At 39.1% G+C, this 258,637-nt stretch overlaps 25 protein-coding genes, 6 long non-coding RNA genes and 5 pseudogenes across 44 annotated transcripts; 14 read left to right on the forward strand and 22 right to left on the reverse strand.

The window, feature by feature from the left end:
- The first annotated feature begins 728 nt into the window (after positions 1–728).
- Positions 729–3,119, forward strand: LOC133728195 (uncharacterized). Its single transcript, XM_062155604.1, has 4 exons — positions 729–993; positions 2,028–2,198; positions 2,330–2,445; positions 2,559–3,119. The coding sequence occupies exons 1-4, from the start codon at positions 811–813 to the stop codon at positions 2,941–2,943; spliced, it is 855 nt and encodes a 284-aa protein (XP_062011588.1). The 5' UTR covers positions 729–810; the 3' UTR covers positions 2,944–3,119.
- A 773-nt stretch (positions 3,120–3,892) lies between these two features.
- LOC133728194 (phosphoenolpyruvate carboxylase, housekeeping isozyme) lies at positions 3,893–10,037 on the reverse strand. Of its 2 annotated transcripts, none has more exons than XM_062155602.1 (11): positions 9,879–10,037; positions 9,340–9,528; positions 8,146–8,537; positions 7,899–7,983; positions 7,542–7,764; positions 7,174–7,277; positions 6,972–7,059; positions 6,202–6,356; positions 5,116–6,114; positions 4,643–5,029; positions 3,893–4,479 (listed from the first exon to the last, which is right to left on the reverse strand). In XM_062155602.1, exons 2-11 carry the CDS (start codon positions 9,505–9,507, stop codon positions 4,183–4,185), a joined length of 2,898 nt encoding a protein of 965 aa, XP_062011586.1. In that variant the 5' UTR covers positions 9,508–9,528; positions 9,879–10,037; the 3' UTR covers positions 3,893–4,182. The 2 variants fall into 2 exon arrangements, with proteins under 2 accessions (XP_062011586.1, XP_062011587.1); XM_062155603.1 differs by having other exon boundaries at positions 9,780–9,936.
- A 25,614-nt stretch (positions 10,038–35,651) lies between these two features.
- Positions 35,652–37,803, reverse strand: LOC133730969 (cyclin-D1-1-like; annotated as a pseudogene).
- Positions 37,804–37,946: 143 nt separating this feature from the next.
- Positions 37,947–39,469, reverse strand: LOC133733471 (EP1-like glycoprotein 3; annotated as a pseudogene).
- A 3,083-nt stretch (positions 39,470–42,552) lies between these two features.
- Positions 42,553–45,042, forward strand: LOC133732167 (uncharacterized). Of its 7 annotated transcripts, none has more exons than XR_009856969.1 (6): positions 42,553–42,728; positions 42,938–43,069; positions 43,219–43,259; positions 43,579–43,609; positions 44,065–44,204; positions 44,782–45,042. It is a non-coding gene; the product is annotated as an uncharacterized LOC133732167 (long non-coding RNA). The 7 variants fall into 7 exon arrangements; XR_009856964.1 differs by lacking the exon at positions 43,579–43,609 and adding an exon at positions 44,509–44,621; XR_009856968.1 differs by having other exon boundaries at positions 43,574–44,204.
- On the reverse strand, positions 44,065–44,500 carry LOC133732168 (uncharacterized). Its single transcript, XR_009856970.1, has 2 exons — positions 44,376–44,500; positions 44,065–44,306 (listed from the first exon to the last, which is right to left on the reverse strand). It is a non-coding gene; the product is annotated as an uncharacterized LOC133732168 (long non-coding RNA).
- Positions 45,043–50,217: 5,175 nt separating the features above from the next.
- Positions 50,218–52,601, reverse strand: LOC133730970 (epidermis-specific secreted glycoprotein EP1-like; annotated as a pseudogene).
- Positions 52,602–53,521: 920 nt separating this feature from the next.
- Positions 53,522–55,013, reverse strand: LOC133728202 (epidermis-specific secreted glycoprotein EP1-like). The gene has a single exon (XM_062155608.1). The coding sequence runs from the start codon at positions 54,986–54,988 to the stop codon at positions 53,657–53,659; it is 1,332 nt and encodes a 443-aa protein (XP_062011592.1). The 5' UTR covers positions 54,989–55,013; the 3' UTR covers positions 53,522–53,656.
- Positions 55,014–57,132: 2,119 nt separating this feature from the next.
- Positions 57,133–59,122, reverse strand: LOC133728203 (epidermis-specific secreted glycoprotein EP1-like). The gene has a single exon (XM_062155609.1). It carries the CDS (start codon positions 58,620–58,622, stop codon positions 57,321–57,323), a length of 1,302 nt encoding a protein of 433 aa, XP_062011593.1. The 5' UTR covers positions 58,623–59,122; the 3' UTR covers positions 57,133–57,320.
- Positions 59,123–59,299: 177 nt separating this feature from the next.
- On the forward strand, positions 59,300–61,063 carry LOC133728201 (EP1-like glycoprotein 2). The gene has a single exon (XM_062155607.1). The coding sequence runs from the start codon at positions 59,531–59,533 to the stop codon at positions 60,896–60,898; it is 1,368 nt and encodes a 455-aa protein (XP_062011591.1). The 5' UTR covers positions 59,300–59,530; the 3' UTR covers positions 60,899–61,063.
- A 113-nt stretch (positions 61,064–61,176) lies between these two features.
- On the reverse strand, positions 61,177–63,969 carry LOC133728204 (uncharacterized). The gene is made up of 7 exons (XM_062155611.1): positions 63,776–63,969; positions 63,062–63,236; positions 62,904–62,952; positions 62,661–62,787; positions 62,348–62,418; positions 62,172–62,244; positions 61,177–61,622 (listed from the first exon to the last, which is right to left on the reverse strand). Exons 2-7 carry the CDS (start codon positions 63,222–63,224, stop codon positions 61,509–61,511), a joined length of 597 nt encoding a protein of 198 aa, XP_062011595.1. The 5' UTR covers positions 63,225–63,236; positions 63,776–63,969; the 3' UTR covers positions 61,177–61,508.
- An 8,550-nt stretch (positions 63,970–72,519) lies between these two features.
- Positions 72,520–83,917, forward strand: LOC133730972 (uncharacterized). Its single transcript, XM_062158460.1, has 3 exons — positions 72,520–73,266; positions 83,675–83,794; positions 83,882–83,917. The coding sequence occupies exons 1-3, from the start codon at positions 72,520–72,522 to the stop codon at positions 83,915–83,917; spliced, it is 903 nt and encodes a 300-aa protein (XP_062014444.1).
- A 267-nt stretch (positions 83,918–84,184) lies between these two features.
- On the forward strand, positions 84,185–87,033 carry LOC133728205 (protein LIGHT-DEPENDENT SHORT HYPOCOTYLS 10-like). The gene is made up of 2 exons (XM_062155612.1): positions 84,185–84,937; positions 86,654–87,033. Exon 1 carries the CDS (start codon positions 84,333–84,335, stop codon positions 84,912–84,914), a length of 582 nt encoding a protein of 193 aa, XP_062011596.1. The 5' UTR covers positions 84,185–84,332; the 3' UTR covers positions 84,915–84,937; positions 86,654–87,033.
- A 15,244-nt stretch (positions 87,034–102,277) lies between these two features.
- LOC133728208 (uroporphyrinogen decarboxylase 1, chloroplastic) lies at positions 102,278–106,362 on the reverse strand. The gene is made up of 7 exons (XM_062155614.1): positions 106,218–106,362; positions 105,979–106,127; positions 104,470–104,852; positions 104,054–104,338; positions 103,112–103,347; positions 102,500–102,653; positions 102,278–102,404 (listed from the first exon to the last, which is right to left on the reverse strand). The coding sequence occupies exons 1-7, from the start codon at positions 106,238–106,240 to the stop codon at positions 102,393–102,395; spliced, it is 1,242 nt and encodes a 413-aa protein (XP_062011598.1). The 5' UTR covers positions 106,241–106,362; the 3' UTR covers positions 102,278–102,392.
- Positions 106,363–110,401: 4,039 nt separating this feature from the next.
- Positions 110,402–112,705, reverse strand: LOC133732171 (peptide-N4-(N-acetyl-beta-glucosaminyl)asparagine amidase A-like; annotated as a pseudogene).
- Positions 112,706–129,405: 16,700 nt separating this feature from the next.
- Positions 129,406–131,695, reverse strand: LOC133728209 (peptide-N4-(N-acetyl-beta-glucosaminyl)asparagine amidase A-like). The gene is made up of 2 exons (XM_062155615.1): positions 129,728–131,695; positions 129,406–129,532 (listed from the first exon to the last, which is right to left on the reverse strand). The coding sequence occupies exon 1, from the start codon at positions 131,637–131,639 to the stop codon at positions 129,834–129,836; it is 1,806 nt and encodes a 601-aa protein (XP_062011599.1). The 5' UTR covers positions 131,640–131,695; the 3' UTR covers positions 129,406–129,532; positions 129,728–129,833.
- Positions 131,696–132,866: 1,171 nt separating this feature from the next.
- Positions 132,867–135,612, reverse strand: LOC133732174 (peptide-N4-(N-acetyl-beta-glucosaminyl)asparagine amidase A-like). Of its 2 annotated transcripts, XR_009856972.1 has the most exons (2): positions 133,651–135,612; positions 132,867–133,017 (listed from the first exon to the last, which is right to left on the reverse strand). XR_009856972.1 is itself a non-coding variant. In XM_062159659.1 (1 exon), exon 1 carries the CDS (start codon positions 135,552–135,554, stop codon positions 133,773–133,775), a length of 1,782 nt encoding a protein of 593 aa, XP_062015643.1. In that variant the 5' UTR covers positions 135,555–135,612; the 3' UTR covers positions 133,577–133,772. The 2 variants fall into 2 exon arrangements, 1 of the variants encoding a protein (XP_062015643.1); XM_062159659.1 differs by lacking the exon at positions 132,867–133,017 and having other exon boundaries at positions 133,577–135,612.
- A 558-nt stretch (positions 135,613–136,170) lies between these two features.
- LOC133728210 (uncharacterized) lies at positions 136,171–140,812 on the reverse strand. Its single transcript, XM_062155616.1, has 8 exons — positions 140,437–140,812; positions 140,060–140,194; positions 139,575–139,757; positions 139,277–139,338; positions 139,012–139,169; positions 137,626–137,774; positions 137,379–137,522; positions 136,171–136,437 (listed from the first exon to the last, which is right to left on the reverse strand). Exons 1-8 carry the CDS (start codon positions 140,779–140,781, stop codon positions 136,261–136,263), a joined length of 1,353 nt encoding a protein of 450 aa, XP_062011600.1. The 5' UTR covers positions 140,782–140,812; the 3' UTR covers positions 136,171–136,260.
- Positions 140,813–142,096: 1,284 nt separating this feature from the next.
- Positions 142,097–144,390, forward strand: LOC133728211 (uncharacterized). Its single transcript, XM_062155617.1, has one exon. It carries the CDS (start codon positions 142,131–142,133, stop codon positions 143,964–143,966), a length of 1,836 nt encoding a protein of 611 aa, XP_062011601.1. The 5' UTR covers positions 142,097–142,130; the 3' UTR covers positions 143,967–144,390.
- A 1,249-nt stretch (positions 144,391–145,639) lies between these two features.
- LOC133730973 (probable disease resistance protein At5g66900) lies at positions 145,640–148,664 on the reverse strand. Its single transcript, XM_062158461.1, has 6 exons — positions 147,997–148,664; positions 147,476–147,885; positions 146,912–147,261; positions 146,474–146,697; positions 146,198–146,322; positions 145,640–146,056 (listed from the first exon to the last, which is right to left on the reverse strand). The coding sequence occupies exons 1-6, from the start codon at positions 148,583–148,585 to the stop codon at positions 145,640–145,642; spliced, it is 2,115 nt and encodes a 704-aa protein (XP_062014445.1). The 5' UTR covers positions 148,586–148,664.
- Positions 148,665–151,728: 3,064 nt separating this feature from the next.
- On the forward strand, positions 151,729–156,453 carry LOC133728212 (polynucleotide 3'-phosphatase ZDP-like). 2 transcript variants are annotated; one of them, XM_062155618.1, is made up of 12 exons: positions 151,729–152,198; positions 152,324–152,383; positions 152,486–152,521; positions 152,597–152,656; positions 153,369–153,422; positions 153,618–153,674; positions 154,028–154,104; positions 154,740–154,821; positions 154,968–155,084; positions 155,403–155,518; positions 155,706–155,775; positions 155,995–156,147. In XM_062155618.1, exons 1-12 carry the CDS (start codon positions 151,824–151,826, stop codon positions 156,043–156,045), a joined length of 1,155 nt encoding a protein of 384 aa, XP_062011602.1. In that variant the 5' UTR covers positions 151,729–151,823; the 3' UTR covers positions 156,046–156,147. The 2 variants fall into 2 exon arrangements, with proteins under 2 accessions (XP_062011602.1, XP_062011603.1); XM_062155619.1 differs by lacking the exon at positions 155,995–156,147 and adding an exon at positions 156,154–156,453 and having other exon boundaries at positions 151,731–152,198.
- A 1,508-nt stretch (positions 156,454–157,961) lies between these two features.
- Positions 157,962–160,565, forward strand: LOC133732176 (polynucleotide 3'-phosphatase ZDP-like). Of its 2 annotated transcripts, XM_062159660.1 has the most exons (9): positions 157,964–158,253; positions 158,416–158,466; positions 158,549–158,584; positions 158,662–158,727; positions 158,965–159,174; positions 159,300–159,356; positions 159,462–159,497; positions 159,581–159,688; positions 160,226–160,565. In XM_062159660.1, exons 1-9 carry the CDS (start codon positions 158,023–158,025, stop codon positions 160,445–160,447), a joined length of 1,017 nt encoding a protein of 338 aa, XP_062015644.1. In that variant the 5' UTR covers positions 157,964–158,022; the 3' UTR covers positions 160,448–160,565. The 2 variants fall into 2 exon arrangements, with proteins under 2 accessions (XP_062015645.1, XP_062015644.1); XM_062159661.1 differs by having other exon boundaries at positions 157,962–158,253; positions 159,300–159,357; positions 159,460–159,497; positions 159,581–160,368.
- Positions 160,566–162,683: 2,118 nt separating this feature from the next.
- LOC133728213 (uncharacterized) lies at positions 162,684–166,211 on the forward strand. 3 transcript variants are annotated; one of them, XM_062155620.1, is made up of 10 exons: positions 162,684–163,572; positions 163,665–163,799; positions 163,902–163,991; positions 164,166–164,309; positions 164,631–164,735; positions 164,883–165,035; positions 165,132–165,248; positions 165,331–165,486; positions 165,590–165,724; positions 165,858–166,211. In XM_062155620.1, exons 1-9 carry the CDS (start codon positions 162,751–162,753, stop codon positions 165,662–165,664), a joined length of 1,797 nt encoding a protein of 598 aa, XP_062011604.1. In that variant the 5' UTR covers positions 162,684–162,750; the 3' UTR covers positions 165,665–165,724; positions 165,858–166,211. The 3 variants fall into 3 exon arrangements, with proteins under 3 accessions (XP_062011604.1, XP_062011605.1, XP_062011606.1); XM_062155621.1 differs by having other exon boundaries at positions 165,147–165,248; XM_062155622.1 differs by lacking the exon at positions 165,590–165,724.
- A 721-nt stretch (positions 166,212–166,932) lies between these two features.
- On the forward strand, positions 166,933–171,080 carry LOC133728215 (tubby-like F-box protein 7). The gene is made up of 4 exons (XM_062155623.1): positions 166,933–167,372; positions 168,183–168,270; positions 169,735–169,864; positions 170,321–171,080. Exons 1-4 carry the CDS (start codon positions 167,025–167,027, stop codon positions 170,859–170,861), a joined length of 1,107 nt encoding a protein of 368 aa, XP_062011607.1. The 5' UTR covers positions 166,933–167,024; the 3' UTR covers positions 170,862–171,080.
- Positions 171,081–172,299: 1,219 nt separating this feature from the next.
- LOC133728216 (uncharacterized) lies at positions 172,300–174,624 on the forward strand. The gene has a single exon (XM_062155624.1). The coding sequence runs from the start codon at positions 172,549–172,551 to the stop codon at positions 174,226–174,228; it is 1,680 nt and encodes a 559-aa protein (XP_062011608.1). The 5' UTR covers positions 172,300–172,548; the 3' UTR covers positions 174,229–174,624.
- Positions 174,625–184,438: 9,814 nt separating this feature from the next.
- Positions 184,439–185,491, forward strand: LOC133730974 (probable inactive poly [ADP-ribose] polymerase SRO2). The gene has a single exon (XM_062158463.1). The coding sequence runs from the start codon at positions 184,439–184,441 to the stop codon at positions 185,489–185,491; it is 1,053 nt and encodes a 350-aa protein (XP_062014447.1).
- Positions 185,492–186,968: 1,477 nt separating this feature from the next.
- On the reverse strand, positions 186,969–190,235 carry LOC133733158 (uncharacterized). The gene is made up of 5 exons (XR_009857519.1): positions 189,706–190,235; positions 188,401–188,541; positions 187,983–188,251; positions 187,335–187,389; positions 186,969–187,202 (listed from the first exon to the last, which is right to left on the reverse strand). It is a non-coding gene; the product is annotated as an uncharacterized LOC133733158 (long non-coding RNA).
- A 48-nt stretch (positions 190,236–190,283) lies between these two features.
- LOC133730975 (uncharacterized) lies at positions 190,284–191,203 on the forward strand (annotated as a pseudogene).
- Positions 191,204–200,615: 9,412 nt separating this feature from the next.
- Positions 200,616–201,657, reverse strand: LOC133730099 (protein DOG1-like 4). The gene is made up of 2 exons (XM_062157770.1): positions 201,247–201,657; positions 200,616–201,102 (listed from the first exon to the last, which is right to left on the reverse strand). The coding sequence occupies exons 1-2, from the start codon at positions 201,655–201,657 to the stop codon at positions 200,830–200,832; spliced, it is 684 nt and encodes a 227-aa protein (XP_062013754.1). The 3' UTR covers positions 200,616–200,829.
- Positions 201,658–207,589: 5,932 nt separating this feature from the next.
- On the reverse strand, positions 207,590–208,371 carry LOC133728832 (uncharacterized). The gene is made up of 3 exons (XR_009856032.1): positions 208,138–208,371; positions 207,874–207,951; positions 207,590–207,757 (listed from the first exon to the last, which is right to left on the reverse strand). It is a non-coding gene; the product is annotated as an uncharacterized LOC133728832 (long non-coding RNA).
- Positions 208,372–208,517: 146 nt separating this feature from the next.
- On the reverse strand, positions 208,518–209,650 carry LOC133734836 (uncharacterized). 2 transcript variants are annotated; one of them, XR_009858607.1, is made up of 5 exons: positions 209,469–209,650; positions 209,319–209,375; positions 209,161–209,218; positions 208,979–209,035; positions 208,518–208,634 (listed from the first exon to the last, which is right to left on the reverse strand). It is a non-coding gene; the product is annotated as an uncharacterized LOC133734836 (long non-coding RNA). The 2 variants fall into 2 exon arrangements; XR_009858606.1 differs by having other exon boundaries at positions 208,979–209,218.
- A 10,103-nt stretch (positions 209,651–219,753) lies between these two features.
- LOC133732714 (14 kDa proline-rich protein DC2.15-like) lies at positions 219,754–220,493 on the reverse strand. The gene has a single exon (XM_062160297.1). It carries the CDS (start codon positions 220,325–220,327, stop codon positions 219,953–219,955), a length of 375 nt encoding a protein of 124 aa, XP_062016281.1. The 5' UTR covers positions 220,328–220,493; the 3' UTR covers positions 219,754–219,952.
- An 11,214-nt stretch (positions 220,494–231,707) lies between these two features.
- On the reverse strand, positions 231,708–232,348 carry LOC133728232 (uncharacterized). Its single transcript, XM_062155633.1, has 2 exons — positions 232,254–232,348; positions 231,708–232,144 (listed from the first exon to the last, which is right to left on the reverse strand). Exons 1-2 carry the CDS (start codon positions 232,324–232,326, stop codon positions 232,032–232,034), a joined length of 186 nt encoding a protein of 61 aa, XP_062011617.1. The 5' UTR covers positions 232,327–232,348; the 3' UTR covers positions 231,708–232,031.
- Positions 232,349–232,413: 65 nt separating this feature from the next.
- Positions 232,414–235,562, forward strand: LOC133728231 (uncharacterized). Its single transcript, XM_062155632.1, has 8 exons — positions 232,414–232,580; positions 232,675–232,791; positions 233,299–233,492; positions 233,577–233,682; positions 233,813–233,963; positions 234,078–234,217; positions 234,840–235,006; positions 235,096–235,562. The coding sequence occupies exons 1-8, from the start codon at positions 232,517–232,519 to the stop codon at positions 235,387–235,389; spliced, it is 1,233 nt and encodes a 410-aa protein (XP_062011616.1). The 5' UTR covers positions 232,414–232,516; the 3' UTR covers positions 235,390–235,562.
- A 102-nt stretch (positions 235,563–235,664) lies between these two features.
- LOC133728230 (anaphase-promoting complex subunit 6) lies at positions 235,665–243,121 on the reverse strand. The gene is made up of 16 exons (XM_062155631.1): positions 242,653–243,121; positions 242,191–242,325; positions 241,672–241,745; positions 241,381–241,420; positions 240,923–240,968; positions 240,562–240,641; positions 240,242–240,423; positions 240,023–240,148; positions 239,701–239,775; positions 239,405–239,530; positions 238,363–238,432; positions 237,670–237,752; positions 237,051–237,164; positions 236,822–236,921; positions 236,171–236,206; positions 235,665–235,981 (listed from the first exon to the last, which is right to left on the reverse strand). The coding sequence occupies exons 1-16, from the start codon at positions 242,896–242,898 to the stop codon at positions 235,877–235,879; spliced, it is 1,638 nt and encodes a 545-aa protein (XP_062011615.1). The 5' UTR covers positions 242,899–243,121; the 3' UTR covers positions 235,665–235,876.
- A 7,611-nt stretch (positions 243,122–250,732) lies between these two features.
- LOC133728605 (uncharacterized) lies at positions 250,733–251,250 on the reverse strand. The gene is made up of 2 exons (XR_009855922.1): positions 251,186–251,250; positions 250,733–250,888 (listed from the first exon to the last, which is right to left on the reverse strand). It is a non-coding gene; the product is annotated as an uncharacterized LOC133728605 (long non-coding RNA).
- Positions 251,251–258,637: the final 7,387 nt, after the last annotated feature.

A 258,637-nucleotide genomic window follows, 5' to 3' on the forward strand; every position in this document is an offset into this window, starting at 1 on the left:
GGGTTTGGAAGGAACCACTTTCACTTTTATTTTCCCTTCCTTCAGGAAATGATTTCATTTCCTTTTGCATCCCAAACGCAGGAAAAGAACAAGTTTCCTTTCCTGATGCTTACTTTCCGCGAACCAAACGTGGCCTTAGTATTAGAGATGAAATTAGTATCACATGAGATGCCAAAAAGATGGATCATCAATCTCAACAAAGTGATTACGGACGAATGGACGATAAGTTGCATAGAGAAACCCTAAAAATTTTGGTAAAAATTAAAAGCTTGTGTTAAAATATTTAATAATTTATAAATAAAATTATTTTGTTTACTGTGCTTTTGTAGAAGAAAAAGACCGCTGCCTTGAGAGTGAAAAGCAAGCACAAGTGACAAAAAGGATAGCACTTGCGCTTTGAAGTGAACTACTGAAAAATAGTGAAACCAAAAGATCATTAGGGAAAGAAGGACCAAAGACGTTGAAAGATCTTCGAAAGAGGAGTCAATCTTGTTTGAAGATTGAAGAATAATTAGACAACTATGTAATTCTGAAGCGTTCAATAAAGATATTTTTTTCTCATAAGATCGAAAACATTTATTTTTTTGTCAAATTTTGAATCAGTCATTTTAATTTCGGCTCCCAAAAAACTCATTTTTATGGTTTGGCCGAAGAAGAAAATAAGGTCTCAAAAATGAAAAATGTGAGCCTATTTGTACATATGGCCCCAAATTTTCTCTTAAAATTACAAAAAAAAAGTACTAATTGCTCTCACAGTGGCTGAAGAAAGAAACCAAACCAGTCCTCAGTCTTCTCTAAACCCCAACAAAAATGGCTTCGCGTCGGCTCTTAACCCCTCTTCTCCGATCCCCTTCCAGATTTTCGATCTCAAACCATAACCCTACCCTATCAACCCCCTCGCAATCGCCTCCCCCCGCTTCGCCGTACGCCCACCTCCTCCGGAATGCTCTTCTTACCGGCCGCCGCATGCTCCACGCCTCTTCTTCTATCATCGTAAGCTCCCAAATTCACTTTATTTATGTAATTTGTGGTGGTTTCCATTAGATTGCTGGTTAGGACATGCTTGCCATTAAGAAATTTTAGGGCTTTAGTAGTTGAAATGAATTGAACTTTGATTGGTTACTGTGCTGTTCTGTATGGTACGCATTGTATTGTTCAGCTGATTGATCCGCATTTCTGGCTTCTGGTGTTGAAAAGCTTTAGTCTTGCTTGTTACGTTGTGTGGGGATCAAGTTGTACATTGATTTTATTAGCTAATAGGTCTTGCATATGTCGATTCCGGGATGATGTTGCCATTAGACTTTGATAAGAGATGTCAGGCTCTAATGATGGTTGGTGTTAAAAAGTGTTGATTTTGTGCTTGTATGAAGGTATGCTTTGACTTTGCTTGATTTATGTGTTGTTGCCGTTTTGTTCTGTCCAGTGCAAATGATTTTTCAGTTGATTGATCGACGTTTCTGGCCTCTTCTGTCGAAAGGCAGGGATCAAGTTGCACACTGATTGTCAGCTTTTATTTTTATACACTTGTCTTCCCTGACTAGGGTTAGTCCGGATGCCTTTAGTTCAAGGTTAGGGGGGCCATAGGGCTTTACTGTTTTCGGGCTGTGCTTGCTGGTTTGGCTTTACGAGGACTTGTTGCATTAGATTTGATAAGAACTGTTAGTGTTTTAATTATGTTCAATACTAAAGTGGTGCAGTTTGGTGCTTGTATGGATTTAAATGGTTTAAGTTTTGATTGACTAATGAGTTGGTGTCCAGAATTTCAAAATCTAGGTGGTATTGCTGTTTTGTGCTGTTCGGTACACAATCTTTCAGCGCATTGATCAACACGGGCTTCTTTTGCTGAAAGCTTTGATTTTCTATATATGATGTGTATGGATCAAGTTGTATATTGATGGTTAGCCATTAGATTTTTCCCGTGTCTTCATTGACCTGATTTACATCAGTTGATGCACTTCTCTTTAGACAACATTTTTTCTTTTCCCAACTTGTTGAAGAACTATTGAACCTTACTCGCCATTCTGCAGACTAACTCAGAGGTGCCTGCTTTGCTTGGCCGTATCCCATCTACTGTTCGATACCAAGCTACTGCAGCTACTTATCTTGGAGGACTTAGAACAACCTACAAGCGTTCCATCTCTTCTGCCCAAGCTATTCATGTGCCTTCTGTCCAACAGACCCTTGCTACTAGAACTAAGGTCTTATTATTATCCTTTCAAATGTTCATTTTTAATAGCATTTAATGTTGTGATTGCTTTCCTGCTCCCCTTTGGGCCTGTGCTTGGGTACTCTACTTTCAGTATACTTATATTTCTTGGTTCATGCACAGGTTGTTGACTTTCTTGCACCATACCAAAGAAGAGGAAATATTGGGTTGTTTGGTGGGGTTGGTGTAGGGAAAAACTATGCTCACTATTCAGCTCAACCTGGTGGCAAAAGTGGAGGGTCAGTTTTCAAAGGATAGACATGTTGACTTACTAGTTTGGTAATGCTGCTGTTCTTTCCATTATATCACCTCCCTTTGTTGATCAGATGGTTTTGTTTCTGTATGTGGTCAGATTCAAAAAACAGCGCAAGGGAAGAATGAAAGGACTATCTTGCCGAGGTAATCGTATCAGCTTTGGTAAATATGGTCTTCAAGCGCTTGAACCTGCTTGGATCACAGCTAGACAAATAGAAGCAGGGCGGAGAGCAATGTCACGAAATGCACGTGGCGGAGGGAAAATATGGGTACGAGTAATTTCAGACAAACCAGTTACAGCAAAGCCTACAGAAGTACGTATGGGCAAGGGGAAAGGAGCTGTCTCGCATATGGTGGCTGTTGTTTTACCGGGCAGAATACTTTATGAAGTGAGCGGAGTAGCAGAAAATGTAGCCAGAAGGGCTATTACTATAGCTGGATCCAAAATGCCTATAAAAACTAAATTTGTTGTCTCAGGGTAGGAATGTAGGACCAATGGAAAGAGTTTTTGGACAGGAAAAGCAATTGCAGGTTTCTATTTTCTGTTTTGAACACTCCATTTCACCATTCTTGCATTGAAAAGGAAAGACCTGATAAAGGAAATGATATGATTAAACCTCGAACAAATCCATTTGAATTTGATTGTGTATTGGAAGTATACGAGTATGCTCATTATTGTTTGCTGTGGTGAAAGAAGCAGTACCAATCGGATATGTTGAGACTCACATCTCTGCCGACAATTATGCGATAAAATGAGATTTACAGGATGCCTGTTACTTGCTCTTTTCAATATCGTGCAACGTAGCATCATGACTACATCTTATGACCAAGTGATGATAACATTTGACAACACCAGCCAAAGTTGGCTGCAGAATGACTTGCTCAAACTTATGGAAAAGACTGATTATAAAGCAGGCTTTGCACCTGTTATGAAGATGAACACATTACGAATTCTACTGTAGTTGTGCCGGTAAATGGAGATTGGAATTACTCGAATTAAATGTGTTAATTTGTAAATCAAATTGGAGTGAAGGCAATGACAATCAAGAAGCTTTAAAAGCCACCAGAAAAACTGTCGATGCCAAAGATTGGTCAGCAGATACATGACCTTCAGGTTTTAGGCCTGAACATTACATATCCATCCTTTCACATAGATGACATTAGTCACCAAATGTTTTCCAAATTTTATCCCCCAAATGGTGTGGTTAAGCAGTATCTTATTTTCTACAAACAGAAATCAGGTCCAACTGTCCAAGTCAGTCAAAGTATATGCATCAAAGAACCGAAAGAAAGAAAAATAAAAAAACCCAACATTACTTGGTGTACAGAAGTTTTGAGAAAAGGTTGTACTGTTGTAGAATGTCACTCATCTGATTATTTGATAAATAAAGGGAACAAAAAAAAAAGAAAAAAAGAGAGAAGACACTGATCTGATGGCAAAGAACCAAATTATTAAACATGAAGTCCATATCACCATCTGTATTAAGCATAACAAACGGTAACATTGAGTTCAATTTCTTCTGTGGTAACGATAACAATGCTGACTATGTTTGTGCACCATAATCTGATCGTAGAACAGCAGTTATCTGACCTTTAAGATGGATGATCAAAAGGCATCCACTTCATGTAAATATAGATTTCAGTCTATGGGATGCAGCCCATCTCTATAAAGCAGAAAAACAGAAAGGGAAAAAGCATAGAAACACATAAGAGACACACGTTTAACCAGTGTTCTGCAAGCCAGCTGCAATACCCTTCATTGTCAAGATAAGGGTGTCCTCCAAACCAGGGGCGTACTCACTTGTTGGGTTCAGCTTCACAAGTTCATCAGCTGGTTTGTTCGACTCCGTAATCTCCTTGGACAGATGTGGTCGCACAGTCACATGGTAGGTAGGATCTCGGATCCTTTTCAGTGTATATGCTTGGCAAACATTGAGGGTGGTGATGTATGAATCACGCAGTCGGAGTCTTTGCTTCAGGTGGGGGTCCCCTTCAAGAAGATCCTTGTGTCCAGCAATCTACAAGTAGAAAAAGGCAAAAGGTCAATTTATGCAGAGAGGTGTATTTCTGGCGAGACCCAAGAAAACAAGTGAAATACTGCATGAGAAATTTTGCAGTATATAAACCTGCAAAATAATTTTCATGAATTGCTCAAAATATAATTGAAAGATGTGGATTTACCTGCAAGAGATATTTCTGGGTTTCTGCATAGTCGGCTCTCAATCGCTCTCCGAATGACCATAGGTCTTCTGAAACAAGGAGTTTATCATACAAAGCAGCAATTCCGGGGTTTCCCTTGGCAAACACCATTTCAACCAAATCAATGGTGACCCTAAAGAACGGCCATTGATTGTACATATCCTGCAGCATGTGAAGGTTCCTAATGTCCTTCGCAATGACATATTTGAAAGCTTCTCCAAAGCCTAACCACACAGGAAGATGGAACCTCGTTTGTGTCCAGGCAAAAATCCATGGGATTGCACGAAGTGACTCAATGCCTCCACTAGGCTTTCGCTTTGACGGGCGACTTCCAATGTTCATCCGACCATACTCCAGCTCTGGTGTAGCCTACATCATATATTTCCAAGGTCATTCTGATGAAAATAGTCATAGTAAAAAACTAATGTGATTAGAGCAAGGTCTTATATACTTACAAGACGGAAATACTCGACGAATCTGGGTTCTTTGAAAACAATAGAACGATAGGCCTCTGTAGATACAACAGCCATTTCATCCATAAGTTTACGCCATTCTGGTTTTGGTGAAACTGGGAAATGCATTCCATGCTCTAGTGTAGCAGCTGTGAAACGCTGGAGTGTTCTAAAACACAAGAGCTCCTCTCCAAAAGACTGCTCAATAACTTCACCTTGGACAGTGACACGGAGGGAACCATGAATAGTATCAGGTGGTTGAGACAATATAGCAAGATGGGTGGGCCCACCTCCCCTTCCAACAGTCCCACCACGACCATGGAACATAGTTAGCTTCACACCAAAATCCTTAGCAACCTTTATAAGGTCCTCCTGTGCCTTGTATAACTGCCAGCCAGCTGAAAAACGCCCTGCATCTTTACCAGAATCTGAGTACCCAATCATGACTTCTTGCTTTCCATTGATCCTTTCCCTATACCAATCAATTGAGAAGAGCCGAGCCAAAGCAGCAGGAGCAGCCTCCAAATCTGCAAGCTTCTCAAACAGTGGAACGACTCTCAGTGGTTTCTTCACATGACATTCACGTTGCAGGAGTTCAACTGCAAGGACATCAGATGGAGCAGTTGCCATTGAGATGATGTATGCTCCAAAGTTGTCAGATGGGAGTTCTGCTATCACATGTAATGTATCCAAAACATCAGCAATTTCTTCGGTTTTTGGAAGATCAGGGCCAAAAAGCGGTCGCTTGCCACTAAGTTCAGATAGAAGCCACTGCTGACGGCGTTCTTCAGACCATTCTCTATAGGAACCAATTTCCAGATGCTTTGTGATGGCATCGATGACATCAGTGTGCCTGTCAGATTCTTGCCGAATATCAAGTCTCACAAGTGAAAGTCCAAAGGTAGAAACTTGCCTTAAGAAATCAAGAAGGGAGCCATCGGCAATTGCCCGATCTCCACAAGAGCAGAGTGATCTATAGCATAGTTCGAGTGGTTCCAAGAACTACATATAATTTAAATCTCAGTTAGGACCATAACCAGTTAACCAAAATAAATAAAAATGGAAGTGAATGTCCTAAAATGGCAGTACCTCCTCAACACTGGTCAATACTGCTTCCTCTGGAATGTCAGAGTGCCCACAGGCTAACAACTGACGAGAACGTTCACGTGTATGATAAAGCTTATCCCTTATATCACCAAGAATCACACGGTAAGGTTCGTTGGGAGGAACTTGCTTCCAAAATTCTGTATCAAGAAACAGAGGCAATGAGTATCACAACAACTGGAATGCTGACCAAATGACAACACAGACACACACACAGAAAATCAAAAGTGCATAAGAAAGGAGTATCCATATGCTCCCCAAGTATCTTCACCAAAAAAAAAAAAAAAAAGGGAGTGAAATTCACATTCCCCATTTTACAATACACACTCCATGTTTCCTTTTATAGTATCTTAACATCACATTTTTACAATCCACACTACAGAGAGACAAAACTGAAGATACTAAAAAATAGAAACATGGAGTGTGGATTGTAAAATGGGGAGTGTAAATTTCAAAAAAAAAAAAAAACACTTTAGGAAGAAAAAAGTATTATTATGTTATCTCACTCTGATAGTCCTTTTATCCTATTTGTTGACTACAGAAACTTATTATTGCATGGGGAAAAAATTGCAACTATAAACTAGTTTCTGGGGCATTACTATCTGGGAACGCTTAAATGGGCAGCATTGAGCTACAAGAAATCCCTCCAAGCTATCCGACTACCAATAAGTAGGCGAAGGTCATAACATGGTACCCACTATATTCATATCAGATATTAGTTTTTATCCCAAGTAATATCAGAGTAGATAAATTACCTATGTAGTGCTTTGCATCTCTCCTTGAGGACCTGTGAAGTACATCTGCGCGAACACGGAGTTCCTCATTGCAGCGCCACATAGACAACTGCCAGGAAAAGAAAGGACACTAGCTAAGTATTGACACCAATATAGTAACATAACCATTTAATCGAGTATATGAAGCTCATAATAGACAATTTCAAGATGCTCTGTCAGGTACCTCAAACATAAGATCCTCTATCTGAGAATAGTACAAGTTAGCAGCCATCATTCTAGCCAGAAGGCACACATCCCTTGTGACTTCAGGAGTTACTCTTGGATTACCTGCATCCCATGACAGAAGAATGTGAACCCAGTTGGTGAAAGAAGGAATGGTAACTAGCAATGTACATCATGCTTATTCCCAAAAAAATAACTACGTAAGGGTACGGAACAGTGTAATCAGGTAAGGAACAACACTTTTTTTATGTTCAATTTCACATTTTACTGTGTTTTAGAATATTTCTGGAAGTCATTTTTGCTTTTCTTTTTCCCACTACAAGACAATTTGCACATAATGCATGATCATAGTTTGATCAAGGGTCATACCATCGCGATCACCACCCATCCAAGAAGAGAATTGAATAAGTGGGGCATTGTAGGGAACGCGTTCATTAATCCCAATGTTCTTCAAAGCTGTGTCAACACGACGCAGAAACTTTGGGACACCATTCCAGATTGTTTCATGAAAGTAGCTCATCCCTGCTCTCATCTCATCTTGTGGAGTCGGAGCTGTTCTTCTGATCTCATCCGTACGAAATGCAGCTTGAATCTACACGAATTAGAATGCCAACATAAATGACAGATGGAAAATGCTAGAAAATTCCACTTTCAAAGCCCATGTCAATGACTTCAGAAATTGATAGTACATAAAGAATATATAAGCGAAATTGGTGCTGATATTACCTCTCTCTGAAGTGCCTCATCAATTTCCTGCTTATCATCTGGAGTAATGTCTTTGGCATACAACTGGGTTAAGCAATTCCGTATCCTGGACACATGTGTGGTGTGCACGAGAGAGAAAAAGGCGATAAGAATCTAAGCCATGAATTTAGTAGGGGGAAGCTCAAATTTCTAATGAAAATGAAAAACATTAAAATATCTTTAGAGATAAGAATCTGCAATGCAAGAGAGTAGTAGATTGACAGCAAACCTTCCATGCTTCTGAAGCAAGGATCTACGGACTGATTGTGTAGGATGAGCAGTGAAGACAAGATCTACAGTCTGATTTTTCAGAGCATCAAAAACCTCTTCCGGAGACTTCTTAAATTCCCCCACAAGCCTCTTGAGAGTTTCTTCAATGTCTGACTCAGTTGTTGCGGAATTTTCATCTGCAAAGTCTCCCTTTTTCAGTTTGTTTCGTCTGCGGTAAGCAATCTGGACCTCCTCAGCCAAGTTGGCCAAGCTAAGCATGTGAGCGAAGGATTTTGCAATAACAATGGAATCCCCTGGATCCAAACTTGTCAATACATTTCCAAGTTCTGACAGTTTTTGCGGATCATGCTTTCCTTCATATTCAGCAGAAAGCTCATAACACGATTGCACCTGTATAAAAACAAACACATAACAGATTATATAAGTATTCCTTAATTGCTCACCTGATAGCAATCATCACAGTAGCTTTCAGCACATACAAATGACAAATGTGGCCACGAGGCCAAAACAAAAATCCAAAGCTAGAAGATCTCAAATGTATACTGTGAAACTCTCTTAAATGAACTAAACAAGCTATAAAAGCCTAGAGAATTGTTGACTAAGATATCATGAGCAGTGCCAGTCCTCACAGAAATCCACTTTTTAACAAAAAAATGATTTTGGATATTCATCAAAGCCAACAAATCCACCCATCAGTCAAAAGATCCCTCAATCAAAATGATTTATACAAAGATTGAAATCGTTTTCGAAGTTACACCGACAGTTCCATGCTTTAGAATAGACTAGAAAAAGCAACCAATCCCGGAATTGGAACTCCAAGAGTTTTGGATCACTTGTATTGACCAAATCAAACCTGTATATCTCAAACTAAGAAGCCTAAAAAATTAATTGTTTATTAAGATATCATTAACAGGGGCCTTCATCGAAAATCCACTTCTCAACAGAGACTGAGATTTCAGATTTCGATCTTCCTTAAAATCCAACAAATGCATAACCTCAGTCCACAAATCCATCAAAACTATATGATATGGGTCTTGAATTCACAAGTAAAGTTCCATGCTTTATATGAACAAACCACAAATGCAACCAATTCCAATTGGAATTTCAACTTTTGGCATAAAGGGTATTCATCAAAACCAATCCCCAACTGATCAAAACCAAAAATTTAAACCAATCAAACTGAAACACTCACCGTTTCCCTGAGATCTTCTCCATGCAAATCCTGGAGAATATCCAGAAACCGATCCAAAAGCAGAGCATCATACTCAACAAGCTTGTCATCCTCACTCACTTTCGCCGGAACCAGAGCCCGAAGCTGAGCGTCTATAGACGCCAACTTCTCCAAACTCCTATTAGCCATTGCTCCCACTGAGCCTCCTCACTATTTGATATATATGAAAAAACAACCCAAAAAGGGAAACAAAGACAGAAAAGTCAGAAACTTGCAAACACCCAAAAGCAGAAATGACCAAAAGGAAAGAAGAAGAAAAAATGAGCCCCCCAATTTCGGATTGAATCAGGAACAATAGCCAAAAACCCTGAACAAGACCCACAATAATAGGGACTATGAAATGGAAAATATGGAAAGACAAGACGACACGTGTGAGATAATGCAGGGCATGAGTTGCTTACATTCTTACAAAACCAGAGCTTGTATGAAGAAGAATGATCGGTTTTTTTTTAGTAAATGTGAAAGAACTTTGAAGGACCCAGATGGGAATTTGGGAGTACCTGAATCTTAGATTTCAACCGAGGACGGTGAAGAAGACGAAAGCTGAGGACTGAAAAAGGGGGGGTGTGACTTGTGAGATCCAAAAGAAGCGCCGAGGGGGACATTATATAGAGAGAGAAGTCACTAGTGTTCGGGTTTTGTCGATGTCCATTAGTTTGGGTACATCACAATCACTGACGCCATGAGTCTAGTCACGTAGTTCTTCTCTCTTCTTCTTTTTCTTGATTGGCGGGGAATGGGGAATATCCTTAGAAAGATACTCTAATGGTTAGTCTACGGTTGTAATTTCCCTACGTGAAATTGCTTTTGTACAAAATGGAACAACACAAACAAGAGTTTTTTTTTTTTTGGTATAAACACAAACAAAAGTTAAGGAGAAGGAGATTGGGGGTGAAATTAAATTATTTTACCCTTAATAAAAACATAAGAGTAAAATGAGATAGAGACACCGAAAATTTTATAGTGCGTTATAAGAGTACTAAAACTCTAAATTCATGAATGTAGTGTAACTACACACACTGAGTTAATCCAACAACTCTCGACTTTAGAATTTCAATACTCTGGAACACTCTTCAAATCATTTATATTATCTCAAATATGAAGCTCGATAATTATTTTTCTAACCTTGGATTCTCAACTGATATATTTGGTGTTGTTTAATTTGTTCTTGTAGTTTCCAAGAGTTATTGTGTAAATTTTTAACTTTTGAATACTGAATTGATGCAAAGTTTGTCCTAGTAGATTTTTTACAAACAATACTTTTAGAAGTCGTCTTTTTTAGCTTTCTCAACTTTTTGTGCTTCAATTCTTAATTATTAAGATTTTCTCTTACAATATAAAAGTCGAAAATGACGTTGTAGACGTGCATGAGTGCGACGTAACTAACACCCCATTTCCTTGCCATGGTGCTTGTCCAAATTGAAAGCTTTGAAACTTCACCTAAATAATCTCGACAATGTATAACCCATGCCTAATCAGTCTATTCATTTAGCCATTATCATATAGTGAACTGTCTATTCTATCATAAGAATGTGTTTAATGCCAACATTAGAGCAGAGCCACTACACTCTTTCCCTAGTAATGGCTAGTTGAATTTGACATTTATCCGAAGTGCACTCCCTATTTCACTGATGCATAACCAACCCATGTGAACTCATCAAGGATATCACATCATTCGAAAAAAAAAAAAAAAAAACCTCAACCCTATCACTACATTGCTTGCCAACATAACGATGGTCACAACATTAATACATACAAAGATATTTAGAGACTATGTGAGTTTGATTCTAAATGAAATTATAGATACTAGAAAATGTCTACACACTCGATGAGTGTGAGAGTAATGGGGAATTATAATTATAATTGTGAGAGTGGGGAGTTTGAAATAGTTATTTTATTTTGTTTTATATTTTTATTTTGTTTTTCACGTTTTAGTCTCTGATGTTAAAATGTAATTCATGATATTTAAATATTTGAGGGTTGTAAAGGTAAAAAATCAGTTTTAGCTAACAAACAGGTTTTCTCTTAATAATAGTATAGATAACAGATCACAGTGAGGTTATCCAAATGTAGCCACCACCTTTTTTTGAAAGGTGGATTTCATTAAACGCATGCCAAGATGGCCATTACATATCATTCTGCTGCTTTCAACTAGACATATCAAGAAGTCGTAGCAAGAGAACTACTGCGATACATAAAGACAGACCATCTATATTCGAACTAACCGCTCACTTATTTAAAAGTGAGTCTATAAACTATGGAAAATAGCAAAGACATAGTAAATAGGCTCCTACCACAATGAACTAGAGTTTTTCCTTGCCCTTCAAGCTAGGGCTTGGAGGCTTGCCCGAGTACAAAACAGTGAGGACTTCCTCAGCAGAGACCTTTGTTGCCTTAGTGGTTTTATTTTTGGCTCCCAAAGGCCTTCCCCTCTTCTTCTTTGCATTTGGCAACTCAAGTGATGGTTTTGGCAACATAACTTCAGTCGGCACCAACATACCTCCTGGAGTTTCTACAAGGCCCAAAGACTTAGCGCTAAATTTCGAGGAGAATTCAGGCACCCTAACCTTTTTTGCAGAAGCAACTGGACTTGATCTTCCTTCAAGCAAGTCAGACATCAAGAAATGCAATTTTTGTGGGGAGGGAAAAGATCAGCCCCTCTTCGCTGGACCGTCTGCCTCAACTGGAACAAGAGCAAGGGAGTCCCCATCACTAGGTTCCCTCACTGTAGTATTTTTGATGATCACCGGCCTCCTTGGCTTGCTGGACTCAGGACCCCCAAACAACGATCTACCCACCGGTGGCAAAATGGGCGTTGTGATGCCTTGAAACCTAAAGGTTCCCTCCTTGAACTGATGGCTGTGTACTCCAAGAAACTGGTGAGGAAGATCCAGTTTACGAGCAACTGGTTGTTCCACGGTTTTCACAGCAGATGTCACCATGTTAGGGTTGCAGGGGCTTTTCTCATGAAAGACACAAGCACATATATCACACATGCCTACCATATTTTCATACAGAAAGTGTACCTCCTGCTCAACACCCTTAGCAAACTTTAGGGTTTTTTTTTTCAGATAAAATGGTTTCATGATCGAGTGGGATACATGAACTCGAATCTCCCCTGTGGCATCAAATAGCTTTCCATCGATGTCCAGATACTTTCCGGCCACCGTACACTACTAGCAAAATTGTCTATACCCACTGATTGCAATCAGTAGGTATAACCTCTATCAGTTACTGATATCAGTGTGGGAAGCCCAATAGCTACCCTACACTCACAGATGTTGTGTCTGTTCAATTTGATCGTGTGGTCTTTGGTCTCTCCCCACAGACAGAAAAATCAGTGTGGAATTTTTTGTGGGACCCACGCTTATCTCACATGAGATGAATTGAGAAATTAAATTCTTATATAAAATTTGTCTTCAAAACATCAGTGTGAACATTACATTAATCACACAGATAATTAAAATCTGTGTAAAGCCTTATGTTATAGTAAAAAAAAAAATATACTGTAATCATACAAATTTACAGCAAATTACCCGAGCAAACCTAAATCAAACCCATCAATCTGAAACATTAAATTCAATCAAAGGTTCTTTGTAATTCCAAAATATAATTTTTCATACAATATACAATTACAAATTACAATTCACATTGCTCCAAGTTTTTCCAAATAACAGTCATTGGAATGCAAAACCAATATTAGGATAAACCAAATGCAAATAAGTGCAGCTGCACTGCTTAAAAATATAGGGAAAAAAAATGCAGAGCCAGGGATGGTGCTGAAAGAAAGAAGCTTGGTGCCCAGAGAAGCTACCTGTGCTTAAGAAACAACCCATGATCATGGCATCATATATATCAATTGCAACAAAGGAAAGAAATCCAATTTCTATGGCAGTAACATTGAAGTTTTTGTCTATATCCAAAAACCAAATTTATCTAAATCTATGGATTGAGAACATTTACCTGTGCTTCCAAATTGTATTAGCTCTTTCTCTCTCCTCCGCCTTTGATTGCATACTTTGAATGCTACGTGCAAAACCCAAATCTTAGAGTACCTACTTCATAACTAAGATCACCAAATCATAATACAATCCGCTGCAAGAAACGGGAACTAAGAACACCGAAAAGATTTAAGATGCCCAATAACAAATTGATCATACAGTATGGGTAAAGGCATAGAGAGGAGGAGAGAATACACCTGGAACCGATTTACTATTTCTTGGGTAAAATACCTGCAACCGATCAACAAGATCTAAGTCGTCACTCAAAATCCATACTTGAAACAAGAACAGATCTGAGAATAGGTTAGAAACTAGTAGACGAATCCGGAGGAAGAGCTGGCCGGCGCAGAGAAGAGGGAAGGTGGCGGCAATCCGAACCGGCTGCTGCCTTTCGTCCAAGAAGACGCAAGAGGAGAGAGAAAACCGTAGGTGTCCAGAGAGGATTTCTAGGTGCCGTGTGCCGGCGCGTGACCTCGGTCCCGACATCATCGGACCTCGCGGAGGCAGAGATGGACTCGACGGAGACCTGTGAGCACAGTGGTAGTGGAGGTGAGTCGCGGTGGAGAGCGGAAGTAGATGGTGGAGGAGAGAGAGAAAAGCCCAGATCCACTCTCTCCTCAGGTCGCGTGGGTTGCCGCCGGATGTCAAGGAGGCTGCGTCGCGGTTTGCTGAGTGTTGCGATGGTGGCGGGGCGATGGGAGGTGGCCGGAAACGTGGAAAAAAATAGGAACAGTGGCGTGGCGGCCTATGGGAGTCGCGTGCGGTGGCCAGGGCTGAGACTTGGAGTTTTTCTGCTTCTCTTTGCCAAAGACTAATATGATGGTCAGAACTCGGTATATTAATCAACATATAGGAAAAAGCCGAGTGAAGCTTTTGCTAGCAGTGATATGTCAAATCAAATATTCACACGGATATTTGTGAAAAAGTAGCAATGGCTACCGATAACTGTGTAAAACTTCATACAGATATGAATGGCTATTTTACATTCACACAGATGACAGTGTGAAAGTGGTTGTAACAGATGTCTCTATGAATTAAACTCATCTTGCAAATTATAATTTTTTCTATTGTTTACAGATATCTGTGTATAAATGTTTTACACAGATATCAGTATTTAAAAATTACTTGTTACACACAGATATTTGTGTATAAATGTTTTACACAGATATCAGTATTTAAAAATTACTTGGTACACACAGATATCTGTGTATAAATGTTTTACACAGATATCAGTATTTAAAAATTACTTGGTACACACAGATATCTGTGTATAAATGCTTTACACAGATATCAGTATATAATAATTACTTGGTATATACAGACATCTGTGAGAAAATCTAGACACACTGATTTCAGTTGGTAAATATGTGAGCATTTTCTTTTGTGGGACCCAGACATTCATTTCTCACAGATATCTGTATCTACAAGTTATAACACACTGATTTTTTATCAGTGTGAGAGTCAGTGTGTATAAAATCAGTGTGGGTTGCTCCTTTTACTAGTAGTGGTAGCCACATTTGCAATGGTTTTTCACTGTTCAAACGTTGGAGACATATCAGTTATACGAACCCAGAAGAAAAGATCAAGCATAGGCACCGATCTCAGCGATGTGATACCATCATAGGGCTGCAAAACCACGAGAGTCCGGTTAAAACTCCATGGTCCACCCATCAACACCTTCCTGCAGTCACTCTTGAGATCAAAAGAGAACAGAAACCGATATGGTGTCCTCTGCTGAACATTAAAGCCTTGACTCAAAACCCAAACACGCCGGAAGTGACGCTTCATATCCATCGCCGTCGTTGGCTTCGTGATGAGGGGTCGTGCCAAGAGATAGGACTGGGGCGTACGCTGCGCACCTCCCTCAGTCATGTTAGAGATGTCCACAACGTCATTGCTTGCAATGGCAAGCGAAGTGGCAAAGTTCCTGGTAATGGAGTCGATATTGGCCATGATAGGCAGCGAGATAGGGTAGGAGATCGGTGGGTGTGGTTGTAGAAGCCGCTGACAGATGTCGGAATTATTGGATGCTAGGGTTTCTAGGTTTGCGCGGCCGTGGGAGCCTTTAGATGTAGCCACCACCTTAGATCCCACATCCTCGATCATTATTCATTTATCATTTTTTCCAATTAAGAATCTACAGTAATTTTCTCAAAAAAAAAAAAAAAAAAAAAAAAGAATCTACAGCAATTGACTCTCAATTTTAGGGTTCCTGGTCACATATGTATCAAGAGGCACATACCACTACAACTCCAACGGAACCATGTCTAATGGACGACAAAAATCTCCAATATATTGCAAGTCTCAATTATACACAAACACTTTCAGTGAGGCGAACCAAAGACGACCACCACCTAAGTTTCCATCAAATTCGCTTGGGCATGGCTAGATCAAATATCGGCTATGACATGAATGGCGTGAGGAAGTTATGCTTTCTAGATTGTCCGGCAAGTTGAACCGAAGAACCACATAACAATGGTCAAGTAATGTTCTTTTTAGAGGAGCAGCTGCACCCCAATGTGCTTGACGACGCTAAGAGACATTGTTGCCATGTCTTCAAACACCCTATCATAGTACATTAATTCAGCGAAGGTCCAAAAACCACGCTAATTGCATGTTACCCACTTTGGAACTTCAACTAAGTTGTACATAACAATTTACTTGAATTTTGCATGACATGAGGGGCGTAAAAATATGGAAATGTTGTTCCGCGATAAAAATAAATAAAAGTAAGACAATATGTAAGAAGTTAGAACATCTTTAGCAGACTCTCTATTTTGGCTCCTTAGCTATTTTGAAGAGCATATTTAGCTTTTTATATATTTTAGTAGCTGCACCAGACTCCTAAATGTCTCTCCATTATAACTTCTAGCTATCTCGCTCCTAAATATAGAGAGCGAGATGAGGCTCTCTATAATCTAAAACATTCATTTTGGGTTATTTTATATAATTTATAAATACATTTAAACTATTTAATCTTCATTTAAAAAAAATATATAAACTCAAAATTAGCTAAAATAGAAAGCACTGATACAAACATATTTCTAAAGTGGCTAGCCAAAATGACTTTTTAGCTATTTTGGTTAAATTTGACTAAAAAATGGTTAGCAGTGCTAAAGATGCTCTTAGAATAATGTTCTCATATCTTTATCAATTGTCCACGTCAATCCATTTTGCTTGTTGTATGACCATCACAATAATAAGACTTTCCAAAACAAAGAATTATAAATTAATTATGTCCACTGGTATTTTGGAATCAATTCAATGCATTCTTTTAACTTTGCATCTCAACTGCGAAATAAAGATGGCTTTAAGACCAGGTATAAGCTATTTTTCACGTTGTTATTATCGATCTATCTTTCATTCTCCAATAAATTTCAAGGTTGGTGGGTAAGCACACCCATCTTTACTCGATGTGACAGAAAAATTATGGAATATATGAAGATGCAAACATTACAATATACGCAGAACTAGAACTTTTTTGTTCGTCTAATCTGGTATCTACGCTAGAACTTGATGTTGAAATTTTCAAATGGTATATTGACTAAGATAATTAAAATTGAAAATAAGAAGATACAAACATTACAATATATACTATACATACACATACACACTATTCGAGGTACACATAAAAGAAAATAAGCTTGTCAATGTTTGTTCAAGACTTCAAGTGAAACTTTTCGAGAAATATTTAAAATGATTTTGTTATTTTTTTTAAATATAAGTTGATAACATTAAATCAACAGTCAAATACGGCTAGAGACAAACAAATACTTGAAATAGAATAATTGACAGGAAAACAACCAACTCCTCTATTCAAACACTGCAACTCAGTACAAATCAGGGATGCTTGCATAAATGACTTTGTTAATTGTTAGGTCTTTCGTATTTGTAAGACAAGAATATCAAAATAATAACATAGCAGAATATAATCAAAGTACATTTTTACATAGGTAACTTTAAAACTCTTCTTTGTCGTTTTCCAACTTTTATGGATTTGTTTTTTCAGAGAAGCAAATTTTATGAAGTTGGATATGGTTACTGTTTACGTCTCTTTCATTCATAATATTTGTATACGCTGATTCTCTTGAAATTTATGTTCTTGTCCGGTGATGTATGATCTATGAATTAGATTCACTTCCCACTATTTTCTTTTGATAATGAAGAATTGAATTAAAAAATTGGGACAGACAGTTGCATTGGATCAATAATAGCTTGTGGTGACAAGTATACACAAAAGCATGCGCACATTATTAGGTCAACTGAAACATATTATATCCATATGATGCATGAACAAGTTTGCGCATGCACGAGGCCAAACTGCAAACCTAATTTTTTATGTAGTATTATTTCTCAGGGTAAATAATGATCAATTATACATATAAATAGGCTAAAAGTCAACCAAATGACTTGGGCAAAAATAATAATCAGGTGCTATCTAACAGACAAAAAAAATGAAATTAGTCATGTTCGTGGCCACATCAATCATCTATGTTCTTATATATATATATATATATATTTTTTTTTTTTTGAAAACGAATGAGTGATTTATGTGTTACCAAACATACCGTCATACCATGTGGTTTTAGGGCTGGGCACGGTCCCAGACCGGCACCGGTTTTACAGGGACCGGGACCGGAAGTCTCAATTCGGGCCGGTCTTGCATTTGAGGATAACAGGGACCGGGTTGAACCCGGACCAGTACTGCATTTATAGGGACCGGGACCGGGAGAAGCAATTCGGGCCGGTCTTGAAGCTACAGAAAACAGGGACCGGGGTAAACCCGGACCGGGACAAAACCGACCGGTTTTTCGGGTTTCCGGTTCCAGTCCATCTTTGCAGCACTGCTGCTTGGCTACTTCACCTGCTTGACCTGCTTCTGTTTAGAGAGTATAAAGAGTATAATGGCATAATGCAATCTGCAAATAAAATCATTCTGCAAATAACAATCAACATTTCAACAAGAGTTCCAAGACTACAACTACAAGTCTACAACTTTCATAGCAAGGCTGCCAAAGCAAGAAGCTTGAAATTGAAATAATGAAAGGCTGCTAGGAATTTAATTCAACATCATCTCATCAACATATCAAATTATGAAATACCAACACCAACACAGCAACACATATTGTCTTAACAACATAACATCCGAAATCAGAAATTGTTCATGAGTTCATCTCAGAATTCAGAAACTTCCATGCTGCCATGTGCCATGCTCAATGTTATGCAGCTGCTCCTCCAATCCTCCCTCTTCAATTCTTTTTCCCTAAGCATTTCAGTTTAAAAAGACACAGTATTACACATTTACACATTATATAGTTATACACCAAAAAAGGCAGCAAGGCAATAAATTGATATACCTTTAACTTTTCTTGGTGGCAGCAGCCCTTGTTTTGGTGGTTTTGCAGATTTTGAGGTCCCAGCAGCCGCACTTGTTGAAGGAGTTGCAGCTGCAGCTCTTTTGGAGACTTTTGCAGACTTTGAGCTTAAGGTTCCAGCTTTGGCAGTTGGTTCTTCTTCATCACTTTCAACAGCTACTGCTTTTCCCTTTGCTACATCTGCAACAACTCAAGAAGTAATGACTGAGACATGTAAAAATTAAAATTGTAAACTGCAAACACCTCACCTAAAGCAAGAAACTACAACAAATCTGCAAATGCAAACATTAACATATGTACCTCTCTCCATTTTTTCATAAAACTCAAGCTCTTCTAGGCTTGGATAATACTCGATGTCAGATTGATCTCGTTTTTTGATCCAGTTTTGCAAGCAAATCAATGCTTCCACACTTTTAGGAGTTAATGAACTCCTAAAAGAGTCAATGACTCTCCCACCTGTGCTGAATGAGGACTCGGATGCAACTGTACTAACTTGGATTGCAAGTACATCCCTTGCAACAAGAGCAAGGTTTGGATATTTGCAGCCGTTTATCTTCCACCATTCAAGCAACTGCCAATCTTCATCTTTGGGATTCTCCATTGGATCTAATAGATACCTATCAACTTCACTCTCAACAACCACTTCGTCTGATTCAGCTAGGGCTCTTTGCCAACCTTCTAACATCTCTGCCATTTTTCCGGACATTTTCTTGCTCTTCTCCTTTGCCTTGGACTTGGACTTGGAAGATGTGGCTGTTGCATTTGTGCTGCTAGAAACGAGGCAGCTTGTTCCAGTGCTGCTCCTAGAACTTTTACTCTTTGAAGAGGTATTGGTTGATGATCTATAGATATCAGTTAAGCATACTAACAGCTCCTTCACATCATTGGCCTTGGCCTTTGCTTCGGCAGTATCAAACTGGAGGTGAGTTAGACATATGTGACTAATGTTTTTCAACTTGAACCTAGGATCCAAGACAAGGGCTACTAACAGCAGTTGGTTCATACCAGTGCAGTTTGTTCTTTAAGGGGGATTCCTAGTTTTAAGTGCCTTTTGATTTACAGATTGAAAGGTAAAAGGGCAAATAGTAGTACACATTAGAGCTGCAATAGATAAACAGCACTAAACAGTAGTACACATTAGAGCTGCAATCTGATATTTCACAGACTAAACAATATGCTAAGACAACATCAAAATAAGTACCAGTAAAATATTTTAAGGAGCCTATAGAAAGCATACCAACAGTACCAAATAACTCTCTGGATATCAACTTTTCATTGCGCATAAAATATGGTCTATGAACAAACCACCTAGAGTTGCAAAATCACTGGTTCTACAGAGCATGAGCAGCACAAGCAAACCAGTCCACAAAACGAGAGAAGCACACTAAATGCCTCCAGAGTTTAGGTTTCGGATAGATCTTCAATCAACCAATTAGAAATGAATGGGCTAACAACAAACTCACAATATGACATGAAATATATCTTTCCATTATGTCCACAAAAAGTTCCACAATCCACACTCATACAACTCACTAACAGCAAATCTTTAGCATTTCTGGGAAAGATCAACTTAGAAAGCGATCGTGTCGAGATCAGCTGAGAAACCCTTTCAAGATCACCAAAGATGTAATTATAGAAATCATCTAGCAGCATCTTTGGCAACCCCTACCAATCTACCATCACACCATTAATTCCTAAAACACCTCAGTAGCCTTATGCAATAAAACATGAATGAAAATAAAGTACGCTGCAGTTTTAACGTACCAGACTACCAGTGCCGTCGCTTTGATGACAGTATCACGGCTACGGCCAGCTATTAATGTTCAACAAACCCACATGCAACCACAAACCACCAGATCTGCCCCTGAAGGCTAAAACCAAATCCCACAGATCAAACTCATTTCTGCACCAAAATCCACTCCAAAACCAGAAATCCACCAAAACATAAAAGAATCGAAGAGAAGAGAAGAAGAAGCAGTAGTACCTGGAGAGGAGATTGGACTTGCCGACGCCAGAGTCGCCAATCAAGACCACCTTGGTGTGCCTGGGAGGCTGGGACAGAGACGCAAGAGACCGATTGTGACTTGTGAGAGCTGAGAGGTAGAGGCGCAGAGGTGAGGACTGAGGAAGACCAATTGTGACTTTGTGAGAGGCGGAGTCGCAGAGAGCCAGAGAGTTGAGGGAGGAAGTGAGGAACTGAGGAAAATTAGGTTAGTTTACTTAACTTAATAATCACATGTGGTCATGTCCATACTAACACAATGGACTTCCAATAATTGGAAGACACGTATACAAGCTCGGTTATTTCGGTCCTTGCAGTCACCGCAAGTCAAGAACCGGGACCGGACCGGCACATTGAGTACAGGGACCGGACCGGCCAAGCAGTCACGCAAGTCAAGAACCGGGACCGGACCACCACGCTGAGTATAGGGACCGAACCGGCCCGAAAAGACATATTTACCTTCTAAAACCCGGACCGAACCGGCCGGTCCGGATCGGTCCCTTCCGGTCTTTCGGTCATTTTTGCCCACCCCTATGTGGTTTGATGTTGAGACGACTCATTTGAAATCCCTCACTGTGATGCTATTGCAACCTCTTTTTAATTTTGTGTTCACTTTATTCCATTATTATTGTTCGTAGATATTTGGATTCATATAGAATTAGTCATTCAGTATACATCACGCTCATCTTTTCTAGAAAGGAAGGAATAAAACCTTTCGTACTCGGATAGTAACTTTTTATGCATGCCTTGATTGAGTTATGGGTAAGCTCTTTTGTAAAATTTTATTCATTTGGAAAAAATCTGCGCTTCTTGCTTTAAGAAAGAGTATGGATAGTATGTAACAAAGAAAAAAGTTGACTAATGATCGTGAGATGTGCTCCTCGCTTCTTGTCGGGTCATTAACGCATTGTTTCAGTCATCTATTTGCCTATGAAAGTGAAAGGATTATGTTTGGCAATACCCGCAATAGGCTGCGATTGTTTAGCTCTGCGGTGGAACACAACCACGTTGTATGTATCTCAACAAGGAGAATAATTACCGACCCTAGCTAACTAGGACAGAGATTTACATTAGAAAGATCGATCATACGGGGATTACGGGCAAAGTAGTATATTAGTCTTGGGTTTTTCTTTTTCTTTTGCCGCTGATATGGACTTGCAGGAGCTTTACTATCTATAATTTCAATCGTAGACCCTATAATTCAAGTTCAACCTATAATAAAAAATAAAAAAATAAAAAAAAAGTTCAACCTTTCATTTTCTGCTTGTTCAATAATTTTTGTCAACCACCGATTTGGTTCGTAGGTGACTTCGTGTTTTAGTCGTCGGTAGTGGTAGGTAGGGCTGTGCGGTTGATATTAATTGAATCTGATAAGTCATTGGAATTATATGTAGGGAGGTGGCCGGCTTTTGCTCATATTATTTCCAAGTCTGTCTATTTCCACCAGACACCTTATCAACCACGCTTATCTATCTGGTCAGACAACCACTAGTTTATCAAAACGTACAAGTGCTTATTAATTCACGAGAAAGAAAAATTCTATTATTCCATTATAAAACAGGACAAAGTAGTGTTGTTAGTCAAACTTGGTAAAGAACCAATCGTTACCACTAGAACAATTATCATACTTATGAGCGATTGTTCTCATGACAACTTCTATCATGTTTAGTATCATGTATGGTGCCATATCAGATTTACTTTTTCGTTCATTTCAACATTTAAAGAACTTAATTAAAATGTTATATGTTGAACAATTAAAAAATTTCATTCGCTAAAAAAAAAAAAAAAAAAAATCGTGTGAAAAAAAAAAAAAAAAAACATTTTTTGTACGGATAAAATTCTCGCATTATTATTTATTTATGGATTAAATTATGTTTAGTCCCTATATTATTACCATTTTTTCGTTTTAGTCCCTGACATTCTCAATTAATCTGAAAAGTCCCTAACGTCAAAATTTTCATCTGATTGGTCCCTCCAGCGTCAAATTAGGAGTTGGTCTTAGGTGAAATGTCCAATATACCCCTATGTTATTTCTTTTTCTCCTTTTTTTTTTCCTTTTTAATTTCTTTTTTAATTTTTTTTTTTGCTTTTTCTTCTTTTTTTCTTGTTCCTTTTTAATTTTTTTCTTCCTTTTTTTCTTTTTTAATTTCTTTTTTGCTTTTTCTTATTTTTTTCTTGTTCCTTTTTAATTACTTTTTTTTCCTTTTTTTTTCTTTTCGTTTTGCCTACTTTCTCCTTCCTCAACCCACCAATCCCATTCCGATCAAACTCCACAACCCATCTGTTTCTCTCCCCAAATTGAAACTAAACCCAGCAAAGACCTAGCTTGGCGGTGTAGAGATGGACATCGAGCAAAAGCAAGAAGCTAGGAGCTGATCGATCGCTTCTTCACCTTCTCTGAAGCCATCTCCCTCTGTTGGGATCCGCCCTCGTCTCCATCGTCGCCGACGCCATCTCCCAAACACAAGCAAATCCCAATCAGCTCGGAAATTCGCCGCTAAACCACTCCCCTCTTGTTTTCACAGCCTATTTCTCTCTCTCCCACTCAAATATCACTTTCTCTCTCCACATCAAGCCTCAATTTGGAAACTTTTCACTGAAAACTACCATTTTTTCAGACCCTGAGGTTTTTGGGTCTTGCTCAAAATGGTGATTTGGATTTTGGGTCTGGTTGAAATGATGGTTTTTGATGGCCAAGTTGACCAAAACCAGAAGTGAAGAAGAAGAATAGTGATGGAAAAGAAAAATGGCCGCTGGCGTGGAGAACAATAATTGGGGTTTCGGCTCGATCTGGATTGGTTCGCCGACGTGGCGCTACCGATGCAGCAGGATACGATGATCATTAAAAAGGAAAAAGGAAAAAGGAAAAAGAAAAAACAAAAAAGAAAAGAAAAAAGGAAAAAAGAAAAAAGAAAAATAAAAAAAGGAAAAGGAAAAAAGAAATTAAAAAGGAAAAATAAAAAAGAAAAAAAAAGGGCCGCCGGCGTGGAGAACAAGAATTGGGGTTTTGGGTCAATCTGGATTGGTTCGCCGACGTGGCGCTACCGATGCAACAGGATACGATGGTCATTAAAAAGAAAAAAGAAAAAAGAAAAAAGGAAAAAAAAGAAATTAAAAAGGAAAAATAAAAAATAAAAAAGGAAAAAGAAAAAAGAAAAAAAGGAAAAAAGGAAAAAAAGAAATTAAAAGGGAAAAAAATAAATTAAAAAGGAAAAAGAAAAAAAAAGGAGAAAAAGAAATTAAAAAGGAAAAAGAAATAACAGAGGGGTATATTGGACATTTCACCTAAGGCCAACTCCTAATTTAACGCGGGAGGGACCAATCAGACGGAAATTTTGACGTTAGAGACTTTTCAGATTAATTAAGAATGTCAGGGACTGAAACGAAAAAAAGGTCATAGTACAGAGACTAAACATAATTTAATCCTTTATTTATTTTGACTTTTCAGATATAAATATCACAGTATAACTCGAGGAATCTTGCATGCTTGCTTTCATGGTGATAAATATGTCAACCCTTTTGGGATGTTGTCATCTTCATCTCCTACTTAATTCAATATTGATCGGACGAAGTGTGATGAAAAAGGCTACTTGCCACAGTTGTGTGTTTCAGCACATTCCATTGGATTTCAAAGATGCCAAACACGTATACATCAATGATATATTTTCAATGATTCAGTCGGCTTTACCTTACGAATGAACTGCTGATAAAAGTCATAAACTAGACCTATGTCTTTTAATTCAATAAAAAAGAAAGAAAAAAGAGAGGGAAATAGACATCAATTGTATATTATGGCTTCATTCTGTTGCAATGAAAAACCCAGAAGTCTTGCTAATATTATTTTCGACTGGAATTCAGTCTCTTAAGAGCAGGCTCACACAAAGCGCATGATCAAATGTCACAAAGCATCGAGAAAGATAATTATATTGCAAGTGTGTTGGTTGAATATCAAATAAAGTCTGTATGACTAGATCTAGACAATATTTATGTGAGAGATATTTTTCTTGATATCAATAATTCATCAGTTGAATGCTGCATGTTGTTTCTGTTTTCCGTAAATGTCAATATTGTTCCTTCCTAATTTATTTTGTTCACATGAATCTGTCTATATATGTGGGTCGATAAATTTCTTTGATTTCTGTCATTTCTTAATGTGTTTGTATATGGTATGTACATTGAGATGTTAGAGTAAACTAAAATCTATCGGTGGTGCTAATAGGTGATAGAGTGGCAGTCCAAAATACACCGGCATGGAGGTAATATCTACAAATAAATTGACATGCATGTATGAGACAGACTAGTGTGAGATGGATTTCATATGCCAAGGTCATAGTGCATGAACCACCCCGTCTCAAAACACCTGACAAGATTATTTGTTAAGAATACCTAAAAAATTCCAAGCAACACAAAGTCCCTCCTCTATGCATTCATTCTGACCGAACCATCGTGACAAATGGTACTTGGTCATGATATGCATTTGCAAAAGAAGACTTCGGATGCTCACTTGACAATTGGTTCAGTTTATTGGAATAAAGTTTCATTTAATGAAAAAAAGTAGGAAGATTTAGTGATCCCATCTAATGTTAATTCAGAGAGTTAAAGTAAATTTTGCTCTAATAACTTTCCACCATGTTTCATAGAGTGTTAGTGAGTCACTGTACCCTGATTTATTATGTAATCCTCAAAAGCATAGTGCACTCACTGTGCCCTGATTTATTATGTAATCCTCAAAAGCATAGTGGCCGGAAAAAATTTGACTAGAGTCTTTGATATATACTCTTAAAAAAAAAAATGAATATACATATGAGAGACATCTTTCCCAAATAACAAATCCTTCATTTATTCAAATTTTCAACCCTCTTCTCTAAGTTCCAACAGTACTATAATGGCTTTGTACTATACAATTCAATTTTAAATTTTTCTAACTTCTACAATATGGAATTTTCATTTATGGATCAAATGAAATATTGTTTAACCATTCAATTGTGTATGAAATAAACTTTCTAGCAACAATTAAGACCATTAGGAATTTTCTCAAAAAAAAAAAAAGACCATTAGGAATAACTGATATATATATTTATTTGGATCAAGGAGAATGCTTCATTCAATGTTGAAAAACTTACATTTAAATAGTATATAGTGGTCACATACGTACTGGAGACGGGAAGAGTACCACTCTATTACTAGAATCAATCCCTTGGTGTTTTGCAATGGATGGAGTGAGAGTGAGTCGATCATTCTCTACCAATATGTAGCAAAAGATAGAGTCGAAAATACATCCTGAGCCACAGTATATTTTTAATTGATTTTTTTTAAATGAACTATAAACAGTAATTTATAAAATATGCTTTTAGAAGTATGACAATTTAAGAGAGAATACCTTCATCAAAAGAAAGGTAACATGCAAGTTCATTCATATAATTGGCCATACTAAATAAGTATTATGTGAACTTGTGATCAAACCTGCTAGCTAGGCTGCTCATGATTATTAATCCAACCAATGCCAATTCGAGAATTAGAGAGCTAAAGAACTTTGCCAGTATCATTTCAACTTCTAAGTCCGTTCCGTCATCACCATGTTTTATCATTCTTTTAATTAGTTTCATCAATTAAAGAGTTAGAGTCACACCCCACTAAACAACTTATCATACACATACCAAAAACAAAACACTACTTATCAGTGTCCCTATGGATATACTCGAAATAGTTAATGTAACCAGATTGGAAATGGCAATTAGAAAACTAATTATCTAACAAAAAGAAGTGATAAACTATATCGAGATTGGGAAAGGGCAGCACTATCTGCGCTCTTTTATCATGTGGGAATGCACAATAAGATACCATAACAGCAATGCCATTTGCATTCCAATAAAGAATGATCGAGCTAATAATATATGCACTTCTTCATTTCAATTTGGTCAAAACTAACATATGCTATTCCTGTAATAGAAAATTTTTCTTCTAGGTAGCATTATTCTTATGTTCAGAGTCTGAAAAGGAATGCTATTTGCCTTTTTTCTAAATTTGCATGAGTTTAGCTGGACTCACATGAGATTAACGGAGATGTCATACTCTTTTTACAAATCCTTTAATATTTCAATTTTTCAACCCTCTTCGCTAAGTTCTAACACTATATTGTTTTTCTTGTATACAATTCAACCTATTTTTGTTCTTGTATTATTCTTTCAATTTTTAGTTCTTAGATAGTCAACCGTTTTGGCTTTTTTTTTTTGGGTAAACAAGTTGCAACCTGCAAGTCTATCTTCCACGCACGTTTTGATTGATAAGTTGAATGCATGAATATATGAAGGGGTGGCCGATTTTCTAATTATAGACAGCTTATCAACCACGCTTAATTCTCTAAATAAGTGCTTATTATTCATTGATTCAACGAAAATAAAAATGTGAAATGTCCCATGCTTCGTTTTTGGGGATGTTGTCATGGACTTAATTGGACTATGTGATTAAACAATCGCAATGGTAGTTGCCATATTTGTGTGATTCAGCACATTCCATTGGATTTCAAAGATGCCAATTTAAGCATGTGTATATTTTTAATGATTCATGAAAGATGATTTGTTGAAAATTGTCATGAATTTGACCCATTTTGTCGTTCAACATGAGAGTCATGTGAATTTTTAAATGAAGGAAAATTAACTAATCTAGTAAAACCATCCAACCCAATATATATATGTGACTATCGATCGAGTTCACAGAATGATCAAATATTGCAGTGAAGTAAATCTGCATGTCCTCAATATCAATTATGCATGATTTCCCTCTTCATCATCCTAGGTCTTCAAAAACTACATTCAACGACTCTAGCTGATGTTGTATATCTCTAATTATATGTTCTCACTTATTAACTGTCTGTATTTGTTCCGGACCAAAAAAAACAAAAGACTGCCCGTATTTGTTCTGTTGGCATATAAATTTGGTTGGGTTGATGTGTACATTTAGATTGTGATATTGGAAAAAACTGAAATGGTCCAAGAAGTATGATTGTTATGCATGTACCATCTGGCGTTGATGAGAGCTAGTTATCATGACTTTGTCTTACCGGTCATTGAATTCGCCATTTGAAAACTAGGGATGTGTTTCCGGATGAAATGAATCATCCTTGCGATCAGTGGTGGAATCCATATAAGGCATGAAATTTTTGGATTCAAGAATCGAGGTCATCATGATGTACTCCCAGACTTGATAGGAATATGTGAAGTCCTGTTTCATAGGAATGATCGAGGACCATTAATGAATAACGCTGCCATTGTTTGTTGAATTTTGAATTTGTTTGTTTCTTGAGATCTTTTTATTTTTATTTTTTTCTTTTGGAATAAATGGCTGGTGCGGTTGCCCTCAAACCTTGATTAATGAAGTGCCGAATACAAGGGGAGGACATTGAGTCTAAACCTCTGATTACAATAAGCATTTAGAGAATGTCCTAAAATGATATAAGGAGTTTCTACCAAATAAATGTATTCAACTAGGCACCAATTAGCAAAGAGTGCTCTACTAGCTACTCTATTTGCTTTGACATAGTGGTGACATAACGAAAAGATAACTTGATTATAATAAAACATAATTACCAAAAGTACAGCTTTCCTAATATGTTGCTGTTGGAGGATGACACTTAGTTTCACCTTGCCACTAGGAGGTTGCGACCATTTGACGAATTAAGGAACTTGCCTCTTACCCAGAGTAGACAAGGCACGTGTGCAAATTGGGACACAACCTGCTTCGCCCTACCCTAACTCAGGAGGGACTTCCTACTTACAAAAAACAATAAAATAAATCATAAAAATTAAAGCTAGGCCCATAATGCCCCCTTGACCCAATTGTGCCCAAAAACAAAGCCCAGGCCTAGAAGGCCAAGGCAGCAAGGATCCATCTCGTACTCTTATCCCAGGCCGCCACTTCACCATCGTTGTCGGGCCTCCACCATTGTCGTGCCGTCGCCGCTGGCGGACCATTAGCAAAGGAGACCACCCATCACCACAATCCCAGACCCACAAATCCTCAACCCAGATCTTGAGGAGAAAACCTGTCCCAACTCTGCGCATCCTGCCTGTGGTGGCTCCATTACCAGTCCCACCACTGCATTATGGATCCACCAAACACCGATCGCCCCCCAACAGCCCTCGATGCAGCCATCCTCTGAGAATATTTGATTGATATACGAGACGACGTTTTTTATATGCGATGATACTGGAGTGAAGGAAATCAAGTTCACAGAATGATCAAATATTGGAGTGAAGGAAATCTGTATCTCCTCACTATCAATTTTGTATGATTAAGCAATATTTAAAAAATATGAACTCCCTCTTCACCTTCCTAGATTTCTACAGCTCTATCTAACTAACGTTGTATCTCTTCTTATATGTTCTTAATTAATCATTGACTGCCTGTATTTGTTGTGGCTTAATTTGGCATATGGATATGGTTGGGTCCATCTGTTTTGGCTTTCGGCCTTATTAATGTGGTGCAACTGTGCATATCATTGAAATGGTCCAAAAAGCATGAGTGTTCTACTTGAAATATCCTAGAAGTATCTGATTTTAAAAATTAAAACACAGATACAGAGGAGATAACTGCACTTTACTCTTCCAAAATTTATCACGAGTTCAACCCCAGGGACCAAACAAGTACAATTAGCTACTTTAACCACTAAATATTAGATCGATCGAAGAATAGTTTCCTAAACTCAGGAAACAGACACCGCTCTTTGGTTTGTCTTTACAATTGAACAAACTATGATCATGAATATGGCAATTTTGTTTGTAACACTACATTTAGGGTCGTGATCCACTCTTCCAATAAGCTGTTTCTAACACATAATGATCTCCAACTCATATGGACTCACTAACGATCCCATTCGTCCAGCAGGAAGAGTTTTTCCTACAATATTAATATAAGACTCTGAGTCACTTCACTCGTATCATAAACTGAAATAGTTATCTGCAAAGAGCAAGATCAAGGGTAGACAAGATCAATGGTTAACAATAACACAAAGAGCAAACAACCAACCCTCCACTAGGTTCGCAAATAGACAAACCCTTGATGTGGATGTCATATTTATGAAGATCAACGCATGAATAGGCTCCTGATCAAATCATCGGCTAGAGAATATAAACTAGCTCTTGAGCTAGATGAAGAAAAAAAAAATTGATCCCTTCCTCTCTTTTATTTTGGTCTGGAATTAAATTCTATTTCATGTTCAAAGTTTAAACATATCGATCAACTGACTTGTGAAGTGAAAGCACTCATGCTAAACATAAGTTACATACGAGATACGACATATATAATCCAAAATACACTGACTCTAATGGGGCTGAAGAAATATGAAATTGAACACAAAAGGCATGCTTATGAATATATGAAGGAAATGACAGAAGAGATCGAAGACTATGCTCCTATTACAGCTGGCTAGCTAGAGCTATGAACTACATAATTATTAAATGGGAAAATTACTGGTCCCCCCTTTAACTTTTGGTGCGTCGACAGTTCAGTCCCTGTTATTCCAATTTTAACAGATAACTCCCCAAACATTCAAATTTCACACAATTTGATCCAAAATTACCATTTTACCCCTCACTTATTTTTTTTTGTTTTTTTTTTATTCTTCTCTCTCTCTCTTTTATACATATGTATATATATGTGTGTGTGTGTGTGTATATATATTTTTTATTCTTCTCTCTCTCTTTATATATATATGTATGTGTGTGTGTGTGAGTACATATGTATGTATGTATGTATGTATGTATATGTGTGTGTATATTTTTATTCTTCTCTCTCTCTTTTTATATATATTTATATGTATATATGTGTGTGTACATATACATATGCATATATATACATATATATATATATATATATATATATATATATATATATATATATACATACAGATCCTATCCAGAGTGGAGCTCCGCTTTGAAATTAACGTGTGAAGTTCGAGTTTTTGGTCACTTTTCGGTCGCAGATCCACATCTCGACCGTTCAGTTTTTAGATACTAGTGTATAGATCATCTCTGCAAATTTTCAGCCAAATTGATGATCGTTAAGGTATCTAACTCGCTTAAACCAATGGACGGACTGAATCTGTCAACCTGAACTGTACTAGCTTTAAGGGAGTTATCAATGCCTTAACGATCATCATTTTAGCTGAAAATTTGCAGAGATGATCTATACACTAGTACCTAAAAACTGAACGGTCGAGATGTGGATGTGCGACCGAAAAGTGACCCAAAACTCGAACTTCACACCGTTAATTTCAAAGCAGAGCTCCGCTCTGGATAGGATCTGTATATATATATATATATATATACACATATATATCTAATGTGTTTATGTATTTGGTAAGTCTATATACTATGTTTATGTTTCATATTATAAAAAAAATTCACTACTTTTATATATCTAATGTGTGTGTATATCTATATATATATATATATATGTATGTATGTATATGTATATGTATATGTAGATATATAAATATTGTATAATTTTATACATATGTGTGTGTGTGTGTGTGTGTATAATGTATATGTGTGTGTGCGCGTGTGTATATATATGTATATGTAGATATATATATATATATATGTGTGTATGTATGTATATGTAGATATATGTATATATGTGTGTGTGTGAAAAAAGTAAGTGAGGGGTAAAATGGTAATTTTGGATCAAATTGTGTGAAATTTGAATGTTTGGGGAGTTATCTGTTAAAATTGGAATAACAAGGACTGAACTGTCGACGCACCAAAAGTTAAAGGGGGGACCAGTAATTTCCCCTTATTAAATTATATATCAAGATGTATTTGCATCTACTACATATATAAGTTCCCTAACACCCGTTTTCTTAATCCTCTTGGAAAGAAAACGGGTTTAGCCTGTATTACCCAAGAGAGGATACAATCACACCTCGCATATCGTTTTCACTCGGTATTTGGAGGATTAAGAGGTGGTTCTCAGCATTCCTAATGAAGAGAAATATGACATGAGGCGAACATGAAATTGCAGGTCACTGCTGAAACTTGGCGTGTGTCTAATCAATTATTGGTGCTAAAACTGATACTCCAAGTCAATATGATCGAACTAACAAATATTTTTCTGGTTCAATTTTAGGATAAAATATAAATGTAGACAGGGGTCTACCTCCAAACTTCAGGATTAACCACACTAATATCACTGTTTTCTATGTCTTCACTCCTCGCATGCTCAGGCTTAAGTTCCTGGAATGGGGTTGACACGTTCGGAGTCCCACATGCAATGGGTTTGGGAGGCCAACCAGGGAAACCGAGTTGGCGAAAATGCAATTTGGGCAATGCTAATCCGCCAATGGCTTGGCAAACAAACAGTGCCAATCAAAGACGTGGTATGCTTTAAGTTGCTTACCACCAGAAACATGGTCCTTTACAACTAAACTGGAAATTTAGTTTGGCAAAGTTTTGACAGTTTGACTACCCAACTACCCAACAGATAGTTGGCGGGTCAATATCTATGAGCTGAAGTAAGCAAGCTCATGAGCCGAGCAACGGAGAAAGAAAACATAGATAGGGCTTATATGATAAAGTTTTGGAATAAGACATGGGCACTTCCATGGTGATTAAGTATGGATATTTTATATTCCAAGTTTGGGACAGCAGTGTACTAAATGGGGATCTAGCTACTCACAATTAGTAAAAGATCAAAGTAATATCACTATCCTCATTACTTGTTGCTTGAATCTAGCCTAACAATTGATACACAGCCAGTGACGCGAGCTATTTCATGAATTTGACGCCAGGGAGAAGTAATGTATGACTTAGGGAGTTGGCCTACAGTTATAGAAAACTTGTCTACTATTAAACTTTTTATTCAAAATATTGATGTCCCAATAGATTTATGTCACACGTGTATGAAAATTTCTTGCTCGACTTATCATTAACTATATATATATATATTTTTTTGGGTTTTTGTCCATTTACCCCATTTTTAGGAATTTTTTTCCCACTAACCCCATTAAGTTTTTTTAATTCCCTCTTACCCAATACACTCTAAGAGAGTCTTCCCTAATACCCAATTAAGATTTTTTTTTTGTTTTTTATTTTTTTTTAATACCATTTTACCCCTTACCCCTTTGTTACTTAGAGAGAGAGAGAGAAAATGGAAGAGAGAGAAACCATATGAGACATCGCCGGAGCAGGTCACCGGCCGCCGGAATCCGGTCACCGGCCGCCGGATTCCGGTCAACTTTCGCCGGATTCCGGTCACCGGCCGCCGGATTCCGGCCAACTTTCGCCGGATTCCGGTCACCGGCCGCCGCTCACCGGACTTTTCTAAAAATCTCTATTGCCCCCAATAGACGTCTATTGGCCCCCAATAGAGGGTATTGTCTATTGCCCCCCAATAGACGTCTACTGCCCCCCAATAGAGGGGCAATAAACTTCTATTGCCCCCCAATAGACGCCTATTGCCCCTCAATAGAACTTTTGGTAGCCGGAATTGGAACTAATATCCCTAAAATTAGACAAATAAAACTTTGATTAAAGAAAAAAAGAAGAGATTATATCAATTTAAAAACGTCTATTGCCCTTCAATAGACGTCTATTGCCCCCCAATAGACATTCAAAACTTTTTTTTTCTTTCCTTCTGTCCCATTACTTAAAAAAAAAAAAAAAAAAAAAGGGCACATAGAAGCACATGCTCTGCCCTGTCCACATTCACATCCAATGCAATGTGTATCTACATAGCGCAACGCCAACCATGATGACAACAAACAAACAGACAAGAAAGACTCGTAAATGAACCTACGGAAATGCATCGCAAATGGCTTTATACCTTCCTCAATCACCATATTCCGAAAGAGCGTTGCGCCACACTTATTGTCGCCATTTCTTCACATTCGCATCGATCATGCAACACCATGAATTAACACCTCGCGGCTTCATTTGATCAAACACTGAGCGTGCTTTCTGTACATCCCCCAAACTCTTATACCCCGAAAGCATTGTGTTCCACGCGGCCATGTTCTTCCTAGGCATTTCGTCGAACAGTTGGTGGGCAATTCAGCAAACGAGACGTCGAAGTAGGATTTGAGAAGAAAAGACGCAACTTACAGATCAGAACGAAACCCGGGCTTCAATGGCTTGGAGACCCGGCGCAGTTCCTGACCTGCACCAGTCGAATTTGCTCCGACCGAGGAGAAAGTGTGCAGATTAGCGCAGAGGAGACAGAGAGCAGAGAGAGAGAGTGCAGATCGGCGCGGAGGAGACGGAGAGGAGAGAAAGTGCAGATCGACGCGGAGCGGAGGAGAGAGAGAAAGATGGCGCTGTGACGAGGGAGCTCTGACCGGAGAGAGTGCAGATGCCGGCCACGTTTGGGGGGAGGGGGGAGAGAGAGTGTGCGCGCCGATGTGCTGGACAGAGAGAGAAGAGAGTGGCATGTATGTAATTATTTAATTTGACTAAGGGTAAAATTGTCTTTTTATGTTAAATGGGGTTAGTGAGAACAAAAATATGTTGCTGGGGTAAATGGGATAATTTTGGCTTTTTTTGGAGCTACCTTTGGTCCTCTTCTAAACCGTTTGGCCATTTTATGACCTTTTAACCATCGGCCTACTCCAACCCATGGGGGGAAAGAGCTAAAGGGCCAAAAAATAACTCAAATGGTGTCCAACCCATGAAGGGGAGGGCTAAAGGGCTAAATTTGAGGGGCAAAGGGCAACCCAAAGGGGCAAAAATAGTCATTTGGTTAGCCTTTTAGCCCTATAAAGAAATGGATCAAAAAACTACAATGACCCACGTTTAGGGTCAGCTTGACCAATGCATGACGTCAGCAACGACCAGTTGCTGATATCATGTAGCCGTTGGGTTTTTTTATTTTTTTTATTTTTTTTTTTTACATATGGTTTAAAAAAATTTACACTATAAATACATATCACCTCAACCTTATTTTTCACATCATCCTTCTACTACCATGTGTCATATTTTCAATATTTATTTTATTCATGACCTATGCCACATATATGAAATCGTATAAGAAACTACAACATTGTTTGTGAAGCAACACATGGAATTTGAAAAGTACAATCATAAAAATATTTTTTATCATAAAAATGATTTCAATTACTATAAGTAAGAATCTGATAAAAAATAAGAACACACACACACACACACACACACACACACATATATATATATATATATATATATATATATATATATATATATATAACACATTCAAATGTTTAAAATAGAGTTTAGGGCTATAATTTAGTCTTGAGGAGTTGAAGACGGTTGATGTCACATTGATAAATAGTAAAGAATTTAGGGCTAAAATTTAGCCTCAGGGTTATTTTTAGCCCTTTCGGTTGGAGATGGTCTTTTTTGATGGGAAACATGAATTTTATTCCAAAATCAATTAGGAGGACGAGTCTCCTATTGTACAATGTCCATAATGCAATTTGGAATAGAACCAAACCAAATTTCAGTTTGTTCTGATTCAAAAGCCATATTGGCTAACCTGTGAGTAACTCTGTTGCTTGTTCTAGGTGCAAAGCTAATTTGTACTCCTTGAATGTCCCTCATTCCAACCCGAATGTCATCAATGACACTTCCAAAGTCCAAAGATTGATAATCTGCATAGGCAATATCTTGAACCGCTTGCAAGCAATCAGATTCAATTGTTACTTGGTGCAGTTGCAGCTGCTTGGCGAGGTCAATACCAGTTCTAATAGCTAGCTAGCAGTTCAACATGTTTAGCAGAATTAACATGTTGCACCGGTTGTGCAAAAGCAGCAATGAACTTGCTATTTGAGTCACGAATTATTCCACCAACTCCTCCATGTGGTACCTGCTCTAAGAAAAAAGGCTACAATTTATGAAATGACACTTGAACCCATCATTTGGAGATGGCCTAAGCTCCAAAAGTCAATCTAGTTAACTGACCATCAATTAATGCTAATATTGCAGCTACTGCAATAATAGATGACTGACTATCTGTTAAATCAATCTCTTTGTCATTGCCACAATGAGTTGTATAGCACTAGAGACTAGTCCTTTTGGTCTGGATTCACATTCACAGCAATAATTATTGATGAAGTTATGCAAATAAGCAAAAGGAGTGATTGATATCAAAATCATAATATATCTTGGACCAATTTTTTTTGACAAAGATAGTACTTTGATTCTTCCATCTTAGCTGCTGCCAAGGAAAAACATGCCACTAATAATAGTCTAGCGCTAGAAAGACCAGTTTTCTAGTTAGATCTAAAAGCCCACAGTTTCCTATCATCAATGGATCGCTTTGAAAGAGAATCAATCATAGGATGTGATAGATAAATATGATGTTTGCAACTGAAAATCAAACTCTGCCATTGCATTGAAAAATCCAAGCTATAGAATCCATGCGAGGAGAAGGTAGTATAAAAATGACTAAAGAGTACAAAAGCTTTGGATCCAAAGCAATAACTCTATTTCTGAACCAATTAAGTTTTCAATGTATGCATCTATCTTCATTCTCAGAAACAGAAAATGGGTTGAAATCTATTGGACTGTTTAGGGTTATGTACATGATTCTTGGGCTAGACCAATCTTCACACCAACACTGGGCAATTCCACATTCCACTAAATTACGAATTTTATGGAATTATGTCTTATTAATTTCACCAATATCTCATTATATAATATACGAACAATTCTTAGGTTCACCCCTAGGGTGAATGAGCATATTCACCCCGTTGTCGATTAATCCAACGGTCTATAGCTTAATAAATTTACTTAATAAATTTATAATCTAACGGTCTATATCTTAAATTATCCTTTAAAGATCATCTCTGTAAAAAATCAATCGAATCGGAAATCATTTAATTATTTAATTGAATCAAACAAATGGATGGTTCTAACAACACTTACTACTATTATGATGAACCGTCCATGTATTTCATAGAAATGAATAACTAAAAAGTCTTCAATTTGATTGATTTTTTACAGAGATAATCTTTATATTACGTTATACAACATGAATGGTTGGATTAGAAAATTATAAAGTTATTATACGTTAATTGCAAGAGAGAGTGAATGAGCTTATTCACCCTAGGGGTGAACCTAAGAATTGTTCATAATATACACATGCACGAACTGTAATTTAGTGTTCAAACTTATAAGCTCAAATTTTAATAAAACGAACATAATTAATAAGGACCCAAAATTCTCTTACTTTAAAAATATATAGAATCAACGTACCTCTATATAGTCTAGTCATGCAATTCTTTGAGCTGACAATTTTTATGTGACATATAATTAGCATCCAAATGCATGTTCTTTATGTTTATTTTCTTTCGTTGGTTTACAAGGGAGTGTTGATCTGAGAATGCGACAATAAATTAAGTCATGACAATTAACAATTTCATGGTAGATGCATGTAATATAGGGTTCGTCGCGGGAAAGAGTCACATATTTACATTGGATCGTCACAGTAAATATGCATGTGATCGTATATTATTATGAGTATCAAGTGTAGTGTCTCATAAGAATTTATCCTTTTTTCTTTTTTCCTTCTTTAAGAAACATAAGAATTAATCTCTATAATTAATCTCCCTAAAATAATGAATTAGGGTTAAGGTGAGACCGTGAGAGCTTTTTACCTTCTCTATGCGTAGTAGACCGTACCTCCAGTGAGTGAATCAATAACCAACAAAGGAAACCATAATAATTTGTAGAAATCGTAGCTTCAAGCGGAAAATAAAACTCCAACTACATGTCGAAAATGAAACTCCAAATTGAAGCTAACTCGTGAAGCAGACTCTCAAGCAAATAGCTTCAACTAGTACAAACGTGAAGGGGTTGATTATTTATTGAGCAAGTACACTGGCCGGTGGTTCTGCAGCTTCTGCTACAAAGGAGGTTGATTGTGGTAAGAAGGTGCAGTTTAGACTCCAAGTGTTTGGGATGCTTGATGCTTCTACAACCAGGACACATGCATCAAAGGTTGGATTGCTTATGCGTTGAAGACCTTGACCAAAGTTGCTAACTCTACTCATGCGGGTTACATCAAGACACCTAACCATTTCTATGCATCGGCCTATATCACTTACGTTAATTTGACAAAAAAAAACAATATAATTAAAGAGTACCACAAAATTAAAAGTAGATCCGGATTAAGATGCTTTTAAGCAAATAATATTATTCTCCATGCGAAGAATTATTAATTGAAACATATATTTATTTTATGACATTATGAGTTCAATTCAATGACAAAAAGAAAAGGTTAACATCACGGCAGGGACAATGCCAACTAGAACAATCATAAGTAATCTGGCTAGGTCCATCAGTCCATGCATATATACTAGTGGTTTGGTGCCTTGATGAAACCCACATGTGTTGAATTTGCAACTTTGGTCAAGGTCTTCAACTCATAAGCTATCAAACACCTTGATGTATCCCTGTTGTAAAAGTAGCCCAGACACTTGCAGTCGGAACTACACTTCTTACCACAGTCGACCTCCTTTGTAGCTGATCCTCTATTATACTTGCTCAAGAAATGATCTACACCTTCAACCTTGTAGTAGTGAAAGCTGTTTTCCTTGCATGAAGTTAGCTTCTCCGACGCACAAGTCTTGCTCCAACCCGATAGTCCGTTAGATGTTGGGCAAGCAACGCACTGGTTGTCCTCGCAAACGCCCAAGCTCTCGCATCGCTCCGGCAACTGGCACTCGGTTTCAAAGTTTGAGTCCCTGTCGAAAAGAGTGAAGGGTCTGCTCCCATGAATCTACCTGGCCGTAGTAAGTGTAAAGCTTGATGTTTCCATCAATTCCTAGCCTGAGGTATGTCAAGGTGCCATTGAATTTGGGTCTAGCTAGATAGAGATTGTTTCCACCCGAGGTCAATAAAGATAAGTCCCAAACAAAACCATCATCAGTAGCGCTGTTCAACGTCACATTGTCCAAAGTTCCCTGCTGAATGTTAGTGAATTGAGAGTAGAGCAGTGACTTTTTGGAGATGCTGCTCTTGTAGTACAAAAACAATCCCTTTGGCTCCAAGACCAGGCTGTAAGGACCATCTTTGTTTTCTTTCTCCGACGCCCGGCTCACAAGCTTGCTTACTCCGCTAGCTCGTAGAGATTGACCGACCAACAAAGTGTCGGTAGGGGAGTCAAAACTCTGCCAAACAAAGTTACCCTTTGCGTCATAGAGGACCATGTTGCCGGTGGGAAGCAATGTGAAACCTACTACACCTTTGTTGCTAGTGTTGGTTTGCCACGCCACACGGCCATCAGCATTGGCCAAGACGAGGTTCCCGTCGGTCCCCAAAGAGAAAGTGGCGTTTTCGCCAACAGGGTTTCCACGGTTGGCCTCCCAAACCCAACGCATGAGTGACTCCGAACGCGTCAAACCCATACGAAGAGCAAGAGTAAAGGCATTAGGGGTGGTGTTATAGAAACCAAGCTGGAAAGGGGAGCTGAAGACCTGAGGCAGCATACGGTAGTCTCCGAAATACTCGACAACATAAGGCCCGAATTCTCCCTCATTGACAAGCGTGAAAGTTTCATTTGCAGGAACTTGAGCTTGAGCAATGAAAGCAAAGATGGAGAAAAGAAACAGGGAGAGCAATGGCTTTGTAAATGTAGGGGAAGACATGTTGTAGCTTGGTTTAAGCTGTAGATTACTGCTTAGATAACCCTCTATTTATACTGATATCAAAGGATCTGAATGCTCCCTATCATTTCTTCTTAACTTGGACATGGATGTGGATTTGGATTTGGATATTCTGTGGGATGGGCTTATTAAATATAATGTTAGTGTTGACATTTACGTACCGACTAATCTAGACGCCAGATTTGATCAAACCCTTCACAACCCTTCACAGCTGCCCAATAATAGAAAGTCTTTACTGAACTGATATTATATTTATTTCAGTCAAAAAACTTCTTTAAGATTAATGCCGATCTGTATAACGTGTATGGGTCGACAGCATTAAACATACTACTCTTCCCCATTACCCACTACGCCTGCAGGGCATATATTAATATATTTGCTACATGCATGTGTACAGATACAAAGTTTGGTCATATATTAGGGAAAATTAACTTTATTGAGTCTAAAGAACTGGCAGTAAAACTGTAAAACGTTGTTTGCTCTAAATATTAATATCCGAAACCAAATTCTAAACTCAAAAACAAATGGAAATCCTTAAAATTTCTAAACTGTTTTCGGGTTTGTTTGGATCAATCTAATATTACCGAGATTAACTCCGCAATATTTAGTTAGAGAATCATAATTTAGTATTAATTGACTTGAGTAATATGTTATATCGTACACAATACGACCCTGGAAAATTTTGTTTTTCCTTTAGCGTTTTCCTTGATGTTACGTACGTAGATATTGAGGAATTAAGGAGTATACAATTACCGAGTTGCTGGTAGCCTCTTGTCCTTTTGAAATGAATGTTGGTGTGAGTTAAACAATGGGTTCTTGACCCAAAGCACCAAAATGAGTCAAAATTATCTCATTTACCCCAACAACATATTTTTATTCCCACTAACCCAATTTAAAACGAAATAACTATTATACCCTCAACCTAATTAATGAATTACATTTTATGCCTCTCTCTCCTCTCCTCTATCTTCCCCGATCTTTGCCTCCGCTTCTCTCTCTCTCTCTCTCTCTCTCTGATCCGTCATTATTCTCGTCAAGGCCAGAGCTCCGGTCGACCAGACCATCGCTGCTTTGTCCGCCTACATGGAGCCCGGCAATGCCATCATCGACGGCGGCAACAAGTCGTACGAGAACACCGAGCACTAAATCTGGGTTGTACTGTCCGGAAAGCTCGTGGAGAATGCGAAGGTTAGGGGCTTGAGTGCGGCGTCTACTCTGGAGGTGGTTGATGCCTTCGACGAGGTAGCACCAGTGGAGCTTCTCGCAGAGAAATGAGAGAGAGCAAGCAACTCTAATTTATCGCGATTCTCTGAAAGATTTTGATCCGATGGTTCCTATTTATGTAGAGAAAGGTCTGGTTTTTAGTGCTACAGAGTTTCCATTGTTTTGATTCAGCATCGTTATTCTTAACTTTTAGATGAAAAACATTATTGAGTAAAATGGTTATTGTTCATACACTACAACAAAAAGTCTCTTTAGCGACCAAGTTTTTGGCGAGGAATTTATTTTCCTCAGTAAATGTCACATTTCACGAGGAATAATTAAGTTTCTCACTAAATGCCATTAGGTTTTTTACGAGGAACATATTTTCCTCCCTATATATCACTTTCTACGATGAATATTTCAGTTCATCACTAAAGGTGACCACAATTTGGTCTCTCAAATCGTCATGTTATTAGCGAGGAAATATGAGACTTCAGTGACGAATTTTTTCATCGCAAAAACAACATTCAACGAGGAAATAATGATTTCGTCGTTATTTGTTTGGCGGCAAATTGTTTAGGACCCGCCAAATTTGATGGCGACAAAACTATGGTTTCCTCGCTGAAAGTTTACTTTCTACGAGAAACCATTTCCTCGTTAAAGGAAACAATTAGCGAGGAAATAACTCTTTCCTCGTTATTAGTTTAGCGGATAATTGAGTAAGGCCCGCCAAATTCATTGGCGACAAAACTATGTTTTTCTCGCTGAAAGTCTATGTTCTACAAGGAACCATTTCCTCGTTAAAAGAAATAATTAGCGAGGAAATAACACTTTCCTCGTTATTAGTTTAGCGGATAATTGAGTAAAACCCGTCAAATTCATTAGTGACAAAACTATGGTTTCCTCGTTAAAAGTCTATGTTCTACGAGGAATCATTTCCTCACCAAAAGAAGCAATTAATGAGGAAAACGCTTTCCTCGTTATTAGTTTGGTAGAAAATTATGTAAGCCCCGCCAAATTCAACAGCGACAAAACTATGATTTCTTTGCTAAAAGTTTGTGTTCTATGAGGAACCATTTCCTCACCAGAAGAAGCATTTAGTGAGGAAATAACACTTTCCTCCTTATTAGTTTAGCGGAAAACTAAGTATGTTCTATCAAATCCAATGGCGACAAAACTATGGTTTCTTCGCTAAAAAACTATTTTCTACAATGAACCATTTCCATTTCAAAAAAAAAAAATTAAAAAAATAAAATAAAAATGAACCATTTCCTTGTCAAAAGAAGCAATTAGCCAGGAAATAACTATTTTCCTCGTTATTAGTTCAGAAAATTGGGTAAGACCCTCCAAATTGAACGGCAAAGAAATGAGAAGATTTGAGATGAAGAAATACGTTTACTTGCAATAAATGAATGTATAAATAAGATTACCAATGAATGATATGTGCTTGGTGTTTATATTTGTCGTAATCATTTTTTCTTTTCTTTTTTTAGTGTGGAATGCACTATTGACATATTTGATTTTATGATCATTAAAATTCATATACACAAGCATTATTCATATTTTTGCTTTAAAAGTATGATCAAATATCATGGACCTCTTTAAAATCGTAAGGCGGTATTGTATGAATGATTTCATTGTTACTAAACAAGTTAGCGATAATCTATTGTTCTTCACGATACTAATTTGATATGTTCATTTGTAAACATTAGTATGAATGACTCGTTTTCGCTTCCCGGTTTTCTGCAATTGAGTTTCCCTTTACTACATCTCTCCTACTTAAGAACCACTGCATCATACATGGCATGAGTTTATATTTCTTACCTCAATCATATGACAATGACTCATGATACAACCTATTTTGTATATACAATGGATACTGTCGTTCAATAATGGATGTCTTTCTTGTTCAATTTGATGGACCACATGTGGAACACACTATATATGCAAAATGAAAAAAAGAAAGCGCTAATCCAAAGCTTAAAAAGAAAAAAGAAAAAACGAAGATAAAATACTAGGGTAGTAGGATATCGCTCTTTTCTATCTCTGCCGTTCTCCTCTCATAGTCTGATGAAGCTCCGTCTCCGTTTCTGAGGCTCCTCTTTTGATCTACCATCTGTGAAGCTCTCATCTCAGTGAGTAACATTAGATTCATCTTTCTTCTTCCTTGTATATCATTCTAGTAGAGCTTGATTAATCAAGGTCGATTTTTTATTTTATGCTAAATCCAAATGTGAGATGTCATAGTTTATATAATTTGGGGTAATTTTAATTAAACGCTCTCTAATTGAATGCCCAATTCGATTTGAACTCAACCTATATTTTGATTATTTTATGAGTCCAGGACAAGGAGATGTCGATACCAGGTCAATTCAATCTTCTGTCGCTGCACTACCAATTGCTCTCTTATTATGGGGTTCGAATTGGGTCTTTGCTACCATTCCACATTTCAAGTTGCGGTCTCAACTTCCACTAGGTCAATTCGCATTCTCACTCTCTAATTTGGTGCCTGCATTTTGTGATTTCTGATTTTTGTGTGGTTTGGGATTTCTCGTATTTTGGTGGGTTAATTCTCAGTGACTAATGATAATCGGGCTGTGGTTTTCTTCTTCATGAATGAAACAGATTGTGCACAGGGAAATGCAGGACAATTTTCCTCATTTATGGTGAGTCCAATGCTCATTCTTATATTGACTATGTTGTCATCTTCCTTTAGCATAATATCTTGTCCCCTTTAACATGTCATGAGGGTCTCTTTTCTCCTTTTCAATACCTAAGCAATGGAAACTTTGTTGCCTACCTTCGAATTTGCTAAGTATGCATTGTGTATGAAGTGAATTATATTTGAACCTTGTTATTTATCAAATTTACAGATGCAGTATTTGTTATAGACTATGAACCTTGTTATATTTCATCAGGTTTTCAGTTAGTACCAACTTTTGCTACTGAATTTGTAATATTTGCTTGCTTACTTTGCAAGATTAGGATCGGAGCATGAAATTTGCAGTCTTTAACTGTAAGTGTTGTTTGAATCATTGTGTCTTTTTGGATTGATTTTCTCTGTGATAGGGTTCTTCATAATTCCAAGCTCTGGACATTGTAACACATTAGCTCAATTCCACTTTTGAATGCTTTTCATTTCTTTATTTTAACTCCACAGAGTAATTTGTGGGGGTCTAAAACTTCTTCTAACAAGGATTATAGGGTAAAGAAGTACTAAAAGGTCATAGTTCCGAGTACTAGAAAATTTTGTTGCACTGCATGTCTTAGTACTTCTATGAAAACAGAGTATTTGGTAGTGGGTTGTGGATGAGGAACAGATACAGTGTTTTTTCTTTCTTTCTTTTTTTCGATGGAATGAACATATACAGTGTTATTCTCATAAGATGACAGTCTACTCATATTGATTGCTGTATGGATATCCCAATATCTGGCTTTTGACATTTCATTGACTGTACTATTGGTAGCCAGCTTCATGCACAGGGCCTTGAAATGATTCAAATTACTTCTGGATCAAGAGAACTCTGTAAGATATTGGAGGTTCGGCTGTACTATTGCGAGCCAGCTTCATGCACATGGCCTTGAAATTACTTCTGGATCAAGAGAACTCGGTAAGATATTGGAGGTTTGGTTGCACTATTCTTCTGTTTAAGCCAAGATTTCCATTCATTGACATGCACTTTTCCTTTCTTAAATTTGAGTTCTTGTTTTACCTATAAGAATGCCACATGTTAAAGTTAATTAATACTCCAGTGACATCACAGTTTGAGTTCTTGTTTTACCTATAAGAATGCCACATGTTAAAGTTAATTAATACTCCAGTGACATCACAGTTTGAGTCCTTGTTTTACCTATAGGAATCCCATATGTTAAAGTTAATTAATACTCCAAGTAACATCATAATTTCTATTACAGGAGAAAAGTTTTGGGTTAGGATGTTGTTAGATACAACTTATTTATATCATGTGTGAAATTGACCACCAGATTTGAGTGGTCATAACGTATGATATGAAGCAACGTTTCACAGAGTATGTTACAATACTAGCTGGTTTATTGGATTGATGTTATGCAATTCTGCAAACTATTTAAGGTCATACTCATATGGATATGATTGATTAATGACTGCTAAATTAATTTTGGGTAAGACTAATTTTTGATGGATTTTAAATCTATTGGTTTGCTCTGCAGGTGCCAAAGCCCTATACTAAACCTCTAAAAGAGAAATTCCATTTCTAATGACGAGTTCCAAGTGCAAGAGTAGAAAAGATTTCAAGATTTGGGGAAGTAATCAGGAGGATGCCTATGATTTAGTTCACCAATAACCAAGTGATTTAGTTACTTCTATATTGGATTTAGTACAGACAATCCCTAAACTCTTTTGAATTAGTATATAGTATTTGATCTAACTACTTTGAACTAGTACTTATTGTAAGGGAATACTTTGAGTTATTACTTTACTTTATATATATATATATATATATATATATATATATATTTCTTTTGTCCACTCATCTTTATTTAATAATGTATTCCTCTCCATAACCAAACAAGTGCAACAAAAATGAATTTTCTTGTTATGGACAAGAGAACCTACAATGAGAAAAGTAAAGTTCCTCGTCATTGAGTACGTTTAGGGAGAAATGGTTTTCTCGCTAAAAGGATATATAGTGCGAGGAAAATAAAATTTCCTCATTGAAGATAGCTTATAGCGAGGAAAAACTTCCTCACCCAAAGCTATCTACAACGACGAAATTATGTTTGTCTCAAAAAGTGTATTTTAAATTTTTTATTATTTATAATTTCTAAATTATTACTTATCATTAGCGAGGAAATAATTGTTTAGCGATGAAATCTATTTTATCGAGAAATATATTTAACGACTATTTTCTAGCCCTCAAAAATTTTCAATGAGGAAAATGTATGAGCTTAGGCGAGGAAAGAAATTGTAGCTAAAGAATATTGGCGAGAAAAAAATATTTTCATCGTGAAAAGAGCTTGGCGAGGAAATAGTATTTTCCTCGTGGAAACTTTTCTTGACCACCCTACTGCGAGGAACTGACGACCAAAATATTTTCCTCGCAGAAGCACTACAGCGAGGAAATTTTGATTTTCAGCGACAAACTTATTCCTTGCAAATTAGGTTTTCTGTTGTAGTGATATCAAACGAGTGGATCAGGTCATGGCAGGTATGCATCTCGTGATTAATGGGAAATTGGTCACAAAGTTGTGGGTAGCAATGATTGGTATAGGCTTGAGGGCCCCTGTTTGACATGGTTTTTTGGTTTTCAAAAGCTCAGAAAGAGAGAGAATGGGGGAGTGTGTGTATTGCCTTGAATTTTTTTTTGGAAAAAGCGTACTGCCTTGACATGGTTGAATATGATGAGACTACTTAATTTTGAGTATTGAGACTATTGTGAGTCTAACAAAAGATCAAGAACTGGATGCATGGCTTTACCCTTGTTTTGAATAATTCGGCCTTACATGTATAACAATTTTATTGTTTTGCTGCACAATGAGGGGCAATAGACGTCTATTGGAGAGCATTAGACGTTTTGAATTGATGTAATCTTCTCATTTTTTTCTTTAATTAAAGTTTTATTTGTCTAAATTTAGAGAGATTAGTTCTCATTCCAGCGACTGAAAGTTCTATTGGGGAGCAATAGACGTCTATTAGGGGCAATACATGGCTGATAGTCGTCTATTGGGGGGCAATAGACGTCTTTTATCTTCCATTTATCTCAGATTTCACTCACATTCCTTTAATTTTGTTATTGATGTTTGTTATGGCTCTGTTATTTCATGATCTAATTCTCTTTTATGGTTTAAATTTTGTCTTTGGCTTTGGTTTTAAGGTGTTTGCAGGTGGTATCCTTGGGCTGTCGATTGACATACTCCTCATTCAGGTATAATCTTTAATATTAATTATTTTTGGGTTTTATAGTTTTGGTTTTCTTTATTCAATTAGATGATTGAATTGGATTTTGGCTTATGAATTCAACGATGAAAATTATGTTTGGGCATTTGACTGATTAGATGGTATTACGTATATATGAGCATATATATATATACATTGGTAAGTTTCCCTAAAAATATATATATATACATTGATATGTGTATATATATATGGGTGAAACTTGAGTTAATTGGTTCCCTCTTGCTGATTTTTTCTCAGCTATAGTGTTTGATTTTTCGTTTGAATTTGTATTAGCGTTTCTGCTCATTTATTTATTTATTTATTTCTTGCTTTGTAACTCTTTGCAACACTTTGGAACTATAAATGTCTTGTAATGTCCTTAGAGAGTTAGGTGCCAGCGTGAATGGTGATCTATTCTAAAATGTTTCAAAATCAATATGCCACGGCTGGTATCTATATACAATGGTCATGTTATCTTTGCTATTTCAATTGGATGTTCCTTTTATGTAGTTTGGTGCAAGATAGCTCTATTCATTCATCTAGAAATTTACTTAGATTTAATGTTATGTGGCTGAGCATATATATAGAGGGCATGCACATGTTAAGACCAGATACAAAGCTGCTTTATAAGTTGAAGCTTTTGTTTGTTCTCTTGCAAGGGAAACAAGAGTTAAGTAGGTGAATAAAAAGAAAAGAAAGAAAACATATCATGTTTCTGAATTGATCAGCAGACTATGAGTTTACAATGTATTATTAAATTGTGTGGTCTGAACATTGCTCTACATCTGTGGAGAAGACAAAGGCTGTTCTCTGTGAGATAAAGAAATGGGCTGTCTACTATTGCTTCAAGTAAGTCCAGATTATACTTTTGATTTGCAGGGCATGCATACCTTTGTGTTGCTTATGATATCTATTCTACTGCTAGTTGTGTGATTATGTTGGTGGCAAGACTCATTACTATGCATTAGAGTCATTAAGCTTTATTGGTTATGTAGCTAATGTTCCATTTCTAGGTGTTTATATGCATAACTAACTTGAAAATTTTCCGTTTCTTATGTTAAATATAAAACAGATATTTTGGTTGGTCATGATCTTTATTGTATTTTACATTTTGGGATTTTTGAGTGCAGATAAAACCTCAATGGGAAAAAAAAAATAAGTTCACATTGCCTCCACGCTCAGATGCAATACAAGCTCCTCAACCAACACCAGCACCTTAACCCATAGCAGTGCCTTAGCCATCTTGACTTTCTCATCCAGGAGACTTACCCCATCAAAGGTTAGCACCTCGACAGCTCACAAGTCAGAGTTCAGGTATAAATATTTCGAATTTCATATGTGTAGTTTTGTAAGTGGCTCCCTCTGTCTTAAATGTTATGCAAAGATAGAAATATTTTAAATCTCATATGGATAGCTTTGCTCGTATCTCTTTCTGAGTCCTGGTCACAAGTGGAAATGACATTACAAAAAGGTTGTTCACTTCCTCTGTTCTTAGATACCATATACTAGATCATATAGGTGATCTAGTATTGTTATCCTGCTTTTCCCTAGTTATGGTCTTTCATTGTGCTGCTTTCATTTATGCTAAATAGGATTTATTGTTCAACCTAATATCATCCATAAAGTACTACTTTTTAATAGGTTTTTGGTGGTGGTATAACTTTTGTTGTGGGTTGATCAATGTCAGATTATTACTAAACTTATGATATAAATTTTCTGGATTTGTTTGTCGGCTATGTAGTCATCTCTTTTCATTTTGCTGTAGGAGAAAATGAAGAAGAGGATGAAAGATTTCAGGGCAAAGCTCGTTGAAGAGGCATATCATTGGATACTCATCTTCAGTCATGCAAGTGACTTTGAGTGACAAGCTTCCAATAATAGTCGAGCAAAATTAAAATCTTTTTAGTGGATGATCTTTAACAAATTACAGGGGTGTATTTTACTAGCAAAAACAATGGCATGCTTTGCACCAGGATTGATAATGTTGAAGGCATAGATAACTTCCCAGGTGTCTTGGTATGGAGGTTTTAAATTGATGCCTTGATTTTCATGGACCTCTACTTAGAGTATCTTTTGTATATGTAATTAAGGAACTAAACATCTTCCAAGATCTTTTGTGCTTGTAGTTGAGGAACTGTATGTAATAATTATTCTTTATTTAATATAAGTCCAAAAGTGTTATTGATGATTTTTTAATTATGACATTTATTTGTTGTTTATCTTCAAGGCTTCCCAGCAAGTAAAATAACAACATATAAAAAATAAAAAAAGAATTGTGAAATGAACAACATATTCTTAACTATGAGGATACAAGAGCCTCACAAATATTTATACGAGAGGAATATGTGTTCCTCGCAATTCTTAATTTGTGAGGAATATGCGTTCCTCTCAATTCTTAATTTGTGAGGAATATATGCATTCCTCGCAATTGTTCATTTGTGAGGAAACCAAAAGTCCTCGCATATAGTAATCCGTGAGGGGGTTTAGGCAAGGAAAGTTTGCGACGACTTGATTTCCTCGCTCATCACTTTAAGCGAGGAATTTAGATTTTTTGTGAGGAATTCTATTTGTCACATTTTTCGTTTTCTCTTGTAGTGCGTGCGAGAATGCATATGGCTAAGGTCTGTAGTTAGACACATTCGAGGAACTTGTGGTTTGAAGTCTACCACAGATGAACCTACATGAATTTATAAAGATAATGCAGCTTGTATTGAGCAAATGAAGTTAGGTTTCATCAAGGGTGACAACACCAAACATATATCGCCTAAGTTCTTTTACAATCAGCAACAACAAACACTTCTAAATATTGAAGTGAATCAAATCCGTTCAGAGGATAATATAGCGGACTTGTTTACCAAGTCGTTACCTAAATCCACATTTGAGAAACATGTGAAGAGCATCGGATTAAGAAAGTTATCCGAACTCCCATAATTGTAGAAATCAGGGGGAGACCTTGACATCAGGGGGAGGTATGATGTCTACATGTTCGATCTCGAAGAGTGAAGGACGTGTTGTGCTCTTTTTGCCCTTCGACCAGGGTTATTTTTGTCCCACAGGGTTTTTGTTACCTGGCAAGGTTTTTAGTGAGGCAACGATCAAAGCGTCATCACCGAGTTTGAGCGGCACAAGGGGGAGTGTTGAAGGATGTCGACTACTCCACATTCACGCTCGTTGTGCTCTTTTTCTCCGTAGACCAAGGTTGTTTTTTTCCCACAGGGTTTTTATTACTTGGCAAGGTTTTTGACGAGGCAACTTAGAAGCGCATAGCAGAGGCAACACTATTGACATGGAATATCCAAGGAGGAGTGTTGTAAATGATAATGACTATTCATGCAATAGGTATTGCTTAATGTATGCGATTGACATACTTGTAATGTGCGATTGATTAGTATAGCTATTATGTATTGCCTTTTGTATACATGATGTAACCCTATATAAACCTCATGGTGAGATGAATACAATACAATACAATTTTTCCAATTCTCTACAACACAAAAAACATATACACTTTAATACTTCAGAATATCATGGTTTTATGTTTTTACAAATTGTCAAACCAAATAAAAGACCATCTCTTCAAGCACAAGCAGCTCACTTAAACAATGATTAATTATTGCCAAGGAGGATTACACCATTCCCTAATTGATCTAATTAAAAATCACAGCAATAAAAGAAATCGAGATCACAGATCAGGATTATACTTGAGCTCTTTATTGATAAAACACAAACTTACTACTAGTGATTAGGTGCCTTGATATGTAAGCCACATGAGTAGAATTGGCAACTTTGGTCATGGTTTTCAAGTTGTAAGCTACCAAACACCTCGATGTATCCCTATTGTAAAAGTAGCCCAAACACTTGCAGGTCCAAAGTACACTTCTTTCCACAGTCGACCTCTTTTGTGCCGATCCACTAGTGTACTGACTCGAGAAATGATCAACTCCTTCAACTTTGTAGTAGTGGAAGCTCTTTGCATCACAAGAAGTGAGATTCTCGAGTGCACAAGTTTGGCTATAACCCGATAGTCCTTTCTATGATGGTCAAGCAACACATTAGCTGTCCTCACAAAGGCCGAAGCTCCCACATTTCTCCAGCATTTGGCACTCACTTTGCCTCCAGTAACGATCCTGATCGAAAAGAGTGAAGGTTATTTCCCATGCACCCCAATCAACCTTATCGTCGTAAGCGTAAATCCTAACATTGCCATCGATATCAAGCCTAAGGAATGACAAGGTGGTATTGTATTTGGGTCTGGATAGATTGACTCCACCTGCTGAAGAATTGACCAATGAGTAATATAACGATATAAAATAAGCATGAACCTCCATCCGCTCGGAGGCGCGGCGCAATTTAATGTCACTTGATCAACCAGACTCTTGTCAAAGAATCTATAGTAGGGTAATGGCTTAGGAGAACTATTGCTCTTGTAGTACAAAAATAATCAATTGGGATCCAATACCAAGCTATAAACCCCATCTTTGTTTTCTTCCCCGAGGCCCGACTAACGAGCTTGCTTACTTTCCAGCCTTCAAGGATTAACCCACCAACAAAGTATCCGTTGGGTAGTCGAAGCTTTGCCAAATGAAATCTCCCTTCGAGTTGTAGATAACCATGTTTCCGGTCGGAAGCAACTTGAGGCCTACCACACTTTTGTTGGCAGTGTTGGTGTTTGAGCCCAAAAGTAATTTTGGTAATATCCTTTAAGAGAATTGAGCACAGCGGGCCGACACCTGTGACCTAAAAATGAGCCTACTTGAGTTTGGGTTATAGCTTCGCCCATTTCGAAGTTCATAAAGAAAACGAGCCCTTATAGGATTCGAGTAGCAGAGATCAATTAGGAATCTTCAATCAATAATCCTTCTATGACAACGAACAGCCGAAACCCTAGTATTAATACCAGGTTTCAAGGGACAACAAGACACAACTCTTCAATCAACTAATAGCACAGATTATCAAAGTCTCTCCGGAGCAAACCTACATTCAACATAGTTGAAATTAGCGAAGCAAAGGTAATGCCCTCGCAACCCAGCGAAGCTAAAGTCACTCTTGAGCAAACCCGTGCTTTCTCCTACTTCCCAGTGATTGCTTTGCTTAACGTACAACGTTAAGTATCGATTCGGTGAACACAAGAGATTACACCACAAGTCCTTATCCGTAAGGCAAAAGTCCTTTTCCGAAAGGCAAAAGTCATTATCCTCGTCCATAGCATTTGGTTAAGAAGTCAGGTCAAGGGAGACCCCGACGACTACACCGCAAGGTGTTGGCACGCTCGCGCACTCAAAAGAGACAGTTTGCTACCCAGACTGGTTTTGGAGCCAAACAGTTGGCCGGTTTGCCAAGCCACTCAGCCATCGGCCTGGGCCAAGACAAGGTTCCCCTTTGGCCCAAATGTGAGGGTGGCATTTTCACCAAACCCAACGGAAGAGTGACTCCGAACAGGTCAAGCCCATATGAAGAGCGAGGGTGAAGGCATTTGGGGTGGTGTTGTAGAAGCCAAGTTGGAAAGGGACATTTAAGATTCCAAGCATTTGATAGTCTCCATCATACTCTACAATGTAAGGGCCAAATTTGCCGCTACTGAACTTGAAAGTTTCAGTTGCAGGAACTTACGCTTGCGCAATGAGAACAAAGAGTGAGAAGAGGAATAGGCAGATCAAACAATGCCATGGCGACTAGGGTTTATGTTGTAGCTAGAGTTGAGGAAAACCTTCTATTTATAACTAGGTTATAACTATGCGTGAGGTCTAATATAGTCATTAAACCTGAATCTTCAAATTGTTAATTGATATGTGTTGGATTTAGATCATAATGGTGACTAGGATGGCAGGATGGAAATGATATGGATAGTTTATTTAATGATAAAGTAATTAATATTATCCGTCATTATATTAAGCACCGCACGATTTACACCGGCGCCTCACTTTGATAATGATTAAGAAATTTGTATAAAATACCACGAGGCCAATAAGACTCATACAAAGTGCAACCGGCCACCAGACCAAAATATTGGAAGCACAATTATATTTTCCACTTTAGGCATCTGCATTTGGGGCAACTTGGGGGTATTATCTTCCCCAAATATACTGCAGGTCATGGGGGAATCAACCTAACAAGGAAAGACAGGGAAACTCGCTTACACAAATGGACAAGGCCCTTAATTTTTACAAATTAACACACAAATACATAAAGTTTTAAAATAAAAGTGCTTATATAAACTTCTGAAAAGTTTTTAATTTTTTTTCAAAGAAACTTCTAAACTATTACTATGCACTCTAAAATTAAATATTTTTACGCTCATCGATCAACTCCGACCATTAATCATGTACTCTGAAGGATCCCTATTACATTCAAATTATTTTTAAACGTAATCAAATGAAATTAATAATAGGGCACATGTGATATCCAATTTTTTTTTTTTTGAATAGTGTGATATCCAAATTTTAGCTCCACCAGCTTTGGCTAGGGAGTCCGCGTGATATATATTCAATTTATTGTTGTACATTTAATGTTTATGTATGTTGAAGTTTAATTATTCTTATCCCGACATGTTTAATTAGTGGACCTGATACCAAACTAAGCCCTTTGTTTTTTCGGGGTTGTGTTGTATTATTGTTCTCATGTAAAGTATCATGAATTAACAAATTAGTAACTATTTTCATGATCTAGTTAATTGTGCTTGTATTATTAGTAACGTTTTAAAGCTATTATTATTACTGAAGAATAATAATAATACCCTAAAATTATTATTGCATTGAGTGTTTCATTATACAGCAAAGACAATAAAATTACTAAGGTGTATATATAGGTTGACAATTGGGATGTACAAATAACTATTTTTTTTTTTCACATTACATCACTGATCTCCATCCGATTGTGTGTTGGGTGCTAGACCTATGTCTACTGGGTGCCATATCAATACGTTTCGCAGTTCTTTATTTATTTATTTTGGGGACAAGATTACGTTTCTCAGTCAGCAAACAAGAAAGGAAGTGATTCTAATAACAAGAGATCGGATGAGAATCTCTTAGAAGCACAACAGAGCTCTTATTCCAGATCATTATTACAGGCAATAATGAATGAGAAATACAACAAACTGCCCCCAACGCAGATTAGGGGCTTAATTAATTAATTGATACAACCCATATGATACTAGTGATTAGATACCTTGATGTAACCCACATGAGTGGAGTTGGCAACTTTGGTCAAGGTCTTCAAATCATAAGCTATCCAACACCTTGACGAATCCCTGTTGTAAAAGTACCCCAGACACTTGCAGTCGGAAGTGCACTTTTTACCACAAGCGACCTCCGTTGTAGCCGATCCACTAGTGAACTTGCTCAAGAAATGATCAACCCCTTCGATTTTGTAGTAGTGGAAGCTCTTTGCATCACAAGAAGTTAGCTTCTCGGCCGCACAAGTCTTGCTCCAACCCAACAAGACTCCACTAGAAGATGGGCAAGCAACACACTGGCTGTCCTCGCAAACCCCAAAGCTTCCGCATCGCTCGGGCAATTGGCACTCGGTTTCCCAAATCCAATTATCTCTGTCGAAAAGACTAAAGGTCACCTCCCAAGCACCCCAATCGACCTTGTCGTTGTAAGTGTAAAGCTTAACATTTCCATCGATGCCGAGCCTGAGGAATGTCAGCGTGCTGTTGTACTTGGGTCTTGCTAGAATGATTCCACCCGAGGTAGTAGTGTTACCCACTTGATAATCTAGGTTTATGTTATAGGCAAAACCCTCATCCGTATCCGGAGACACATTTACTGTCACATGGTCCAAAGTGCCCTTCTGAATGTTAATCCTTTCAGAGAATGAGAAGTAGAGCAAAGGCTTTGGGGAATTGGCGCTTTTGTAGTACAAAGCCAATCCTTTAGGCTCCCTCACCAAGCTGTATGGCCCGTCTTTGTTTTCTGCCTCAGATAGCCGGCTCACGAGCTTGTTCACTCCCCCTGCCCTAAGCGACTGGCCAACCAACAAAGTATCCGTCGGGTAGTCGAAGCTTTGCCAAACGAAACTGCCCTTCGAGTTGTAGAGCACCAAGTTTCCGGTTGGAAGCAACTTGAGGCCCACGACACCCTTATTGGCCGTGTTGGTTTGCCATGCCACGCGGCCGTCGGCGTGGGCCAAGACCAGGTTTCCGTCAGTCCCAAAAGTGAGGGTGGCATTTTCGCCAACGGGGTTTCCTCGGTTGGCCTCCCAAACCCAACGGAAGAGGGACTCCGAGCGGGTCAGGCCCATCCGGAGAGCCAACGTGAAGGCATTCGGGGTTGTGTTGTAGAAGGCAAGTTGGAAAGGAGCGGCAAAGATGCTAAGCATACGGTAGCTTCCGTCGTATTCTACTATGTAAGGGCCAAACTCTTGGTCGTTGACAAACTTGAAAGTTTGGTTTGCCGGAACTTGAGCCTGAGCAATGAATGCAAAGAGTGAGAAAAGAGACAGGGAGAGCAATACTGACATGGTAAAGGAAGAAGAAGACATTGTGAAGCGTGGTTTGTGTTGCAGAGCTTGGCAAACCTCATTTTATACAGCAGAATGAGGGCTAATACAGTCATTGAGCCACAATGTTTTATATCTTTTAAAATGATTTTGGATTATAACCCGAGAAAATAGCATCTAATTAACCACTGTAAGTGCTAGATTGTCTGGACGCCAACTTTGACCAACGTGCTTAATTATGCTCATGAACTGGCAATAGGTTCCGTACCGACGTACTGATTCTGATATGTGTTAGAAGCGTTTGAAATTTCTAAAGTCTGAAGATGGATCGAGCACAAGTGCAGGTCAACATATTAATTTTGTTCGACGCCAACGGTGAACGATGTTCGATGTTCCAAGTTCGAAAAACAATGTTCATTAATTTGCGGTATATTGCTTACCCGAACAATGGGCGCGTCAGGTCAGCTGTTATGAACTTGGACCATTTTGGGATACAAACAAACAATGTGCTCCTTTCTGTTTTAAGAGAAATGACCTCTTCTTAATGTAGACTGCTTGCACTGTAAGGAAGCGAGTAATGTCTTCGGATTTTGCAGCTAAAGTACAACTTTTGTGATTGATCGAGCATTATTATTTAAAACGAATGGATAGACATCAGTTATAAGGAATGAAAGCAAAATATTTGACCAGACTATTGCAGTCATAGAACCTTCCTCAACTGACAATTAGCTGATAGATATATACGAGCGTACGTGGCAACTTGGAGAAGTGATATTCAAACATGGGGCAATGACAACTCACTAAAGACTGTGGGGGAAACAAGTTGATAAATGTGATGGACCAGCTAGCAAGCTTTTGCAGCAAATGCGGAAGCAACTGGATAAGGCATGCATTCCAGCACCACCAGGGTTTCTGCTGAAAGGTGTCAGCTAGATAGCAGAGTGCGATGTATCACGCTGCTGGAACTGTTGAAAATGATGTTAATTTTCCTCAAATTTTGAATTGTTCGGCTGCGGCTTCTTGATAAGATGATAGTGTTTGTACTTTGTACTTTGTAGTAGCAGGTAACCATATAGTAGGATATTTGATTAATGCCATGAGCATTGCTATCCAAGAACTTGTTGTATGACATGTGGTTAGTATTAAAAATCTAGAATTTAGTAGTAATATTTAGTGTCCAAAATTGTTGAGGCGTTGGTCTAAGGTTTAGCCCCTGCATGGACAAACTTCTCTACTTTGACAAGTAATGATTCCTCTAATATATTACTAGTCATTGTCACATAGTATGTCAAACATTAATAATGTTCATCCAGTTAATAATTAATTAAAGAAATGGTGCTCAAACACTGGCCTTTAAATTTAAATTCAACAGTGAAAAAAATATTTTTAAGTTGTTTTGTTTTTCACCTTGAATTTAAATCTAAATTTATTTTTCTTAGTCAGTTACCAACTAAGTGAACACCACTGTGTCCAACATACACAATACCCAACATTATGCTTGAAGTATTATTACGCGTGATCAGTCTTCCATTAATTAGCATCAGAATCGGTCCATGGGTAAGGGCGTAAGGCAACCAAGGTAATTGGCTTGGGCCTCAACCTGGAGCAGGCCTCAAAATTTTAGAAAATCCAATCCATTATACAGTGTAAAATGAAAATTTTAGAAAATTCAACCCATTATACAGTGTAAAATGAGATGAGAAAAGAGATATATCAAGAGGCCTAAAATTCTTGTGAGTGAATTTCAAGGACCAATACCATCAGAAGGTCTCAAACAAGAGTGGGCCTTTCAACTAAACCCTTTCAGCTTTTTCCTTTCTTTTGTACAAACCCTTTCAGCTTTTCTTTTGCGGTGAAATTAGAGAAAATTCAAAGTTGATATCTCACATTAAACATTAGGAAACTTAAAAAAAAAAAATGTCCCTTATGTCTCAGATTACAATGGGACGGCCCTGATTAGCATTTTATTAGAGTTTGGCCGAAGTAAGAAAAACAACATACAATATGACATTCACAAATACTCATGTAACACGTATAAATGACAAAATTATTTTACACAGAGGAGGCACATCACCTGAAAATGCCCAGTATGTCATGAATTATTTCGGCTTGGCGACGAGTGTAAGACTTTAGAGTTTATTACTTTAGGTTATAATAATAAGCATATATTGCTCCCCTTAAAAACATAGAGTTTAACTCTCAAATTTTGAATTACTGGTTGAAAACCAAACTGAACAATTGTGGAGAAACATAAAATGCAGTAAATTGCTCCAATAGTAACTGCCTGCGTTTTTAATATCCCTCGAGAAAATACAAATAGAAACCTTAGATGATAGACAGCAATAGTTCTCGATACTGGTCCCATGCATAAATATTAGTGATTGGGTGCCTTAATGTAACCAACATGACTGGGTTTGTCAACTTTGGTCAAAGTCTTCAACTCATAAGCAATCCAACACCTTGATTCATCCCTGTTGTAAAAGAAACCCAAACACTTGCAATCCAAAGCACACTTGTTGGAACAATCAAGCTCCTTCACAGCTTCTCCACTAGTGTACTTGCTCAAGAAGTGATCAACCCCTTCAATTTTGTAGTAGTGGAAACTCTTTGCCCCACAAGAAGTAAGCTTCTCAGGCTCACAGGTCTCACTCCAACCCAAAATTCCCTTAGACAATGGGCAACCAACACATTGGTTATTCTCACAGAGGCCGAAGTTCCCACATCGCTCTGGCAATTGGCACCCATTTTCAGATATTCCTGAACCTTTATCAAAGAGAGTGAAGGTCGTCTCCCATGCACCATAACGCAACTTGTCATAGTAAGTGTAAAGCTTGAGATTTCCATCAATTCCGAGCCTAAGGCATGTCGATGTGCTATTGTATTTCGGTCGAGCTAGAATGAGATTTCCACCGGAGGTAGAGTTGCCCACTTGGTACTCCAAGGTAAGGTCATAAGCATGACCCCCTTCTACCGGGGAAGCGTTCAATGTTACCTGGTGTAATGAGCCCTTCGGAACAGCAATCCATTTGGAGGATCTGTAGTAGAGTAATTGCTTTGGAGAGTTCTTGCTGTTGTAGTACAAAGCCAATCCTTTTGGCTCCATCACCAAGCTATAAGGCCCATCTTTGTTTTCAGTCTCCGAGGCTCGACTCACGAGTTTGCTTACTGCTCCTGCACGTAGTGATTGACCTACTACAAGAGTGTCTGTAGGGGAGTCAAAGCTTTGCCAAACGAACTTGCCTTTTGAGTTATAAAGAACCATGTTTCCAGTTGGAAGCAACTTGAAGCCTACCACCCCTTTGTTAACAGTGTTGGTTTGCCATGCCACTCGACCATCACCATCGGCCAAGACAAGGTTTCCATTGGTTCCAAGCGTGAAGGTGGCATTTTCGCCAACTGGGTTTCCCCGGTTGGCCTCCCAAACCCAATGAAAGTTTGATTCAGATTTCCTCAAACCCATGCGCAGAGCAAGAGTGAAGGCGTTGGGAGTGGTGTTGTAGAAAGCAAATTGGAAGGGAGAGGCAAAGAGATCGAGCATACGATAGGATGCATCGTATTCAACAATATAAGGCCAAAATTCTCCTGCGTTGACAAGTTTGAAAGTTTCATTTGCGGGAATTTGAGCTTGAGCAATGGAAGCAAAGAGTGAAAAAAGGAATAGGAAGAACAATGACATGGTGAAAGTAGAGGAAGATGTTTAATTTGTAGCATAGTTTAACCTCTATTTATATCTTAACCATTGAAACTGTAGAACCTCAACTGAGATTTTCTCTAATATCTGTATAGCAACTTGAGGATGAATCATCAATGAGCTAGGGAACAAGGTAGTAATGTGCTGGCCAACTTCTATAGCTAGCAGTCCAGCTACGCTAGGTCGCTGAGTCACTTTCATGGAATAGTCTCTGGCTTTAATTTTTCAGCTACAAAGGCAGCCACTAGATCCACATACATCTCCCCCAGCAAGAGCCTTGACTAAATTACTCTCTTGCTAGCTGAGCAGTGCAACAAGTTTGGGGTTGATGAGAAGATTAATGTTGGAGCAGAGTGTGGTCAGGCCGGTCAATGCTTTTCAGAGTGCAAAGCAAACATAATGTGCTATAGAGCATCCAAGAGAAGACAGCCAAGTGTTCTAATTAACTAGAACCTCCAGCAAGTAATGGGATACAAGACTAAGTGGGACTAGTTCTGCCTCCTTTCTTGACTCTTCAAACGTTCTATACTTATCGTCAAAAAAAAAAAAAAACGTTCTATACAAGAATTCATCTTGACTGACAATACCGGATAAGATGATCCTGCATCATTAAGGTGTTCAGGTGAGCTGGAGGGCGCTCAATCCTCCTTTCTTGACTCTTCAAACGTTCTATACTTTTCCTACCTTCACTTCAGTAATGTAGAAATTATGTGTCGGTGCTATGGACAATTATCGTGTTGAAAGTAAATGAGATAGTAAGCTAGAAGAAAGGAAATCTTGGCACAACATCTGTTAGTAATCCAAATTGAGCTCAATTTAAATTTGGTTCTCCCCCACTGCAAGTTGCTTATAAATCTCCAGAAGATACACTAGCAAGTAGCACATATCACCAAATGGCCACTCTAGTTTCTCATGCACCTTTTCTCCTAGTTCTCTTCCTTCTCGGCAGCTTCTATGCCATTCCCTCTCAAGCTCAAGTCCCTGCAAACCAAACATTCATATTTGTCAACCAAGGTGAACTGGGAGACCGAATAGTCGAATTCGAAGCTAGCTACCGCGTGATCCAAACTAAAGCTCACACCTTTTACACACACCCTTTCAGACTATGCTTCTACAATACCACCCCGGATTCTTACATATTTGCCATAAGAGCCGGTGTTCCCAATGATGAGGACCTCATGAGGTGGGTCTGGGACGCAAACCGAAACCACCCGGTGCACGAGAAAGCCACCCTCTCTCTCGGACGGGATGGGAACTTGATCCTCGCCGAGGCAGACGGGACTGTTGCTTGGCAAACAAACACGGCCAACAAAGGTGTCACAGGAATAAAGTTGCTTCCAGATGGTAACTTGGTTCTTCATGACAAGAATGGAAGATTCATATGGCAAAGCTTTGACTACCCCCATGATACTCTTCTATTGGGGCAGTCGGTCAAAAACATTACTGGTCATAACAAGCTTATTAGTCGTAAATCTGACACAGATGGCTCTGATGGGCCATACAGTCTTATTCTCGATCGAAGTGGTTTCACTATGTACTTGAACAACTCCGGTCAGCTTCTTACATATGGTGGCTGGACAGACAGTAACTTTGGAAGCACTGTGACATTTGACTATCAAACTACGAATGGCTTTGATGACGTCATAGCTTATGAGCTTGTTCTCAATGTGAACCAAGACACTGATGCTCCACCTCAGAACCGTCGGCGCCTCCTACAAACCCGGCCCATTGGCAATGCACAGCAAATCAACCTCAACCAGCTCAACTACAACGCTAAGTACTCATTCTTAAGACTTGGATCAGATGGCAGTCTCAAGGCCTATACTTATTACAACGAAGTCAGCAACCAAAAATGGGATGAGAGTTTCTCATTCTTTTCGAGTTATTTCGTCAGGGAATGCGCATTGCCATCAAAATGTGGGTCTTATGGGTACTGTCGCAATGGCATGTGTGTGGCGTGCCCAAGTCCAAAAGGGCTTCTGGGTTGGAGCAAGGCATGCGCGCCGCCAAAGTTGGCAGCATGTAAGAGCGGAGCTAAGGTGGACTACTACAAGATTGTGGCGGTTGAGCACTTTTTGAGTCCCTATTTGGACGGTGGAGATGGACCGATGAAGGTTGAAGAGTGTAGGGCCAAGTGTGATAATGACTGTAAGTGTTTAGGTTTTTTTTACAGGGAAGCCAGCTCAAAGTGTCTGCTAGCACCAGTACTTGGGACTCTCATAAAGGAGGTGAATACATCAGTGGGTTACATCAAGTATTGAAAGTAGAAATGTTTCTGAGACTATGCTTCTCAAGAATGAAAGTTTATGTAATTGCTAGTCATTTGAATTTGCAGGATAGTGAATCTGTGGTTGGTGATTTCTCTTTATCTCATAAGTCATCATAAAAGCAGACTACTTGAATAATGATTTTCACACTTTTTTCTTCATCTTTATGAGGCTGTTTTTAGACTTATATGAAACTAGGAGGTTTTATTATCATAGTTATGGTTCCTTTTAACAATCTATACAACAAAACTAAAGAGTGCTCTCTGTCAAAAGGCAACAAAATTTGAGAATGCTATTAAAATGACATGAATAGTCAGATACAATTTCTACAAGTCAATTGTTTAAAATGACCTTATTGTACTTTCTTCAACAATAATTATTTTCAAAAATTTGAAATGAAATGGTTTTACATGATACAAAAACAGGGGGGAAACATACCGTTTTCTCGGATTTATGACTGTCAGAGGAGTCAACACATCAAGCTTTGTCACCTGTGAGTAATCCGGCAAGTATGCACCAGCAGACTTCATGTTTTCTCCTCTGTTTTCTCTCTTTTGTCCAGGATCAATGTTGACCAAACACAATTAGCCAACTTAACATCATGTCAAAGAACTTCTCTCAGCTTTTTGTACTCTTCAAGACCCAACAATGAATCCTTTACTTTGAGCCAATCTGCTGGTTTTGGCATGATAATGGCAATATATCCTTCTCTATCTGCCTGGGAAAGGAGAGGAATAAGAATGAACAATGAGCAACCAAGCCACAAATGGTCCTGGTATCTCCAGATGAGAAAAGCAATATTAAAAGTCAAGCCTAAAATCTTTTCAATCCCATACGTCCAAGTTCCCCTCGTAATATCAAGCCCACACAGACTATCTACCACCAATGCCACATTAAGCTTTTAGAAGCCATCCCAAACAATTGGTCATCTCAATCCCTTCATATGCCACAAGCAAGCAGTTCTTATTGCGTAAGACTATTACTATATACCCTTTTCCCTGAAGTACATATCTTTTATATCAATGCTAGCAGTTCTCATCCTTTATAAAGCCACTATCAGCTAGTATCCAGAGGCAATTGATATTATTTCCTATAAAGCATCTGGAAATCTTGGTTTTGCAGTTGTCAACATCAAATAAAAGAAATAAGGCTCAGCCTACCTTAGTTGAATCCATTCAATTATAAGATTACCAAGAATGGATCTATAATTCTATATACTACACAAAAGCTGGCAACTTTCAATATGAGGGTATTGACTGGTTCTTACCGCTGTATTAAGCAATTCTGGCTGCTTGATTAATCTATCATTCACTTCCAAAAGAGAGCCTTTTACACAACACCTTCAAAAGAAACTACAACTTCAAACCTCATACATGAAATGGAGTTAGATGCAGAATATTGCAAACTGCAGAAGAACAAGGCATTGACAGAAAATGTTTCTACCTCACAATATAGGTTGCATCCTTGGTGCAAACTTTACACAAAGCTGAGTTGGACTCCAAGTGCTGGGCATTCTGCATAAGAACATTTTTCCTATGTTACAATATCACAATACACTATGCCACATCTGCATGATCTACAATCTATAATATTAGTTACTCAAAAAGAAAAGATAAAGAAGCATGACATACAGATAATGAAAACAACTAAAAATTATCCTTCTACTTTTTATTTTCTAACATGTTCTACAAGCTACTAACCGAGAGAGAGAAAGAGAGAGATTAAATACTCTCTCTGGGATTAGAGAAGAAAATACCTTCTTGCGTTTTCCAGTAACCTTAAGCCCACTGCGATCCGATTTTCCAACATTGAAATCAATAGCTGTGATACCCCCTTCTTCCTTAAGAGCCACATGTGTTGCAGCCAAACCAATCACACACAATCTGATATATAAGGCAGTAATTTAAGAAAAATGATCAAACTTCCTCATTCCAACATTAACAAACAAGCATAAAAGAACAAAAGAACAAAAAAATATATAAAAAGATTGGATTGTTACCCATTGGGGTGGCGATAAACATATTGGTCATGTCCTGGTTTCATAAAATCTGGAAACGAAATGGAGAGTTATATTCAAGAATACAAGTGTGCTGCTGTCAATCAAATAAGGTGTGCTACAAATATATGAAAAAAAAAAAAAGAGTATTGAGTAAGCACCTGGAGCAAAATAAGAGACAAAGTTGGATTCAATAGCTGAGGCAGGAACGAGAGGAAGGTCTTCGGCATTGGGTACCAGAAGCCTATACAGCTCCGGGTCTTCTACTTCTCGTTCCTTTTGTTCTTGTACATTCTTTGTTTCTTCAAAGATTTGCTCTGTCATTGCAATCTAACACTGCAGAGACATGAGACATTAAAGTTTGTATGATTCAAAATAGAGCATCTTAGACATTCTAACCAATCTACCAGTAAAGCTACCTTTTATTCTAGTTCACTAAACCATGGCCATTATCACCAATCCAGGTGTTCACTCTTACGACTTAGGTTTACATTGGTATAATCAAAGTGTAGCAGCTTATATCAAAACTAGAGTTACATTCACTTTACATAGTTAAATTCAGCATGCAAAACCCAGAACCCAGAACAGTGAGCCGAAGTACTCAGACTAATTTGTTTGCCACAAATAACCATACTTTCTCATCATATATTAATCAAATTAAGCGCACTGATGCCTGTAATCATACATTAACTAGAAATTAAAAAAAAAAGAAAAAAAAGTAAAGTTAGGGGATTTACATTAAATCTCAGAAAACCCAGAATACTACTAAATTAATTATTTTGATTTCTCCATTAATTGGATTTTGAACCAACGCGAAAGTTGAATCAGAGGCCAAAATTTTACTCAAAGATCAAAAACAGGGAATGTAAACTTACAAGAAGAAGAAGATTACAGAATTTCAGGAAACGAAGGTGGTTGAAGAATTGAAGAGGGTCTATATGGAAGTGGCGATCAAGCAAATAATCTGAAATAGGGTTTAAGTTGATCGGCTGCTGCGGCTTGAAAATTGGATAGCCAGTAGCGGTTGGAGACTTGGAGTTGGGGAAGAAAGTAGGGCGGGGAATTTAGCCCCGTGCGAACGACGTCGTCTGACCAGCTAAACAACCTCGTTTACCTTTTTTTTTTTTTTTTTTTTTTAAAGTTTTTATTTATTTATTATTTTTCAATTACAAAATAAAGAGTTGAGGCTACAAAGAAGAGCCCCCAACACAACTCAAATCTAAAGTCAGGAAGGGGCATTAGAAGCGGTTGTGATTTCAATGTGGCCCTATGACTTGTATTAGCAAGAGGATCTGTAACAAATTTTACTTCGCTCTATGCTTGATTTGAATAACTTGATAATTTTAGAATAAAATTTTAATATCTCAAACCAGCTAATTGATTCTCTATGGGGTTGAAATGTTTTCTCTGAGACCATCAATTAGAATCTTTGAGTCATATTCAACTTGTAAGTGCTAGTAACCTTGAGTAGTAGTTTTTCTAAGACTTTCTCTTAACGCCATTGATTTAGCTACTAGTACATCAGCAAAACCAATATTCTTGGAAAATGCTAAAACATGATTTCTTTGGAGCACAAAACCAATTGCAGCTCGATGGTTGTGTTTTACTGAACTATTGAAATATAATTTAATTTAATTGAAATATGAAGCTATCCATCTGAGAAGATTCTTGCAATTCAAAAAAAAAAATAATAATAATAAGAAAAAAAAAATCTGATAAGATTCTTGTTTGCTTTTTTCTTTGGGTGGCTAGGAGTATTAAACTATTAATGGGAAAACAATGATAGTTGTTGTATAGACTACTTGAGTGGGAGATTTAGAGGCCTAACTGAAAGGTTCGCATTTCTAACATATCAAATTTGATAGCAAAGGATTATAACATTAGCAAGATTAATCTACAAGTCTTGTCATATGTTGGATCATAATTCATATATATATATATATATATATATATATATATATATATATACAGTCCGGCTACACTAAGGATGTCCTTAGTTTTTCTTAGGTACGAATTTCTGGTTTTCACCAACTTTCCGATCAAATTTTCACATCTTAACCGTTCAGTTTTTAGGTCCTAATGTATAGATCACCTCTGCAAAATTTCAGTCAAATTAGTGATCATTAAGGCATCCAAAACTGCAAATTACAACAATGTAAACGAACGGTTCCGGTTCGACAGATTCGGTTCGTTCGTGTAAATTGCAGTTTTGGACGCCTTAACGATCACCAAATTGGCTGAAATTTTGCAGAGGTGATCCATACATTAGGACCTAAAAACTGAACGGTTAAGATGTGAAAATTTGATCGGAAAGTGGGTGAAAACAGTAAATCCGTTCCATAAGAAAAACTAAGGACATCCTTACCTGAGAAAAATCCTATATATATATATATATATTTGTGCCATAAATCATGAAAGTATTTGTTCTAAAATCTGATTTAGTGTTGATTAATCAAATTCCATGTTTTGTAGAAAATCTTAACATGAGCAAAAAAAAAGTTAAGTTCCGGTGAAATTTTCATACACCACCATTCACGATGGTGTTACGTATTTTTCGGCCATATTCATGGAGGATCAAGGAAGAGGAGTATCATTGCACATATTCCATTAATCCATTCACCATCATTCCATCATAACCAAATCCTAAACTTTTTTGTTCTAAATCAACTCCATCACGTTTCTCTCCTTCACACATTATCGCTACTCCTTAAGTACCCTAAAAGCCAACTTTAAGCACAAAAAAATCTGCTATGTAATAATAGGTTTAATCATCATGCTTTAACCATCATTACCTACTCTAACCTACATTATTACTCTCATACCCTTTTTCCCTTGGTTTTGGGATCTATTACCACTCTAACACCATCATTTGCTTCTTACAATGCTAGAGCTGTTTTCTTTTGCTTCTCATCATCATTTCACACCTCTTTCTTCCCTTATTTAAGCATCCCTTCCCTAAACCATAAGATGTCACCCATACTTAGCCATTACATCTTTTTCTCTCTCTATTCTCTACACAATCCACTAGCATCTCCTCCACAAACCTCCATCATCACCACCATCAATCCATAATCTCTATTACCACCACCACCAAATTCATCATCTTTTCCATCTACCCATTTCGTCTCATATACATAGAGCTTCACCACCTAACCATCCCTACATCTCATACTTTATCATCAAGCAAAAAGAAGGAAGAGGAGTCTAGCATCACTGGAGGAATCATCATCACCATGACAAAACCTCCATGAGTTCATCTACATCATCTTTAACTTGATCATCACTAGTCATTTCTGTACTTTACCCTTTAGTTTGATGTTCATAAACATAAGTTGGAGTTCATGGATTTGATTATGAGTGAGTAGTTAGTTTGTTAGGGCTAGCATTGGAAGCCATAGCCAATCCGGTATGACATTGATGTGAATATTATGTTTGATGCACTTTTCATTAGCACCTTAATATGCTAGTTCAAGAATTGACTATTTATGCTTAAACTTAATCAATTTACGTACGAATATTTGCCATGACATGAGAAACAATTGAGGCTTGATTAACCTTGGTTGTTAGAAGCATTATAGCATATCATATGTGCATGATAGAGTTGTGAACATCAATCACTTAGGAATAAGCATAGTTAGTTTGCATAATTTCTTCATCTTCAACCTTTATGCACTTAGGGCAATGCACTAGATACCTAACAGGATCGAAATGCATGACTTAAGTAGTTAAGTACTATACCAGAGAGGGGTTGCTTGATATCATCAAATAAGCATGTCCCTTGTCATACCCGAGAGGGATGCAAGGAGAGAAATTAGCTAATTAAAATGACATCATTCACTATAGAAGCGTCATTGTTTGCAAGAGAGGCTAGAGATGAAAACCTTAAGTCCTAAGAGCATCTTTAGCAATGCTAGCCATTTTTTAGTCAAATTTTAGCCAAAATAGCTAAAATGTCATTTTGGCTAGCCACGTTAGAAATAGGTATGTATCAATGCTCTCTATTTTAGCTAATTTTGAGTTTATATTATTTTTCAAATGAAGATTAAATAGTTTAAATGTATTTATAAATTACATAAAATAACCCAAAAAATGTTTTAAATTATAGAGAGCCTCATCTCGCTCTCTATATTTAGGAGCGAGATAGCTAAAAGTTATATTGGAGAGCCACTTAGGAGTCGGGTGCAGCTGCTAAAATATATAAAAAGCTAAACATGCTCTCCAAAATAGCTAAGGAACCAAAATAGAGAGTCCGCTAAAGATGCTCTAACTTCTATCCATTTCATTACATCTAATTTAGCTTAGCCTAGTTTACATTCAAGTATTCATTTTGTTATTTCCGAACCGAATCAAATCGATCATCTCCAAAATCAAAATCAACCCACTAATCCATCTTGCATATAATCACCATGAACTTTGGTTACTTGTGAGCTGTTACGTCCGGTATCTCAATTTACCGGTTTACTAGTCATTTGGATGGTAAACGAAAATTACTTTCACTTTTTACTTCGTTTAGATACTTTTAGTGGGCCAAAAGGTTGACTTTTTATTTCATTTGCCATTTGAAAAAATAATCTTCAAGGAAGTTGTAGAAGACGTTAAACCGAGTTCGTGGACACGTGGCACGCCCACATCTGAGTTCATAAGCAAAAGTTATGATGTAAAAACCCCAAGTTACCATCTCCGAACATGTGTATAAATACGGATATTTACCATTTGGGGTAAGTTTCATCTCAAAATTCACCAAACCTTACCCCGAGTTCTCTCTCAGCCAACCTAGACGCCGACTCGACTCGAAAAACTTAATCCGACCGTTTCATCACCATCCGGTCGTTCCTGGCCACCGTACCAGTGCCATCTGGGGCACCTCCTCCTCCTCCCTCCTCGTTCGCTTTCCATCTTTAGTTTACTTCAAATCGAGTTTGTTACGATGAATCGATGCTTGGAAAATCCAAGGTCGACCCATTTTCTTTCTCTGGCTGGTTCTCCGTTTTCCAGCCACCTCCAGCGGTGCCACTGGTCAAATTTTGGAGCTGCTAACGTCCTCTTCTTAACCATACAAGTCTTAGTGTGGAGGCCGAATCAATGATTTGGCATTTTTAGGGTTTCAAGGTAATTTCCGGTCAATTCATGCATTTCTAGAATTTGATATAGTTATGAAAGTTGTTGGGCTTGTTGAGAATAAGATTTAGACATAGGTGGTGTCACCCAATTTAGGGGTCGAAAACAACGGCGCGGGGGGCCACGCCGCCACTGTTGGTGGCGCATGGGGGCCGATTCGGGCATCCTAATTTGGTTGGTTGGGTTCCTTAACATGTAGAACTTGTAGATGTGATTTTGGTAAAAATCGGAAAAGGTTTGATATCGATTTTGAGTTTCTGAAATGCGGAGTTTCGATTGTCGATCTACGAGAATCCGACCGTTGGATATCCCTCGTTTCTATTATAGAATACTTAAATCGACGAATCGACCTTAGTGGTGAAGTTTGGGGTGAATCCAAGAAGAAATGGAGATGTTGGTTTACGAGGGGTTTTCGAGTTTCGTTTTAGAATCATATATAATTTTCAAATCGTTGTTTATGAAATATAATTTTGTACAGGACGAGGAACCAACCCATTGCTCGACGAGGATCCGTACACTTGGGTGCCATATTAATTGTATACTGTGAGTGGACTTTTGTTTTAAATAATATGCATGCAATTATATTTCTAAATGAATGGTTTTACTTATCATTGAGCATATATTGGGATTTCAGAGATTTATTTGTGACTTTATTTTGATGTTGACTTTCGGGAAAGGCTTTGCCTTACTATTGTTTTGACTTGTGCTTCAGATGATTTATCTCCGATTATTAGATATTATGATTTGATTTATGAATCTACTTTAATTTCGATTATTTTTTTATTGAATGGAGAATATTTTTGACGTGTGGAACACGTCGTTGATTTATTTTATTTTCTCTTCAGATTTCCTGAGTACGGTTGGGAATCATACTTATGCTTTCTGTTGCGAGATTTTGGGGAAGTTTTCTTGGTTTTCGATACTTGGGTTGCTTTATTTTAGTTCTCCTCCTCACATGAGTTGTAGTCGAGGCTCCTCCCTACTTACTTTGTGTTTGTGGGTCGTAGTCGAGGATAGAACCTGGGAGGCTCTGACCCGAGTCTGGGAGACTCCTTTGTTATATGGTGATATTATGTTCTCCATACCTGATGTTTATACCAAACCAGCGGGGTTGGTTTGTTTTCACGAGATTTCTGATTTAGAGGAAAATGTTTTCTAAACGTTGCATGCATCGCAGTTTTATAAGTTTAATTATGTGGGAAAGTATAAATTCTCCCCTTATTTCTTTTATTTCAATTATTTATTGTCCACTCACGCTAACGTTTTTAAATACTTTCCTCCGGGGCCCTTTGGTTTTAAATGCCCAGTTCGCAGTGTTGTTGTTCGACATTAGCAGGAGTTGAGGCATAGTATCCTCATTCGTTGCTATCATCTCTTATGTAGGTTACTTGTTTAACCTACCAGATGTTATTTCAGTTCCTATCTAAGTTTGCTCTGATCATCTTGGAGATATTATCTAAATTCGTAGTATTTTATTCAGGGTTTATGACACAACTACGAGGAGTTTTTGTAATTTAATTTGTGGATCTTTTTGTTGGGATATTTGTACTTGAGATGTTGTTTTATTTTACTTGGTTGTGAAGTTGGATTTAATTTGGGCAGCAGGGTGGTTCCAGAAGTTTGGAGATAGATTTTATTATGTTGTTAGAAGTGTTTATTGTTTTTCTCCAGGTTTGGGTTGTCCACTTTTAGGGGAGGTTCTGCTGAATTTTCAGTAAAATCTTCTTTACAAGTGGGCCTCGCAGGGCCATCTCTGATTTCAGGGTGAAATCTGGGGGGGGGGTCCTGTTAGTTTGGTATCGAAGCATTAGGTTGTAAGGTTCTATAGACTTCCTTTCTTTCTTGCTACTTTATATCAAGGTTCTAAAAAATGCCAAGCACTAGTCAGGCGGTAACCCGGGGCCTAACGCCCAGAGGCCTAGGTGGGGACTAGGCTGTTTTTTATTTTTTAGTTTTATTTTTATTTTTATAACATATATTTGTATAAATAAATAAGCCAAAATCCGAACGGCTTTGAGGCGCTTAGCGCCTAGGCCATTTTTTAGAACCATGCTTTATATGCTTACTGACGCCTACTGCAGCGGATCCCCATCATATAATCTTCGGTGCTAGTGTGTTCATTATGTTATGTAAAGTAGATATGTTAAATGTCCTAATCCTTGAGCTTCTTAATCTTTTTTTTTTCTTCAAGTGCTATGCCTCCTAGACTCTGAACACGTGGAGAAAGTCCTCCTGTAGATGATGAGGAGCGTGTGCCTAGGGCTTTTACGGAGTCGTTCGGACACTTCTTTCAGCAGTTTGTTGTAGCACTCTCCGGTTCACACTCAGATTTCACTATGGATCGTGCTAAGAGGCACGGGGTTGAGACTTTTTCTATCGCTACTACACCTGCAGATGCTTAAAGGTGGATTGATCGGATGGAGAGGTTAATTATTCTCCCAGATAGAGGTACCTGAGAATAGGAAGGTGGGCTTGGCCTGACATTGGTGGTGTGGTATTACTAGAGATTTTGGAGATGCCGACCAGTTCACATGGGATTAGTTTAAGACCTATTTTTATAGGCGATATTTCAGTGATGCTCACCTTCACAGAATGCAGGATCAGTTTATGAGCTTGGAGAATAGGGAAAATCAGACCGTTCTGGAGTTGAGCAGCAGTTACTCACATTGGCTCACCACGTGCCAAACTTGGTGCATAGCGAGTAAAATAAGATATATAGGTTGATCCAGGGACTATGTAGTCAGTATAAAGAAAAGATGTCAGGTGTGCCATACCAGAGCTTTGGCAAGGCAATTTCCTATGCCATGAACATTGAGTCTTCCTCATCATCTGGTTTCTGACCTAGGGATCTTGGTGGCCCTAGTCAGGGTCCATCTAATAGAGCTTCTTCCACTTCACGTTCAAGATCTTCAGGAGGTAGTAGACATATCAGTTCGGATTCGAGTACCTTACCGGATTTTAGAGGACTTTATATGGGAGGCTGTCAGTCAGAGGAGTGGCAGCTTAGTGACAGTGCTAATCAGCGTGGTGGTAATTCAGCTTAGTATGAATTTATTCTTTGGTTCTCAATCTCTCTTTAATTAATTGCCAACTAAGAGCATCTTTAGCAATGCTAGTTATATTTTAGTCAAATTTTAGCTAAAAATCTATTTTGGTTAGCCACTTTTAAAATACATCTTCATCAGTTCTCTCTATTTTAGCTATTAATATATATTATTTGATAAATGAATAAAAAATAGTTAAGATATATTTATAAATTACATTAAACAACTTAAAATGAATGTTTTGAAGAAAAAAAAAATAGAGAGAGGCACATCTTACTCTCTATATTTAGGAGTGAGATAGCTAAAATTTAAAATGGAGAGCCATTTAGGAGTCTAGTACAGCTGCTAAAATAGATAAAAAGATAAACATGCTCTCCAAAATAGTTAAAGAGTCAAGATAGAGAATCTGCTAAAAATGCTTTTCGGAGTTTGGTAAAGTTGCTACAAATAATAAAAAGCTAAACATACTCTCCAAAATAACAAAGGAGCTGTGGGGGTGGTCAACAAATTTGACCCTACAATCAAGGCGATTAAAGAAAAGTAATGGCAGCAGTAAATGCGACAGTTAATGTAGTCGTAAATGCGACGATAAATGCGACATTCAATATGGCAATTATGGCCGCCAATAAGTGACGGTTATTGCAGGAGTGAATACGGCCTTAATGGTGGTGTGCCGCTCAAGTCACTGCGACTTGCTGTGCAAGTTTACTTGCAGCCCACGCCAAAGTACACCTATAAATAGGCTGCTCGACATCGAGGTAAATCATCGAATTCCAATTCACTCTACTCCACTACTAAGAAACGTACTGACTTAGGCATCAGAGAGTTTTCTGCAGGTACCCCCCCTCCTCCTCGAGCCGACCGTCAAACTTCGAGTCAACGCTCGAGGGAAGCTTCTCGATTGTTCCCGGTCATCTTCCGCTCCAGTCCGCATTCATTGGTGAGTCAAACTCCTCTACGGAATTTTTCGACACCAATAAGTGGCGCCGTCTGTGGGAAACACTTATCCCTAAAAAGTGATGGCGGGAGCTGCCCCTGACGGGATTCCATTTCTGTCACTGAGGACTGGTAATGACGAAATTCCTCCCCACCAGCCGTTGTATGGGTCCATCCCGAGCCCCATTGGCGACCTGAACTTGCCTCCAGCTGACGAGACGCAGAGACTGAGGCAGGAACTCGAGCAATTTCGGAAGGAAAAGCAGGACCGCGAGGCTCGTCGTCGACCAAAACTTGAAAGGTTCCTACAACTTGACAGTGATTCGTTAGACGATGACGCCATCGGCGATCCCCACCAAATCAACAACGTGGTAGAAAACGCAGGCGCCAGCGGCGTTATCGGGGGAATCTCTGGCAGACCCCTCGTCGAAAGGGTAGGAGGCACGTCGAATGGGGGGCAGAACGGCGGAACCGGTCTAGGCCAATCTAAGAGGGCGCGCAACTAATCGTGGCGCGAGAAGATGGAAAAGATGATTGATGCATGCAAGCGTGCTGGCCCACAAGAGTTGGCGGCGAAAATCGCAAAGGACGTCGGTAAGTCTCCGTTTACCGACGACATTCTGAATACGGCAAAGCCCCGTAGGTTTACCACGCCGGTATTCCACAAATACGACGGAACGACCGATCCGGTGGACCATATCAAAGGGTACAAACAACAGATGTCCATCGAGACAACCGACGAAAAATTAATGTGCAAGATCTTTCCTTCCAGTCTCACGGGATCGGCATCGACATGGTTCCAAGATCTCAAGCCACATTCTATACCGGATTTCGACACATTGAGCCGCGCTTTCATTTCGCAATACTTATGCAATCGCAAGCAAAAGAAGGATATGGCGACTCTTTTCAGTACCAAGCAGAAGCCGGGGGAAAAAGTAGGGAAATTTTTCAAAAGGTTTACAGCTGAAATGCGCCATGTTAATTGTGATCCCCAATTCGCCGCGATCGCCTTCCGAGAAGGATTGCTTTTGGGGATGCCATTATGCGAAAGTTTGTTGCGTGATCTGCTAAAGGACATGGACGACATCATTACAAGGGTTCAGGGGGAGATCAGAATTGAAAAAGCCAAAGAAGCACGCGAAGCCCAACTCACTGCCGTTGTCACCTCGAGAGAAGTTGAATGGAATAACACAAAGAATGACATTCAGAGTGATAAAGGAGGGCAGCCTCAAGATTATCCCCTTGAAGAATGGTTTACGATTCACCCTGTGACCATATACAAAAGACACGGTCATGAAGGAATATTTGAGAAGCCGCCCCCCCCCCCCCCCAACCGGAGGCTAGTGACGAGGTTGAGAGAAGTCGATATTGCCCGCTACCCGAGAGAAGGGGGCACGGAATATATAAGTGTCAGGGAGTGCGACCAGCAATCGTTACAGCAATGAAGGCTGGTAAACTCCTTCAGTATAAAATGATATAAATTAAGGCAATCAGAGGGTTCATGGAAAAGTCCACACGCCGAAATTCATCTCGAGTAATGGAGAAGGTACGATAATATGGTGACTTCATTTTGATCAAAAGATGGCACAACTCGTAAAACTCAGGTAAGAAACATAAAAGAGTTTAAGTGATTTTTGCGTGTGTTGATATCTCATTCGAGAGACTATTGAAATTATGTATTTTGTATTTCTCGTGTGAATAATATCACTGGGACTGGTTCCTCGAGTAGGACAGTCCTATTAATATGTATGACTGGTTCCTCGAGTAGGACAGTTGCATTCAATTTGTAGAAACTGGTTCCTCAAGTAGGACAATTGATTTGATTCGTAGGAGCTGGTTCCTCGAGTAGGACAGTTGCCTTAATGGTTCGAAACTGGTTCCTCGAGTAGGACAGTTACGTTTGATTCGTAGGAGCTGGTTCCTCGAGCAGGACAGTTGCCTAAATGGTTCGAAACTGGTTCCTCGAGTAGGACAGTTGATTTGATTCGTAGGAGCTGGTTCCTCGAGTAGGACAGTTGCCTTAATGGTTCGAAACTAGTTCCTACTGAACTGGTTCCTCGAGTAGGACAGTTACGTTTGATTCATAGGAGCTGGTTCCTCGAGTAGGACAGTTGCCTTAATGGTTCGAAACTGGTTCATCGAGTAGGACAATAACATTTGATGTATAGGAGCTGGTTCCTCGAGTAGGACAGTTACCTTAATGCTTCGGGGAGGATGGCATGCCTCACCCCTCGCCGAGGGCGGGGTTGGGATGATGGACCACACCCTCGTTGCAGGCGGGGGTGGGATGGCGTGCCTCACCCCTTGTCGAGGGCGGGGGTGGGATGATGGACCACACCCTCGCTGCAGGCGGGGGTGGGATGGCGTGCCTCCCCCCTCGCCGAGGGCGGGGGCGGGATGATGGACCACACCCTCGCTGCAGGCGGGGGTGGGATGGCGTACCTCGCCCCTCGCCGAGGGCGGGGGCGGGATGATGGACCACACCCTCGCTGTAGGCGGGGGTAGGATGGCGTGCCTCCCCCCTCGCCGAGGGCGGGGGTGGGATGATGGACCACACCCTCGCTGCAGGCGGGGGTGGGATGGCGTGCCTCACCCCTCGCCGAGGGCGGGGGTGGGATGATGGACCACACCCTCGCTACAGGCGGGGGTGGGATGGCGTGCCTCACCCCCGCCGAGGGATGATGGACCACACCCTCGCTGCAGGCAGGGGTGGGATGGCGTGACGAATTTTAATCATGCAGGATATAAGGTGTGTAACCAATGCGTGGCGGATAGACTCGCCATCACGGTTTGGTTTCCATTCTTCTATTGTTTTGCACAGCTCCATGCCTCGAATATTTTACTCTCGTTTTGTTTTTCTTTCTGAGCGTCTGCGAGCATAGACAAGAAAAACAAGGGGGCAACTAGGGGAGTGGAATACAAGGGGCATATAGGAGAGCCGATTTCGAGGCACCCTCGTCGAAATAGACTTCGATTTCGAAGCATCCTCGTCGAAACAGACTTCGATTTTGAGGCATCCTCGTCGAGGGAGGCAATTATTGGATCGTCACATAGGAGATCATAGGCATCCATAGGAGCCAAGAAAAACAAGGGGGCATATAGGAGAATGGAATATGTGTCCAAGCCATGACGGTCGTTGCGGCCGTCATCGTCGTCACTTGGGCATCATCACCTAGGCCGACATTAAGATTAATGCCGATGACGTGACACCCTCGTCGAGGCACCCTTGTCGAAATGGATGCCTACGCCGACGACGTGGCACCCTCGTCAAGGCACCCTTGTCGAAATAGACTCCAACATCGAGGCGCTTACGCTGACGTCGAGGCGCCCTCGTCGAAATGGACGCCGACGTCGAGGCTCCCTAGTCGAAATGGACGCCGACATCGAGGCACCCTTGTCGAAATGGACACCTACGTTGAGGCACCCTCGTCGAGAGGAACACCCTTGCCTTCATTAAAATAGACGCCTACGCCGACCCGAGGTTGACACCGACGTCGAGGCACCCTCGTCGAGGTCGACGCTAAGGTGAAGTTATTGAGAAAAATGCCTACACCGACGTCGAAGTTGACGCCAAGGGCCGACGACAAGACGCCAACGTCGAGGTCGACACTGAGGATATTTTGAAAGACGTCACCAACGTCGAGTTCGACACCGACATCGAGGTCAAGGTCGGCGCTGAGAAAAATGCCTACGCCGACTATGAGACGCCGTGTCGAGGTTGACGCCAAGGGCGGACGACGAGACGCCAACGTCGAGGTCGACACTAAGGTTATTGCGAAAGACGTCGCGACGTTGAGGTTAGCGCCGATGTTATTGAGAAAGAAGTCACCGACGTCGAGGTTGGTGCCGAGGTTATTGAGAAAAACGTCCCGCCGTAGAGGTTGGCGCCGATGTCGAGGTTGACACCGAAGTGAAGGTTAGCGCCAAGGTTATTGAGAGCGACATCATCGACGTTGAGGATGGCATCGTAGTTATTGAGAAGGACATCACCGACGTCGAGGTTGGTGTCGTGGTTATTGAGGAAAAGTCACCACCGTCGAGGTTGACGCCGCATACATTAAAGAAGACATCATCGACGCCGACGTCGACGTCGACGTGATGGTCATTGTGAAGGAGACGTCATAACGTCGAGGCCGACGTCGTAGAATGTTAGGTGACTAAGAAGGGAAAAGAGGAAGAGTTTCGCAGCAGGGTACCTCAGGCTCGGAGTCTGGTTTGAGCTGCGCTGGGGGCACGGCTTAGGAACATGGCAGCTCAGCGGGGGCACCGAGCGCAGGCGAGACTAGAAACTAGGTTTCGATGCTGTGGGCGAGGCACCGGAGACGCCACAAGCTGACAAGTCCGCGATGCGAAGACCCAACACTAGAATGGATGCAAGACAAGGGCAAATCTGAGTCCTGATTTGGGCTCGTTGATGTCGGCATCGTTGACGAGATGAGATACCGACTCGAAATAAGGAACGATGATCTTCTTATACGGGCATCTACATTTTCAACACGAGGAAGGCCTAGATGAAATTCAAAGAAGGGTGCCCAAAGAGAAGTATAAAGATGTGGAGCCCATAGAGAAATTTGAGCTTTGGAAATTTTCTCTTGGGATGAATTCCCAATGAGAAAATTTGGGGGCTTTGTGGGGGTGGTCAACAAATTTGACCCTACAATCAAGGCGATTAAAGAAAAGTAATGGCAGCAATAAATGCGACAATTAATGTAGTCGTAAATGCGACGATAAATGCGACATTCAATATGGCAATTATGGCCGCCAATAAGTGACGGTTATTGCAGGAGTGAATACGGCCTTAATGGTGGTGTGCCGCTCAAGTCACTGCGACTTGCTGTGCAAGTTTACTTGCAGCCCACGCCAAAGTACACCTATAAATAGGCTGCTCGACGTCGAGGTAAATCATCGAATTCCAATTCACTCTACTCCACTACTAAGAAACGTACTGACTTAGGTATCGGAGAGTTTTCTGCAGGTACCCCCCCCTCCTCCTCGAGCCGACGGTCAAACTTCGAGTCAACGCTCTAGGGAAGCTTCTCAATTGTTCCCGGTCAGCTCCCGCTCCAGTCCGCATTCATTAGTGAGTCAAACTCCTCTACGGAATTTTTCGACACCAACAGGAGCCAAGATAGAGAATCTGCTAAAAATGTTATAATAACTTTAACTTTAAGAAGCATAAGTAATTTCCAAATAAGAGAACAAAGTTTTCTTTTTTTTCCTTTTTGTTGAAAAGAATGTTTGAAAGAAAAATAAATAGAAACTCAATTACCCAATCTTGTATTAAGCAAAATTCATTCATAATGTCTATTAATCTACACTTGGTTCACATAATCAAACATTCTATACTTAGTTATCATCTATACCGATCTGGCTGCACCTGATCCGGTCAGATGTCTATTGTCTCTCAGGAGGTGGCAGATGATATATAAGCCCCAATAATCCCAGACTCCTAGTGGAAGCCAAAGTACAGATCCACAAGAGGGAAAAGAGCTGCTAGCTAGCTCTATATATCTCTCTCTTCGTGGAAAAAATATAAGTTATGAATAGACATTTGTGACTAATGTGCTATATAATAAGAATCTGTAATCAAGGTATTTCAAAGCATACAGTCAATTGTGGTGATTTTTTTATACTTATGTTATATATTTTTTTAAATAAATGGTTAGTAATTTTATTGAAGAGTTAAGTAGTATGAGCAGAGTCATATGGAGTACATCATGTATAATACTAGGAGGCTGATGAAACCAGACCTCATGTTGGAACGACTCAAAAGCAGTAGCAGCAACTCTATGTGCTACATTATTACATGTACAAGGAGCATGATTAAGTTTTACTCCTGGAATACTCTTCATGAGAACCACTATATCATCCAAAAGAGCCCCATTTTCATCAATGTCATGGTTTGCACTGCTAATCAACTTAACTACTTCCAAGCAGTCACTCTCAATAGTGACGTTTTACAGGTTCAATGACTTAGCCAAGTCCAGCCCCTTTCTGATGGCAAGTAGCCAAGCAGTCACTGCTAATATACTGATGTTATATTTGAGATGTGGTAATTTCTAGAGATTAAAAAAAAAAATGACATTATTTATCCTAGTTTACACAATTTAGGATTATGTCAAAAATAGGTGTATAAATTAATGCCCTTTGAATTATTGAAATAAAATTCATGTATGTTTAAGGATATTTGATTTATGTGTCTGACCCAAACTCTAGTAACTTGTCCAAGTTGTAATAGGATTAGTCTTACAGATATTCTCGGAGATATCTTATTCATTGTATGATTCTATTTCCATGTAAGGCTCATATGCTCTGGTTGTAATCCTCTATATAAAGAGGGCCCTATTATCAATGAAAGCACAACTTGGGAATTTCTGATTTCCTAAAACATGTTATCAGCACAAAGCCCTAACCCTGAAACCTCAAAATCGTAACCTTAAAACCCTAGCTTCCTCCGCTGCACACCTTGAAGCCCTTGATCCCAAGAGTCCAGAACTGGCGGTGGAACCACCAAAACCGGTCGGAAAAGCACCGAATCGGCCATCGGAAAATCTGAACCGGCTCTGTTAGCCTCACCAGCCCACAAACACCTCGCCTGTAGCCCCCGCACAACATTCTTCGCTTCAACAACCCGCAACGGCTTACCCGACTGGAACTTCTCATTCTGGCCTCCCCTGGCGACAAGACCACCCGTGTTTCGACGCTCATTCACCGTACTTCAAACCCTCCAAACTATGTTACACGAATCATAGCGAGGATGATGAATCAAAACATTGAAGAAATCATACCTCGTTTGCTTTTGAGGACGACGTGTAGATCAAGCTCGAAGAGGAATTTGTCGGACGACCGTCATAGTTGTAATTCTGTGAGTGGACATTTGATTTTAAATTAAATGTGCATGCAATATTATCTTCTGAATATTAATTTCTTGTATTAATTTATAGTATGATATTCGAGTATTCGAGTATGGTTGCATTATCAAGATTTCATAAATTGTGTTTTTCGAGAGGTACTATTTTTTGAGCATCGATTTATCATATCAATTTTTATGATGATATTTGAGTATGGACGATTTATCGAGATTTGATGAGTTATGTTTTCGTTGACATGATTATGATTTACGAAGATGGTGAAGTTGATACTGTTTTCATTTCTAAAAGTCTTTATTATTTCATCGAGCTATTTGAATTTCTAACTATTGAGATTTGCTTTTGGAAAGACGATGGTTTGATTTAAATCTTATGAAAGATAATGAGTTTAAGTTTATAGTTATATAATTGAGGAGGTAAATTATGAAAGATGATGATGTTAGCGCATGCATGCGTTACCTGGTCATGAGCAGTATTCTCCAGGGAATAGTCTGGTCAGCAGTACCCTCCAGACAATATTTTGGTCAGCAATACCCTCCAGACAATATTTTTGACGACATTAAAATATTTTTGAAGGAATATTTCGACGGAAAAAATAATATTTCTGACCACCAATGACGGAAAAATGTAGTAGAAAATGCTTGTTATTCCGACGACTGGTTGGTAGTAGAGCATTTATGACGAGAATATTCCTGACCACCACAGACGAACATTTTTGGTCGGAAATACGTATTTCCGACCAAAAAATGCCTTTTCCGACCGAATTTAGTCGTCAGAAAAAATGGTTCCTGTTGTAGTGAGTATACCCTCCAATGCGTCATATGGTCGACAATACCCTTTAGCCATCGCCTCCTTCAATTCCTGTTGATAGTACCCTCTGATGTGTCACCTGGTCGACAGTACCCTCTGGTCATCGCCTATTTTATGATGTGAGTATTTTAAATGAGATTTCTAAGATTTCTAAATGATTTTGAGATATTCTATCATGTGAGGATTTGAAACAATTTTTGAGATGATTTATAGCATGATTTGAGATTTCAATACTAGAGAATGATTAAGAGTAGACAGTTAAAAGTATTCTTCTTTGAAATCTTGATACATGCTTTGGTTTTTATATGAAAGTTAAATTGGAAAAACATTAAATAGTTTATTTTACCTTAATTGCAATTAATTATTTTTCGTCCACTCACTCTAACGGTTTTCTAAATGCTTTTCTCTGAGCTTTTCGGTTTTTCGTGCCCAGTCTGCATATTAGTTGAGGTTGGGCGTGCATAGGAACCGAGGCATAGTGCCCACCACCTCTATCTTCGTCATAGGTTATCGTTTAACCTACTTATGTAATACATCGATTAAATACTTAGATTGCTCTGATCACCAGACTATTGAACTGAGATGTAAAGTGAAGCAAGTGGAATTTGAATTTGGTTGTTGGGATCCTTGAGTTAAAATATTATTTACAGGTTTGATATTTAGGTAGTCCATTTTTAAGAGTAATAATGTCGAATTTTCGGTAGAATTATTCCTGAAATGGGTCTCTACAGAACCACCTCGGATTTCAGGGTGAAATTGGGGTGGGTCCTGTCACCCTCTCCTTTAGGCTTATTCTTGTTGCCCACGGGACGACCCACTCTAGCCTAGCTTGTTGACACAAGAAACTTTTAGCATATCATTCTTCACCAGAAAAGACAGAACCGACATGAAATCCAGCTCCACTGAAATTGTGACAACTGTGTTAAGACTCATTGTCTGCTTGCAAAATGGAACCAACGCCATTCATAACAGTTTGTTTCAAACCTGTGATCTGAACTGCCTCCTCTGTTCCCACCATCGCCTGCGATGGGGAAATCCTCACCTCAACCAGTTTTGGCTTGAACATGTTGAGCTGCTTAGCCAAGGCCTATGCAGATAAACCTGGAACAGTGAAACTGTTAGACTTAATTAAGAGTTGCAGTGAATAGATTTGGGGCAGAAGCCCTAGCCACCAAACCTGTAAGCTACACCACACTCTAACTACCAGAACTTGATCCAACCTTGCCTGTAGCCACCACAAACATTCCCTTCTTAGAACCCTAGAACCTAGGTTAGGTTAGGGTTTCCACTACCAAGCTCCACCTCGAGCCACTAATGCATCCATCAACCAGATGCTCCAACAACCCATAGACTTCACAATACCCAACCATCTTCTCATACTTGAACTTCACAGTTGCCTCTACCTCAGAGGTAAATTCAAATAACAGCGGTAGATATACTTGCTTTACAGGATTCGATATGCGGTACCGAATCTGAACGTGTGCCGTCCCACACCAGATCGCTGGCTTATCCTGCCCTAAAACCTTCCCCAAGGTGGAACCAATCATCATCACCGCCACTTCGATAAACAGTGCCAGTGGTAATCCAAATATCTCTACCCCAACCAGAATTCCAGTGATCGGAACCCTAGTAACATCAAACAAGCTGTCGTAATCTTCCAATGCAAGCATACACTTCCCAAAAAACCACGGACCTCCCATCATAATCTTCAAACGCTTAGATTTATTGTTAAAACAAAACACAAAATGGTTTGCCTGAGCTCTGATTGACAGACGATTTTGCAAACCCTATACCTTGGACATCGTCCCCATGAAAGCCTTTGGATCTGCTTTCTTCCAACCCTGCAGGAAACAATCCCCAGCATAGAAGTGGGTCGATATAGCCGAGCCTCCAACTGCACCGAACGTAGTCACTAGTCATCCTTGCTCCGAGATAGCCAAGGTGGCAACCAGCCTTGCAGAAACTTTGTCCACCTTAGTCGACGTTTGAATTGATGCTGAGATGAGCGGCGGAATAACCCTAGAGAAAGCACTTAGTTTAATTTCTTGACGGCTCTTATGATGAGAGAAGTTGTTTTTATTCTTTCTATTTTTGCTTTTTATCTTTGCAATCATACATGTAACTGGAGCGCTCGAACAATCATTTATTCTCTAGGATCATAACAGTTCTCCTGTTAATAGTAGCAGAAAGTCAATGAAATTTTGAAATTACCGTTTTGAAGATTTGTGTGTTATGGCAAGCAAATTTTCTTCATGACACCGAATTAAAATAATTTTTGATTCATTGTGGCTCCTAAAGTTCATCATCAGTTGTAGAAATTTCCACCCTAATTGCCCCGGATAGAGACTTTGGCCCATAACGATTTTATGACGAAATTAAAGGAAAGAAGTTAAGGGAAGCAACAAAAACATCACTAACAAAACACCAGTAGATCATGTGATTTGTTTCCTCGGGATTGTAGCAATCGCCATCCGACGTAGAAATTCCACGTAATTTTGAAGTAAATTCTTGGAAGTTTTACGTGTTTTCTTCATTTTTGAATTTTTTGACATGAATTGTCAAAAACAACTGTCGGTCCCGTTGTGGCTCCTAATGCTCATTATCAATTTTAGAATGTCTACCCACATAACACCAAATTAAAACCCTGTTCTTCTTATCAATCAAATTATAAGGATTTTTTTTTTTTCAATTTCAATCGGTTTTCTATTGACGAATTCTAGTGTACCAAACAAAAATGTTTGATCATTGGGCCTTGCTTATGTCTTACTCAAAGAATTGAAAGCTAGAAGGGAATTTGACATGTAGCTAGAATTTTGGAAACAGACCTTTAGAGGCATTGCATTTGGCCCATATCCTATGTGATAAAGGGCAAAAAGGATAAGGGAAACAACAAAAACATCACCACAGCAAACACTAGTACATTTCAGATATTATTTATAAGTATCATCACTAAGCATTATTGGCAGTGGTGATGGTTTTCCTATTTATAAGAAAGAAATTTCTTTTTGTGACAGGACCTCCTCCACAAAGCACCGAAACCTCAGCTTGATGACACACGTGGTAGGCGATTTAATTATATATTGTTGAGCATTTAGAATACTTAAGCCAAGTTGGTAATGATCATTATTTTGTTTAATATAACTTTTGATGTAATGGAAAATCTTTGAGGGTCAACCAGCTCATCTTAAACACTGTATATAATCTCACCATCCACCTACAAAAAGTCAAAAATCAAACTGTTCAAACTATGTTGGAGACTAGGTAGGAGTTAAAATTTAATTTGAGTTATTGGTTTAGCATTCAAAAGGAACCAATCCCTTGGAATGAAATAATTTGGATCCATTACAATAATAAATGATAACAAAAAGTGTTGGCAAGCAATTGAACAAGATAGTCCATAACCAAACAAGATGTATGGCAAAACTAATTTTACCCTAGTTATTCTCTCTTATGCATCTTTAGTTTTGTCAATTGAGAGTGATGATGTTTAACAAATTTTGTAGGATGTATATATTTATGAGAAAGTATTCGGTGAACCAACGTATACTTACACCAACATAAATAGACGACTAGGTAACATCAAGTATATTTTTTTGTTATTAAAAGGAATGTTGTCTATAAATATCAATAGTTGAGATCTACTGTATCTGTTGGTTCACTTGCACTGTTAGTGCGTAGAAATTTTTTTCATCTTTCTTCCAAAGACATTTTGTGGCATTTTTATTCTAAAAAAAAAAAAAAAAAATTGTGGCATTTTAATCCCACATAATCGCTTTAGAATTGTGTGTTCCTTCTTTATTCTTTTTTTCCTATGATCAAAATAAAAATACTAAAGTGATTATATGAGATATATCCAAGGATATATCAAAAGCAAATAACACGTAGATGCTTGATGTCGTGAATAATAATTGTCATTAGTCATTCATTGAGGTACCGGATAGAATCCTTCATTAGTTATTGCATAAGTTTTAATGTCTATCCTGTGCATGTTATCCAGGCTTTGCTTGATGACATTGCTGGGATTGATAGAGTTAGAGCCGAAGGGCCAAATGATGACCCCTATTTAGAACATTTGGCCAAGTTGGATCTCATCTTTTTTAGTTTTCTTTCTGCCCAGGTCCTTTGGGCCTCTTTGTAACCAAATTTTTTTTTTTTTTTTTAAATGTCTATTTCTATTACAAAAATAATATAATTGATCCTCTAGGATACATTATTAGACCCTAGACTAGAAGTGAAATGAGTAATCTGGACTCTCGAGAGTAAATGCAAACGCTAAACGCCTAATCCCAATCTATTAACTCGGGTTACCTAGTCCACAGGTAATGAAACCATAGTACTAATTACGCTAATATAGTCGATAATGATTGCTTTGATGATGGAAGCACAATAATAAAGATATGGAAAAACAATAAACTACTATTAACACTATCTAATAGTACCATTAAAGCAAGAAAATAATTTGAGAGAGGAAGAAAAAGAGGAGCTAAAGCACTTTCATTGGTCCCATACCATGTCTCCTCACTAGCCATAGCCCCCTTGATGTGATCTCCAAATATTTTTTTTCTCTTTTCTTTTCTTTTTTTCTTCTCTCTTCCACTCAAATTTTGTTTTCTTCTCCCCCCAAATTCCTTTGCAGCTTCACTCGCCCAATAATCATGTCGAGCAACAAAGGAAAAGATGTAGCAGAAGCATCGTCTTCTTCGGCTAATAATTCTGCTTCTGCTGCTGGCGACGATCATCAACAACAGCAGAAGCAGCCGCCGGCTCAGCTGAGCCGGTACGAGTCACAGAAGAGGAGGGATTGGAACACCTTCGGGCAGTACTTGAGGAACCAGAGACCCCCGGTCGCTCTTTCGCAGAGCAACTCCAACCATGTGCTCGATTTCCTCAGGTACTTGGACCAATTTGGGAAGACCAAGGTGCACTTACAAGGGTGCGTGTTCTTCGGGCAGCCCGAACCTCCCGGACCTTGCACCTGTCCGCTCAGGCAAGCTTGGGGCAGCCTAGATGCACTGATCGGACGGCTCAGAGCTGCATATGAAGAGAATGGTGGGTTGCCTGAAACTAACCCATTTGCAAGTGGAGCTATAAGAGTGTATCTGCGTGAAGTGAGAGACTCTCAGGCCAAGGCAAGAGGGATTCCGTACAAGAAGAAGAAAAAGAAGAGGAATCTGATCAAGGCCAACCATGATCACAGTAGTAATCCAAACTTCACCACCATGCAGCAGCGATCTTAATCGATCCACCTCAACAATATATGGTAATTAATTAATTTCATGTTTTACTTTCTTGCTATAAACAGTAACTTCTTGATCTGGGTATGAGAAAATTATATGTTTTTCAAGTAACTAGATTCTGAGTTTCAGTTTTCACTTAATTTTTCAGTCCATTACCGTTTTGGGAATGAAAAAAAAAAAAAAACATTTCAGGCAAAAAATATAAATAGTGTAGGGTAAATGGATGATTAATTTCGTAGTATATTCATCTTCAGATCATTTACTTCGAACCCTACGCCAAGAATTTTAAACCCTAATTTTGCTAGTACCTATTGTTAGCTAGCTTTTATGAGAAAAAGACATCATAACAGTACTAATTAACTTTACTTTAAGTTAATTGTCTCAATATATAAAGAAAAATAACTAGATTATTTCATAAACGTACTAAGGTACAAATGGATCTCTCTCTCTCTCTCTCTCTCTCTCTCTCTCTCTCATGAAAATTAAATCATGGGGTATTTTGTGGCTCAATTTTGAAGTTTAATATTCTCATTAGAAACATATGATGTTTGCTTTTTTGTATTCATAGCCCTTTTGGGATTCTGCACGATTTTCTGCCCGCCATGAATGGATCGATATAACAACATTATATATATCACTGTTAATAATATTCATGTACTCATGAGTCATGATATATACATATACACAAATTACACATTATATAATATCTGTGTCATAATTTATATAACGTAGGATAGACAAAATGCTTGGTGTTTTTGACATTAACCATCACTAAGATCTCATGTATAGTACCATTAAACACTAAATCTTCTCTCAAGCTTTGTCTTGATCTGACACATTTTAATAATTTACAGTACTTTCCTGTTCCTTTCTTTATATTCACTAATCACCATGATGGGATCGATGTCCTTTTCTTTCAAGATATATACAAATAATTGGCCTTTGTACAGCTTACTCAGTTTGTCTTTAGTCTTAATCAGATTAACGGTGGTAGTAACCTTTAGCCTAAGTTGCTCAGTGAATTTGGGATAAGCATTACACCACGGCTTCTTTGGATTACATTTTATCATCAACGCATCCAATTATGTCCCATTAGCTCACTTTCTTTGTGAGTGTTTATGTTTCCGCCTAATGTTTACACTGACAATGTCCATTGCATGTTAATTAGCTTAATGCTTATAGAGAAACTCAAGTTGTGTATAAATAATCACTCTATAATTGTCCCCAAAAAAAAAAAAAAAAAAACTTACTTTATAAAAGCCTCATAATTTAAACGAGTTAGGCTTTCAAGTATATTTTCCGACACATAATCAGAGCTTTATTTGGTTGTAGGAGATATTGGGTTTGAAAACTCAGTTCCATAACTTCAATTCTTGTTGGTTTGCATTTTGCTGATGGTGATGCTGCACCAATGTGTCTCTCTTTATATGCATCTCTTTGCTTCTCAAATGCAGATTATTTTCCCCGACACATTCTGTTACAATGCATTGATTTGGTGGATGCAAAACCTTAATATATTATTAACTTGATAGCTTAAACTTTAGAGTTGTAATGGTTGTTTATTAGTATAATCTTAGTGACCCTTAATTCGAGACGTCGATCATGCATGATCTCCACAGCTTTCAATTTCAGTCCTCGTTTGATTGCTGTTTTGGAAGGTGTAGGTGAGGCTACGTGTTTCTCTTCCTCTGAATCTATTTACTTAAATTTAACTATCGTACCTTGATTGTCAATTTCAGGCGCCTAAACCCAAATACACCATGAAGCCTTGGAGCTCTACTGTTCTGGATATATTATGCAATACTCAACTCCATGCATATGCTACCTTTCTTGATCCGCAGATGTGAAAATGCATATGCTACCTTTGATCAAGTCGATCCTTGTTTATTTTCTTTAAATTAGCACTTGTTTATTATTAATTTTAATGAGAATTAAGACGTGAAGTGTCGGTAAAGATGAAGCTGCACTGGAGATGAGTAAGTAAGTTTCCTTCACAACTTTCTTGTAGGTTATTTAGTCAGCAAATTAATGTCATATATATGTTTAAGTTTATATTTACCATGAACATATATCATCAACTCTCTCGATTGATGCAAGAGTACTATATATTGTGCTTCAATAGTTCAACTGTTCCTGATTCTGCATTAATATATACCAGCTGGTAGAAGAAGTCATTATTGATTGTTGTGAGATTCTATAAGAATATATCGGTCTATATAAATAGATTGATTCGTTCTTCACACCCTGGCCTTATTTGTCTCTTCGTTTCTCCATTTGTCCAATACCGAATTGATCTATAAGCAGATTTCTTGTAAAACTCGACAGCAGGTGGTCATACGTGAGTCCTTGATCGTAGGCATAATATTGAAGAAACATATATAGATTTGTGAGACTGATCAAACATATTGACTCAAGAGCATCGATCATCATTTGAAGAAAAAGAGTGTCGAAGATGAGTGAGAAAAGAATCCATGCATGGTATATATTCCAAGCTTAGAGTTCCTCTTATCAGCTTATTAAATCTCTATATATATACTTCATATATTAAACTACTCATGTACTGATGAATGACAGTAAGAATCTGACCAGTTTCATTTTCATTCCATAAACTCGTAAACAAATATGTTTTCTCGATCCGCAGATGTGAAAGCTCTCGTTTTATTACATCTCATATAGTGTATTAGTATATACGTTTCCTCCATATTGGAATCATCTCATCACACCAAACTTCATTTTCAGAATGTACGTTTTCATGTTTTCATTATACTGAGATATCCACAAGATCGTGTTTACCCTTGTCGATCTTCATACTTCACTTCTCCAATCCATGATTAAATGCTATTTGATTAGCTTCCTCGAATTGCACATCAGTTTTTTGAAACAATTCTGTGCAGTTTCAAGTATCATCTGTTGGCCGGCCACTACACATGCATGCATATATTGTGACAAATTCTTAAATTAGAATCCTAAAATTTTGAGTGCTAATGGTTGTCTAACATAATATTAGAATTTTGTGTTTGAACCGTTGAACTTTTAAATGTTTGATCGATCTTCAACTATAGTCTTCGTGTTTCTACTATTATAGTCGTCTTTCCTCGATTGAAGCATATTGGCCGAATCAGTAGACAGTAGTGATGAACTCTATTCTTCAAAGGTTAATTGCTCGACACTGTTGAATTTTCTTCTTATCTTAGACTGCTAATCGAAAATGTTTTCTTCTAAACATGATCATCATATTTATGGAGGATATTGTATCTCCACCAAACTTAATTTCATAATCCCCTTAAGATGATCCGTTATATAGTATTTGATCAACCATTGTTAGATATGTGATAGTTGTTCATGCGTCGATCATGTCTTCAACAACTATTTCTAGTCTTTGAAAAAGATTTGGAAATTATTTTCGGGCTCCTCTTGTGAGCTAGATCGATTTTCACTTGAGAAACAAACAATTAATGCAAGTCTGTAACTACCTACTAGCAAATAGGATTGAAAGGACTGTTCCAGATTGCCGAGATAACGTATTATAGTTATCCTAAGGTTTTTTTTTTTTTGGTTTTCTACTAGCAAAATAGGATTGAAAGGACTGTAACGGCAATCTGCCGGAGATAACGTATTATAGTTATCCTAAACCTTTTTTATTTTTTATTTTTTTTTTATCAGGTAAATAATTCATATGCTACAACTAGTTTTTCGTGGGGTTTTTTGCACCAACAGTGTCTGGAGACTTGGGTGACTGACAATATGATACCCGAACTTACAAAGTTATCAAAGTAATACCCAGACTCAATTTTTCGTATCAACGTGGTACCTACGTCAATTTTCCGTCAAGGCGCCGTCAATCCTGACCACGTGTGAGGCACATGACTCGCAAAATAAGGGTAAAAAAGACTTTTCCACTCCTCCACAACCCAATCACCACCTTCCTCTCCTCCTCAACACCACCTGGTAATAATAAACCATTATTTCCCTCCGTCAAACCCACACCACCTCCCCCCTCCCCAACAACCCTCACCTCCTTCCCCGGAAAACAAAAAAGTGTAAGCTAATAGAGTATGGTGCTGTTGTGCCCAAACTTGATACACCAGAACAAACTTTCAGCCGCAGCAGAATCGAGACCTCCACCGACTGAGCAAAAACCATGGCGGCACCTCCAGACCTGGACCCATCCTCCTCCTCCATCTTCTCCCACAAAAACTCCCGCCTCCCAGACGACACTGTTTTCTACGCCAACTTCCCCGACTCCTCCCTCACCTCTACCACCGCCGCCACCTCGCTCTGTTTCCATCAGCGCCGCCCTGCAACTCCTCCGGAAACGGCGACACTTTGTCGGACCAAGCACTCAAAACGTCGTCGTAGTCCAGCTTGAGCATTTGCCCACTCTATGAATCCTCCTCCTTCGAACTCTTCTCCTTTGGCGGTAACTCAGCCAGCTTTGACTCCACCACCGCTAGCTTCTCCATCTTCTTCTTCTTCTTCTTCTTCTTCCCGGCAGAAGATGGGGCCAACGGAGCCGTAATGGATGGCCGAGATTTGTTGAATCTGGGCAAGATTTCAAGAACATCGACGATCGGGAAACTCCACCAGTTCATCCCGCCAACATTTCCTCCATCCTTTTCCCCCCAGCCCTCTTCCTCCTCCCCCCACCGCCACGTCATTGCCGTCGCCGTCTTGCCGATCTAATCATCGGGACCAAGACTTGGGTGTCCCGAGCCTGAATGGAGAAGAAGAAGTAGATGGATGAGATGGAGAAGCTGGTGGCTTGTTTTAATCTTCTAACAATGGCACTGGAAAGTTACTTGCAAATTTCCCAACTATTTTGGGCTTTAGAGAACAATGATGTTTAGGGTTTTCGATTTGATTTGTTTCAAGGAAGAAGATGATGAATAGGAGAGAAAATTAATGAATTGAGGGCAAATCAGTCTTTTTAGTCTCATTTAACGAGTCACGTGCATCGCACGTGGTCAAATTGACGAAGACGTGACGGAAAATTGACGCAGGTACCACGTTGATACGAAAAATTGAGTCTGGGTATTACTTTGATAACTTTGTAAGTTCGGGTATCATATTGTCAGTCACCCAAGTCTCCAGACACTGTTGGTGCAAAAAACCCTTTTTCGTGAGTTGAACTCAAAACCTCCCACTTACGAAGGGGAGGCATACACTAGACCAAATGGTACCGGGCATTATCCTAAGGTTTTAATTAGTAATTTATAATATTAAATACATAATTATAAAATAAAATTTTTAAAAACTATAAAGTAACTATAATTTAAGGCACTAAGATTTGGGGAATAAATTACAAAAAAAAGGGGCATTATTAATAAATTAAATATAATTTGGGGCACTAAATTTAAATAAAAAAATTATAATTCATGCACCAACCCTGTGGAAACTAAACACGCCACAAATTCTGAAAGGGATTAAAAAAAATCTCTAAGATCATGATTCCTATTCAAAATTGTGGATTATAACACACAATGTTTGGCAAAATCGGTTGTTCTTATTTTCTTATCAAAAATTTTCTACCCACAAATGATAACAGTTAAAACTTTTCAAACTAATGGAACTCAAAAATCACGACCCAATTTTTTTTACAATTTTCAAAGTAAAAAAAAAATAAAACTTATAAAAATTGTTTGAGGGTTTCGTTCTAAAAGTCAATCTCTAGGAATAGTGAGCTTATGGTAACAAGAGAATTTAAAAAAAAAAAAAAATAGTGTTAACAAGATTTAACATGTTTCGGCATGCCATTGCATTCCACGGGCTCACCCATGACACCTCCTAACGTGCAAAACCATGTAAAGCCCCGCTTCTGTTTTTTAGAATGAGTTGCGGAATACCAAAATTTTAATTTATTAATTTTTCTTTATGATGTTTCAAAGTAAAAAATCAAGAAAATCTATAATAAAAAAATTAGTTTAATATTTTAGTGTTCCACTAGTTAAGGCATATTCTAGACGTTATACTCTGTGAATATGAAGCTTATGACACCGGTGAATTTCAAATTACAATTGCATTTCTGAAAGTGCTCTCATGACACATCTAAACATGTCTAAACCAAGGTTCTAAAAAACGCTAGGCGCTAGTCGGGCGGTGACCCGGGGACTAGCGCCTAAGGGCCTAGGCGGGAGCCTAGGCGGGGACTAGGCGGTTTTTAATTATTTTAATTTTTTAACTATTTTATAGTGATTTACCTAAGTTTTGAGATTTTGGAAATTAATTAAGGAAATAGAAAATGGGTGGAGCGATCCTAGTCATCCATCGTCTCCACCTCTTGATCCTAGCCATCCATTATCAATTGGACACATCTATATAACTTGGTGAACAGTGGGAGAATACATGAAATTTCGAGAGAGAGGGAGAGAGAGAGCTCAGTGCTCTCTAACCCGAGACACAGCGCGACCCGGCAGGCGACCCGACCGGAAATTCCACTTCCAGCCACCCCACGACGGCGCGCGGGCACCCACGTCTTCGTCTTTGCGTCGCCTACCTCCCTGCACCCTCAGATCGTCCATGCATCGACGGTGAACAGAGAAGCAACGACTGGAAGCTCCGAGACTTCCCCTGTGAGCTCTGCAATCCCCATCTGTTCCGGTCACCTTTTAGACTACCTGTGGTATGGAATCTCCTCCCCTCGTCTTCCTCTACATGTCTAAGTAATTAGTTTTTAGTTTGGATTGGGTTTTGATGGTTTGCGGTTCTGGGTAGCTATGGCTCTGCCTTGTTCATCATTACCGGCAACCTTTCCGGCTTCGTTCTGGCTTGGTTACACGCTCTTGATAAAGAAGTCGATCATGTCGCCAAGATTACCAGCTTGGGGCGTTACATACGGCAGCGATTCGGATGAGGAGGAGGAGAAGCGGCGAGAGTGAGAGGTTGGTGGAGAGAGATGTGGTTATGATTTGCATCAGTCCGCCTAGTTGCCGACCACCCAGCGCCAAGCCGGGGCCGCCCAGCCCGCCTAGGCGGCCGATTTTATCCCTCACGCCTAGCTCGATTGACTAGGCCATAATCGGAACGGCCTACAGCCGCCTAGTCGACCTCCTAGGCCGATTTTTAGAACCCTGGTCTAAACCATGTCAACCCCTATTTTCATTCAATTTCTTTTCACACCATGAACTCACTATTGATAAAGCATAATGTGCTAAAGAGTATTCTAAATGAATTCCCCAAATTTCTTTTATGATTTTTCAAAAAAAATTTGACACTAGCAAGACACACTAAAATTATTTTTATCTATTATTATTGAATTTAAAGTTAAATTAGAAGTATAATGTGCACGCTATACTAAAATTGATATCTAAATGTAGCTAGATGTTTGATTATTTAAAGGGAAAATTACTGGTCCCCCCCTGTACTTTTGTTACGTCGACAGTTCAGTCCCTAACATCTTAATTTTAACAAATAACTCCCTAGACATTCAAATCTCATACAATTTGGTCTAAAATGACCATTTTACCCATCACTTCCTTTTTTTTTTGCCTCTCTCTCTCTCTCTCTCTCGTATATAATCATAATTGGAAATTATGGAAATTCATTTAAATAAAAAGAAACTATTGCGGTGCAATCCTAGCCATTGATCTATCCACTGCTTCATCCTAGCCCTTGATTACAATATAAGTTGGGGTATTTATATTCCTTGATCAGATCAATGATGGGGATCAGTTCTAGAAAACACGAGAGAGAGAGAGAGAGAGAGAGAGAGAGCTTGGAGATCTGACCCGGACGCCACCGCGACCTGAGAAGGAAACCCCACCAGGGGGACGCTGTCCGGCCACCCCACGACGACGCGTGGCCACCAGAAGCTTCGTATCAGTGTCGTCTACATCCCTGTGGTCCCAGATTATACATGCAGCGATTGGGAAAGAAGAATCGACGATCCAAAGCTTGAAGAACCTCCGGCGAGTTTCAATGAATTCCAGCGACTCCGGCCACCGTTTGGGGTGTATTTGGTATGGAAATTCATCCCCTCGTCATGGTCTACATGTTTATGTAATTAGTTTTAAAATTGGATCATGTTTTGACAACTTCATTTCTGGGTTCATCTCGGTTCTACCGTGTTTTTCGACGCCGGCGACTTTCCCAGCATTTCTAGGCTCCGTTTCTTGCTCGGCTACACTCAAAGATCAACCCTCGAGAAGCTTGTTGAGCGGCTAGCATGGAAGTCAACAGTTCACCACCATTCCAGTTTCGGCAGAGAGCTCGGGAAGCTGAGTTTGGGTGATTGAAGTTGATTTTCGATTTTCCAAGGTATAACCCCGACCTTGAATCAAAGTTTGGTACTTGGTGACAATCGGATGTTAGTCCCTGAAAGTTGAAGATTTGGGTTGGCTGTGCGGTATGGGTTGCATGTTCAGAATGAGTGTGTGTTGATGAATTTGCTACTGGTATCAAAATTTTGGATTTGGGTTGATTGCTTTGTTGTATGCTTACTGTGAAATTGTTGACATGTTGATTACACGCATTTATATGCATGTAATTGTACCTAAAACACTAGAAATAAGCTAATCCTTGAGCTAATTATAATGTAATTAATCCAATTTTATTTATTGTGTAGGAAATAAGCAGAATTGCGGAAATCGTGAGAAATTGGTGCAAAAGCCAAGCAAATTAGAGTTTTCATCAAAATGACAAATTCTCAACGTGGTCAATTATAGTCAACATCAAGAAAGAAAAGAAAAGATGATAATGAATTTGGTGTTGGGATTGCATGGCTTAATTAACCTAGCCTTTGGTTAATTAAAGAAAACGTGCAGGCAACTTTGCTTAATTGATTGGATGCCAATCCAGCCTTGACAAGTGGCAGCTACTTTCTTAATTAAACCATTAATTGAATGCTAGCCAGCCAATCACATTGCCTTTCCACTAGGGGTAGGCGTCGGGACCCGAAAGACCGAAGACCCGAGCCGGACCGAGCAAAAAAACCCGATTCGGTTCGGTTTTAGTATGGAAAATCTCGGTTCGGTGCAAAGCCCGACCCGAATGTATATTTTCGGTTCGGTCTCGGGCTTCAAATATTCGGAGACCGAAAGCCCGACCCAACCCGATTTCTCCTCCATCTCAGCGAAACCATCTCCTCCCAAGCCAGCTGCCCAGCTCCTCCTCCTCCTAAACCTTTCCCTTCCATCTCAGCCTCTCGAAACTCTCCTCCCAAGCCAGCCTCTCGACTCGGCGGTTTCGCAGGCGGCGGAGGCGGAGGCGGCCATGGACTGTAAGAAGGAGTCTAAACCAGAATCCAATAGAATTTTCAGAAAATAACAAATCAATCCCCATTTCTAAATTCGTTTTGTTTGGTTTTGTTGTTACAGGCAATCAAACAGAGAGTGTAAGAAATTTACCAGAGAGTTTGTGTTGGAAATTCCGAGGGGCGAGGAAGAGTCAAAGATCCTACACAAAACCCAATGCTGTTAATCGATGAAGAAACTTGATAACAGGAATAGAGAGAGAGAGAGAGAGAGAGAGAGAGGGTTCACAGACCTGAAGGATTGACATGGGGATTTGGAGAGGGGGGGGTTTATTTATGTAATTGTCAAAGTGATTGAACTGCACGAATCTCGAATTGATCAGTTAGGCACAATGAGAGACAGAGAGTTGAATTGAACAGAGAGAGACGCGCACACATATAAAAGAGGGATGCATGTGAAATTGGGAAGCGATGAGCCGATGATGGTACTTGATATGGCAGAAAAAAGGAAAAAAAAAGAAAAAGATATGAAGTAGAATTGCAGAAGAAGAAGAAGATGTGTCGAAGAGAAAGAGAGTATAGAAGGTAAAATAGGGTTCTGGGTTCTAAATTCTACCGCCTAGGACGAAATAAATATAAGCTTTGCACATAATGTATTGAGAGCATCTCGTGCTCTAGTGGTTGGGAGCAAGCATTTCGTGTAAGAGGTCGGGGGTTCAAACCTCGCCTCTTACTGAATTTTGTGTATATTTTGCATATTGGGCCCGAAAAGCCCGAAGACCGAACCGGCCCGTTAGGGATCGGTTTCTGTCGGTTTCTATTTTCGAAAAAGCCCGAATCGGCCCGGACCGATTGTTTCGGGCTCGGTCTCGGTTTTACCAAATTCCGGGCCCGGCCCGACCCGAGCCCAGCCCTACTTTCCACCCATCAACCACCAACTCTCACTATTTGAGCCCAGGCCCACCGAACTCCCAAACTCATTCTCTTCTCCTCGCTACAGCCCAAACCAACCAAGTTTTTGTTGTCATTTAAGTAACCCCACACTGCCAGCAGCCGAGATATATATAGCAATCAACCCTCCGCATTTGAGATAAGAACCCTAGAGCAGCGCCGCACAGTACCAAAAACAGAGGCAGCCCTTTGGGCTGCTCTCTTCTCCCATCTTCTTCCTCCATTTTTCATTTTCCAAATTTTCTTTAGTTTTTATTTTAGGAATTTGAAGGGCTACTCACCCAAAACTTCAAGGATCCTTCAAGGAGCTCAATCTATACAAGATTCAAGATTTGGGTATTTTGTGGGGTTGTAATTCAAGGCTAGTCATGCTAGCTTCATAGCTATTTGTGACTATCTTTGTTTTCTCCTACACTTTTCTACTCTTTGCTATTTGAATTTTGTAATTTTGATGTTCATGAATATGGGTTGTGAGTAGTTACTTTTGGGAGCTAGGGTTTCTAACTCTAGCTCAATTTTGATGTAATGAACATATTTTTCAAGTGATAAATAATGTATTTTCATATGGGTGCACTCTAATTACTATGTTAATTGATTCTTGATGCATAAATTTTAGAGAATTGACCATTCTCTTTGTTATGTTTTGAGATTTGTGATGTGTGATACAATTGGTGGTTCTTTTGTTCATTAGCTTCATGTAATTAGTGTGGTGTGTCAAGTAGTTGCTTAATCGAGAATGAATGATTGCCTAAGTTTCTATTTTCTTGTGCCCTTCGCCTTTAATCCTAGACGTTGTGGCCCTAACAAGGCATAATGATTAGGGTTAGAGAGTTCATTCTTGCCTTAATCGGAAGAATGGATACCAAATAAAAGAAATTGATTTAGTGGCCTTAACCTGCATTAGGTAGAGAACTAAGCAATCGTTAAATTTTAGGTTGTAACTATTGCATGCTTAAATCCCTAATTTCTAGAGCTCTAGGCCTTTAGTTCATGTTTTGGTAGCCCTACTAAGGTACTAACTCATGAATTAGAGAGTTCATATTTGTCCTAACCGAAAATGTGAATACCCTTAAGGAAATTCGGCTTAGTGGCCTTGACCGACATTAAGTACGGGATTTGGTTCTCATGAAAATATGTTTGTTTGCTTGAAATGTGTTCGTTGCATTGAAATTGCTAGAGAGTGATCCCTAGTACCCAAACCTATCTCTCTTTTATTTTTATTTTCTTTGTTTTTAATTGTTGTTGTTAATTTAGTTTTTGACTTAGTCATTTTAGAAAATTAAATCACAATGTTTAATGACAATTTCTACCTCATTGTAAATAGTCATCACTAGGCTTTTAGTTTTGATTAGGCTTTGGTGAAAACCAAAGCCGAGCATTGCTAAGGCTTGTCGCCTTAGATTAGCCTTTTTATTTATTTTACTTTTCTTTATTTGCTCGTGACTTTAGTTCCGACTACCCAATGATTGTGGGTTAGCCACTAATCCCCGTGGTACGATAACTTTGGGCATTATACTTCCCTATCTTGACAACGATATGTACGCTTGCGTAAATGTGTATCAAGTCACATGTGATGTAGGGGTTAATTGAATTATGTTGTTAGGTCGGAACGTCGGATTTTGGTGTCGTTGGAAAGGATTGTGGAGAATTGGGTCGTGCAGCGCAATTTCATGACAGGCCTGGAATTCGAAGACGACACTCAAATATCTCCGTTCAAGAATTTTCTCTGTCCTTTGTCGAAGGAAGTGATGAGAAACCCGCTGGTGCTCCAGTCATCGCAGACGTACGAGCGGTCAGCCATTTGGTACTGGTTTGACCGGTGTTTGGACGACGGTTGAGAACTGACTTGTCTGGTCACCGATCAAGTGCTTCAGTCAATGTAGTTGAAACCGAACATTGGACTAGCCAGAGCCATATTGAGGAGTGGGTGAATAGGAAGTCGAGATTCTGGTCAAAATTGGGGTTCAAAAGCTCAGTGAAGAGCCTTTAATGGTGGAGTCGGGTGAGGAGGTGGAGCGGGTAAAATGATAGAGGAGAGAGAGAGAGGGAGGGAGAGGCAAAAAAAAACAAAAAAAAAGAGGAAGTGAAGGGTAAAATGGTCATTTTAGACCAAATTGTGTGAGATTTGAATGTCTAGGAAGTTATTTACTAAAATTAAAATGTTAGGGACTGAACTGTCGACGCACCAAAAGTACAGCGGGGACCAGTAATTTTCCCTTATTTAAAATTTTGTGCAACAAGTCAACAACACAATAATTTCATCTGGGGAAAAACAGATGAAATTATTTGTCTGGGGAGAAATTATGCATGGTTATAAGAGGTCCAAGCTCAATCTCCGCATCGTACCCTCTCCGAATTCTTTTCGCCAGCGGCACGAGAAGCAATATTCCCAACAGAGAAATTTGGTCGTTTGAGACCCGGGACCGGAACCCTAAGTTCGAGGTTTCCTCCCCAAAGAAAACCAAAATCATGAGCTTCGGAACTGTGGTTCTTTGCAACCTAGCTATCTACAAATTAACCTCTGCAGCTGCAAAAATAATCGCCTTGTGAATTTCAAAGCGATGATCTCAGTGACACCACCACAGCCCAGTTTGAACTAGTCCGGCCATCTGGGAAATCAAAAGGTCTTCCTTGTTTTGTACAATTTCTTCTACCCAAGGTCTGTTTCAGATGAAGAAGTTTTTATGTATATCAGTAATAGGAGGGAATAAGATATAATCAGAGGAACAGACGGAGTCTTTTTCTTGAACATTTGAATATGATCGACATTAATAGTGTCTCCTTGTCCTCCAACTCCAAATTCTCTGTCGACATCCAGTTACAGATTGCTCGCCGCCTTCACTACTTTGCTAAGCAGCCCCCAAACCAAATCCTACATTAACCTATATGGCATCACTGGCTGGTGCATATCTGCTAGCTTTAACTATCTGCAAGTTTGGTTGAATTTCTTTTATGTCATAACATTTGTTTACATTTAAATTTCTTTGACATGCTCTACTTTAAATAAATAGATTTTGTGTCAAACCGGGCCGCCAATACATATTCCTTTGATCATCATATGTCTATGTATAAGGCTAGCAATGTATATATAATTATATATGGTTTTACTCCTTTTCGTTTCCTGGTTTCCCAATGCGTGTATGATTTATATACTCTATGCTGGTCTTTACCAGTTGGCTTTCCCGGCCCAAGTGTAGTCATCATAAGCTTTGACTGATTGCTTTACTCTAAAGTAAAAGTAAACACCCTCGAGAAAATGGAGGAAAACAATCGAAAGCCAAATTGAAATTCTGAGCTTGGTTAGATACAACCTATAAACATGCGTGCCTTCAATACATCTATTCATTAATAGCATCTACGATATTTGCTTCCTTCCAAGGTCAAAATCTACTGCAATTAAGGGGGGTGTATTCATTTAAGAGTCTACAAGATTTTTTTGTATTTTGAAAATCTATGGGTATTCAATTGAGATTTTAAACAATCCTTTAAAATCTTGATGTATTCAATTAAGATTTAAAATTATCTATTCAAATCTGCAGATATTCAAAAGTATACGGATTTTTAAGGATTTCATTAAATGCTGGATTTTGAATGATTTTATAGTGCTTTTTATACTTATCAAAACTCAAAAACAATCCAACCATTTTCCAAGAGATTTTGATGGATTCTTTCTCACTCAAAAAATGAAGAAGCTCTTCACCAAACAAAAAAAAAAAAAAAAAAAAAAAAAAAAAGAACAAGAACAAGAAGCAGCTCTCAATAGGTGACACCCATATATTTTGTCTTAAACCTATCTTCCCACTATCCTCCTCTGCCTGTGCCTCTGCTCTCATCTAATAATTTATTTTTATTTTTATCACTATAGCTCTGGAAGCCTTAATCCTTCTAGCTAATTAAGCTCACTTTCAATGGTATTGTTAAAATGATACATACACACATGTTTCTTTTTTTTTAATCAAACCCGAAGCCGGGTGCCGATATATATACATATATTCATCTAAAACCATAATAGGCCGTTACATACACACATGTTTCTTTTGTAAATTAGATATGAAATAAATTATGTCATTAGTTTACTACTTTATTTTTTGTGTAACATTTTGGTTGATTAGTTTTCTCTTATTATTCATATATCATTATACACAACATAAAGAATGGTAGATTGCCATATATATATATATATATATATATAGACACACACACACTTTTTTGTCACTGATCTAGCATTATAGTTGGATCCATACATCCATTGCTTTTAAAGAAGAAGAAAAAAAAATAACCTACCAAAAACATCATAAGAACTTGTAAAATCTAAACAAATACTAGTAAATCAATCCATTAGAATCAATCAGAGTCCATATAGAATTTAAACAATCCGTGGATTAAGTAAATCCATGGATTATAAAAACTCAAACAAAATCTTTTAGGGGGGTGTATTGTATTTGGATTTGTACAGACTTTTTTTAAATGACAGACTTTTTGAAAAGTCCACAGACTCTTTAAAAAGTTGATAGACTGTTATGGATTTCTTAAAACCATTGATTTTAGCAACAGACTTTTATTGATTCATGAAAATCTATATACTTTATTATGAATGACTTCTACAGATTTCCTAAGATGTACAAAATATTAAAAAAAAACAAACAAACAAACAAAAACAAAAAACAAAAACAAAAACAAAAAAAAACAAATGCTGGTCAAACACAAAACAAAATAATAACTTGTTGTCTCTTCAATGCTCCAGTATCTTCTAATAGAAATTGACTCAAATAAATGATTGTTAGTCTGTCTAGCGAGTTTGTTCTTATTCCTAATCTCCCAACAACATAAATATACAATATAGATCACTTGATGTTTATGGTTAATTATTCTCATCAATTTTGTTTTCGCCGATTAACATATATTGTAGCAATATAGGTCAATGTCTTGATCTATAATCAATCAATTGAAATTCAATTGTTCAACCTTTTTTTGAACCATAATATAAATTCAAATTAATGAGAATAATTAATTAATAAGATAAAATTTAGTATGGTTCAAGGTCTTAGGGTTAGACCACAATATTTGAGTTTTAGGGTTTCATAAATCATTTTTATTGCTATTAGGGTTCAAAGTACCACAATTGAACAAAAAAAAAAACAAAAATCACATTCAACAACTACAATGAACATGTTGGGTATCAAAAAATGTTGATATCATAAAAGGAGAAATTCTACAATATGTTAACGTATGACATGCATACAATTGCCTTAAAGTGGTAAAATCAGTCCTCAAAATAATAATATTAGTCCTCAAAGTAGTAACATGAGTCCTTAAAGTGGTAAATTTTCTTAGTTACCACATGAGTTCTCAAGTGATAAAATGAGTCCTTAAAGTGGTAAATGAGTTCTCAAAGTAATAAAAAAAGTTGATGTATGAGAAACATTAACATACCATAGCCTTACCCTCATAAAAGATTAGAGAAAAGACAAAAAATTAAGAAAGAGAGATGATGAAGGACAAACTTCTTCGTGCGTGGAAAGAAGAACTTTGATAGACCTTTTTTTTTTTTTGAAGAGGAAACTTTGATAGACTTTTTGAAATCTTTGGTCTGGAGGCTGGAAAATTATTGGAGTTTGGTATGTATAGTTAACACTACAAAGTCCATGATTATCTATGATTTTCTAATTCCATAAGTATGAATGATATTTTGAATACCTCTGTACTTTTATTCATTTTTAAAAGTCCTAATTGAATACCCCTAGATTTTGGTGGAATTTATGAAGTCTTTAAGAATCCTAATTGAATACCTCAAGACTTTCATGGACTGTTAAAAGTCTATATTGAATACACCCAGACTTTTAAATTCCATAGATTTCTTTAAAAGTTCCACTAATTCCATATACAATACACCCCCCTTAAAATCTGAATTGAATACACCCCCCTAAGTTGCAAATATATTAGATCCAGAATTCAACCTACTTAATGCTAAACCCAGAGCGTTGTTGAGTGGTGGCTGCTGTACATAGAGATAGACCTGAAGATTGGATTCAGAGCATTTCTTTGGTCTTAGCGAGTATCAGTCTCTTATCCTGATAACCAATCGATTATAAATGAGATCTGCACTTGTATAGTAAACGATCAGATTGTCCAACACTTAGGCTTAAACGGATGCTAATAAACCTTGACTCTCTTATCTTTTCTCTTATATCTTGAGCTTCTGAATCATCGAAGGTTAGAGTACTTAGGCTAAGCCGCTAAGGTTGTTGGTTGGGATCGGAAGGGGTAAGTCCTCAAAAGCTTGTTTATGGAAAGGGGAAAATTTGAAATAACTTTTTTTCTTTCTGTTATTTGCTGCTGAACCTATCAGTCTTTGCCAACTCAAGAAATTGAAATTGATCAGATGGATGCGAATGATCAGATTAAAATTACAACTGATGGACAAAATGGCTTCAACTACAGGAAACGCTAGGTAATTTGCGAGTAAATGTCATATTTTGTTAGAAGTAGTCCTTTCCCTTTTGGTGAAATTGTTAGAAGTAGTCCTAAAGATGAATGGATTCATGTTAGTAGACCATTTTGTGAAAACTGATGGACTATTCATATAGGTTGTAGTTATCTGATTTCATTTTGTTTTGGTGCATGCATGCTTGATTCTGAACCAAACAAAATCAGGCTTGATATATCATATACCAGACCAAGTTTTTGGAAGAAAAATGTCCCTAGGTATTCAATTGATCTACATTGCAAACGCATTCAAGCTTGTATTGTTATCTAAATTGATAGTCTAACAACATTCATGAGAGATCATTTCCGCATGCGTGTGTTTTTTTTTTTTTTTTTGACCACGGTAGCTATTGTTTGGTTACTCGAGCGTGTTTGTATTTGCATGCATGCTTGGTTCTGAACCGTAGTTGCCCAATATAAAACTTTATAGAGTCACAATACCTACGTAGAGTGACGCCAGAGCTTACCATCAGATTATGAACAAAGCGAGACAAAGAGAGTGGAAAATCGTTGCAGATCGCAACCTCCAACAAAGTCTACCACTTCAAATCAGGTTAAAATTGGACCACAACATACACATCACCGAGTTTCTTTTGCAGATTGAAAACATTATTGAAGTGTGATATCTCACTATCACTTCAAACTTGAATCCCATTAGTGTAAATGCGATCTTAACACAAGAATTAGATAATCACCTATCCCTCCGGTGGAAACCGTACGAACTAATCAATGCAAGGAGTTTGTGGTACAACAAGAAGAAATTTATTAATTGGAGCATTATCGTTATTACAAAAGTAGTCGAAAATGACACAAAAAGCTCAACCCTCAAGCGTGCTCAGAACAATAGAGCTCTCCTATGAATGCACCTATAAAGAGACAAGCATGATGCTATGAGAATATGAAGGTGGACTCCCAACTACTGAAAGCCAGTTTGCAAAACAAAATTGTATCGCTAAGCTACCAATTCCTTTTGCGGTTGTTTTTGAAGAAACGTATCATAGTTCAAGCTTCTTGCCACTTCAAAGAAATGTTTAACAGCTTCTTCCGGTGTCCGTTGAAGAACACCATGCCCTAGATTGAGGATGTGTCCTCTTGGCCCTGCAGACCTCACCACCCTGTATATGACGTGTCAGTTTAAGAATTGAAGAGATAACAAATGACAATAATAAAGACCACAAAATTTAATTTTTCTATCCATATAGAATCAAGTAAACCTATACTGCAATCTGTCGAGGAAAACTTTTATAACTACTGAAAATCTGAGCCAGCAGATGTTTGATATAAGCAGAAACTGGCAGAAGCTAAGCAATGATTTGTTATAGATCCTGTTAACAGCAGTGCGGAGTAGAATCGATTGTAGGATGCATAGGAAATTTGGAATTTTAAAGGCTATAGGGATTACTTCTGCCCTTTTCACCCTCTTAAAGGCCAATTACCTTTTCAACTTTTGGTTCCAGAGTAAGTAGTCAGAGAAATCCAATAATCTAAATTAGGTGATTCCCTATTAGTGATCCAAAACAATTGGAGTTCATAGTAAGGAAGATCAGAGTTCAGAAATCTTTCCATAACCAACCTTTGAATTTCTTCAGTCAATGTCGGAAGAGGAGAAAATAAGTAAGCAGGGTCCACATTTCCCTGTACACTGATTCCACTACCCAATCGTTTTCTACCATCTGCCATGTCCACCGTCCAGTCAAGCCCAATCACATCGACACCAGTTCCTTTCATCCGCTCAAGGAGGCCACCATTCCCATTAATGTAGAGAACAAGTGGTGTTTCTGGGCATCTTTTTCGCACAGAACTCACAATCTGCAATTCAAAACACTTACCATGAACAAAATGAAAACGAAGAGGTTCTTAACATAAAAAAATAAAAATAAAAATAAAGAAAATAAATAATAAATAAAAACAGAAAAGAAAAGAAAAGGAAACAGAAGAGATTGCAATGGCATAGCAACTGATACTTCATATTCATCGAGTCCAAACAAGTATAAAGTATAAACGTACCCCATGTACAACTAGATGTGTTAAAATCTGGGAAAGAAATTTTTTAAAAAGATACATGAAATCTTGTCCTTAGTCACATAATTTATTATGTAAGATTCAATTATATTGATTTGACAAAAAAAGAAAAGAAAAAGATTCATTATATTGATTAAGCCCAAAGATTCATTGCTTTATACCAGCCAAACTTTCTGTTGAAGTTACTACTGATAAGTAAACAATGAGGTAAAGCAAACTGTAAAACAATATGATGGACAATCAAAGTCTGGAAAACATGATGACGAGTCTACAGAGAAACAGCTGCTTTTCCCAGATACACGGTATCAATTCCACAGCCAAAAAAATATACATATGAACATGCATGTGCGCGCACACAACACAGTATAGCCTTATAACATATGCGGGTATGTTGCATTTTGTAACATACATGTGGTAGAACATATTCTTTCAATGAAACATATGTATGACACTTAGAAACTGTATGCCCTTAGGCATGTGTCTTCCCACTCACCTCTTCAATATAAGGCTTTGACCAGCTTTCCCACATGGCTGGTGGTAATTGCCCACCCCATGAATCAAATATTTGTATGCAATGAGCCCCTGCGTCTACTTGGAAAACAATATAGTCTGCTATTGCCTGTGTTAAATGAGAAAGCAGAGCCCTCAATACATGCGGTGCTGTATGGCACATGCTCTTTATGGTTGTATATGTGGAAGTTGAACCCCCTTCTACTATATACGTAGCGATTGTCCAAGGCGCCCCTACAAAACCCAAAACGGCAGCATTCGCACCAACCTGAATGAAAAAATACAACTGAGAAGAGAAAGTATACACAGACTGATACAAAACTAATCAGCAAGTAAAAGTGGATCTCAAACTAGTGGAGTTGCTCGTCTGTTTCAAGCATATGACTGTAAAGTGACTACCTCCCGCCGTAATATCTTTAAAGATTCTCCCACAAAGTGAAGTTTCTCCAAGTCAATTGGATGCAAAGTCTTCAAGCCCTCTTCAGAAGTAATTGGTGACTGTATCACGGGACCTCTAACATCTTCTATGTCAAATGGGACACCAAATGCAGGTAGAGGTGTAAGTATGTCAGAGAATATAATCACTCCATCAGGGCGGAAAGCTTCCCAAGGCTGCAAAGAAATTTCCACAATGAGATCAGTTGTCTCTGACCTCTCTCTGAACGATGGGTATTTCTCAGCAAGCTTTCTGTAAACAGCCATATACCTTCCTGCTTGGCGCATCATCCATGCTGGAGGTCGACTTACAGGATCTCCTCTTGCAGCCTTAACCAAGAGTGGATCTGGAGGAGGGAGGATATTTGATATGAAAATTCAAAAGTTGCAAGATCTTTTAAAAAACAAAAAAGAACTAACAAAGAGTAAGTTGCTAACACTAATTAAACAGGACACTTCAACAGTGAAAATTATTTTGCAAAAGTCATAACGCATTGTCATCTTCCATGTCAAAAATTCAGTACACAAGAGCCTAGAGTTCACTACCACCAATCTACCAACAAGAAAGAAAAGAGGTAAATGACCCAAAGACGCTTGACGAGAAGGCACCCCTCTTCTGTCAATTCCAACAATTAGCACACTAATATGCAGATCCTTAGTTGATTATGTTCAAGCTCATGATAGGGATAAAACTAATTAGATTTGAACTGAGAAAACAACCTCACCTGAGCCAAGGTAGATGGGCAGCAAAATTTAGCCATTAAACATATACAAACTCAACTAAAGGTATTTATATTCATACACAGTAACAACTAGATTTGCAGACCAGAGCATTTATTCTCTATACTTCATGGAACATACAATACCAGAAGAGCTTTGCTGAAACATTACATTCCCCAACTATGTTGTTCTTTTTCTTTTCTTTCTAATGCCATAATTTTTCATTATATTACACTTGAATACTACTGGACACAAAATGCAGTCTCACTTTTGACAATTATACGATTCCAGAAGATGGTCTAGAATTGGGTCAATCGCGTTTATTAGAACTAGACAATATAGCAGTTTGTTGTATGATGTTAGACACTCAGGCCAAACAATAGACATACATAAATCATGAACAGGAGAGCCTTCAAGAACCTATTCTGTGATCATTTTCTCCATTTGGTCCTCAATCTATCCTCTAAAAACTTATTTTCAAGTCAAACGTTTTCTGTTTTGGTTTTAACACTCATGTATGTAAGACAAATTACAAGCACATATTACAATCGGGATAGCGGGAATTACTCATTGACTCACAATAGAATCAAAACTGATCTCATAAACGCGTGGCTGGCAATAAGACGAAACGAAAATGCAAGGCAGTAAAAATGTAGATTCACCCATTTCAATTTGACACAAATTGTGCCCAGAAAACCAAAAAATTTAAACTTGAAAGAAAGAAAGAACAATTCTTTATGGGAAAAGTCATACCAGACGAGGAAGAGGAAGAAGAGCAAGTTACAGAAGCTTTCTTTTGGGGACATTTTGTTGTAGAAGAAACCGAAAATGCAGTGAGATGAGTAGGGGCCCCTAGCTGTAGGCACAAGCTGGAAGACTTCCATCCCAGAGAGCTGCACACACTGCAAGGCACCCAATTTCAGTTTCAAAGAGAATTGAAGAGTGAGAATTGGAGTTGATGATGAAGAAATGAAGAGAGAAAGAGAGCTGGCCTGGCTGGAGCAGATAAACCCATTTGGGATATTATGATAATTTTGCCAGAGAGAAGCAAGCAAACAGACAACTATAGAGTGTGGAGGGATTCGTATTTTGAGCCTTCTCGCTCTCGCCTCTATCAATTTTTATTTATTTTTTTATTTTTTTTTTATTTGAAAAACATGTTATTTATAGATTCCGATTTGGCACTGCCTTAATTCGGGGTTCGCCTCAGTATTCGAACTAGAACTGAAACTGAACTTGGGTTGACTCGGTTCGGATCAAGTCAGTTTCGACTCTCTTGTTGTGTATATGAGTTGTTTATTTGATAAAAAAAAAAAAAAAAATTGAATCACCCCAATTTCATCTGTTTTTTGCTTTTTGTTTTTTTTTTTTTTTTTTTATCATTGACCTAAAGCACCAAAATGAGCAAAAACTATCTCACTATCCCAATAACAGATTTTTGTTCCCATCTACACAATTTAACAGCAAATAACCTTTTGCCCTCAACCCATTTAATGAATTACAGCCACCGCCAGTTTGTCTCCTCTCTCTCTAGCTTGACCTTGTCGCTGGTTGCTTGGACCTCGCTTTAGACTCGTCTCGATAGCAGGAAGCGGAGACCCGTCATCTCCGATCCAAACCTATGGTGGCGGGAAGAGCCCCAAAAGCTTATGGGGTTCGCTGGTGATTTTTTGGATTCCGGCCAAATCGAGGCCTCTCATTGGTATGAGTGTCTTCATCTCAATGTCCCCTTCGTGTCTGTGGTCTTAGTTTCTTGAGAGAAGCTTCCTAGAGAAAGAATCGAAGGGGAGAATATTCTGGCAAGTTTCTTGGTTTTCTTGTTATTCCGACCTTTATTCGGCATGAGTAAAGTATCAAACAACATCGCCTCGTCGAGCTCTACATGTATTCATGTTCAAAATCAAGTTTTGATTAAGATTGAGTAGAGCCAATTCAATATGAACCGGTTGGTTCGACCTCGCCAGAGGAGGAGTAGAACCGGTCAAACTCAGACAAAGTTTTTTTTTTTTTTTTGGGGTAAAATGGGGGCAGAAGGCCCAGAAGGAAAGAAAAAGGAAAAAAAAAATTATTGTCTTCTAATAAAATATTTATTGGGGGCCAATAAACATGTATTTGCCCCCCAATAAATGTTTTGAATTGATGTAATCTCTTCGTTTTTTTTCTTCAATCAAAGTTTTGTTTGTCTAATTTTAAGGAGATTAGTTCTCATTCCGGCAACCTAAAGTTTTATTGGGGGTTAATAATTTTTTTTTTGGGGGGGGGGGGGGGAGAATTATCCTCTCTGGCGATCTATTTGGGGACCTCCGGGGAGGTTTCATAAACTTTTATTGCCCCCCCCCCCAGTAAAGGTTTATTAGGGGGCAATAAACCTATTTGATGACCTATGAGATCTTCGACGACCCATTTGGGAACATCCGGCAAGGTTTTCAAAGAAGTACCACAATCGGTGGCCATATTCTGGCGAAGTCTCCTATGGCTTCTCTTCCTTCCACTCTCTCTCTCTCTCTCTCTCTCTCTTTCTCTCTCTCTCTCTCTCTCTCTCTCTCTCTCTCTCTCTCTCTTTATGTAACAAAGGGGTGAGGGGCAAAATAGTCTAAAAAAAAAGCCTCTCTCTCTCTCTCTCTCTCTCTCTATCTCCATGTAACAAAGGAATGAGGGGCAAAATAGTCTAAAAAAAAACCTTAATTGGGTATTAGGGAAAGACTTTATTAGAGTCTTTATGAATAAGTGAGAAAAAAAATAAGTGGGTAGTGTAAGGGGAAAAAAAAAGTCCTTAGAATTAGGATAAATGGTCAAAAACCTCCTTTTTTTTTTTTCACAATTAAGGTTCATTAGATATAGACAACGATGTTAGGTTAACTACCCGGCAGACTATAGTCATCGTAGTTGCGATACATTTTCGATGAGAGATTGACGTAAAATTTTGGTGGCTAGTGAACCGTTACTTGTTAGTGGAGATCACAGGTTCAAATCACTAGCATAATAGCATCGGGGTCGTGACCACTTACCCAATTTCAGCTTAAGAATTATCAACTTACTCCACTAAGAGTTTTTTAACCCCATTTACCCAATTTAACATCTATTGACAATATTGTCCTCATTTTAATTAATAAATTACACTCATCTATCTCTCTCTCTCAGACTCTCTCTCTCCCCTCCCCTCTTCGATCTATTCTCTCTCTCTCCCCTCCCCTCACCGATTTCTTCTCTCACCGGAGACTGAATCCGGCAATGCCGTCATTCCCGCCATCCCCGCCACGCCAAATAAAAGCGCCGCCTCCTCCAAGCAAATCGATCCCCAGCTTGGATCTGTGAAACCCAGTCCAGATCGAATCAGTCTGATCCGATGCGATCCAGGCCGCCACAGATACGACGTCGCCCGGCAACCCTCGAACCTGCACCTCCAAGCCATTCCGCCGATGAGTACAGCGAGGCAGCAATCCAAACCCAACTACCAACTCAATCTTCCCCTTCCAGCCAGCCACCGTGATCTCCTCGACCCGAACAACCATGTCAATCGAGGAACCCGGCCTCACACCAGACCCACACAGAGTCCACAAGCCCCGTCCGACGATCCGACTCCGATCCCAGCCAGATTCGAGTCCGCTCCCCTTACACAACCACGCCCCGACCACTCATGCACCGGCCTCACACTCCGGTGGGTGCCCAGAGCATTTTTTTTTTTTTTGGTAAACTGTGAGCTTTCGGAATGGGGAAGGGAAAAAAAGAAAAAAAAAAGTGAAAGTGTACAATTGAACATATAAGTTGATCAATTGTGTCTGTAGTGTATTCATTTTGGTTTTGGGAGGTGAATTTGAGGGCAATAATATGATTATTGGAGAGCAATAATAAGATTATTGGAATGCAATAATAAGATTACTGAGGGGAAATAAAATGTTTATTGGGGCAATAATAAAATTATTTATTTGGATAAACCTCTGAAAGCTTTCAAAATTCAAAACATCTTAATTTTTCACTAATCATTGATCCCAAATTAACTTGTTATTGGGGAGCAATAATATGTTTATTGGGGGGCAATAATATGATTACTGGGTATTATTGGGGGGTAATAAAATCAGACGCCGGAATCCGGTCACCGGTCGCCGGAGTTCGGGCACCGGTCGCCGGAGTCCGGCAAGGTCTCTGAACACTTCTCTCACTAAGTAACAAAGAAGGAGAGGGCAAAATTGTCCCAAAAATAAATAAAAAAGAATAAAAAAACACTTAATTGGGTATTAGGGAAATAATCTCTTAGAGTGTTTGGATAAGTGGGCAATTTCTTAGAGTGTTTGGGTAAGTGGGCAATTTTTAAACTAAAATTGGGTAAATGATCATTTCCCCAATAGCATCAGGGATGGATGATATCGGGACAGAAAACATTAAAAAATAAAAATTGTGTTGCAAATTTTATAACGTGAACTTGAACAAGTACCACGGCCTTTCCCTCCACCAACATTAAGCCAGGCTACAACAAAATTATAAAGAGTTGGATTAGTGTTGACTCATTTGTTGATGATCAATACCCTCCTGGGCAATTCTGTTTGATTTCTCAGTTCAAAGTTCAAAGTAGCTCAAGTGGACAGCTAGCTTCAATTAAAAGAATTCGCCTACCCTAGCAAAGAACTAATCTAGATGATAAAAATGATCGGTAGCTTCAACTTTCATGCAAGAGATGAGAGTTTCTCGGATCATGCAATATTATCTCAGAGCTTGAAGGGCCAGCAACGAGTGTGCAGCTCTCCGTACACACTCAAAAATAATTTTTATAACATGGCAGATCATGATCGGACGCCGACAACCATGAAATCAATAAGGGCCAACAGCGATGCAAGATCAGGATTTAAAACAAAGAATCAATTAAAACCATGTTCAAATGAACCAATCAATATGATACTTGTATAATGTATGAAAGAGATAGGTGACAGACGTCGAGAACTTCAATGAACACAAATTGCTACAAAGTATCACACAGTCTGCTAGATCGCACAAGATAAAGATAGATGATCCAGAAAGGCAAAACACGAAACCTTAATATAGATAATCAGCAAATTAGTCATCCATTGCTCGGCTTGGCATGAAATGTGTATTACAAGTCGAATTATTCCTTCTATGGTTTAAGGTTTGATAGTTTAACTCAATGATACAGGATTACCATGAAGTATTATATTTCTATAGAGTTCAGAATAACAGTCAAGCAATGCAGTTATGCACGAACAATCAGAATAGCTAGATCCTATATCAATGGTAATTTGCTGCACAAAAATGGATTAAATAGAGATATCGCTGGATCCACTTCTTAGAAATCATTCAATGCCTGGTGAAACCAATTTGATTATCTTAGTTCTGATATAAAGGGTATAACTCACTACTGGCAAAGCAAACCAGAATCACTTTTCATTCAGACACCTTATCCTAGACGCATATCCACAAAATAAAACCGAACAGAGAATACTTGCATTTTATTTGAGGTACCCACATACAGGAATCCTCTTCAGACTTACCAACTGTGTCCTTTTATGTATCACAAGAAGATCCAACATGAAGAATAAAGGTAAGCTGAGGTTCAAATAAATCCAGTACCGAGAGGCCACAGTCTTCTCAAGCCAAAATCAAAATTACTTGGCTTTTTTGTGGCATGTATCCTCCACTTCATCATAAAGTATGGTGGAGTTTGAGCTGCTTACATTTCTAAAGTAACAGAATCTGCCACCATGATATCTGTATACTTGCTGTGTATTCCCCACTCTGCTAACTACCAAATTGTTTCTTACAACCCTATTACCCTCTGCATTCTGCAAATTTCTGAGAGAGCTCTCCAAGACTCTTGAACCACCAATTGCAGTTTTCTTCTCGATAAATCCCAAATCGACGTTCATCACATACAAAGAAGTTTCATTTTCTTGTTCCAACAAGTCAGTGTACAAGGAAAGGAGAAATGTTTTGTTTGATATCAGTGAATGAACATAGGAGGATGGCGTCTTGATAAGAACGGTATCATTGAAATTTATGTTCTGGTCCACTGTCTGCATATTTCCATCATTCCCCATGACCATTTTATTAATGTAGGAAAAATCTTGAATTGACTGGGTTGTGATATTCCCATTAGAGGACTTCACCCACCCAGTTGATGAGACGGACCTGCTGACCCTTGTCACAAATGTGCCATTTAAACCCACAAAATCCGACACCACTGAAATAATAAGGGGCAAGCTAGTATGCTTCACAAGCTGTGCTTGAGTTCTTGTGCCCTGTTTGTCCAACCAAATATGCAAATTTGCATCAATGTACCATACATTCAAGGCATTGGTAACATTAAACCCAATCTTGTGGCTTTTTCCATCCAATATATTACCTAAAAACGGTGTGATTTCGATATCATAAGAAGGTAGATCGAATGAACCAATGCCGGTAATGGGACTCCACAGAAGAGGATTGATCCCTCCAGTGTAAATCACAGTAAAAGGCCAAACAGCACCAACAACCACACCATCTAAACTCACCACAACCTCCCTGAAAGGCCCATTTCCGGGCGTGCCACTAAGGTTGTTGGCAGCAATGTACTCATTAGTAGGATTGGAATACCAAAACTCATCATTCTCATGAAATGAAACATAAACCTCCAACACAGCCCTATAAGCATTTCGAGGAATCTCGAATTCCTTCAACTCATTATCAGTTGAATTCTCAACTTCAAACCACAACCCATCAGTCAAAGGCAGATTTCTCGAAATGGGCAGAATCAAATCCGCCCAAGAATGATATCCAGATGCCAAATCACCCACGTTTTGATCATAAATATGCAAACTCTCCTCAGCAGGATAAAAATGAAAACTTATATTCACATGGTAAACTCCAGTGTATGTTGAATCAATCAAACTGCCAAGATAAACAGCAACTGTCTGTTTCTTTTGGAGCAACGAATAGTACCTGCTGATGTCCTTCTCAACACTCCAGACAATCCCATTGGTCCTTGGCTCAGCTGTGCAGCTCCTGAGAAGCTCAACACCAGAAAGCCAAACCCCAAAAATGCGGTCAAATTGTCTTCCTTTGCTTGTAGCTTTCCATTCAAGAACAATCTTGGAGAACTTCTGAGACGGGCAATTTGAGGGAGGAATGTAGTTAGCAAAGACTGGTGGTTTTCCATAAGTGTAGGCAAAATCATGTTGGAGAATGAGCTCAGAACAAGGCTTGGTTTTGGGTACTGGAATGGGTTTGGTTACTTCAAAGTCAAGGGTGGGTGGGGTGTCATTGAGAGAAGGGGATTGGGAGATGAGCTCTGATCTGAGTTGGTTGAGTTTGTGGACATTGGCAATGGAGAAGAGGGGTTGGAGGAGGAAGAAGAGGAGAGGCAATAGAGTAGCCATGAGTAGTAGTTGGAGTTGTGATTGCTTTGGTGGTATAATCACCTATATTTCATTTGAATACTACTGGACACAACTTGTAGTCACTCACTTTTGACAATTATACGATTCCAGAACATGATCTAGAATTGGGTCAATCACGTTTTTCAGAACTAGACAATATAGCATTTTGTTCAATGATGTTATACACTCAGGCCAAACAATAGACATACTGTTGTAGGAGAATGGAATTGTATGTATTATTGATAATAGGAGCCCTTTAAATAGGGAGTTATAAGGTACTCAAAAATGTAATAGAATCCGATTACAATTGAATACCTAGAACACATTCCTATTACAACTCTAACCCTAGTTTGTAGAGGCACACATTATGTCGATATCCTTCAACACTCCCCCTTGTGCCGCTCAAACTTGGTGATGACGCTTTAATTGTTGCCTCGTTAAAAACCTTGCCAGGTAACAAAAACCCAGTGGGACAAAAATAACCCTGGTCAAAGGACAAAAAGAGCACAACACGTCCTTCACTCTTCGAGATCGAACATGTAGACATCATGCCTCCCCCTGATTGCTACAATCATGGGAGTTCGGATAACTTTCTTAATCCGATGCTTTTCACATGTTTCTTGAAGGTGGATTTTGGTAACGACTTAGTAAATAAGTCCGCTACATTATCCTCAGATCGGATTTGGTTCACTTCAATATTTAGAAGTGCCTGTTGTCATTTTGATGGAGGGGAGGAGGAGCACGGAAGGTGGCATTTTGCCTTGTGGGGTCCGATCCCACACTTCCGTTATCTCTTTTCTCTGTAGGGATAGAACAAGCTCATATCAATCGTACCTCTCAAGTATCGAAAGATTGTCTTTACACCAATCCAATGGCGTTGCGTTGGCGCGGAGCTGTATCTAGCCAACAAGTTCATAACAATTGAGGTGTCCGGTCTTGTATTGTGCTAAGTACAATAATGCGCCTATTGTACATAAGTAAGCACTTCTGTTATTAACACGTCTTCGTCATCATCCCTAGGACGAAACGGATCCCTTTTAGGGCCAAGACTACGGACAACCATGGTGCATCTTTGACTTTATCAAAAATGTCTATTGACACGGTATACAAGTTCTGAATCTAGACAAAACTGTGTTCTCCCAAGGTCCTTCCTCTCAAACTCGGATTTCAGGTGTTCAGCGGTTTCCCTTAACTCTCAAGGGTTCCAATTATGTTTATCAACATAAACCGCGACAATTGCAAATCCGGAACTTGTCATGGAAACGCGTGGGCATAGTTCATCATATCCCTTCCCAATCAAGTAGTCATTTTAGTGAGCATTTCAACCTCGTTGCAAATACGCTCCGTGGTCTAGAGCCACTTGACTTGGGTAAATGAAGTCCACAAGAACCTTCATTATATTCAGTATCTAAATCCCCATAGAGATACGTAGTGACTACATTCGTAAGCTGCATGTTCAGTTATTTGGAAACTACCAAACTGACAAGGTAGTGGAGTGCAATGACATCCATTACGAGAGAATATGTGTTCTCGTAGTCGATTCCAGGGCGTTGTGAGAAACCTTGCGCCATAAGGCGAGATTACCATCTCTTTTTCTCATCACGCTATCTAACGAAGACCTATTAATGTCAATAGGTTTTATGTTAGGAGGTGTTGGCATCTCAGGCCAGAAATCATTCCTCTTCATTAGTGAATCCAATTCAACCTGGATCGCATCTTTCCATTTAGGCCAAGTTTCTCTACGTTGGCATTCTTCAACGGAGTAAGGTTCGATGTCATTGGTCTCAATAATTCCACGTCCTCATGTACACTAGTGTAGTTCGTAGAGATCTCTATATTCTCAGGAATTGGTTCTAACATTGAGGCGTCCCCCAACGATGTCTCTTGGACATAACCACAATCCAAAATATTCTCATAAGACGGATTTTGAGTATCAATGATCAATGGATCAAGTTGTGCCAAACTCGCTCTCTTCATGGGGCGAGAATCCATCGAACCTATGTGTCTCCTACTCTCTCTAGCGGAACCCATGGCCTATGACACCATTATGCCACCTTTGTGGCGTCACCATACTACCATCCATGGTAGTGGTGCAGTACCCATCTTCTCTGGGTGGCACCATGTCCTCTTGTGGGGATATCAATCCTTGCAGGCATGTTTGCAGCAGGTATATGTGATCTCGTCACTTTTAGGGGATCAAGATGAGACATAGTGGGGACAGACCACGACAATTCCTGTCGTTCCTGTTGAACATTGACGTTCTAATCTCCCCCTAACGAGGGGAAGACTGTCTCATCAAAGTGACAATTCGCAAATCCAGCGAAATAGAGATCGCCTGTCAAGGGTTCTACATAGCGGACTTATAGTTGGAGACTCATGTCCAACAAATATATATATGCATTCGTTGCAATGCCTCATGTTGATGCGCTGTGGCGGCGCAATTGGCACATGAACCGCACACTCAAATATGCATAAATACGACATATGACTCGAACCCAGTCACTAGCTGTAACGCAAATAAAAGTTGAGTGGCTGCTATGAGTTGTAAACGAATTAGCATAGCTGCATGCGATATTGCATAACCCAAGCGGAAATATTGGTGCGCATTACCAAAGTCTAAGCTACCATCGTAGTCGTTTAATGGTGGCTTTTCCGCGAGACCAATTGGGTGTGTACATGGGAATACGATACTTGATATCAATACCCAATGATATGCAATAGTCATCGAAAACTGTCGATGTAAACTCTCTAGCATTATCAAGTCAAATTGACTGAATGAGATGATCTGGGTAGTGAGCCCGTAGCCATATGTTATGTGCTAGGAGTGTAGTATAAGCAGCATTACGAGTGGATAATGGCACAACACGTGACCAGCGTGTTTGCGTATCAACCAACACCATAAAACATCTATATGGTCCGCAAGATTCTTTGTAAGAATGGAATTATTTCCTCAATCTCCTTTGCATAGGATGGTCTCAAGCCTAAGTAACAGGCTTTACAGAACGAAACATGGGCTTTATAATCAACCAATGAAGCTTTTGGTTAAGCCATAATGTCATAATAGACTTGAGAAGTAGAGAGAGGAGTTTATGGCGTCAATGCCATGTATTTGCCGCAGGGGGTAGGCGGCGCCAGCCATGTATGGCCTGTCTTTGCACAATCATGGCGCCATGAGGCGCATGTGCAGCTCCTCGAACCAATTCTTGGTTCTTACTTTTCTTCGTTCTGAAAAATGGATGTCCGTGTAAAGTCTTTAATACACGGATCATCATGTCAAAGCTTATATGTGTCAGAATCCCATAAGTCGTCTCTCATGACATGGTTGGATTCAATAACTCAAATAGTGGTTGCATACAACCCACTAGAGCGACACATAAGTTTCTCTAATACTCGTTTATGTCCGTAGTCATTAGAGGCGATGCAAAGGAACTCTGTCCATTCTCATAATGTGTTTCCACATGAAAACCATTGGCTCTTATAAAGTTCAAATTAAGGTATGTCCAAGACATTAAGTAAAAGAATTGACACTTTATTAATAGCCAATGATTACATCAAAGTTTCCAAAGTCTAATCCATAATAAAAATCAAACTTAGACAAATCGTAGTCACTCAATCCGTTTGGTAACTCCAATCAAATATGACCAGGGAAGTAGAGAGAGATGTTGGTGGAGCGAGGCTCTCTTAAGTACCACATCTCAATTACTTTCCTAGACATCATACTTCATTGGATGCGCCACATGAGAAAGAGTTAATACAATTGTCATTTATTGACTAAGGCAAATTGCCATTACAAAAGTTCTTGGAAAAATAAAAGGACTAATCTAATCAAAGTCTGTTGCATCCCTGTGCAATTCATCTTCAGCTTTGAAGTCCTCTATGGTGAGATTGACATCTCCACCATCTTCTTCTTCTTCTGCAAGGTACACTTCTTGCTCCCTCAGGTCCCTATATGCCCTGTATCTTGAAGCTAGTTCCTCGCTTGCCTTGCATTGCTTGAACCAATGCTCAATTGATCCACATCGATGACACTCATCATTGTGGCTGCCTCCCTTTAATTGAGGTGCACGTTGTGCACGTTGCGGGCGTTCCCTAGGAGGGTTGGTGCCACCACCACGACCCATTGAGCCACCATTACGGCTAGGGATACCACGACCCCCTCTCCCACGTGTGGCATTACCACCACGTGTATCCACACCAAACTTGCGGTTTCCTTCCTGGTTAGGGCGGTTATATGGGCCCATACGTCCCTCATGTCCCCCATTCTTAGGGTACCGCTCCTTGCGCCCTCCTTTGGGTGCATTATAATTCGCCTCATGAACGCTCTTAGTTCCAATGGGCCTTGAATTATAATTCCTCACGAGTATGTTATCATGTTTCTCAGCTACAAATATAACATTGATAAGCTGATGAAACCTCGTGATCCGTCCAGCATTGACTTCAGTACGGTATTGCTTTGATACCACAATGGCTGAAACGGGGAAGGTGGAGAGAGTTTTCTCAATTAGCTCTTGCTCTGTGACAGGTTGTCCACAAAACCTCAACATGGACTGTATGCGAAGAGCTTCTGAATTATATTCAGCAACAGACTTGAAATCAGCAAAGCGCAGGTTGTTCCATTGAACCTTCAAGTCAGGGAGGAGGGAATCTTGGACATTGCCAAAGCGCTCTTCTAGCGCTACCCATAGCTCTCTTGCATTCTTGATCGACATATACTCCAATCTGAGTGCCTTGTCCATATGGCGTCGCATCAAGATAACTGCTTGAGCATGCTTTGTAGGTGTTCATATGAACACAAGATCCGGGTTAGATGCCTGGATTATGGGTAATATTCCCTTTGAAGTGAGATGGTTCTCAACATCGGTTACCCAACTGTGGTAATCCGAGCCTGTTGAGTCAAGCATGGGAAAGTCGAGTCTAGGTTCATTCGACATCCTGAAAATAAGAAGAGAAGATATATTAGTTTCGGAGTTAAACTTCCACGAAAACTAAAACAAAAAGATTTCCGAGCTATGCTACCAAGAAATGAATTTCCAAGAATCTCTTTTGGATTAGACCAAACAATAATGTTTTAATATGGTCACAATTTGATGCTTATGGACGCTCTTAGTCCAAGCTTTGTGAACGCTCTTAGTTCACAAGAACACTCTTAGTTCGTTTAATTATGAACACTCTTAGTTCATACGAACACTCTTAGTTCGTTAAGCGTGAATCCCCACAATTCCGCTTTGTTAAATATCAAAATCATTTGGCAACATATATTCCAATATTTGCAGAAAATAAAAGGAATTTAAATAGAAGAAAGCAGCAACCTTAATTATAAAAACTTACGTGATTGTTCTTGGCTTGAAGACACGCGCGTGTTGATGCAGGCGTGTAGCTAAATTAAGATCGCTGAAATCTGGTCGGAAATTGGCAGTTGGTGGGCTGCCCTTCTCCCTTCCTTTTTTTTTTTTCTTCTTCTTCCTCTTTTTTTTTTTTCTTTCCGGGCCCAGCCCAGCCCTTTCCTTTTTTTTTTTTTCGGGCCCAGCCCTTCTCTTTTTTTTTTCTCTTCTTTTTCTTTCGGTCTTCCTCCCTTTTTTTTTCTTTCGCGACTTCCTTCTTCCTCTGGTTCTTCTCCCTGCAGTTCGCCGGTGTTGCGGTGTGCAGAGGGAGGCTGATCGGAGGTGCTGCGGTGTGCGGAGGGAGGCTGATCGGAGGTGTTGCAGATCGGAGGCCTGGGCTGCTGCTGCAGTTCGACGTGCTGGTGTGATCGCAGATCGCGGCCTGGGCTGGTGGGCGTCTGAGCACGGGGGCGCTGGGGAGGAGGCCGGCCGGGCTGGGCTGCTGGGTTTGCAGGTGCTGCTGGAGAGGTGAGGCTGAGGTGAGGTGAGGCGAGGCTGAGACTGAGGCCGGTAAGGTGATGGCTGAGGCCGGAATGGAGGATTTTTTTTTTTTTTGTTTTTTTTGTTTTTGGGTTGGCGGCAGAGAAGAAAAAGGTTTTTTTCTTCAAGGGTTTTTTTTTTCTTTTTCTGAAGGTAGGGTTAGAACTCGTGCTGATAACGTGTTGTAGGAGAATGGAATTGTGTGTATTATTGATAATAGGAGCCCTTTAAATAGGGAGTTACAAGGTACCCAAAAAGGTAATAGAATCCGATTACAATTGAATACCTAGAACACATTCCTATTACAACTCTAACCCTAGTTTGTAGAGGCACACATTATGTCGATATCCTTCAACACATACATTAATCATGAATAGGAGAGCCCTTCGAGAACCTATTCAATCTATCCTCTGAAAACTTAGTCAAACGTTTTCTGTTCTGGTTTTAACACTCATGTATTACATTTTGTAAGACAAATTACAAGCACATATTACCATCTGGATAGCGGGAATTACTCATTGACTCACAATAGAATCAAAACTGATCTCATAAACACGTGGCTGGCAATAAGACGAAATGAAAATGCAAGGTAGTAAAAATGTAGACGGATGTCTGTGTGAAGTCTTTTGTAGACGGATCATCATATCATGATCAAGATGACCTATATAGTCGTGACAAAGCCAATATGTGTTTAAATCCAAGAGATCTTCTCTCATAACTTTATTGGATTTAATAGCTCGAATAGTGGTGACATAAAATCCACTAGAAAGACGCATAAACTTCTCTAAGATGCGCCTTTGTACGCAATTATTAGAGGTATTGCAAAGGAACTCATTTCTATTCTCTACATACGGTTTCGCATGGAATCCGTTAGCTATTCATAGGGTACGATTTGCCCTAGAAGCTTAGAAAGTTTCTGTGACAGTAATCAAGGTGCCATTTGGCAAGGGGAACTTGGGCTATTCCATGTCTTTAAATTAATACTGATGGCCCAGCCATTGTAGTCACAAACTAATATGCTCATAATCAAAATGGAGTCATAATGAAAAGAACTCGAAATTTATTCATAAGCCAACGGAGTACATCATTGTCTCTTAACCATTAGGAAAATCTAATCCAAATGCTAGCTAATGCAAAACAAAGGTAGTCGTTTGACTTCTTTCGATAACTCCAAAATAAATATGACCAGGTAAGTAGAGAGATATCGGTGGAGCAAAGTGTTGGTATATATACCGCCTAAGCACAAATATCTGAAGCACAAGGCTCACTAGTCACGTGAAACAAAGCCAATAATGCCCATAAATGATGCCAATACCATACACTTGTGGTATCGGGTAGGCCACACCTAGTCCCACATTGGAAACAAAGGGGTGACAAGCCCACCCCCACACTATAAGTACATGTCTCTCCACTCATTAAAGGTAAGCCACCACTCTCCATTTACTCCTACCTAGTCTACATTCTTACATGTATCTTACTTAGACATCGGAGGGTCGAAGGCCGGCTAGCCCGGTCTTCCCTCTAACCTCTGTTCATGGCTGCCAGGTACGGATCTCGGAGGTGGAACGACAACCCCGTTTCTACCACAGAAACATTTGGCGCTAGAAGGAGGGTTCGAACCTCCGAAAAACACACATAGCTCACCACAAGCAATTTCATCACTTTGCTAGAAATTTTTTTCCAATCACTAATTTTCTCTCTGCTCTTGAATCGCTCTGCTCACGCCTCAAGAGTTCATCTCCTTCACACATCCTTCTTGATTTTCATCTCCCTCACATGAAAATCAATCTTTTTCAGCTTCTGCGTTTCTGTTTCACAAAAATTGGATGAGAGAGAGAGTAGATCTGAGATTTTCTCCCTCTTCCACGGCTGGCCTCTTGCACTACTACACAACTCATCTGCTTCACATTCACTCAACCCAACACCAGAGGGTCCTGGGTTTCAGAAAATCATGTTATCAAGATGCTGAGTTCTTTCAATTTACATGCTGGGTCCTTTCAATTTACAGAGTTCATGAGGAGAGAGAAACTAGATCTAGATTTCTCTATCTCCTCCACCAGTGGGTATCTAAGCACAACTCTGCCTCACCTCCACCACTATCGTGCTCAGTGTCCTCCGACAATCCACCAGCAGCCTCTCCGTCAACCGGCGATGCCCGAAAGTAGCCCACGCGCCGCCTCCATAGGCACCCAGAAATTTTTTCTGGGCACCCACGACCCTTGCTTTCCTCTCCGATCGTCACTACAATACAAGGGCAACTTCCTCTCATCCATGATGAAAATGATTTGTGTTATTCTCTCTACACCCAGATTGGTTACCTAGGATTCCTCTCTCCTCTATCAGCTTTCCATATCCACGAGCTTCACGGCTCTGTGTTCATTAAGTTCATTAAGGAGAGAGATGCAGATGCGACAAACAACCATGACAGAACCTAATCTGAGCTCCTCCCGGTGATAGCTCAATCCCCCGGCAATAGCTTCGCATCCCAATAGCAATTGCATCTCCCGGTACCAATTTCACATACCAGTACTTGCCCACACTGGCGGAGGCAGTTCAGGACGAGTGGGGGCCACTGCCCCCATTGAGATTATGACACATGGCTCATAAAGATACAATTTGCCCCCATCAAGTGGCCAGATATAAACAACATATATGATATATGTATATATATTGTGTTCAGTGTTCCCACAATGGCATAATTCAAAGCCCACAAATTTGATAGTCCAAACCGTCTAAACATATCAGTAGGCCCACAACACACAACTCCCACAAACCAACGGAAAAAAACAAGAAAAAGGGGAGCATGAAGCTTCTTGTGCAACCCCATTCAGCATATATATTCAAACTCAACTACCAAAGCCAGCACTCTGCACTCAAAGTCAATAAACTGATATTGCTGGCTTCCTAGGTTTTGCGATGACTTCATTTCTCAAATCCCAGATATCGATATCTCTTTGTTGATCAAACTCAACTACCAAAGCCAGCACTCAAGTTGATTAATTTGTTTGTTTTTTTTTTACTGTTTTTCTTCTCCTCTGTGGCTTTGTTCTTGTGTATTTCCTATAGACTTATTGAGAACAATGTGAATTGATGACTTGATGTTCTATCATCAGTATCATGTATTCATGTTCTACAGGGTATGTATTTTTGTTCATCAATGGTCTTTTGGTGTTTAGTTAAATTTTTTGGCCCCCATACAAATATATTCCTCCCTCCGCCACTGCTTGCCCATGCCGGTACTTCTCTCGGTGATCTTCATCGATACCTCGCCTCTCTCGGTATCGTGACCACAATCTCATCTCGGTATCGCGGCAAAGCACCTCTCTCGGTGACCCTCACCGATACTTCGACATCAATCTTGCTGACGCACACCGACACCATACTCACTAACAAGCAGTCTTTCAATCTCTCTCGGTGTCTCGGCGATATATACAGTTTTTTAAAAAAATGATCTCTACACCCAAGGAACCGAGCTGGACACCCAGTTTCTCTCGGCAACAACTTCACCCAACTCTTGCTACGATTTCAATGCTCAGTTACAGCGGCAAAGCTGAAGGCAATGTTTTCATGTCTCGCAATACAATTCTCATGAACATCTCTCTTTTCAAGGGATTCCAAAAAAAGAGGGGCTGTGGTCACCCATCAATCTTCTATGGACACCCTTATGAAAACTCAGCAGATATACTTGAATGCCGAAGTGATCATATCACCCCGTCCCTGAGCATATACCAGGTAATGGAAGACTTGCTTTCTCCTATTTGGGCTCCTGCAACTCTTACAAATGCACACTCTAGTCTCTACTCCCTGGACGACTACCAGTTAACGGCAACTACAACCTCCCTGCAAAGATAATTTCTCATATATGCAATCAATTTAATTGAAATTTCAAACTTGCTTGGCCTATCTCGGTGGCTTCTATTTCTATTGACACATTTAAGGCATGACCAAGTGCACTGAAGTACATCTGTTGGCTCATTAGACAATTGAAACATCATGAGCCTTGCATGTATATTCTTAATTTGCTAGTCCACAACTTGGCACCACGTATCGATAGCATGGTCAAAGTTGTCTGCTCATGCACAATTTATTTCACCACTATGTGCACAATTATATATGATGGGTCATCCACCACTACATAGTGCACATGACACACACACACACACACACACACACACACACACACACACACACATATACAGGCCGGTTCTGAAGCGGACATCCGCACTTCGCTAAAGTGCAGACGACGACGCAGCAGCAGCGTTCCAGGCGGCGATGGCGGATGGAGGCCGGAGGCATCCCAGAAGGTTCTGGGCAGCGATCGAGGTCGGAGGAGGTCGAGGTTGCATGTTCTGGGCAGCGACTCGACCTGCAACTGCAACTTTCTGGGCAGAGCTGCAATCTCGTCGCCGGCGACTCCACCCTACTGCAGACCAGTCCGTCCTACCCCTGGCCTCCGTCCAGCAAGCGGCGCCGTGCCATCGAAGCTTGATCGAGGCTGCTGCGTCGACGTCCGCACTTTAGCAATAGTGCGAACGTCCTCTTTGGAACAGCTCCGTATATATATACGGAGAGAGAGAAGTATGCATGTCAAGCATTAATGATTTACACCAATCTGCAAGTATATATTTATTCGCTCGGATCATATGGCAGCAAGCATCACTTGCCGACACATCACTAGCAAGCATCTACCGCTTTAGCTCTGTCTAATGAGATTATGCATGATCACATGTGCCTTACTATCGTACAAACCAATTCTGCTAGCCAATACATTATGTTCTCTTTATCTCCTCATGTTGCATGCGGTTTTGTCAAAACAACTGATTACAATACTCTTTGAGACATGGAAAGAGTTATTTGATCAATGCCATTGTCTCCAGACATTCACGGATTCACCTGCATATTGACCATGCCATACTACAATACAAATGACATGCATTTGTCTACGGACATTTATCCAATGATGGCAGCACCGTACTTATTAACTCTCAACACTGATGGATATATATTTGAAACTGGGATATGCATATTTATTCTCTTTGCTCACCAAGTCGCAATACTATCATTTGACATGACAAGTCTTGCGCACAATCTTGAATTATGCGGGAACATTGCTGATATTGGCATACTATAATTATCTTCCTCAACACCAAATTGAGTTATACACAGCCCTCCATAATTGTCAGTTGCTGCCATGTCCTCATGCTCATCAAAAGCCAAGCTGCTTTCTTTATTATGCTCCCTTGTCAGGATTGAATATATACATACCCTTCTTCTAGAGGTTCAAAGAGTTATCCATGCCATGCTTTGTGCACTGCCATGCTCTTGGCGTGCCAAAATATGCAGACAAATCAAATTTCAATTATCATACATATATAAGCTGCTAATCACTGACCTATTTTTGAGGAAGTATACTTACTCAATCAGGCATCTTCTTATATGAGCAAGTTCAAGCAAGCTGTTGATGACTATTTATCGATCACATGGAGTCTTATATATGGACAACTCCAATCTCTCTATAATATCTTCACCACTTGCGAATGGCTCAAGATAAGTTCTCATCTATACCCTTTTAATTCGAAATAATGCTATGCTTCACATGCTTCATTGATTACTACAATCTAAGCATATGCCTACAAAATGTGATCATCTTAGTGGCATATTCATTTACTATGCCTTAATGTTAATGCTATGCTTTAAATGCCTCCATGATTATTAAGCTTGTTTACAAAATGCAAAGTATTATTCGCATCTCCACGATTATATTGCTACATGCATACATGCGATACTTTCCCCACATACTGCTACATGCATGCTTAGCACCTCTATTGTTCATATCTACATGAAATCCCACTAGCGAGAATAGTCCTCGCTCTCTCCACACTAAATGTCCCCGATACTGGGGGGACTTGCACACCATACTCGCCATGCCTGAATGATATACACTCGCCATGGTAAACGTTCTCGATACTGGGGGACTTGTACACCATACTTGCCATGCATGAATGTCACATATTGTCATGCCTGAATGGCATACACTTGCCATACTTGAATAGCATACACTCGCCATGATAAATGTTCTCGATACTGGAGGAATTGCACACTCTACTCGTCACGCCGAAATGGCGTAACACTCGCCATGCTCCAGTGGCGTACACTCACCATGCTCCAGCTAGCAGTACCTTATCTATGCTTCAACGTGTTATCTATGCTTCAGCGATCTGTACTCGCCACACTTCAGCAATATATTATCCATGCTTCAGCAACATATTATCCAGGCCTCAACGATATCTTCCCTACGCTTCAATAGTATCTCATCTATGCTTCAGCAGTATATTCTCTACACATCAACGATATCTTTACTATGTTTTACTAGTATCTCCCTTATGCTTCAGCGGTATCTTATCTATGCCTCAACGTTATATTCTCCACGCTTCAGCGATGTACTCACCATGCCTAGCGATACACTTGCTTAGTGCATACTCGCTATGCCCCAACGATTTCCTTCGCCATGTTTCAGCGATGTACTTGTCATACCTCAATGACACACAATCGCCATGCTTCAACGTGATATATCATCCTATATGATAAATGTCACACTCGCCATGTTTCAACGATACACTCGCAATGTTGTAATGACATGCTCCCAATGCTTCAACGACGCAGTCGCCATGCTGTAATGACATACACCCAATGCTCGCCACGTTTCAGCGATATCTTATTTGTGCTTCAGCAGTATATTATTCAGGCCTTGGCAATCTCTTCTCTATGCTTCAATAGTATCTCATCTACACTCCAGCGGTATCTCACTTATGCTTTAGCAGTAACTCCCATATCTTTCAGTTGTATGTTATCTATCTCGCTTAAGTACCACTTATCTCAAAACCTTCCTAGACATCATACTCATTTTGGATGAGCCTATGTGAAGAAAAACTAAACCAATGGAATTTACTACAAAGTATATGGCAATTGCCTGTTACATCTCTTGGAAAAATAAAGACTTAAACAGAATTGGCGATCTATTGATCCCAGCTAGATTTGTAGTCTTCAACCCTTCACTGTAGATCATCTTCTTGATCTTCTTGTTCCACATAGTGAGCTTCTCTTGCTTCACAATATGCTTTGTAGGCGGTGACAATTTCTTCATGAGCTCTACAAATGTATACCCAATAACCGGATACTTCACATCAAGAACATACATCTCTTTGCTTAGACTCCATTGATTGAGGCGCTTTGAAAGCGTCATTTAGATGACTCTTAATGTTGGTGGCGCCATCAACATGGCCAGAGGCGTTGCCTCCCTCTCTCTTTCCACATTGACCTCTTAAGTTCCGTGTTCGCCTATTTTGGCGGTTACATTCCCAAGTAGAGCGATTATATGGACCAGAATGTCCAGAAGTATCCTTAAGATTAGGGTTTCTCTCTTGGTGCCCTCTCTTAGAGGCGCGACTATAATTAGATTCCGGAATATGCTCTGTTTCCACGGATCTCGAATTATAGTTCTTCACAAGGATGTTGTCATGCTTTTCAGCGACATTCATAGCTCCAATGAGCTCATGAAACCTTGTGATCCGTCATGCAGTAACATAAATTCGATAGTTCTTAGCAACCATCAATGCAGAGACGGGGAAGGTAGAGAGAGTCTTCTCAATCAACATCGCATCTGTGATCTCTTTACCACAGAATTCCATTAAGGATTTAATGCGAAGTGCTTCCGAGTTGTAGTCAAGAACTGACTTGAAATCACAAAAGTGGAGGCTATGCCATCTCACTTCTAGGTCAGGAAGTAGGGAGTCACGGAAGTTGCCAAATCTTTCTTCGAGTGAGACCCACAACCTTCTGGGGTATTCTTCATTCATACACTCGTACTTGAGCGAATCATCCATATGACGAGTCATTAGGATGATGGCTTTCGCCTTATTTGCCTCTAAGGCTGCTCTATTTGCTTCTAAAGCTTGAGCTTGCTCAACAGTTAGCACGTCCTGGCTAAGCTCGAGAATCGTATCCAGGATTCCATCGGCCTTGAGATGCTGGCGGACATCACGAACCCACCTGTGATATCCAGAGCCAGTTGTTCTCAATGGAGCAAAGTCCAATTTGTTCAGGTTACTCATCTTGAAAGAGAACAAGATAAATGGTTAGTTTCGGAGCGAAAAAGGCTACCACGAAAACATATAAAATTTCTGAGCGTAATCGCTTCCAAGAAATTCAATTCCAAGAGGTATTGAATTAGATCGAAACAATGACGTAAGTGGTCGATCATAAATTCTCTACAAACTCTAAGTTTGGAGATCTCAACAATCTCCAAGCTTGGAGTGAGCACAAACCCCCACAGTTCGGCTTAATTAGGTCTCCCCTATAATGAAGAAAGTGGGGTAGAAGAAGGGAGGTTGCAAGTCCCCGAGAAAAAGAAAAGAAAAACAATAAAAAAAACTTCAAAAACTAGAACTAATAGAACCTTTAAAACATACCTTGAAAAGTGTAGAAAATTACCGGAAAAAGTCGCCGGAACTTGTCGTTGGTTGGCCGGAATTATTTGGGTTGCGCTTCCTTTTTCCTTTTATTTTTTTTTCTTGTTCTGCCTTTGACCAAAGTGTGGCCCGCGGGGCCCCTTTTTTTTTTTTCTTTCTTTTCTTTTCTTCTGACTTGGGCCGCCGGGCCCTTCCTTTTGCCCTTTTGTATTTTTTTTTTCTCTGCGGGGCCGCCTCCTTTGTCTTTCTTTCTTTTCTTCTTCTTCTCTTTCTTTCCTTCTTATGGGCACATGGGCATTATGGGCCTATTTTTTTTTTCTTTTTCTTTCTTTCTTCTACGCGGCTTCTTCTTCCTCCTCTTGGTTTTCTGTTTTTTTTTTTTTTTTTTTTTTTTTTTTCGTTTTGCTGGCAGAGGCTAACCAGCTAACTGATGGGATGCGCTGGGCAATCGTTGGGTAGCAGGGGGGTCGCAAGAGGCTGTTGCGTGGCTGCATAGGGTAGGAGAGATGGTGGCAAGGTTGAGGTTTTTCCGGGTTTTTGGTTTTTAGTTTTGGGATTTCAGGGTTAGGGTTTCGTGCTGATAACGTGTTTAAGAAAAACTGAAATTGGGAGAGAATTGAGTTGTACTTTCATTGATAATAGGGGCCTCTTTATATAGAGGATTACAAAACATAGAATATCTATGAGCTGTACAAGGAAAGATAATCGTACAATTAATCGGATATCTATTAATATCTCCGAGAATATCTCTAATTCAAAACCTTATTACAACTAGGTCAAGTAACCTAGAGTTTGGGCCAGACACATATTCTGGATTTACTTGAACAGAATCGTCTCATTCCACCATTTCTCTAGTTTTTATTTCTGCAGTTAAATATCATTAAATACAGACAACGATATTAGGTTAACTACCCACAGAAAATTTATTTTTCCATGTGTTTCGTGAAGTTAATTTCCTTGCGAATGCTATTACCTCCACAAACCATAGCTCCTCAGTTCCGAAAGTTTGGCTTAATCATCTTCCTATAGCTGCCCTCTCGGCTTTTGATTGGGATCAGTTCAATTTTAGTTGCTCTAGAGGCTTTTCTTTGTAATTTTCAGTTCTCCTTAAAAAAAAAAAACAAACAAACAAACTACCCCACAGAATACGGTCATCATAGGTGCAATATATTGTCATAGAGTAACATGTTTGATGATAGATTGACGTAAAATTTTGGTGGCCCGTGAAATGTGACCTATTAGTAGAGGTCATTGGCAATTTGGCATCAAGAACGAATGGGGTCAGAATAAAGAGTAAATAAATGTTGTTGTCAATTTTGTAATGTGATCTTGACGCCTTTCACTCCAGAGACATTAACGGAGTCCTAGAGTGAAAAGATTATTAAACATTCAGACCAACCCAACTCTTTTCAGTTTTGAGTTTGGACTACGAGGATAGACATAACTCGAAGTAATAATCCGAGAAGGAAACCAACTTGGATCAAATCAAGTTGAGGTCCTGCAAGTTCATATATTCATTCTGTGATTCCTGCATGTCCAACTAATTAAGGTCCTGCAAGTTCCATCAGGTACGTACTAATAGTAACCATGGCTGCTCCTAATTCCTCATCATCATCAAGGTCCGAATTGCCTGATCTGCTTTCGAATGTACACAATCTCGTACCCTTCAAATTGGAAAACGAAAACTTCTTCGCTTGGAGGTACATAATCATCACCATACTCAAGGCTTACAATCTCCTCGGCTACTTGGATGGTTCACTCGAGTGCCCTGAGAAATTTGTTCGAGTCCAGAACGACGATGAAGCAGAATCATCAACAACAGCAACTACTTCACAGATTAATCCAAGCTATGAAATTTGGTGCAGAGAGGATCTAAGAGTGATGCTGTTCATCAATGCTATGTTGAGAATATATACATCCCACATGGGAAAAATGGGACATTGCCTATGAGTTTATAAGGGTTTGGGCCACTCCATCCATTGTCAATTGGTTTTGGATGTGAACCCCAGATTACTTTATCATGGTATCAGAGCTAGGTTACCCACGTGTGCATGCCTAACGGCCACACGGGCTCCACGTCACCCAAAGTTGTCCACGTGTATGGCTTGAAAATTCGCCACACGTGCGGGGGCGTGTTGAGAATATATACATCCCACATGGGAAAAATAAGATCTTGCCTATGGGTTTATAAGGGTTTGGGCCACTCCATCCATTGCCAATTAGTTTTGGATGTGAACCCCAGATTACTTTATCATGCTACACTGTCAGCAGAAGCACTCTGGGGCATGCGCCGCAACTGCCCCACTACAACTAGAGAGCTATGGATTCAACTTTGTGACCATATCTCACAGTTTCCTATAATTTAGTTTCATTATTGATTTTTCATTCGAACTACGAAACCTTAATATAGATAAAGCAGCAAATTAGTCCTTTGCTCGGCTTGGCCTGAAATGTGTATTGCAAGTCGAATTATAATTATAAGGTTTAATATTTTAACTCAATGATACAGGATTGCCATTAAGTAATAGATTTCTATACAGAGTTCAGATCAAAAGTAAAGCGAACTCATGCCAAACAACCAGAATAGTAAGATCCTATAATCAGTGGTATTTTCCTGCAAAAAAAATGGATTACATTGAGATAGTACAAGTTCCCTTGGTCCACTTATTCTAAATCATTCAATGCCTGGTGAAACCAATTTGATTATCATAGTTCTGATATAAAGGGTATAATTCACCACTTGCAAAACAAACCGGAATCACTTTTCATTCAGATAACCACAAAATTAAATCGAACAGAGAATACTTACATTTTTATTTGAGGTGCCATACAGGAATCCTCTTCAGAGTTACCAACTGAGTCCTTTCATGTTAGCACAAGAAGATCCAACATGAAGAATAAAGCTGAGCTAAGCTTCAAATAAATCCAGTACCAAAAGGCCACAGTCTTCTCAAAACAAAATCAAAATTAGACTTGGCTTTTTTGTGGCATGTATTCTCCACTTCATCATAAAGTATGGTGTAGTTTGAGCTACTGACATTTCTGAAGTAACAGAATTTGCCACCATGATATCTGTACACTTCCTGTGTATTCCCCACTCCGCTAACTACCAAATTGTTTTTTACAACCATATTACCCTCTGCAGTCTGCAAATTTCTGAGAGAGCTCTCCAAGAGTCTTGAACCACCGCTTGCAGATTTCTTCTCAATGAATCCCAAATCAACGTTTGTCACATATAAATAAGTTCCATCTTCTTGTTCCAACAAGTCAGTGTACAAGGAAAGGAGAAATGATTTGTTTGATTTCAGTGAATGAACATAGGAAGACGGCGTCTTAACAAGAACGGTATCATTGAAATTTATGGTCTGGTCCACTGTCTGCAAATTGCCATCATTCCCCATGATCATTTTATTAAGGTAGGAAAAATCTTGAATTGACTGGGTTGTGATATTCCCATTAGAGGACTTCACCCACCCAGTTGATGAGACTGACCTGCTAACCCTTGTCACAAATGTGCCATTTAAACCCACAAAATCCGACACCACTGAAACAATAAGGGGCAAGCTAGTATGCTTCACAAGCTGTGCTTGAGTTCTTGTGCCCTGTTTGTCCAACCAAATATGCAAATTTGCATCAATGTACCATACATTCAAGGCATTGGTAACATTAAACCCAATCTTGTGGCTCTTCCCATCCAATATGTTCCCTAAAAACGGCGTGATTTCGATATCATAAGAAGGTAGATCAAATGAGCCAATGCCGGTAATGGGTCTCCACAGAAGAGGATTGACCCCTCCAGTGTAAACCACAGTAAAAGGCCATACAGCACCAACAACCACACCATCTAAGCTCACCACAACCTCCCTAAAAGGCCCATTTCCGGGCGTGCCAGTAAGGTTGTTGGCAGCAATGTACTCATTAGTAGGATTGGCATACCAAAACTCATCATTCTCATGAAATGAAACATAAACCTCCAACACAGCCCTATAAGCATTTCGAGGAATCTCAAATTCCTTCGACTCGGTATCAGTTGAATTTTCAACTTCAAACCACAACCCATCAGTCAAAGGCAGATTTCTCGAAATGGGCAGAATCAAATCCGCCCAAGAATGGTACCCAGATGCCAAATCCCCCACATTTTGATCATAACTATGCAAACTCGCCTCAGCAGGATAAAAATGAAAACTTATATTCACATGGTAAACTCCAGTATATGTTGAATCAACCAAATTGCCAAGATAAACAGCTAGTGTCTGGTTCTTTTGGAGCAAAGAATAGTACCTGGTGATGTCCTTCTCAACACTCCAGACAATCCCATTGGTCCTTGGCTCAGCTGTGCAGCTCCTGAGAAGCTCAACCCCAGAAAGCCAAACCCCAAAAATTCGGTCATATTGTCTTCCTTTGCTTGTAGCTTTCCATTCAAGAACAATCTTGGAGAAGTTCTGAGATGGGCAATTTGAGGGTGGGGAGTAGTTGGCAAAGACAGGTGGTTTGCCATAAGTGTAGGCAAAGTCATGTTGGAGAATGAGCTCAGAACAAGGCTTGGTTGGGGGTACTGGAATGGGTTGGGTTACTTCAAAGTAAAGGGTGGGTGAGGTGGCATTGAGAGAAGTGGATTGGGAGATGAGCTCTGATCTGAGTTGGTTGAGTTTGTGGACATTGGCAATGGAGAAGAGAGGTTGGAGGAGGAGGAGGAAGAGGAGAGGCAATAGAGTAGCCATGACTAGTAGTTAAGAGTTGTGAACTTGTGAGTTGTGATTGCTTTGGTGGTTTACTTTGTTATATCAGCTCCTACATTGGGGCCTAGGAGATACTTTGTTCTGTTTTATTATTGAGTTGTTTGGAGTGGTATACAATGCTGAGCTGGGTTGATCCTAAATTCTTGTATTCATTACCTTTGAAGGAAAGTTACTTCATTGTAAATTTTTTCTGGGTAAACTTTACTTTTCTTTGTGGAAATTATAGTTTGGATAGCTACTCATTGCTACTACTGGTCACATGTGGTACTGATTATAATGATTGACTGTATTAATGGTCTCGGTATTGGAAATCAAATTTGGAAATAGTTTCCGAAACTAGTAAGTGTTTGATATATGGATTTTCATCATTTGCATCCTGAAATTGCTTCTAGTTCCCTTTTAGAGTCACCCAGTATTAAGCACCTGAACCAAATCTTATAAAGGCTTTTGGTAATGGTCCAATTGTCTCTATCCACTGTGAAGAAGAAGAGTCAGTAGTGAATCTGATTTTAGGTTTAGATGTTCTTGATTTTGCTTTGGTCTGAATTTGGGGAACAAAGGAGATGAGAAGAAATGAGAAAAAAAAAAAAAAAGACAGTGAATACAAGACTGTCAAATTTGTCAAATTTAACAAATTTAACGTGGGACTCTCATGTCATGTCTTTGTTAGGCCTTTTGGTATGTCTGACAATATTGTCCATTGTTGTGAAAGAAAGTAAGAAACTATAGGCACTTATGCATGGCCTCTATTTTTTCTTGTCTATAATAATTCCTTGGTATATGAAGATTCAATTCTACTTAAATGGTTAGATTTAAAACTAATATGTGATGAGAGTCGCCTTTCAACGAAAAAAACCTCCATAGCCTCCAAAGGAACATAAGGAGAGGCAACTAGGCTGCAAATCTGTACATAGGTTGCAACCTAATACAAGCAGAGCATGTGAGCAGAAGGCTTAGATTTGGCGCGCGTAAAACTTTAAAATTGCCTAACAAATCGATCATTTGTCAAATTTGCGAAGGTAAAAAGTAAAAACAAAAGCAAAACAAAGATCTCATTGGTTAAAAGCTAAACAATTTCTCAATCTTCCTTTAATTTGAACTTCATTCCCTCTTTACTAGATGATAATGATAATTCTCCTTCTAGGTGTCATCCATCATTGATTTTAGCATACTCAAACACTCTTCCACATCAATGAAATCATCAGTTATACGCTAGAACGAGTGATATGCCAAGTCCCTATTCTAAGATTCTAACAAAAAACTTAAAGCATTCTTAAATATTTGAATAGATTACAGATAGTTGTAGGGTGTCTGTCGATCTTTATTGGAGATAAACCTTTAAGCAAAAGCAGCCAGCAAACTGAAAACAATGTGAATTTAAAAGAGTTGTTTACAACCATGTTCAAATGAATCAATCCTTCAAAGCACAATGATACTTATGCAGTGTAATGAATGATATACATGATATAACTCAGAAGAAATAGGCTGGCATACTTGATCATCCCAATCACAATACTGCAATATTATAGAGAAGTACAGATTTTTTTTCGATTGAACACGGAACAAAAATTGTTGATCTGGGAAACCCAAATATGAAACATTTAGCATTGATGATTAGCAAATTAATCCTTTGCATGTCCTGGCATTACATGTATATATTATAAGTCTAATGATTCTCCTGTGTCCTGTATTGTTTAAGGTTTAATAGTTGAACTCAATGATAAAGGATAACCAATAGGTATTAGATGGTATTAGATTTCTATACCAGGTTCAGATTACAGTCAAGCAATTTGATTCTGCACAAAGTAGCTAGCTCCTACAATCAATGGTTTGTAATTTCTTGCATAAACTTGCATTATTATTGAGATTAGTCGAGATTTCACCTGAACCACTTTTCATAAATTATTCAATTCCAGGTAAAACAAAACTAGACTGACTTTTAATTTTCTAGGGAACAATATCCATAAAATCAAATGGAATACAATATACTCACATTTGAATCTGAGGTACCGCCATACAGATGGAGGCACCCTCTTCAAAATCTTAGCAAAGGAGTACTTTTATGTAGCACAAGAAGATGCATCAAGATGAATAAGCTAAACTTCCTCATTGTTCTCAAATAAATCCAGCACCAAAAGGCCACAGTCTTCTCAAACCAAAATCCCAGTTAGACTTTGGTTTGTTGTTGCATGTATTCTCAACCTTATCATAAAGTATGGTGTAGTTTGAGCTGCTTATATTCCTAAAGTAACAGAATTTTCCACCATGATATCTGTACATTTGCTGTGTATTCCCGACTCCACTGACTACCAAATTATCTTTTACAACCATATGACCCTCTGCATTCTGCAAATTTCTGAGAGAGCTCTTCATGAATCGAGAACCAGCACTTGCAGTTTTCTTCTCAATAACTCCCAGACTGACATTTGTCACCAATAAATATGTATTATTTTTTTGTTCCAAGTAGTCAGTGTACAAGTAAAGGGGAAATGTTTTGTGTGATGAGAGTGAGTGAACGATGGAGGAAGGCGTCATGATATGAACAGTGTCATTGAAATGGATGTTCTGGTTCACTATCTGCACATCACCATTATTCCCCATGACCATTGTATTACTGTAGTAAAAATTTTGAATTGACTGGGTTGTAATATTTCCATTCGATGACTTCACCCACCCAGTTGATGAGACAGACCTGCTCACCCTTGTGATAAATGTGCCATTTAAACCCTTGAAATCTGACACCAGTGAAATAACAAGGGGCAAGCTTGTGTGCTTCACAAGCTGTCCCTCAGTTCTTCTGCTCTGTTTGTCCAACCAAATATGCAAATTTGCATCTATGTACCAAACATTCAAGGCATTTGTAACATTAAACCCAATCTTGTGGCTCTTCCCATCCAATATGTTCCCTAAAAACGGTGTGATTTCGATGTCATAAGAAGGAAGATCGTATGAGCCAATTGCAGTAATGGGTCGCCACAGGAGAGGATTGACCCCTCCTGTGAATATCACTGTAAAAGGCCACACAGCACCAACAACATGACCATCTATACTGACCACAACCTCCCTAAAGGGTCCATTTCCGGGCACGCTAAGGTTGTTTGCAGCAATGTACTCATTAGTAGGATTTGCATACCAGGATTCATCATTCTCATGAAAGGAAACATACACTTCCAACACAGCCCTATAAGCATTTCGAGGAATCTCAAATTCCTTCAACTTGGTATCAGTTGAATTCTCAATTTCAAACCACAACCCATCCTTCAAAGGCAAATTTCTAGAAATGGGCAGAATCAAATCCGCCCAAGATGCCAACTTTTGGTCATGATCAATCAAGTTCTCTTCAGCAGGATAAAAATGAATACTAACATTGACATGGTAAACCCCAGTATAGGTTTTATCAATCAAATTGCCAAGATAAACAGCAAGTGTCTGATTCTTCTGGAGTAATGAATAGTACCTGGTGATGTCCTTCTCAACCCTCCAGACAATCCCATTAGGCCTCGGCTCTGCGGTGCAGCTCCTGAGAAGCTCAACCCCAGAAAGCCAAACCCCAAAAATGCGGTCAAATTGCCTTCCCTTGCTTGTAGCTTTCCATTCAAGAACAATCTTGGAGAAGTTCTGAGATGGACAATTTGAGGGAGGGTGGTAGTTAGCAAAGACTGGGGCTTTTCCATAAGTGTAGGCAAAGTCATGCTGGAGAATGAGCTGGGAACAAGGCTTGGTTTTGGGTAGTTTAATGGGTTTGGTTACTTCAAAGTAAAGAGTTGGTGGGGTGTCATTTAGAGGTGTTGGTTGGGAGATGAGCTCTGATCTGAGTTGGTTGAGTTTGTGGACATTGGCAATGGAGAAGAGAGGTTGAAGGAAGAGGAAGAAGAGGAGATGCAACAGAGAAGCCATGGTAGTGGTTGAGTTGTTGTTGGGGGTTTACTTTGTTTTAACAGGTCAATGAGTATTCGAGGGATGCTCTATTCTGTTTTATTGAGGTTTTTGGGGTGAAAAACAATGCTGAGCTGGGATGGAAACTAATGTTAAATTATTAATTGTAGTTTCTCTGGATAAATATTTCCAAATAAATACATTTATTGCGAATCTTTGTCACCTGTGGAGCTGTGGCAATGATTAAAATGAATGACTGTTCACTGTTATAGTATCTGGGTTTTGATATGGTCCATATGGATATCAAATTTGTAAATAAAAAAATTGGGAAATACTTTTCAAAACCACTGCAATTGCTTTTTGTTCCCTTTTAGCAATTCCAGTACCATGTACCTGAATCAATTTTGCAAAGGCTTTTGGTTAAATTTAGTAGTCAATCTACTTCTTCCTCAAAAGCAAACTACTCTTTTGATTTGGGTGTCTCTACTCTCTTGTCTCTGGTTTGCTCTTTCCCTGTATCTAGCTGTTTTTCCGTCGTCTTCATGTTGAAGTTTCTTCTCCTTTCAATTAATGCATATTTCAAAAAAGAAAAGAAAAAAGGGGTTTTCCTGTCTATAATCATTGATTGAACAAAATGAGGTATCAATGGCAGTGAATTGCATTGCATCAGAAATATGAACATTTCATTAAGTAACAAGATTTACAAATATTCTTAATTTACACTTAATTAAAGAGTTCGATTTAAAACTGATATCTGACCAGAGTCCCCGTTCAACAAGAAAACCTCCAAAGGAACATAAGGAGAGGCTATTGACGATCCAAATCTGTAAGTAGGTTGCAGTATCTTGCTACCTTTGGCGCACACAAAACTTCGAAGCCTTGGTCCAGTTCTCATCTGCCAAATCTACACGATAAACACAAAAGAAGAAAGCAGATCCCATCAGTTCGAAGTTAAACACAGTTGCTTAATCTTACTCTAATCTGAACTTTGTTTATCTCATTGCAACTAATGATAGTTCTCCATCAAGGTGTCATCCAGCATTTCACGTATATTTCAAAACTCATCCCGATCAACTAAGTTATAAACTAGAATGAGTAATGCCAAGTTGAAAGCATTCTTAAATATTTAAAATGACTTTTTCTTGTGTAGCAACTTACAAGTAGATATAAAAGCAGGCATTTGATTATCACTAGCATATATGGTGCTTCCAAGCTCTCCATTACTCTTGTTTATCACAAGTTTTATACAAGAAATTCCATAGAAGCAATCAGTGATCATTCATTCTCATGAGTACCATCAGCTTTGATTTTAACGTGACGAACCAAATGCCTTCCGGTTTATGTCAAGTAGTAGCTTATTGAATGAGCCATTCACTTTTGAATTCACTTTAGTTGCTTTTCCTCAAATTTTAAAGAAAAGAATGATGCCTAGTGCCTGTCCTTTAACTTCTAAGGACAATTTGGAAACCATGTATATCAGTTTGAATATGCTTCCTGGATCCTACTTTCACTCACCAAGTCTTGAATAGCATGTGATATCTCTTATTCATATATTATGTGATCAACACATTTCTATTCCACAGATTAAAATTAAGTAAAAACATTGTAGGCAGTTGTACACTAGTGCTCCCAGTTCTGATTCTAACATTGCAAACCAGATGCCTTGCTATCAAGTTTTCACCACATACCTTGAGTTGTTTTTGGAATGTGGAGAAAATAATTTGCAATGTGATTGTTGTAGAAAAAACTAGAAGAGATGCAACTAAGAGACAAAAGGGATCTTGGACTGCTGGAATGTTGGGAAAAGGAATTACTTTTGAACAGGAAAATGGTAAAACAATGTACCTCAATAATTCCTTTTCTAGGGGCATGAATGACCAAACACAGGCAGTAATCACTCTTGGTAGGTTCATAATAACGGGAACTAGAAGCTGCAGTGTTTTTATTGACCAGCATCTCCGTGAATAGGCAGCTAGCATCCCGATATCCCTGCAGATTGAATTATACCACCATCAGGGAACCCAATTATATCAAAATGAGAAGAAAAGAAAAAAAAAAAAAAAAACTCAATCTAAGGATTCAAGATGAAAACCTTCCACAGTCGCACTATGACAAGTGCTTGAGTGTCTAAAAGCAATATGCGACCAAGTGAATCTGTAATTGCAGCCAATGTGCCACTAGGTGATAAGGTAAGCTTCTCACCCTTTCTCGGGAAGTCCTTCAAACATGTCAATGGAGAAGCTGTCACAAATCAAAATGCACATCATTAGAACCAACAGGATTTTACATGAAGTTGAAAAATGATTGGTGAGAAGGATTCCAAATGCTTGGACAAAGAAGTTATCATAGTACTAACACTAAAAGGTTGCGATTTAATTCCCCTTGAGTTTATGATAAATTATATCGTATCACTCATCTGAACTCCTTAGACTTGGTTGAAGGAATGTCCATAGCTACAGAGAAATGTACTTTTGTCCAAATGCATGTCCATGCACAACTAATGAAGGTTGGACACATATAATTTAGGTGCTGAAGTATGCAATAAAACAACATGATACATTAACTTAGTTGGCTAATTTCAGAAATTAACTGGTTTAATAGGAGTAGGTGGACAGAATAGATAAGGTGAAGCACCCAGAGTTTTCAGAAAATTCACTCAAATTTCAAAGAGTATTAATCAGTTGTTTCACAATCTGTCAACGGATCAGTATAACATCTTACTTTAAACCTAAGTTTCCCACAAACTCTGTTTATAACAGCAGGGAATTAATTACATTAACATCTCTTAAAATACATATGCATCCCAGATATGCGTCAAAATGGGGTAGCTGTTGTGATGCCAACTGTAGGCTGTAGAGGGGCCTGGTTGAAACAACACAACAAGTTCAACCACCTTCCTCTTACTGTTACTGTTACTCTGACATGAACAATCTTTTAATTGTTTTTGCGTAGCTTTCATCTTTGCACTCTTTGCTTCCTTACAAACCTTGAACAAAATATTGTTTCTAGAGATGTCATATAAATGAATCTTATTTCACTTTAATGGGACGGTGAGTTTAGAAAGCTCAAATAGTCAAATGGTTTCTGTTTTCCAGATGTTTGAAAACTTACACATAAGTCAAAAGTGTGTAATCCTTTCCTAATCATTTGCTTTATTATTATTATTTTTTTTGTCTGGCTCGATTGCACTATTCTTTTATCGGCATAGTTTCATCATACTATCATATCTAGTTTCCTATGATACGATATGAAACTATATCCACAGAAATAACGGACATAAATGCAATCCCATGATTCCCATCAATGTCCGGACAAAGTATTGAGATAAGATAAAGAAACAACAAAATATCAATCAGCATGTGATTCAACAATCTGTTTCTTCCTTCATTCCTATATTCAGCTAATGAAATTTATTAAATATACTCGGACAACAAAATTATTGAACTTCAAGTTAATAACAGAAGTTGATTATTCTCACCTCGAGCAAATGGTTGAGGTGTCTCATCTAATTTCTTAGGTGAAGTCTGTTCACTTCGCCATATCAGTTTTGAGAATGAGGCTATTGTTGAAAATGTTGCAGGCACAACTTTAGACAAGATAGCTCCCACGAAAGATCTATTTTTATCTTCCGAAAGTCTTTACATGACGAACCAAAATATAGTAAATAAATCTACCAAGAGTAATAACATAGAAAAACATGAGAAGTAATTACATCAACTGGGAAATCATTCGATAAAACTAACCTGAAGGCTGAAATTACCGCATCCTCTCCAACAGTGATTCCACAGAAATAATGTTCACTTGACTGCCCAACAATAAAAGCAGCTGAATTCAAATCCAGAATAACTATTCAGAAAGTTTCCGTGAATAATAGAAAAGGCACCATAACCATTACTTTCAGCAAAACTCCAAGAATATTAGACAAACATGACAATAAGGAAAACTTGCAAGTATGTAGAGCTGTATTTCTGTAAATATATTCCTGCTGGTCAACTCAAGAGAACCTTATTCCATAAGGAAGACTACTGGAGAAGTGAATACCTGGATTTCCATCAGTGGTGGAGGCATTATGCCAGTGATTGCTGCATCAGCACAACTACCATACTTGCTGACACTCCATAACTGGTAAGGTAATTTTCCATAAGAATTTCCCAAATCATCAGACCTCCGATTTCGATCCCAAAAATGAGACTGTGTTTCTTGAAACCACTGCTGCAGCTTATTCTACATTCCAAGCACATTAAGCATACTATTAGAAACCATACAAATTAAGCCTCTTAAGGCTAGAAGCAAATCTGAAAACCAAACTCATAACCAAATGACACCTGAGACTCCGACAGTAACCATCATATGCTGTCTTATTTATTTCTTTATGCCACAACAGAAAACCAGAACTACTTATCCTCCCGCTATATTAAGCTCACAAATGCAAAACCAAAGAGCAAGAATAACACAATTTGTGCTCAAAAGATGGCATTGCAGCTAAAACTCTCATTTGTAGCAAGATAAAAAGATGCTACTCATACCTGAATATCCGAACCATCAAAACGGGCGAGAATGCCTGGCATAACAACACAAACCTCCTCCGAGGATGTATCGTGGCTCAAATCTCTCTTCGTTCCTCGGACCCTCAACCGTATGATCCTAGCTGGATATACCATCTGTAAGCAAACAAAATCAATCACCAGTTGCTTCAGATTTGAAACAATAACATAATTCAAGTTCAGCAACTCATCCCAGATATAATCACCAATGCCAAATCTATTAACTTTAGATTTACCCATCATGTAAAATCTAACCAAAACTCTTCAATGCATAGTGAAATTCAATAACATTTATACCAAAGCTAAACTCTTTCCAATAGTAAATAATCCATAATGGTGAAAAGCTATTTACTTTTTACCTGTTTATGGATCAAATGACCAGCCAGAGAGTAAAAGAGGAGATAGCCAGCAGAAGTCCCGGCCACAACGACCCGCATCTCATCAAACACCAGCCACTCAATCGCCGTCACGAACTCGGCCTCAATTGGCGACAATTCGGGTCGGATCTTGACCCGGTTCCCGTCGGGCTCGGCCCACCCGAGTACCACAATCACCGACCGGTTCGCGAGCGCGATGCAGTGAGTGTCGATGGCGCAGAGGAGGTTCGGAGTGTCCACGAGCCACCCCTCCTTTCCGGCGCCGAGCTCGCCGAGCTCCTCGCACGCTATGCAGCCCACCTCCGTCGTGTGAACCCGCCTCGCCATTTTTGATCGGATATCGAAGAAGAAAGGAGAGACATATAACTATAAAAGCCTTCTTTGAAACGGCAACGTTTCAACTTTTTTAAACAAAACGCTGCGTTTTGAATGTTCTTGCACTTTTTGCTAGTTAGTATCTGTTTGAATAGTCTTCACTTGATCCGTAACTGACTATGAAAATTATGTTTAATCATCGTTGAATATAAATTATATTTATTGTTGGATTTACATCTAAAGATAGTTCAATAATATATTCTTGATCAATAATTGACCAGGTGAACATTATTGTTCAACACATAGTTGTAGTCGAGGCTCTTGGCATTGCTCGGTATGTTCTCTTGAGGCTGATTATAATTTGAGATTTAAGCACTATGGTCGCGTTTATTTGCCTAGAGATGATACTTGGACAAGATTAATTATCTCCTATCTAATGAGAAGTTGTGTTTGGACGTCCGGATATTAAGTAACCATCAAATTTTAATCATGTCAGATCTTCATATCAAATCTTGCTGAGAAGGTAAGATAAATCTTAGCCATTTGGATATGATCAAAAAAGCATAACGTCTTCGTCTTCAACCTCACCGAGAAAACAAATTGAGCCTGTCTGCTGAAGAAGAAAAACTAGGAGCTCGATAATAAGAGAGCGGATCAAACTTGGCCTCCTCGATGAAACTACCTCTTCTCTTATTTGGATTGGGCAGCAAGGATGAGATTCTGTAAGAGGAAATCGATTTCTCATCCATGGACCTGGACAACGTCGTTTTCCTATCAATAACGGTCTCGCGGTCTGAACCCAAACCCTCGCTGCTGCTCTTTATCGTCTTTTTCGATGTAATCTTCTTCGTCGGCGTCCTCTTCGGTGGTGAAGCGAGACGGCAGCTTGAGGCGGATCTCGATGAGGCAGTCGATGATTTGGTCGACGGTGCGTTTGTGGATGTAGAAGGCGGAAACGACCATGAGGGAGGCCCTGACTAAGGCAGCCATGGCTAAGTTGAGACCGAAGGTTGCAGAGGTAGAAGATGAAGATGACATGGCTCTGTATTTTTTTAAATCCTTTAGTTATCCAGTTCTGAATCCTATTACACAAACGCAAGATTGGTTTGGAGTCAGCATCTCCTATCCAATCTAATCTAGTCTAATCCATTTTGAAATCCTAATCCAATCTTATCTACTCTACCAAATGTGGCCTATGTTCCCCAATGTACTCAACAATTTCATTAATCACAGTTTGAGTGTAGCCGCACTGGTTTTTGATAAAATAAAAAATAAAAATAAAATAAAACGCTGCGTTTTGGATGTTGTTGCATCGCTAAAACTCGAACCGAACCGGGTCCTCAAAATCGAAGAAATCGAAAATGCTGAGTCAAGACCCTTCGCTCTGTAAAACCCTAAACCCTTCCCTCTTTCTTCTCACTCCATTTCCGAACCCTCTCCGCCAAACCCTAACCCTCAAGCCCTCCAGCGCTCCAAAACGCTTCGGTATCAGAGCGGTGTCCGAAATTCCCCAAATTACCGTCCCCAATTTCACAGTTTCCCGCCAAATTCCGCGGGACCTGCGCGCTTTCGCCGGCCGGAGCAAGAAGAAGGCCGGAGGAGGTCCGGGAGGCTCCGGCGGAGACGGCCGAATCGATGCAAACTCCGAGTATCGCAAGGAGGCGAAGAGAAATGCTCGCCGGAAAACCAAGAAGCTCGCCGAGTCGATGTTCTACCGGCTCAAGAACCCGAGCCGGAACTACCCGGACAACTTCACACAGGACGAGCTCCAGCAAATTGGGCTCGGGTACGACCGTATGGTCCGGTTCATGGAGAAAGACGACCCGAATTTGCGCCACCCGGACGATTGGTACAAGTACGGCGAGTTCGGACCCTACTCGTGGAAAGGGGTCGTCGTCGGCGACCCGGTTCGGGGCCGGTTCACCGACGAAAGGGTGAGTATAATTAGTGAGGTTAGGGATGAGGAAGAGTGGGAGAAGATTGAGCAATTTGAAATGGGTCAAGATTTTGGGAAGAGATTGACGCAGTTGGATAAGAAGATAGGGCATAGGTACTTTTGGGTGTTTGTGAGGCACCCGAAATGGCGGCTTTCGGATTTGCCGTGGGAGCAGTGGACTTTGGTTAGTGAGCTGGTGGTGGAAGCTGAGAAGAAGCAGAGGTTGGATAAGTGGAGCTTGATGGGTAGGCTTGGGAATTTGACTAGGTCATTGATAACTAAATGTGCAGCATGGATGAGGCCGGACATTTTGTATGTGAAGAGGCCGGTGTATCAGTGCCGGTTTGAGCCTCAGGATGATTTTTTTCATGTGTTGGTGCCGTTTCTGGATCCGAAAACGGAGCAGGATTACTTGTTTCAGTTGGAGAGAGAGGATGGGAGTGCTGAAATGTGTACTTATTATGCGGGGTTGTGTAAGATTGCGAAGGTGAATCAGAAGGCGTATGTGGATGATGTGGTTAAGGCTTATGAGAAGTTGAGTGATGAGGAGAAGTCTAGGTGTTTGGGGTTTTTGCTGAAGAATCATCCGGTTAAGTTGTTGCATCCGTATACGAAAGAGTGGAAAGCTAAGTTGGAGGAGTGGGAGTTGGGTTGTGATGCTCCGGATAGTGATGATGCTGACCTCCCTATCAATGCGGCAGAGAAGGAGTTTACGGATTGGGTTGAGGTCGATGATGAAGATGACAATGACGGTGAGGACGAGGAACACAATGGTGATGAGAGTGATAGTGAGGAAAGTGATGATGTTATAGATATGGAAGAGGGTGAAGATGATGTCTTGGGTGTCAAGGACGAGAATTTGAGTGAAGAAGAGGATGAGAAGTACTGGGAGGATGAGTTTGAAAAGGCTGCGACTAGTGCTGAAGCAATGGAAAAGCTAGCAAAACGGAGTGTTGAGATAACTGATAAGTTCTACAAGAAACAATTGAGGGAAATGGAAGGAAAGGAAGGTGTGAACTTGGTAGAAGATGGTGATGAAACTGCCATGAGGGGAAAACGACCAAAAATAAGTGAGGAAGAATGGAAGCTTGCTGGGTATGGTCCATGGAGGAAAAAGATTAAGAAGAGTAGAATTCCTCCACAGTTGTTCTTGCGAGCAGCAGTTAACCTGTATACCTACAGAAACCTTGTGAAGGAGATTGTTTTGACTAGGCATGCAATTCTGGATGGTGATTTTCCTCAAAAGGCTTCAAAGAATTGATCATTTGTCTGCTGCGAATGAGTCATCTATCATGAATTTGCCTCTTGCTGGTATAACTATACAGCTAGTCAGCAACTACGCATAGGCTGTAATCTGATTGAATCAATCTCAATGAGTTTTGTTAATGTAAAAGGAGTTGTATGAAGATAAATTATAATGTTAGAACAATTTTGCCAACGTAGTTTTCTGTTGCAGTATCAATATTTGTTAGAGTTGCACAATGCCAATTTCATTTTTCAGGTTTTCAAGCATGAAGTAATTGTTTTGGAGTCTTTTCTTTTTTTCTTCGACTGATATTTGTTGAAAAGCCAGAAGGCTGAAGGAAGAAATACAACATTACAACAACTCGGAGCCATTGCTCACTGTGTGATGTAGAATTATCCGAGTTCGAAGAAGAAAGCACAGTGGACCAAGCATTGAGTAACTCACTTACACCCACCAGAACCAGATTTCCCACAACGTCCGGACAATAAAAGTGAAAAAGCCACTCTGATCATCAGTTAAATCCCTCTTCAAAAGCCATCTATCAAGAGTTGTATGTAATGTTCTTTTTCAATGGAATATAACCAAGAACGATGCCAAACCAAACACTGTCCGGGAACAAAGAAGAACACAATGCTCAATAGTCTCGGGAGATAGACCACACAAGCTACAGGGGGAGTTCACAATTACTTTCCTTTTGAAGAGATTCCAAAGAGTGGGGATTAAGCCAAAGAATGTTTTTAACTTTTGGACTAGTTTCAGTGCTCCAGATCAGTTTCCAAGTCTTGTGATGAACAGAATGAGAGGTTGAAGCTCTGTTATTTTCCTTCTGAGGTGTAACAGAGTGGAGCAACGATAAGCTGACCTTAGAGAGTAGGAGCCATGCTTCTCCAAATGAGTTTATACTATCCTCACGATCAGCATTACCAATTGGTATGGCCTTAATAGCAATGATGTGAGATTGGTTGAGGAAATCTTATTCAAAGAGTCACTAGTACTAAAGCATTTTCTTAATTAGTGAACATAATCTTCTATTGGTATGGGATTATGGATGCTTAATCATCAAGAACGTTTGAAGAAAATGAGAAGAGGGACTTTGAGACTCCACGGTTTGACTCTCTTTCTCTGTCAAGTTCTCTTATTGTATAGAAATCTGAAATAAGAGATTACAAATAGGTTGCTCAAGCAGCTTGTATATGGGATGTCACTAAATTTGTTTTGTTCCAACAGATCCATAACACCAAAGGTATATAGTGAAAAATGGAACAAAAAGTAGTAGAAATTAACTTGAAAAGTAATTTAATGAAATTGACAAGTGATTGACAACAGGTGCTGTAGTTAAATCCAGAAACAGAAAATTTACATTAAATCCAAGCAAGTACTTAAAACTACAAATTAAGGGCTTAGCTAGAGCTCCCAAGTGCCAAACAAACTACAAGCAAATCACAAGGGTGACAAATTTAGACGATCAGAGTGATCACTAAGCCAAGTAACTCCTATCTCCCTTCACCGTGATCTGTTTGTTCAAGTAACGGGATGGGTTAAACACTGGCGGAGAATAGTAATCATCCACCACCATGTCAACCTTTTTCAGACTGTCTAAGAAAGGTGCCCATAATTTTTGCGTAAGGGCATCACACAATACTTCCTCCAACTGCTCAAGTTCCGAAATTGACTGATCAGTCAATATCTTATGTCAGCATTTTTAGTGACAGGCAATATCTTATGTCAAACTTCTTTAGACTCTTCATTTCACCAATGTATTCTGGCAACGCCGCAATCCTGTAGCAATCGCAAATGTCAAAAATTTTCAAATTTTTGAGATTCCTAATCGAGCGGGGTAAGTTCAACAACCCGTAACATGCCCTTAGCCTCAGTAGTTCTAAATTCTCTAACTTTCCAATCCTTTTAGGCAACCTAAATAACCCTTTACAATTGGTGATACTGAGCTTCTTTAAATGAACCAGATCACAGAGCTTTACAGGTAATTCCTTGAATCCATTGCAATGGACAAGGTTCATTTCCTGCATATTTGGAAATGCATCTACCATGTTGCTGAAAGCTCCACCATTAATGCCACACTTGCATAATGATATGTTCTGTAGACTCTTCAATTGCATGGGGTTGTTAGTTATTGAAGAAATTAAAATGCCCTCTAATCGGATTCTCTTTACATACGCTAAGGAACTCAGGAGTTGAAAATTCCTTAATTGCGCACGTAACAAATAATCACATGTGACTATCAGTACCTTCAGTTTATCCATTTTCTCCACAAATTCAGGTAAGTCACATTTGCCATTCTTCTGCAAGTTCAACACTAGAACCTCTACTTCTGGTAGTTGCATGCTGGGCCAATTTGCTGAGAAATTTTGGTCTGCAAACAAAAAATATGTCTTTTGATGAAGTACATTGAGGGTGGGGAAAATTTGAATGTGAATCAAGTCTTAATATATATACATATATATGTGTGTGTGTATGTTGTGTGTGTGTGTAATTATACTGTAGAGAGAGAGAGATGGGGAAACCTGTTGTGATAGATAATAGGCGAGCCTTGATGGTTTGATGCTTCTGTTCTCTCCACCACTTGGGAATGAGATTGTCTCCAGATGAGTCTATAATCATTCGTTTTCTATCCTCTACGGGGACTTGTTTAGAGTGGTAGATAGCCAGCTCTCTAAGTATATCATGCTGGATAACAAAGTGGTGACCATAGAATGTATCCCTGGGAAGCCTCTCCCTCTTTATACTCCTGATTGGTTAAGATAGAAAGGATTAAGTTTCGTACGTTTTATCTATAAGGAGACTTTTTCAACCTTGCATATATAGAAAGTTATGAATCGAAACTAGACTAGTGCAGTTGTGCATGGCAACTAGTGTCTCGGCCGCAATAATAAATTTAAGGAGTAAGTACAAGATCAAGATCGAGAAACATACAATAAAAGCTTGCTGGTGCATATGCATACCTTCTGTCCAGAATATTAACTAAACTCCGATTGCTGAGTTCATAAAGGTTTCCCATGCACCACGTATCTGTATCTTCATGCAGATCGTATAACTCTTCCCACATATCAACCAGGGCAGTAACTGGGATTTTTCGGCCTTCAGGAAATGAAGCTAGATCTAAGAAACACTCCATCATTTCTTCATCTAAGACATCTAAGCTGGTTCGGAGGTCAAAGAACAATCCAGTTTCAAAATCAAGAATAGAACTCCACTTTCTTTCTCTGTTTATCCAGATCTCTATAGGTTGTCCGTAAAGTGATCTTCCCACCACTGTAATGCCAAGTGGAAATCCTTTGCAACGCACTACTACCTGCAGGTACTTAAAGTCTTCAAATCAATTATTTATAAATACTATTAATCAAAGTTTCTCAAAATAATATCAGTATATTCTTTCATGAAAATCGATCATAGAAAATGAAATAATAATAATAATAATAACAATTATTATTATTATTATTATTATTATTATTTTACTTGAAAAGTCAAGCAAGTTTAATTAGTGCAAACCAATCAAAATCACTCACCTTTCTTGCAAGATCTTTTGGAATATGAGAACTCTTATCTCCTAACGATGCCGAATGATGAAAAAGTTTCATAGCATTGTCAAACTCCAATAATGGTAAACGATATGGAGAACCAAATCTCAGAAGTTCAAATCTTGATGTGACTAAAATTTTGTAATTTGACATTTTTAGTTGAACAAACTTGTCAAGAATAAATTCTGATCTATATCCTGACCAAACATCATCAAAGACCAACAATAAGGGGTCTTGATTTTTATTCCATAGTCTTCGCCACGATGCCCACGACTCAATTGCATTTTCTTTGTTTCGGGGAGCCGAGGAACTATTGCGTCCATATAGTTGTTGTACTATTTGATCCAAGTTAGGATTTTTTGATACAGGAATGAAGATGATATTGTTCTTGAATTTATCTATCCAAATCAGAATAAGAAAGTGAAGTGTTACTTAATTTTTCCAAAGTATATATATATATATATCCCATAGTCAATTGGATGAGCAAAAAAACTACTCTACATACATACCTTTGACTTCTTCATCTTGGCAAAACATAGTAGCCAAAGTAGTTTTCCCACATCCTCCCGGAGCAGTCAGCACGAGCATCGATACCTCATCATCCTCAAGAAGCTTGCTCTTCAAGTCCTTCAAGGGAACATCCAAGCCAACTACAAACTCTGGAAGTTCAGGTAGTTGTTGGTTTTGATTCATAGGATCTAGGCGCCCGATCACCTCTAGTATCTTTTTCACATCGCTTGCCACCTGCACGTTGAGTGCATCCAACTGTTTTTGAAGAGATTCATTTAATTCAAGAAATTTGCTGGTGTACTTGTACTTCTTGTAGATGTTCCACAGACGGATCTTAGAGCACTTGCTGACGAGCTCTAGGCCACCCTTTATTAATGCTTCTAACGGTTCGAGTTTCGTGTCTGGTTGATTCAGCCGCTGGTTGCATTGCACCATCTCTTGGATCAGTGGTTTCAAAGTGTCTAGCTTGGATTTGGTGTCTTTGCAGAGGGATTCAAACATCAGATTCCTGCTAATCAACTTTTCAACATCATCATACAGGTGTTCCAATGTTTTTCCTACGACAATGTCGACCCCTATCATCGCCATGATATATGCAGTGCTCTTCGATCAATCTTTTTAACTTGGAAAACAAGGGATCAAGTATATATATAGTACGTAATTAAGTTTCTACACTAAGGTAAATTTGTAGGTGACATAAACTGATACATAACCCCTATAAATAAGGTCTTGGTGGAGTAAGTACCTCTATACTAGAACTTCCCATAAGCTTCCTGGAAAGTGAATGGATCTTCATATTTTTAATGGGAAGGTTGGAAGTACCCAGTTCAATCCCATTTACTAGAATTTAATACGCCACACATCACACACGCGTGATGTAGTTTTTTTTTTTTAAAAGGCTTGGATAGGTGAGGAAGGATCCTACCTATCCACTTAAATTAAGAGAAGGAAAACCAAAATACAAAGGAGGGGGACCAAAGCCAAAACCTCCCAGATAAAAGGAAAGCGTACATGACACTAACGAAAACGAAAGTTCGGAAGACCTAATTGGTCTCTGTTACAATGTGCAAGTATAAAGGGTGGAGCAGAGTCCCACCAAAACAAGCTTGTAGAAGCTGTACCAAAATTCGCTAATGCATCCGCAACTTGATTACCTTCTCGAAAAATGTGTGATGAGCGGAAGTTCATTTGAGAAATACGATACAAGCAATTGCGCCATTCGATGCGAAGCATCCAAGGAACTAAATTAGGACTGCGAAGAAAGTCAAGGATAAGAGAGGAATCCACTTCCAGCCAAATATGTTTCCAGTCTCTAACCCAAGCAAGTTCAATGGCCTTGATGACTGCCATCACTTCCGCAGCAACAGAGCTAGGAATTTCAAGATTAGCAGAGAAAGCACCCAGAACATGACCCCTGTAATCTCGAAAGACCGCACCATAACCCCCCACATTAGAACCATGCTTCCAAGCACCATCAGAGTTAATTTTAATCCACCCAGAAGGTGGAGGCTGCCAATTGACTTCAATTCTCCTAGGAGCATTGCGAGGCTTACATTGGACACCAAACCTCTTCAATATCCGGAGATCGCTTATGGTGTTATGTATGTTACCGTGAGCAAGTCGACTAGCATACTGAATGTGCCCTGATATCATTCGACAAATCACACCCACATGAAACACCCGGCCATCATATTTTGCTTTGTTTCTAGCATTCCAAATGAACCATAAAACTGTTGTAAAGCAAGCCAACCATAGCTCTTTTAACTGTGGATTAAATCCAGCAGAGTTACCCAAATGAAACACGCCTAATATTGAGCAAGGCAAAACACCCAATTCAAACTGGTTAATCATGTGGTTCCAGATTCCATGAGCAAATGGGCAATGAAGAAATATGTGATCTACAGAATCCAAATTAAGAGAGCAAAGACCACAACGAGAAGCCAAAGAGACTCCCCTTTTCTGCAAAAACTCATCAGTAAGCACCCTGCCCCTTAACACCTTCCATGTCAACAATGAGATACGAGGCGTAATGTACTTAGACCAAATGCATTTACCCCAATCCATTGAAGGAAGAGGGGGGCGTAAAAAATGAAAAGCTAATTTAGCAGTAAGCTCACCCGAAGAAGATGGTGACCATATCAATGATGTAGTTGTCAAATGCTGTATCTCTATCAAATGAATTAACTATATATCTAATTAGCTGGAGCTATACTATGATCGATCGATGCACATTTTTCAGCTATGAAACTCTTAATCTAATTGATACAGTAAAGATTGCATTCACATATTATTCACATGTCGAGTAAAAGAAAAGGGCTACTATAGTATATCTTATTCTGCTGATCAAATGATCAATGCCACGACGCATCCACACCGTAATGAAAAATTATTAAAAATATTCTTGTCAATCAAATATTGATATAATGATGGCGAAGCCCCTGGTTTGGCGGCATGTTCTGCTGTAATGTGAGAGGTCACATTAGTTTGACGCAGTTGTTATGGATGGAGAGTGAGATTTTGAAAGGGGCCGGGAGCTATTGAGATCAGTGGATTAATTTGCAAGTACAGTTCACTATTTGTATGGAGAAGTTCGAGAAATCTATGGTGATTGGTGGATCAGTAAGTGTAAATTAATTGAGAGCGTTTGGTGCAGACCAACGCGACAATGGGTGGTCAAAGTTTCTAATCATGATAGGAAGGGATGTTGCATTGCAGTGACAAATACAATAAGGTGGTGACTTCTTTTCACTTTTTCAGTTCTCTGAGATTTCTAGGTTTTTGGATATGTGTTCATATCTCAAACTATTTCATGCTTTTTCGAGTTAAGGTTGTTGTCACGAATTTCAGTGGATGCTTGGATGTGGATAGCTGGATTATTGTCAAGAGGACCTAGTTTTTTGCCAACTTAATTAAGGCTGTGTATTTCACTACTAACCTACGTTGATGTGATCGAGATATCATGGGATAACCAACCCAATAATTTTCTATAGTGGTCATTTGTCTCAGACTCTCAGTTATTGTCAACTATTTTGGTCATTTTGGCCCTTTTGGTGGTTAGTTGCGCAGTCTTATTCTCATCGTTAGATATATTGACCTGTAAGTCTCTCATCTTTCGAATCAGGATGTTTAGGCAGTTTAGCCTTATTCTATTGATGTATATATGTCGTTGGTTGTAATCCCTTAATAAGCGTTGTGATTGTTATTAGTATGTAAATTAATATATTTGAATGAAAGTTCTTTTGGTAAGCATGGAATTATAATATGTTTGAATGAAAGACATTTTATCTTATCAAATAATCATGATCATGTTGTCAAACGTTGAGAAAAACATGGTCGTTTTTTAGTTTTGAAATTAAAAGTTGTTATTTAGCTAAAATCATTTGAGTCTCTAAACTTCTAATATGTTCGCTTGTGTCATTGTACTCTCCGATGTGATTGATTATAGCCAATCCTTAACTAATCCATTAATTTCTTCATATAGCTAGTGTTGCCCACTCAAACTAGATTTTGACCTTCAATCGTGCAAGAAACAGACCATTTACATGTTCAAAGCTAAAAACTGACCCTAAGTGGACTATCATCATCACCAATTTATGAGGAAATTGATGAATTAGTTTACTAATGGATTTCGTTGATCATATTGGAGAATATAAGAGTATATTTGATTAAATTAATTTTCACTATCCTTTGGTTTTTTTTTTTTTTTGACTATTTTACATCGATTACAAGACTGTTTAAGAGCAAAAGGAGTTGAGGGCTAGTAGCCTCATCTGAAAATGGCGGGAAGTCCTTAAACCCCTAAAACCCTACGCCTCTTTCCTCTCAAATGCTACCCATCGCAATTGTCTGTAAATCGATCATCTCTTGCCTAATCATCCCCGCCTTCCCAAAACCCCTAATTCCGAGTCATTCTCCGAAACGTTTCTTCCAAACCCCGAAACGTTTCGCCTGTATTCGCTCCCAAAAACCCCCAATGTCTTCTTCTTCTTCGACCCATGTCACCGCCGAGTACGCCAAGTCCAACAGGTCCTCTTGCAAGAAGTGCTCGAAAAAGATCGAGGCCAAAGCTCTGAGGCTGGGCTTGGTCACCAGAGACGCGCGTGGTTTTGACGCGATCAAGTGGCACCACCTGGGTTGCTTCAGTTTTGGGTCCGAGTTGGTTGCTTCGGTTGACAAGATTAAAGGGTTCCAGTCTCTAAAGGTATTGCAATTTGGGTTTTGTTTTTTTGGTAATTGGAAAGATAAAGGTTCGGTTTTTGGATTAACAGAGAAAATGGATGCATTTCCCTATATATTGATTGTTGTTTAACTTGTGTGTGTACTCAGAGCAGTGATCAGGAAGCTTTGAAGAATTTGGTGGATGAATTTGAGAAATCCAAAGAGGAGGTTTTTTTTAATTTTTTTGTCTGCTCTTCATGTTTTAAAGGAACAATGAATTTTACCGTACCTTTCTTTGCTTATTGATGGATATATAATTGATTCTTGCAGGATTCAAATGGAAAGAAAGGTTCTCAAAAACAAAAGGTAAAAATACTGTGTTTTTATTTGATTGCTAGATTAATGGAGATACCTGTGTTGATTTCTTGGTTTTCCCAATAGGTTTGTGAAGTGGATGAAGGTGAAAATGAAGTAGGGGAAAGGGAGTTGAAGAAAGCGAAGGTATGATGACTTCCTTTTAGAGTAGGTTTGTTTGTTCAACTCTAGGTCTGGAATCTGGATGGTCTCTTACTGGTGACATGTACATGATGCTAGATGGGCTACAATTGGAAATTGGAATATGTAGTCACACTTGCGATATTAAACACCTCTTGCAGAATATTATTGCATCTGTAGTTACTTAGAGCTCATATTGAAGTTGCCATTAATGGATTCAAGTACTTTTTTTTTTTTGTCTGAAGGGTTCAAGTATATTTCATGCCAAGATATAAGGGAATTGCTTGCAAACATAGGAAAGGATGGTTCTTCCTATGTCCATCTTAAGCTTTATGTTCATTTTTTGTTTTGTTTTTTAAATTCTTTTTAGGTGGTAATTCCTTATATCCTCTGTGTTGCTGTCTTTCCATTCTTTTCCCAAGTACATACCTGCAGTGACATATATATATATATATATTTTTTTTTTGAATAAAGAGCAGTGACATATATTTATAATATGGAGTTGTATCCTCATTATTCTTTCTTTCTTAAATGAACAAATGTATCACACGGACTCCTAATAATTACCTGTAGCCTAGAAGGGTTATTAACTTCCACATCAACATCTAGGTGCAAGTGTGACTCATAGGGCTCAGGAATTCATTTCTCATGTCTGCTTTGTAGTATGAATTCTTTTAGTTCTTATCATCAACTTAATCATTCTGTATTTTACTTGCAGGTATCTAACCTGGAAATATCCTTTTCAGTGTCTGATGTGAAGGACAAGTACAAGGTCTGATCCATTTCCTCTGTTTTCTTTCACACTGCAGAATATCCTTCCATGTATTTGGTTTTGGCCCAAGTATATTTTGAATATACCTTCAATGTACATCTGTGAATTTTGTGGTATTAAAGAAATCTTTCCTTGCTTCTGTAGCTGTACCCTTTACCTTTGTTTTTCTTATGTTGGAAATATTGACTGATTCAGGAAGCAACTCTTCCACCTAAATGGAAGGCATTTCAGACTATCATATTTCTTGAAAGGGTAAGATATTTCATTTTTATTCGTAAAGGAAAACTTATTGGATCTTCTTTGATAATTCAGATAGGTAGAAAGCTCAACTTCATTCATTTGTGTGTGTTTGTATATTTAAGAATATTATAGTGGCTTACTTCATTTACCAAGTATTATGCTTCCTTTTGTATGTATGTTTTTGTTTTATCGCTTTTCTCGCTCTACATAGCAGACATATGATCCTGTGTGTATTTATTGGTCACAGATTTTATGATCTTTAAGTCTCATTTATACAAATGCAATAGTACTTTAGTGGTCTGACATAATATGATATCTTTGAGCATCAACAGTTTAATGTTATTCAATTTTCATTCTGCCTACAGGATGATGGTCTGCATGATTCAAGTAAAATTGCTGCTTTTGATTTTGATGGATGTCTTGCAAATACTGATGTTAGGAGGTATGACCAATATGATGTTTCGTGCACTTTAGTTTCTTTTGCAGTTTATTCCACTTCTCATTCCGTTGGTGGAATAAACTTATCTCTGAATATTATGTTTAGTAGAATGTGATGAAATGTGTATATATACTTTAAATTTTTGAAAGTCAATAGTCAATCATGTAGAAAGCATTTTTAACATTTATCTTATGCATTATTGATGCCTTTTGATGTATAGTAAAGAATCTAGTCTGTAGGTCCATACTATGCAGACATGGGACTATATTTTATAATCCAACCATGTCTTTATGACAAATTATGGAATATAATTTATAGGCTAAGAGACTTTTGAGAATGTAGCTGAAGTCACTATTCGTATATATCATGAAATCATTCATGGGCCATTTAAGAATCTCACTAAATGTTAATTGGCTTCAGCAAGCTTGATAACTTATAATTTCAAGAAAAATTGTTCTACAACTTCTACTGTTAAGGCCATTGGTCAAAGTCTTTCAGTTATATCTCTTTTCAATAGGTTCCAGCAATATATGAGCTATGAAGCAACTTCCATTTGTACAAAGGAAGAGATTTCTTATTTTTCACAGAACTGTGATCAAACTCTTCGATTGACAACCAATATGTTGCTCTAATGTCAGAGTCGGTGCTGATGCTTGGTCCCTAATGTATCCTTCAATACCTGATAAACTACGGAGCTTGTATGAGGATGGCTACAAGCTGGTGTGTAATGTTTGTTGCCCATTTTAGCTATTGAAGTTTTATACAGGAGTCTTGTGATTTTGGGCATTGTGACATTCTTATATGTTTAGTTGCATGGTTTTTAATTGTTTGGAAGTTTGATGACACTGACTCTTTTCCATCATCAGGTAATCTTCACGAATGAAGCCAACATTGAGCGCTGGAAGAATAAGAGACAAGTAGCTGTGGACTCAAAAATTGGACGTCTCAACGATTTTATTAAGGAAGTGAAGGTCCCAATTCAGGTAATTTCTTATGTTCCTTTCTGATGAAAGAATAAATCTATCTTACTTTGGAATGCCATTTATCCTTAATCATTTGTTGATTTCTTACCCTGCAACAATGAATAGTAACTTAGTAGCATTTCTTTAAAGATGATAACTTTAGTTTCTGGCATGAATATAAGATTTGAGCGCTTCAGGTTTCAGCAATATTTCAGATGTTATATATAACTTGGTAAAAGAGTACCTTATGATGAGACCATTATTTAGAAGATATACACTGCATTTTTTTTCCTTACCGTTATATATGCAAGGAGATGAATTTCAGTTATCTGTATCCAGGTTTTCATAGCTTGTGGGACGAGTCAAGGAGAAGACCCCTTTCGCAAACCCAAACCGGGGTTGTGGCATATGTTGGAACAACACTTCAACTCTGGCATTTCCATTGATATGAATCAGTTATTGAACTCCTATTTTTTTTTTTTTTCTGGGATTACACATCACTACTTTTCACATAGATTCATTAGAAATGCTACCTTACTAAGCTTAGTTTGTCTTCTTCTTTTTTCTTTTTCTCTATTGCATTTGTTATTAAATGGATGCAAACATCATTATAAATAAAAGCTCTTTCTGTTTGTAATGTAGATCTTTTTATGTTGGTGATGCTGCTGGAAGAAGCAATGATCACAGTGATGCTGATCTTAAGTTTGCAGAGGTACAAATTGAAGTGTTATATATTATACTTTATGCTCCAATTGTATTCATTGTTGCATACTTAATATCTATTTCCTTTGATCCATTATCCTTTGAGCATGATAGCTTTCCTTATGCCAATCTATCAAGGCTAAGCCAAATTTAAAAGTTGTGCTAAGCTATGCAGTTTTACTACCCTTTTGGACCTTATAAATTGCCAATTTCTTGAATTTTGCCACAGTTCTGTTGTCAGAGTTTTGGACTAACTGATCACCTGTCAGAATTTAATTGAAAAATGCTTCAAGTGCGTTCTCATCATATGTGCTTGGGAATTACTTTATTATTCTCCCCCTCTTATAAATTTAAGAAGCTTCTATGCTTACAGTTTTTTCTTTTGCAGGCCAATGGTTTAAAGTTTTATGTCCCAGAGGATTTCTTTGAAGCTTGAGGAACTTTACGGTCATCTAATCCTACTAGGAAATTCAGTGTCACGTTGGTATTCAACATAGTTCTTTTCTAGCAGGTGATTTTGATATAGAAATCATGTTGACGCTCAGCCCCCTTTGTAAAGGAAATTGTGTATTGGCTATTAAGCCATCAACCAGCACAGAAGCACACGGTGACTTCAGTCCTAGTGCATTGTAGTTATCAAGTAGTTGAACTTTTTCGGATCTCCTAAGATTAATGTCGTTACCTCGTACCTTCATCTCTGTTGCAATGAATTAAGCACTGCTTGCACAGCAATTTGTGATAGTAGGATATTTTCAAGCTCTTGCCAGTAGGTTAGTTATCTTTGCAGTGTGTCTAGGAATTTCATATTATGTTTATGAATACATAACTCCGAGGATAATAAATAAAATCGGGCTGTTGAAGGGTTTTTCCCCTTTTCTCTTCATCAAATATGACACACTGTTAATAATAAGATCAATTTCACGTCCTACACTCCTAATCAACCGAATTCGAAAGCTAATCTGAATTGGCAAGCAGGCAAAGCAAACCAGTGAATATTGAACCCAAGATCCCTTGTTGACTGGATTGCATTAATGAATCAAGCTACATTATCCCTTGTTGATTGGAAATTTGGAATGTTGTTTGGAGAAGTGGATTTTCCCTCTTCTTGTTGGATGATATTGATACCACACAAGAATTTTTTACCGAGTTTACACGTTTCGGTTGCTGGTGTTTAAAGAAAGATTACTATTCCATGAGAAAAAAAAAACAAGAAAAAAAGAGTATGAGAAAAGTAGTCGTTTAATATTGAGAACCAAGTATAACACAACTATTTGATCTATCGACAACATAAGTGAAAAGTCCAGAGTTCTAGAATGACATTTTGAAAAGAAAATAAACAATGGACTTGAATCAGAATGCGGTATGGAATTTTCATTGATCTTATCTTATTTATGTTTTTTGTTGGATATGTGAGTTCTAATTATCATGCAGACTTCTTATCAAGTTAATATGATGCTTGACTCGACTCTATGATGCTTGACTCGACTCTTATCTCACATTAAAATAGGGAGGTCCAAATAAAACCATGTAAAAAGAAGCGCCCGAAAATGATAATAAAAATCATAGTATAAAAATTATATCCTCAACTAAAAATTACATTACATTTCACTATTTATCAATACAGTAAAAAGCATTTCTAAGCTTGAGGGTTTAGCAAAACGTGGCAGCATCCCATAAATCCTTGAGGGTTTTAAGTTACATACCCGTAACTAGTTCGGTTTCTAGGGAAGAGAGTGAGGAGTTCATGTCCATGACCGATCATTCCAGTATAATGCAATTTTGGTTATTTCAATAAAAAATTTCTATTCCAAAAAAAAAATAATTGAATTACAGGACTGTCAGATCAAAATTCAAAAAGCAAGCAGTTGAGGGCTAGTATAGCCTCCACTAAAAATGGCGGGAAGTCCTTAAACCCATAGAACCCTGCGCCTCTTTCCTCTCAAATGCTACGTATCTTTAGTTCCCACGCAACCGTTTGTCTTTCCTAATCATCCCCGCCTCACCAAAACCCCTAGGTCGGCAGGTGGCCAATCGTCGGAATGTGTACGTCGACATACCATAAATATCTCAATACCACCTTTCACCTTTGTCTAAAGCTTGGAATGCTTTCACTCTGTCCCCTCCTACTTTATTGACAAAGTGCATTTCCCTACTTTATTGACAGATAGCGCACTTTAGCTGAGAATGATCTCGAAAGATATCTTTCGAGTCTCTCTCCCAAACGTTTCGCCTGTATTCGCTCCCAAAAACCCTCCCAATGTCTTCTTCTTCTTCTTCGACTCAAGTGGCCGCCAATGTCGAAGCCGAGTACGCCAAGTCCGGCAAGTCCTCGTGCAAGAAGTGCTCGGAACCAATCGAGAAGAAAGCTCTGAGGCTGGGCACCAAAGACCCGCGTGGTTATACCAAGTGGCACCACTTGTGTTGCTTCAGTTTTGGGTCCGACCCGGTTGCTTCGGTTGACAAGATTAAAGGGTTTCAGTCTCTCAAGGTACTGCAATTTGGGGTTTTTTTTTTTTCCTGGTAACTGGAAATATAAAGGTTGTGTTTTTGGATTAAGCAATAAACTGGATGTGGTGAAGTTTAGAAGTGCGAAGATTCAACTTCATTTCCCTATGTATTGATTGTTTGTTTTACTTATTTGTGTATTCAGAGTAGTGATCAGGAAGCTTTGAAGGATGAATTTGAGAAATCTAAAGAGGAGGTACATTTTTTTAATTTCTTTTGTGCACTTCAGATTAGTTCCTTTCTTTGCTTATTGATGGATATGAGATTGATGATTGCAGGATTCAAATGGAAAGAAAAGTTCTCAAAATCTAAAGGTAAGTATACTGTGTTCTTATGTGATTGCTAGATTAATGGAGATACCTGTGGTGATTTCTTGCTTTTCCCAAAATAGGTTCGTGAAGTAGATCATGAAGCTGAAGATAAAAATGTAGGGGAAAGGAAGTTGAAGAAATCAAAGGTATGATGACTCGCTTTCAGAGTAAGTTTGTTTGTTCAACTCTAGGTCGGGATCGTTTCTTACTGGTGTCATTTACATGATGCTAGATGGGATACAATTGGAAATTGGAATTTACAGTCACACTTGAAATATTAAACGCCTCTTGCAGAAATATTATTGCATCTGTAGTTACTTGGAGCTCATATTGAACTTGCCATTAATGGGTTCAAGTATTATTTTTTTTCGTTTGGTCTGAAGGATTCTTCTTCGACCCATGTCGAAGCCGAGTACGCCAAGTCCAGCAAGTCCTCGTGCAAGAAGTGCTCGAAACCGATCGAGAAGAAAGCTCTGAGGCTGGGCACCAAAGACGCGCGTGGTTATACCAAGTGGCACCACTTGGGATGCTTCAGTTTTGGGTCCGACCCGGTTGCTTCAGTTGACAAGATCAAAGGATTTCAGTCTCTGGAGGTATTGCAATTTGTTTTTCTCTTTTGGAGTAATTGGAAAGATAAAGGTTCTGTTTTTGGATTAACAAAGAAAATGGATGCATTTCCCTATATATTGATTGTTGTTTAACTTGTGTGCGTATTCAGAGTAGTGATCAAGAAGCTTTGAAGAATTTGGTGGATGAATTTGAGAAATCTAAAGAGGTATATTTTTTTTTAATTCTTGTCTGCACTTCATGTTTTAAGGGAAGAATGACTTTTACCGTAGCTTTCTTTGCTTATTGATGGATATGAAATTGATTCTTGCAGGATTCAAATGGTAAGAAAAGTTCTCAAAAACGAAAGGTAAACATACTGTGTTCTTATTTGATTGCTAATGATTTGTTAAAGGAGATACCGGTGTTGATTTCTTGGTTTTCCCAATTTAGGTTCGTGAAGTAGATGAAGATGAAGATGAAGATGAAGATGAAGAGGAAGATGAAGATGAAGATGAAGATGAAGATGAAGTAGGGGAAAGGGAGTTAAAGAAAGCGAAGGTATGATGACTCCCTCTTAGAGTGGGTTTGTTTGTTTAACTCTAGGTCTGGATCGAAAGGAAACCTCTCTCTCTCTCTGAAAAAAGCAAACCGATAAGTTCTTCCACCTTCTCCTCCCCCCTCTCTCGCCAGATCTCGATCAATGGCTTGAGAGGGGGGATCATAGATCTAGATTTCTCTTCTGTTTTTGCTGGTTCTGTATTCCCTTTTGGTTTTCTTTCTTTCGGTTTTTTCCATGCCTGTCATATTCAGCGGTTTTGCTCAAAGTTCATCTCTGTTCTGACCTTGCTTAGGTCTCTTTGTTTTCGATTTCAAATTTCTTAGATTCATTTGTTTCCATCCTCTTCATCTCCCTTGTTTTGCTTTGTTTGGTTCATTGGCTCTTCAGAGCTTTGGTTTTTTCACTATCGCACGAGGTGATGCAACAAGGGACTGTGTACCTTCGGGTACCTGTCTTTTCGGTCCTCCCCAAGATCTCACCTTCATCCGGTTTATCCAGACTCATTTCATTCGGTTGCTGTGTCTCTGGTTCTTTAGGTTCTTGATGCATGTGATGATTACGGTGATTTCTGGAGGTTTGAAGGTCTTGCTCGATCCGTTGCAATGGAAGGCTATTACCGATGTTTGCTTCACGATGGAATGGAGGCTCTGTCTTTCACGACGGTGTGGTCGCTGGTCGTGGCGTGGCAGCTCATTCTTGGGCTACACTATGTTACTGTTTTTTTTTTTGTTTGGGCCTATGTTGTGTGTTGTTTGTAATAGGCTATTGGGAGTTCTTTTAAGCCTCTTTGTAATGGCCTTTTAAATTAATGAAATTTTTTGTTTGACAAATAATAAAAATAAAATAAAGGAAAAATGTCCATTGACCTAAATTTGAGCCACACTGACATCATTTACTCAAACATCTTATAAGATTGCCTACTTAACCAACAAATTACATATTTTTTTACCTTAATACCCAATTAAGTTATTTTATTATTTTTTTTAATTTTTTTTTGGGATAATTTTGTCCTCTCTCCCTTTGTCACTTAGAGAGAGAGACTTAACCGTACTCCGGTTGCTGGCCGCTAGAATCCGGTGACCTCTCGCGGGACTCCGGTGACCGGCCGTCGGACTCCCATCACCGGTTGCCGGAATCCGGTCACTAGAGGCCTAAATCTGGCGACCGGTATCTGGTTTTAGTGCCCCACAATAAACTTTTTATTACCCCCAATAATACCCAATAAACTTTTTATTGCCTCCCAATAAACTTTGTTGTCCCCTAATAAACTTTTTATTGCCCCCCCAATAAAAATTTATTAGGGGGTAATAAAAGTCTTCGACGACCTCTTTGCCAACTTCCTGCAACCTCCGGACCGGTGATCGAAGTCCGGCGTCATGTTTTATTGCCCCCCAATAAACTTTATAAAAGTCTCCGGCAACCTCTTTGGAAACCTCTAGCGACCGGTGATCGGATTCAGGCGACAGGTGACTGGATTCCCGCGGAAGTCACTGGATTCCCGCGGTCGGTGACGGGATTCTGGCGAAGTCTCCAATGACTTTTTAATTATTTAAAGGACAATCTTGTCTTTTTACATTTAAATTGGCCAATTAGATAAGTGGACACACAAATCTTTTAGTGGAGTAAATGAGCATTTGTTAGGCCCAAATTGAGTAAATGGTCAAGAGCCCAAAAATAAAAACTTCAGGTCTGGGTCATCTCACACTGGTGTCATATACAATATGCTAGATAGGTCACTTTTGAAAATTTGAAATATACAGTCACACTTGTGATATTAAACGCCTCTTGTTACTTAGAGCTTATATTGAATTTTCCATTAATGGGTTCAAGTATTATTATTATTATTATTTTTGGTCTGAAGGGATCAAGTATATCCCATTAATGGGTTCAAGTCCTTGTGCGTTGTATATCAAGTGGTTGAACATTTTTTTTTTTTTTTGGTCAAATGTGGTTGAACATTTCGTATCTTCTAATCTCGCTGTTGGTATCTCGTACCTTCATCTCTATTGCAATGAATTAAGCACAGCTAGCAAGGCAATTTATGATCCTACAATATTTTTAAGCTTTTGCCCGTAGGTTAGTTATCTTTGCAGTGTGTCAAGGAATTTCACACATGTTTTTGAATACATAACTCCGAGGATAATGAGTAAAATGGGGCTGTTGAAGGGTGTCTCCTCTCTTTACTTTTCATTAACTATGAGACACTTTAAATAATAAGATTAATCTCATGTCCTACACTCCTAATCACCGGAATTCAAAAGCCAATCTGAATTGGCAAGGAGGCAAAGCAAACCAGTGAAAATTGAACCCAAAATCCTCTTGTTCATTAGATTTTAGTAATGAATCAAGCTTCATCATCCCTTGTTGATTGGAAATTTGGAATGTAGTTTGGAGAAGTGGTATTTTTTCATATTCTTGTTGGATGATAGTGATACCACACAAGAATTTTTGCAAGTCTACATTCTTTGGTTGTACATGTCTAAAGAAGATTACTATTCAATAAAAAAAAAAGGACCATGAGAAAAGTATTCATTTAATGTTTAAAACGACTGAACGACAACATAAGTGAAAATGTTGAGAACCAAGTATAACACGACTATTTAATCTATCGACAACATAAGTGAAAAGTCCATAGTTCTAGAATGACGTTTTGAAAAGAAAATAAACAACATACTTGAATCAGAGTGGGTATGAAGTTTTAATAGGTCTTATCTGATTTGTGTTTCTTATTAGATGAGTGAGTTTTAATTATCATGTCGATTTCTTATCAAGTTATTTTTTATTTTTTTAATATGATGCTCAACTCTTTTTTTTTATTTTTTTAATATGATGCTCAACTCTTATCTCACATTAAAATAAGGAGGTCCGAAACTAAATCACTTTTATAGTTTTAATTCCCATTGCCTTTCGGTTTGGACCAATATTCTAACCTTGAGGGGTTTAGCAATACGTGGCAGCATCCCATAAATCTATAGACCCCCCCCCCCCCCCCCCCCCCCTCCAAAAGCTCCACTCTTTCTTTCCCCAACTGCTTCTTCTTCTTCTTGTTCAAATTGCAGCAATGGATCCCTATTATGAACAAAGACTCAGAGACGAAGTCATTTACCTCCACTCTCTCTGGCACCAAGGTCCCCCGGCAAAAAATCGCCGAAACCCCAATCCCTTTCCCAATTCCACAATCCGAGCCACCCCAAATGGCGGAAACCCCCAATTGCCGTACCCGATCGCCGCCCAAGAAGGCCCCACCACCAAGAGGAAGGCAAGAACCGAAATTGAATTTCCCAGCAGCAACAAGAAGCCCTCGCAACCCGACCCGCGTTGGGAATGCCCGGGTCCGGCCTCGAACGATGACTCAACCTCTGAGTGGCCCTCATCTGGGTGGACAGTGACTTCAGCCAAGCTCAATTTGGCTCCGGCGTCGGCGGAAGAGCAGTTGAGGCACCACGCGCTTCGGCTACACAACCGGGCCTTGGAGGCCTGCGGCGGATTCTCTAAGGGCAATGCCGGGTCGGGTAGTGGGTCCGAGAGTGAGGAGGAAGAAGAGGATTGCAAGGTTGGAGATGAGGAGAATGAGGAGTACAAGTTGTTGTTGAATTTGTTTGTGGAGGAGAGTGGGTTGAGGAGTTATTACGAGGGGAATTGGGATAGTGGTGAGTTCTATTGCTTGGTGTGTGGTGGGTTGGGGAAGACGAAGAAGATCAAGGGTTGTACCGGGCTTGTTCAGCACGCGGTTTCGATAAGCAAGACGAAGAAGAAGAGAGCTCATAGGGCTTTTGCTCAGGTTGTGTGTAGGGTTTTAGGGTGGGATTTTGGCCGGCTGCCCATTGTTGTGCTCAAAGGCGAAAGGCTCAGTTTTTATTTGGCGAAACCGGGCGATGAACAGGTGATTAAAGTCTGTTTTTCGGGTAATGGTTGATATTTGAATGCGGTAATTGTTGCGGTTTGATTGAATTTGGTTGTGTTGTGATGGTGCAGGGTGAGAGTGAGGTAAATGTTGGTGCTAGTGAGGCTGTTTCGGGTGCTGTTAAAGACAATGTGGGAGATGAAAGGGATGGTAATGCCGAGTCAGGTGAAAAGGAAGCATCTAATGGAGACCTAATGATTTGTCAGGTTATTTATGTCTATCACTTTGAGTTAGTTTTTGGGGTCTTGAACTATAAGTGAGCTCCGGCCTTGTTTTACTATAAGTTGATATTGGTCGTGCTGTTGCAGAAATCTTTGAAAGATGATGATGCAAATCAATACAAAGAAACCCTTAATAAGGGGATATCAGAAATCAAAGAAGAGGCAATGGATACGCGGGTGAGATGATTGTTCTAAAATCATAACTGTTACGCCATATCTTTTCTTTTATGTTTCTTCTTAGGGGGCATGTTGGGTCCGAAATAAGTTCCTTACATTTTAAAGATTTTAATTTCCTCTTGGTTTGTAGTTGCTGAGGTTTATATTAATTGGGTTGAGTTGTGCATATTGCAGAGTGAGCCTGAGTTAAATGTTGACCGGTTGGATAGTGCACTGAAAGACAATGTGGCAGCTGAAACTGATGCTTCTGCTGAATCTAGTGAAAAGGAGGCATTTGATGATCATCAGTGCAATGGTAAAGAACCAATCATCTGTCAGGTTAGTCATCACTGTAACTAGGCTTTTGTTTTTAAACTGTACACAAGTTTCAGTCTTTCAGATGTTTTGCATTGTGGAAAGGGAAAATCTGTAAGCAACGCCTTTGAATTGTACATGAATTGTAAAGACTTCGAAGCCTTTATTTCATCTTAAGAGTATAACCATTGATAGTGCTCAGACCTCAAAGTTTGGTTAAAGCCCTAAAAGGCAAGGGCATAAGAAAGAGAACTAAACCCATAAAAGAGTGCAACACTTGGTTATATATCAAACTTTAGCCGATCAAATTTTTTTTATAATTTAGTGCTGGTTGTCCTGTTTCAGAGCTCTTTGAAAGATGATGGTACAGATAAAAGCAGAGAAAGCCTTGATGAGGGAAAGACAGTATTAATAAAGGAAGCAATTGGAGAAGAAGCAAAGGATGCATTGGTGAGATGATTGTTGTGAAAAAGAATTTACTAATGCCATATACAGTTTTAGATTCTTCAAGTTTATAAATCTCAAGTCCCCTCTTTCGTTATTATTTTTCTTCTTTTTCTTTTCATGGGTTCATTGGGTTGAGTTGTAATATTGCAGGGTGAGCCTGAGGTACGTGCTGGTTCTTGTGAGGGTGTTTTTTGTGTTGTTAAAGACAATGTGGCAGCCGAAAATGATGCCAATGCTGAATTGGGTGTAAAAGAGGTATTCGATGATCATCAGATTAACAGTGAAAATAAAATGATTTGTCAGGTTAGTCCTATCTTTCACTAGAACTTTTTTCTTTTTTCTTTTTAATCGCACACGAGGATCAGAGATATAACAATACAGAAGCTTCATATAATTCAGGTTGTATCGTTTCAGAACTTGTTGTTGAAAGATGATGGTACAACAGAAAACACAGAAGCCCTCAACAAGGGAATATCAGAAGTCGAAGCAAACAAAGAAGATGGAGTGGATACAGGGGTGAGATGATTCTGATATCAGATTTTATTTACATAGTTTGTAGTAATTCCTGAATTCTATTATTGGTCTTTGAACCTTACAGGTTGAAGTTCCGGAAAATGCTGATGATTACAAGCATGATTTAGTTGTTTCCAAAGAAACATTGGATACCATCAGTGGATATACTGGTGAAATAGGCTCAAAGGTGGAACCTGAGGTAGCCTTAGGTGATGGAACACCAATGGCATGTGAGTTGCAGGTATGTTTTGACTCAGTTGTTCACGCCTCAACAAAGTTAGGTGAAATCATAAATTATTATATACATTTGAGTGATATAACATGATTATATCAAATCATTGAAGGCTGAACCTGAGAAAAATGTGGATGGTCCCAATGATGATTTAAATGTCTTTTTGGAGAATTTAGAACCCCTGTAACAGTGGTCATATTCACATACCTTCAATGTTCAAATATCATAAATGTTCTCTCAATTGTTGGTGAGTTCCAATTCACCTAATTAATCAATTCTTAGCAAAGTCACGCAAGTTTCAGGTTTCTATTCCATGTTTGTGTATTTTGCCTCAATGTTATATCTGAGTGCTTTGACATGGCTTCAACGGAACTTTGCAGGACAAGCGCGAGATAACTCCAAGGTCATAACAACTCTGCTATCATTGGCACTTCTGTTTTCCTTCAGATGACGACGACGACTTATGACGGCATAAATTGCTTATGTGATTGTAGAGGCTTTATTTAGGTCTTAATGAAAGAGGTTTTAAATGGTGTATAGGCATTCTTTTGCTATTTATTGTTTCAGTTAATTACCAGCCTGATAAAATTATGAAAGGAAATTGATAGCGGAATAGGATGCAGGGACACAGGAAATAATAATGGAGTGGAAAATAGAGATACCCATTTTGGGTCACTTCTAAAGAATGAAAATTCATTCGTATATTACTTAATGTTAAGAGGCGTATTGATCTATTTCAGATTGGTATAGGTCTACGTTGTTTATAAACATTTTGGAAATTGCTTTATTAGCTTTGGCATATGTCGTCTAAACTACATGAGTGAGAGACCAAACAGTTGTACCTAAATGCCGGCTTTTGCATACGTGAGACCAAAACTATTGTCAGTATTGTGTACCAATTTGTCAACATGAAAGACTTTTTCCGATTGATTTTGTCATTTTTAACATCACTAATAAGTCCTCTTTGGTTACCTAGATTTTGGATTTTTTTTTTTTTTTTTTTTTTTTTTGGGTCAAACAGGTATCAGAACTTGTATTATGATTGAGGACTTCACCCAAACCTGCACCAAACCGAAAATTGTCACTAAAACAAATTTTTTATTTATTTTTTCTCTAAGTATAAAACGAAAAACAAAAAAGTTAACTCGTAGTAAAGTCTGGGCTCAGTAGAGATAAAAAGTAAACACTGTAAATACCTGGCCGTTACTTCGTTACAGTCCTTCCTTCCTCCCATGGGCTTCAATCTTCGAATTCGAAGACCGACTCCGACTGAGTCGTACTAAAGGAAATACCAAAGCAGCTTCATAGATTCACTAACCTCACACGCCGGTCCAACACACAGACCTTTCAATACGTCCACGCGTCAAGTAACCATTCCGTATCTGGACCATCACCCGTCACAGCACGGTCCCTTTATCACTAATTATTTATTTAATTTTCTCAAATATTTTCATCATCAACCTCTCGCTCCAATACAAAAGCGCACAAGCAATGAGATCGTCGAAACCCTAAAATCCCAAAAATCGGAGCCCCAAAATCCAAAAGCCATGTCTCTGAGGAAATCCTTCCTCTCTCGGAAATTCTCCAAATCCTTCCGAGAATTCAACGGCAGCCAGGCCGGCGGCGGCGGCGACCGGCGAGTCGTGCACGACTCGGCCGAGTTGGACCGGGTCTCGGATAGTGTGGAGTCGACGGCGTCGTCGTGGTCGACTTTGCTGCCGGAGCTCCTGGGCGAGATCATACAGCGAGTGGAGGACAGCGAGGACAAGTGGCCGCACCGCCAAAACGTCGTCGCCTGCGCCTGTGTCTGCAAGCGGTGGAGGGATATTACCAAGGAGATCGTGAGAACGCCTTCCGCCAATGGCAGAATTACCTTCCCTTCTTGCCTTAAGCAGGTAAATTCATCACTTTAGGATTTGTTGATCTACTGTTTACAATTTTAGCTTACACAAGGATTTGGATTAGTTTTAGGAGATCTATTGTGGTTGTATGAAGAATTTGTTATTTTGTTGCCAGATTTGTAATTTGTGGAACTTTTTTTTTTTTTTTTCTGTTATGATGCTTTGTCAATTTGTCATATTAGGGTAATTTTATGATCAGGAATTCAGGGAATAGGAAAAATGTTTCAAAATTTTGAAACTTGAAGTATGTCGAGAGCTCAAAATGGAGTTGATCTGTAATCAGAGTGTGTTAGCGGACTAACTTTTGAAGTATGTGTATTTCTGAAGTATGAAAATGCTCTATAATGTTATTTTGTGAGATCAGCTCAACCGTTTCACCCATTTTGCTGCTGTTTTGCTAATTTTCTGATTTGGAGATCATATCTGGCTCTGGTAAATGTACTGTGGAATTTTAAAGCAGTACATGTGCTTGCCATAAAAATCTAGGAAGTTGTTAAACATATCATTCAGTTGTTTGAATCTTTTGTCTTGGCTAGCAGTTATTATATGGAATTCCCCATACACAAATTACCTTCTCCGGTGTTGTAAATTAAATCTAATTGCTGTTGGATGCTGGGTTATTGTTATTATTGCTGTATAGAATGAATGAAGCATGATCAACTTACTTCTATGGAAGAAAAGTATGAAGAGTGAGGTTCCAAAAATTAAGTTGCTTCTGATTTGCTGGTTTTTTGTGTTCACTGATTCAATCAATTTATTGGTTAGTAATGAATTGATCGTTGAATTGTTTTGTGATTCTTGCAGCCAGGACCATCTGATTTCCCGCATCAATGTCTAATAAAACGAAACAAGAAGACCTCAACGTTTTACCTTTATCTTGCTCTTACCCCATGTGAGTATTTATTTTGTTCCTGTTTTTTTTTTTTTTTTACAGTAATGACTTCTCATAGTCTTCAGAAGCTGTTTTAATATTGGTACATAAATTTTGACCTGAACGTCACAGAAACAAAAGTCAAAAAGGGGACTTTTTCTTTGTCAGACCTTTAAGTTGACTTTTATAAGAGGATTCCGTTACTGGTGTTTGAATTCTCAGTTGACTTGACTCGCAGGATCTGGGAAATTCCATAATTGTCATAAAGGCACTATTTAGTTTCTTGGTCTTAAATAGTTTTGGACTCAATTGGCATCTCTCTTATCTTTAGATATCCCTAAAGTGCTAGCAAGTACCCTCCACGGTTAATTGCTCCTGGTGAATAAATGACTTGAGTGGAGATGTATGCTGGTGTCTTTGTGTGCCCTGCAAGACAGCTTTATGGACTCAATCAAATGCATTCAGACAATTATTAAGAACTTTTACCTTTTTAGCATAATGCCTAAATTACAACTTTCCAAGAACTCTGTCATGTACTGACTGAGTGAACAGTGATATGTGATGATTGCGTCGTAGATGTTGAAAATTTTCATCCCTTTAGATGTAATGAATTCCTTCTCCTACCTGTAGAGGTGGTAGTGCGTGTCTTGGTTGGAATTATATGCAAGCGGCTTCAACCTCTCTGTTTCTTTCTCCCACACAAGATTGAATCCATTTCCATCAAGAAGCATATTCGGTGCCAAGGCCTTGGATTTGTGCCTCTGGCTATGCTGCGATTGTTGATATAATGGAAAAGAGTGGTTTAGCAAACATACTTTGCTGAGTAGGAAAATCCCTGGATGGTGATGTGTTGCTCCACAGGTTTTATGCTCCCTAGCAGTCTCAGACCCTTTGCCTTGGCACTGAGTATTGCCATATATGGAAGTGATGGTTGACTGCAGAAGTTCAGTCATTGCTAGTAATTGTAACTTGGACTATTATCATATTATTGCAGCTGAAGTTTGTAGGTATAGTAGAAAATCATAGTGGATTGGAACACAAATTTTACATTTAATTGATCTGTGGTGTGATGAATAGGTTTCAGTTTCTCATTCATTGCATGTAGCAACTAATTTTGGTTTGGACTTGGGGATCTCCATTCTACCCATCTTTTTAAGTACTCTTCCAACGACAGGGATATTAAAGTATCTTCTCTCTTTTGATTTTCGGTCGCTTGGGTGGTTAGAAAGAAGAATATGTCAAATATTGTCATTTGACTGGAGAAGCGAAATTTTTGAAGGGAAATCAGTGGATGCTTAAAGATACTTAGTTTGGTAAATCGTCTGCAATGTTGAACTATCTTTTTACTATGTTTTTGAAGTTATTGCTATGGTACTAGTTTTGTTATGTAGACACTAGGGACCATACACAAGGGTTCTAATTGTTGACAGCTTGGATCCTAATTGTTGATTTCTTTTTTCTTTTTTCTTTTTCTCCTATTCGCAGCATTCACGGATAAGGGAAAGTTTCTGTTAGCAGCACGGAGATACAGGCGTGGGTCACACACTGAGTACATAATATCACTTGATGCTGAAGACATCTCTCAAGGAAGCAATGCCTATGTGGGAAAATTAAGGTAAGGGATTCTAGTGAAGAGAGTTAAGGTGGAGGTTCCATGCAATGTAGTTTCTCTGGTTTGATAAAGTTGTTTGTGCACTGCATATCAGATCTAGTTTTTATTTGATGATAAAACATGAAAGTGTCTTTTGATTCAACTTATCTTCATATGTTGAGGACGACCATATGTTTTTTTGGTTACAAGTTATAGGTTTGAGTTCTGTACCGAGGTAGCTTCACAAAGAACGATTCTTGTTTGTTTTATTCAGAGAGCTAGTTTGTGAAATACCATTTTACTTCACATTGAAAACTAATTCCTGAAAGTTTTTTTTTTGTCCCTACAGCCAATTACTGTTGTGTTAAGATCCATTGCATTACACAGACCAAAAAAAAAAAAAAAAAGATCCATTGCATTACAAGAATGGTTTGAGTTTTCAATTATTTTCTTATCTGCAATTTTATTTGACTTTTGCAGCTCGGATTTTCTGGGTACGAATTTTACAATTTATGATAGTCAGCCACCACATAGTGGTGCAAAGCCTGCAAGCAGAAGGTCCAGCCGCCGTTTTGCAAGCAAGCAAATAAGCCCCCAAGTTCCAGCAGGCAACTTTGAAGTTGGACAGGTGTCTTACAGATTCAACCTTCTAAAATCTAGAGGTCCAAGGAGGATGATTTGCCCGCTAAATTGCCCAGCCTCAGGTGGAAGTGGAAACTCTGAGATGAAGAAACCAGATTATGGCAGTGGTCATAACACAGTCTTGAGGAATAAAGCTCCAAGATGGCATGATCAGTTACAGTGCTGGTGTTTGAATTTCCATGGTCGGGTCACAGTAGCATCAGTGAAGAACTTTCAGTTGGTTGTAGCATTGGATCCGAAAGGAGATGACGAAACGGTTCTCCAGTTTGGCAAAGTGGGTGATGATACATTTACCATGGATTTTAGGCACCCCTTGTCAGCTTTTCAGGCTTTTGCTATCTGCCTTACTAGCTTTGGCACGAAACTGGCGTGTGAGTGAGATAATTTTGTTCTTTCTGTTTATGTTACTTTATTAACAAGCTGGTGCGATTGGATATCTCCATTAATGTGCTCCACTCTACATAAGAGAATTCAATGGATATTGGGTTGCTTATAATGTAAATGGTGCTTTTGTATAAGATTATGCCATCGGGTGCTTATAATGTATATGGTTCTTTCGTATGATCACTAAACAATTTTAATATCATAACTTTTTACAGATCTTTCTTCATGCTTCGAAATTGAGACTAAATTCTGATCACTTGTAAGAATCATATTGGAAATTCAAGTATTTGAGAGAAATTTGTCCTTAATGAACAACTCAGTATCTTTCTGCTAAAACAGACACACCATATGGAGGCAATTCTTTCAGTCCCAACGAATCAATCTCAGCTTGTTAGAATCCAAAAGACAAGCTCTACAAATTAACATCCATCTACTCGTAGGAACATCTTTGGTTGCGTAAGCCCGTATTCCATTATGCTTAAAGAAGTCACTAAATCTAACACTCATGTCCTAAATCTAAATTCAAACAGTATAGTTCTGCAATTGAGAGAAACCAAAATAAGAGCCCACATGGAAGTACAAAAGAGTTTGCAGTGAAACACTCTTCTCAAGATGGGAGCTACAATTCAAATACGCTAGTTGAAACTGACGGCTGATTACAACTGATTAACACATTATAAAATTCAGTACTCGTTGAAATCTTTACACAATCCGGCATGGCTGAACAAAAACACTTTGACTTGAGTATTCGTTCAAGGGTTTCCATCGACTTGTTGAACTGTCAAAATAAAGGAAGAGAAATCAAATTTACAACAATAATAAAAAAGAAAAAAAAAAAAAGAAAAAAAAGAAACCTAGTTGCAACTTGAAAAGGTACAAAAGAAAAGGTTTTCTTCAAGGACTATGAAAAAAAAAAGCAATAAGGAAACCTAGAAAAGGTAGAAGAGAAAAAGTTTTCTTCAAGGGACTATAACATAGCGTAAATCCCAATCTTGCCCCGCTTTTCTTCCTTGTCCAAGTAGGGAAAACAAAAAAAACAAAAAAAAATGTGGGACCCTCAACGATTTTTAAAATCCCTACAATACCCCTCCAACGTAGGCCTGGCAATTCAGCCCATGACCCGTTAACCGCCCACTAAAAACTCATTTATTTCCGCCCGATAACTTAACGTGTTAATGGACTGCCAACCCGTTAACAACCCGTTAGTTAACGGGCGGAAACGGGCTGCACGACGGAACCTATCGAGCCCGGTTAGAAGAGGGTTATAACGGGTTGAGCCCATTAAGACCGCCAACCCGTTAAGTCCGCATGTGACCGCACTGTTGCCAGGCCTACTCCAACGTTCCAACAACGTACACATCCCGGGGCCGTTTCGTAATTCCACCACCAACTCAATCCGAATCCCTCTAGGAAAAGGATTTACCCACCGCCTCTATCAACACGCTTTCTCTTCCTTCTCTCCACCGCCTACGCTTCCTACAAAAACCGCGTCCCACAACGGCTCTCTTCAAAATCGATTCTCGTCGATTTACCAAATCTTTTTTTCCCTCTCTGTTTAAAAATCGATTTCTCGTCGATTACCCAAATCTCCAATCTTTTTTTTCCCTCTCTGTTTAAAAATCGATTCTCGTCGATTCCCAAATCCTCTAGGGTTTCCCAAAATCGATCCTCGTCGATTACACATGGACCACATCCAGACCGACGCCGATGAGGTCCCGATGACTCTCCAGAACACCGAAACTCAAGATTCCTGTTCCGATTGCGATACCGTCCGCTCCGAATCGAATTCCTCTTCTTCTGAAGAAATCGAAATCGATCAGGATTCCCAGTCCGATTGCGAATCGGAGTCGCCGGTTTCCGATCCGTTTGGGGCTTTCACTGAAAACGAAATGACGGTTAGAGCGGAGAGCCTGGAGCGTGAGACTATTACGAAGAGCTTCGTCTCCGGTATGGGACCCGCCGGCGGAGAAACCAGAGTGTTGGCTGTGCATAAGAATTCGAGTTCTGGTCTGACACGGCGGGCGAGGTTCGACTCGTTTCGGGTTTTCACGGAGGCGGTGGCTCGGAAATGCGGCGGGAATCCGAATATTAAGTATGGTTGGTACGGCGGATCGAAGGATGAGATCGCTGAGATTTTGGTTCATGGATTTAGTGCTAAGAATGAAAAGGCTGGTGGTAGAATACAATTGGTTCCGGTGAAATTCGCTCTGGATGCTGCGGTGGGTTCTGGTGTTGATGAAGATGGGATGAGGCATGTGCTGATGTGCCGGGTTATACTGGGGAAGAGTGAGTTGATGCCTAATGGTTCGGATCAAATTCGGCCCCGTTCGAGTGAGTTTGATTCTGGTGTGGATAGTCTGGTGACCCCTAGGAAGTATATTGTGTGGAGTAATTTGATGAACTCGCATATCTGTCCTGCTTATGTTGTGAGCTTCAAGGCTCCTGGTTGCTTAGAGAAGTATGCAGCTCCTCCTCAGAAGATTATTAGCTTCCTTGATCTGTTGCCTGTGCTCGCTAGGTTCTTGCCTCCTCCGAAAATGGCTGTGCTGTACCAATTGCGTGATGATTACAGGGACAAGAAGATTAGTTTAGCTGAGCTGCATCGGAAGTTGAAGCGAGAAGTTGATGGGAAGGTTCTGGCTTCTGCGATGAAATTGGTGACACCTAGACAGCAGGGGAATGCTGGTGCTTTTCCTGCTCCTGGAACTGTTAATTTGCCACATTTGATGAAAGTGCTACCGTTGTTGTTACCTGCTTCGGAAATGGCTGTAGTTGCCAAATTGCGCGACGATTACTTGGCAAAGAAGATTAGCCTGGCTGAGGTGAGTCGACAAGTGAGACTCATAGTTGATAAAAAGGTTATGGCTTCCGCCATGAAATTGATGAAACCTGCTCAGAGAAGTTCTGGTTTACACCGCGGAGCTCTTGTGATGACCGCGCTGGCAAGGTTCTTGCCTCCTTCACAGATGAAAATACTTGGCAGATTGATCATGGATTTCAGGGCAAAGAAGATTAGTGGAGATGAGTTGGATCGAAAATTTAAGCTCATAGTTGATGACAAGGTGTTGGCTTCAGCTATCAAATTGGTGACACCAAGTACTCAGCAGAGGAGTAACACTGCTAGTGATATTAGAGATTTTTTGAAGGTGCCAAATTCTTCAATATATTTCCCTGCTCTGATGCCCGTGTTCGAAAGGTCCCTACCTCCTCAAAAGATGGCCTTGCTTACCAAAAGCCTCAATGATTTGAAGGCCAAGAAGATAACCAGACCTCAGCTGATTCAAAGAGTGAAACTCATAGTTGGTAATGAGTTGTTGGTTTCAGCAGTCAAATCTTACAGAAGCAGGCAGCAACATGTGTGATGGTGCTAATTGTAACTCTTTTGTTCAACAGCAGCCCTTTCAGATTCGGTTGAGACATAGTTATGGTGTAGACACAGAATGGTTCATCATTTCCGCATTATCGAATTGTGAAGACAATCTTTCCTTTGTGCACTTATATCCCCTGATCTTGTAATAAGCACAGGCAGCATGTTGCTCGACATGCTTGGAGTTGTAATGCTACTACTGTCCAGTGGGAATATCAGTGTTGTTCATTTGCGGCTTCAACTATTGTAGTCATTTCACCTGTGAAGAATACATATGAGTATTGTTCATTTGCGGCTTCAATGTTTGTAGTCATTTCGTCATTTCACGTGTGTATAAACTGTGCTCGGACCATGTGTGGTTTGTTTATATATTTATTTCTGCATCGACTGAGACCTGAAGGAGCACTTGCACACAGATAGCAAGTAGTCCTGGGAGACATTGACAAAGTCCAGGCCGTATACCCTCGGATGCCGCTTTAAATTATGGGGTAGTTAATAAAGGGAGTTAATATTTAAATTATGTTAATAAATATGTTAAAAAAAGAAAGATTCTTTTAATAAAAGATCTTTATCAACATGTCAATTTTCCTTGATTGAAATAAGTGTTCAAGTAAATCTCCAATTTGTGTTTGGCCCAAACTCTAGGTTACTTGACCTAGTAGTAATAGGGTTACATTAGAAGGATCTAGATTCCTATTCAATGTACGATTACTTTCCTTGTATGATTCAGACTCTATGCCTTGTAATCCTCTATATAAAGAGGCCCCTATTATCAATGAAAATACACATCGATTTTCTCTCAGTTTCTGATTCCCTAAAACACGTTATCAGCACGAAGCCCTAACTCTGAAAACCCTAATTTCGTAACCCTCAAAATTCTGCAACCACCGCCTCACATATCGAAGCCCTAATCCCAAGGAGCCCAGAACCGGCGGAGGAACCACCGGAACCAGCAGGAAAACCCCTGAACCGGCCGTCAGAAAAATCGGACCGGCCCCTGCCCTGCCTTGTGCCTGCCCCCTGCAAGCATATGCCGAGACCTGCCGAGGTCCCTGTACGCCCCTGCTGAGAGCTACCGACGTCTGCCGACAGTCCCCGCACGCGTCTGCCGAGCCCCTGTCGACTGATCCTGCCAGCCCTCGCACGAGCCTGCGTGCGCCCCTGCGCTCGACAGCACCTCGTACACCTGTCGACAGCCCCTGCGACCCCTGCCGAGCACTGCGCGCAGCCCCTACAACCCCTTGCGCCATCTGCCGTGCATCTGCCGACATCACCTACGCAGCCCCTGCACACGCCTGCACAGCCTCCGCACAGACTCCGCGAGCACCCTGCCTAGCTCCGGCTACCACTGCCGGCCATCAGCTTCCGGCCAATTTTCCGGCCATCTTCAACATCTTTTCCGGTCATCTTCAACATCTTTTCCGGTCAAGAATTCCGGCATCTTTTCAAGGTAAACTTTCCTAAAAGTTCCCGTTTTTTGAAGTTTTTATTACTTTTCTCTTCTTTTTCTCGGGGACTTCCAACATCCCTTCTTCTACCCCCCTTTCTTCTTCATAGGGGAGACCAAAAGCCGAACTGTGGGGGTTCGTGCTCACTCCAAGCTTGGGGCTTGTAGAGTTCTCCAAACTTAGAGTTTGTTGAGAAGAAAACGATCGACCACATACATCATTGTTTCGATCTAATCCAAAACCCCTCTTGGAATCGGATTTTCTTGGAAGCGACTACGCTTAGAAATCCCTAATTTATTGGAAGCGACTACGCTCAGAAATTTTATAGTTTTTCGTGGTAGCCTTTTTCGCTCCGAAACTAATCCTAATCTTGTGTTGTTTTTCAAGATGAGTAACCTGAATAAGTTGAACTTTGTTCCACTAGAGACAACTGGCGCAGGACACCATAGGTGGGTCCGAGATGTGCGCCAACATCTTAAGGCTGATGGACTTCTGGAAACCGTCCAAGAGTCCAGTCAGAACGTGCTCTCCATTGAGCAAGCTACTGCTTTTAACGCAAATCAAGGTACAGCCATAATTCTCATGATAAGGCACATGAATGACGCGCTCCAAAGTGAATACCTCAATAAGGAAGACCCCAGAAAACTATGGGTGGAACTTGAGCAGCGATTTGGCAACGTTCGTGACTCCCTACTTCCTGATTTAGAAGTGAGATGGCATAGCCTCCGCTTTTGTGATTTCAAGTCTGTGCTTGATTATAACTCAGAAGCTCTTCGTATCAAGTCTTTGATGGAGTTTTGTGGCAAAACCATAACTGATACGATGTTGATCGAGAAGACTCTCTCTACCTTCCCTGTCTCTGCCCTGATGATTTCAAAGAATTATCGGATTGATGTGAATGCAGGACGTATCACGAGGTTTCATGAGCTCATTGGCGCCATGAACGTAGCTGAGAAGCATGACAATATCCTTGTGAAGAACTATAATGCTAGACCCGTGGGAACCAAGTCTATTCCGGAGTCTAACTATAGTCGCGCCCCCAAGGGAGGACGCAAGGAGCGAAACCTTAAGAGTAGGGACAATTCTGGACGTTCTGGTCCATATTCTCGCCCTAAAGAGGAAGGAAATCGCCAAGAGAGGCGTGCACGGAACCGTGGAGGTCAACGTGTGAAGAGAGAGAGAGGCGGAGCCTCCGGACATGGTGGTGACGCCACCAAGGACAATGGTCGTTCAAACCGCGCACCAAAGGCGCCTCGATCAAGGGAGCCTGACCATAATGATGTTTGTCTTCGATATGGATCAACTGGACATTGGGCAAAGGCGTGTAAAGCATCCCAGAACATTGCAAACGCATACAAGATGTATCATGAAGCAAGGGAGGCAAATTACATGGAACAAGAAGATCAAGATGGCGATCTCGATCTAAGGGTGGAAGACTACAAGGATCAAGACCCAGAAACTGGCGATTTTGATTAAGTCTTTTTATTTTCCAAGAGATGTAGGCAATTGCCATATTATTTTTGTAGTAGATGCCAATGGTATTAGTCTTTCTTCAAAGTAGGCGTACTCAATGTAAGTGTGATGTCTAGGAAGGTTTTGAGATAAGTGGTACTTAAGCGAGCTTTGCTCCACCGACATCTCTCTACTCACCTGGTCACATTTGCATTGGAATTACCAAAAGGAGTTAGACGACTACCATTGTTTTGCATTAGCTAGTTTATTGGATTAGATTTTCCTTGGTTAAAGAAATGATGATGTAATTCCGTTTGGCTTATTAATAAAAGTTGAGTTCTTTTCTTTATGACTCCTTTTTTAATTATGAGCCTTTTCTTTTAGGAATGGATGAACTACAATGTCTTGCGGATAGTGCGACTACGCACACCAATCTACGACATAGGCAATTATTCTTAGAGATGTTGCCTACATATTCCTCTATGACTACGATGGCTGGGCCATCAGGTTTAGTTCAAGGACATGGAATGGCCCAATTCCTATTGCCAAATGGCACCTTGATTAAAGTCATTGTAGCTCTCTACGCTCCTAAGGCAAATCGAACCTTATTGAGCTTTAAAGATATAAGAGCCAACGGATTCCATGCGGAAACGCATACTGAGAACGGAAAAGAGTTCCTTTGCATTACCTCTAATGATTGTGGACGAAAGCGCATCTTAGAGAAGCTTATGTGTCAATCTAGTGGACTTTATGTCACTACAATTCGACCAATTGAATCCAACAATGTGATAAGAGAAGATCTCTTGGATTCTGACACATATTGGCTTTGGCATGACCGACTAGGACATCCTGGTCATGATATGATGATCCGTATACTAAAGACTTCACACGGACATCCATTCTTCAGAGTGAGAAGAAGCAAGAATTGAAAATTGATTCCTGGACTTAGCAAGACAGCAACAATTGCAGCACCTGCGCTGCAGCCGTCTTAAGGCGCCATAGGGCCGCCCAAGTCCCATGTGATGACGCCATCATTGGCGCCAACCATGAGCATGATGCCATGGTTGCTCCTCCTCCTGGCCATGACGCCATAAACAACAATTTCCATGGCTCCAACGCCATGATGGGAGATGTAGTCACACATTTTGCTTTTAATAGCGCTACAGATGCGCAGACGTAACCAAAATCCTCATTGGTTGCTTCTAAGGCCCCTTGCTCATTTTGCAAAGCCTGTTCCTTCGGGAAATTAGGACCGAGACCGTCCCACGCAAAGGATCCCAAAATACTCATTCCGTTCTTACAAAGAATCCAAGGGGATATCTGTGGACCAATTCAACCATCATGCGGACCTTTTAAATACTTTATGGTATTGGTTGATGCGTTAACATGCTGATCACATGTCGCACTGTTGTCCACTCGAAATGCTGCTTATGCTAAACTCCTTGCCCAGATTATCCGTCTACAGGCTCACTACCCTGACCATCCAATTAAGTCAATTCGACTTGATAATGCTGGGGAGTTTACATCGAAAACGTTCGATGACTATTGCATGTCACTGGGGATTGATGTAGAGCATCCAGTTCCCCATGTTTATACCCAAAATGATCTTGCGTAAGCCGCTATCAAACGACTACAGATGATAGCACGAACATTGGTTATGCGCACTAATCTCCATGTTTCTGCTTGGGGATATGCAATATTGCATGCAGCGACGCTTATTCGTCTACGACCCACTGCAACCCAATCTTACTCTGCGTTACAGCTAGTGACTGGGTACGAGCCTGATATCTAGCACTTACGCATTTTTGGGTGTGCCATTTATGTGCCTATTACGCCGCCACAACGTACTAAGATGGGTCCACAACAACGAACGGGCATTTATGTTGCATATGAATCTCCAACTATTGTCCGCTATCTTGAACCCTTGACAGACGATCTATTTACCGCTAGATTTGAGGATTGTCACTTTGATGAGACAGTCTTCCCATCGTTAGGGGGAGATAAGAACACAGATGTTCAACAGGAATGACAGGAATTATCGTGGTCTGTCCCCACTACGTCTCATCTCGATCCCCGTACCGCACAGTCCGAACTTGAAGTGCGAAGAATAATCGAGCTCCAGAACGTAGCAGACACTCTGCCTGATGCGTTTTCTGATGTTGCCAAAGTGACGAGATCACACATACCTGCTGCAAACTTGCCTGCAAGGATTGATGTCCCGAATAATGGACATAACGCCACTCCTGTGACACCAGGAGATGGCGCCATTGCCCAGCATTGCAATGATGTGGCATCTATGGCCGCAGGTCCCACGAGGAAGCGTGGTAGACCAATTGGTTCGAAGGATACTCGCCCTAGAAAGAAAGCGAATGAGGCACAAACAAATCCTTTGATCATCAATACTCAAAATCCGTCCCATGAGAATGTTCTGGATTATGGTTATGTCCAAGAGACATCATTGGGGGACGCCTCAATGTTAGAACCTATCCCTGAGAACGTAGAGATCTCTGTAACTTACACTAGTGTACATGGGACGTGGGAACGAAGCTCCATCATCATTGATGATGTATTCGCGTATTCTGTAGTGCGTGAGATCATTGAGACCGATGACATCGAACCACGCTCCGTTGATGAATGCCAACGTAGAGCTGATTGGCCAAAATGGAAAGATGCGATCCAGGCAGAACTTGATTCTCTAGCGAAAAGAAAGGTATTTGGCAAAATTGTACCAATACCGCCTAACACCAAACCAGTTGGTCACAAATGGGTATTCGTTAGAAAGCGTAATGAGAGAAACGAGATTATAAGGTATAAAGCTCGCCTTGTGGCGCAAGTCTTCTCACAACGCCCTGGAATCGACTACGAGGAGACTTATTCTCCCGTAATGGAAGTCATTACGTTCCGCTACCTTGTCAGTTTTGTAGTTTTCGAAAAATTGAACATGCAGCTTATGGATGTGGTTACTGTGTATCTATATGGGGATCTAGATGCAGAAATATACATGAAGATTCCAGATGAAATTCAGTTACCCAAATCAAGTGGCTCTAAACCACAGAGCGCGTTTGCTATAAGATTGAAACACTCACTATATGGATTGAAACAATCCAGACGGATGTGGTATAATCGTCTAAGTGACTACTTGATTGGTAAGTGATATGTCAACAATGAACTATGCCCATGTGTATTCATAAAAAGGACAAGTTCCGGATTTGCAAGAGTAGCGGTTTATGTCGACGACATGAACATAATTGGCACCCTTAAAGAGTTAAGGGAAACCGCTGAACACTTGAAATCCGAGTTTAAGATGAAAGATATTGGGAAAACACGGTTTTGCCTGGGTTTGGAACTTGAGCACCGTAGAGATGGTATCTTGATTCATCAATCAGCTTATACCCAAAAGACGCTTAGGCGTTTCAATACTGACAAGATTAAGCCTTCAAGCACCCCAATGGTCGTCAGTAGTCTTGATCCAAAGAATGATCCATTTCGTCCAAAAGATGACGAAGAAGAAGTGCTAGAGGCAGAAGTGCCCTACCTAAGTGCAATAGGCGCGTTATTGTACTTAGCACAATGCACAAGACCGGACATCTCATTCGCTGTGAATTTGCTAGCTAGATATAGCTCTGCGCCAACACGACGCCATTGGACTGGTGTTAAAGATATCTTTCGATACCTAAGTGGTACGATTGATATGGGCTTGTTCTATCCCTACAGAGAGAAGATGGATTCGGACCCATCAAGTGCCAGGGACGCCACACATGGTGGATTGCATTCCCTCTCCCCATCCCAAAACGATATAAGTGTTTGGGAAGGTTTTGCTGATGCTGGATACCTCTCTGACCCACACAAAGGTCGCCCCCAAACTGGCTATGTATTCACCATGGGAAAGACCGCGATATCTTGGAGGTCTACAAAGCAGACCTTAGTCGCTACATCTTCGAATCATGCAGAGATTATTGCTCTTCACGAAGCAGTTCGTGAATGTATATGGCTTCGATCCATAGTTACGCATGTTCGAAGTAATTGTGGTCTGAAGTCTACCACAGATGAGCCAACAAGCATTTATGAGGATAATGCTACTTGCATTGAACAAATGAAGCAAGGCTACATCAAAGGCGACAACACCAAGCATATATCGCCCAAATTGTTCTACAATCAGCAACAACAGAAGCTCCTCAAGATCAAAGTAAACCAGGTTCGATCTGAGGATAATGTGGCAGACTTGTTTACTAAGTCATTGCCCAAATCCACGTTCGAGAAACATGTGGCAAATATTGGCTTGCCGAAATTATCTGAACTCCCATGATCGTAGTCATCAGTGGGAGGCGCAGACATCAGGGGGAGATGTCTACATGTTTGTCTCGAAACGTGAAGGGTGTATTGTGCTCTTTTTCCCCTTCGACCGAGGTTATTTTTGTCCCACTGGGTTTTTGTTACTTGGCAAAGTTTTTAGCGAGGCAACGAGAGAAGCACCGCGTTTGGGCAACACAAGGGGGAGTGTTCAAGTAAATCTCTATTCTGTGTTAGACCCAAACTCTAGGTTACTTGACCTAGTGGTAATAGGGTTACATTAGAAAGATCTAGATTCCTATTCAATGTACGATTACTTTCCTTGTATGATTCAGACTCTATGCCTTGTAATCCTCTATATATAGAGGCCCCTATTATCAATGAGAATACACAGCGATTTTCTCTCAGTTTCTGATTCCCTAAAACAATAAGAAATTTATTTTATTTTGATGTTTGATTTTAACTTTATATTTTACAATTCATAATTATTTGTATGAATTTTTATATAATAAATTAATAATATTGTTATCGGAGATTGGGGCGGGTACAGGGACCTAATCCCCAATGGAGACGGGGATGGAGAATCTCCAGTATCTTATAGGGGATGAGGAATGAAGTCGGGTATGAGGATGATAATTTAATCCCCTTACCCTACCCTCCCCATTGCCATCCTAATAAGTAAGAAATTGTTCACTGAGTTTCTTAGCTAGAGAGAGCCTACAGGTGACAAACAGAGAGATGGGAGAAGATAAATCAAGGCCATTTTTACTCTTTTGGGCACGTGTCTCTTACGGGCTTACATTCCTTCCTCCCAACCTTCTGTCTTCTTCCACTCTAGATCCACAAAAGGGCTGTGACGTGAGAGGAAAGAAACAGGCCGGCTCGGCTTCAAAGGTCAAGTTTGAAGCTGGGTAAGGCTTTTGGTGTTGGCAGTTCTATGTGGAAATTGAGAAATGTCAACACTAAGAATATGTGTGTCACGATACATGTCCTAAAATATCATTGAATTTGAACAACGTTTTCACAGTTCAATGATTGATTGATCGTTAAGGAGTACTTTTGGATGTCGAATTTATAAACTTTCACCTTTTTTTTTTAATTCTTAAGCAAGTCAACGCCTTAGGTCAGTGTTCCAAGGAGGATTTGTAAAACCACTTTTTGTAAGCAGTTAATTGAAATTTAATAAATATAATCATTTCGGAAAATTGAGACAAGTTGCGGTCATGCCACGGTCCAGTCGGTGTGCCTAATAGATATATACAAGGGTAACGAGCTTTCAGCCTAAGACAAGTTCAGGTCCAATCACTCCGGAACGCGCCTTTACACGCTCGTCGAACATGTCTTTCCAGAAAGGGTCAGATCTCCATTTGACCTCCACCCGGTGCTCACTAGTCCCACACCAAAAACAAGGGAAATCTCAGACCTTCAACTCTCTATATAAATCCACTCCTCAGAATAGTTAAGGTATGTTACTCACCTACTGTTACTTTGTTAATATTGAAAGTCGACTGACTCCTAATCCCTCTCTTGATGCTTTTGTGTTATACTTAGCAGGTGACCATCGTGTACCTCACTATATTAGCCAGTCATACCAAACTCACTATCCCCCGAACACTATCAACGCTTCTATCTAGACGCCTTATCCTAGGCACAAACAGTCATCGCCACTGTCAAGCCTTACGGCGGTCGGTCCTTCTTGCACAGCATCAGTCAGCAAATTTTAGGTCTACCCACCACCCAAGTAGAAGCCACTGAAGCCCAATCGAAGCCGGCAAAAAAAGACCCGCTGATCTGCTACTTGCCTCCCTGACACTCCTTGACATCGACTTGCCTTCCAAACAAGCTACAGCAAATGTCGATCACTGGTAAGACCAAGACTACCGGTAAGACCAAAAGTTGAGCGCTTCTGCCTATCTGCTACCTGCTGGCTCTATCACGCCTTCAAAAGTCCAAATCAAAATAAGTGGTGTTGCCGCAAATGTGCTCCACACACTGAGAACAAAAACCCAGAAAAATCTCACTTGGCCTAAACCAGCGCTGGACATGATCGGACACCGCTGTCGTTTTGCACGAAGCCCTAGTCTAGGGTTCTCTTTTTTGACTTCTATTATTCGTAATACTTGGGTTTCTCCCCTTTTAGTATACTTTTTATAGAATAAAAGATGTAATAAATAGCATTAGTTCAGTTAAATTAAAATAATATTTTAATTACTGTCTTTACCGTCTGAAATTTTTTTAAGTAGAAAGGATAGGGCTCATCTTCTTCCCCTCATAAGTCATAACTTCGATTCAAACCACAACCTTGTGCAATGTTGTTTTCCTTCGATGTAGTAAAATAAGAAAGCAAATTGCGATACTATTTTACACCGTTTGATTTACACCGATAATAGTCGAGCGCAACTGAGTAATGAATCAACTTACTAGATGAACAATTCCATAATCTCATCTAAAGCCCTCCACAAACCACGCGTTTACCCCGTACAGTCTTCAAGTCCAATTTCTCGATCCAAATCCCTAAACGACGTCGGTTCATGTTCATACGTGGATAAGTTGAAAAATGTGCAAAAAAAAAGCTTGTTAAGCGCTATTTGGTGGGAATTCCTATAATACCCGTAACAAACTACAGATAACGGTTTTACTTGAAGATCAAATCCATTTCTTGAAGAAAAAGAGAATGTGTACCCAGCAAGAACACTTCTCTCTCTCTCTCTCTCTCTCTCTCTCTCTCTCTCTCTCTCTCTCTATCTTTTCTTTGAAATCGATTCTAGTCCAGCAAGAAAGAGAATGTGTAGCCAGCAAGAACAGTTCTTCCTCTTTGCTTTCTCTAACTGATTTTCAGACTTCGATTCCTCTCTCTATCTTCTTTGAATTTGATTCTAGACCATTACACTTTTTCTAGCTACTACTTCTTCTTCTTCTTCTTCTTCTTCTTCTCTCTCTCTCTCTCTCTATGTCCCTCTCTCTCCCCCTCCCTCTCCCTCTCCCTCTCCCTCTCTCGCTTCTGTGAATCACATTATGGAGCAGACCCAGATCGTTGAAAATGAAGCTTCCGGTTCCAATGTGGATATAACGGAGGTCGAGAAGCATCAAGATTCCGTTTCCGGTGCCGCCAAAGCTAATCCCAAGGCTGACAAGAACGATAAAGAATCCGGGTCGGGTCCTTCCGGATCCGGTTCCTCTGCTCCAGAACCGTTTAGGGTTTTCACCCAGGACGGAATGATGTTGAGAGTAAGGGGAACCAGTGCGGATCTAATAATATTCAAGAGGAACTTCATTTCCTGTATGGCCTTGGCCGCCGGAGAAACCATAGTGGTGGCCGTGCACAAGTATCCGGCTTCTAATCTGACCCATCGGGCCCGGTTCCAGGCTTTTCGGGCTTTCTTGGCGGAGACGGTTCATAAATATGGTGGAATTGTCCAAAATGCCCATATCAAGACTGCGCTGTACGGCGGCTCTAGGGATGAGATTGCTCAGATTTTGGTTCATGGGTTTAGTGCTGCCAATGCTAATGGTGGCGCCCATGGTTGTGTTCAATTGGTTCCTGCTGCGCATTCTTTGGATGCTGCATTGTCCTGTGAAGTTGATGAAGCTGAGCTAAGGCACGTACTGGTGTGCCGGGTCATACTGGGGAGGGTGCAGTTAGTCCCTGATGGCTCGAACCATGTTGGTCCCGATTTCGATACCGGTTGTGACAGTTTTACCGATGCTAGGACACTTTATGTGCCTGCCGGTTTAGCCAACTCTCGCATTTGTGCTGATTTTGTTATAAGCTTCAAGGCTCCTTCTTGCTTATGGGATTATGCAACGTATGCTACTCAGGCGAGTGGTGGTTTTGTTGGTGCTTCAAGGGGACCTAGACCACAAGAACTACCCATTAATTTGTTTGCTGTGTTGGACCGGCTCGCAAGTTTTGTCACTCCTCTACAAATGACCATTGCTGTCGAGTTGTTTTGGAAGTATAAGGGAAACAACATGAGCCGACATGAGCTGATTCGACAACTGAGACTCATGGTTGGTGAGGAGGCGTTGGTTGCAGCGGCCAAGGCATCAGCTTCGGTGAACAACTGAATAGAACTAACAAATGAAGCATTGTAACGCGACGATTAATTGACCGAGTGTATGTACTACTGCATTTGCACTAGTCATTTAGAAATTCCACTAGCTCATGGCGTGGTGACTGTCATTTTCCTTGATTGCCTCTGGATTTACACTTGCTTGCATAGGAAGTTAACTTCTTATTTGTGGTTCTAGAGGGATTGTAATCTTTCCATCATGGCAGCTAGCATTGTTATTAGCATATCGGAAATGTGCTAGCTAGACCATTGCATGCGTTGTTGGGATATTTCTGTTGACGGTGTTATTGCTTTTATATGTGCCCTTTTATTAATTCTGCTGCTTGATCATTCGGTTGGCTATATTTTTGCAAGGAGAAGTTCTTTCTGAATATGGATTTCCTTTCAGACTTTATTCATGCATGCTGATTAATTATTGGTTGCCACAACTTGTTTAACCCCTTCTAGAAGGTTTCTCTATGAGGTAGTTACTACGCATATTATGAATTAGATGGGGTTTAATCATATTGAATATTTAAGGTATGCTTATTTATGTAGTTTCACTTAAAGTAAGCCAGTTTAATTGCTGGGGAGGATAGAGAAGCAAATAAGTACCCTCCCTAATCCTTTTTGGTTAGGTACTTAGGTTCCAGGGGTTTTCTCGTTGCTTCTGTTTCTTTGTTCTATATAGGATTAAATACTGTTTACTCCCTATACTTATAGAGTTTCGTCGTTTCAGTCCCTGACGTTCGAATTTCATCTAAAAACTCCTCAAACTCTCAATTTCTTTACAATTGGTCCCTGTCGTCAAGCTCCGTCCAAATTGTCCATTAAATTGCTGACGTGGCATCCATTTCACTCTGAAATGTCCATTTTATCCTCAGTTACTTTTTTTTAAAAAAAATTTATCTTTTTTTTTTTTTTTTTTTTTTTCACCCCTTCTTCTTCCAGGTTCTTCCCCACGCCTCTTCTTCATTTACTCCATCACTTTCTCTCTCTGGAAAACAACCAAAGTGACAGTCTGAGTACAACACACACAGCCCAAAGGGCTCCCCTTCTTTCTTTCTTGCTAAGCATTTTCCAAAACAAACATAGAGATAAAGCTCGAGTCTTTATTAGGATTCGATAGAATTGATGGCGGAGATACAGCCACCGCAGATCACACTACAAAAAAAAATTCAATTTGCCACGGCGCAAGGCCGTCGCCGAAAGACAAATTGCTGTCGCAAAAGACCAACGGCGACGGCTAGGCGACGGCAATGTCGCCGATGTCGTTGGTGGCGTCGCCATTGCTATTTGCGACGGCAATTACACTGTCGCATGAATTTTGGCGATGGTATTTACGCCGTCGCAAAGAGCAATGGCTACGCCATCTACAATTTTGCTGTCATGTCTTTGGCGACGGCAACAGTGCCGTCGCAAAGTGCATATCATTGATAAAAAAAACCTGGCATGCAATTTTGCATACCCGATTTTTATCTTTGGAGCAGAAGAAGCCAAATAATAAATTTTATATAAAATGCACCAAAACATGAATACCATATTCAAATACATATATAGTTGATAAACATGTTTGATCAATTGAACAACACTTATCATCAACCAAAGAACAAAAGAAAACTAGAAAGCGTGTCCGCGCTTTGCTGCGGATAGGCTATCCGATAGTGGAAGTTGACATGGATCACAATATGTTCTCAAGCTGCTTGACATTCACAGATTCGTCAAACCTGGATAATCAACCAGAGAATTAGACTTGTAGAAAATGTGAATCAGAAGAGTATGATGCATAGGTGCAGTATGTTTGACTTTTGTGTGCAAATTATTTTGTATTACTCTGCCTATGGCTATAGTCGCTATACCTGACAATTTGCATCACCCTCAATTTGCAGCTCAGATAGATCATAGGTAGCCAACCTGAACAAATAAACAAACATTACTATCTAGTATATTCTAAATTTATATTTATTTTTCTGCTATACTATCAGCCAGTATGAACCCAAGTATTAGACCAGTTGCAACAACCAGAGATCCCTCATATGCTTCTTTCCAGTAGACCAAAAAACAGTGATTGCATTTTATTACAATAAGGCATGACATTCTTGCTTAATGCTATTAGCTGACATAGATAGATATGGTGTAAACTCTTCTAAAGAAAGGATTCAAATTAAGTACTATCACTGATACAAATCAAATCACGTTTCATATCACTACTATTCTCCAATTAGGAACTGAAAGTTTACCAATTAAAAGCGAAAAAATATATTAGTATCATCATATACAATACCTTTTCAGACTAATCTCAGTAAAAAAAAAAAAATAGCAAAGACCCTTTTAGCAATTTTATGAGAAGTCAACCCATCCAATAACAAAGAACAAATGAATGAACAACAAAATCTATTATCACAGGGAACAAAGTTTTCGACATCAATTGATTAATCTACGTAGAAAGACGAAGGTTGATAATTTCGTAATTGAAATCAATTGATTGTATGAATGGGAAATTTTACCCAGTCTTCGGTGATGTTGATTGTGATGGATAAGCCTGATATTGCGTAACAGTAGATGATGACTTTGATGGAGGCTTCTCTTATTGGAAAGCAGCTGGAGATGTCGGTTTTATACACAGGGATTCAGAGCAAAAATGTAATCCGAGAGTGAATCCCTTTTCAACACTGTATGTCTCTACTCCAATTTTTTGAAAGGGAATACTCATTATAATCCTGCAAACTAACTGCAGTGTGAGCTTCTGCCTACCCACCTTTCCCAATTAAGTTCTCTGCCAAGTATTATACAAAGACAACACAATAAATTAACCAAGATACCAAGAGATGAAATCAATCCCGCACCTAACTGCAGTGAAAAAAAAGAATTTTGCTAAGACTGTTTATATACATTAACATTTCCGAACGCATAAAATACACCTACTTGTTTTCGATTTCTTTGATTTAGCCGCATTATACTGATGTCCACCGAAAAAAATACAATTAGATTTATTTCTTCTTTGCCCAATTGCCTGTTCACTTGTACCCCTCTTTGTTCCTCTCAACATTGGTTTTGGTCCCATCACTGCACTCAAACACATATAATCTGGTTAAAATTTGGGATGACTATCTTTCATAATTATAATCTGTAAATCAATTTCATGTGAAGCACATAGGATGATTTGCGCAATATATGAAGAACAACAATACAACCTAATACTGCAACAATGTCAATCTCTGTATAAATCAACTATAAAATGAGATAATTAAAACAGGGAAAACCAAATCTCCTTCCAAAAACTGAGTTCATATCTTCCAAGGTTCAACAGAAAATTATTTCTGTATCAAAATCGGTCTGTTCAAAGAAACCATTTGATTCACCTAAGTGTGTGATGGAGAAGTGTGTGATGACTAAGAATCCTAACTTTTGTAAAACATAAACCACGAAATCCAACTTGAACATATCCACTGAGAATCAATATATTTATAATGTCTTTTAACAATTGCAAAAGAAGAAAAAACAAGAACAAAGCGTATGTTGCACATTGCTATAACCAAAGAAAGCTCCATTTGCTACTGGACAGTGATGATGAAGCAATTGATGACATGAGGAAGATGGAGAAGTGTGTGATGACTGCAAGCAAATGAGTTTCACCTTTCAATTCTATGAACATTTTACCATAGCTCTCAATTATGTGAGCCAAGTACTTCATTTAGTTTGCATTTGCAGATAATCGAAACAAAACGCATCATTCAATTGAAAGAGTCATTTTCACAAACACATGGAGGGCAACATCATCTCTCCAAAACCCATTTCATTAAGATCTCAAAAATCAAACAAGATATACAACCAGAGCTACTTCATCATTCTTCAAAACCAAATTTCTCAATCTAAATAAGCAAAAAACCAAATCTACATCTAATTATAGATGCCAAAGCAGAGTGGATCAATATCAGCAGAGTGGATCAATAACTTGAAACCAGAACGTCACTTTCCAAACTTGAAACCAACCAATAACACATAACTCCCAGATTTGAATGAAGAAAAAAAAAGCCAAATCAACCAATAACTTGAAACCAACAGTAGGACTCAAGTCCTCAACCATCAAACATTAGTAGAAACTAGAAAGTTACTGAAACAAGTGGCTAAACACACAATCCAAAAGCCCAGTGCTTTGAAACTGAAACTGGGTTTTTCAATTTTGACTGATTGCATTGAAATCCAAGCTTGAAAAAGAAGCATACTTACAGTTGGGGAGGTCTCGACGAAGGCAGTGGAAGAAGCTCGAACAGTGATTTGGGTTTTGGGTTTGGGGAGGTCTCGCCCAATGCTTCTCTGGGTTTTGGGTTTGGAGGCTGCTCGAAGAAAAGAGAGATGGAGGTTGCTCTTGGTTGCCGAGAGAGAGGAAAATAAGAACGGTTGATTAAGTGGCATGAGAGAGAATTAGAACTCCAAAGATGTCGACCAAGAATCCTAAACTGAAACCCATCTTAGCTCTGGTCTCCAGCCAGCTAGAGCTCCCCTGAAACGGACTCACCGACGTCGTTTACGATATGCGACCCAATTGACTCTTTTGCAGGTGAGGGATCTAGATCTGAACGATACCCCCAAAAGATTTCCCCAATTTGGTTTGCCGATAAGGAAGAGCTTAGACAGAAGTATTGGCGGAAGATGGGATTTGCGATGACGGAGAGAGAGGGAGGACAAGAGAGATGAAGAGATCGGCCTCCGTTTTGAGAGAGGTTTTTTTTTTTCTTTTTCTTTTTGAGCAGAGGGCGACTATCGTGGTTTTCATACCACGGGAAGAATTGAAGAAACGCGACGACATGTCTTTTACAGTCGCAAACTCTTAGTATTTTACTACGGCTAACTCTTGCCGAAGTAAACCATTTGGTTTGCCACGCCCAGTGGCGACGGCAGTTGTTACCGTCGCAAATATTTTGCACAATCGCGACCCCTCAGTTTTTGCCGTCGCAAAAGAGGAGGCATTGGCGACGACAATTGAAGGCCGACGCAAATTGGTGAAGCTAACACAATTCTTTTTTGTAGTGTCAACGGCGGGCAATTCATGATGGGTTCGTCGGAGATGGTGGGGGCGAAGCGGCAGCGGAGGCCCAGCGTCCGATTGGGTTAGATCGAACCCACGGCGGGCGACTAAGCAGTGAAGGCTGCCTCCGATGGACCACCAGCACCACCACCACAACAAGGAGTCGAGTAAGTCGTCAAAGACTCGGCCTTTAGTGAATTTGAGCTCTGGCGGGGAGGAGAGAGAGGGCAACCTCGATAGTGTCGCTATTGGGAGCTGGAAGGTGAAAGAGACCAAGAAAAGAGTTTCGAGTGCCACGAAGAGGGTCAGATCCAATTGGGTCGCGGCTAAGATTGACGAGTGCGACGGCGGCGAAGAGAAATTCAGCGGCAGCGAGGATGGGGAAGATGGGTATCGAGAATTCGAACCCGAAGAGTCAGAAAGCCTATTGAAAGAGCAGAGCCCAATTCATTCCTCGAAGAATGTGGAAAGAGAAGTGCTTGACCATGGTGTTGAGCTATCTGGGCCGTCCGAGAATGATGCCAGGGAGTGGAATGGGAGAGGGACTAGTAGGGATAGGAATGGGAATGAAGGGAGAGTGAGGCGTGGGGAAGAACCTGGAAGAAGAAGAGGTGAAAAAAAAAAAAAAATTATAAAAAAAAGTAACTGAGGGTAAAATGGACATTTCAGAGTGAAATGGATGCCACGTCAGCAATTTAACAGATAATTTGGATGGAGCTTGACAGCAGGGACCAATTGTGAGGAAATTGAGAGTTCGAGGAGTTTTTAGGTGAAATTTGAACGTCAGGGACTGAAACGACGAAACCCTATAAGTATAGGGAGTAAGAAGTATTTAATCCTTCTATATATGTAAAGCTCTTGCCAAAAACAAAACCAGTATTCCTAATTGCATGATTAGAATGCCACCTGCATCAACTTCTCTTCGTTCAATTGAGATCTCCTCGAAGCAGTTCAATCGTTCTTCGTTGATAGTCTTAGTCGTACTCGCAGATTAGTACCAACCTTATCGATGACAACCTTCAGTGTTGCGATCTATGGCAAGCAAATTAGGAAATGAATTATGCATGCGCATGTACGTATTGTGGAGCATATTTGCTGTAGGAAATATTTCAAAACATCCAAATATCAAATTAATTTTTTACCTTTTTTTTTATTTGAAAATTGAAAAAAAATTATATCAAAACTTCTGAGTTCCGTCAATTCGAGTAGTGTTTCAAATTATTATTTGAGGATAAAAATTAGTTTAGTGAGGAAATAAGAAAATACAAATTTTTGTGTGCTATACACCATTTTAAGTAGAGATTGCGATCCTCGAGAATGTCTTTTTTATATAAAGTTAGTGAGTACACTGAGTTGGAACATGAACTGTAATTTTAACTTTTTCATTTTTCTTTTTTACCTTCAAAATAAAGAAACAATGTTGTATTAGTATCTAGTAGTAAATTGTAATTTTAATTTTTTAATTTTTCTTTTTTACTTCCAAAATAAAGAGACATTTTTGTATTAGTACTATTTAGTATTATAAATTACTAATTAAAAAATCTCACTAATAACTAGACTTGTAAATGGATTGGCTTTTGATCCGTTATTGAACAAGTTTGGATTGAAAATTTAATTTGTTGATCCGTTAATGGTCCGGATCCTTTAATCTGTTTATTAACGGATCAAAGATGGATTTAAGTTGATCTGATCCGTTAATGATCCAGTCGGACTTTATAGTAATTAAATATTATATTTGTACCAGTAAATATTATTCTAAAATTTAATATAAAATATTAAGAATACTTATTAGTTTTAAATATAAAATAATAAATTTACATGTATTATAACAAAACTTTTACAAAAACCTAAATGACGTAGCTAGTCTTCTTAATTAAGCTTTCAATATTGGAGATATGAGATAATTAACGGTAATGTGATTATCGGAATGGTATGGGAATATGATTTTTTTTTTTTTAGAGAATTATCAACTCATTGCATTGATCAGTGAAACTACACATAATGACCAACCTCTGTGAGGCTGTCAAAAGAGTCATTACCTAAGTAATTCAACCTTTTTAAAGATCATGAAGCCCTGCCAAAATCTATCCTAGAACATCCTAGAGAATCAAAAGGCCAAGACATCTTGGATATTTTTGGCGACAAAACTCATTCTTGAGCTAGAACCGGAGCCATCTCCAATAGGAGAGGACTCACACTTACCTCCTCAGACTCCACCTCATCTCCCAAAGGAGTTTCTTCTTCCATCACAGGCAACTCATTCTCCACATGTTCATCAATAGGCTTAGCATTAATGGTGATCATCTTCCGGGACACTCTCTTACTGCGAACTTTTGGTCCCAACTTATTCTTGGACCCTTTAGGCATACCCCTCTTAGTCTTCAAAGGGGCTATTTTCACTATCCCATTATCATTAGGCAACCCAAACCCCTCTTCGACATCCAAGCACATTAAGGCAGAAGAATCATTAAGCAGTTTTGCCTTCTTACCTAGACGAGCTTGCACAACAGATGGTGAACGCTTGGCCCCACTGACTTGTGCCATTTTTTATAGCCATAGGTGCCACCAGCAGATCCAGTGGAACTCCAAATTAAATGGGAGAAGGAGCATTCCAGCTTGGTATACCCTTCAACATCTCCAAAGACTGCCAACAATATCAATTAAGTTTGTCATACCGTCAGCTAATGTCAGCCCTATCACTGGTGGTGTTAGTGTCGCAGCAGCACCAGAACTACCTCTAGGGGTCTCTGGCAGAACCACCTTCCTGGCCTCCCCTGAGCTACTGGACCCTCCATCACCATCCCCGGCATTCTTGCCATCACCCCAACACCAGATTTCTTAAGCAGAAACTGATCACACATATGACCACCATGATCGAAAAGTCCATACTTCCTGCACCACCATTTCACCTTTTCATAGTGCAATTCCACCTCCGCCTTGGCCATCTCTGTAAAGCTAAAGGTCTGCTGCACCCACAGCCACCGGCGGACGTTTAGGAGGACTTGGAAAAATTGTTCTGGTGATCCCCGTTGCACAGCAAACTTGTTTGCTTGCAAAAATCGTCCCATTGACGATCAAATCAGCATCAATGATTCTTCAGTCCTCAGACATGGTGGCAGACACTACACAGTAACCCACACCTCAAGGAATTCAATGGAACCATCTGTAGCGCACCAAGCCTGTCATACTCCTCCAACTTAAGCATTCGGCTCTTGAAGTGCCACGGGCCGCCGTGTAGGACTCTCTGTCCTTCCTCCTTCACTGCAAAACGGACTTGGAACCTGTCATCATCAACCTTAGTGATCGAAAGACGATCACGCAAGTCCCACACCACCTCCATCGCCTTGGGCAATCCAGCATCATCCTCCGCCCAGACGCCATCATGCGGTCAACCAAATAATAACCCGACACATCAACAGCCGCTGCTCCAGCTTCCCTAAAGTACTCAACCACCGCTTCATCTGTCAGCACAAGTGCTGCCGCCTATCGAGCCTCCATAGCCTCTGCCATCACACCTCCGATCTGCAAGAACCTTCATTCTTTTATGTCGTTTACCTCAAATCGACGAAACCCTAGCCGCCTGTTAGAGTTTACACAAAATGAGTACTATAAACTATCTCAGAATAAGCACATGTAAACACATATACTGTAATTTACATATTAGGAGTGTTGTAGTAGTCGCATCCTTATTTAGGATTGCAATAGTATATTTATCCTAATATCTGCAGTTTTACATGAACAGAAGATTAACTATGACAAATATAGGATTGATATGTTATTTTGATCCTAAGTTAGGATGCATATGACGTTGCAATCTTATAACACAGCAAGTACACACACACACACACACACACACACACACACACACACATATATATATATATATATTATATATATATATATATATATTATATATATATATATATATATAGTACATACCAGTATCTCATACACACATTTACAAATGTGACAACAAATTTGTTGTCAGAGTGGTAATGTTGAGTCCTATTTTGTGTAATCTTAGTTCTAATAATGGTAATTACACCTCTTATGACATTGTTACAAGCTTTTTAACAACTTCGTTGTCAATGTTGTAATTTTTGTTTAACTATATGTAAATAGTGTAAATAAATATGGTAACTTTTGTTCTCAATGTTGTAATTTTGATTCAAATAATTGTAATTTTTTGTTCAAATAGATGTAAAATGAGTGTATGAGATACTGTATGTACCATAGCTTGTCTCTATATATATATATCACAGCAAGCAATATGAATTGAAATCAAAGATAAAGGGATTGTAGAGATACTAACTAGATCCATATATATATATTGCAGTTAAATAATCTGATCGAGTCTGAAACCAGATTAAAAGGGGTGTATGAAACTGACAAAATCGATTGCCTCAATCTATGTTCTTCTCCTAGATTCACCCTTGATCTCATATAGTTAATGGGACAATTTGATTGAGGTAGGTGCTCTAGCAGGGATCAATGAAGGCGAATCCACTTTATATCAGAAAAGCAGTTAAGGCAGTTCCTTCCATCAAGGAACTGTCTTATAACTTCCTTGTCTTTATCTGATAGATTATTCTAAATAACCATACTATTTGAATTCAAATTCAAAACAGATTGCATTAATAAAACTATTTTTGATTACAAGTTTTATTTAATACTCAAACTGAACTCTAATACTCCTCACAATGTTAGCTTAAGTGAAAATGCTGATGTCTAGTTCAATAAGGTCTTACACCGCCGACCTCTACCCTAGGTTTTCAGAGAAAACTAGATTTTGGCAAGCATGTATTAATTATACTTTCTTTTTCTTGATTGGATAATAACATATTCGGAATATGAACTTGAAGCTTATTGATGTCTATGTTCTTTTTGTTCTCTTACCCAAAAATTTCAATGAAATATTGCTTTGAAAATTTAATATTTTGATTATCTAAGTTTATCATTCTAAAAATATTTTGGTTATGAAATTTAACTTTTGGCAATACACTTTATTACTATTTTATTAATATGAAGTATCATGATAAAAACATAATAATACTACTCAAAATTTAAAATATTCATTATTATAAACGGATTGTATTAGCGGATATAGTATTCGTTAATTCGCCAAACACAGATTTGGATTCACCTATCAACGATCCTCCTAATTATTGAATCGGTCGGCTTGACATTTCTTATTACTAGACGGATTCATATTTAGATTGATCCGCTCGAAGTCCGGTCCATTTATAGGTCTACTAATAACTAAGATGATATCATGTAATATGATCCAGGTACTATAAACACTGTTTCCAAATGTTTATTCCTAATTTCAACAATACTCCACATTCTCACATAAAAAATAAAAAAATAAAAAGATGCTACTATTCCCACCCTATCAAATACTTTGTTCACCTTACATTTGCTTCATTTATTTAAAGATCAATACACCGTACTATAAAATTACAATTATGGAAAATATTTTATTAATAACTACATTATATCTTACTTATTACATTCTATGAAACATTTACACTCATATCAAGTTTTTCATTATCAGAAAATATGAAAATTCCCAGCGGGCTTGCTCTGCTAGGGTTGGGAGAGTGCCGCCTCCGGCCTCTTTGTACGTTTCTCCATCATCGATGGAGTATTATTCTGGCACCGTTTTCGGTGTCGAATCTATCGCGCATGACTCATCCCGTGCCCTGTATCAGGTCGTGGTTAGCACCGTGGCCTGTGTCAACCCTGGTTGTTCCGATTCTTTCTGATCATGGCTTCTCTGTCCAATGGGGATCAGAGAAGAAGATGATGCGCTATCATCCTGGATCGGAATGGCACCGAGAGCCGGGCGACTTAGTCCAATTCGGGTGCGACTGAAGTTGATGCAGTTGTTGGAGCGGTGGTGGGGGTCGAGCTTTCCTCTTGGTTTCTACTTCTCATATCGGATCTGTGGGAGTTCGCGGCAGGAGCTTCGATCGACGGCAGCGCAGCAGTCTGTAAGTCTTGGTTTCTACTTCCTAGATCGGATATGTGGGAATTCGCGGCAGGAGATTCGAGCGATGGCGGCGCAGCAGTCCGTAGGTGTTGGCGGTGCGACAGTCCGGCGCAGGTTTGGGACGGCAGTGACGCAGTCAGGTGCCGGCGTGGGGTTCCAAGGTTGGTTTGATCTCGGATGGGGCTATATGACTGGTGGCGTGGGTGGTGGCATTTGGAGTGGAGTGGACAGAACCGGGATTGTTATTTCCGGTGAGGGAAGGCGGAGCTCTGGCTGGGGTCAAGGTCATGGGACGGCTGGGTGCCCAGAGAGTTTTTGGGTGCCCAATTGTGGACCTGGGCCATTTTTTGTTTGGACTGCTCAAGATGGCTTTTTGCTTGGGCTTTATTTTTTATTTGGATTCGCATCTGGGATTCAGGGGACTTTTCGTGGACTCCTTCAATTACATTTTGGATTTGGATTATCAGCTACTTAGGTAGAAGATTGCTCTCTATTTGACGTATTATTTTACGTGGAGTAGGCAAGGTCGGTCACACTACCGCCAGTTACCTTGATAGAAGGTTACCCTCTGTTCAACGTATTTTTTTACGTGGAAGTATGGTTGACCATACTATTGGTACTGTTTTACAGAGCCTGGGGTCTTCCTGGTGCTTTATCAAATGCTTTATTGCATCCCTTAATATCCTTGTTAGGTTTTATTTCCGATGCCTTGTGGCATCTAGTATTGCTTTTGTTATCCTTTATTTTGATGTAGTTTCTACATCTATAAGTTGTAATAGTTCTTATTTTTATTAATAAAATGGTTGACTATTTCTCTCAAAAAAAAAAAAATTTCATTATCAATCTCATCATTCATTTTTAAACCTAACACCTTAATTTAGCACTAACCATTAAATTTCATTGTTTGTGATTCTGGAATCTTAACTTGGCACTTTGTTTAGTAATACTTTATCAAATATTATGACACTATTCGGTAGAAATCTACTAAACAAAAATGTATTATTCGGTGGGTATTGCAAAAGGCTTTAGATGATTCTATCATTGTAAATTCATTTGGTAAATCTTCACCCAATTCTAAGGAACTATTCGGTGGAGTACCGTACATCTCATTAAGTTTCAGTAGTCTTAACGAACACATGAGATGATAATATATATATATATATATATATATATATATATATATATATATATATATATATATATATATAGTTTGGAGTTGTAAAGAAATTTTACATTTAAAGGATTTGGGAATTGTAAATGAGCAAACTAAATAAATTATAATTTGAGAGCTCATAAATAGGGGCAATAGTATGTAAGGGATGCACAAAGAGTTTAATAAATGCACCATAAAAAAATAAAAAATAAAAGAGAGAATTCCACAAATGGTCACACAATTATGACTCGTTCACAATTATGACTCGTTCGATACTTTGGTCAATCAACTTTTAAATATATCACTTTGGTCACTCAACTATTACTCTGTCAATTACTTTAGTCACCCAAGGGGCATTTTATTTCAATTTAATTACTAATTCTCCCAATCATTCTAATACAGATCTCTCAATTTTTCACAATTAGTTATACAAAAATATCATTAATATTATGACAAATAATTTTTTTTTAATAAAAATTAACGAGGAAAATTCTACAAAATGTTAACGTATGACATGCATACAATTGCCTTAAAAGTGGTAATTTGAGTCCTCAAAATAGTAATATTAGTCCTCAAAGTTGTAACATGAGTCCTTAAAGTGGTAAATTTTCTTAGTTACCACAAGAGTCCTCAAAATAGTAATATTAGTCCTCAAAGTGGTAACATGAGTCCTTAAAGTGGTAAATTTTCTTAGTTTACCATATGAGTCCTCAAAATAGTAATATTAGTCCTCAAAGTGGTAACATGAGTCCTTTAAATTGGTAAAAATAGTTGATGTATGAGAAATGTTAACATACCAAGCTATTACCCAATTAACGAAATGACTAAAGTGAATAACAGAATTAAAGTTGAGTGACTAAAGTTATATATTTAGGGGGGTGTATTGTATTTGGATTTGTCCAGATTTTTTTTAAATGACAGACTTTTTGAAAAGTCCACAGACTCTTTAAAAAGTTGATAGACTGTTATGGATTTCTTAAAACCATTGATTTTAGCAACAGACTTTTATTGATTCATGAAAATCTATATACTTTATTATGAATGACTTCTACAGATTTCCTATGATGTACAAAATATAAAAAATAAAATAAAAAAAAACAAATGCAGCCCAAACACAAAACAAAATAATAATTTGTTGTCTCGTCAATGCTCCAATATCTTCTAATAGAAATTGACTCAAATAAATGATTGTTAATCTGTCTAGCGAGTTTGTTCTCATTCCTAATCTCCCAACAACATAAATATACAATATAGATCACTTGATGTTTATGGTTAATTATTCTCATCAATTTTGTTTTCACCGATTAACATATATTGTAGGAATATTGGTCAATGTCTTGATCTATAATCAATCAATTGAAATTCAATTGTTCAACCTTTTTTTGAACCATAATATAAATTCAAATTAATGAGAATAATTAATTAATAAGATAAAATTTAGTCTGGTTCAAGGTCTTAGGCTTAGACCACAATATTTGAGTTTTAGGGTTTCATAAATCATTTTTATTGCTATTAGGGTTCGAAGTATCACAATTGAAAAAAAAAAATAAAATAAAAAAATAAAAAAACAAAAATCACATTCAACAACTACGTACAATGAATATGTTGGGTATCAAAAAATGTTGATATCATAAAAGATTAAGAGAGATGATGAAGGACAAACTTGTTCGTGCGTAGAGAGAAGAACTTTGATAGACCATTTTTTTTTTTGAAGAGGAAACTTTGATAGACTTTTTGAAATCTTTGGTCTGGAGGCTGGAAAATTATTGGCGTTTGGTATGTATAATTAACACTACAAAGTCCATGATTATCCATGATTTTCTAATTCCATAAGTATGAATGATATTTTGAATACCTCTGTACTTTTATTCATTTTTAAAAGTCCTAATTGAATACCCCTAGATTTTGGTGGAATTCATGAAATCTTTAAAAATCCTAATTGAATACCTCAAGACTTTCATGGACTGTTAAAAGTCTATATTGAATACACCCAGACTTTTAAATTCCATAGATTTCTTTAAAAGTTTCACTAATTTCATATACAATACACCCCTCTTAAAAGGTGAGTAACCAAAATATCAAATAGGTAAAAATTGAGTGACCGTTTGTGATATTCTCTCAAAATAAAAATTAAACATGTGAGCAACATATATATCAGATTATCAGGTTGATTAATATTCATACGTCGACTTAAGCCGCACTATTATATATACCATAAGAAAATTTGGGGCGAAAACCAAAAACAAATTTCCCAGAAACCTTATAAACACCTGAACACTGGCTCTTATACAATGTTAAAAGGCAAGATATCAATCAACACACGAATGTTTGGCCAAAAGTCCCAAAACCAATTAACACATAGATCCATTGCAATGGCAATTCATCAAACTTACGTTACAAGCTAGTAACATAAAAATAGACAGTTTTATCAGTTGATTCACGGCAGGCCAAAAGGCGTCGAACCTGGGTGCAGTTAGAAGGCCACACTACACTTACCACTATGCTAAAGTAGCAAACATCGTTTGACTCTGGCAAAAAATATATATAAATATTCGTTGGACTAAAAATATATACAAAGAAAAAATTGTCGGAGGCCCGCCGGAGACCGGTGGCCTGAGGCGGCGGCAGCCCTCAAAGCCGGCTCTAGGTTTCACCTTTGAATAAATTAATAAATGTATCTCACTTGGCTTTGCAAGAGCCCCACACGTCCGCCATGCAAACCCCAGGTGTCATCTTGCATGGCTTAATGTGCTTAACTTCCGACACGTATAAAACTTTTCTTCTTGCAAAGCTCTGCATGCATGGCCGCTCAACTATCTCCGCCCACCGGGAAAAGTCTCATCCATCTATTCAAAAAAAGAAAAGTCTCATACATTTCAAAAAAAAAAAAAGTCTCATTTGTCGACGCAATTAACGTATCCAGCGGGTCAATCTCTCATATTTTTTTATCAACCTACGGTTCAGAGGGAGGATAAACACAAAATTTATATTTAACTAGACGTTAAGGAAAAACATCTCACTCCATTTGTTCTTCTCGAAAGAAAAATATAATAAAAATAAAAATAAAAGGAAAAACATCTCACAGTAGCGGTTCAGACTGCAAACAAAACAAAGTGTATATAGTACCCAATCAACGTCCGCCAAAGATGCAAAGCACCACCGTCGATCAGTATATATGAATCAGAAATTGTTGCGGTGACGGTCCTGAGTAATTCCCCATCCACGGACTCCGAAATGCAACTCGGACGCAGCAATCAAGAACTCCACAGCTTGCTGCGGTGTCAGCAAATCCACCACCTTCCTCACCGTTCTCAGCCGCAGATCATCCGCCTTCTTCAACACGCTCGTCAGCAGACCCGTCTTCACATCCAGATCGCTACTGCTTCCCATCAGCTCGCTCACTCCGTCTTGCCACTCCGATAACTCCTCCGATATCGCATTCTCCTCCTTCACCTGAACAATCAATTAGTAAGTATGCATCGAATATTAGTATATCAGATAACCAAAAGGCGAACATGAAATTCAGAAAACAAATTAAAGCGCATTTTTGTATCATTATTGTTGCATGCATGCATAGGTTTAAGGTTATTGGAGTACAGTTTCGCATTGGAGCTCGCTAACTCTGCGGAACTGGGCGGGGGAGAGGTCGCCAAGGTCGCCGGTTCGAAATCCGCGGAGGATATCGATGATGTGGGCTTCGAAGTGGATGGAGGCCTCGGAGTAGACGAGGTGGAAGGCGGTCGTGGGGCGCCATCCGCCGATCCAGTGGAGGGAGCGCTCGAGGGTGGTGGCCCACGGGGCGATGAAGACGGAGAGGGCGTCGTGCTCGGCAGCCAGAGACTTGACGCTGTAGTACTCGGCGTAGTGAGACATGACCTTGTTGATGACGTGGAGGAGGTGGTGCTGGTGCTCGGTGGTGGTGGGGTGTTTGGGGCAGGAGGAGAGCTGTTGCACCAGGCGGTGGAGCTGCTGGAACCACGTGTCGTTGAAGCTAGTGAAGCCGTTCATGGGTGGCGGCGGTTGACCGTTGGGAATGACTGGTTTGGGTTTTTGGGTACGAGGGGTCTGAAACAGTGATGAGCTGAAGAAAAGAGGGGCAAGGTATAGAGGGGTTTAGAACTTTGGATGGCTTCATGCCATATGGGTGGTAAACTGGTGATGGGGTTTAGGGTAGGAGTGAGAGGCACGTACCGGCCACGTGGAAGTATTAGGAGGAGGCCTCTGGTTTTTATCCCATGCCAATTGGACCAATTGCCAAATTAACTTCTTCTTCTTTGAATAAAAGATTGGTGCGCTGCCTTCAAACCTTATTAATGAAACTGTCAAACATTTTTCTTGAAATGTATTTTGCTTTGTTTCTGTCCAACAAAATATAAAATGAATATATATATATATATATATATTCTTTTAGTATAGTTTGAAAGAATTCCACAGTACAGTTTCCGATCGTGAAACTTTGAGTTACCTTCTTAATATTTCAATACCATATATGGGTACTTCTGTTAATATTTAGCTTCAAAAGTGCATAGGATAACTTAGAAATGATTAAAACTTAGAAATAAAGATTTATTCATTCTGACTCTATAATTAAAGTAATTGTGAGCACACCTAAATGTTAATTTATAATATCTATCAAAATTAATAGATATTCTGTGAAAACAGTGACTCAAAAACTAAAATAATGCCCAGTACCATTTGGTCTAGTGGCATAAGTCTCCCATGGGAGGTTGTGAGTTCGACTCACAAAAAGACTAGTTGTTGATGTGATAAAAAAAAAAACTAAAATAATAAACAAATATTTTTATTGGGAACTCGACTTAATACAAAGCCTATAAAAGGTTTTACTAAGGTTTTGCCATAGTAAAAGAAAATAAATGTGTAACCTACTCATAAACCTATATTATTGAGGCTAGTGGATTATAGGGTATGTCACATAACTGTTCTTCATATGTGGTGAACCATCTCAAAACCCATAAGTCAGGCAACATGGGTAGACAATATATATATAATCTTTGAAAATTAAGTTGGACTCGTTGAAATTTCAACAACCAATCAACGACTGACACGTGTTTGATCCGCATTTTTCAAGTTTGCGGACGTCCGTCCCTGATCCTATATATATATATATTATCCAGAGCGGAGCTCCGTTTTGAAATTAATGTGTGAATTTCGAGTTTTCGGTTACTTTTCGGTCACATATTCACATCTCAACCGTTCAGTTTTTAGGTACTACTGTATAGATCATCTCTGCAAATTTTCAGCCAAATTGATGATCGTTAATGTATCTAACTCGCTTAAACCAATGGACGGACTGAATCTGTCAAGCTGAACCGTACTAGCTTTAAAGCAGTTATCAATACCTTAACGATCATCAATTTGGCTGAAAATTTGCAGAGATGATCTACACACTAGTACCTAAAAACTGAACGGTCGAGATGTGGATATGCGACCGAAAACTCGAACTTCACACTTTAATTTTAAAGCGAAGCTCCGCTCCGGATAGGATCTGATATAGAGATTTTATCGTGTATAGGATCCGAAATTAACGTGTGAAGTCCAGATAGGATCTGTATATATATATATATATATATATATATATATATATATATATATATATATATATACATATCATATTCAGAGCGGAGCTCCGCTTTGAAATTAACGTGTGAAGTTCGAGTTTTGGGTCACTTTTCAGTCGCATATCCACATCTTGACCGTTCAATTTTTAGGTGCTAGTGTATAGATCATCTCTGCAAATTTTCACCCAAATTGATGATCGTTAAGGCGTTGATAACTGCTTTAAAGTTGGTACGGTTCAGGTTGACAGTTCAGTCCGTCCATTGGTTTAAGCGAGTTAGATACCTTAGCGATCGTCAATTTGGCTGAAAATTTGCAGAGATGATCTATATAGTAGTACCTAAAAACTGAACGGTCGAGATGTGGATATGCGACCGAAAAGTGACCTAAAACTCGAACTTCACTCGTTAATTTCAAAGCGGAGCTCCACTCTGGATAAAATTTGTATATATATAGGTACGTTTCAAAGAGGACGTCCGTGAAGTAAGAAAAGTGCGGACGAGATACGTGTCAGCCAGCCAATAGAGTTAATTTCCATGCGGGTCCCACGCTCCCACATACATCATCTTCTTCGTCTCTCACCCAGTTTAATTAGTCAACACTCCTCCTCTATCTCTTACTCTCTTCTAGTTTTCTAAAGATTGAAACTTTGCTCTCGATCCTCATCTTAGTACTCTTGAAAGGAAACAAAGCCGTCGACTATCATAAAAAAACAAAGCCGTCACGATTCTTAACATGAAGCTCCATATCCCTTTGAGTCCTACACAAAAGTTCCCTCTAAGCTTGCTTCAAGCTCCACTGAGTCAAATCGTGCTCGGTGATAAAGCCATCGTCGGGGTTGACATCAACCTTGAGGAACAACAAGACCAACGGCTTGTTGGTGACCTTGAACTTCTCCTCGTCATTCAAGTAGTCCTCGGCGTCCATGAATTTCTTCCACTCGATGAACAAAACCCAGAAAAATAAAACAAACAATTGAAGATTGATGTCTCTAGGCATGAATTCGGGTATTGATTATCTGGGCATTAATCTTGGCAATTGATTTTTGCAAACTAATTAATTTTGGTTTTTGATTGCTAATCTGGGTATTAAGCCGAGCTGGGAGAGGAAGAGATTGACTAAGTCGATGATGTCGACGACGTTGTTTTGGGGGAGACGCGGCCGAGGAGGATGCCATTAACGGCGGAGGTACTCTGTGTTGTTTTTGCTTCCTATACCCGCGCCTTGCAACAACCCAACATCAGCCCACACGGGCCTCCAGCCTCACCTAGAGAACTGCAGCACCGCCTCCGCCTTGCACCCTCCTCCGAGCACCGATAGATCACCTAAAATAAAAGAACTTTGAATGCTCATCAAAGCAAACAATCTTAGATAACCAATGAATTAGAAATTCAATTTCCCGCAAAACCATCACGAAATTTGAACAAAGAAACTAAAAATGAATCAGAAATTCAATTTCCCGCAAAACCATCACGAAATTTGAACAAACAAACTGAAAGAGAGTCAAAAGTCTTGAACAAGAATTTCATAACAAATCCATCTGGGAGATCCCAAGTTTACAATCCTCCGTCCACCCAAATAAATCCATCACTGCCTCATCGTGGCGTTGTCGATCTTCTTGATTTGAATTTCTCCAGATCAATCACTCAAATTCTTGATCTTCTTCTCTTGGAGACTCGGCGGTGGGAGTGGAATCTCGATCCAACTGATCATTCTCCCATTTGCGGTCTTTGCGGCGGTGCTCGATGTCGGCGACGAGAGGGTCGAAGGGGATGGGATTGTGATAACGGTGGTGTATATGACTACTGAGGCCCTGTCCATTTCAATGTTTAAACTTTCTAATCAATTTGTTTATGAGTTTATAGATCAGAGAGACAGAGGAGATCAAGATCAGGAGCAAGTCGCTCCTTTGGAGTCAGTGTTGACTTCCCTTGGACTGAGGGTGAGAAACAGAGAAGATGATGTCGGTGGGACCCGCATGAAAACTAAGTTGATTATCTAGCTGACACGCAGAGGCGGAGGGACACAGGGGCACACTGGGTCACGTGCCTCAGTTTTGATTTTCAAAACCATATATAATATAGGGGAGTGAAATTTGCACACCCAAATTTACAAACCACACACCCTTTTATTTTTTAAAAAATATTTCAACTCATACCTTTTTGCACTTCCTGAAATACCCTCAAAGTCAGATTTTTCTTTTTCTTTTTGGGTCCTCTCTCTCTCTCTCTTCTCTCTCCAAAACCACGACAAAACTCTTTTCTCTTTCTACTCCAGATCTTCTCCATTGAAACTTACCAACCTTAACCCGGCCTTGTTCCCTGTTGGACACAAAGAATCCTAAGCCAGAAGGTACCTCCAGAAGGGAATCATTTCCGCGTGAGGGAAAAGGTAATGGTATATCAGAAACACGAACATAATCAGTATCAGCATTAGTATTATGGACATCCATTACTTCAGCTACATGATTCTCAACGGACATGTCATCAGAACGGGAACTCTCAATCCCTTGTGGAGAAGAACTACTTGGACACATAATCACAGGACACATAACTACTTCCCAATCAACAACATGACCCTAATTGAGCAATTTTTCATTAGCCACCAATATTCACAGATACATGATAAACAAAAAGTCAAATTGACGAAGGAAACTACAAAATCACCAATCACAAAGCACCAGCTTATCAAATCATGAAAATAAACCCCAAATCAATAATTTGGGTTTCTCTATTCCACTAAAAAGCACCGACCTTTGCACCAAACGACCAAATCCCAAATCATCCAAACCATCCAAAACCAATAAAGATCGAATCTTTCATTCAAATTAACACAAACGAAATAATGGGTGATGAAGATTGAAGAAGAAGAAAGTAAATGGTGCCTCGTGAGTGGTATGTGAGGAAGAGCCTCCGTATACGAGAGAGGAGAGTAGGGAACGATTGGTAGTGCAGTTGGGTCGGGGCCGAGATGGGCGTGAACCCAGTCGACTAGTGCTCGAACCCATTTCAACAAGAAGAAGACGAAAGTGTCGTAAGTTGTCAACCATGTGCAGATCTAGATCAGAATGATTATGCAGATCTAGATCGGAATGATTATGTCTACCTTTTAGAATTGACAACCGATCTACAACTAGGGCTAATGATTCATTGAGCTGTATGCTCTACTTTTGTAATCCTATTTATACTTCAATGTAAGATGAATATACATACCGATTTACTCGATACTTGATTGGTATCAGAGCAGAGTTTTCTTGGACATCATATAGCTAGCCTCGTCTCTCTAGACCACCTTCGTCTTTCTAAGTTCAGTGTCAGTCTCCAGTCGGCCCAGACGCCTGTTTCTGTCCAGATCGGCTGACGTCAGCTGACGTCTGTCCCTCACCAGATCGGCTTCATCCTTCCAGATCGCCGTTATCTGGCTCTCACAGGGTTCTTCAATTCCCGGCATCGCTGCAAAGCATTCAGACCGGCTTTCTCAGTTCTGACAACCCAGATCGTCGGCTTCATCTGAGAAGATCGCCGTCCTCATCTTCGGATTGCTTCATCCCCTTTGATTCCTCATCTTCCTTCGCGTCGCTCTATCCCAGGTGCTCAGCCCGCCGTCCGCAACCCAGATGCCCCGTCGCTTAGATCACCGGCCTCGACGCCAATCAAGATTTAATGGGAATCCGTGCAATTCAATACCAGGATTCGCTTCAAACCAGATCGCCGTCAATCCTCCGCCGCCGACTTCTATTCATCAGAGCCCAGTCCGTGGCCCATGACCGCTTCACCACCTGCTTCCATCCAAACAGCTGCCATGGTTCAGATAGTTCAAACCGCCGTCGCTCTTCTCTACCCAGATCGACTTCGCGGCTCTCTTTCTGTCCAACAGGCGTTAGCTTCCTGGAGTCATCCCCACTACTAAAAAAACAGGATTTAAGGACGTTGAAACCGTGTCCTCTAATACATACGAGGACTCATTAAAAATGAGTCCTCTATCCGGGAGTCATTGTAAGTCCCAAACAAGGACACGGAAAATGTGTCCTCTTATCTATACGAGGACACAGTTTGTGTGTCCTTAAAGCTCTAGATGCAGTGTCCTTAAATCCATAAGAGGACACCTAAATTGCATCCTTATATCTTCTAATATGTGTCCTCTATTACTAGGACACACAAATTGTGTCCTAAAAGCTCTGAAAGTCCTTAAAACCATAAGAGGACACAAAAAATACACTCATATGTGTCCTTAAAACTAAAACAGGACACTTAAAAGAGTCATAGAGGACGTTCAAAACGTGTCCTTAAAACTTGTAAAAAAACCCAAAAAAAAAAAATTAATTAATAATAAAAGGAAGCTTTCTCCAATTGTACACCCCTCAAAATACACCACCAAATGCAATATTAACTGAACCAAAATACACCATATGCAAACAAATTTATAAAGTATAACAAATTACAGTTCAACAATTCTAGTCAAGTAAATCAATGTCCTGCACCTTGTAGGTTTATAGTTGCTTAATCTGCTTCCCAATATCTTCAATCATAACCTGATAAATATAGCACAAACCAATATCAAGTACATATTAACACTCCTAGAGCGTACTTGTGAAGACAGATACAACACAATGAAGTTATGAACATTAAGGATGAAACTGGAACGTACTTGCCATTCAGTCTGTCCCTCCGCATTTTTCGTCTACAGGCTTTAGAATGAAACACATTGCACGATCCGGACCTCAGACTGTGATGGAAACAGTACAGATAATTCAAAATTGCATCATCAAGAAGAGAGATCGATGGAAAAACTACATGGGACATGATGAATACAACTTTTATAAAAACTCAAAAACTGTACATGGGTAGTAATATATAAATTTCTGTTTCACAGGTCAGTAAGAAATAAGAATAGAACTGAAAATATAGGTACCATTTGTTCAACCCAGTTTTCTTGAGAATCTCGAAATTTCTAAATAAGCCATCAATGCCCACTGAGATGATAACAACAACAAAAAATGAGTTCTTTCTTTAAACAAAGATACTTATGATAATTATTATACTCATTTTCTTGAAACAAAAATGAGTATAATAATTATACTCAAATGAAAGGAAAACCGCATTAAGTTGGTTAGTGTACTTGCATCAACATCTCCATACTTAAAGATTCCCAGTTTCCCACAGGAAAATGGACCTATTTGAAAATGCGCAAAACAGAAATGAGATGCGTTTATATACAAACATCACAGCAATGTCATCCTCTTAGTCACACACATGAAAACAATACTTCAAAACTGAACTGAAAATGGAGAACACAGAAAAATACTCACAGGCGTACCGAAACAGAAACGAATACTTGACAACTGGAATTCAACAATTTCCCATATCTGATTGCACAAAGCTGAGCTTAAATGCCAACCCTCACAAAACCTACAAAGAAAAATATCGATCACCCACAAAACCAAAGTCAAAAGTGCATGCATCAAATTCAAAACTAACCAACAAAGGTCTAGATAGCAAAAACACCTATGAAAGGCGGTGTTTTTTACCGAGCCTCTGACTAATCTATTCATGACAAACAGAAATATTAAAGGGGATCCATATTGAAGCACACTGAAATATTAAAGAACACAATGATGTAAGAGCATCATGACAAATTGATAATGCAGAATTTTGAAACTAAACCCAAGAGCAGCCTTCCACTAACCAAAAAATAAATAAACAGAGAAAAGAAAAAATTATACCCAACATCACATGTAGTCTACCTCTCAAACGAGGCCATGTAAAGGATGTATGACATGTAGTCTACCTCTCAAACGAGGATATATCATCTGTACCAAGGATAGATATAGAACACATGTTAAAATGTTTCTCCTACTTTCAAAATTACATTCAAAGGTTTTTAATTTCTTGGGCAGCCCATTTCAGAAACTGCTTATTTGATAAAAATAATTACCTCTCAAACATCACTTTCAGAATATTGCTCTAGTCGTTGCTTCAAACATTGTTGGGTCCTGTGGAATGACAAGAGAATAAAAAACCAATTAGACTAGCTATTACAGTTCATCTACTTGAGATTCCTAGTGAATATAAATTGATAATGAAAAAAGTTACCATGCCTTGATTAACTAACAATCTCAAGTATCAAGCTACTCATTATTAGGTTCCAATCTGTTGCACAATCAAGTCTTCATTCAAAATTCCTTTAATATCCAAATCTATATGAAATACAACCTAGAAAATGACAGAGTTTGAAGATTATACCTGATAAACAGATGAGAGAAGAGGGTGCCTCTGCTCATCTTGGCAACCAAACCAGCACCTAAATAAATGAAAGCGAGAAAAATAGAAATACCAAAATCAACAGCTACATATGATAAAACGAAACACATTCCTCAAAGTAAAATTTCAAACAAACTTGAATATACATCCAACCAATTTATATATATCTAATAATGAAGAAGTGGAAGAGAAACAGAACAACAGAATCTGAGAAACCCTTGGATAATCTTACTTGAACGGGATGAGTAGATAATCTCCCAGTTTCGATTTCGATTTAGGGTTGAGAAACAGAATCAGAAATCCCAAATTACATAGAAAATCAAAATCGATTTGGGGTATACCCATCTAATTCTGATTTGGATGAGAAGAAAGCCACCGCCAGTCAAGACTCTTAGATCGGATCCTCGTTAATGGCAACGGAGAAAGCTCGTAGATCCTGGTGAAAGCAAACCAACGGGGAATCATGAAGAAACAATTGTTACCCAGCACCAAAGCACACAGATCTGGCAAGAAGAAAACGGTATAGATAGATCGAGAAGGAGAGAGAATACTTGTCTGTGGTGATTGAATTCGATGAGGAAGAGATGCAGAGAGAGAGAGGTAGGTCAATGAAAAAATAGAGGCCAGAGTGGGAATTTGTGTGCAAAAAAACAAGTGGGAAGTTTAAGTTTTGGCAAAGAAAAATCGGCGGGAGTGCAAGTCGGGGAGGGGGAAGTGAAATTTCGGGAGGGAATCGAAAACGCCAAGTACTGCAGCTCCGCCTTTTTTATTTCAATTGGATTTCAGTTTTGGAGCCCAATCTTAGGACACAACAAAAATGGTTTACGTGTCGTTAAAAACTGACCACCCACTAAAAAAATTTCAATTTGAAGTTAAGGAAAAACCTTCAAGGACTCCACATAAATTATGTGTCCTTGTTTGGTGTCCTTGTATGTGTTTTTTCTAGTAGTGCCCTCACCTACCAGATCGGCATCATCCATCTGAGATCGGCGTCGTCATCAATCCGGTTCTCTCCAAGCGGCGGCGTCATCCTTCGTCCATCCCAGATCGTCATAACAACGGATCGTGACTGATTCAAGCTCCCAATTCGGATTCTTCAATCACTGCTCTGCTGCTCAACCAGTTTCCGACGTAGTTGTCGCCTCATACCAGTCGCTGGCCTCTTCTCCTGTCCGGTCGCATCATCTCAACCCTCCGTCTCCGTCACCAGAGGTCCTCGTCGTCGTCTCGCCTTTGTTGTTGTGAGATGTCCTTTGTTCTAGAGCTTTGGTAGTTTTGGGGATCTCAGAAGTGAAAAAAAGGAAAAAGGGGCATACTCTGTGATTGTGTGATATTCCTACAATGAGTGGTGATGAAAGTGAAGGTAAGAGTTCCAAGATCAATGAGGTCCAAAAAATTGAGGTTTCTGTCCGAAGTTCAGACGGTGGTTCTTTTAGGGGTACAAAACTCAATGGGACCAATTTTCGAACGTGGAAGAAAATTATGTCTGTCCACCTTCGTGGCATACACAAGATGGGGTATGTGACAGGAACAACCAAAGCACCTAGCGAGGAAGATGTGGATGCCTATACTAAATGGGAGGATAATGATGGATCTGTAATGGCAATCTTATTTAAAGCCATGACTGATGATGTGCTACAGTTGGTGGAAGCGTGTGAGACTACTGAAGCAATATGGAAGACATTGGGGGATCTATATACAAATGAGTTTGATTTTATACAGGTTCATGAATTAATGTGCAAAGCTGCAAGTATGCAACAGAACAGGCAATCAATAGCTGTGTATTTCACCAAGTTGAAGAATGTATGGGCTGAAATTGATAAGAAACGTCCTTGCAAGATCAAGAATCAGGAAGATCTTGTGTGGTACTAGAAGGAGAAGGAACTTGAAAGAGTTCATGTATTCTTGAGAGGGCTTCATGATAAGCATAGCAATGCCAAAGGAGAATTGCTCAGAATGACAGACCCATCTAGCCTAAACACAGCTTTCACATGCATCAGTAAGGATGAGTCTCAGCAGGAAAGTGCCAAACATGCACAGGTTGAAGTGTCTAGCCTAGCCATCCAGGCCAAGTCACCTGCACCCTTCCTTCAGCAGCAGAGATCATTTCCTCTGCATCAGCAACGTCCTCCACCAGGCTTCACCAACCGCCCCCGTCCTCAATGCTCTTATTGCAATGACCTTGGACATGTTCGAGAGACTTGTTGGAAGCTGAATGGGTACCCCAAAAAAGGTTATCGTCATAAGGCAAAGGCAGCTGCGATTCAGTTGATCCAAGAACCAGACTTCTATGGAGTGGCCGGATATGATCATCATATCGGAGGTGGGGCTTCTCCTACGGCCTCCATAGCTGGTCGTGGTAAGATTGGTATGGCTTTAAAGATTTCTAACTTTGTTAGTTCTGATACATGGATTATTGATTCTGGTGCCTCCGATCATATGACTTATGATAAATCGTATTTCACTGACTTGTCTTCCCCACCAGTGTCCTATGTAACTAATGCCAATGGTGAGGCCTTTCCTGTGTTAGGTTCAGGGTTAGTTCATATTACTCCCACCTTAGAACTTCATCATGTGTTATATGTACCTGACCTTTGGGGCGATGCCGTACAAGTTTCCTCCCATCTTATCAATCGTCTTCCATCTAGTGTCCTTCAGGGAAAAATTTCATTTGAGGTTCTAGCATCTCATGTCTCCTTGCCATCATTTCATAATCTTCCTGCCCGTGTTTTTGGTTGTGTGGCTTTTGTCCATGTTCCTAAAAATCAAAGGTCTAAGTTGGATGTCCGGGCAATTAAGTGTGTGTTTGTTGGTTATGGCGGATATCAGAAAGGGTACAAGTGCTACCATCCACCTACCAAAAAGTACTATGTTACTATGGATGTTACTTTCTTAGAGGACATGAGTTATTTTTCCTCATCTGATACTGCTCTTCAGGGGGAGAATTCATACTTTGAAGAGCTGTATCAAGGTGAGGGGGAGGAATTGAAAAGAAGTGAAGAAGTAACACAGGAAGGAGATATTTTGGCGGGTCGAGTTGAGATCCCTAATCCATCGAATCCAGTAGTCGAAGAAGCAGAAGCTCCAAGCATCCAGGCACAAGTTTCAATCACTGAAACTGAAGCTGAAGACACAATTGTCCCCTCAATCGTTGCTTCTACCCCTGACCCACAGCTCCCTGGTATTGAAGATCACTCATCTGAGGTATGTTCACCTACTGGTAATAATAGTAGTGAGTCCAATGTTGAATAGTATGTGTTGCCAAAAAGGTCTACTCGAGGTCAACCACCCAAAAGATATGAACCCACTGTTCATGCAAAATCAAAGTACCCAGTGGCTAATTACATGTCCACTAGGAGATTATCTAAGTCATATGCATCATTTGTGAATCAAATATCTGCTGTATTAATACCTAACAAAGTACATGATGCGTTGGGGGATCCGAAGTGGAGGAAGGCAATGGAAGAAGAGATGGAGGCGTTACAGAAGAACGATACTTGGCTGCTCGTGCCTTCACCACAAGGCAAGAAGGCTGTAGGTTGTCGTTAGGTGTTCATCGTCAAACATAATGCAGATGGATCAGTGAATCGATATAAAGCATGCCTTGTAGCAAAAGGGTTTACTCAGACGTATGGTATAGACTACGATGAGACTTTTGCTCCTGTTGCCAAAATGAACACTATTCGGGTTATGCTTTCCTGTGCTGCTAATTTAAATTGGCTGCTCCAACAGTTTGATGTCAATAATGCATTTCTTCATGGAGAGTTAGCTGAGGAGATATACATGAGTCTTCCACCTGGGTATGTAGCTGCTTCTCCTGGTGATTTTGTATGCAAATTGAGAAAATCTCTGTATGGTCTCAAACAGTCACCTCGCGCTTGGTTTGGGAGGTTTTCACAGTTCATGCGGAAGTTTGGTTACAAACAGAGTAACTCAGACCATACTTTATTTCTCAAACATCAACAAGGGAAGGTAACAGCCCTAATCATTTATGTTGATGATATGGTAATTACTGGCAATGATACTATTGAGATGGATATACTACAGAGACAACTAGCCTCTGAGTTTGAGATGAAGGACTTGGGCGAACTAAAGTACTTCTTAGAAATTGAGGTAGCCAGGGGGAGAGAAGGGATCTACTTGTGCCAGAGGAAGTATATTCTTGACGTACTGACAGAGATAGGTATGTTGGGTTGCAAACCTATTGACACTCCTATTGAGCAAAATCATTGTTTAGCAGAGTATCCAGATCAAGTACCTACTGACAGAGCTGGCTATTAGAGGTTGGTTGGGCGCTTGATTTATTTGGCTCATACCAGACCAGATGTTGCATATGCAGTGAGTGTGGTAAGTCAGTTCATGCATAACCCGAGTGAGAGTCACATGGATGCTGTTGTGAGAATTTTAAGGTACTTGAAGTCAGCTCCAGGGAGAGGAGTAATGTTTTCTAAACACAACAGCATTCTCGAGGTTTGTGGCTTCACAGATGCTGATTGGGCTGGAAATATCACAGATAGGAGGTCAACATCAGGTTACTTTACCTTTGTGGGAGGTAATTTGGTTATATGGAAGAGTAAGAAACAGAAAGTTGTGGTGCGATCCAGTGCTGAGGCTGAGTATAGAGGTATGGCTCATGGAGTGTGTGAATTACTGTGGCTGAGAAATCTGTTACGAGATTTAGGTTTCAAACTCGAAAGTACTATGCAGTTATATTGTGACAACCGGGCAGCCATTGACATATCACAGAATCCAGTACAACATGATCGTACTAAGCATGTGGAGGTTGATCGTCACTTTATAAAAGAGAAGCTTGATGCCAAGCTTGTTAGCTTCCCTTTTGTTCCTTCTGAAGAGCAACTCGATCGCAGATATACTTACCAAAGGAATTTTCCGGAAGGCATTTTATGACTCACTAATCAAGTTGGGCATTGTGGGTGTGTATGCGCCAACTTGAGGGGGAGTGTCGTGAGTTGTCAACCATGTGCAGATCTAGATCGGAATGATTATGTCTACCTTTTAGAATTGACAACCGATCTACAACTAGGGCTAATGATTCATTGAGCTGTATGCTCTACTTTTGTAATCCTATTTATACTTCAATGTAAGATGAATATACATACCGATTTACGGCCGGGTCACAATTGATGGAAATGATTGGAAGTCGACTGATGGCATGGGTGCCAGATGACGACGGGGAAGGGTCTTTGGACGACGTCGACGGGTGTGTGGTAGCAGAGAAGCTGTCTGCTAGGTTTTCTCAATTGGGCTATTGGGCTCCATATGCTTAATATGGGTTGGGATCACTAGGATGTATTGGATTGAGATGGAGTCCAGGTTTTTTATTTTTACTGTTGGGTGTGCATCTTTTTTTACGCAAAAGATGCTGGGTTTTCTTTTTCATTTGTTTATTTTGTCTACTTGAGTAGAAAAAGTTGCAACGAGGGATCCTTGTACGTGGTTTGGTACTTTTTAGACACGGTGTCGAAGAGGACGCAATTTTCTGTGCTGTTGACTACAAGGTATATATTACTAGGAATCTCGAGATTATATGAACTTTGTAATCTTGAAAAGAGGCGTATTGTGGTTAGAGTTTGGGCCCTTTGGCTCGATAGTACCTGTAACCACGGTTTTACTTGGGGATATGGTCTATGTCCCCCCAATGTATGCTTTCCGCGGCCGATTGAGTAATTGAAGTTTCTATTTTTCCTACAAAAAATAATAATAAATAAAAGAGCTCCTCAAAAAAAAAAAAAAAAAAAAAAAAAAAAAGTAGAAAATGTCGCAAAGAATAAAGAGACCCTGTTGTCTTTTTCGCTCTTTTTTGGGGTTCTACTCTTCTTTGCTTTGAGCTTGATCCTAAAAGGTGAGTGTGCTACGAGTGTGTTAGGTAATTTGCTCTGTTTAAAGGGCGGACTTTGTAGTGTACTCTACGTAATGATTCTTATTGTCGGCACCACAATTGTATTGCTTGCTGAATATATATATATATATATATGGTTGACCTTTTCGTCTAAAAAAAAGTTGAAATTATGTAAAAATATTCGAGGAAGAAAAATTGTCTATACTTGTACTTGTTAATGACCTGCATGGAGTAATAAATATCAATCATTTGGCAAGCTCAACCTTCCTTACAATGGTATTCTCACTAGATTTAAAAAAAAAAAAAATTATGGGTGAAATTTTCATTGTATAAATGAACCAAATAAGGTCAGAATAGAACATGCACTAAAATAAGCAAAATTAGGCCTACACTGGTACACGACTATTCCGTAAGACTTGAGCGTTCTAGTGCTTATTACAAAAAGGAAAGTGCATCGCTTTCAAAATGAGAAGTATATTTTACTAGTCACTCACGTCAAACATGCAATTGTGGTACATGAACATTTAGTACTTCTGAAAAGACTCATAGAAGCGCCAATTGCCAGTATAGGCTAACCAACTTGCAAAAAAAAATACTAAAACAAGCAAGGCACACATGGTGCATAGATAGGAACGAATGGTTCAGTTAATCGAAGATTCTAATGAATTAATTGGCTAGCCACTCATGGATCACATACATAACTACTGTATAAAACCTATAAGAAGAATAAGTATATATACTTCATTTCATTCTCACAAAATGAGGATGCTTATAATTACTACATAGCCCTTGGTTGCTAAGATCGGCCATTGGCACCTGAAGGATGTTGACACGAGAAATTCTTACATAGGGCAAACGTACCACGTGGCGGTGGGACAACCCAATCAAAACCCATAAAATTTAAAGTGGGTTCCAAAACTATCCTTACTTATTAAAATAAAATACTTGAAACATCCCTTTGCATGTTCACTTATTGGGCAGCCCTACCAGCTACATGGTATGTTTATCGTCGTAAAAGTTCATTAATTATGGTTTAGGATTTTGGTTACCCTAATATATCACCGACTATCTATACTTTCGTCATAGTTAGCTCATTGATTGCTATGATTAGGGCTGGGATCGGGCCGAGCCCGGGTAAAATTTAATGGGCCCGAGTTATGACAATTTTTTTCGGGCCGGGCCCAAATAATGATTTTTTATTTTTAGGACCGAGTCGGGCCCGGACCGATTTTACGGGCCGGGTTTCCGGGTTTTCGGGCCCAATAACCTGATTAGGAGGAAGAGAAAAAAAAATAATAGCTAACTGATACAGTGAAACAAAATGAAAAAGAACAAGTTCCAAACTTCCAGTTTTCCACATTCCAACAATTCAAAGTCCAACTGAACAAGATCCACACTCCAACATAACAAATTGCATATTAAAATCTTCCAAGTTTCAAATAAACAACTTCATAATCAAATAGTCCCAACTTCCAAATAAAGTGAAAAACAAGTTCCAAACATTGTAGAATGCTAAAGTGTTCCCAACTCCTTGAACTTGGCTTCAATGGCTTCACTTTTTTCTTCTCTATCCTCTTTCTCTCTATCTTCTGTGATGTTGGAGGCTGCTTTTCTTCTTTTCGTTCTTCTTCAGAAGCTGGAACAATTTCTTTCGCCATCGTCGAATCATCAGTGGCCATATTCAACACTGAAGCTGAGGAGGGAAAAAAAAAAGAATCAAAACATAAAACAATATCAACACTGAAAGCTAAAGCATAAATTCAACAACTTGGAAACAACAAAAAATAAAAACAAAACACCAAAATTTTGGGTAAATTATACAAAATTAACCTGCAAATCTGTTCCTTTGAGGAATGAGGCCTGTAATTTTTCACTTGCAATCGTCAGCTCTTGCAATTTTACAATCCGAAATTCCTCAGACTTCTCATTTTTTGACCCCCTCAATGGACTATCTGCATTCACTTCTTGCAGCCGAAGCTTCTCCCTCGCTTCACGAAGCTCGATTTCCAACAACAAGAAAGATCAGCAGAGACCCACATCACCAAGATCAGTTAAAAACCCTAAAAAAATTACAAAAAAAAAAAGGATCAAGATTTATAGAAAGAGGGAGAGATTGGAGCTATGCGTACCACGGTGGTGGTGTTGTCCTCCACGTCGGATAACGGCGCCGTAGACCTTCCAGGTGATATCAGACGGTGCAGATCTTGACCTTCCCAGAATCCTCGCAACTCAAAGAGCTTCCTCGCAGATCTTGACCTTCATTTCCTCGCAGACCTTCCTCGAAGATTCTTCACACGGCCATGAAAGATTGAAAGGAAATGATCGCATCAATTTTGGTTATTGGAAGAGGTGGTTTCAAATTCAATCCCAACAATGAAGTTCAAAGAGAAGGTTTTACTTACAGTGGGTAGGAGAGATTGAACCGGCGAGGGTGGGTCGGCGGTAGAAGCGGCGACTGGGTGGGTCTGCGGATGGTGGCCGAGAGAGAGAGAGAGTGAGTCGAAAACGAAAAGAGGCTGAGACAGTGAGACTGAGAGAGTGAGGCTGACTCAGTTAGGGTTGAGTGATTTAGGTTTTAGTTGGGTTAGGAATCGCCTGTGCACACATATTGTAAGCCTGAATACACCTACCAATAATATGCAAACATGTGTCAATTGCACCAATTTTCGGGCCTTCGGGCTTCTTTTTTTTTTGATTTCTTGGGCCCGGGCCCGGATCGTATTTTATTTATTTCGGGCCGGGCCTTGAAAAACATGTAAAATAAATATTAAAGCCCGGACCGTTCGGGCCGATTCCGAGTCGGGTTCCGGGCTAAAATCCCAGCCCTAGCTACGATCACTATCATCTATCTCAAAAAAAAAAAAAAAACTCATGAATTTTGGTTTCCTCCAAAGAATTTTGTAGTTTTATAAAATTCAATATATGCAATAAAATATGAGACGGAATGTTTCAAAAGTTTACATTGAAGACCGTAATCAACATTGTTAAATTTTCATCACTTCTTTACGAAGGTTGCAAAGAAAATTTTGAAAAGTCCAAAAGAAAGATTTTGAAGAGAAAATTTTCTGATCCAGTCATCGACATGGATCCGGATCCTCGTCAAGCTCTCTATCCTTGTTTGTCTTTGGCTTTTATTCTTATACATCCAGGCCACATTTTAACCACCTCAGTATTTGACCATTAAATTTTCATAAAATATAGTTTCCAAGACAAAAGAGCTGTTTTCTCCGTTTTTTCCATTAACAGAATCGAAGAAAAAAGTAGAAGATAGAGCGACTCTATTCCCTTTTCTCTCTTGTTCAGCTCTGTTCGTTGAAGATTGTAATCGAAACAATGGGTTTTAGATTGATTTAAGAAAAATGGCTTCACTGTGGAAATTTTTTGTTATCTATCAAACTTTCGCTGGGTTTTTCCATGAGATGAGCCATAGGAGAGGAAATCATTAATCTGGTATTGTGGATTCTATCATAAAAGATTATCAATTATTTTATTTTTATTGAAAAAATTAGTAAATAAGTAAATATAATTGATGGCATTCCAAATGATACAATAATATATCTCCACCATCGTATGCGAGAAACCATCATCAGCGAGAATGATTCTATATCCTTTCAAATTTAAGAAACCAAGCAGCTTTTAACAGTTTGGTATATATGGTTTTTCTCTATGACTGATGACTCTATCTCCTCTCTGTAAATGGATATATTAATTTCACTTTCAATATGACTCTATCTCCTCTCTGTAATTGGATATATAAATTGCACTCAAGTTTCAATGACGATCGACCTCTTCTACCTGTCTTCTTCTGATCACTCGTCTGGTGAGTGAGATTCACAAATCAATGAAGTAAATCAACCATGTGTTGCTGAAGTGTGGTACTGTGGCTTGGGATTTTGTAAGTATAATAGTCAGAGGCGAAGATACGAAACAGATCAGAGAGAAGGTGATAGATTGAATTTCAGGAAACTACAGTAGAAAACAAAAACTGCCAATAGAGAAAGTAGAAGAAGAAGAAGAAGAACAGGAACGGGATTGAGGCTCAGATGACGGATACAGACGTCGTTAGTCTTCAAAAGGCCAAAATTGGAGTCATCAAGGGTCATTTGTTGACATGGATTATTACAGACCCTCGGATATTGAATCAACGGCTGAAGCAAAAAGCCAAGAACAAACAGAGGATGAGGAGTAACCAAGGAGAGGATCCGGGATATGCTTGTAGCTGTATTTTCTTGAGCTAGAAAGGTTAATTGCTAAGTTTTCGTTCCAAATTTTTAATATCAAATTGGTATCTGAACAGGATATCAGAATCAATCTCCTTTTATCAGTGCTCCATCTTATCCCCCGATTTCCCTTATTTTGTTGTTTTTCTTGTTGTCTTTCTCAAAAGAAACAAAAGAAGAGAAGAAATGATCATATGTAAAGTCGTGGAGATATAAGTAGACAAACATAATAAATACTACAAAATTACAAGGAGCGTTACAGAAGATTTAATTATTCAGGCAAACAGGCTTGCCTTGTTAATGTACCAGATTAGGCATCACTCTCCAAACAAACCCCCAACATTAAGACCACTGAAACCAAGCACAAGAATAATCTTATAATCATCTTATTCACATTTAAAACCAGGAGGGACAGTTTTCTGGCAAGCACTAACAAGCAAATTCAAAGCAATTGGCACGTCCAAGTTAATGCCAAGCACATTGGCCTTAAGCGAGGTGCAAAGACAGAGAGCAGCCTTCAAATCAGCCAAGCCTGCAAGCAGTGCACAGCAAGGACTGGTTGCTGCCGATCCAATTTTAACGTTCACGAGTCCCAGAAGGCCTGCACAAACCCCAAACTTCAGCGAGTCTCTCGGGCAAGTTTCCATAGCTGGTGCTGTTGTTGGTACCGGTGTTATTGGTGTTTGTGCCAGTATTGGTGGTGGGTAGAGAAGGACTGAGAAGACGAGAAGGGTTGCAGAGAGATTGGTAGAAGAAGCCATTGCTGAAAGTGATCGAAGTGGGTTATTAATGGGTTGTTTGGGTGCTTCACTGGAGGGAGGGGATGCCTTGTTTTATAGGCGAGAAGATGGTGAGGTTTAGCAATGAACTTGTTGTTTTGAGAATCTGATTGATTGGAAGGGAGTGAAAAAAAAAGAGATGTGTGATACTGTACCAGCTGAAATTAGCTAGTTATTTGTAAGTTAGTGCATGTTGATCAAGTGAAGCAATATAATTTGGGTTCTCTTCTTAGTCGCCGACTAGCTAGTTGTGATGTTTTAGGCACCAAACTAGATATTCTCGATCAGTTTCGATCCCACTACCCTTCAGTGCATGTTGATCAAGTGAAGTTAGGCACCAAACTAGATATTCTCGATCAGTTTCCCACTACCCTTTAGTGCATGTTGATCAAGTGAAGCAATATAATTTGGGTTCTCTTCTTAGTCGTCGACTAGCTAGTTGTGATGTTTTAGGCACCAAACTAGATATTCTCGATCAGTTTCCCACTACCCTTTGAATACTGAAATTTCTGTACATCAAACGATGATCGATTAACCAAAGGTGATGGAGCTGTGACACGTATTTCATCAGCAGTTTGCCTGCTTTACAGACGTCCTCTTTGAAACGTTGCTGAGAGGCTATTCTAAAATCTAAACTAAAAAAAAAATGACAAAAAAAAAAAATCATTACATTTGGTTCAACACTCTCGGCTAGATTTTCCACTACATTTGGTTCAACACTTTCGGCTAGATTTTCTACCACACTTGGTTGAGTTGGTTCAACACTTTCAGCTAGATTTTCTACCACATTTGGTTCAACACTCTCTGCTACATTTACATTTTCAACTATATCTTCTTCTACAACTGGCACTAAATTCTCTATTAGACTTGCTACTGTCTCTTCTCCTGATCCTGTAGCTTTTTCTTTAACAGTTACATACTTATCTAGTGCTCCTTTTTGGGATTGAATTAGCTTTTCTATCCTTCTTTTTTTCTTAAGAAATCAAACAATTATTCAATTATTCAAGGATTCTAATCAAAAACAAAACGAACAAGAATTTCATATTCCAACCAAAAACAAGCAAATTCCAACAAAAAACAAAGAGAACAATTCAACCTTTCTAAAATGATGAAGAACAATAAAACCTGGTTATCTTCTTCTCCAATGATTGATTGATTGATGAAGAAAGGGAGGCTTTGGGGTGTTTATTGTTTTACCAATACAAAAAAAAAGGAGGAAATTGAGTGCTATAAGAGTAAAGAATAGAATGCAGTCCAGACTCCAGAAGAATGCCCAAAATGCCAGAAGAGTCAGTTAAGTAGGACGCAGCACGTTTTGGGTTCTCTCTTTTTGTTTTTTTTTTGTAAACATATATATCAACTATCAAGACATTCTCACCCTTGATTGGTGAGCAAAACATGGATTATGGTCCATAATTTATGGATATCAAGAGTTCAAGACGACAAGGCATGGGCATATGGCAGACATAATTTGTGGCCTGTGGGACTGCACTGCAGTCACTGCATGCTTGGCAGTTGGCTGACCCTCCCACAAAAAAAAATTTATCTATATATATATATATATATGATGAGTGTTTTGAGATGAGGCCTTCCCCAAACTGAGGCCCAAGGCCACAGCCTTGTCTGCCTTGGTCAACTGGTCAAGGGCCGGCCCTGCTCCAATATCTCAATCAACTAAATGTCATTAGTTTTCTCAACTACAAATTAATTTTCATAATGTGTGTAGACTGTAGACCAAGCTTAGTCACCCCGACTCCAGCCGAAACTCTCTAATTCATTACGAAACAAAAACTAAAGTCAAAGGCTAAGGGGGGTGTATTCAATTCAGATTTTAAAAGACTTTGTTTGAGTTTTTATAATCCATGGATTTACTTAATCCACGGATTGTTTAAATTCTATATGGACTCTGATTAATTCTAATGGATTGATTTACTAGTATTTGTTTAGATTTTACAAATCCTTATGATGTTTTTGGTAGGTTAATTTTTTTTTTTTTCTTCTTCTTTAGTTAAGCAATGGATGTATGGATCCAACTATAATGCTATATCAATGACAAGAAAGTATGACAATCTACCATTCTTTATGTTGTGTATAATGATATATGAACAATAAGAGAAAACTAACCAGCCAAAATGTTACACAAAAAATAAAGTAGTAAACTAATGACATAATTTATTTCATATCTAATTTACAAAAGAATCATGTGTGTATGTATCATCTTAATAATACCATTGAAAGTGAGCTTCATTAGCTAGAAAGGATTAAGGCTTCTAGAGCTACAGTGATAAAAATAAAATAAAAAATTATTAGATGAGAGCAGAGGCAGAGGAAGATAATGGGAAAATAGGTCTAAGACAAAATGGATGAGTGTCACCTATTGAGACTTGCTTTTTATTTATTTATTTTTTTGGGTGAAGAGGTTCTTCATTTTTTGAGTGAGAAAGAATCCATCAAAATCTTTTGGGAAGTGGTTGGATTGTTTTTGAGTATTGATATGTATAAAAAGCACTATAAAATCCTCCAAAATCCAGCATTTAATGAAATCCTTAAAAATCCGTATACTTTTGAATATCAGCAGATTTGAATGGATAATTTTAAATCTTAATTGAATACATCAAGATTTTAAAGGACTGTTTAAAATCTCAGTTGAATACCCATAGACTTCTAAAATACAAAAAAATCTTGTAGACTCTTAATTGAATACACCCCCCTTAGGGGGGTGTATTCAATTCAGATTTTAAAAGATTTTGTTTGAGTTTTTATAATCCATAGATTTACTTGATTCACGGATTGTTTAAATTCTATATGGACTCTAATTGATTCTAATGAATTGATTTACTGGTATTTGTTTAGATTTTACAAGTCCTTATGATGTTTTTAGTATTTTAATTTTTTTTCTTCTTTTTCTTTAAAAGCAATGGACCTATGGATCCAACTATAATGCTATATCAATGACAAAAAAGTATATATATATACACACTATGCCAAAAAATGAATCAGACGACAGTTTTTCACTGTCGTCTGATAGGCCAAATTGCTGTTGTTAATACTCATGCCGTCTGATAGGAGAATCAGACAACATCAGAAATCTGTCGTCTGATTTGCTTTTGTACGAGAGCAGGCATGTAAATGTCTGTTGTCTGAACACCAGAAAGAACAACAGAACTTGATGTCATATATGTTGTCCAAAGCAAAGTCTGTCAACATGAGCCTAACGGAAAGCAACTTGTGAAGAGAAGTCAGACAACAAGCATTGTGCAGAAACTGTTGTCTCTATCAATCTTCTATATCAGGATTTAACTTAATTATGTTGAGTTTGTTTAAGTAAGACAACAGAAAATTGAGAAAACCATTGTTTGTTTATATTTGATACAACAAAATACGCTATTTTGTTGTTGTGTGTTTTCTAATTGGGCAATTGAATATGTTTGAAAAGTATTGTAATTAGGTGGTTCATACAACAGTTTTTGCATTCCATTTTATGATGTTCATTTGTTAGACAATAGTTTGGTTGGAATAGAATGGTCTGGGAGTCTTTAGGCATACATTCTGCATATATGGCACCTAACAAAATGACGACACATCCAAAACATACATTCATTGATTAAACATCCAAAACATTCACAATCTCATCATCACAGCTCAATAGTGCAATAACCTAGTCTTCAATTGCAGTTGGCTTCTACAAACCTTATTGCGCCATTTTATCAATCATTTTGCACACAATACTCTTGATTTGCTTCTCCAAGCTTGTTCTGAAGATTCGCAACTAACAAATACGGCCTTGGAAGAACTGATCATCGGCCTCAGACTTCAAAGACCAGACCATCCATTTCTTTTTTTCACCATGATGAATTCAATCAATTCATAGTCAGATTTCTGCAATGTTAAATTCACAAGTAATATTAGTTTGACTTAAAAGCAAGAAAATGTGGAAAGAAAATTGAAATAAAAACAAGATGAAAGAACCTTCTGCCTATTAATAGAAGTGCTTTCTGTAACTGTTTTTTGAGTGAAGTGCTTTACTGTATCGAATTTAAGTGGTTGTCATACCATCTTAAAAGATTCAAAACAATCACTGCTCTTGCTTGTACCTACACAGCAAACATTTCTGTTAAAATTAAATACAAGCTATGTTGAGTCTGCAATCATCTGTCATTGTTCCGAACTCACAAAGAAAATCCAGCCACAAGTTATTACTGCTACTGAAGAACAAATAAGAAAAGAAGCTGCTCCTTGCAATCAGTTTCAATACAAATAGAGTGCACGGGATTAATTTTATATTTGCTGAAGACCAAAACAATCAAAGAGGCAGTCTAAAATTTATCCCAAAAATCTGACAATTATGCATTCTTGGGTGCGGGTGCAACGTGTCATGGTGTAAAACAAAAAGAAAGTGGTGGCGATGGAATTGCAAAAGAATAAGCTTGAAGCTTTAATCAAGTGCACAAGACAAATTGGCACACTTTTTATCAAAAGTGTTTTTATCAAAAGTGTGTTATATTATCAAAAGCATCCTTCCAGGTTGCAGGAAATCAATTATGATGCAGGAGACTTCATGAGAAAGAAACAAAATCACTTGAGCATGTGTTGGGATTATACTTTGAAAGCACAAGGCTGTGAAGGCAAAAATTCCTTGAGTAAGCCTACTCCAATAACAATGTGGTAGGAACCTAATACATCCTAATCTAAAGAGGATGTAATCTCACTATGCAATCAGTGGCTTTCCAACCAGAGCCAAAGTCACAGATCACTAAATCCAACCTGTTCAAACAAACCAATTAATCTCTCAAGAATAAAACCAACGTATACACCGATTAGCTCACAACTATACATCAAGGAGTATAAAACTAAAAGGATCAGCACCTTCCCTGAAACCGCTCTTAAACCTGCGTGGGACATTGCACAGATACCACATCCTTCCAGTCCCGGTGGTCTTCCTCCTGATGGCCTTCACACTCTAATTGACTGTTTTAAACACCAAACATCAATCAAAAACCCAAAACCACAACAATTCTAAAGGCAATGACTTTATTACAAAACCTTCATCAAAATCAAAAATCCTTTTCTGGGTACTCAAATTTCTTAACCAAAATTCCATATACAAGAACAAAATCATGAACCAAAAGCAGAGAGAGAAGGGTTTCATACATTTCCTGGTGCGGACAGCTGGGTATGCACAAGCAGAGCAGCGACTCTTCTGGATATGGAAGTTTCCCTGCAACGGAGCTACCAACAACATCAACACAACCCAAAACAAAAATGAATCAAAATAAGCATAATAAATCAACCAATCAGCTCTTCTAACCCATAATAAGGACTTGAACAGAAACAACTATAACTAAATAGAAAATGACCAAGAACAGTAACTTCCAAATCGAAATTAATAGCAAACCCTAGCTAACACCCCAAATCGAGTTCTATGAAATCCCCAATCCCCAAATCCATTTAACCAGAAAATCAATCAAACCCAAAACCCAATCGATTTCAAAAACATGAAAATTCGAGGAGAGAAATACCAGTTAACAAAACTAGTCCTTGGCCACCACCGTGAGCTTTACATCACCAGAAACTAGCCCTCCCCAACTGGGGTTCCGAAACGGCGCCGATTCGAGGAGCTTGTGGACTTTCTGGTGGAGATTCCGATCGGAGAATTTGGAATCCCAATGTTTCTCGTCGGACATCATCTGGTAGAGGGTCTGGGATTGAGGAGAAAATTGGGTTTTGGAATTGGGGGAGTGGAGCTTGGAAAGAAAGAAGTAAAGATAGAAGAGAGAAGTGCGGAATTCGCCTTTGAGAGAAGAAAGAGGTGGAATCTGAACCCTTTATTTCTTTTTCCACGATAAAACGAGGAGTTTTGTGAAAAGGGGGAAATTTAAGTTTTGGCCAAAAAATAGGCGGGCAAAGGAAATGAGGGAGTCAAAAAATTGAGTTATGGCTAAATGTGGAACTCAGACAACATAAATTCATAGCCATTGTCTGAAGAAGAGTTGCACAACAGATTAAAACATCAATAAATAACTGTTGTCAGAAGCCATTGTCTGAAGAAGAGTTACACAACAGAATAAAGTAGCAATAAATAATTGTTGTCTGAATAAAATCAGTCAGACAACATCAAAACTCAACCATTGTCTAAATAGTAATTGCACAACAGTAAAGTATCAATAGATAACTGTTGTTTGAAGCCATTGTCTGAAAGAGAGTTACACAACATAATAAAGTAACAAAAAACAATTGTTGTCTGAATTAGATCGGTCATACAACATCAAAAAACCACAATTGTCTGAATAGTAATTGCACAATAGTCAATGTAATAACTGTTGTCTGAAATAACTCACTCAGACAACATCAAAATATAACCATTGTCTGAATAACCATTGCACAACAGCAATGTAATAACTGTTGACTGAATCAAAAATTTGGACAACAGAATAATTCTTGCTGTCGTCTGATTATATCAGACGACAGTTAAAAATTTTGCTGTTGTTGGAAATGTGTTGTCTGATTCGTTTTTTGGCATAGTGACAGGCCCGATCGCAGGCGGACGTCCGCACTTTCGCTAAAGTGCGGACGTCGACGCAGCAGACAGCGACGGCGGCTCAGGGCTGGCCGGAGGGAGGCCGGAGGCGTCCCAGACCTCTTCTGGGCAGTGATCGAGGTCGGCGTTGCTGGTTTCTGGGCAGCCACCTCACCTGCAACTGCAGGTTCTGTGCAGCGCTGCAGAACGGACGTCAGCTACTCCACCCGACCGTAGACCGGCTTCGCAGACCCCCGACGTCCATTCGGCAAGCCGCGCCGCGCCGTCGACGCTCGATCGAGGTCGGAGGAGCGACGTCCGCACTTTTTCTCGGTTGCGGACGTCCGCTCTCGAACGGCTCCGTATATATATATATATATATATATAGGCCCGATCAGGAGCGGACGTCCCCACTTTAGCTAAAGGGCGGATGTCGATGCAGCAGCGACTTCCAGGCGGTGGCGGCGGCGCGGAGGCGTCTATGTTTGCAGAGAGAGAGAGAAGAGAGAAAGAGAAAGAGGTGTTTTGGTTTCTAGAGAGAGAGAGAGAGAGAGAGAGAGAGAGAGAGAGAGAGAGAGAGAGAGAGAGAGAGAGAGAGATCGGTGTACAAATCGGAGGTATGAGAGAGTGGCAATATGTAGTTTATTAATTAAGATGGGGGCAAAAGTGACTTTTTGAACTCAAATGGGTAAGTGGGAATTATAATCTGTTGTTGGGGTAAGTGAGACAATTTTTATCAATTTTGGTGTTTTGGGTCAAGGACCCTAATTTTAAATCTTAATTGAATACATCAAAATTTTAAAGGATTGTTTAAAATCTCAATTGAATACCCATAGACTTTTAAAATACAAAAAAATCTTGTATACTCTTAAATGGTAGTCCCATGTCCACAAGCTTTGACGCCAGGTTACAATTATCCTTTTTCTTTCTTCTTCGTTTTTCTATTTCCCCGATTTAGATTTGGTGTCAAACTCTAGATAATATAGGATACAACTTTATTGTTACCAGAAAAGAGAGGGAAAAAAAATAAATAAATCGAATTTATAAGGTTTCCTCTCATAAAGATGATTTAGGACACATGTCTAGAATAGATTTAAGAAGAAATTTAATCTAGAGAATTTGGTTACGGCTCAAACGAGAAATTATAGTTGGCCTCAAACAGAGCTCAAGAAGATCAAAGTTAGAAGCCTATCAAGAATTTGGTTACGGCTCACTGGCTGTCTGCGCCACAAACAAGATGGTGATGACGATGATGATGATTTGTGGTCCAAGCAACTGCCTGATGATATCATGCAATTGGTATTAAAACGTCTGCCCCTCTCAGACTACCTCCACTGTCGTGACGTATGCCCTTCTTGGCGAGCAGCAATTGACAGCAAGCGTACGCGTTGCCTTCCTGCTCCACATCAACTTGTATGCCTTTTGATCTATTCCGAACATGTCTTCTCCATCAAAGATGGTTGCTTTATAAGTGATGGGAAAATTCACAGGCCGAATTCCATAGTTAATTATCAGTGGGATTGTGTTGGATCAATTGAGGGGTGGCTGATCATGTTTGCTAGAGAGGGATTTACTAATTATTCCCACTTCTTCTTAAATCCAATATCAGGTGCTCGAGTCATGCTCCCATCAAAACCGATGCTGCCACCATATCCGATTCTGAGAAGCAGAGAGAGAGTAGTAGCCTCTTCAGTCCCAACTGATCAAAACTGATATGTTGCTAGCCTTGATATAGTAAGAAGCCGTCTGTTTGTTTGTAGGATCACTGAAAAATCATGGACCCTGATTGAGGCCGTAAATGAAGAGCAGAAGGCTCTCGAATTTTGCAATGTAGAAATCCTTGATGATAAGCTATATGCTGTAACCAGCAATGCATGGGGCTTTGTAATGGTGTTTCACATCAAATCAGATGCCAATGTTGGACTTTCTACCTACACGGCTGAAAGGGTGGTTTTACATCACCCTAGTTGTTAATGTTTGGATCCGTGGGAATCTAATTAACGATAAGTAAAGAGACTAGTTGTTAATGTTTGGATCCGTGGGAATCTAATTAACGATAAGTAAAGAGATAGGGAGAGAGAGAGCGAGACACAAGAAGTATAGTGGTTCGTCTCCCGCCTTAGCGGAAGACTACGTCCACTTGAAAGCTTAACTATGTGTGTTTGGGCCTTGCGGCCCAAGGGGATTACAAAGTGTGTAATGGGATGTCTTGAGTTGTGGGAGGAGGCATTCCTTTTATAGGTGAAGGAATGCTTCTCATTTACATGGTTTTCGATGTAGGACAAGCAACTACCATTTCTAGTCTAAAAAGCCTAGTTGTGAGGGCATGTTGGCAAGGCCGGGAAGGTGGCTTCCCGGCGACGTATTTACCGCTTCCGGATACCGTAGCGTAGCTTGAACATAGGGCTACAAGATGCAAGTAGCGGTTGGATCCCATGAGGGTGTTGTTTATGCTTGGTGAGGTAGCAAACTATCCATGCATAATGAGAGGTATCTACACTAGTAATACCGGAGAGCGTTATCTTAGCAGATTTCCCAATGTTTGGTACCTAGCAAAAGATTTTGAATCCAAGGAGTAGTTGTTCATTATTTTGGGCAACACCTCTCGCCCTCAAAACCGTACCGAAGGATTTCAATTGTGGAAGTTGGAGTGTAATATTACTGGTGGCCCTCGGTGGTTTGAGATTTTCGATCTTGGTAATAGAACATTGTTCGTGAGTGGGGGTAACTATAAGTTCATCTCTTCCACCAGTGGTCTCGGTGGTTTCCAAGATGAGACATTTGAAAGAAACTCTATCTATTTTGCTTTACTCCAGCCCAAAGAAAACAAGGTGGACTTTGGGGTGTTTTCGTTGACGCATAGGAGCGTGGAACCTTTGACTTGTCCTTTGAATGATCATGTGCCTTTTTTTAGCTTTACAACGAACTTTCTGGTTCACACCAAATCCTTGGGAGCACGTTTGGGTAAACCGAACTTAATCGAATATATTCTCTGTGTTTTTTTTTGGTACGACCTATATGCATGTTTGGGTGTTGCTTTGTTAATATATCGAGTAAGGTTTTTCGTGTTCGACTCCTATTAAACTGGCAAGAAGCAAGTCTTTGTACATTGTCAAATTTATTTTCTTGTGTATATTCTTCGATCACTACTGCGAATTAAGTTGAAGTTCGTAGACCACTGATTTCGATCACTTGCAGAGCCTGTGTGCTTTTTGGTTGGGCATCCTTCTGTCCCTCTTATTTGTATCTGTTGATCCTTTGTGGCCTCTATCAAAGTATCACATCATCACTCCTACTAATTAGCTAAGGACGTATTAGAGAGGTTATATAGTACATATTCTCCAAAAAGTCTTACCTCTAGGCAAACCGGTGGCCTATATGTACCCTCAAAAACAGATCGATGCTCAGAAGAATATGCATCTTCACATATTTTGCCATCTCGATCAGAATCAACTAGTATGGCACTTATGTAGTGGGGATATCTTCACAAGAACATTACACTAAGGATAATCTTCAGCTAAAAAGAAATTGATCACTAAAATGTGATCAAACTTCTATCGCCTACAGCAGCAATAGAGGTGATGTCTTGCTTTTTTATTTTTTCCCCTTTTTCTTCAACTAATCAAACGATTCAAAAACGTGTTGTGCCCTATACCTATAATTTTAGCAGGACTCTTGGAGGAAGAAAAGGCCCAAGTTTTGTTTCTAAACAGTCTCCAGAAAAAAAGCAGAGAGAGAGAGAGTATAGTTGGAGAAAGAAAAGTAGAAAACTAATTCTTTTTCTTATCAATTTCATTTCATTTTTCTCCAATCTCCTTCACCTTTCCTGTCCAACTCTGACGGAGTTCATCAAGCACATCTTCCATATCGATACCAAACATCTTTGAGCCTTGCCAACCACTGGGTGAGTATGCGACTCTTCCTCTGCATCATAGAGCAGTATTGTGATGGTTAATGCTTTTCCCATGCATGCCAAGAACCTTCTTGTGAAGCTTAGGAACCTAGCGTACCCGTCCACTTCCTCAGCGATGCTATTGTGAATTCCCCCTTGATGTTGATTTTTAAAGGGGAAAAGGAGTTATGCATCAATATATGGTTTCTCTGAACTGCTATGAACCAATGTGACAATTGACCAAAAAAGAGAACCGTTGTGACGGATCTTTTTGAAACTACTTGGCTTTGCATCTGCAGGTGTCTTCATCAAGCATGTGACACAGTGAACTGAATTCTATTCTAGTACCCAAACTAATGCAAACAGCTGGACGAGAAGGGTGCAATGAGTATATTCAATACTTGTTCTATTCGTTTGGTGAGACTGTAAGAGACCATAGTCACCATACGTATCCTCACTCATCCTTTTGTAAATACCGGAAGCAATCAAGGCTTTGCTTGCAATAAGGTAAAGATACTAGTCTTTCCAATCTCTAGCTCTAGCTCTAAGAATACATTGAATTTCTTCAAACCAATAGAAATGCATAAATCTCGCATACAAGTGGAGACAAAGAAGAGAAATATGGTGTTATTGAATAATTGATTGAAGCATGTGTTCTGCATTGAACTAGTAACAAAGATTTCAGAGGGATTTCCCCGATACCTCGGAAGAGGGATAAGTAACCCCACGATATACTCTCTGCAATATTAGAATCACACATTGATGAGCTAACTACATCTTTTAAGTGTCATAATCACCAGCCTTTGGTAATAAAGAACAAATGGGTAGAGTCTGTTACCAGCAGGAAATTTCTTTCGAGATTAATAACAGCCAGCAGGAAATTCTACACTGAGTAGAAGAAGAGTCTCATCAAACCCACAAAGGGCTCTTAAATCATATTAGTATACTTCAAATTAAGAAACAAATCATTTGTGCTCTTTTTTGCTGTATAATTTTAATAACCAAATTACAAACATCTGGTTCACCAAATCACCAACACTGCCAAGCTAATCCAACATTCAGCACCATTCTAAAACTCTAACTTGAGCTCATCTAGAGCAGGACATAGCAACTCAATGAAGCTCAAGCTCAAGCTTATTCCACAAACTCTATGGCCTTAACTAAAATTCCAAGAGATGCAAAAATTGCAACCCAAAATATTCAAAATTACATCCCAATCACTACAGTTCTTATCATCCCCATCACCAATTTCAAAGCAAAAAAAAACACCTGAGAGATCATTCAAGGGCATTTGCGGCATTTTGGGCTAGCTGCTGCTGCTTCTGCTGCTCCAAATTCAATGACTTGCGCTGGAGCTCACGCCATTTGTTAACCCCAACAGTGCAAATAACTACCCAAAACCACAAAACCACCCAAAAAAAATTCATCAAAAAATAAAGTAAAGACTCAAACTTTGTATCAAAGATCAAATCTTTAAGTGAAAAATTGATGAAACTTACAGCCTGCGCCGACGAAATAGAGCAGACGAAGCAGCTTTGGCGCTGGTGGGCCTGCTAGTTCTTCTCCGGTCATGTCTCTGCTTCTTCTTCTTTAGAGAATGAGAATTGGGGAAACCCAATTGGGCAGTAAAAACCTTTGCCCCGAACCCGAAACCAATTCTATTATAAAATTCTGACCCGACCCGGCTCAGTTTTGACCCAAAATACAGCTAAAGACTTTGGCTTTGGGTTGAGAATTTACAGAGAATTAGAGGAGGTCTAAAATGGCGAAGAGAGGAGGAAGCTCAAAGTTGAACGTCGCTGTTATTCATCCCGATCTGGGTATAGGTAATTTCATCTTCTTCTTCTTGTTGGGTTTCATCTTACTTTTGTTATTGAAGTTGTTTTTGGGTTCAAGTGGTTGTGATTTTTGAATATGTAGGAGGAGCAGAGAGACTGATTGTGGATGCGGCTGTTGAGCTCGCATCGCATGGCCATAAAGTTCACGTCTTTACCTCACACCATGATAAAAATCGATGCTTTGAGGAGACCATCTCTGGTGTGTGCTTTACTCTGCTTCAAATTTTGATCTTTGCATATAAAAGTGTAATGGGGATGTATAGTAAAAAAAAAAAGAATGAAGAGATTAAACTGGAGTGTGTTGTTCAACATTTAAAACTGGTGCCCAGTTTGTTTGTTGCTCATAAAATTGCAAAATGGGGTTGTGAACTTGTGATCATTTGGCAGGGTTCAATTAAAGGTTTACATGATGACCCAGTTTACAAATGCAAGAAAAGAGAAGCTTATATATATATTTTTTTTTTTTCCGAGGAAAAGAAGTCATAGTAAACTTTGAAAGATGTCAGCCTCTTCTAAATTATGGGTGGAATCAGAAACCTTAAATAGGATTTGCATGGATATGGATGTTAGGCTTTCGGGTTGGAAAATGAAATTTTCTTTGAGCTTCTTGTTGGATATTTGATAATGTGTAGGACAAAGATATCAGTTTGATTATTTTGCTCAGTTAGTTCATGGTTTGGTTTTCTAATGTCATTCTGTTCTCCAGGTGCCTTTCCTGTTACTGTGTACGGTGCTTTCCTACCCCGACATGTATTCTATCGTCTTCATGCTTTGTGTGCATACCTGCGGTGCCTGTATGTTGCCCTCTGCGTGCTAGTCATGTGGCCGTCTTTTGATGTAATACTAGTAGATCAGGTTTCTGTTGTCATCCCATTGCTGAAGCTTAAGAAGTCGGCAAAGGTATTTGCACCTTTTATTTTTCTACTTTTTTTCTGATGGTGTCTGGTACTGTAGTTGTTTTATGTATTACATCTTTGCTCGCAGGTGTTGTTTTATTGTCATTTTCCAGATTTATTGCTCGCTCAACACACAACTATTCTGAGGAGGATATATAGAAAACCCATAGACTTCATCGAAGAAATGACAACTGGTCTGATTCCTTACCTTGGCTTTATTGTATTCATTGGATATGTCTTTTTCGTATACTTAGTTTTCCTTTACTGTGGATATACACTATATCTTACCAGATTATAAGATAAATTTTAAATATACTGGTGCAGGAATGGCAGATAAGATTCTTGTTAACAGCAAATTTACAGCACTTACATTTGCAAAGACATTCAAGCATCTTGATGCACAAGGAATTAAGCCAGCTGTTCTTCACCCAGCTGTCAATGTGAATCAATTCGATGAACCTAGCAATTCTCCTAAGTAAAGAACATGCTTATACATCTGTTGGTGCAAAGACATTAATTTTATGTCTTTTTTTTTAATTTTTTTTATTTGATTTGGAGACTTAGACTTGTTTTATTTTTTTCCTGGTAGGTTAAATTTTCTCTCCATCAACCGTTTTGAGAGGAAAAAGAATATAGACTTGGCAATTTCAGCTTTTGCCATGCTTCGCACCCTTGAAGGAGATATGCTTCAAGGTCTTAATCTGGCTGAAGCTTCCTTGACAATTGCAGGCAAGTTCCTACTTATTTTCTGTCCGACTAGTCTTACTGACAGAGACCCCATACTAACTAGTAGATAAATCTTCAAAAGTAGGTTTTTTAGGGACATGTGTCATACCTGTTATTAATTACTAGGTGCTTAATCACCAAGAAGTACGCTGTCACCTGATTCTGTGATTAACCTCTCCCTTTAGGTTCATTGGTGTCTTGAATGATTCAAGTAATTTGCAACTGTAATGTGTCAACATGGAACTGTGGGAGAACTCTAGGTTTAGGGATTGTTAGTGCAAGCACTCGAGGGTTGGTTACCTGTCGGTACTGTCGGTAAATTACACACTGGATAACCATATGAGCCCTCCAATCCATATGATCCTTGGTTTCGAAAAATGTGGCCAACGTTGTTTGGGGAATGTATCAAAGTGACCAGCGCCGTATCAATTCCTTAAGAGGTTGATAGTGGTGTGTTAGTGCAACTTCTTTAGGTTTTGTTGTGTCCTTGTTTTCATAACCCTGACCTAGACGTGTCTGTGCCCTGTACCAAAATCAATGCTACTTTTATTTCCAACTTGTTGACATTAGAAGTTATAATTCAAATTTGATTGGTTGAATTTTTCTTACATGTCCATTGTTTTAGGTGGCTTTGACAATCGGTTGAGAGAAAATGTTGAGTACTTGGAGGAGCTCAGAAGTTTAGCAGAAAGGGAAGGAGTGTCCAATCAGGTTAACTTCATCACATCTTGCTCAACAGCCGAAAGAAATGCACTACTCTCCCAGTGCCTATGTGTCATTTATACACCAAAGGTGCAAATTACATGCTTTGTTGTCCTCTGTTGTGTCGATCCAGTATATAGTAGGAAATAACATTGATATAAGATCTCTCAACCTTGCAGGATGAACACTTTGGCATTGTTCCTCTGGAGGCAATGGCGGCTCATAAACCAGTTATTGCGTGCAACAGTGGGGGTCCTGTAGAGACAGTTAAGAATGGCGAAACGGGATTTCTTTGTGAAAGTAACCCAAGAGAGTTTTCCTTGGCTATGGCTAAACTCATTCAAGACCCACAGATGGCACAAAGAATGGGTGTAGAAGCTCGGCAGCATGTTACAGAGTCATTCTCTACAAAAATATTCGGTCAGCATTTGAATCAATACCTAGTTGATGTTGCTCGGGCTAAAGAAGACTGACAGGATTTACATATTATGATAGAATGATAACATAAGTTTTCTATTGCTTGTAACATTACACATTTAAAACTAGTAATTGGTTTGAGCCAAATTAAGGAGAACATAATTCTGCGGGGATTTCACATGAAATGTGTTATACACATCAATTAGCTGCATTTGTGGATCTTGGTATATGGACTGGAGGGCCCACTAAATAGGTTATTAACTTGTTGTGTAGTCCAAGATCTCATTTATGTCAGAATTCAGAAAGGATTTGCCATCAAGGTTTCTAACTCCACAATTAAAAATGTCTTCCATATAAGGATTTCCATTACTTTCTTAGAAAATATTAATAATTACAGGTGAAGACTCCTAGATACAAGAAATAAATTTATCAAAGGGAAAAATAAGATTACATTTGTTAATCTGTCCAGGGCATGTGCTTTCTATTTCACATAGAATACAACAATATATGAGAGAATACTAGTGCAACAAACCTAAGCCTTAATCATCTGAATTCAGTTCTGTGGTCTACATTGCCGTGGCATTCATCTGCTAAAGCTAAACTTAGCATTTCAGTACAGAACTGGTCGTCTGGCTTTATCCACAAAGCCTGCACCGAAAAACAAAGCAGATTCATCAGTGCCGCAGTCAAATTATTCTCTTACATACACCTTTAAGTATACATCACATACAATTCATTTGCTCCATGTCTGACTTAGAATTCAAAGTTTAATACCAGTATACCACATGCATATGCCAAAAAATGTTATGAAAATCACAATGAGAGAGAATTGCTCACTTTATGATAGTGTGTTATTGCTGCAGTAAAATTATCCTGCACAACAGTAGAAAGAAACGAACCATGAGCACAACTATTGTCATCATATTGGACTGGGATACAACACAGAAACTTCATTTATTTATATATCTGTTCGACAAAATACTGTGCTCATGAATTTTGTCATCAACAGAAGTGTTGCTGGTAGTTATCCCTTCAAACTACTATAGCACATAACAAGAACAAGAAGTAATGGCCGGTGAAAAGAGCAAATTAACATGTAAGGGTACACGGTAAAATATCAAGTTACAAGCACGATACAGACAAAAAATCTAGCTAGAAGACAATGAGAATCTACTATTTTGTACAGATTGTACACAGGAAGGAATGAGATTCAAGAAGAACCATTTATTGCAAGTTACAACAGAAGGTCTCTCTCAATCTTCATATGAGAGAGAGAGAGAGAGAGAGAGCAACATCCAAATGCTTGGTATTCAATTTAACACCCATAAACAAAGTGTGCGCAAACACATGCGAGGAGAGACCTTAAAGTTAAATATTTAATGCAGTAATCGAACAGTCACAAATTGAGACATCAGTCTCCCTAATCCACTTCAAATGAAAGAATTTTTTTCCTAAAAGACAAACAAATTAATTAAAAGCTTTATATACCTGCAAATGGTAAGCATATGCAAGACCTGCATAAGTACTCACACTTCTTGTTGATAATGCAAGTGCTTTCTCGTAGTATGAAATAGCTTCATTGTACATCCTGACACATAGCAAGTTTATATAATTAGGCAAAGAAAATTAGTCATACATTGTAGTGCTTGATACCTCAACTTCTCATAAGGTACTAACAAAAGAAATGCAAGGAACTATGAAAATATAAATAACATACTTCAATTTTCGGTATACATGGGCGATATTAACTACAGTTGGTTCCCACATTTCACCTAAAGGGGAAGGAATTTGCGCCAAAGTTTTCTGAAACCACCACAGAGCTTTTTTATAACTGTATCAAAAGATAAAAGTTTCATTAAGAATCACTTGACTTGGTAGAAAAGAGAGAGGGAAGAGGAAACAAAAAAGAAAAACATAAACTTAATGCTGAAGCAACATGATTATATTTTTGTTGTATCCATCCCAAGACCACTTACAAAATCAACAATGTCAGTATTACAAGAAAACAACCATGTACACAAGCATATGCGACTTAAAACCTACTAGAGCCATAATGTGACAGAAGTGACTAATAAAAACAAACCACTAGGTTATAACACATTCAGGCACACTTGAGGATTATAAATTACAATCAAGGCTCACATAAGCCCACTGTTATTAGCAGAAAGTTACATATTTAGCAATAGATAACTTTTAATTTTTTTCATAAGAAACATCGAGCCTCTAGGATCATTTTTTTAAGTAATTTGAAATACATATAACCCTTTGGAAAGTCTTTTACTTTAATATTCAACAAATATCATTTCGGGTTGCATATTTCAGGATTCAGTACTTACTCCTTCATTTGATAAGCAACAACTCCAAGTTCGTTATATACGAGAGGATCCAATGGGCAAGTAGTCTTAGCCTGCACCAAAAACTAAGAAAAGCAAAGGGACATTTTAATACCTGTATAGTAATGCAATAAAAAAATGTTGTTGCAGCATCTATAGTTGTTAGGTGGAAAATGCACAAGAGACAATCAAATGTACGAACTACGAAGTAAAGGTATTCAACATGAGGGAGGGGTTACTTCTAAGATCATAGCCATCTCACTTGTCACTACTGTCATACTTTGATATTCTATGTTGTAACTGATATTTTGAGAACTGGACTGGACATCAAACGAGTACAGTGGAACCAGAGGTTGAACCAGTGACACCAACAATTTAATAAGTATGTGAAGCTTAATAGAAATCGAAACCATTAGACTTTTAGGGATCATGTAAGAATCTAGGTATTATAAAAGGTATAACAGTACTTCATCCAAAACCAACTTATGACACGTATATGCTGTGATATTTGGTTTTTATTTCAGGCTAAGAGATACCATTTCGGTCATTTATATTTATAGGTGCTTGAGCTGACTAGTCAGCGCTTCCCTTATACGATCACATAGACGAATAGACGCGGATTGATTCACACTCGTACCAAAGTCAAGATCACAAAAGACAGTATTCAAATAAACACTTTACAGAACACTAAGTCACCTGCTCAGCAAGTTTGTAGCTGTGGGTTCGCATGTACTCCATTCCAATGTACAAAGTTGGTAAATGACACCTGGAACAGAGAATATCAAGATCTTTGAAATGACAATACATCAACAATACGTTAAGTATGATTACTTGAGAGACATACGAATAATAAGATACTATGTACGTTTACAGCCACAGTAAAGACCATAAATTGTAAATAAACATTGTCCAACTTTGGCACAGGTAAAAATTACAGTATGTCAGAGAATTACAGCCAAGGTCAGTGCTAAGATTTTTCTTTTCTTCTCTTATGACAATCAAAGTTAAATTGTGTTCATTTCTGAATGACAAAAGCAAAGTGTACTTAAGGCTATCATGACTGATGCTAGCCTCTCAGAGAGAGAGCCAAACATGAAACAACATTATATGTTTATAGTAGAACTAACAAAAAAAGAAAAAGAAATCAGAGATATCTTCTTTGCTCTACCATATAACCTCAGAGCAACCAAAGGGACATATCAAGCAAAGTCAATTAATCATACAACAATTTTCACTCAAAAAGCTGTCTTCCCATATAATTTGACAAATGACTCCAATAATTTCCTTACATATTTTCTCAAAGGAGTCATAATTTCCTTACAACAATTTTCACATATTTCCTTACATAATTTCCTTAATACTGCAAAGAGAGCTGATTAGTCATCCAGATTAATTATATATTCTACTGAAACTTCAATTTCAACCTAAAATCTGGATCTTGCAAAGCAATTCTAGAAGAAGATATGGTGGGAAAGTGTAGAGAAAGCATCCAACAAGTAGCCGACAATGGAAATGTTGAAAAATACATATAAACAATAAAAGCATTGATGACATATTTTAAATGAAATGAATATAGAAATTTCACAAACCAAAAGAAAATTCCTCAATTTAACAAAAAGGCAATTAACAATAGCACATATACATAACATAATATCCATCTTCCATGTATGTCCAAGTGGCGGAAGAAAAGGGAAAAAAAAAAACCATAAAGAAAGTACCGAGAGTTACAATAACTTACCCTGGAAACAAACGAGCAGCAGTGCGATAAATTGACATAGCTTGATCTCCCTCATCTTGAGCAGAATAAGCATTCCCATATCCTATCCATGCAGGTGGAAAGTTTCCATCGACATTGGTAGCCTTACTATAGTGTATAATAGATACAAGAGACATCAGAAATCATTCATATATTTCAAACCCAAATAAATCAAAACTTCACAAACAGTAAACGTATAAAATTTCAAGTGCTCAAAACTATCTTCAACCATGCAGGGGCAACCCAGAATATAGGACTAATAATCATGACGACATTACCTGAAATAACGGCGTGACTGATCATACTTTTTGATACAATAATAGTAACAGCCAACAGAAAACCATGACAAAGCCCTACACAGAGAACAAACCTGATTAGTAATAAACTAAATGAATAACAAGAACAGCACAACAGAGAAATCCTAACGAAAATCCAAAATCCTTCCTTTGAGTGGCATCTCAATGGGGTTTACTGCATTCCCCAAACCCCCAAGAAACCACAATCCCGGTTGCACATCCTGCCTCATGTGCACTACCAGTGAACCACAATATATATGTCTATGCACTTAAGGTTCAAGCAGTAAGTGTTTCAACCACTCACTTTTGAGGATAGTCCTTCACTAAATTGCATGCCATAAGATAGAGCTCATTTGAATTCCCAAGTTCCATCGCAGCTGCTAGATGCACTAATGTACTTTTGAGATGGAAAGTGTCTTTTTCAAGTAGGCTGTTAAGAAAAATGACAAAACAGAATAATTATTTGCAGGAGCATTTCATAAGTAGAATGTTGAAGTTTGTTCCAAACCAGTTGAGAACTTACAAAGAGGTAAGTTCAAAGCATTTTTGATATTCACCACACTGATGGTAGTATTCTGCTTTGCACGCCAGAAGGTCAGTGTTGGTTTTCAGAGTGTGAATGAACGAAAGATCGGAAGTGTTACTGTTACATCTCTCTTTTTCAAGTTCTCCAAAGTTTGCTTCTACAACATTTTCTTTGTCATACTGGAAAACACAGCAAGTAAATGCTTTAAAGTAAATCTTTATTAAGTAAAAAGAAGGCCCTAAAAAGTATAAAGATATAGAGATCTTTGATAACTTTCCACTTAAACTGCAGCATATTGGAGTTTCACTTATGTTTACCTTTTTTATCAAGCATGAGTAAAATGACGAAAGCCATCCATCTTGAGGACCAAATTGTATCGATGAAAGTAGACTTGCCTCTGAAATTCAGCAGCAAATCAAAAGGTATAAGTAGAGGATACCATCATCCTCAACCATATTATCGTTTGAGGAAATAAGGCCCAACTCATAAGCATCCTACTGATTACTAAAAATAATATCACAAAAGACCTAAAATAAATTTAAGCTAGTAGACAGAAGAAGAGAACAATGAGACAATCTGGAAAGCGTAATTTAAGAATCAAAATCAATCCAGGATGTTACTTCCATCTATGAAAAGTAAATCTTATTAAAAGAAAAAGATTGTTTTGATGACCCCTACCTTCCTCACATGTCAGCATGTGATTGTCAATAAGACATTCCAATGCCTGAAAAGGAATAATTAAGCCATTAGAAAACATTTGAAGAAAATGAAGATGCTATAGACAGCCCGGCCTTATCTCCTAAACACTCTCACGATCTCAGGGTCCCGCCCCATGTGAAAGAATTGGGGAGAGATATGGGCTCTATTTCTGGAAAATTTAATTCCTTATAGGAAGATTCTAACTACTGTAGTAAAATTCAAATCTGTGAAAGTCCTCAAAAAATCAAGCGATACAAATTTCATGTATTTTAATCATGTTAGATAGGACAAAGCAAATTATCCAGTTGGATTTCAATACTTGTGTAGGCAATGCTACTTCCCTACTTTAGTTGGCCATAAATGCTATACAACACAAGAAAAGAACAATTTAGGCAAGCAAACATCTAAGAGATCCATAAGAAAAAATTCCAGCATACCTCATAACACAAAGGATCAGCTTTGATTGCAGCTTTGTACCTTTCAAAACAAAACACAAAAGCAAATAGAACAATTTAAAGTATCTCTTCAGCCTACATATAACTTTTCTCAACAAAAAGTCACTCGTATAGAAACTATCATATTACTATTAATTTAGGAACGGGCATTTAGTTTAAATTTCACAGCTGCTAGGGAAAAAACCCACAGAGAGCTAGCCAAAAAGACACGTGCAGAATCACAAACACACTTTGAAATTTGAATGGTTACAGTAAGTGAGAGAAAATAATTACCACTTCCGCGCCTGGACACGGTTTTCCAAAGCCTCAAATGCCTTACCGCGTAGAAAGCATATTGCAGAAGCTATCTGTAGCAAGTGAGAATGACACATTCAGTGACAAGAAACCTTACAGAAGCATATTAGTCATAGAACCTAAACATGCCTCTATAGTTTGTATCACTAGTCAATACAAAAGCTACCAACAATGAAAACTAGGATATTCACAAACTTCAACTCACAAAGTATAAACATAGTATTGCAAATGAATTAAGAAGATACATAGTACACCAAAACCAGCTTAGACAGACAACTATGATGTCATATTCCAGTCAAGTCATTAGTAGGCAGCCTGAATAAGGTCCTCCCAATTACATATAGTTATTACCCTCAAATTAACACAAATGTTGTACTGAATTGCTTTAACAATGTGTTTCCTGAGTTTAACAGTTACCGTGTCTTATAGAAACAGTTACTGGACAACATTTCAGATAGCAATGAGGGCGTGCATGAGTGTACTGGGAGAGAAGCTCACATTGATTTCATGATCTTCACCACCTTTATCCAAGTACATGAGATTAGAATCGTTTCTGTCATATATGTTCCCATGTTCATCCACATTAGCGTCACCAAGTATATTAAGGCATTGATGCCAGTCCTTCAGCTCTTCCTGATAATAACACGAACGCAACAAATTTAAACTTGTCAGAACCTAAAACTTCAATGACCCAACTTAGAGCAAAAGACTGCCGATTCTAAATCACCAAATCAAGAACAGTTTGAATATCAACAAAGTAAAGGCAGAAAATGTGTCTCAACAACTGATGAAGTAAAAAAAAATCTCTTACTGCATTCGAAAAATCACCAACATTACAAAATGTAAAGGAAGAACACAATCCCTCTTACACAGTAGCCCATAGAGAAACCAAAAAAGTTGAAAATTTTAGCAAAGCCCAAATCCTGAAATTTGAAAAGAGGCAGTGAGAGCGGGACTCACGAGGCACTTGGCGGCGAGGTAACGGAATCGGAGGTCGCGGTCGACGATCTTGGAGGAGTGGAGGAGGTGGAAGGCTCGACGGTAATGGCGGCCGAGGAAGAGGGCCTGGGCGAGCATGTAGATATCGGCGGGCTCCTTGGTAAAGGCGGCGACTTTGTCGGCGAAGAAGATCGCCGACGAGTAGAGGTGCTTGGTGACGCAGTCTCGGACCACCGCGCGAAGCTTCTCGGTCTCGTGCTCTCTCATTTTGCTTTGAATTGGAATTGGAATTGGAATTGGGTGAGGGTTAGAGAGAGAGAGAGAGGGTTTTGGGGAGGGTGAGATTTATTGATTTGAGCGGGAGCAGGGAGCAGGGGAGGTTTTTGGAGGTGGATTGTGTGATGGGCCAAAAGCTCAGTTGCCTGGCTTTGTTTGTTCATGTTCTGTTTTGGGTTTTGATTTGGGCCCAAGAATCATTATCTGATATCCATGTTCCAAAAACACACACCCAATAAAAAAAATTGATATGATTTAAAAATGATAGATTGTATCTAGGCGAATAGTAGAAATTTAAATAATGCCTTACACATAGTTGGATCATACACGCATGTATAGTAGAAATTCCGTTAAGGGAAAGACAGTTCATTAAGTTGTCTTCGATGAGGATCTTTAAGCAAAATTAAACATTTACCAATTTCCCTAATAAAAAAAAAGAAGATCTTTTTCCTATTTATGAAGTGTTGAACAGTAGGGGCGGCCCTGGGGGTGTTCAAATGGAGCAGCCGCACAAGGCCTCCGGTTTTCGAAGGCCTCTGAATTCAATTTTATAATGGCTTTAGATAAATATATATGTCAAGAATGCTAAAACTCACATAATTGTTGTTTAGTTCAGTTGACAACTCTACCTTAAATTGTCAGGCTTGATTGGTCAAAACTCATGGGTGCTTAGCTCTATTTAATTTTTCCTTTGCCTTTTTGTGATCTTCTATCTTCTTTTAATATTTTTTTTTGTTCTTTTCATTCCTAAGGCCTCTCTACTTTCTTCTTCGATCTTGTGTTATGTTTCTTGACTTTCTTGTTTTTTCTTTTTTTCTTTTTTTCTTTCTTTCTATTTTGCCTTCCTTGTTTATGTTTTTAGGCCTCCACCATTTTTTTCTTCTATTTACACCAAACATTTTTTCCTAGTTATTCTAATTGAGATCGTGATTAATAAGGCATTATTTAAATTTTTGCACTAACCCTCTTAATTTTCAGGACCGGCCCTATTGAACAGTAAAGATATTCAAACAAAAGTAAAACTTTTGACGAGCCAGTGCAGTGGCGAGGCCAGTAGGCACATATCCCTCCAGTCCTCCACCCATAATTACGTACAGTATCTTCAGGCCGGTGTATCGAATTTCTCCATATCTGCTTTCTTTTTCCTAGCTTCTAAGTTTTTGGCTTTCTTTTCCTTCTGTATAATGAAGGGCATACATTTTCATAGGCATCGGCCAAATTACCAAAACAAATTGGTATTTTGCGTCATTACTAGAGTAGTATTGCATACTAACAAACTATAGTTGCATTATCCAAAAACAAACTATAGTTGCATTTTCTCACATGTTTTTTTTTTTCCATTTACGGTTGGTAAGTGTGCGGGTCTGTTACTTGGAAGTTTATATGGAAGCTGCGCATACTACCAGTTTTGAACTTTCTCTAAGCCTATTTTCCATGGAAAACTTCTGACCAATCTGAAAATTCAAAAGAAGACTCACTTCTGATGCTATTTGCCCTATATGTGGACATCACAGTGAGTCTTCATTTCATGTTTGAGAGATATATTGCTCTTGTGCTACTATGGTTTGGAAGCAAGCTGTTGTTCCAATTCAATCTACAGTACCCTCAGTTTGGACGGGTACCTATCCAGAACCGAGGGGCATCAAACTATAACCGATGAAAACCGACCAAGAACCGATGAATACCGAGTAAGAACCGATTTGGCACAGACCAAGGACCGATGGGTGAAGGCTGACCGGGTACCGGGAAATGGACTGTTAAGCAAGCTACTGTGTCGTCTATGCCGGAAGATTTCCTGGATTGTCAATACTTAGTGAGTTGAAGGGCTTGAAGGAGAGAATAATAGCGCCGACCAACAACCGACGAAACCGATTAAGAATCGATTAAAACTGATTAGGAACCGACAATGAACCGATCAAAAACCGACTTGAACCGATGGAAACGGACTGAAGAACCGACTGGCAACCGATGGGAACCGACTAAGAACTGATGGTGATATCTGACGAATACTGGGAAATGGACGTACTGTTAAGCAGCTATTCTGTGGTCTGTGACCGGAGCTACCATTTTATCTTCCTTGCCTTGGCTTGTCGATACTTGAGTGAGTTGAAGTGTTGAAGGAAGCTGGGTTAGTGTAGGAGATGGGAAATGTCATCATATGCGACTTGTGTGGGAGTGATATATAACAAGGGACTAGTTGATCGATCATATTGTGAGCCACGAGCCCACGAGTGTAGAGGCAGAAAGTAGGTCTTACTGTTTAAATTTTTATTTTCAATCTGGTGAAGTTGCTGATTTTGAATGCATGCATCTGGTAGAATTGGGTTGTACATATCATTTCTTACCCTAAACGTACGTCTCTTTCGAAGCCTCATCCCTAGTGATCATTGCTTACCCTATATAATGCATGCATGTCAACCTTTTAATCCAAAAATTCTATAATTTCATGCCCATTGATTTTTAATCAGACTAATGCATAAATGTTCTCATAGCGGGCGTGCCCATACGAATTATTGGCTAGGACCCCCTATGATTTGACGAATTTTGATGAAGTTTCATGCATTTTCTCATGAGGGATATGCTTGCACGCAAAAACAGATTTAAAACTCGCTGCTTTTGATTTTTTGGGTATTCATCAAATATTTCCACTACATTAATCACTTAGCTAATTCCTCTTCCACTTGGAACAACACAAGAGTCGATATTACAAACAAACTACTTCAGACTATATATTTCACTCCAAAATTTTGAGAAGTTCGATATTTTTCTTTACGAATCAGAAAAGTTTCTAATTTCAACCTCATCACACGTCAAATTACATACTTAATATCATGCAACTTTAAAATTAGTACAAGTATAGGTTTGTTTTTTTCGTCACCTTGCTAAGGTAAGTGCCTGATTAAATTTCAAAACTTTTTGTGCCTTCGAGGAATAATTTGATAAGTACGTAAAATATATAGGCCAAAGTTAACTGTAGTTTAGCCAGTAGAATGAGAGATAACGTAGACATAGATCATAACAACAATAGTAAATTCTTTAGAAATTCAAGGGAAAGGACAGATTCATATCTTAAGGTTTAAAATAAGCACCATATATGAGTAGAAACCAGGGTTGCAATGTTGGTGTAATGAAGTTGCAACTTATTGGTATAACTATCCCACAATTTATGGTAGAGTCAGCTCAATAATGGCCACAACTCACAACAAAATAGTTAAAAGGAAAACTTACCAATGGAGGAAGCACTTCTTCAGCTGCCTTGTGAGGATGATAGAAGCCACTAATTAGTAATTTAGGTATTACTAGAGTAACTGACTATCAAGGGTACGTACAGTTTACGTTCATTGGCTACATGTAAGGACAGGCACGTAATAATCATAATAGCTAATTAGTGTCTTCAAAGGAGCAACTGTACTATGGAACGCAAGGACAAGAAGCTGCTGTTGGTTTTGCATGCATGCACAATTAAGTGAGCATTTGTTTATCATCTCTAGTTAGAGAATTGTAAGATTATTTGGGAGGTCAGGTTTTGTCCCCCTCATTACATAAAATAGTGGGCTGTTTGCCCGCTCTTCCAAAAAAAAAAAAAAAATAGTGTAACCTAGCTGAAAATGAAGATTACTTACAAATTGAGACAGAATCAATAAGACCAACAATTCCAAAAGCTAAGAGAGAGATATTATGAACAAGAAGAGAACACAATTAATATTATTATTTCTAGTGGTTGTTTCGGTACAGATATTCGAAGAGGTGGAGAAGAACCTACCAAGGAAGAATTGTACCTTCAGTTGAGGCAGGGCTTGAAACCCGAAATCTGAAAACGGATGAAGGTTAAGTTGGAGAAAAAGGAAGGTGCACGGTTCTCGTTCCGCGGCCAACTCCAAATAATCCCCTTAACAGAGTGATTACTACAACTGTCATTTCTATTCATTTCCCAATTTACTGCTCTTAAAATTTTGAGCATTTTATAAGGTTTTAACTGTTGCCTGGCTCATTCCCAAATAAAAAATAAACTAAAATAAAATATTTTTTTTAAAAAAAACTATTGCTGGTTCTTTTTGTATCTCTTCTGATGTGATGAGGACATCTTCCATATTCTTGACTATGTTAGAGACAACATTGGCTGTTGGATCTGAATTTCAAATGAATGAACCAATGCAACCAAATATGTGCTTAATGTACCAAACATTTGCTTAATATGTTCATTGGCTTCATTTGGTTTCTTTACCTTGGGACCTTTGAGTACACAGTTTTTGTAGTATAATTTTGAGGACAGATTACTGTTGTTTTTCTAGGGATATCATCATAATGAAAGACAGAAAGTAATTGCATAAACAGAATACCGTTTCCCTTTGAATTTCATAAGTAACTCTTTTCATTGCATAATATCTCATAAACGTAAACCCCACTTGCAGAATAGAGCATTACGTACGTACTAGCTATACGCAGTTGGTACCACTAATTGCCATTCTGTTGTGTTTTGGTTCTCGTCTGGTTAACTCTCTGCACGTATTATCATGCATATGAAATACTGAAATAGAACCCCAACAGGATCGGAGGCCGCTACAGTTGCCGGAGGAGGCGTGGGTCAGCTTTTGGCTAAGGTTTATTATGAGATTGCAGAATAAGAACTGACGGGTACCGAGCAACGACAACCGCGGTGCACCAAACAATAACCAATGAAAAACCGACCAACAGCCGATGGGAACCGAACAAGGACCGATGCGTATCGACTAAGAACCGACGAAGGACCGATGGGTGAAATCTGACGGGTACTGAGAAATGGTTCGTTAAGCAAGCTGTTGTGTCGTCTGTGGCTGCAGCTTCATCGATTGTCACTACTCAGTGAATTGAAGTCTTGAAGGAGAGTGTAAGAGCGCCGCCGAAGCTTTTGAAGCTAGCTGGGTTAGTGACTTAGTGTAGGGCCTCGATCAACAACCGATGAAAACCTATCAAGAACCGACGAGGAACCGATTAAAACCGAACAAGAACCGATCAAAAACTGACGAGAACCGACCAAGAACCGATGAAAACGGGCCAAGAACCGATCAGAACCGATGGTGATATCCGACGGTTTCCGGGAAATGGATGTACTGTTACGCAAACTACTCTGTGGTCTCTGACCGCGGCCACCATTTTAATTGCCTTGAATTGTCTATACTTGAGTTCGTTTAAGTGTTGAAGCAAGCTGGGTTAGTGTAGGAGATGGGTATGTCATCATATGTGACTTGTGATAAGATCGAACAGGCTAGTTGATGAGGGATGAACGTACGTACTTGTTGAAAGCTAGCTAGGAGTGTAGAGGCAGGCGAGTAGGTCTTTCTGTCATTTAAATCTTTATATTCAATCTGCGTGTGAGTTGCTGACTTTGAATGCATTTTGTTTGGCCTGTGTTTGAAACTTTGAATGCATGCATGTTGTTTGGCCTGTGGTAGAATTGGATTAATTATATGGAAGCTGCGCAAACTACCAGTTTTGAACTTTCTCTTAGCTTATTTTCCATGGTAACTTCTGACCAATCTAGAAGGTTAAAAAGAAGACTCACTAAATGTGACATAACAATGAGTCATCATTTCATGTTTGAAATATTGCTCTTGTGATACTATTGTTTGGATTTTGGAAGCAAGTTATTTCATGTTCCAATTCAATCTACAGTACCCTCGGTTTGGATCGACGGATACCGATCGAGAACGGAGGGGCACCGAACAATAACCGATGAAAACCGACCCACAACCGATGAAAGTCATGAAACCGACCAGGAACCGACGGATACCGAGTAAGAACCGATTTGGCACCGACCAAGGACCGATCGGTGAAGGCTGACAGGTACTGGGAAATGGACCGTTAATTAAGCAAGCTACTGTGTCGTCTGTGCCGGAAGCTTTCCTGGATTGTCAATACTTAGTGAATTGAAGTCTTGAAGGAGAGAGTAATAGCCGTCGCCGAACCTTTGAAGCAAGTTGGGTTAGTCGTAGGCCCTCGACCAACAACAGATGAAAACCGACTAAGAATCGATTAAAACAGAATAGGAACCGACCATGCAAGAACCGATCAAAAACCCACGAGAACCGATGAAAACGGACCGAAGAACAGACTTGCACGGACAGAGAACCGATGGGTCATGGGTGATATCTGACGAATACTGGGAAATGGACCTACTGTTAAGCAGCTATTGAGTGGTTTGTGACCGGAGCTACCATTTTGTCTTCCTTGCCTTGGCTTGTCGATACAATTGAGTGAGCTGAAGTGTTTAAGGAAGCTGGCCGGGTTAGTGCAGGAGATGGAAATGTCATCATATGCGACTTGTGTGGATGTAATAGATATATATAACAAGATAGTTGATGATACTGTGAGCCACGAGTGTAGAGGCATAAAGTAGGTCTTGTTGTTTAAATTTTTTATTTTCAATCTGCTGAAGTTGCTGATTTTGAATGCATGCTTCTGGTAGAACTGCATGGAATATATGTACATCTCTTTCGAAGTCTCATTCCCTAGTGATTATTGCTTATCCTATATAATGCCTGCTAATTAACATGCTAATCCAAAATATCTATAATTTGATGCCCATTAATTGATTTTTTAATAAGACTAATGCATACATGTTCTCATAGCGGGCGTGCCCATGCGAATCACTTGCTAGGATCCCCCAAGAATACAAGAACACAATTTGATGAATTTCGATGAAGTTTTCTCATTTCCCATGAGAGATATGATTGCGCGCAAAGATAGATTTAAAATTCGCGATTTCTAATTTCTAAGGTATTCAACGATTCATGAAATGCTTCCGCTACCATCACTTTTCTAATTCCTCTTCCATTTAGAACGATAACAAGAGTTGACATCACAAATCCAACTACTTCAAACTATGTATTTCACTTCAAAAATTTGGAAAGTATGAGTGAGAAAAGTTCCGAAATTTTAAACTCATCACAACTAAAATTTCATACTTACTATCATGCAACTTTAAAATAGTACAAGTATGGTTTGTTTGTTTTTTTTTTTTTTTTCCCATCTATTAGACATGGTCAATGCCTAATTAAAATTCAAAATTTCTGTGGCTTTGAGGAAATAATTTAATAAGTAAAATATATAGCCCAAAATTAACTAGTTTAGGCAGTAGAATGAGAGATCATGATTTAATAAGTAAAATATATAGCCGACAACAACAACTGAGGTGCACCGAACAATAACCAATGAGAACCGACCAACAGCCGACGGGAACCGAACAAGAACCAATATGAAAACCGACCAAGACCGATGAAAACCGAGTAAGAACCGATTTGGCACCGACGAAGAACCGATGGGGAAATGGACCATTCAGTAAGCTGCTGTGTCGTCTGTGGCCGCAGCTTCATGGATTGTCAATACTTAGTGAGTTGAAGTCATGCAGGAGAGAGTAAGAGCGCCACCGAAGCTTTGAAGCAAGCTGGGTTAGTGTAAGGCCTCGACCAAAAACCGATGAAACCGATCAAAAACAGTCAGGAACCGATTAAAACCGATCAAGACATATCAAAAACCGACTAGAACCGACCAAGACCGATAAAAAACGACTAGAACCGATGGAACGGAGCAAGAACCAATCGGAACCGACTAAGAACCGATGGTAATATCCAGCTTAGACAGACAACTATGATGTCATATTTCAGTCAAGTCATTAGTAGGCATCCTGAATAAGGTCCTCCCAATTACGTATAGTTATTACCCTCAAATTAATAGCAATGTTGTACTGAATTGCTTTAACAATGTGTTTCCTGAGCTTAACAGTTACCGTGTCTTATAGAAACAGTTACCAAACAACATGTCATATAGCAATTAGGGCGTGCATGAGTGTACCGGGAGAGAATTTCACATTGATTTCATGATCTTCGCCGCCTTTATCCAAGTACATGAGATTAGAATCGTTTCTGTCATATATGTTCCCATGTTCATCCACGTTAGCATCACCAAGTATATTAAGACATTGATGCCAGTCCTTCAGCTCTTCCTGATAATAACACCAACACAACACAATTAAACTAGTCAGAACCTAAAACTTCAACGAACCGACTTAGAGCAAACGACTGCCAATTTATCAACAAAGTGAAGGCAGAAAATGTATCTCAACAACTGATAAAGTAAAAAAAATCTCTGACTGCATTCCAAAAATCACCAACATTACAAAATGTAAAGAAAGAACAGAATCCCTTTTACACAGTAGCCCATAGAGAAACCAAAAAAGTTGAAAAATTTAGCAAAGCCCAAATCCTAAAATTTGAAAAGAGGTAGTGAGAGCGGGACTCACGAGGCACTTGGCGGCGAGGTAACGGAATCGGAGGTCGCGGTCGACGATCTTGGAGGAGTGGAGGATAGGGCTGGGCGTTTGAGGCCGAAAACCCGAGGAACCGATCCGGAAACCCGAGAACCCGACCAGAAGGCTTTGGTGCTTATTTTTACGGTCCGGGCTGAGACCGAACCGAAAACCTTGTTAACGGGCCGGTCTCGGTTTCTAATATATCTAAGTTCGGGTAACCCGAACCGGCCCGATACTTATACCATGTCTACGTGTCAGCCTTTCATTGGCCTTTAAACCCTCGAGTCAAACACGAGTACACGACTTGTCGACCTCAGCCTTCAGTCCTTCACATTGTGCCGTTTTTGCATTTTGCCTCATTCAGTCGAACACGAACCCTAGCCTCCAAATTTCTTCCCCAATTTCTTCCTCAATGTCTCAATCAGTCGATTAGTGAATCGGGTCGATCAATCACTCAATCCTCAAGCCTCTGTCCCAATTTCTTCCCTCAATCAATCATTCGACTCAATCACTCAATCCTTTCCCAGTCTCGGACTCACTCTCCCAATTTCTTAGTTCGCTGCAAAGCATGGCGTCAACTGATACAAGCATGGCTTCGGGAGGCGCTAGAAATGCTATAATTTCGGCAACTGAAACAGTAGAAACACCGGCAAGCTCAACAGCTCTACCACCTGTTGACCCGAATGCGAAGGGGAAGAGGAAGAAGGGTGAGAAGGGCGGAAAGTTTTGATCCGAGGTTATGATTTATGTTGTATGATCATTGTGTTGCATTTTCATATGAAAACAGGAAAGCTAGTGTAAACTGGGAAAGCTGGAATTCTGGAGTTCTGGAAATCTGGAAAATTTGTGTTCTAGGACCGATAGCCCGAAAACCCGGACCGAATGTTTCGGATCGGGTTGTAGTCGGTTTGAGGTGGGAAAAAACTGTGAACCGAACCGAGACCGATTACTCGGGTTCGGTCTCGGGTTCCCCTAAAACTAGGACCGGACCGGACCGTGCCCAGCCCTAGTGGAGGAGGTGGAAGGCTCGACGGTAATGCGGCCGAGGAAGAGGGCCTGGGCGAGCATGTAGATATCGGCGGGCTCCTTGGTAAAGGCGGCGACTTTGTCGGCGAAGAAGATCGCCGACGAGTAGAGGTGCTTGGTGACGCAGTCTCTGACCACCGCGCGAAGCTTCTCGGTCTCGTGCTCTCTCATTTTGCTTTGACTTGGAATTGGAATTGGAATTGGAATTGGGTGAGGGTTAGAAAGAGAGAGACAGAGAGAGAGAGGAAGAGAGGGTTTTCGGGGAGGGTAAGATTTATTGATTTGAGCGGGAGCAGGGAGCAGGGAGGTTTTTGATGCAAGAATTTCTCGATTGTGTGATGGGCCAATAGTTCAAATTGTTTGTGATAAGTTGCCTGGCTTTAACTGTTGCCTGGTTTTATCTTCCTTTTCCATTTTATGTTTGGTAAGTGTGCGGGTAGTAGCAAAGTTGGAAGTTTATATGGAAACTGCGCATACTACCAGTTTTGAACTCGATCTCTTAGCTTATTTTCCATGGAAAACTTCTGACCTATCTGGAATGGTTCAAAAGAAGACTCACTTCTGATGCTCTTTGCCCCCTATATGTGTCTTCATTTCATGTTTGAGAGATTGCTCTTTTACTACTATGGTTTGGAAGCAAGTTATTGTTCCAATCAGTTTGGATCGACGGATACCGATCGAGAAGCGAAGGGCACCGAACAATAATGACTGAAAACCGACCAAAAACCGATCGATTGATACCGACCAAGAACCGATGAAACCGATGAATACCGAGTAAGAACCGATTTGGCACCGACCAAGGACCGATGGGTGAAGGCTGACAGAGTGACAGGTACTGTGAAATTGACTGTTAAGCAAGCTACTGTGTCGTCTGACGTCTGTGCTGGAAGCTTTCCTGGATTGTCAATATTTAGTGAGTTGAAATTTTGAAGGAGAGAGTAATAGCTCCGCCGAAGCTTTGAAGCAAGCTAGCCTCGACCAACAACCGATGAAAACCGATTAGGAACCGATCAAAAACCGACGAGAACCGGTGGAAATAGACTGAAGAACCGACTGGTACGGACGGAGAACCGATCGACTAAGAACCGATGGGTGATATCTGAAGAATACTGGGAAATGGACTGTTAATTAAGCAGCTATTCTGTGCATGGTCTGTGACCGGAGCTACCATTTTATCTTCCTTGTCTTGGCTTGTCGATACTTGAGTGAGTTGAAGTGTTGAAGGAAGCTGGGTTAATGGAGGAGATGGGAAATGTCATCATATGCGACTTGTGTGGGAGATATTTACTACTTGGTCGATGATTGTGAGCCACGAGTGTTGAGGCAGAAAGTAGGTCTTGCAGTTAAAAATTTTATTTTCAATTTGGTGAAGTTGCTGATTTTGAATGCTGGTAGAATTGGATTGCATGTCTCTTTCGAAGCCTCATGTACCCTAGTGATGATTGCTTTCCCTATATATGCCTGCAAACCTGCTTATCCAAAAATTCTATAATTTCATGCCCATTGATTTTTTAATAAGACTAATGCATACATGTTCTCATAGTGCCCATGCGAATCACTAGCTAGGATCCCCCATAATTTGACGAATTATGATGAAGTTTCATGCATTTTCTCATGAGGGATATGAATGCGGGCAAAAACAGATTTTAAAACTCAATGTTTCTGATTTTCAAGTATTCATCAAATGTTTCCACTACCATCACTTTACTAATTCCTCTTCCACTTGGAACAACAACAAGAGTCAAACATTACAAATCAAACTACTTCACTCAGAAAATTTGAGAAGTTCGATATTTTTCTTTATGAATCAGAAAAGTTCCTAAATTTCAAACTTATATATCACACCTCAAATTACATACTATCATGCAACTTTCCGCCTATTGGACAAGGTAAGTGCCTAATTAAATTTCAGAACTTTTTGTGCCTTTGAGAAATCATTTGATAAGTACGTAAAATATATAGCTGAAAGTTAACTGTAGTTTAGAAACCAGGGTCATAGCAACAATAGTAAATTCTTCAGATATTCAAGGGAAAATAGAGATTTATATATATCTTAACATTTAAAATAAGCACCATATATGACTAGAAACCAGGGTTGCAATGCTGGTGTAATGAAGTTGCAACTTATTGGTATAACGTACTTTCCCACAATTTATGGTAATCAACTCAATAATGGTCACAACGTACTCACAACAAAATACTTAAAAGGAAAATTTACCAATGGAGGAAGCACTTCTTCAGCTGCCCTGTGAGGATGATAAAAGCCATTAGTATTACTAGTGTAACTGACTATCAAGGGTACGGTTTACGTTCATTGGCTATATGTAAGGACAGGCACGTAATAATCATAATAACTAATTAGTGTACTCTAGCTGAAAATGAAGATTACCTACAAATTGAGACAGAACCAATAAGACCAACAATTCCAAAAGCTAATAGAGAGACATTATGAACAAGAAGATAACACAATTAATATTATCATTTCTAGTGGTTGTTTCGGTACAGATATACGAAGAGGTGGGAGAAGAACCTACCAAGGAAGAATTGTACATTCAGTTGATGCAGGGCTTGAAACCTGAAATCCGAAAATGAAGAGAAAAAAGAAGGTGCACGGTTCTCGTTCTGCGGGCAACTCCAATGATAGAAAGAATCCCCTATGACAAGAGAGTGATTACTACAACTGTCATTTGTATATGAATAAACTTCTACTTCCCAAATTACTGAGCATTTTATAAGGTTTTAACTGTTGCCTGGTTCAAAAAAAAAATATATATATATTGCTGGTTCTTTTTATTGTATCTGTTCGATGTGATGAGGACATCTTCCATGTTCTTGACTATGTTAGGGACAACATTGGCTGTTGGATCTGAATTTCAAATGAATGAGCCAATACAACCAAACATTTGCCTTATGTGTTCATTGGCTTCATTTGGTTTCTTTACATTGGGACCTTTCAGTACACAGTTTTTGTAGTATAATTCTGAGGACATATTGTTTTTCCAGGGATATCATCATAATGAAAGTAATTGCTTAAATAGAATAGAATTTCCCTTTTGAATTTTATAAGTAACTCTTTTCATTGCATAATATCTCATAAACGTAGACCCCACTACCAGAGTAGAGCATTACGTACGTACTATACGCAATTGGTACCACTGGTTGGCATTCTGTTTTGGTTTGGTCAACTCTCTGCTCGTAAGTTGCATGCATATATATATATATATATATATATATATATATATAGAAACCCAACAGGATCGGAGGCTGCTACAGTTTCCGGAGGAAGCGTGGGTCTGCTTTTAGCTAAGTTTATTATGAGATTGCAGCATAAGAACCGACAGCAACCGCTAGGGTGCACCGAACAATAATCAATGAAAACCGACCAACAGCCGACGGGAACCGAACAAGAACCGATATGAAAACCGACCAAGACCGATGAAAACCGAGTAAGAACCGATTTGGCACAGACAAAGAACCGATGGGTGACAGTGGACGGGTACTGCGAAATGAACCGTTCAGTAAGCTGCTGTGTCGTCTGTGGTCGCAGTTCCATGGGTTGTCAATACTTAGTGAGTTGAAGTCTTGAAGGAAAGAGTTAGAGCCGCCGAAGCTTTGAAGCAAGCTAGGTTTGTGTTGATCAACCGATGAAACCGATCAAGAACCGTTAGGAACCGATAAAAACCGACAAGAAACCGATTAAAACCGACCAAAACCGGCTAGAACCGATGAAACGGAGCAAGAACCGATCAGAACCGATGGTGATATCCGGCGGTTTCTGGGAAATGGATGTACTGTTACGCAAACTACTCTGTGGTCTCTGACCGCAGCCACCATTTTCCTAGCTTCTAAGTTTTTGGCTTTCTTTTTCTTCTCTACGATGAAGAGCATACATTTTATAGGCATCGGCTTCCAATTGTCATTTCTAGAGTACTATTGCATACTGACAAACTATAGTTGCATTTTCTGTTAATACTGAAAAATAGGTAATATATATATAAGAAAATTCTATAGTACATACCAGTATCTCATACACACTTTTACAAATGTGACAACAAATTTGTTGTCAGAGTGGTAATGTTGAGTCATATTTTGTGTAATTTTAGTTCTAATAATGGTAATTACACCTCTTACGACATTGTTACAAGCTTTTGAACAAATTCGTTGTCAATGTTGTAATTTTTGTTTAACTATATGTAAATAGTGTAAATGAATATGGTAACTTTTGTTCTCAATGTTGTAATTTTGATTCAAATAATTGTAATTTTTTGTTCAAATATATGTAAAATGAGTGTATGAGATACAAATATGTACCATAGCTTATATATATATATATATATATATATATATATATATATATATATATATATACAAATGAGTGTATGAGATACTAGTGTATAGATCGTCTCTGCAAATTTTCAGCCAAAATGATGATCGTTAAGTCATTGATAAGTGCCTTAAAGCTAGTACGGTTTAGGTTGACAGATTCAGTCCGTCCATTGGTTTAAACGAGTTAGATGCCTTAATGATCATCAATTTGGCTGAAAATTTGCAGAGATGATCTATACACTAGTACCTAAAAACGGAACGGTCGAGATGTGGATATGCGACCGAAAAGTGACCGAAAACTCGAACTTCACACGTTAATTTCAAAGCGGAGCTCCGCTCTGGATTGGATCTGTATATATATATATATATATAACCTGCAATTCTCCGTCTAGCAAAATTTTTAATTAATTTTTCACTTGTTTTTTCTATTTTATTTTTGATAAGTGTGCCGGTCAAAAACTCACACAATCATGAAATAAGTAAACAGAGCAGCGAAGACGACTCACTCTTGTTACTTGGAAGTTAATTTATATGGAAGCTGGCATACTACCAGTTTTGAATTTTTTCTTAGCTTATTTTCCATGGAAAACTTGACCAATCTGGAAAGGTTCAAAAGAAGACTCACTTCTGATCCTCTTTGCCTTATATGTGGACATCACAATGAGCTTCATTTCATGTTTGAGAGATTGCTCTTGTGCTACTATGGTTTGGAAGCAAGTTATTGTTCCAATTCAATCCACAGTACCCTCAGTTTGGACCGAGGGATAGCGATCGAGAACCGAGGGGAACCGAACAATAATCTATGAAAACCGACCAACAACCGATGAAAACCGACCAAAAACAGGTAGATACCGAGCAGGAACCGATTTGGCACCGACCAAGGACCGATGGGTGATGGCTGACTGGTATTCGGAAATGGACCGTTAAGCAAGCTACTGTGTAGTCTGTGCCGGAAGCTTTCCTGGATTGTCAATACTTAGTGAGTTAAGGTCTTAAAGGAAAGAGTGATAGAGCCACCGAAGCTTTGAAGCAAGCTGGGTTAGTGTAAGGCCTCGACCAACAACCGATGAAAACCGATCAAGAATCGATTAAAACCGATTATGCACCGACCAAGAACCGATCAAAAACGGACGAGAACCGATAGAAACAGACTAAAGAACCGACTGGCACGGACGGAGAACCGATGGGAACCGACTAAGAACCGATGCGTGATATTTGACGAATACTGGGAAATGGACCTACTGTTAAGCAGCTATTCTGTGCATGGTCTGTGACCGGAGCTACCATTTTGTCTTCCTTGCCTTGGCTTGTCGATACTTTAGTGAGTTGAAGTGTACGTTGAAAGTAGCTGGGTTAGTGTAGGAGATCGAAAATGTCATCATATGCGACTTTTGTGGGAGTGATATATAACAAGAGACTAATTGATGATATTGTGACCCACGAGTGTGGAGGCAGAATATTAGGTCTTGCGGTTTAAATTTTTATTTCCAATCTGCGTAAGTTGCTGATTTTGAGTGCATGCATCTGTAGAAATATTGGATTTTACGTCTCTTTCGAAGCCTCATTCTCTAGTGCATGTTCATTGCTTAACCTATATAATGCCTGCTAACCTGCTAATCCAAAAATTCTATAATTTCATACCCATTGATTTTTTAATAAGACTAATGCATACATGTTCTCTTACAGGATGGCCGGACGTGCACACAAATTGACGAATTTTAATGAAGTTTCTTGCATTTTCCCCACAAAAGATATGATTGCGCGCAAAGACAGATTTAAAATTCACAGTTTCTAATTTTTAAGGTATTCGCCAAATGCTTCCGCTACCATAACTTTGCTAATTTCGCTTCCATTTAGAACAACAACAAGAGTCGACATCACAAATCAAACTACTTCAATTAAAACTATGTATTTCACTACAAAAATTTAAGAAGTTCAATATTTTTCTTTATGAGTCAGAAAAGTTCCTAAATTTCAAACTCATCACAACTAAAATTTCACACTTACTATCATGCAACTTTAAAATAGTACAAGTATGGTTTGTTGTTTTTTTTTTTCCATCTATTAGACATGGTAAGTGCCTAATTAAAA

Source organism: Rosa rugosa, chromosome 2 (assembly GCF_958449725.1).
Source record: "Rosa rugosa chromosome 2, drRosRugo1.1, whole genome shotgun sequence".
Lineage (NCBI taxonomy): Eukaryota > Viridiplantae > Streptophyta > Magnoliopsida > Rosales > Rosaceae > Rosa > Rosa rugosa.

What these genes read in the sequence shown, in the direction of transcription:
- LOC133730973 (XM_062158461.1), bottom strand. Translation starts at nt 148,585, where the DNA reads ATGGCGATGATAGGGGTCGACATTGTCGTAGGAAAAACATTGGAACAC. An exon ending in GTTAATATTCTGGACAGAAG is followed by an intron (nt 146,698 to 146,911) that starts GTATGCATATGC and finishes TTAACCAATCAG; the next exon opens with GAGTATAAAGAGGGAGAGGC. An exon ending in AGAAAATGGATAAACTGAAG is followed by an intron (nt 146,057 to 146,197) that starts GTACTGATAGTC and finishes ATGCAATTGAAG; the next exon opens with AGTCTACAGAACATATCATT.
- LOC133728210 (XM_062155616.1), bottom strand. Translation starts at nt 140,781, where the DNA reads ATGGCGAGGCGGGTTCACACGACGGAGGTGGGCTGCATAGCGTGCGAG. An exon ending in TTGATGGTTCGGATATTCAG is followed by an intron (nt 139,758 to 140,059) that starts GTATGAGTAGCA and finishes CTTGGAATGTAG; the next exon opens with AATAAGCTGCAGCAGTGGTT. An exon ending in CTAGAAAAGGAATTATTGAG is followed by an intron (nt 136,438 to 137,378) that starts GTACATTGTTTT and finishes TTTATCGTGTAG; the next exon opens with ATTTGGCAGATGAGAACTGG.
- LOC133728209 (XM_062155615.1), bottom strand. Translation starts at nt 131,639, where the DNA reads ATGGCTACTCTATTGCCTCTCCTCTTCCTCCTCCTCCTCCAACCTCTC.
- LOC133732174 (XM_062159659.1), bottom strand. Translation starts at nt 135,554, where the DNA reads ATGGCTTCTCTGTTGCATCTCCTCTTCTTCCTCTTCCTTCAACCTCTC.
- LOC133728208 (XM_062155614.1), bottom strand. Translation starts at nt 106,240, where the DNA reads ATGGGTTTATCTGCTCCAGCCAG. An exon ending in TTCTTCCTCTTCCTCGTCTG is followed by an intron (nt 104,853 to 105,978) that starts GTATGACTTTTC and finishes TCCCTCCTCCAG; the next exon opens with ATCCACTCTTGGTTAAGGCT. An exon ending in CAAAGCCTTATATTGAAGAG is followed by an intron (nt 103,348 to 104,053) that starts GTGAGTGGGAAG and finishes TTTGAATTGCAG; the next exon opens with ATTGTGAGTTCTGTGCGAAA.
- LOC133728204 (XM_062155611.1), bottom strand. Translation starts at nt 63,224, where the DNA reads ATGACAGAGCAAATCTTTGAAGAAACAAAGAATGTACAAGAACAAAAG. An exon ending in TGTCTCTTATTTTGCTCCAG is followed by an intron (nt 62,953 to 63,061) that starts GTGCTTACTCAA and finishes TTTCGTTTCCAG; the next exon opens with ATTTTATGAAACCAGGACAT. An exon ending in TTACTGGAAAACGCAAGAAG is followed by an intron (nt 62,419 to 62,660) that starts GTATTTTCTTCT and finishes GTTCTTATGCAG; the next exon opens with AATGCCCAGCACTTGGAGTC.
- LOC133732176 (XM_062159660.1), top strand. Translation starts at nt 158,023, where the DNA reads ATGTCTTCTTCTTCTTCTTCGACTCAAGTGGCCGCCAATGTCGAAGCC. An exon ending in TTGAGAAATCTAAAGAGGAG is followed by an intron (nt 158,467 to 158,548) that starts GTACATTTTTTT and finishes TGATGATTGCAG; the next exon opens with GATTCAAATGGAAAGAAAAG. An exon ending in AAGGATTTCAGTCTCTGGAG is followed by an intron (nt 159,175 to 159,299) that starts GTATTGCAATTT and finishes GTGCGTATTCAG; the next exon opens with AGTAGTGATCAAGAAGCTTT.
- LOC133728232 (XM_062155633.1), bottom strand. Translation starts at nt 232,326, where the DNA reads ATGACCGGAGAAGAACTAGCAGGCCCACCAGCGCCAAAGCTGCTTCGT. An exon ending in CTATTTCGTCGGCGCAGGCT is followed by an intron (nt 232,145 to 232,253) that starts GTAAGTTTCATC and finishes GGTTTTGGGTAG; the next exon opens with TTATTTGCACTGTTGGGGTT.
- LOC133730974 (XM_062158463.1), top strand. Translation starts at nt 184,439, where the DNA reads ATGGAGCAGACCCAGATCGTTGAAAATGAAGCTTCCGGTTCCAATGTG.
- LOC133728215 (XM_062155623.1), top strand. Translation starts at nt 167,025, where the DNA reads ATGTCTCTGAGGAAATCCTTCCTCTCTCGGAAATTCTCCAAATCCTTC. An exon ending in TTATCTTGCTCTTACCCCAT is followed by an intron (nt 168,271 to 169,734) that starts GTGAGTATTTAT and finishes TCCTATTCGCAG; the next exon opens with CATTCACGGATAAGGGAAAG. An exon ending in GCCTATGTGGGAAAATTAAG is followed by an intron (nt 169,865 to 170,320) that starts GTAAGGGATTCT and finishes TGACTTTTGCAG; the next exon opens with CTCGGATTTTCTGGGTACGA.
- LOC133732714 (XM_062160297.1), bottom strand. Translation starts at nt 220,327, where the DNA reads ATGGCTTCTTCTACCAATCTCTCTGCAACCCTTCTCGTCTTCTCAGTC.
- LOC133730099 (XM_062157770.1), bottom strand. Translation starts at nt 201,657, where the DNA reads ATGAACGGCTTCACTAGCTTCAACGACACGTGGTTCCAGCAGCTCCAC. An exon ending in GCGAGCTCCAATGCGAAACT is followed by an intron (nt 201,103 to 201,246) that starts GTACTCCAATAA and finishes TTGATTGTTCAG; the next exon opens with GTGAAGGAGGAGAATGCGAT.
- LOC133728231 (XM_062155632.1), top strand. Translation starts at nt 232,517, where the DNA reads ATGGCGAAGAGAGGAGGAAGCTCAAAGTTGAACGTCGCTGTTATTCAT. An exon ending in CTTTGAGGAGACCATCTCTG is followed by an intron (nt 232,792 to 233,298) that starts GTGTGTGCTTTA and finishes TCTGTTCTCCAG; the next exon opens with GTGCCTTTCCTGTTACTGTG. An exon ending in AGCTTAAGAAGTCGGCAAAG is followed by an intron (nt 233,493 to 233,576) that starts GTATTTGCACCT and finishes CTTTGCTCGCAG; the next exon opens with GTGTTGTTTTATTGTCATTT.
- LOC133728230 (XM_062155631.1), bottom strand. Translation starts at nt 242,898, where the DNA reads ATGAGAGAGCACGAGACCGAGAAGCTTCGCGCGGTGGTCCGAGACTGC. An exon ending in GTGAAGATCATGAAATCAAT is followed by an intron (nt 241,746 to 242,190) that starts GTGAGCTTCTCT and finishes CACTTGCTACAG; the next exon opens with ATAGCTTCTGCAATATGCTT. An exon ending in GCTACAAACTTGCTGAGCAG is followed by an intron (nt 237,753 to 238,362) that starts GTGACTTAGTGT and finishes TGCTTTTCTTAG; the next exon opens with TTTTTGGTGCAGGCTAAGAC.
- LOC133728216 (XM_062155624.1), top strand. Translation starts at nt 172,549, where the DNA reads ATGGACCACATCCAGACCGACGCCGATGAGGTCCCGATGACTCTCCAG.
- LOC133728202 (XM_062155608.1), bottom strand. Translation starts at nt 54,988, where the DNA reads ATGTCTTCTTCTTCCTTTACCATGTCAGTATTGCTCTCCCTGTCTCTT.
- LOC133728212 (XM_062155618.1), top strand. Translation starts at nt 151,824, where the DNA reads ATGCTACCCATCGCAATTGTCTGTAAATCGATCATCTCTTGCCTAATC. An exon ending in ATGTGAAGGACAAGTACAAG is followed by an intron (nt 153,423 to 153,617) that starts GTCTGATCCATT and finishes TGACTGATTCAG; the next exon opens with GAAGCAACTCTTCCACCTAA. An exon ending in AAGTGAAGGTCCCAATTCAG is followed by an intron (nt 155,085 to 155,402) that starts GTAATTTCTTAT and finishes ATCTGTATCCAG; the next exon opens with GTTTTCATAGCTTGTGGGAC.
- LOC133728194 (XM_062155602.1), bottom strand. Translation starts at nt 9,507, where the DNA reads ATGGCTAATAGGAGTTTGGAGAAGTTGGCGTCTATAGACGCTCAGCTT. An exon ending in TTGCTTCAGAAGCATGGAAG is followed by an intron (nt 7,984 to 8,145) that starts GTTTGCTGTCAA and finishes ACATGTGTCCAG; the next exon opens with GATACGGAATTGCTTAACCC. An exon ending in TAGAGGATCTTATGTTTGAG is followed by an intron (nt 7,060 to 7,173) that starts GTACCTGACAGA and finishes TTTTCCTGGCAG; the next exon opens with TTGTCTATGTGGCGCTGCAA.
- LOC133730972 (XM_062158460.1), top strand. Translation starts at nt 72,520, where the DNA reads ATGGAAAAGATGATTGATGCATGCAAGCGTGCTGGCCCACAAGAGTTG. An exon ending in AATGGTTTACGATTCACCCT is followed by an intron (nt 73,267 to 83,674) that starts GTGACCATATAC and finishes CATGTTATCCAG; the next exon opens with GCTTTGCTTGATGACATTGC. An exon ending in TTAGTTTTCTTTCTGCCCAG is followed by an intron (nt 83,795 to 83,881) that starts GTCCTTTGGGCC and finishes TTGATCCTCTAG; the next exon opens with GATACATTATTAGACCCTAG.
- LOC133728211 (XM_062155617.1), top strand. Translation starts at nt 142,131, where the DNA reads ATGCTGAGTCAAGACCCTTCGCTCTGTAAAACCCTAAACCCTTCCCTC.
- LOC133728201 (XM_062155607.1), top strand. Translation starts at nt 59,531, where the DNA reads ATGGCCACTCTAGTTTCTCATGCACCTTTTCTCCTAGTTCTCTTCCTT.
- LOC133728213 (XM_062155620.1), top strand. Translation starts at nt 162,751, where the DNA reads ATGGATCCCTATTATGAACAAAGACTCAGAGACGAAGTCATTTACCTC. An exon ending in AAGAACCAATCATCTGTCAG is followed by an intron (nt 164,310 to 164,630) that starts GTTAGTCATCAC and finishes GTCCTGTTTCAG; the next exon opens with AGCTCTTTGAAAGATGATGG. An exon ending in AAGATGGAGTGGATACAGGG is followed by an intron (nt 165,249 to 165,330) that starts GTGAGATGATTC and finishes TGAACCTTACAG; the next exon opens with GTTGAAGTTCCGGAAAATGC.
- LOC133728203 (XM_062155609.1), bottom strand. Translation starts at nt 58,622, where the DNA reads ATGTCATTGTTCTTCCTATTCCTTTTTTCACTCTTTGCTTCCATTGCT.
- LOC133728195 (XM_062155604.1), top strand. Translation starts at nt 811, where the DNA reads ATGGCTTCGCGTCGGCTCTTAACCCCTCTTCTCCGATCCCCTTCCAGA. An exon ending in ACGCCTCTTCTTCTATCATC is followed by an intron (nt 994 to 2,027) that starts GTAAGCTCCCAA and finishes GCCATTCTGCAG; the next exon opens with ACTAACTCAGAGGTGCCTGC. An exon ending in CCTGGTGGCAAAAGTGGAGG is followed by an intron (nt 2,446 to 2,558) that starts GTCAGTTTTCAA and finishes GTATGTGGTCAG; the next exon opens with ATTCAAAAAACAGCGCAAGG.
- LOC133728205 (XM_062155612.1), top strand. Translation starts at nt 84,333, where the DNA reads ATGTCGAGCAACAAAGGAAAAGATGTAGCAGAAGCATCGTCTTCTTCG.